This window comes from Calliphora vicina, chromosome 1 (assembly GCF_958450345.1).
Source record: "Calliphora vicina chromosome 1, idCalVici1.1, whole genome shotgun sequence".
NCBI lineage: Eukaryota > Metazoa > Arthropoda > Insecta > Diptera > Calliphoridae > Calliphora > Calliphora vicina.
In genome coordinates this window covers 76,657,246-76,945,603 of record NC_088780.1, presented here as the reverse complement: position 1 = coordinate 76,945,603, position 288,358 = coordinate 76,657,246, and the positions used below count along the sequence as shown (strand labels likewise).

At 32.8% G+C, this 288,358-nt stretch overlaps 6 protein-coding genes across 6 annotated transcripts; 3 read left to right on the top strand and 3 right to left on the bottom strand.

Moving 5' to 3' along the window:
* The first annotated feature begins 2,352 nt into the window (after positions 1–2,352).
* On the top strand, positions 2,353–3,354 carry LOC135950676 (uncharacterized). The gene is made up of 2 exons (XM_065500208.1): positions 2,353–2,595; positions 2,725–3,354. The coding sequence occupies exons 1-2, from the start codon at positions 2,353–2,355 to the stop codon at positions 3,352–3,354; spliced, it is 873 nt and encodes a 290-aa protein (XP_065356280.1).
* Positions 3,355–74,012: 70,658 nt separating this feature from the next.
* Positions 74,013–75,749, bottom strand: LOC135950670 (uncharacterized). The gene is made up of 2 exons (XM_065500202.1): positions 74,826–75,749; positions 74,013–74,465 (listed from the first exon to the last, which is right to left on the bottom strand). The coding sequence occupies exons 1-2, from the start codon at positions 75,747–75,749 to the stop codon at positions 74,013–74,015; spliced, it is 1,377 nt and encodes a 458-aa protein (XP_065356274.1).
* Positions 75,750–76,086: 337 nt separating this feature from the next.
* Positions 76,087–80,223, bottom strand: LOC135950663 (uncharacterized). Its single transcript, XM_065500196.1, has one exon. The coding sequence runs from the start codon at positions 80,221–80,223 to the stop codon at positions 76,087–76,089; it is 4,137 nt and encodes a 1,378-aa protein (XP_065356268.1).
* An 11,070-nt stretch (positions 80,224–91,293) lies between these two features.
* On the bottom strand, positions 91,294–249,519 carry LOC135963216 (gustatory and odorant receptor 21a-like). The gene is made up of 4 exons (XM_065514982.1): positions 249,418–249,519; positions 194,677–194,804; positions 117,204–117,531; positions 91,294–91,368 (listed from the first exon to the last, which is right to left on the bottom strand). The coding sequence occupies exons 1-4, from the start codon at positions 249,502–249,504 to the stop codon at positions 91,294–91,296; spliced, it is 618 nt and encodes a 205-aa protein (XP_065371054.1). The 5' UTR covers positions 249,505–249,519.
* On the top strand, positions 225,668–227,538 carry LOC135948876 (uncharacterized). Its single transcript, XM_065498328.1, has 2 exons — positions 225,668–227,268; positions 227,333–227,538. Exon 1 carries the CDS (start codon positions 225,668–225,670, stop codon positions 227,126–227,128), a length of 1,461 nt encoding a protein of 486 aa, XP_065354400.1. The 3' UTR covers positions 227,129–227,268; positions 227,333–227,538.
* An 18,435-nt stretch (positions 249,520–267,954) lies between the features above and the next one.
* On the top strand, positions 267,955–268,532 carry LOC135950657 (ankyrin repeat and ELMO domain-containing protein D-like). The gene has a single exon (XM_065500191.1). It carries the CDS (start codon positions 268,023–268,025, stop codon positions 268,530–268,532), a length of 510 nt encoding a protein of 169 aa, XP_065356263.1. The 5' UTR covers positions 267,955–268,022.
* The last annotated feature ends 19,826 nt before the right edge of the window (positions 268,533–288,358 follow it).

Sequence of the window (288,358 nt, the reverse complement as noted above, 5' to 3'; positions counted from 1 at the left end):
AATAAACAACTTTTAATCAGTCTAGCTTGAGAACTCAAACAAGCAGGTTGTGTATCGTTTTTTATCGGACAATTTAAGAATCAACGTTGCCAGTGAAAAAAAATATGTCCCAACATTTAAAGATGTATGATGAACAATATGAGATTTTACATTTTTAATTGGGGAAAAGCGACGAAAGTTTACTGGCAACATCGATTCGTGGTGAGAGCGGAGAGAGTGTATAACTAATACAATCATAAAATGCAATAGTATAGGTTGCCTTTCCCTGCTGTAAAGCAGTAATGCGCAGCCCATAGCACAATTGTGCAGAATCAAATCACACGTATTCTTATGCTCTTACATTTTAGTAGTCGTTGTCCACTCAACGAGACAACTAGGAATACGCATGAGCACTGGTGTATGACTTTTTCTTTATTTTTTCAGTTTTTGTATTTGTGTGTTTGTAGGTGCACTGAATAAAATAAAGAATTGTGTGTTGGTGAGAGTAAGTGTATTGGTGAGAGGATTTATTTTTGCGAACCTCTGCTGTAAAGCAGTAATGCGCAGCCCATAGCACAATTGTGCAGAATCAAATCACACGTATTCTTATGCTCTTACATTTTAGTAGTCGTTGTCCACTCAACGAGACAACTAGGAATACGCATGAGCACTGGTGTATGACTTTTTCTTTATTTTTTCAGTTTTTGTATTTGTGTGTTTGTAGGTGCACTGAATAAAATAAAGAATTGTGTGTTGGTGAGAGTAAGTGTATTGGTGAGAGGATTTATTTTTGCGAACCTCTGCTGTAAAGGCAAATGTTACTCGAATAAAAAATTTAGTAAATGAGTCAATGTCTGCTTCTGAACTTGAGTGCAGGTTGGGTTTAGTAGAGGCATATTTTAAACAACTGCTTTCGATGCAAAATGATATAGAAACTTTACAACCTAAAGATATTTCAAGGACAGACATCGAAGAATTATGTATTTTAACAAAATCAAAAATAATTGATCTTTTTTGGTGATAATTATAAAAGATCAACAGAAGCTTCATTTGCTCTCCCTGCAACAAATAAATCTAAATTGCCAAAATTACATTTACCAAATTTTGATGGCAAATATGCCGCATATAATAAATAAATATCTACGTTTAGACAATTAATGCATAATGATTCGACGCTCTCTAATATAGAGAGGTTTAATCATTTGTTGCATTGTTTATCTGGCCAAGCCCTTGATACAGTACGTGCATTTGAAGTAACAGCCGAAAACTATAATAAGGCTTGATGAACGTTACAATAACAAAACCTTGATATTTCTAGAACACATTTCGAATATGTACGAATTACCATCAGTTGAAAGGCCATCTGCTATACAACTACGCGCATTAGTTGATAATGCATCAGCAATTTTTAGTTCTTTAAAATCACTAGGAAACGAAATAGACATATGCAACACAATGTTAATTCATTTAATTTTAACAAAAGTGGATTCAGAGTCAAATATGAAGTGGAAAGAAACAATTGACTTTAGCACTTTACCAACTTGGGAAGAATTCACAAAGGTTTTGAAGCGAAGATGCCAATATTTAGAATCAATTTATCCCCAACCATCGTCCACTAATAAACTGTCTACAACAACTCATAACAAACGCAATGGATCACGTCACCAACCACAAAAACATACATTTATGACTCAAGTTAAAAAGAATTGTATTTTTTGCAAACGATTAGATCATTGGAGTAGCAATTGTTCGCAATTCAGATCAATGGATTCTACAAGCAGATTTGATACAGTTAAAAAACTTGGCGCTTGTATTAATTGTCTATCAATTGGACACAACATAGCTAATTGTACGTCAAAATATCGCTGTAAAACATGTAATCTCGCTCACCATACGTTACTTCATACCAATTCTACTGTTTTATCCAACCCTGTCAATCAAGCAGCTGTTAATACTCATATGAACAACAAATCTAGCAGCATAATTCTTGCAACAGCTATTATTCTCGTTTCGGATAGCACAGGTGGGTACAAATTGGGTCGAGTACTTTTAGATTCGTGTTCACAAGTGAATCTAATAACTGAAAAATTTGGCAATATTTTAAATTTGTCACGTAGAAAAATATCAATTGACGTTTCTGGTGTTGGAGGCCAAGCAGCCAATATGAAGTACGAAGTTCTCTTAAGAGAGTTCTCTTAACTTATTAGTAACGAATCGTATTTCCGGATATCTACCATCTAAAAACATTGATATTAGTGGTTGGGATTTTCCCCAAATTGACATGGCCGACGAATTTTTCTACAAACAACAGCCGATAGATTTGAATACTTTTTTGATGTACTATGCAGTGGAAAAATTAGTCTTGGTGAAAACATGCCCACATTCCAAGAAACTAAAGTTGGCTGGATCGTGACTGGTCGCTATACACCAAATACTAAACAATCAATAGCAAAATGTATGGTATCATATTCAGAACCAAATGATCTTGATGAACAAATTCAATTTTTATGGCACATGGAAGAAGTACCTCCACCAGCAAATAAGTGGACAGCCGAACAGCAGTTGTGTGAATCACATTTCGTGACAAATGTAGAAACCAATTCTCAAGGAAGAATCGTAGTAAAATTACCCTTTAAGGAACATTTTTCGGCTTTAGGGTCCTCATATAATACTGAATTAAAATGATTCCATCTCCTCGAACGTCGTTTAACACGAGATACCAATTTGAAAACCCAGTATATGCAGTTTGTGTATGAATATGAGCAAATGGGACATATGTCACTCATTTCGAATCCCAATATTAATACTCCACACTACTTTACACCCCACCATTGCGTTCTGCGTCCAAACAGTACAAGCACCAAGCTTAGAGTTGTGTTTGACGCCTCGGCCGTAACTTCAACAGAAAAATCTTTGAACGATATTCTTTTAGTGGGACCAACTATACAAGATGAATTGTTCTTACAAGTTCTTCGTTTTCGTTTGTATAAATATGCGCTCACCGGTGACATCACTAAAATGTATCGAATGTTTTTGGTGCATGAATCGGATCGTCCATTTCAGCAAATATTGTGGAGATCTAGTGAGACACAAGCAGTTAGTGTTTATCAGCTCAACACTATAACGTACGGTGTGTCGGCTTCACCATTTTTGGCCATACGTAGCCTACATTTTCTAGCTGATAAATTCGAAGGCTCACATCAAACAGGCGGTACAATAATTCGAAACCATTTTTATGTAGATGACATGATAACAGGGGCGAACACAATAGATGAGCTAATTAAAAACGAAGTTGTTTACATTTTATCGAAAGGTGGTTTAGAATTAGCAAAAATTCAATCAAATCACCCTGATTTCCTATCGGATGACATATAACCAAAAAACATGAATATGGAAAAACTACAAATTCGAAGCGCACTTGGCATAAGTTGGGATGTAGTAAAAGATAATTTTCTCTTCGCGTTTAAAACAGAAAAAATGTTTTCTACATATACAAAACGAGCAATTTTGTCGTTAACTGCATCAGTTTTAGATCCAATGGGGTTACTTTCCCCTCTTACAATAATTCCAAGAGTCTTACTGCAAGACCTGTGGTTACAAAAATATGATTGGGACTCCGAAGTTCCCGCAAATACGAAAAACTCATTCATTAAGTGCCTTGAAGACTTATACAATTTAAACACAATCTCAATCCCTCGATTTGTTTTGGATGAAAACTATACTGAAATTAGACTTGCCAACCGTCCCGTTTTCGACGGGACAGACCAGTTTTAGAGTCGAATGTCCCGTGTCCCGGCGATACTCTGAACGGGACGCCATTTGCCCCGTTTAAAAAAAACATAACTTTTTCATTAATTACCACAAAAAATATAAAAAAATCAAAAATTGGAAATACCGATAAACAAGGATGCTTTATTTTCTGAAATATAGTATTTTCTAAAAACTGAATATCACTATTTAACAATATACATAGGTACTTAGTGCATTAACTTCTATGAGTTTCAATAAACTCATTAGTAAACATTATTTAACTTTCATGAAAAATAAATGGCACGATACTCGCTCTAGGATGCTTGTACCTTTAGTTAAAGGTGAGTTGTTGGTCCATTGAAATGGACTGAGTTTGTTGAATTTATTACTTCAAATAATAATAAAAAAGATGATAAAAGTGATTAAAAATATAAATTTTAAATTATGGACTGAAATAGGTAAACTTTATTAAATAACCCCCTGCGCTTCGTTACTCCTACGTAGTAAAATAAAATTTTTTTAAAGATTTTATACACTATTTTTTTAATGAGGTAAATTAGGTAAAAATATAAAAAAAAAAATTTTCAGACAAAGTTTGAAGAATCTCGCAATTTTAATTATACAGATATTCAAAATTTACTATGTACTTTGAATGGAAAGTTTCACACTCACTGTTCCGATCTAGACCATTTTAGCTAAACTCTGTACAGTGATAAGAATTTGATTCATACAAAATTTAAATACATTACAATTATAGTACTCCAGATATTCGAAATTAACTATATACTTTGTATGGGGGTGTCACTCCCACTAATCCAATCCCTACCATTTTACAGCCAAACTATGTAAAATGATAAGTGGGCTATCGGACAAGTTTGAGAATCTCGCAATTATAGTTCTGAAAATATTTATTTTCCTTTGTGTGGTAGGTGACTTAAACCTTGTTCCGATTCTTCCCAATTTGGTTAAACTTCATGTCGTGATATGAAATTGATTCATATAAAGTTTGAAGAATTTCACAATTATAGTACTCCAGATATTTGAAAATACCTATTTACTTTAAAAAATTTAGTCTCGCCAATTTTCAGCTAATCTCCGTATAGTGACAAGAATTTGATTCATACAAAGTTTAAATACTTCACAATTATAGTACTCCAGATATTCGAAATTAACTATTTACTTTGTATGAGAGATGCCACGCCCACTAACACAATAACATTTTCACCCAAAAAATGTAGATATTAGGGCAAAATTTTAAGACTTCCACAATTATAGTTCTCCAGATATTCGAAAATAACTAGTTACTCCTGTATAAAGTTCAAAGACTTTCACAGTAATAGTTCTCCAGATTTCACACAATTAAAATTAATGTGTTATTGTTGATTTTAATAAATAAAATACATAGGATAATAACACTGCTTCAAAATAACACTTTTTGTCAGAACTTGAAAAGCGACCTAATGGAGGTTGTATGCCTAGGTGAGGATATGCTAAAACCGTTTTCAAAGATTTTGAACACCCTCAAAATTTTGAGTTATTTTGAAACAAGTGTTTTAGGGTAGGTAGTACTTCAATACCTCTAACTCAGACATATTAAACCCGATTTCAAAATTTTAAAAAATAATCTAAGAAATTGTTTAAGTTATTAAAAAAGTTAAATTTTTTTTTTCGTAATTTTTCAAATTCAACAATAGTTATTTTAATTTTTTTCTATGAAAACCAAATTTTTTTTGCACAGTGCTTTAAAGACAATTTTATATAGACAAAAAGGATATATTACTTATTAAAATCGGTTTATATATTTGCAAAAGTTATTAAACTTTTTCGAAAAAAGTTTTTTTTTACATTTATATGCGCTGGGGGAGAAATACTCAAAAAGGTATTAATGAAAAGTTGAATAACTTTTACAGTTTTCATCCGATTTGAAAAATTAAAACCATGTTTTATTAAAAACTTTTCTTTATACATTGATATAAATTTTTATAAGCTTTCACTTATAACTTACAAATGTATCAATAAATGCATGTCATTTTGAAGCGTAATAAGTTTTCTTTCCCAACACGTTAAAAAAAATAAAAATTGAACAAAAACTGACTGAGTTACAGATCGATAAGTTGAAAAACATCACTGTAAACGTTTTTTTCAGAATAACTTCTGAATTTGAAGGTGTTTCTGAAATTTTTTGACACAATTTGTAATGTACTCAGCAAGTCCTATAACCCACGCTAGGTCATTTTCCATGTTTTTCCATCGTTCTCTGATCATTTAGTGGTGTCCCGTTTTGGAAATTTCAAAAGGTGGCAAGTCTAACTGAAATACAACTTCACGGTTATAGCGATGCTTCAATACGTGCATATGGTTGTTGTTTTTATGTAAGCGCCCGAAATATTCATAATAACTCAAAAACTACACTTTTTGCAGCGAAGAGCAGAGTCGCACCAACAAAGAAACGTACAATGCCTCAGCTAGAGCTTTGTGGTGCTCACCTTTTATCAATTTTGTATCGAAAAATAGCTCCGCTTTTAACACCTTATAACCCTCGAGTATTCTTTTGGACGGATTCAACTGTATCAACACTGTTGAACACTGACCACCTTCGTCGGAAATAGAATTTCTGAAATTCAAAAAATAACAGCAAATGGTTCCCGGCGGCATGTACATACAGCATTGAACCCTGCAGATCTCATCTCTCGAGGTTGCTCTCTTGAAACGTTAAAAGAGTCGTCTTGGTTTTCTGGGCCCGATTACTTAATGTACGATGAATCTCAATGGCCTAAGCAACAAAATGCATGCGACGAAGATGTTGTTAAATCCGCGTTTCGTATATCACTTTTTAAGTGTGAAGTCAACAACAACCATAACAATTGTATTTTAGAGTTATGCGAGAAAATAAGTTCATATACAAAAATCGTACGCGTAGTGACTTTATTATTCCGATTTGTTCGTGGCACAGTTTTCATCAAAAGCACAACAACACGCATTACATTGTACAGCTTGGAATTTGCAGAAGCAGAACTTTGAAAAAGAAATTTATTATATTAGCAAAAATATGGCAATAAAAACATCTTTCAAGTCACTTGGGTTGTTCATTGAAAAAAGTATGAGCTTTGATTTGCTTCGTGTGGGTGGCCGGCTCGAGAATGCAAATATCCCTACGAATCGAAAGCACCCAATCTTGTTGCCAAATTGCAATTTTGTTTTAAATTAAATTCGACACCTTCATGTAACGAATTACCATGCTGGCCCAAAGGCACTTGTCGTCTTTTCCAGACAAACATTTTGGGTAGTCAACGCTCGAGCCATCGCAAGAAACGTAGTTCGTTCATGCGTAAGCTGTATTCGATATCGTCCTAAACTCATGGCAATCTACCCCGCGAAAGTGTCACCCCAGCAAGGCCATTTCAGCGTTGTGGTGTTGACTTCTTCGGCCCAATAGATACCTACTTCAAAATAAGGGGCAAGCGACCAGTTAAAAGTTATGGTGTCATTTTCATATGCTTTGTAACGAAGGCTGTACACATTGAGTTAGTGTCAGATTTATCATCGGACGCATTTATTGCAGCATTAAAACGTCTTATCGGTCGGCGAGGCCTGCATTCAGACATCTTTTGCGACAACGAAAGAATTTTGTGGGTGCAAACAACAAATTAATTGAACTGAAAAATGCATTTATAGACCAAAACTTTCAATTGTCATTAAATAATTTTTGCTCAAACAAATTTATAAATTTTCATTTTATTCCACCAAGGGCACCCCATTCTGGAGGTCTCTGGGAGGCCGCCGTGAAAAGCGCAAAGGGTCACCTCTATCGTACTTTGGTTGGAGCAAAACTTACGTTCGAAGAATTGACAACTTCATTAATAGAAGTAGAAGCTATCAAGAATTCCAGGCCGATTGCAGCGTTATCCAGCGACACCAATGATATTGAAGCCCTGACGTCTGGCCATTTTTTGGTTAATGGCCCACTTAATTCTTTTCCCGAACGTACCATTCAATGCGAGGACATCAGTTTTCTAGAAAGATGGCGTCGTATTAGTGCTGCCAAACGAGATGATTCAACGCAAAAAATGGTTTAAAACAGCGTCTAATTTGAAGCCTGGATCACTCGTATTAATCCATGAAGACAACCTAGCACCACTTCATTGGGCTATGGGACGCATTATCGCTATTATACCTGGAAAAGATGGGAAGATACGTATAGCTGACATAAAAACAGCCAAGGGAATCATCCGTCGACCCATTCAGAAATTGGCGATTCTAGTAGAGTCTTGAAAGCGGATACTTTCAACGCCGCCGGAATGTTGGAGCACTTATCTGCAATAATTATTTATCATAAACTCTATTTTTTAATTTAGTACTTTTGTGACAAAATTTACAACTCTGTAACTCATTTCAATTGTAATAGAATTTTTGTTATAGTTTTGACATTTTCTTTTGTTCAACTTTCTTATATATTAATAAGTGTTTCATTCGTTATATACTTGTTTAATAAATTTTGAACAATGCTCGTTCAACAATCAAACGAATAACATCGAAACAACCAAGCGTTTTAGTTTTTGGCCACAGGTTCAACAATACCAATTTTTTCTTAAACAATTCCAATTCCCCTATACCATTTGTGTTTATACCAAAATGTATTCTTTTATAAATTTGATTTTTGGAATTTATCGTTCTATATTTTTTATACAACTTTATAATAAAATTTTCTACTATCTAATTTGCCAATTGTTGAATAATGTATTTAACCCCAGAGTTAAATATTGTTTTTAATTTGCAACAAATTTTCTTATTTTAAGTTTTTGTTTTGTTAAAATTTATGACATTTCTATTTTGATTTTTGAAAATAAACATTAATTAAGCAAAATTAATTGCTAAAAGAATCAAAACGTTTTCTATATGAAGTAAAACTTTAGGGTAATCTGAGAATCATGGTAAGGGTGGGTTTTGAGGCACGGGTTTTTCGATTGTCACCTGAAAAACTTCCTTAGCATTTGATCAATATTTTGTTAATTTTTATAGCACAATCAGCATAGTAGGGGCTTTTATTTGAATTGACTATGCATTTTCGGTCCATTAAAGTATACATTTTATAGAATTATTTTTCACGTGAGTTAGGTGCAGATAAATCACGAAACCAATCCCCCCCAACCGACTGTTAGTTAGCAATTATAGGCTCCCATCGACTTATCTAACCCTTTACTTAGCCAAATATAAGACTTGTTCAGATGGTTTGTATATTCTTATAAACATTTGAAACATTTCTTAAAACTTCATTGGCACTTCGTTGTCCAATCTAGGCCCGTGTGCATTACACCCACCACAGTTGGACGAAAAATTATGTTTAATTTATAGATCCTATCATCAGCGCAGGTCTGTTGGGTTCCTTCTTCTTAGTCGGATGTAGCCATTACTTCTTATTAATGTTCGTGCAAGTGGGTTTGGGTGAACTTCTAACTTTTTCAAATATGACTCCGCTTGTTTTTTTATTTAATTTTTCACCAGGGAGACACCTAGGTCCTTATGGATGTTAATATTTCTCACATACCAAGGCGCTGCTGTTATCATTCTTAATATTTTATTTTGGAATCTTTGTATTTTTTCAATATTAGAAGCTGAGGCCGTGCCCCATAATTGAATTCCATAGCACCATATGGGTTTTTTTTACCAATTAGCCAGTAAATTTTGTAGTAATTTTAACTTCATTTGAGTCAATTTCGTATCTATATGCTTTTTCCAGGTAAGACGTCGGTATAGATGCAAACCTAGATATTTAACTTCACTTTGTTGAGGTATTATATGATGATTTATTAGGATTGGAGGGCACGATTCTCTACGCAATGTGAAAGTGAGATGTAAACATTTTTGCTCGTTTACTTTTATTCTCCATTGTTTTAACCACCTTTCTATGTCGAGTATATGGTCTTGTAAAAGTACAGATGCTTCAATAGGCTGTGGTGAACTTATGAAGTCTCCTTTTTTCGATGACTTAAATAACTTTCTAGAAGCTTGTGTGTGTTCACTGGTAAATATTGTTTTATTTTTATTGATAATCCTTCATGCCATACTTTGTCGAAGGCTCGCGAAACGTCAATGAAGAGTGCAGAACAATATTTTTTTTCTTCAAATGTCTTTGATATGATTTCTACCAACCTGTGAGTTTGTTGTATGGTGTTATGTTTATCTCGAAATCCGAATTGATGAGTTGGAATATAATCAAAATGATTCACTATCGGCTTTCTTGTGCATTAACAGTTTTTCGAATAGCTTTGATATATTTGACAATAGACTAATGGGTCTATATGATTCTACTCTAATGTGATCTTTTCCCGGCTTAGGTATCATTGTAACTAAAGCAACCTTCCATTCTGGTGGATAATATTCAAGGCGTAATATATATAATATAGGAATGATTGCAATAAAATAAATTTATAATAAGGGTCCTCATGTAAACGCTTAAATGCCTCGCAAACTGTGCAATCTGTGCATTTTTACACTCTCGCAAATGAACTGTCAAAAAATGTATGGAAATTCGTTTGCACAACTCCGATAAGTTTGCGCGACAATTTAGACTCGCAAACTTGAATTTATTGTGCATTTGATGAATCAGCTGCTTTTGTTTGCTTTTATTAATAAGAAATAAAAATCAAATAAAATATAAAAATTTTGTGCATGTGAAAATTGTGTAACTTTGGAACAGAATGATTGTATTAAATGGCATTGTGTATGAAAACATTAACCAACAGCTAGAACATAAACAAAATCTTGCAAACTATGTACAGTTTGCGAGGCATTTAAGCGTTTAAATGAGGACCCTTATTGTGTATGAAAACATTAACCAACAGCTAGAACATAAACAAAGTCCTCCAAACTATGTATATCACCGTTTGTTCCAAAGATTTAACTTTCATTCAACATTTTTAAAATTAAAATTTATAGAATTTGAAAATTTTGTTTAAGGCTTTTGTTGAATTTATTTTTATTTGACATTTATATCAAATAGAGAGAAATTTAATGTATAAACTTGCACAAAATTGAAAAGGTGGTTTCATGAAACATGTCGTGCAAATTTGCACAATTGAACATGGGAAACTTAAGCGTTTAAATGAGTACCCTTAATATAAATTACCAAAACTAAAATATTGTTTTGCGTTTTAGCACAATTAGGGTAAAAAAGTACAATTTTTTACTGAATTATGTACAATTTTGAAAATGTCATTTATCATCCCTGATCCAAAGTGTGTGTGTGTGTTTTTTGTTGTTTTTTTTTTTAGCTAAAAACAGGTTTTTGATATTTTTATACCCTCCATCTCCATAAGTGGTGAATGAGGGTATATATAAGTTTGTCATTCCATGTGTAACATTGAGAAATATTCATCCTAGACCCAACAAAGTATATATAGTATTGACCCTTATGAAATTCTAAGTCGATTGAGCTATGTCCGTCTGTCTGTCCGTCTATGTAAAACACGCTCACGTCCAAAATACGCAAACAAACTTAGCAGAGTTACAAAAAAAATGTTTATTATTGTGCTAAGCAGTTTGGTATTGAAAATCAGCGAAATCGGTACAGTAGAACCAAAGTTATGAATCAAATTTCACATATTTTTGGTCATTGGTGTAAATATATTGCAGCTAATACCATAAAATTTTGCATTCGTTACTTTTATGATAAAAGGAGAAACTCTGATGAAAATTATAAGTATCGGTCCACGATTTCTCCTAGCCCCCATACAAATTTCTTCCCGAAATATGGTTCTATGGTCTATAAATGCCTTCAGAATAGCAGTATACATAGAAAATTCAGCCAAAATAAGTTTCGTTGTAAAAAAAATTACATTACCAAATTTTTCGTAGATCGGCCCATATTTGACTATAGCCCCCATATAAAGTACACTTCCGAAAATCACTTAAATAAACATAAATGTCCCCATGTATACCAAAACCGCAGCACCAAATTCTTTGAAGATCGGCCCATAATTTTTTATAGCTCCCAATAAGGACCATTTCCGAAAAACGCATTAATCGGCATAAATATCTTAAAAATATCAATATCGAACCAGAATTATACACAGATCCGTAATTTATATTTGAAAATCATACTGTAGGATTTTGTGAATATCGGTCCATATTTGACCATAGTTCCCATATAAGGTCCACTTCCGAAAATCAGTTAAGTACTCATAAATCTCTTATAAATATCTGTATCATGCTAAAATTCAACACAAATAATACTCATACACAGAAAAAAATTATTAAGTAATTAAGTAATTAAAAAAATTTGTTTGAAATATGATTTTAATTTTCAATATTTTTTTAATTCAATATGTTCATATCAACAATTTCTTTTAGATATGTATTAACAATTTCAGTTGTTAAAATTTAACAGGAATATTATATTGAAAGTAACAAAAATAAATGTGTCAAAAAAATTAAAATTTAAGAATAATATTAAAATTTTCTTGTTTCATAAAAAATATGTTTTCTTTTATAAATGATAAAGAAATTGGAGTATTCTAGATGGTAAGTTCAATCTGTAACTATAATATAGTAATAAGCAAAAAATGAACATCGATTTCATATACAAAACTTTTTTTCAACAGGATTTCAGTGGACTCTTTTTTCATCATCAAATACATGAAGTGTGGAATGAACTCATTGGAGAACAATACTAGAGGAACAATCTGTATAACCATTCATGGATGGGGATATTGATCATAGCAATGGTTCTAAAGTGAGAAAATTGATATTTGCATTAGGCATATAACTAATTTTGGCGAAATTTTTGGCATACCACCACGTGATGGCCAATGTTGTATAAGTAATGAAAATCATTTTTTTAGGTTTTGGAATAAAAAACATTACGCCCAACACCAATTTCTAAAATAAACCAATTTTTATTTTTTAAAATTATATAAAAATAAAAATTTCATATTTTTTTGGGCGTGTGAGGGATACTTCCCTTATTTACAAATTATCTTTTGAAGAATGTCCACAGTTATTATTAAAATAAAATATATTGTATTTCAAAATAATTGAAAATATTTCATGAAAAACTTTATTGCGTTTGGTGCGTGAACTTTTTTAACAACCGCGAAAAAATAATACCGTTGTTTTTTATATTTTTTAATGCTCTATTCGACTATGCTATGCCAATTTGCATATTTGCAAAAATTGTCAATAGTTATATCCCTAATATGCATGCTTTAAGTTTATATTTTAAATTCATATGTATAATATATGTATGTACATTGCATATGTTATTATAATAGATTGTAAATTTGTTTATAATAACAAAAAAAAAAAACAATTAAAAACATCAAATTGCATTTTCAATTAATATAAGAAAATTCTCTTGCAGATATATATAATTAACTAGTTTATATTTTTTAACGTTTATTTATTTATCGAATCTGCCTTACTTAGGCCTGACAATAAGTAATAAAATCGTATAACTAAAATTAAAACTAAATGCTCTCTGACGGGAGCGTTGATGTTCATATGGGCCACATCTTAGCGGGGTGGTAGATCGACTCTACGAAGCCTTGATCTAGTTTGGGTCTGTGTGAGATGTCTTGCAAGCGGGTTCGGGTGGTTCCACAATTTCATGATGTATTTCTCACTGAAATTATTGAATTCATCTTTAACTAACGGTACTTGTAGGTCTCTATGGATGTTCTCATTTCTTATGTACCAAGGTGCACCTGTCATTGTCCTAAGAATTCTCGATTGGGCCCTCTGTATAAGTTCAATACTGGAATTACTGGCCGTTCCCCACAATTGGATTCCATATGTCCAGATTGGTTTTAAAACACATTTATACAGGATGACTTTATAGTCAAGGCTTAATTTTGATTGGTGATTGAGTAACCAGTGAAGGCTAGAGGCTCTTAACTTCATGTGAAGTCTCTTGGCTTCTATATGACGACGCCAAGTAAGTCGTCTATCCAAGTGAATACCAAGGTATTAACAGTATCTGTCTGTGGAATGTTTATTTTATTTAGAAATTTAGTTCAGAAATTTATTAAGCATTGTTGTTGGTTGTTTTTGTTTGATGCATAGCAAGCATACGCTTTTCAATTACAATTGAACACAATAAAACAAAGTCAAAAATAAATACAAAATTTAAGAGAATTTCGGACTCACAATGTATATTTTTTCATTTCCTTAAAATTTAAATTACATTCATTTAATAAATTGGTTTTATTTGACAAAAATTCTAAATCTAAACTATCTTCATTTTGTTATTATTTTAAGTGTTTGACTTTATGTTTGCTGGGTAACTCTCTCACCAATACATCTTCATTTTTATTTTTGAACATCACTGGTTTAGTATTCGTCAAACTCTCAATGTATCTTTCGTTTCTGCGATCCTCCTCCAAACAAAGTGCTCTCTTCAGTCTTCTAGTAGCGATGGACAGCCTCTGCTTTACAGCAGGTGATCTATTTTGTTGCCACTCTCTTCTAAGCTTTCTCTTGATGAGAAGAAATCGTTCAATATCTGAATTGGAAATATGCATTTTTGACTTCCCAGCAGTCCGCAGGTTATTACAATTTAAAACACATCCAAATGTATACTATTATGTCAATAGGAAAACATAAAATAAAATTGGTTAAGAGCATACAACTAGCATCCGTTTCAGATGAGTCCTATTGCTATTCCAATGTAAAATGAAATACATATTAGAATTAAAGAACAAGACAAAATCGAACAAAATGTTGTCATCGTACTTGCATCTGAATTGGATGGCTAAGTAATGTAGTATCATATTTTTAATATAGTTTTGTTGTTTGTTTTGGTTCAGCCGTTGTCCCGTTATTTATTGTTTGGTGTTTCTTTGTTTTTTCTATTCTTTCAAAGAAAAATTTCATATTGTTAAGTGTTTTTGAAAGTACAAGTGGTTTAACCGTGATTGTGGCATTAAAAATAAATAATTAAATAAAATAAATAAGTATAAATTCAAAATAGTAAGTGTTGTTGTGTGTTTTTTATATTAAAAGAAATGTTCGGCTTCAGAAAGAGAAATTTAATATGATTAAATGTCAGTGGAGTTAGACCCATCCGACCTTCGCTTACAATGTAAGTGGAGTTGGACTCATCCGACCTTCGCTTACATTGTCGGTAGAGTTGGACCCATATGACGGCCTAGGCCATCGCTGTGTAAATGTAAGTGGAAACTGTATACAGACTTTGGATTAGTCGCATCTACATTGTCATTGGTCTCAGTTGGAAGATGTATGGTGAAAAAAATCCGCTGGGTTTCTAGAGATCTCGATCCTTGAATGATCCAGAGCCGAAATAATTAATGACGTGAAGTCTGTAATGGCTTTTTTAAAAGTTTGACTACTTATGTTGGCAGATGTTATGTTGAACATTATTAATAAGAGGGTCTGAATCCAAAGGTGGTACAAATACAATATCTAATACAGTATAGTTTATTAAATATAATTTACACTAACAAGTTCAGTTTAGGTTTTTGCAGGAAGCGTTTCGCACGTTCTAGCTGAGCTAACTAGTTCGGTAGTATTGGGCTGGGATCTTGTTCCTGTGTTTAACCTTGCCTGTGCCTTACAAACCAAAAAAAATAACGTGCGAATAATAAGCCCTTATTGTTTTCTACACTAACACTTATCCAATTTTCCATATGAAAGCTTAGCTGTTATAGCCTTGAACATCTATACCCACCCATCCTTGGTTTTTCCTAGGTTGAAAGTTTATTTATGAAAAACCCCATACACACTTAATTCTACCAAAGACCGTTACAGTTTTACCAAGAAAAAGAACTTAGTTCATTTTTAAATCCAAATACATATGTATATTTTTAAAAAAATTTAATTATTTAACCTTCTAATACAAAATTCATAATAATAAACTATTGATATTGTTCTAACATTTTTAAGATCAATTACAATAAAAATATTCTTAAATCAAAAAAGGTTAATTTTAACAGACAAAATGTTTACTATTTCATGAGAATCAACACAGCTTTTATTGTTCTTATTTGCACTCAATAATATTTGTGCTCCAACGAGAATCTTCAATGATATTTACAACAATAAAAACTATGTTGAGAAGTTTAAATAAAATTAAGCAAATATAAAATGTAAGAGAATGATAATAAACAAAACAAAAGAACTTACATACAATTGTATCCAACGATGCATGTAGAAGGCCCCCTGCATACTTGTTGTTGTTTTTGAAGATCGATAATTTTGGTGGAGATTTTCTTCTTTTTGTTTTGTTAATTTGTTATAATAAATTAGGGTTAGCCGTAAGATCTTAAAATTTTGGGATTTTTATAATTAAATTTTAGTGGTAATACCGGGGTTAGTTAAACTAGTAGTTCTGAGGTTTAATATAATTAGGGTTTCATTAAGTTATAAGTAGTAAACAGTAGGAAAAAAATTAATATTTGAATAAACTGTTTCACAATTAAACAATTATTTTGTTTAGATATAATTTTAAATTTTAGATTAAGTTTTAATTCAGAAACATTATTATTTTTTAAATATGTAATTAAGAAAACTGAATGTCAGGATGTGATTATGTTTTGAAAGTGGTTAATAAAAAAAATGTTTTTATAATATCTGGTGATGAAAAATTCTAAAGGTATATTTGATATTTGGAATCATAGTTAGTTAATCGAAGTAATAGTGAATTTGGAAGAAATAGTTATATAAAATTGTGGGTTTAAATGTTATGATATGATAGGATAATTTTAAATATCAGCTTTTATATATAAAGATGTTGAATCGGAAAGATGATAATTATCTTGGTGCACATGCATGATGTTCGGTAACAATTGACATATACATATATTTATGGGCAAAATAAGTCTTCTTTTGGTAATGCGTAGGTATTTTTGCAAGTGGTGAAGTTGATTCGGGTTTTGTGAAATGTTGATTCACCGGGATACGTGACAATTTTGCAAACGAACACGTGTGTTGAATAATTGCCCCGAAGTCTCAAAATTTTGGTAGATATGGAAATGTTTTTATAGGCAAAAATTAATGTTCCTTTATGCTTCGGATGAAGATTAAAAAGTGGTGAAGTTAAGATGGTTGTGGGAAAAGAAAGTACTCCCTTGGCATAAAATGTGGTTCCACCGATTATGCAACGGCGTGCAAAATAGCACATGTGTGTTTGTTAGTTGGTCCGAGGTCCCACAATACACATGTGTATTGGGGACGAATAACACAACGTGGTGGTTTTCCGGAAAAATGTATGCCGTCTAAATTTATAGAGTAATTAGTCACTGGAGTCAGAAATTATATTACCAAAAACCTTACCTTCTTTAAGTATTTTAGACAAAAAAAACAGTATTTTTGGGTAAAAGTCTTAACGACAATGATTTCCTCAATTTTTGGCGTTTTTGATAGTATATACAAAAATTTCACTTTTAATCAGTTTAGATGGTATTAATAAAATTAAATTTCTAAAACTTTGATACTTTTTTTCTAATTTCACACTATACTTTATTATTTAAATGCCTTGAAAAATAATTTAAAACTTTCCAGAACCGCAGTCAAAATTGAAAAGACTAAAGACTTTTTCTTTTTAAACCATTAAACCTATCTAAAATAACTCGTTTCCCTTCCCTCTACAATAAAACTAGGCGTAGAGCTTTCAAAACTGCAATTGAGATATATATTTGTTACTCTCATTCAAGATCCACAAATATCATGTATATTAAATACATGGGACATACATGAGATCATATTGACGAGTAAACGAAGTTTAAAGCAAAATATCATAAACCGTAAGTACTGATCAAAATGTACTCTCTCAGTGGTGAGATTTGTACAAAGGGGAATTTTACAGGCCCAACTTGTAAAACAAATGTTCGCCGGGATAAACATAAATGAATGTTATACGATTTCTGTCATATTGATACATACTAAACATACTAGTTAAACGATAACAAAAATAACTATGTAGTAATTGTAATTTCAGTAAATATAGAAAAAAATACAATGGTTTTTGATTCTTTCGATTTTCAATACTCATGTATAGAAATTAGTTTTTTCCCTATACAAATTTTATTTGTACATGAGAACAAATGGCTAGATTTTAATAAAGAAAATAGTTTAAGTTTGTTGAATAAAATAATAAAAACAAATTTTAATTTAATATGAAATTAATTCCTCCAATTTCATTTGTAAATTTATGAAAAAAAAAAATTATTTAAACAATCTCGATTGTTTCTTTTTCTGAAAAGTTTGAGAATTTGTGTTTGGTAAAATGAGGATGATATGTTGCAAAAATTGTGTGTTACAAGTCACTGAGGCATTCGTTTATCTCTCCCTCACACTGTATATTTGGATTTGTTTGGATATGGCTACTGATAAACTTTTTGTATTTAAGCCAATTTGTTTTTTAAAACGGAATATTTTCAGGAGATTTTGGTATATTTTTCCCATAATAAATGACTATTACGGGTGAATGGTCGGAAGATAAATCAAAAGATATTTCCGTAGATATTGAATTTCATTCTACATTTCTGGATATGGCAAAGTGTATAAGGTCGGCAATTTGGCCAGGGGATATGACATCCAGGCAATTCTTACTGTCAACTAGGGCTTTGTAGAGCTGTCTTCCTCTAGGGTTAATTAGCCGAGAACCCCAGTATGTGTGTTTCGCATTGTAATCACCACATGCCAGGAAACGATCTCCTAGAGTTTTAAAGAATTCTTCAAATTTGTCCTTATTCATCGAAAATCGTTTTAAACGGCTTTTAATCAAGATACCAGTACCACCATGAGCTTTTCCTTCGGGATGATTTGTATTATGGAATGTATCTATTTGTAAGGTGTGTCTCAGAAATTAACATCACATAGACGTCTTTACTTATCATAAAATTATAAACCTCTGATTTATGTTGGTTCAAATCATTTGCATTCCAAAAACAAACATTCAAGAAACTCATAGATAGGAGGATTTGAGGCATTTGGTTCTGCGCTCTCATAAGCTCTTGTATTGTCTTTTGCATGGTTGACATTATGTTAGTCATGTTTTGATTAATTATTCAATGTTACAAATCTATTGTTAAAATTTTACTGTTACTATTTTACTATTAACAAATTTATTGTTTAATTTCACAAACTCGTTGTTAAAACATATTGTTGAGAGATAACAATTTTAAGTAACAAACATATTTTTTGTATCTATAAAATCGGTGTCTTTTTAATTAAAAAAATAATTGTATTGACGAATATGGTAATTAATATGACAATTGATTTGTCGTAATTTTTTCTGTGTATACATAAAAATCACTGTACCGAATTTTATGAAGATTGGCCCATAATTGGTCATAGCTCTCATATAGACTTGCCACCTTTTGAAATTTCCAAAACGGGACACCACTAAATGATCAGAGAACGATGGAAAAAAACATGGAAAATGACCTAGCGTGGGTTATAGGACTTGCTGAGTACATTACAAATTGTGTCAAAAAATTTCAGAAACACCTTCAAATTCAGAAGTTATTCTGAAAAAACCGTTTACAGTGATGTTTTTCAACTTATCGATCTGTAACTCAGTCAGTTTTTGTTAAATTTTTTTTTTTTTAACGTGTTGGGAAAGAAAACTTATTACGCTTCAAATGACATGCATTTATTGATACATTTATAAGTTATAAGTATTGTTTTTGTTACGATCTTTTTTGATTTGAGTCGCTTTTCATTGCTTATTTTGACATGAAAGCATATAAAAATTTATATCAATGTATAAAGAAAAGTTCTTAATAAAACATTGGTGACGCATCACCCCTGGCCTATCCCGGCTCTGAAACTAACCCCAGGCATAAAAACCCTGCTAGAAGGGCTGCTACCACCAGGCGTTCCGCTTACCGCTTTGTTGAGGCACTTGGCTCGAAAAAAGTCGAGGATCTCACTAAGGAGCAACAAGCTTCGCTTTCCTGGGCGAAAGCCTATATTGCTGGTCTCAAGACCGCTCCTCCTTCTGCTGAATTACCAGCGGGGCCTAAACGGCAACGTTCAGAGGAGGATACAGCGACCAAGAGCCAGCAACCGGGACCTAAACGTCCCAAAGCGGCACAAAGGTCGTTAGCTAAATCCTTTAGCGAGATTGTCAAAGACAGTCTTGTTAGGGCGGTTATCGACCGGAGTGCGAATGACGGATCCATATCTCAATTGAATTGGGATATGGTGAAGCAAAAACTGGTAGGGGTGTTTTGGAAAGTTCTCAAAGAGAACCCAGGCACTCCTCCACAATGCGATGACGCTGGTTGGTACCAGGGTCACGTAAAACTTATGTCTTGTGTAGATGAACGCTCAGCGTTGCTACTAAAGACTGCCGTCGCATCACTGGGTGAGGTTTGGCCGGGGTCTAGGCTTGAGGTGGTATCTGTGAGTGAGATACCCCGAAAGCCTAGATCCATAGCTAAAATACCAGCTGAGCCATCTAGCCCGGAGGAGATCTTGGAGATCCTTCAGTGCTGTAACCCACAGCTTCCAACTCAAGACTGGAAAGTTGTTAAGGTTACGGACGCTGAGGGCTCTTCAAGGAAAGCGATCGTTGTCCTGAATAAGGACTCTTTGGGGCCGCTAAGGAATGCACAAGGGAAGGTCTACTATGGATTTGGTACGATCATCCTGCGTGTCTACCGTAGCGACAACAAAGGCGATACATCCTCAGGTGATGTAAAGCCCATGCTCTCGGAAGAGGGCATGGATTGCAATGACGCCACTGATCCAGCCGACACTGAAGATACCAACTCAGTCTCCGAACTAGTTAGTACATTCTTTGAACGGATGGATGAGGTGGTGGACGAGGACGCCCTCCTGAATTCTGACCAGGAGGACGCCGACGTCACTATTGTAAAAATGGAGCATGGTGAGGGTGACCCAGATAAACCTTCACCACTCTAAAGCAGCATCAGCTGCACTGCTCCTCCGAATTGCTCAGAACGGGGAGGAGCTAGTCATGGTCCAGGAACCTTGGGTCCATCAGGACCGTATCTGTGGACTATGTTTGAAGGGCTATAAGCTCTACTTCGCTAAAGGCGCAGGTAAAATTAGATCCTGTATATTGGCTAAAAGCTCTTTGAAAATCTTCATTCTGTCTGATTACAGTAATGAAGATACAGTAGCAGTCTCATGGGAAACTAATGAAGGCTGTTTGTTATGGCTGATATCCAGCTACATGGCGCATGACCACGGGGAGCATCCACCAAACGATGATATCCGTAGTGCTGTGGAAAAGGCGAATGAGTCCAGGATACCATTGGTTATCTGTGCTGACGCTAACTCGCACCACATTGTATGGGGTAGCAGCGACACCAACACAAGAGGTGAGAGTCTTTTCAGTTTCATACTTAATAGTAGTTTGGAAGTAGTTAATAGAGGTTCAGAACCTACCTTCATTGTTTCAAACAGAAGTGAGGTACTAGACTTAACACTTGTGAGTGCTTAGCACCACAGTATGATTAACAATTGGGCTGTCTCCGACGACTGCTCTTTTTCTGATCATCTATATATTGATTTCAATATCAGTGTAACTTATAGGAATGATAATACCATTCTAAATAGGAGGAAGACCAATTGGGAGTTGCAGAGTGATGTACTCTCCCGGTCTCTACCAAACCCGCCCACTATTGAAAATAGGGACGATATTGAGGTAGCAGTTGAGGCACTTACAGAAGCGTTCCAATCAGCTACTAATTTGGCCTGTAAGCCGAATATCTGCAGGGGTAGGAATAAGCCACCCTGGTGGAACCCTGAGATTGCACACGCAAGAAGGGCGTGTCGTAAATTGTTCAACGAGGCAAAGAGGCTGGGTAACTGGCCGGAATATAAGTCCTCAGTGAACCACTTTAAGAACCTTACGAGGAATGCGAAAAGGAAAGCCTGGAGGGACTTCTGTAGCGGCGTGGAAGGATCCTCTGAGACTAACCGATTACGTAAAATTCTATCAACTTCACCGGTTGTACCAAGCTATATCCAGAAACCCTGTGGTAGATGGACTCTGAATAGTAAGGAAACACTTGAGGTCCTATTAGATACTCATTTTCCAGGTTGCCTTCCAGTCGATGATGAGACTATGAATGGGGCTGCCGATTCTGTTGCTCCGGGTGATAACTCTGTTCCGATAAACAGGGATAGAATCCAATGGGCAATCAAAAGCTTCGACCCGTTTAAATCTCCTGGGCCGGATGGCATTATTCCTGCTGATCTTCAAAAGAACGAAGAAATAGTTGTACCATGGCTCATTAGCATATACACAGCTTGTATTAGATGGACCTATATCCCCACATGGTGGACGAGATGCAGAGTAGTCTTCATTCCTAAAGGTGGTAAGGCGACTCACACTAAACCAAAGGATTATAGGCCAATTAGCCTTGCATCCTTCCTGCTGAAAACCCTAGAAAGGGTGATTGACGTATATCTGAGAATGACCATTCCGTCGGAACTCATCTCTAAATCCCAACATGCCTACACCAAAGGCACATCTGTGGAAACAGCTCTACATTCGCTAGTTGGCTCCATTGAGGAGTCGCTAATACATAAGGAGTATTCACTTGTTGCCTTTCTCGATATTGAAGGAGCTTTTAATAATGTCAGGCCCGATGCCATCCTATCTGCGATGGATGAACTGGGAATTGATCTATGTGTTCGCCGACTAGTCGAAAAGATACTCGGTTATAGAGTCATTTGTGCTACTTTAGGTGGTGTAAGTGTTTTAAAAGTGGCCAATCGTGGAACCCCGCAGGGGGGTGTTTTATCACCACTTCTGTGGAATTTGGCTATGAATTCCCTGTTGATCAGGATGGACAACAGAAGGATCAAGACAGTCGCATATGCTGATGATGTTGCAGTTTTTATATCTGGTAAATTTCTGGATACAATATCCAGTTGTATGGAATCAGCATTAAGTACACTGAGTGAGTGGAGTATTTCATGTGGACTTAGTGTGAACCCACAAAAAACGGAACTGGTTCTCTTCACTAGGAGGTATAAGATCGATGACTTCAGACCACCTAGACTGAATGGAATCAGTCTTGAGATTAGAGATAATGCAAAGTATCTTGGCATCATTCTAGATAAAAGATTGTCCTGGAATTTGAATATTCAAAACAGGATTAACAAGGCTTATGTAGCCATCTACTCCTGTAAGAAGGCAATTGGTACAAACTGGGGTATTATGCCGAAGGGTATCAGTTGGATCTTCAAAGCAGTTGTTAAACCCATCTTGTTCTATGGAGTGTTGGTGTGGTGGCACGCCTTGGATAATGCTACTCACCGCAAGGCTGTGGAACGAGTTCTCAGGACTATTGCGATACTGATTACAGGCGCTATAAGGACTACCCCCTCTAAGGCACTTTTTACTATCCTGAACTGGTTACCAGTTGATTTGATGGTGATACAAATGGCTCTCAACTCTGCTGTGAGACTAAATGCTGGATGTTCGTGGTATGGTAAAGATCATGGGCACTCTAAGATACTGAACTACTATGGGTTCTTACATAGTAATGTCGATTACTGCATCGCAAAACCATTTTTCGATATGCATTTCCATATTAAGATCCCGAATAGGGATTCATGGCAGCGCGGACTCTTACCCCCTGATGATGTCATAAGGGTATTTACTGATGGCTCAAAGAGGGGCAATAGGGTCGGTGGTGGTTTCTTTATTGATAACTATGGGATTAAATCCTATTTCAGGCTACCTAACTTCTGTACGGCTCTTCAGGCGGAAATTACGGCCATTAAACGTGCATCCAACTGGCTGAGGTTATATCAAATATCTGGTGATATATGTATATTTACCGATAGCAAGGCTGCCGTTAAAGGAATAGCGGGTGTCTTTACGACATCTAGGTTAACCGAGGAATGCCGGGTATCCCTTAATGAGATAGCGAGACATTCTAGGATAACGCTTATATGGGTCCCTGGCCACGATGGTAATCAGGGTAATTGTATAGCTGACGAACTGGCCAAAATGGGGGCGATGATGGATGATGATGAGATCGACCCCTTTTCTGGTATTTCCCTTGCTATATGCAAGATGGCTGCTCAGCGGACACTATATGAATCTGCACAAAGCAGGTGGACCAATGAGTCTTCCTGTGTTACAACGAGGTCTACTTGGCCCGTATATGATGCCAGCAGGACGAATCTACTTATGGAATTTCGTCGTGAGCAAATAAGGCTAATTGTCTCCTTCATTACAGGACACTGTATAATTGGGACACATGCTAGGAGATTGGGCCTACGGTATAATGACTACTGTAGGAGCTGCCATAATGAAGAAGAGGATGAGACGGTGTCACACCTATTCTGTCAATGCCCGGCTCTGATAAATCTGAGGGAACGCATCTTCGGAACACCATTCCTATCATTCTTAGATGAGCTATCAAGGATAAGTCTTAGACGAATCTACTCTTTCATCAGAGAATATGGTTGGTTTAGCCTGGAAACAACGGACGTATAATTAATACCAAGATGTTTACCCCTTGGGTATCACAATGGGATCAGTTTTGAATGGACCCAAGTGAGCTGCTTGAAGAGTGGCTACCCATGGAACCTAACCTAACCATGGTTTTAATTTTTCAAATCGGATGAAAACTGTAAAAGTTATTCAACTTTTCATTAATACCTTTTTGAGTATTTTCTCCCCCAGCGCATATAAATGTAAAAAACAGGGTTAATATTTTCGAACTTTTTTCGAAAAAGTTTAATAACTTTTGCAAATATAAACCGATTTTAATAAGTAATATCTCCTTTTTGTCTATATAAAATTGTCTTTAAAGCACTGTGCAAAAAAATTTGGTTTTCATAGAAAAAAATTAAAATAACTATTGTTGAATTTGAAAAATTACGAAAAAAAATAAAAAAAAAATTTAACTTTTTTAATAACTTAAACAATTTCTTAGATTATTTTTTAAAATTTTGAAATCGGTTTTAAAATGTCTGAGTTAGAGGTATTGAAGTACTACCTACCCTAAAACAATTGTTTCAAAATAACTCAAAATTTTGAGGGTATTCAAAATCTTTTAGGTCGCTTTTCAAGTTCTGACAAAAAGTGTTATTTTGAAGCAGTGTTATTATCCTATTTTATTTATTAAAATCAACAATAACACATTAATTTTAATTGTGTAAAATCTGGAGAACTATTACTGTGAAAGTCTTCGAACTTTATACAGGAGTAAATAGTTATTTTCGAATATCTGGAGAACTATAATTGTGGAAGTCTTAAAATTTTGCCCCAATATCATCCTTACTATTCTACATTTTTTGGGTGAAAATGTTATTGTGTTAGTGGGAGTGGCATCTCTCATACAAAGTAAATAGTTAATTTCGAATATCTGGAGTACTACAATTGTAAAGTATTTAAACTTTGTATGAATCAAATTCTTGTCACTATACGGAGATTGGCTGAAAATGGGCGAGACTGAATTTTTTAAATTAAATAGTTATTTTCAAATATCTGGAGTACTAAAATTGTGAAATTCTTCAAACTTTATATGAATCAATTTCATATCACGACATGATGTTTAACCAAATTGGGAAGAATCGGAACAAGGTTTAAGTCACCTACAACACAAAGGAAAATAAATATTTTCAGAACTACAATTGCGAGATTCCTCAAACTTGTCCGATAGCTCACTTATCATTTTACATAGTTTGGCTGTAAAATGGTCGGGATTGGATTAGTTGGAGTGACACCTCCCATACAAAGTATATAGTTAATTTCGAATATCTGGAGTACTATAATTGTAATGTATTTAAACTTTGTATGAATCAAATTCTTATCACTGTACAGAGTTTAGCTAAAATGGTCTAGATCGGAACAGTGGGTGTGAAACTTTCCATTCAAAGTACATAGTAAAATTTGAATATCTGGATAATTAAAATTGCGAGATTCTTCAAACTTTGTCTGAAAATTTATATTTTATAATTTTACCTAATTTGTTTCACCTCATTAAAAAAATAGTTTATAAAATCTTTAATTTTTTTTTATTTTACTACGTAGGAGTAACGTAGTAATAAAGTTTACCTATTTCAGTCCATAATTTTAAATTTATATTTTTAATCGCTTTTATCAGCTTTTTTATTATTATTTGAAGTAATAAATTCAACAAACTCAGTCCATTTCAATGGACCAACAACTAAAGGTACAAGCATCCTAGAGCGAGTATCGTGCCATTTATTTTTCATGAAAGTTAAATAATGTTTACTAATGAGTTTATTGAAACTCATAGAAGTTAATGCACTAAGTACCTATGTATATTGTTAAATAGTGATATTCAGTTTTTAGAAAATACTATATTTCAGAAAATAAAGCATCCTTGTCTATCGGTATTTCCAATTATTGATTTTTTTTATATTTTTTGTGGTAATTAATGAAAAAGTAATGTTTTTTTTTTTAAAAAAAACGTGGACAAATGGCGTCCCGTTCAGAGTACCGCCGGGACACGGGACATTCGACTCTAAAACTGGTCTGTCCCGACGAAAACGGGACGGTTGGCAAGTCTACTCTCATATAAGGACCGTTTCCGAAAAATATATTAACCTTAATAAATATCTAAAACATATCGCTATCAAAATGAAATTATGTGTGTAATAATAATCAGTAATTTGTATCCAGTTATCTTACTACTGGATTTTGTGAATATCGGTCCATATTTTACCATAGCTCCCATATAAGGTCCACTACCGAAAATCTCTAAACTTCTCATCAATTTCTTAAAATAGAGTTGTCAAGTTCAAATTCGAAACAAAATGTAAATATTTATAAAAATTGCTGTACCAAATTTTATGATGATCGGCCCATAATTGGTCATAGATGGAGCCTAAGAACCGGCAAACACATTAACATACACAAATATCCAAAAAAAATACTGAACTGAACCAAAATTTTACACCGATCTGCAATTTGTATCCAAAAATCATACCACAAGATTTTTTAAATATCCGTCTATAATTCGCCATAGCTCCTATACTAAGAAATTACCTTACAATATTATATGGCGATAGGCCCACAATAGGTCAGATTACTAATTTGTATCCAAAAATCAATTTTGAATTTTGTGTATGCCGGTCCATAATTGGCCACAGCACCCATATAAGTTCCACTTGCGATAATAACTATAATACTCATAAAACTATAGTAAAGATGAAATTCAATTAAAATACATAGAAATCTCATGAACGTTGCCTAAACGTTTGTATACCCTTTTTTATACTCTGTTTCTCACTTGAGGTTAATAAGGAAAAATGTCTGCACTCTAGATTTCCCTTTAACTGTCAAAGCTCGTATATTCTAGAGCTTTCTAATACATACGCCATCTGTGGTGTACTTTCTACAATGTTCTTTAACTGAATATTCGAATTCGAATATACGGTCGCAGCAAACAGCGTTGCCATATTTACGATCAATGGCCAACGGAAAACTTTTATTCAATGTTAATAATGCCCACAGATATGTTACAGTTTCAGAGGCACTGCTATTTGAAAGTATTATGCAACTTTTAAATCAGCCGTTAAAATCGTTATATTTGAATTCAAGTACAATTTCGTAACACTGCCCCCCGATTAAGCCTGTTCTTCCCGAATAGGCATAGATTCACTTCTCCCATAGGCAGCTAGTCGTTCTAGTTGTACGACCTTCATTTTAGATTTCGGGCTCTTTTCTTTCTGTATTCTGTACACCACGTCGTTTAATTTCTTAATCACCTTCTATGGTCCATCCCAATGGGTTTGTAGTTTTGGAGACATTCTTTTATTACGTTGTGGGTTATACAGCAGTACAAGTTGGCCTTCATTAAATCCCTCAGAATTCGCTGCTAGATCGTATCTGGCTTTCATTTTGTCGCTGGTCATTTTTATTCGTCTGCGTACGAATTCGTGAAGTTCGTTAAGGTCATCTTGCTATTGGGAAGTGTTTTCATTATTTGATGAGGGCTTAATACCGAATTTTAAATCACTAAGCAACTTGAGTTCTGTCCCGAAGACAATTTTTGCAGGTGTTCGTGAGGTCGAGTCATGAACTGCTGACCTGTATGCCAATAGAAATTTTGGTATGTGTTCATCCCAGTCCTTCTGGTGTGCACTGACCACTTTTCTTAAATATTCCTCCAGGGTGCGATTGAATCTTTCGACCATGCCATCAGATTGAATACGGCGGATTCAAAATTTCTACCCTGATCCGAGTGCAACTCCAGTGGAACACCATAGCGACACACCCAGTTGTTCACAAATACGCTTATAACCGTTTTAGCTTCCTGATTGGGTATTGCATATACCTCTGGCCATTTGCTGAAGTAATCCATAACCACTAAAACATAACGGTTTCCAGCATCACTGACAGGGAAAGGGCCTGCTACATCCATTGCAATCCGCTCGAATGGCGCACCTGAGTTATACTGCTGAAGTTGTCCACGACTTCTTCTTACTGGGCCCTTCGCTGCTATGCATTGTGGACAATTGGCTACCCAATCGGCTACTGCTTGCTGACAACCCACCCAATAAAAACGTTGTTTTAGCTTCTCTAAGGTTTTTGTCACACCAAGATGACCACCACTGGTCCCGTCATGAAACTCTTTCATTACTTCGTTTATTTTAGAGGATGGTACAACAATTAGATTTGTCACTGTTTTACCGTCAGCACTTTCCCATATGCGGTATAAGCAGCCATTTAACAATTGTAGACTATTCCATTGGGCCCAATATGATTTTATCAGTAGACTTTCGGCCGATATTTCATTGTGGGCTGGCCTTCTGCGTTCTTCTGCCGATATTATTTTTGATAGTATGGGGTCATTTCTCTGCGATACAGACCAATCTGCACTGCACTCTATATGCAAGGCCGTCTTGAGAGAGCGTCCGCGTTGCCGTGTTTCAAACCCTTCCGGTGTTCGATGCTAAAGTCATAGTATGTTTAAATTGCAACAACCACCTTAGGGCAGAATGATCGGTTCTCAGTTGGAAGTGCTGACCATACAAATACTTGTGGAAATGCTTCACACACTCTAATACTGCCAGGAGTTCACGTCGCGTTACGCAGTAATTTCTCTCAGGCTTGGAAAGTATTCGGTTGTAGTAGCCTATGACCTTTTCCGTCCCGTTGATCACCTGCGAAAGCACACGGCATATTCTGTATCCACTCGCATCGCTGTCTAGCACAAACTTCGCTCCTGGGATGGGATATGCCAAAATTGGTGTTGTACACAACAATTCCTTTAACTGAAGGAATGCCTGTTCTTAAGATTCACTTCACAGGAACGCTCGCGACTTCTGCGTTAGCTCATGTAGGCATGCGGCAACACTGGCAAAATTCGGTACAAATCGTCGGTAGTACGTGCAAAGGCCTAGAAAACTGCGCAATTCGTGAAGATTTCTCGGACGAGGCCAGTCCTTTACGGCTTGTATTTTATCCTCATCTGTTGATATGCCGTCTGCTGTTACGCGATGCCCTAAATACTTAACTTCTTTCTGGAACAATGCACATTTCTTTACGCTAAGTTTTAGTCCAGTCGCAGCTATTCGTTTAAGGACTTCTTAAATGTTTTTCAGGTGTTCATCGAAAGACTTCCCCATGACAATTATGTCATCGTGGTACACCAAGCTTGTCTTCCAGTGAAGTCCTTTCAACACATGTTCCATTAAACGCTCGAATGTGCCTGGAGCATTGCAGATTCCAAAGGGAATCACATTAAACTGCCATAATCCATCACTAGCACTAAACGCAGTTTTCTCTTTGTCTTTTTCTGAAATCTCTACCTACCAATAACAACTTTGCAGGTCCAATGTGGAGAACCATTTTGTTCCAGCTAATGTGTCCAGGGTGTCGTCAATTCTTGGTAGCGGGTAGCTGTCTTTCTTGGTAACGTCGTTCAGCTTTCTATAATCGACGCAAAACCTAGTGCTGCCGTCTTTCTTTTTAACTAACACAACAGGCGAGCTCCAAGGACTTGAAGATGGTTCGATTACTCCATCCCGCTCCATTTTATTAACCAGCTGCTTCACCTCACTCACGAAGCTTCGTTTTGCTAGAGGAATACTTCCGGGCGCCTGTTTGGCCTTATTTCTGTCGGGCGGCGCTAATACTCCTACCCATTTCCCCACATATTCCGCTAGTAGCTCGTGTTCCTTGGTGGATTTATTGGCATGTTCCGGGTTTTTCTCGCAATTGATAACTGCCTCTGCTGAAGTGCATCGACCTATTTCGGAATTTGGCTTAACGACTTTTTCATAGCTGGACAGGTGAAGCACTCTTACATGAACTATTTTGTTGTTGCAGGATTTAACGATGGCTTTTGCTGTTATAAGATCACTTTTTATTTCTGCTGGTTCTACCACCCACAAACTGTTGTCCTCACAATCTCCCTCCATACAGGCCCATACTAAAGTTTCTGACTGTGGTGGTAGTCTCTGATGCTCGACGGTAACTAGCTTTCTTACTTGAGTCCTATTTTCATATCCCACGTCAAGGGGTATTTCCACATTTCGCCAAATCATAACTTTTTGTCCCATATCCAAAGTAATACCGTGAGTAATCATGGAATCAGCACCAATGATTACTTCGTCCACAATATCGGCAACAATAAATACATGATTGACGCTAACATTATCAATGGTTAATTTCACATTTAATTTACAGTGGCAGGCTCCCCAGTAGCAGTGCGTAGACTTACCCCGCATAGTGGTTCAATTGTGTTCTTTACCAAGTCGGGTCTGATGATAGACTGCGACGCTCCTGTGTCTATAGTAAAAATGTGTTTCTGACCGTTGAGGTATCCACTAGCCGTAAGATTGCTATTTTTCTGCTGTATTACGATATGGAGATTGTGGGGCCCTCAGATGTGGGAGCTAGCTCTTGTCCCATAGTGCTAGTTCGTTTTAGTTTAAAGGTGATTTTTGTGATGAACGGTCGTTCGCCTGCTGCTCGTTTCTTTGTGGCGAAACAGATCTGGTTCGTTTTCTCGGTGCTTTGCAGTTTCGCTGAATATGACCAGTTTTTCCGCAGTTATAGTATTTGATTTTGGCTTTAACTTGTTTCTCATTCACTGACTATATTTCTCTCATTTTCAGCAACAACTTCGATATTCCGCACCTTGCATACTTCGGCTTAGACATTAATTTTGCTGTTTCTTGTGCCAACGCGAATGAAACGGTTTCCGCAAATGTTGACTTTCGTGTGGCATAAACCGCACGTTTTACATCAGGGTCACGAAGGCCATTCACAAATGCGCCAATCTTGAAATTATCTAATAACGGATGGTTTTCGTCTGGATATGTAAGCTGCATCAAACGTTCGATTTCCATCACAAAGTCTTGTAGCGTCTCATTGGCTTTTTGAACTCTACCACGCAATTCCATTCGGTATATCTCCTTCATGTGTTCTCCACCATACTTACGTACACTTACTGGTACACTTTCAAGAACTATTGTCGCGCTTCCTTTCAAGGCCAAAATCAACTCTATAGCTTTTTCTTCATTGCTCCATAAGTTTCTCTTGGCAACTGTATCAAATTGGAATTTGAAAACGTTAAATGGTGTGCTGCCATCAAAACTAGGAGCCTTTATTTTACTAGATGCCTCTGGAATAATTCGCACCGGTCCATCTTGGCATTGAAGATTATTAATTTTTATTTCCAGATTGAGAAATTTATTATCAATATCTTGGGATTGTTTTTCTAGACCGCTTACTAAGTCGTACACCTTTTTCTCAATATCATCCAGTCTGCTGTTAATAACCTCAGACATTTCCTGTATTTTTTCATCTGTAGCTCGAGAGGATTCTTGAAGTTTCACTTACCGTTTAGTAGTTTAAAAATTGTAACAACTCTTTATTTATTTAAAATTTGCAACAACCACAGAATTAAATAGTCGCTCAATGTTTTTATACGCGTTTATAAATTCGCAGAAATACAGACACACTTTAAAATGTACACGAATTCACTTGAAAAATACAGCACACTTTAAGGCACTCAGTTGATGTTTATTTGAATAGCGTCTCTGTAGTGCGATTCACTAACTTTTATAACGATAATCGTATCGTTAAAATAAATATAACGAAAATTTATCGAATTTGCTATTCAGTAACATTTTTAACGATATTCGCTGTCGGTAGAAGTCAGCTGTTACTTTAAGCAATTTTTGTTTCGTTATGTTAGCGACAATAACTTAAGTTGTGTTTATTTAATCGATAAAGTGTATTTGCAATGTTTTCTTCGTCATCTTCATCTTTTGTAGCTGGAACTATTCCAAAAATAATGTAAATACAATTTTGTTTACTTAACTTATTAATATTTACAATAAAATATTAAAAAAATAAGCTGGAAAATACGGGAATTTGAAGATTATACTACTAATTATTCACCTGGAAGAAGTACTTACTTTTGTTTGCGATGTCCCAAAAGTAATCCTTTATATTTTGGCCGGAAATAAGTTTTTTGTAAGTAGAATTATTTATAAAATTATGTGTTTACTAAAAAAAAAAATAAAAAAAAGTAAGTCGCAGCCAAGTGTCGAACGAACAACCTTCCGTTTGCTAGTCAACGTTGTACTGACTACACCACTGGTTAATTATTTCATTATGTGTCAAATGATGGTTTTCTGCTTTTCGCTTATTTTGATATTTTGTAGACAGAGATGTCATATCTTAAACAATAGTTAAAAATAAATTACTGAATCACACTATCGTTACTGCAAGCGCTTATTTATGTCGATAAACATTACGATTGTAGGTTCGTTAAAATTTAGTGAATCGCACTACTGATAAACTAACTAACGACTGCAACCACTGCCACTATTTATAACACTGCCATCAGCACTCTAGATTGCTCTTTAACTGTCAAAGCTCGTATATTCTAGAGCTTTCTAATACATAAGCCATCTGTGGTGTACTTTCTACAATGTTCTTTAACTGAATAATCGAATTCGAATATACGGTCGCAGCAAACAGCGTTGCCATACTTACGATCAATGGTCAACTGAAAGCTTTTATTCAATGTTAATAATGATCACAGATATGTTACAGTTTGAGAGGCACTGCTATCTTCTGTGTAAGCTAGTCTTTCTAACAATTGTTATATTATTTCAATTGTTATATAATTATATCATCATCATATATAGGTGGAGGGTATTTAAGATTCGGCACGGCCGAATATAGTACTCTTACCTGTTTTTACTTGAATGTGCTTTGTTGTCAAACAGTTTATATGCAAATCAACCTAAGAGCTAATGCGACCGATTGTGTAATTCTAGGGCAAGAGTATGTGTTTTATTTTTGTAAAAATTAAACTATATTGATTCTCACCGAAATATAGTTAAATTTTTTAGACACTTTTATTATGTACTTGCAATGTAGAGACCTGCATTAATACCATTAAAAGAGAAATCTGTGAAAAGCATTTTCTCTACAATATCATTTACATTATTGCTGAGAAATGCAGAAACCATATAGGAAACGTTTGTAAAACGTAAAGTAAAATGAAAATTTTCGTTTGAGAATTTACATAAAAACGACAATAAACTAATTTGTTTTTGTTTTCAATATAAGTTTCCAAATGAAAACTTTTATTTTCAAAAACAGGCAGTGAAGTGCATCTGATTTTAAGCAATTAAGGTTTTGCGAACATTTTATGGTCGTGTGTGTTTCTTGCAGGTAACAAAAAGCGGAAACCTCATCATAAGCAAGATGTTTTTTTTTTAAATTTTCAATGAAAATTTAATTTTTAAATAATTTTTACAGGTTTGATATATTTTTTCAATTATTTGAATGGGTTATAAAAAACTAATACCTTAATGACCAATTTTACAAACATACAATAAGACAAACAACTCATACTCATCAATTTTCCTTTCAAAAACATTAAAATTAAACTATTTTATAAAACATTTCAGTTTCAAAACTGCAGTGAAATATTAGTTCGTTCGTTCTTAAAGAGGGAGACTATATAAGTTCACCACAGCCTATTGAAGCAGGCGTAACCTAAGGAAGTTACTGGGTCCCTTCCTATATTTGCTATATACTTGTGATATGCCTACAAACAGTCAAACCCACATATCAACTTTTGCTGATGACACAGCTATACTAGCCATTCATGAAAACCCCCAAGAAGCATTTGTACTTTTACAGGCAGTGAAGTGCATCTGATTATAAGCAATTAAGGTTTTTCCAACATTTTATGGTCGTGTGTGTTTCTTGCAGGTAACAAAAAGCGAAAACCTCATCATAAGCAAGATGTTTTTTTTTTCGTTGAAAATTTAATTTTTAAATAATTTTTTCAGGTATGATATATTTTTTCAATTATTTGAATGGGTTATAAAAAACCAATATCTTAATGACCAATTTTACAAACATACAATAAGACAAACAACTCATACTCATCAATTTTCCTTTCAAAAACATTAAAATTAAACTATTTTATAAAACATTTCAGTTTCAAAACTGCAGTGAAATATTACACAGAAAAAAGTTTCTACATAAATAATATGATTTGATTTCATTGATTTTCAATTCATAACATTTCTAAATAATTTCGTAAATAGTAATAGGGCAGAATGATCGGTTCTCAGTTGGAAGTGCTGACCATACAAATACTTGTGGAAATGCTTCACACACTCTAATACTGCCAGGAGTTCACGTCGCGTTACGCAGTAATTTCTCTCAGGCTTGGAAAGTATTCGGTTGTAGTAGCCTATGACCTTTTCCGTCCCGTTGATCACCTGCGAAAGCACACGGCATATTCTGTATCCACTCGCATCGCTGTCTAGCACAAACTTCGCTCCTGGGATGGGATATGCCAAAATTGGTGTTGTACACAACAATTCCTTTAACTGAAGGAATGCCTGTTCTTAAGATTCACTTCACAGGAACGCTCGCGACTTCTGCGTTAGCTCATGTAGGCATGCGGCAACACTGGCAAAATTCGGTACAAATCGTCGGTAGTACGTGCAAAGGCCTAGAAAACTGCGCAATTCGTGAAGATTTCTCGGACGAGGCCAGTCCTTTACGGCTTGTATTTTATCCTCATCTGTTGATATGCCGCACAGTGCTTTGTTTTCATATTGGCAATGGACAAAAATAGAAGGAGTTATTGCAGACGAATAAAAATTAGTGGAATATTACCTTTTGGTAAGATTAAGAAAGAATATAATTTTTGAAAAAATCCGTCAAAGGACACGGGTGCCTCCCATATATCCTGAACATATAATTTTGAATAAAATTCACAGTTATACTCCTAACATTTTAAATTTTGGTTATAGTCATTTTAATAAAGTTATTGTTGTTTGTGAAAATTTTTATTACAATCGCAGCACGGATTCGGGTGGCTGCCATACATCCTTTTCCTTAAAAAACCTATAAACCTGTATAAAATTATTAATTTTCAGAAATTATTGTTCTCTTATAATATTAGATGCAAAGTTATGAAAATTTTATCGGAAGGATATTCATAATTCCAAGACATCAAGATTTCAATATCCTGTATAACATCTAAATTTTTTTTAAAAAATTCGTAAAAATCGTTTCTTATTTTTGGAACCAATTTGGTTATAATCATTTTAATAAAGTTATTATTGTTTGTGAAAATCGCAGCAAGGATTCGGGTGGCTGCCATATATCCTTTTTCTTAAAAAACCTATAAACCTGAATAAAATTATATTTTCAGAAATTATTGTTCTCTTATAATATCAGATTAATTTAGTTATTAACATTTCAATTCTAGCAAGGATTTACATAACTGCCATATATCCTTTTTTTAAAAAAATACTGAAATATTGTATATATTTTCTAAATTCGGAAGGACGGATGGACGGACATTTTCAAATGTTGATAGCCTTATGGTTCAGCTGTAATATTAGAATCTGGATAATGGATTATACTTTAAGTGTTCCTAATATCAGCAGAAGCTCATATTAATATCTCAATCTGAGGATATGTAGGTTATATTCAATTATTGAGTTACTTACATTTACGGTAAAAATGTATTATTTATGGGTGCCATCAAAAACAATTTTTTTTTAAAGTTCTGGTCAAAACGGACAAATAATGATTTCACATTATAATAAATAAGAGATAAGCATTAGATAAAATTAAAGAAAAATTAAAATTAATTAACATGTTTTTTTTCAAAATTAAATCAAACTTTGGATTTTTTTTTGATTTCAGCAAAAAAACATACAATATCAAGAACCAAATAAAGAAATATTAATACACTTTATGCCATTAAACTACTTTTATTAAATAACGCAATATTTCTTAGTTATTTAAAAGAAAAAACGGTATTATTTTATAAAAAACCGAAAATCTGGAGCTCTTTCCCCAAACCATCAAATTGAAAATTTACGAAATGGTAATTTATATATTTAAACAAAAACAAAATTTTAATAGTTTTCATACGAAAGGACAACTAATGATTACATTTTCTTATAGATAATACTTATGGCTATTCTATAGTAAAACATAATCAAAATAGATTAACACGTATTTTACTAATATTCCAACAAAGTTTTAGAATTTCAGGCTTACAATAAAAAAAATTTTAATTATTAAAAATTGCGCAGATTAAACTGTTAAACCTTTTTTTGACAAAGACAGTAATTTTCCATAATTCCACATTCATATTCTTTCATTTGCAGCCAATCGCGAGTTTATATCTTTTAAAACGAACTTTTAACAATAATTTTAGTTAAACTTAAAACAAATATATTTTTCTCTATAAAATTTATGTTGAAAATGTACTAACTTTAGCGACATCTAGTGGCGACAATAAGAGATATTTATAAATAAGTCTTTTTTATACGAATGAGTTATTTAGTTGTTTATGAAAAATATAAGTTTCATTAACATCAAAGACATGATCTTGTTTTTGATTTTTGTCCATTGAACAAAGCACTGTGTGCCGTCTGCTGTTACGCGATGCCCTAAATACTTAACTTCTTTCTGGAACAATGCACATTTCTTTACGCTAAGTTTTAGTCCAGTCGCAGCTATTCGTTTAAGGACTTCTTAAATGTTTTTCAGGTGTTCATCGAAAGACTTCCCCATGACAATTATGTCATCGTGGTACACCAAGCTTGTCTTCCAGTGAAGTCCTTTCAACACATGTTCCATTAAACGCTCGAATGTGCCTGGAGCATTGCAGATTCCAAAGGGAATCACATTAAACTGCCATAATCCATCACTAGCACTAAACGCAGTTTTCTCTTTGTCTTTTTCTGAAATCTCTACCTACCAATACCAACTTTGCAGGTCCAATGTGGAGAACCATTTTGTTCCAGCTAATGTGTCCAGGGTGTCGTCAATTCTTGGTAGCGGGTAGCTGTCTTTCTTGGTAACGTCGTTCAGCTTTCTATAATCGACGCAAAACCTAGTGCTGCCGTCTTTCTTTTTAACTAACACAACAGGCGAGCTCCAAGGACTTGAAGATGGTTCGATTACTCCATCCCGCTCCATTTTATTAACCAGCTGCTTCACCTCACTCACGAAGCTTCGTTTTGCTAGAGGAATACTTCCGGGCGCCTGTTTGGCCTTATTTCTGTCGGGCGGCGCTAATACTCCTACCCATTTCCCCACATATTCCGCTAGTAGCTCGTGTTCCTTGGTGGATTTATTGGCATGTTCCGGGTTTTTCTCGCAATTGATAACTGCCTCTGCTGAAGTGCATCGACCTATTTCGGAATTTGGCTTAACGACTTTTTCATAGCTGGACAGGTGAAGCACTCTTACATGAACTATTTTGTTGTTGCAGGATTTAACGAGGGCTTTTGCTGTTATAAGATCACTTTTTATTTCTGCTGGTTCTACCACCCACAAACTGTTGTCCTCACAATCTCCCTCCATACAGGCCCATACTAAAGTTTCTGACTGTGGTGGTAGTCTCTGATGCTCGACGGTAACTAGCTTTCTTACTTGAGTCCTATTTTCATATCCCACGTCAAGGGGTATTTCCACATTTCGCCAAATCATAACTTTTTGTCCCATATCCAAAGTAATACCGTGAGTAATCATGGAATCAGCACCAATGATTACTTCGTCCACAATATCGGCAACAATAAATACATGATTGACGCTAACATTATCAATGGTTAATTTCACATTTAATTTACAGTGGCAGGCTCCCCAGTAGCAGTGCGTAGACTTACCCCGCATAGTGGTTCAATTGTGTTCTTTACCAAGTCGGGTCTGATGATAGACTGCGACGCTCCTGTGTCTATAGTAAAAATGTGTTTCTGACCGTTGAGGTATCCACTAGCCGTAAGATTGCTATTTTTCTGCTGTATTACGATATGGAGATTGTGGGGCCCTCAGATGTGGGAGCTAGCTCTTGTCCCATAGTGCTAGTTCGTTTTAGTTTAAAGGTGATTTTTGTGATGAACGGTCGTTCGCCTGCTGCTCGTTTCTTTGTGGCGAAACAGATCTGGTTCGTTTTCTCGGTGCTTTGCAGTTTCGCTGAATATGACCAGTTTTTCCGCAGTTATAGTATTTGATTTTGGCTTTAACTTGTTTCTCATTCACTGACTATATTTCTCTCATTTTCAGCAACAACTTCGATATTCCGCACCTTGCATACTTCGGCTTAGACATTAATTTTGCTGTTTCTTGTGCCAACGCGAATGAAACGGTTTCCGCAAATGTTGACTTTCGTGTGGCATAAACCGCACGTTTTACATCAGGGTCACGAAGGCCATTCACAAATGCGCCAATCTTGAAATTATCTAATAACGGATGGTTTTCGTCTGGATATGTAAGCTGCATCAAACGTTCGATTTCCATCACAAAGTCTTGTAGCGTCTCATTGGCTTTTTGAACTCTACCACGCAATTCCATTCGGTATATCTCCTTCATGTGTTCTCCACCATACTTACGTACACTTACTGGTACACTTTCAAGAACTATTGTCGCGCTTCCTTTCAAGGCCAAAATCAACTCTATAGCTTTTTCTTCATTGCTCCATAAGTTTCTCTTGGCAACTGTATCAAATTGGAATTTGAAAACGTTAAATGGTGTGCTGCCATCAAAACTAGGAGCCTTTATTTTACTAGATGCCTCTGGAATAATTCGCACCGGTCCATCTTGGCATTGAAGATTATTAATTTTTATTTCCAGATTGAGAAATTTATTATCAATATCTTGGGATTGTTTTTCTAGACCGCTTACTAAGTCGTACACCTTTTTCTCAATATCATCCAGTCTGCTGTTAATAACCTCAGACATTTCCTGTATTTTTTCATCTGTAGCTCGAGAGGATTCTTGAAGTTTCACTTACCGTTTAGTAGTTTAAAAATTGTAACAACTCTTTATTTATTTAAAATTTGCAACAACCACAGAATTAAATAGTCGCTCAATGTTTTTATACGCGTTTATAAATTCGCAGAAATACAGACACACTTTAAAATGTACACGAATTCACTTGAAAAATACAGCACACTTTAAGGCACTCAGTTGATGTTTATTTGAATAGCGTCTCTGTAGTGCGATTCACTAACTTTTATAACGATAATCGTATCGTTAAAATAAATATAACGAAAATTTATCGAATTTGCTATTCAGTAACATTTTTAACGATATTCGCTGTCGGTAGAAGTCAGCTGTTACTTTAAGCAATTTTTGTTTCGTTATGTTAGCGACAATAACTTAAGTTGTGTTTATTTAATCGATAAAGTGTATTTGCAATGTTTTCTTCGTCATCTTCATCTTTTGTAGCTGGAACTATTCCAAAAATAATGTAAATACAATTTTGTTTACTTAACTTATTAATATTTACAATAAAATATTAAAAAAATAAGCTGGAAAATACGGGAATTTGAAGATTATACTACTAATTATTCACCTGGAAGAAGTACTTACTTTTGTTTGCGATGTCCCAAAAGTAATCCTTTATATTTTGGCCGGAAATAAGTTTTTTGTAAGTAGAATTATTTATAAAATTATGTGTTTACTAAAAAAAAAAATAAAAAAAAGTAAGTCGCAGCCAAGTGTCGAACGAACAACCTTCCGTTTGCTAGTCAACGTTGTACTGACTACACCACTGGTTAATTATTTCATTATGTGTCAAATGATGGTTTTCTGCTTTTCGCTTATTTTGATATTTTGTAGACAGAGATGTCATATCTTAAACAATAGTTAAAAATAAATTACTGAATCACACTATCGTTACTGCAAGCGCTTATTTATGTCGATAAACATTACGATTGTAGGTTCGTTAAAATTTAGTGAATCGCACTACTGATAAACTAACTAACGACTGCAACCACTGCCACTATTTATAACACTGCCATCAGCACTCTAGATTGCTCTTTAACTGTCAAAGCTCGTATATTCTAGAGCTTTCTAATACATAAGCCATCTGTGGTGTACTTTCTACAATGTTCTTTAACTGAATAATCGAATTCGAATATACGGTCGCAGCAAACAGCGTTGCCATACTTACGATCAATGGTCAACTGAAAGCTTTTATTCAATGTTAATAATGATCACAGATATGTTACAGTTTGAGAGGCACTGCTATCTTCTGTGTAAGCTAGTCTTTCTAACAATTGTTATATTATTTCAATTGTTATATCATTATATCATCATCATATATAGGTGGAGGGTATTTAAGATTCGGCACGGCCGAATATAGTACTCTTACCTGTTTTTACTTGAATGTGCTTTGTTGTCAAACAGTTTATATGCAAATCAACCTAAGAGCTAATGCGACCGATTGTGTAATTCTAGGGCAAGAGTATGTGTTTTATTTTTGTAAAAATTAAACTATATTGATTCTCACCGAAATATAGTTAAATTTTTTAGACACTTTTATTATGTACTTGCAATGTAGAGACCTGCATTAATACCATTAAAAGAGAAATCTGTGAAAAGCATTTTCTCTACAATATCATTTACATTATTGCTGAGAAATGCAGAAACCATATAGGAAACGTTTGTAAAACGTAAAGTAAAATGAAAATTTTCGTTTGAGAATTTACATAAAAACGACAATAAACTAATTTGTTTTTGTTTTCAATATAAGTTTCCAAATGAAAACTTTTATTTTCAAAAACAGGCAGTGAAGTGCATCTGATTTTAAGCAATTAAGGTTTTGCGAACATTTTATGGTCGTGTGTGTTTCTTGCAGGTAACAAAAAGCGGAAACCTCATCATAAGCAAGATGTTTTTTTTTTAAATTTTCAATGAAAATTTAATTTTTAAATAATTTTTACAGGTTTGATATATTTTTTCAATTATTTGAATGGGTTATAAAAAACTAATACCTTAATGACCAATTTTACAAACATACAATAAGACAAACAACTCATACTCATCAATTTTCCTTTCAAAAACATTAAAATTAAACTATTTTATAAAACATTTCAGTTTCAAAACTGCAGTGAAATATTACACAGAAAAAAGTTTCTACATAAATAATATGATTTGATTTCATTGATTTTCAATTCATAACATTTCTAAATAATTTCGTAAATAGTATGATTTTGTTTTGAAATAATAAGGAGGCATAAAAAAAATATTCAATTTTCATTTATATTTTTATGATGTTTCAAAATGTTTGAAATTTTCCTGGGAAAATTTTCTATATTTTATGAAAAATATGCCCGAAATTTACTGCATTTTTTGAAGCAGATGTAATGCTTTAATGTTAATGCATGTTTAATTATGTATAATGATATTTTTACGTTTCAGATTTTGTTGATTAATCTTGCATATAGGGCTATTGTATAAAAATATTTGAACTAAATAAGTTTATTTAAGATAAATGGATATGTTTTTTATGGCACAAATGATCCCAGAGATAGAGCATGTGGAGGCTCTGGAATTTTAATTAAAACCCGTATCAAACACCATTCAATGTGTGATATTTGTGAAGATTATCTTACAGCTACGACAATCTGTATGGATGATTGCTACATAAACCTATTAATTTCGTCGATATATTCACCTCCAAGGTTTTCGATTACTGAAAACAAATATGAACATTTTTACGAATCACTAGGACCCCGATTCCTGGCAGCTGGCGATTATAATGCTAAGCATAATCACTGGGGATCAAGACTTGTAACCCCGAAAGGTCGCGCTTTGTTTAATACAATTTCTAAATTGAATTTGAATGTGCTGTCGAGCGGAGAACCAACATACTGGCCTACTGACTCAAGCAAAATACCCGATGTCATTGATTTTGCAGTTACAAAAAATTTACCAATGGAACTAATGCAGGTTAATTCTTCATTAGAATTATCCTCGGATCACTAACCAACCTTCGTTACTCTATTGAACCCCCTAGAAATAGTATCCCCGACTGGTCACTCTGCAATATCAAGCACGAAAATAAATTGGTTGAAATATAGAAATTATATTAGCACACACAGTACAGAAAATATATCGCTAAGAACTCCAGAAGATATCGATATCTCACTCAAACATTTTGAACAAAACTTATAACTTGCTGTTGAACACGCCACTCAAATAACCCAACAAGCAAGATACAATAGACTATTCTGCAGACATTGAACAGTTATTAGCTGAAAAAAGAAGAGTTCGTCGAGAGTGGCAACTCTACAGATCCCCTCAACTTAAAACGGAGCTTAAAAAATTTTGCAAACGCCTCAGTATGCTTCTTCACAAACGCAAAACTGACTCAATTAATAAATTTCTGGAGAACTTAGATGCCACCCAGTACTCAAATTTCTCTCTATGGCGAGCTACAAAAAAATTAAAAAGACCTGTAATGATCAGACCTCCTCTACGTAATTCTAGTGGAGGATGGGCGAGAAACGATACTGAAAAAGGAAACCTGTTTGTTAGTCATCTAAAGAATGTATTTTCCCCATACGATTCAAACGACATAATAGAGTTACCACCTACTTTACCCCATATTACTGCAGCTGAACCACTTCGTTTTGAGATTTCAGAGATTAGCAAGGCTATTGTTGATTTAAACTACAAACAATTACGAGGAGCATCTTGTTACTGTTAAAATCAGTAACAAGATGCTCCTCGAGCTACCCAAATTGCATCAAGAATAATCCTATTTATTTTTAATGCTATATTTCGCCTTGAATATTATCCACCAGAATGGAAGGTTTCTTTAGTTACAATGATACCTAAGCCGGGAAAAGATCACAGTAAAGTAGAAACATATAGACCCATTAGTCTATTGTCAAATATATCAAAGCTATTCGAAAAACTATTAATGCACAAGTTAAAGCCGATAGTGAATCATTTTGATTATATTCCAACTCATCAATTCGGATTTCGAGAACAACATAACACCATAGAACAAACTCACAGGTTGGTAGAAATCATATCCAAGATATTTGAAGAAAAAAATATTGTTATGCACTCTTCATCGACGTTTCGCAAGCCTTCGACAAAGTATGGCATGAAGGATTATCGATAAAAATAAAACAATACTTACCAGTGAACATACACAAGGTTCTAGAAAGTTATTTAAGTCATCGGAAGTACGTTCTTAAAGAGGGAGACTATATAAGTTCACCACAGGCTATTGAAGCAGGCGTACCCCAAGGAAGTATACTGGGTCCCTTCCTATATTTGCTATATACTTGTGATATGCCTACAAACAGTCGAACCCACATATCAACTTTTGCTGATGACACAGCTATACTAGCCATTCATGAAAACCCCCAAGAAGCATCTGTACTTTTACAAGACCATATACTCGATATAGAAAGGTGGTTAAAACAATGGAGAATAAAAGTAAACGAGCAAAAATGTATACATCTCACTCTCACATTGCGTAGAGAATCGTGCCCTCCAATCCTAATAAATAATCATATAACACCTCAACAAACTGAAGTTAAATACATATGTATCTAGGTCTGCATCTAGACCGACGCACAGTGGTATGAGAATAAAAAAGAGGGAAATAAATCTGTAACTTCTAAACCCTTACGCCGATTAGAATGACATTTCACATGCGAAAAGAGGAAGTGTAGTCGAGTTCAAGTTTTGAATTTGGACCTCATGACCCCACCAGGAGCGGGACCAGGGGTTCCCAAAGTAGGACACCTCGAGTATGTTCAATTTTTAAGATGAATCCAATTTCTTCATTCGTGTTCCGATTTAAAAAGAATTACACATACAGAATCTCCTCGTCGTAGCTATCAATTATCTCTTATAGCTTAGGAGATATTCGCATTTGAAAATTTAATTTTCAACATTTTTACCCACCCTACACCAGTTTTTTGGTGACCGCGGTTCCAAATATTCTTCGATTTCTTTTATCCATTTTTCTTTTACAGGATTAACAATAGATCTATATATCAAATAAAGAAATAAGTGTTTAAAAATCATGACTGAGTCCAAAGTTACATGCATTTGAATATAATAAAATTAAAAAGGGGATTTTTCGCATTTTTTTGGGAAAAAAGTACTTTTATTCTTTTTAAGTTATCTAAAAATTTTCTAAGAGGGTGTATAATGAATTTGTACTTTTTGAAAAGCTAACTTTACGCCAAATATTTCAAATAAAAAAAACATTTATAAATTTTGATATCGACGGGATCAGGTCCACTCAAAAAATGCCTATTTTTTATGTAAAATTCAACTTTAGGGCAAAAATTCTCAAATCGCATACTCGATATCAAAATATAGTAACCTATTTTAGATGGCCCAATAAGTTCTTAATTATTTTGTAAAGGGTTCCGATAACCCCGCCCTATTATGGATATTACAGCCAAAAAACGAAAAAATCCCATTTTTGGGATTTTTCAAGATTTTTTTGGGAATTGCGGGATACTTGATTACAAATTTAAAATTGTCAAAAGTTATATACATTTTTAGACAAAATCCTATCCATTGATAAATAACATGTCTACCTTATGTTTTTTACGTGTCAAATAAATTAGGTAAAACTTAAGCTTTTCAAAAAGTATAAATTCATTATACATCCTCTTAGAAAATTTTTAGATAACTTAAAAAGAATAAAAGTACTTTTTTCCCAAAAAAATTGCGAAAAATCGCCGTTTTTAATTTTTTTATATTTAAATAACTTTGTAACTCAGTCATGGTAACTTTGGACTCAGTCATGATTTTTAAACACTTCTTTCTTTATTTGATATATAGATCTATTGTTAATCCTATAAAAGAAAAATGGATAAAAGAAATCGGAGTATATTTGGAACCGCGGTCACCAAAAAACTGGTGTAGGGTGGGTAAAAATGTTGAAAATTAAATTTTCAAAAGCGAATATCTCCTAAGCTATAAGAGATAATTGATAGCTACGACGAGGTTTTATGTAGTGCTCGAGGAGGAGATTCTGTATGTGTAATTTTTAAATCGGAACACAAACGAAGAAATAGGATCATTTTAAAAATTGAACGTACCCGAGGTGTCCTAATTTGGGAACCCCTGGTCCTGCTCCTGGTGGGGTCATGAGGTCCAAATTCAAAACTTAAACTCGACTACACTTCTACTTTTCGCATGTGAAATTTCATTCAAATCGGCGTAAGGGTTTAAAAGTTACAGATTTATTTCCCTCAATTTTTATTCTCATACCACTGCACATAGGTCTGGCGACCCACGTTTTTTGGCCAAAACTAAAATATTCACTTATATACATAAATTCATACAAATGATACAATTAATAACAAAAAACATACATTTTATTAAGTTTTTAATAATTTAACTTTTTTCTATTTTTTTCACTTCCACTCTGCCAAACTCTGAGTAAATCACAATTTTTGAAGTAAAAGTATCCTGAAACAAAAATTGATTTCTTAAAAATAAGCAAAAACTAGCAGAAAGTTATGGATGATTCCTAAGCACAAAATATCACTGTAATTTTGTGCGTTTTTGGTTGGTTGAAATCGGTTGAAATTATGTATGTTATATACATTATATAATTATGAGTAAATTATAATTTTTGAAGCAAAAGTTTCCTGAAGCAAAAATTGATTTCTTCAAAATAAGCAAAAACTAGCAGAAAGTTATTGATGATTCGTAAGCACAAAATATCACTGTAATTTTGTGCGTTTTTGGTTGGTTGAAATCGGTTGAAATTTATAAAAAGTTAAAATCACTGATTTTTAGGTTATGAAAGTTTTTTATGTAATTTCTTATTACCATAATTTTTATTGAATATTTCACTATTAAAAATTTAACTACTTTCCATCGTCATTAATATCCATAACTAACTGACTTAAAAAGTTTATTTATTTTCGTGTAATATGTGACTCAAAGAAAACAAAAAATTACACCACGTGTTTCAGTTTACCACTGCACTTAAAACATTGAACTTTCTCCCTTCATAGAATAACGGTTAATTGAAGTTTGTAAAAACAAAATATTTTTTTTGTTTATCTGAAGTGTTTGCTACTACATCCTAACAACAAATATAGGAAAAAGAGTTTTGAGTTTTGGCCAAAAAATGTGGTTCGCCAGACCTATGTGCACTGTTCGACGTTTTATCTGGAAAAAGGGAAATTGACTCAAATGAAGTTAAAATTATTACAAATTTACTGGCTAATTGGTAAAAACTTGAGATTGAGTTTAGATTGCAAACTTTTGCTGTACAGCTCAATAATAAAACCCATATGATGCTATGGAATTCAGTTATGGAGCACGGCCTCAGCTTCTAATATTGAAAAAATTCAATGATTCCAAAATAAAATATTAAGAATGATAACAGCAGCGCCTTGGTATGTGAGAAATATTAACATTCATAAGGACCTAGGTGTCTCCCTGGTAAAAAATGAATTAAAAAAACAAGCGGAGTCATATTTGAAAAAGTTAGAAGTTCACCCAAACCAACTTGCACGAACATTAATGAGAAGTAATGGCTACATCCGACTAAGAAGAAGGAATCCAACAGACCTGCGCTCATACATGGGCAAACTGCATTATATTTCTAATGCATTAAGCATTGCAGTATTCAGTAAATTTTTACTGGTAATGAAATTTAGATTGCATTACCAGTAAAATTTTACTGATTACTGAAAAAAAAATCAGTATTCAGTAAAATTTTACTGATTACTGAAAAAAAATCAGTATTCAGTAAAATTTTACTGACTACTGAAAAAAAAATCAGTATTCAGTAAAATTTTACTGATTACTGAAAAAAAATTCAGTATTCAGTAAATTTTTACTGAATACTGAAAAAAATCAGTATCATTAAATTGAAGTCTATTGTGCATTACCGGTAAAATTTTATGAATTACATGTTAATATGTATTTGAGGATTTTGGACTCACTCTTACTAGGAAAGTAAATGAACAGACCTAAAAAAAGAATTAATAATATTTATTTTATTTATTGTTAAAAAAATATTTTGTTTTCAAATACATAAGTCTTATTTTCCACCGTTAGCTTTTCTTAACACCAACATTTCAAAATTTGCGTCACTTAGTTTTTGTCTTCTAGAACGATTTACAATTCCAGCGAATGAAAATAATCGCTCTACAGGGGCGGACGAGGGCAACGGGATATTATATTTTAGAAACACATTTTTAATTGCAGTGTGAATTTTGAAACAGTTTGTAGTCGTGTCTCGTTCGGCCAGGTATAAAATTGTTTCATGTAGATAATTTCCCGAGTCATTAGAAACACACTGTACACTAACATCTATTTGAAAGAAGTAAATAAATTTCAAAATACACTTAAGGACTTAAGTCTTCATACATACCAGAAATTTCAGATAACCGCGAACCAAAGAGTACTAGGAAAAAATTTATTATACAAAAAACATTTAATTACATTTTAATTAATGTACCAAAACAAAAAATTTCATTATCCTAAGAAAATAACGAATAATACAGATTCAACAAATAATAACGATAGACAAAAGTGTTCATACATAACGAGAAAATTCTTTAACTTTTAGAAAACATCTAATTTTTGAGTTCGTTTTAATAAAATGAATAGTTTGTTGGTCCGCCGTTAGCATCAATCACTGCCTGCAGACGTCTCGGCATCGATGCGACCAGATTTTCGGTCATATCAGGAGTAATTTCTGACCAGCATTTCTGTAATGCTTCTTTTAGCTTTAAAATATCCCACACATGCTCAATAGGGTTAAGATCTGGGGATTGGGGAGGGGATTTCAGCTGCCTTGGTGCATAATACAGGAGCCAATCTCTCACAATATTCGCTGTATGCTTGGGATCGTTGTCTTGTTGGAAAATCCAACCCTGGCCAAGACCCAACATATCAACTGATGGCTGCAAATTGCATTCTAAAAGGTGTTTATAATAGTATCGATCCATAATACCGTCAATAAACACTAAGCGGCCAACCCCAGATGCTGCTATGGCGCCCCAAGCCATTACGTTGCCACCACCATGTTTCACTGTAGGAATAACATTCTTAGGATCAAGTGCTGTATTCTTTTTACGCCAAACTTTTCCACGCCCGTCATTTCCGAACAAGTTAAACTTGCTTTCGTCCGTAAATAAAACCTTCTTCCAGAAATCAATGTCTTTGTTAATGTGCATTTTTGCAAATTCAAGCCGAAGTCTTCTATTCTTTTCAGATATCAAAGGTTTTTTACGGGGAACTCTGCTTGCATAGCCATGAGATCGTAACGTCCTTTGAATGGTTTTTGGATGAACTTTCTTATTAGTAGTATTTTCGATCCTTTCTGCTAATTTGGGCCCTGATATTCTCGGATTTTTTGATACTTCTCTTAAAACAAGACTAACATCTCGTCTGGAAAGTTTCTTTGGTCGTCCTGGTCTTGACTTATTTTCTACGGAACCGGTATTTTTATACTTTTTAACTATGCACTGAACCGTAGCAAATGGTATATTAAAAAGTATTCTAATTACGCGATAGGATTTTCCGTTTTTGTACTCCTGAACAATAAGATTTTTTACTTCGATGCTAATTTCTTTACGCGAACTCATATTGACACTTGATAAATACTTATTTCAACAATATAATGCTAAAAAGATAATTCAACAATTACGCTGCCTACTGGGATTGCAAAAAAAAACGGTACTTGAGTAGCAACAGTTTCCAAATTATGAAGAAATTTCATTGTATGAACACTTTTGTCTTTCTTTATTTTAGGTTTCTTTCGTATTTACCGTTATATTCTTAAGATATTAAAAATTTTTGTTTTGGTACATTAATTAAAATGTAGTTAAATATTTTTGGTATAATACATTTTTTCCTAGTACTCTTGGATTAGCGGTTATCTGAAATTTCGGGTATGTATGAAGACTTAAGTCCTTAAGTGTACATTAAAACAAATATTTAACTGAAAAATAATTACAAAAACTTTACCATCGCTGTCTTCCCCAAAATCTAAAAATGAACTTTTCGGGTTTTGTGGTAAAACACGAGTTTCAGCATCGGGTACTTTGCCAAATTTTAAGACATAATTGTTGAACATCATCTGCCGATTGTGTTGTTGTTGTTTCTAAAAGAGCTTTTAGAAATCTTAATTTTATTTCCGGAACAGAAATAGCAGCAATAATAGCATCCCAAGAATCAGGCTGAATCAAAAAATATTTTTCAAATCTTTTGAGTAAAGCCTCTTGCATTTTAGCGGATACTTCGGCTAAGAACTTGAAGTTTGCAAGCTCTAAACGCATAAGTTTAATCCTAAGTGATACAATAGTTGGCACGAAGTAACCAAAGTACATTGTATTTTCTCCCTGAAGGAAATCCACCGCTTCTGCTACAGGCCCCATTAGTTTTATATATTCTTCCAAGTACCCTAGTTCATCAGAAAGAATTGTGGGAATTTTTAAACGATAGCACAATTCCGGTAAATTTGTTTTGTGCTCCAACAACTTCTTAACGGAATCATACAGTGAGGTCCACCTAGTTATACACGGAGTTAGTAAGTTTGCACTTAAAACTGCATTGATAACCTCTGCAGATTTTGGCCTATTGAACTTACTCCAAAGTTGGGTGCATCTAAAGAGAAAACAATAATATAGACATAAAAAGCCTGCAATGAAGAAAATTTTACCTGTTGAATGAACTTTTATGAACACCTTTTACATCAGAAGATGAGGAATTAATAATTTTGTTAAAATCCGTTGTAGCCAGAAGATTTAAAGTGTGACTTGCACATGGAAAATGTTTCGATAATTTAGTGTTTACCGAGCGAAACTGGATACCTGAAACATCCAACGGCTCATCCACTTCGGAGCCTGAGTAAGACTCCTCATCACTATCACATTCATTAATAGCTCCTAAATTCAAGAAAATCAACAAAATTAATATCATATTATTTATTAAATAAGTAATCCTTTACTCATATCAACTCCAAATTCTTTAAAAGCCTTGATAAAATTTGAACCATTGTCAGTGATGGTATAAACAATTTTTTCTACTGGCAGTTTATATTGCTTGTTTATATTGCAAATCATTTTTGTTACACGGTCAAAAGAATGGGTTCCCTTAAACCTTCGGCAAGCCAGTGCTACAGATTTTCTTTCGAAATTATTAGCATCTAACCAATGGCAAGTGTAACCAAAATAAGATTTTTTTCCGCCTGACCACACATCAGCTGTTGTACATACGTATTCAATTTTTTGAAAGTCAATAGAGAGTTTTTCAACATATTTATTTTGGCTCTCTAAAAGTAACCTAGAAATTGTGCGTCTGCTAGGAATACTTTTGCCAGGAAATAGTCGTTTAAAACTTTGCTCTTCGACAATGGAAAGAGGAGATGCAGTTTCACAAATAAAATTCAGAATATCGCGGCTAAAAGAACATTTACGACCAGTATTTAGTCTTTTTTCTTCCTTTTTTGATTTGAAGGTATTGAATTTTTGAGGATGTTCATTTCTCAAATGTTTTATAAAATTGGAGCTCACACGCAAAGATCCTTTTACTTTTTTCCCACAAACTTGGCACACAGCAATTAAACCACACATTTTTTTTTGATGAGGAGTTGTATTCATCTACATTTAAAAAGGAAAAAAATGTAGTAATTGTATATAACATGTACATTATAGTTACAACATTTTTTGAACAGCAAAATACAATAGCACCACCTTATAGCCAATACCTAAAAACCTAGACTACTTACTTTTTGATATGCATATATGAATCAAATATTTATTTTCGTTATGTTTTAATTGATCATTGTTGGGAACATGTATATTAGAGTGTCCCAAAAAAAATATTAACGATCTTCAGCCTACTTCGGAAGATTTTCTATTACAATGACAATCTTAAAAAAATGGATATTTGAGAAAAAAATATGAAAATTTTGATATCAACTAAAAACTATTTTCTCAGCTGAGATTTGAAACCGGAAATGGGTTTTTCATAAAAATAAAAAATCAATGTTATTTTGGAAAAAAGTGTTCGAACCAACCTCGGGTTGAACCATAAACCTTCCGTTTGTTAATCAGACACTCTAGACAATTCGGCTACACCAATCCCAAGTATTTAAAAAGACTTTTAAAATCCAATTTAAATTTTGCACCATGAACATTTATATCATGGATAAAATTGCTTTGTCATGTATTCGATTTGTTTTAAATATTCTTTAAAATCACATAATTTTTGCTCTTAAATTAGGTAATCTTGAAAAATAAAAAAAATACTGAAAAAATACAGAACAATAAATTTAAAAATTTCGAATAAAAGTTAAAAAAACAAGAATTATAAAAAATATAAAATTTTAAAACAAGTTGTATTATTTTATGAAATAAAAGTAAAAAATGTTTCCCCGGTTGAGATCCGAACCTGGCTACTCAGTAGTTTACAATGATTAATAGGCTAGCAGCTTACTCTATGCTCCATTAATATCCTGATTTACTTTTGCGATTTTTTCCAAAACAGCATTGATTTATTTTCTTACATAGTTTTTACATAAAAAAATAAATCAATGCTATTTTGGAAAAAATCGCAAAAGTAAATCAGGATATTAATGGAGCATAGAGGAAGCTGCTAGCCTATTAATCATTGTAAACCACTGAGTAGCTAGGTTCGAATCTCAACCGAGGAAACGTTTTTTACTTTTCTTCCTTTTTTGTAGCACATTTTCAGAAAAAAATTAATTTTAACAAATCTGTGGTGGCCCTAAATATAAGAATTTATGAATATGTTTATGTTTATGATTTAGTAAGTTTAGACTTATTTATATTGTAGTTTGTTAAAAAAATTATATTTAATTGAACCATAATAATTTACTTTTAAAATAATTAAAATAATTGTATATTTTTTTACTTACCTTCTCCACAATTTTAAAAAATTCTTCATTAAGTAGAATTTTATTAACACCAATTAATTCTGTTGCATGCAATTCTTCTGTATTTAGAGTTTCATTTAAGTCATTTTGTCCACAACTTGGTGGGCTTTCTTCATAAGTAAAGTCTGGATCTTTGATGGAATCATCACTATCAAAATCTGATAAATCACTCATTTCTTATTATACACTTGGAATTTAACACTTTTAACACTCAAATAGACTTTTGCATGTGATTAAAGAATATGTTTTTACTTTGTAAGTAACGTCCAAAAAATCTAAATTAACCCTTTCACGCACTGTATTAAACCGCTGTAATTTTTATAGCTATGAGTTCACTACACGCTTTATTTCGACGTACATATATTTATAATTTATGATGAAAAATCGAAAAATTGTTTTCGCAGGATATTATCTTTTTGGCAGGCAGTGCCATGAAATTCTTAAAAATAAATTAGTTTTCTTTGGAAATAACCATTTACTATATCTGTGAACTCAAAATTTCGCTCTATATTGAGAATAATTTAAAGAAAATCTTGGGGCACCGCATACGTGAAAGTGTTAATAAACAAAAATGTAAGTAACAGTTATATTTTGTCAATTGGCCGAATTTATTTTTAAATATTTAGTTTAAAACGGAAAGGAAACTGTTATTTATATTTAAAAATAATTTACTTAGAATCATATAGCTACGCAGTGGTGTTGTCGGTGAACAGTGGACTACAAGATTGACATCGCTGGTTCGAATCCTAGACGTTTTTTATATTTTTTTTTTAAAAAACTATTTTAAATTTAAAATATTTTATATTCTCAACAAAAACTTTTATTTTTTAAACTGTTTTTCACACGAACAGAAAATAAAGTACATAGTATTTAAAAACGCACAATTAATAAATAAGGGGGTGGTGTTGTGAGTAGAACGGCGACCAACAAACGTGAGGCTCTCGGTTCAAATCCAGTGGGCTACGGCTTTAAGTAAATATTTTTACTAATAACATATCTATTAAGAAGTGTAACATATTTTTCTACTAACATATAATTAATAAAATTTCACCGGCATAATGTATTTCAATTTACTGTTACTGATTTTTTTAAGTATTCAGTAAAAATTTACTGAATACTGATTTTTTTTCAGTAATCAGTAAAAAATTACTGATTACTGATTTTTTTTTCAGTATTCAGTAAAAATTTACTGAATACTGTTTTTTTTTCAGTAATCAGTAAAACTTTACTGAATACTGAAAATTTTTTCAGTAATCAGTAAAACTTTACTGAATACTGAAAAGTGCCCATATGCCTGCGCTGATGATAGGAGCTATAAATTAAATATAATTTTTCGTCCAACTGTGGTGGGACATAAATAAAAATTAATTTTTAGATTTAAGATTTGATGAAATTATTGATAGTTCCCATTATTTTGTGAAAATACAATAAATAAAAAATGAAAAATAAATCATTACCTAATGCAATTTATTATAAAATATCAACAAATTTATGTAAAAAAGCAAAAATTTCGGTCATGTACAATTTTATAATATCTATGAACATGTTCTTTTTCTGAATGAAAAAAGTCAAGTTCGATTCATAATATTTATAAGAACGTGACTAATAAAATTACAAATAAAAAATAACGCAATAAATAAAAGCAATGAATGCGAGTACAAAAAACAAAAATAATTTGCCATCGATCATAAAATATTGCATAAAAAAATGCCAAAAATCAAAAAGGCATTTCAAGGGTTTACAAGTGTTTAAATTTCCTTCGTCGGCATGATACTACGTCAAATTTGGTGGGAGAAATGTCGAATTCCTGAGAAGGATTTTAATAAAAATCGTATTATATGAACTACTAGCTGACCCGGTGCGCTTCGCCACCCCAATTAGAAGAAATAAATAGTACTATTAAGTCTCCCGCTCACTCCGGTCCATATAATCTTTATTTCATGTTTCTAAATTCATTGGTGAAGAAATTACTAAAATTACCATTCGAAAAAAGAAATAGTACCAAAAAGTCTACACCTAGAATCCTAACTCACTTAGGACCATATATGTTTAATTTCATGTTTCTAAGTCCATTGTTATAGAAATTTCAAAAAAGTACCATTAGATTAATGAAAAACTCACTTAGGACCATATATACTTGTAGTTTCCCACTCACTTGGGTCCATATAAGCTTTATTTCATGTTTTTAGGTTCATTGGTGAAGAAATTACAAAAAGTACCATTAGATTAAAGAAAAAGTATCATGAAGTATCCCCTTGAATTTGCACTCACTTAGGACCATATATGCTTAATTTCATGTTTCTAAGTCCATTGTTATAGAAAATTCAAAAAAGTACCATTAGAATATAGAAAAAGTACCAGAAAGTCCACACTTGTGGTTTCCCACTCACTCGGTTCCATATAAGCTTTATTTCAGGTTTCTAGGTTCATTGGTGAAGAAATTACACAAAATACCATTAGAATAAAAAAAAAGTACCAAAAAGTCTCCCCCTAGAATTCTCACTCACTTAGGACCATGAATGCTTAATTTCATGTTTCTAAGTCCATTATTATAGAAAATTAAAAAAGTACCGTTATAATAAAAAAAAGTACCATGAAGTATCCGCTTGAATTTTCACTCACTTAGGACCATATACGCTTAATTTCATATCCATTATTATAGAAAATTCAAAAAGTACCATTAGAATATAGAAAAAGTACCAAAAAGCAGCCACTTGTGGATTTCCACCCAATCTGGGCCCATGTAAACTTTATTTCATGTTTCTAGGTTCATTGGTGAATAAATTACAAAAAGTTTCTAAGTCCATTGTAATAGAAAATTCAAAAAGAACCATTAGAAGAATGAAAAAGTACCTATAGTTCAGTTCTCACATTTTGGTACCTAAATATAATCCCTTATTTCTGACACTAACTTCACTCAGATACATATCAGCTTACTTTAATGTCGATAAGTGAAATAATTTAAAATATTAAAAAGGTACCATTAGGAGAAAAGTGCCAATTTCTCTTTTCCTCCTTGAACACCCCTCAAGTTTGAAATTTAAAAATATTCCATTTTGCAAAAGTTGTTTATTCTACAGACATGTCTCAATCGATTAAAATCTGTGTTAATGTGCCCAATAATAAACATGTTTTAAAAAAAGTACCAAAATGTTTACACGGATTTGGCCCAATATACACCTATTCACTCAAGTTTCAAATAACATCCTGTTAGTTCATTTTTGTATAAATCCAGGAGCCAATGTTAAAACAATTATCAAAATTGGCTTAATAATTTCAAATAAAATGTATTTTCCCGGTTTTATCCCCTTTTTGGTACCTTTATTATCCCCATTGCGGTGGTAAAATTTTATTCAAATAAAAATCTGCATCGTGGTGGGAGTTCATAATAAAATATTCGTATGTCTATGTCAAATTATAGAAAAACATATTTTATGAAAAAGTACCAAAAATAAACACAATTTTTATCCCTTAAGGGTTCGAATTTCCAAAAAGTACCAAACTTGTATTTTTTATTTTTTGATAAGTAAAGAATGCGATTTAAAATTTGTTTATATGTTTATTGGGTTAAAAGATACATAGGGTGCCAAAAAAGTACCAAAATACAGTTTTTACCCGTTTTCTCCCCTAAAAGGTTCGAATTTCGAAAAAGTACGAAACACCTGTCAGCTTATTTTTTAGATGAAGTAACATGCAATTTTAAGTTTTTTTGTATCTTCATTAGTTTTGAAGATTTAAGGTTACTGAATTTACCCGTTTTTACCCTTTTTTACCCCCTAAACGTTCGAATTTCCAAAAATTTCATGATTCTAGCTTCAGCCGTTTGGGCTGTGCGATGATGAATCAGTCAGTCAGTAACGTTACTCTTTTATATATATATATTTGGATCCGAAGATATCAGGGGTCTTCAGAAAATTGATTTCAACAGATTTTCACTTTTAAATTCGCATTCACTAAACCATAACCCGTCAAGTTTGAATTTTAGATTTGTATATCAACTAATTTTGTTTCTATAATACATAATATTTAATAAATTATCACAAAACCGAAACCGCGGTTTTGAAATTCTTCGATTTTTTGGAAACTCTAGGTCCATTATTATAGGAAATTCAAAAAAGTACCCATGAGAAAGAAAAAGTACCACGAAGTATGCCCTTGAATTTTCACTCACTTGGGACCATATACGCCTAATTTCATATTTCTATGTCCATTATTACAAAAAATTAATAAAGTACCATTGGAATATAGAAAAAGTACTAAAAAGTATACACTTGTGGTTTTCCAGTCACTCGGGTTCATATAAGCTTTATTTCATGATTCTAGGTTCATTGGTGAAGAAATTACAAAAAGTGCCATTCGAATAAAGAAATAGTACCAAAAAGTCTCCCCTTAGAATTCTCACTCACTTAGGACCATATATGTTTAATTTCATGTTTATAAGTCCATTGTTATAGGTTAGGTTAGGTTCCATGGGTAGCCACTCTTCAAGCAGCTCACTTGGGTCCATTCAAAACTGATCCCATTGTGATACCCAAGGGGTAAACATCTTGGTATTAATTATACGTCCGTTGTTTCCAGGCTAAACCAACCAGATTCTCTGATGAAAGAGTAGATTCGTCTAAGACTTATCCTTGATAGCTCATCTAAGCATGATAGGAATGGTGTTCCGAAGATGCGTTCCCTCAGATTTATCAGAGCCGGGCATTGACAGAATAGGTGTGACACCGTCTCATCCTCTTCTTCATTATGGCAGCTCCTACAGTAGTCATTATACCGTAGGCCCAATCTCCTAGCATGTGTCCCAATTATACAGTGTCCTGTAATGAAGGAGACAATTAGCCTTATTTGCTCACGACGAAATTCCATAAGTAGATTCGTCCTGCTGGCATCATATACGGGCCAAGTAGACCTCGTTGTAACACAGGAAGACTCATTGGTCCACCTGCTTTGTGCAGATTCATATAGTGTCCGCTGAACAGCCATCTTGCATATAGCAAGGGAAATACCAGAAAAGGGGTCGATCTCATCATCATCCATCATCGCCCCCATTTTGGCCAGTTCGTCAGCTATACAATTACCCTGATTACCATCGTGGCCAGGGACCCATATAAGCGTTATCCTAGAATGTCTCGCTATCTCATTAAGGGATACCCGGCATTCCTCGGTTAACCTAGATGTCGTAAAGACACCCGCTATTCCTTTAACGGCAGCCTTGCTATCGGTAAATATACATATATCACCAGATATTTGATAAAACCGCCTGAAGAGCCGTACAGAAGTTAGGTAGCCTGAAATAGGATTTAATCCCATAGTTCTCAATAAAAAACCACCACCGACCCTATTGGCCCTCTTTGAGCCATCAGTAAATACCCTTATGACATCATCAGGGGGTAAGAGTCCGCGCTGCCATGAATCCCTATTCGGGATCTTAATATGGAAATGCATATCGAAAAATGGTTTTGCGATGCAGTAATCGACATTACTATGTAAGAACCCATAGTAGTTCAGTATCTTAGAGTGCCCATGATCTTTACCATACCACGAACATCCAGCATTTAGTCTCACAGCAGAGTTGAGAGCCATTTGTATCACCATCAAATCAACTGGTAACCAGTTCAGGATAGTAAAAAGTGCCTTAGAGGGGGTAGTCCTTATAGCGCCTGTAATCAGTATCGCAATAGTCCTGAGAACTCGTTACACAGCCTTACGGTGAGTGCCACCACACCAACACTCCATAGAACAAGATGGGTTTAACAACTGCTTTGAAGATCCAACTGATACCCTTCGGTATAATACCCCAGTTTGTACCAATTGCCTTCTTACAGGAGTAGATGGCTACATAAGCCTTGTTAATCCTGTTTTGAATATTCAAATTCCAGGACAATCTTTTATCTAGAATGATGCCAAGATACTTCGCATTATCTCTAATCTCAAGACTGATTCCATTCAGTCTAGGTGGTCTGAAGTCATCGATCTTATACCTCCTAGTGAAGAGAACCAGTTCCGTTTTTTGTGGGTTCACACTAAGTCCACATGAAATACTCCACTCACTCAGTGTACTTAATGCTGATTCCATACAACTGGATATTGTATCCAGAAATTTACCAGATATAAAAACTGCAACATCGTCAGCATATGCGACTGTCTTGATCCTTCTGTTGTCCATCCTGATCAACAGGGAATTCATAGCCAAATTCCACAGAAGTGGTGATAAAACACCCCCCTGCGGGGTTCCACGATTGGCCACTTTTAAAACACTTACACCACCTAAAGTAGCACAAATGACTCTATAACCGAGTATCTTTTCGACTAGTCGGCGAACACATAGATCAATTCCCAGTTCATCCATCGCAGATAGGATGGCATCGGGCCTGACATTATTAAAAGCTCCTTCAATATCGAGAAAGGCAACAAGTGAATACTCCTTATGTATTAGCGACTCCTCAATGGAGCCAACTAGCGAATGTAGAGCTGTTTCCACATATCCGCCTTTGGTGTAGGCATGTTGGGATTTAGAGATGAGTTCCGACGGAATGGTCATTCTCAGATATACGTCAATCACCCTTTCTAGGGTTTTCAGCAGGAAGGATGCAAGGCTAATTGGCCTATAATCCTTTGGTTTAGTGTGAGTCGCCTTACCACCTTTAGGAATGAAGACTACTCTGCATCTCGTCCACCATGTGGGGATATAGGTCCATCTAATACACGCTGTGTATATGCTAATGAGCCATGGTACAACTATTTCTTCGTTCTTTTGAAGATCAGCAGGAATAATGCCATCCGGCCCAGGAGATTTAAACGGGTCGAAGCTTTTGATTGCCCATTGGATTCTATCCCTGTTTATCGGAACAGAGTTATCACCCGGAGCAACAGAATCGGCAGCCCCATTCATAGTCTCATCATCGACTGGAAGGCAACCTGGAAAATGAGTATCTAATAGGACCTCAAGTGTTTCCTTACTATTCAGAGTCCATCTACCACAGGGTTTCTGGATATAGCTTGGTACAACCGGTGAAGTTGATAGAATTTTACGTAATCGGTTAGTCTCAGAGGATCCTTCCACGCCGCTACAGAAGTCCCTCCAGGCTTTCCTTTTCGCATTCCTCGTAAGGTTCTTAAAGTGGTTCACTGAGGACTTATATTCCGGCCAGTTACCCAGCCTCTTTGCCTCGTTGAACAATTTACGACACGCCCTTCTTGCGTGTGCAATCTCAGGGTTCCACCAGGGTGGCTTATTCCTACCCCTGCAGATATTCGGCTTACAGGCCAAATTAGTAGCTGATTGGAACGCTTCTGTAAGTGCCTCAACTGCTACCTCAATATCGTCCCTATTTTCAATAGTGGGCGGGTTTGGTAGAGACCGGGAGAGTACATCACTCTGCAACTCCCAATTGGTCTTCCTCCTATTTAGAATGGTATTATCATTCCTATAAGTTACACTGATATTGAAATCAATATATAGATGATCAGAAAAAGAGCAGTCGTCGGAGACAGCCCAATTGTTAATCATACTGTGGTGCTAAGCACTCACAAGTGTTAAGTCTAGTACCTCACTTCCAAACTACTATTAAGTATGAAACTGAAAAGACTCTCACCTCTTGTGTTGGTGTCGCTGCTACCCCATACAATGTGGTGCGAGTTAGCGTCAGCACAGATAACCAATGGTATCCTGGACTCATTCGCCTTTTTCACAGCACTACGGATATCATCGTTTGGTGGATGCTCCCCGTGGTCATGCGCCATGTAGCTGGATATCAGCCATAACAAACAGCCTTCATTAGTTTCCCTTGAGACTGCTACTGTATCTTCATTACTGTAATCAGACAGAATGAAGATTTTCAAAGAGCTTTTAGCCAATATACAGGATCTAATTTTACCTGCGCCTTTAACGAAGTAGAGCTTATAGCCCTTCAGACATAGTCCACAGATACGGTCCTGATGGACCCAAGGTTCCTGGACCATGACTAGCACCTCCCCGTTCTGAGCAATTCGGAGGAGCAGTGCAGCTGATGCTGCTTTAGAGTGGTGAAGGTTTATCTGGGTCACCCTCACCATGCTCCATTTTTACAATAGTGACGTCGGCGTCCTCCTGGTCAGAATTCAGGAGGGCGTCCTCGTCCACCACCTCATCCATCCGTTCAAAGAATGTACCAACTAGTTCGGAGACTGAGTTGGTATCTTCAGTGTCGGCTGGATCAGTGGCGTCATTGCAATCCATGCCCTCTTCCGAGAGCATGGGCTTTACATCACCTGAGGATGATTAAACAGTTACCAGAAAATATAACTCTATTTAAAGTATATAATGAATTTTCAATATTAAAATGTGGAAATTTTCGGTAGTTCAAAATTCATTCATTAACTTTATTTAAATCCAAAATTATCTGCAGAGGAATATGAATTGTAATGGTCAAAATTAGCATATATCAATTAAACTGAGATATTTAAAGGTGAAATTTCAACAAATTTGTTAGATTTTTGGCCACAAGTTTACAATTATTGCGATGCAGCTGGAATTGTTAAAAGCAAACAGAAATCTGGGAGTGAATGAATGTTTTTGTGTATTTATTTCATTTAATACTCAATCTCAGACATTTTGGAAATTTTCGGTAGTTCAAAATTCATTAACTTTATTTAAATCCAAAAGTATCTGCAGGGGAATATGAATTGTAATGTTCAAAATTAGCATATATCAATTAAACTTAGATGCGATGCAGCTGGAATTGTTAAAGGCTTAGCATTGGCCGTTCTAAACATGTTAATTTTACCAACCAAATATGTATGTAGAATTCCCAAAAAATATTTTGGCGACTTTTGGCGATTTTTCGTTTAGCTTTTGGCGATGGAGGTAAAAAAAATCTGACAACCCTGATCATACCAGCGAATAGGTTACCGGTGTCCTACGAAGACAAAAACTCAATTACAAGTAAATATGGATATATTTTAAGTAAAAATATATAAAAATAAAATGGTCCATGTATGTAATGTCATCACGTGAGAACGGCTGGAGCGATTTGGCTGATTTTTTTTATTCGATTCGAAATTTGCAGGAGATGGTTGTAAAGAAAAAAAATTAAAAAATTGCGGCTAAAACCGTCTTTTTTGAGTACAGTCAACTGTAATAAAAAAGCCCCTAAAGTATGCAGTACAAATTTAAATATTTTATTTGCAAATAAATAAGAACAGGCAGGGTTGGAGAAACTTAACGAACTAACATTAGTAAATGCTACCGGGCGAAGCCGGGGCGGTCAACTAGTTTTAAGTAAAAATTAGCTTATAATTTAATATTTCTCAAAATATATTAATTTTGTTCCTTCATATTTAGTGGCCTAGTGGTTCCTTCATACTTTAAAATTTCTTAACCAATTTTTGTCTTTTATATCTCATTTTTCCCCTTTTAAATGCACCGCAAATCTTCAACGTCGTTGCGCCACCAGTTAACGTTATCCTATCATCCTAATAATACACTTCTAGTTGGGGACGGCCTGTACCCTGAAATGTTTCTTCATCCATACATATAAATTTTTTACTTTTTTCTTTATGTCATCTATTTTAATTTTCAAAATCTGATCGCCTTAATTTATATATCTTTTATAAGAATATTTATTAGGGTATTCGAATTATTCGATTTTTCTCTTGTTCGAATAAAACGAATAATTCGAATAAGAGATTTTAACTTGTTCGAATAATTCGATCACACGTTTAAAATTAATCGAATTATTCGAATAATTTAATTTTTTTTTAAAAAAGTAAAGAATGAAGTTTTGATGTCGGTTTTTTAATATTTTATTGTTAAAGAAAAACAAAAAATAACGTTAATGTTAACAATTCAAGTATTGCTAATGTTAAAAAACATTCGAAAACAAAGTCCATCATTAAATTTTCAACAGAAATATTCTGATCAGAATAACTCCCGAACAATCTACAAAACAATTTACTAGCAAACCCTTTAGTTTCCGAGCTAAGCTATAAAAAATTGTATTTACAAAGAGAAAGCAGATTCGTGATAGCAACCGAATTTGTTGCCAATCGAATGATTCGGTTGCACACATAGAATTTTTCAGTTCTAACAACAGAAAGTCAGTTGATAAAGAAGAATTTCAGTTGAGGAAACCTAACTTTAGTTATCCCTTACAAAATATTGTAGTCACAACTGTAAAATTCGGTCACTAAGATAGAATCATTCGATTGGCAACAAATTCGGTTGCTATCACGAATCTGTTTTCTCTGTGTAGTTGGACATGATCATGAATTCAAATACAATATAAACGTATTAAGAACTTTTTTATGTCGTTAATTATTTCGGGTTTTAAATTGAGTAACTAATCCTTTTGTAAATTAATTATTCACTTTATCTAAATTATTTATAACAAATTGTATTATACATCAAGCTCTATCAATGTTGCCGAATCTTTGCTTAATAAAGGGGTCTTGGGGAATTACACAATAAAGGGAATCTGTGCAAAGTTTGATATTATTGTCAGTTAAGGTGGCTAATTTGAAGTCAGGAAGTGCATGATTGACGCATTTACAAATACGCAAAAAGTTTATTACCATGTTAGACAAAGATGTTCAACGATGTTCAAAATCATGTATCAGACGAACTCCATGCTTTTCTTGCAACAAAACGTTACTTTGCAATATTTGTACCTACGTACGTGGTTAATAACATCACTTATATACATATATTTCAAGATCATGGCTTTCATCTATTTCCATGTAATCATTATAAATGTCATTCTCAATATCACTTTCGACGACCGTTTCAAAATCACATTCTCCATCACATTCAACTTCACTTTAATCTAAGTTAAAATTTTTAGTCTTCTAATAATTCGCCAGCTAAATAAAAATATTTTATTCCGTACCTTTTATTTTCATTGGTTCAAGTCCTAAGTTAAAAATTTTGAAAGATTTGTTTTTAGAATTGTAACTGCTTGCAGTAATATTTATATATTTATAGAAGGAGCTGTCGGAACACTCATCTACAGTGATCGAAAGTCCCTTTGTCTTTAGTTATTTGTCGAATTTCAGAAACAATAAAATTTTTGTGAGTCATTATTACTTATTTAAATTTGAAAAATTTTAAGCAATTTAATAAATTTAAATATATATCGCTCATTTGCTGCAACAACGTCATAACTCAAAATCCGGGTGTTTTGAACTGAGTCAATTATTTTTTGTATGAGAGAGTTTTTTCGTTGTAAACGTCAAAATTAAAATTCATGTTTTCTCGTATATTTGACAAGTAAAACTTTGGGTTAAATACAGATTAGAAAGATATTAATATCTACTATTTAAATCAGGTTTTGTTTTTGAAATCGCATGGTGTGTTGAAAATTTATTTAGGAAATAGTAAAAAGTTTTAAAACATTCAAAGCCGTTTTTCTCGAAACGACTTTTTTTGAATTATGACGTTGTTGCAGCAAATGAGCGATATGAACATTTAATCGTTTTATTCGATTATTCTAAATAAAATTGTTCGAATTACTCGTTATTCGAAAATGGCCATTTTTAAATTGTTCGAATAATTATTCGTAAGAAATTATTCGATTAATCGAACGATCATTAGTCGAATGAATCCCCTAATATTTATACTGCACAGCTAAGAAATAAATATACACCATGGTTTGCAAAATTCTCCAAAAGCATTGTGTGGCCATGCCGCTTTAATAAACATTACATATTGTTACGAAATTGTACTTGAATTCAAATATAATTGGGGGATTCAAACGGATTTCTATTAGGTCGTATTGTCATAATGTCGTAAAATATTTTTTTAGTTTAAACAAATTCTTGTTTGTGCTGTTAACAAAACAAGTGTTATTTTATGACAAACCAATAAACATAGTTCTAAAAGTCTTATTAGTTTATAACTTTTTTGTTTGAAACCCAACAAAAATTTATTTAAACTAAAAAAATATTTTATGACATTATGATAATACGACCTAATAGGAGACCGTTTGAATCCCCCAAATGATTTTAACGGCTGATTTAAAAGTAGCATAATGCTTTCAAATAGCAGTGATGTAATAGCAAACTGTAACATTTCTGTGGGCATTATTGACATTGAATAAAAGCTTTCAGTTGACCATTAATCGTAAGTATGGCAACGCTGTTTGCTGCGACCGTATATTCGAATTCGAATATTCAGTTAAAGAACTTTGTAGAAAGTACACCACTGATGGCGTATGTATTAGAAAGATCTAGAATATACGAGCTTTGACAGTTAAAGAACGGTCTAGAGTGCAGATGGCAGTGTTATAAATAGTGGCAGAGGTTGCAGTCGTTAAGGAGTTTATCAGAGACGCTTTTCGAATAAATATCAACTGAGTGCTGTGTTTTTCAAGTGAATTCGTGTACATTATAAAGTGTGTCTGTATTTCTGCGAATTTATAAACGTGTATAAAAAAACATTGAGTGACTATTTAATTCTGTTCTTGTACATTTTAAATAAATAATGAGTTATTACAATTTTTAAACTACTAAACGGCTTTTATTTGCAATCAAAAGTATCCGGTTTATTTAAAGGAAATAAACCAACGTTTTGAAAAGGTTAAAAGATAAAAACTCGGTGCGAATCAATATAGTTTTATCTGTGAGACAATAAAACACATAATCTTGGCATACAATTACACAATCGGTCACATTTGCTTTTAGAAGGTTATTTGCACAAAAATTGCAAGAAACAAAAATTCTTTTGTTAGGTTTTTGTTTTATTTTTTCGTTTTTAATACACACACTTACATACACAAGCACATATATAGGCTTATAGATGAGAATTAAGAGATCTCATAAACAACAAGAGAACGAGAGCATTGTTACGCTCTTTGTATGAGCTTCTTTCCCTTTTGTCTTCCCTCCCGCATCATGTATTTTTTTAATATATTGATTTTCGTCCACATGCGCATTATATATTATTTATATTCTTTGGTATTATGTAACAATGATTTCCGTTAAATTTAAAATTGTGTTTTTTTAATATTTTCATGAGAAAATCTGCAACATATTTACCAAACGAAGAATTATTAGAGTCTAATAATTCTTCGTTTGGTAAATATTAGACTCATAGAGCCTACATTGAATGGCTCATCTATAGGCTTTTCTAAAGAGGTCCTTAAAAGATCTTGGGGTTACAAATGATAGTACTCTCATTTGGAATTCTCACTTATCCAACACTATCACAACAGCTACTAGAGCAATATATGCCTGCCAACGACTTTTTGGTAAAACCGAAGATGATCTACTGGTCTTTTATTACAGTTATTAAGCCAATAATAACATAAGCTGCTTTGGCATGGTGGAAAAAAGTGGAACAGGTGACTGCGAGATCGCAGTATATCTATCTATGGCTTAAGGTATCACCAATTTACTTTAGGTAATGTTGCGAATGAGCAGTGTATGTTTTGTGAACTTCCCAATGCCCAATGCTGGGAATACGCAGAACAAGATGGCTCGTAAGGGCCTTTATGGCCCAGGGGATGAAATTGATCTCTCATCTAATATAATAACTGGCTTTATACACAGCATAATCTGACATGATGAAACTTTAATGCTGCACAAAAGATCCTATGGGTCGTAGTGCTTAAGGCCTCGCTAATAATAATAGTCAACTGATCAGACATTAGTGTTAATTACTGTCTATAAGGGATGCATTGACTATTTGCTTAGCTGCTGGGTATTAGTAAATTTGAAGTAATAAATAACATGGATATTTTTGTCGAAAATTTCTATTCTAAAAAGCTGGATTTAAACACTATTGCGAACATGCGCGTGATTTGTTTTTAATGTAGTTACAATCACAAGTTATCCACGCGCAGACCTCTACCTTATAAGTACTATTTTAGGTTTTAAAATTAATTTTCGTCCTTTAGAAAAATACCAGATTTAGCGTACTTTGATGGGAGCCCCATAGCTCACATTATTACTGCTTAATAATGATGTCTTTAACGGTTTGCAAGCCAAAATAAAAAGTTGCTTATGCACTATGTAACGGTTCAGAAGTTACAGAATTCATTCCAAATGATACAAAATACATTATTATTACATTATTATGTGTTGGTTGTATGTTAATCGCAATTAAAAGAAAACGAATTGATACACAGAAAGAAAAAAGCACTTCTAAATTTAAGTTTATTTTACTCAAATTTAGCCAGAATTGTACTTTAAAATTTAAGTACGATTCATACTCATTTCTACTTAGAATAAGTATAAACGGGATTGATTAAAAAAATCAAGCGAAAATTTTCTTAAAACAAGAACGAAATTCTTGAATTAAGTAAGAAAATCTTGTTTTAAGTACAAGTGAGAAGTGAGAAGAGAGTAAGATAACTTGAAATAAGAAAAAATTCTTATATTGATCCATATAAAATTTACTCTCTGAGCTGTTTTCAGAGAAATTTTCTACTCGCGCAATCCAAAACTTTGGATAAGTTTCTTTTTACATGTTTTCTATATGGGGGATTTCACGTCAAGTGAACCAACTTTTAAAATCGATGTTTTCCGATCGGGATGAAATTTACACCAAGGTTAGACCTATTGAATAGTTTAGACACAATTTTTAAACAATTTTCCAGATTTTCCAGAACTCTCTGAGTTAGAGGGGGTCAAAAGTTGACATTTTGACCAAACATGTGATTTTTCTCATCCATGTAACTTATTACCTATTGTTCTTAGCAAAATGTGCTTATTACCTATTGTTCTTAGCTATTTCTTCAATCTTTCGAAAAAAATATTTAAAAAAAAATAAAAAATGTTTAATATTTTTTTTCCGAAATCAAAAACTTTTTTTAACTTTTTTTTCAAAATGGACTTTTTTTAATTTTTTTTTTTGCTCAAAAGAAAGCTTGGATGTAAACGGCATTATTCTCTGCCGTTTACAGTGGATAGACGTGTTTTACATCGCTCTCACAAATAAATGAATAAAATAATTGTGAAGATAAATACAAAAAAAATATATATACAAAGATAAGTAACAGCGAATGGACGCTTATTAAATACTTATAAATATATTTAAATATTGATTTAAACAGCTAAAAAAAATAAAAACAACTGTTTGTTAATGCAAATATTAACAATCAGAAAAAAAACAAAGCAAAAGTAATAAAAAAACAACAACATAAATAAATAGTGTAGTGTTTGTATGTTTGTGTATGAGTTTCTCTTACTCTCCAACAAGTGAAAGGAGGCTCAGCAGCAATGGAAATAATGCATACATTGTTGTGAGCTCTCCATACAACAATAATAATACATATGATCCAAAAGATCACAAAAATTATTTAAGTGTAAGAACAACAACAAACGAAAGATCTCCACTCTCTAGTGCGCCAAAACAAAACAATTGTGTAGAAGACAACATAAAAGAAATTATAGAAAAACAAACAACAACTCAAATGGTTGCTGGAAATAGTAATGCTACTGTGATCAATGTCACAAATAGTAGTAATGAAAATATTAACTCTATAAAAACCGGTGATGATAAACAAAATCAATCGAGTTCTACATTAAAAAATACTGGTGCCATACCAAAAAATACTCGAAGTATAGTTAAAAATACGGGAAAAATCCTAACAGGAATGGACCGTTACATCACTATAACTAAACGCAAGTCCAGTCCTAGGACATCAAAATTGGAACCAAATCCAAAACAGGCGAAGAAAAATCCGGTAAGTCAAAACGTTTTGCAATTCTTGACAATCACGAAAGTAAAAAAATACCCGCAAAGCCTGTAAAAGACTATAAGCCACCTCCCCTATATTTGCGCGAACCTACTACAAATGTTTTGGTGAACAAATTGTCCCAACTTGTAGGTAAGAAGAATTTCCACGTGGTCTCTCTGCGTAAAGGAAGTATTCAAGAGACAAAGGTACAAACTTATTCGGAAAAAAATTTCAGAATGATTGTTGATAATTTCGGTTCCGAGAAAAGAAACTATTATACATATCAACTGAAAAGTGCAAAAGGTTTGACAGTAGTCATCAAAGGTATAGATAGTTCTGAACCAACTGATGATAATAAAAAGGCGCTAGAGTCTGAAGGCTTTGAAGTGAAGTCCATTCACAACATAATAAATAAGAATAAAATTCCTCAACCAATTTTTAGAGTTGAAATCACTTTCAACTCTTCTCAATTAAAGAAAAAGGGTGACACTCATCCAATATACGGTTTAAGATATTGTTACGAAATTATACTTGGATTCAAATATAACGACTTTAACGGCTGATTTAAAAGTAGCCTAATGCTTTCAAATAACAGCGCTGTAATAGTAATAGCAAACTGTAACATATCTGTGGGCATTTATTAACATTGAATAAAAGCTTTCAGTTGACCATTGATCGTAAGTTGGCAACGCTGTTTGCTGCGACCGTATATTCGAATTCGAATATTCAGTTAAAGAACATTGTAGAAAGTACACCACAGATGGTGTATTTATTAGAAACCTCTAGACAGTTAAAGAGAAATCTAGAGTGCAGATGGCAATGTTATAAATAGTGGCAGAGGTTGCAATCGTTAGTCAGTTTATCAGAAACGCTTTTCGAACAAACATCAACTGAGTGCTGTGTTTTTCAAGTGAATTCGTGTACATTGTAAAGTGTGTCTGTATTTCTGTGAATTTATAAACGTGTATTAAAAAACATTGAGTGACTATTCTGTAATTGTTGTACATTTTAAATAAATAAAGAGTTGTTACAATTTTTAAACTACTAAACGGCTTTTATTTGTAATCAAAAGTATCCGGTTTATTTAAAGGAAATAAACTAACGTTTTGAAAAGGTTAAAACGTAACAATTGGTGTCAGAAGTGGGATTGCAAATTAATAAGCATGAAGTTTGAGGAACTAAAAGTTGAACAACTCAAGAAAGAATTGAGTAAGTTGGAGCTACCAACAGCAGGTAATAAGGCAGAATTGCAGAAGAGGCTGATGGACGAATTCAAGCGGCGTGATATTGACATCGGTGCTTACGAATTCGAGTATAAGGAAGAAATGGAAGTTTCTACACGTTCAATAACGAGCAACATGGATTTAAGCACAATGTTTGCGGCTATGATGAAAAAAATGGAAGTGAAATTCCAAGAAGTGAACGAAAATTCTAGAACCATCTTAGAAACTTCTAAAGTAAACAGCGAGAAACTTCTAGACATTCAACAAACTTCTAGAGTCAACAACGAGAAACTTCTTGCCGACAATGAGAAACTTCGTGCTGAGGTTAAAGCTGAAGTCAAAGAAACTATCAAACACTTAGCTGAAATGGAAGCGAAACTTCATGAATCCTCTCGAGCTACAGATGAGAAAATTCAGGAAATGTCTGAGGTTATTAACTGCAGAGTGGATGACATTGACAAAAAGGTGTCCGAATTAGAGAACGGCCTAGAAAAACAATCCCAGAAAGTTGATAATAAATTTCTCGATCTGGAAAGGAAAATTAATAATCTTCAATGCCAAGACGGACCGGTGCGAGTTATTTCAGAAACATCGAGTAGAATAAAGGCTCCTAGTTTTGATGGCACCACACCATTTAATGTGTTCAAGTTCATGAAACATGTGGAAAGACGAAGAAAAAGCTATCGAATTGATTTTGGCCTTAAAAGGAAATGCAGCGATAGTTCTTGAAAGCGTGCCAGTGAGCCACAGAAATTGTTATGATGACATATTGGAGGCGCTACAACGTAAGTTCGGTGGCGAACATAAAAAAGAATTATACCGAATGGAATTGCGAGTTATAGTGCAGAATGCCAATGAGACCCTACAAGATTTTGCGATGGATATCTTGCGTTTGCTACAGCTTATTTATCCAGGAGAGAACCATCCGATTTTGGAGCATTTGAAGATAGAGGCATTTGTGAATGGTATTTGCGATCCAGAGATAAAATATGCGGTATGTGCCACACCAAAGTCATCATTCTTTGCAACCGTCTCATTCGCGTACAAGAAACAGCAAAGATAATTTCAAAGCCCCAGATGTGTAATGTGCGGAGATCGAGGTTGTCGCTGAAAATGATAGTATGATAGTATGGCCAACGAATTAAATGAATTAAAAGAGGCAGTTTTAAAGGCTTTAAGGAAGAGACAAACTAAAGCCAAAGTTAAATGTTATAACTGTGGAAAAATGGGTCACATTCAGCGAAACTGTAGAGCACCAAGAAAGCGAATCATATATGTTTCAGCATCAAGAAATAACCAGATGGCGAATCATCAAGCATTATAGGAGCCACCTTTAAAGCGAGCTTGCACTGAAAATAACAATCTTACTGCTAGTGGGTACATCAACGGTCGGAAGCACATCCTTACTATGGACACGGGAGCGTCGCAGTCTATCATCAGAACAGATTTAGTAAAGAAATCGATGAAACCAATTTGCGATGTAAGTCTACGCACCGCTACTGGAGAGCCTGCCGCTGTCCATGGTAAAGTTAATGTGAAAATAACTATTGGTGGTATTAGCGTAAATCATGTCTTTGTTGTGGCCGATATTGTGGACGAAGTAATCATTGGTGCAGACTTCATGATTAATTACAGCATAACTTTGGATATGGGACAAAAAGTCATGAATTGGCGAAATGTTAAAATACCCCTTGACATCGGATATGAGAGCAAGTCTCAAGTAAGAAAGTTAGTTTTTGTTGAGCACAAAAGGTTGCCACCGCAGTCAGAGGATTTGGTATGGGCCCGTGAGGAAGTGGAGGATTGTATAGACAATGGTTTGTTGGTGTTGGAACCAGCGGATGTGAGAAGTGGCCATGTAACAATGGAGGCCCTCGTAGAACAGTGCAAAGACAGAATGGTTCCCGTTGGAGTGCTTGGTCTGTCCTGCAGAGAAAAGATCATCTGGCCGGGTTCCAAGATGGGTGAAGGTGCTTCAGCAGAAAAAGAAATGCATGAACTCGTTCGGAGACGAATTAAAATAACAAATGACCAAATGAAAACCAGATATAGCTCACAACGTAATAAGGGTTTGTCATCCAAATTAACGAATCACTGCAAAGGACCACATAGGGTAATTAAGAAATTGGACGACATGGTTTATAGAATACGGAAATGTGGAAGACCGATATCAGGAATTAAAGTTGAACATCTGAAACGACTAGCTGCCTATGGGAGAAGTGAATCTATGTCTATTCGGGACGAACAGGCTTAAGCGTGGGGCAGTGTTACGAAATTGTACTTGGATTCAAATATAACGACTTTAACGGCTGATTTAAAAGTAGCCTAATGCTTTCAAATAACAGTGCTGTAATAGCAAACTGTAACATATCTGTGGGCATTGAATAAAAGCTTTCAGTTGACCACTGATCGTAAGTTGGCAACGCTGTTTGCTGCGTTAACTGTGGTCAAAATCACACAGCAAACTACCGTGGATGTCCAGTATTCCTACGCATACAGGAATCAACGAAGGCAAGAAGACCTTTATATGCTCAATATACGGCTTCTAACTTTCCAAGCCTTCCTGATGCTGCTAGTGCTCAATATAGAAGTATCATAAAAAACAATAATCAAAACAAAACGTATGCCCATACGACAAATGAGGGTTCAGTTACCCAAATGAAAACAAACACTGGTGCTTCTAGTGCTCAATATAGAGGCATCATAAATGATAATTATCAAAAGAAATCGTATGCCAATACGACAAATGAGGGTTCAGTTACCCAAATGAAAAGAAGCAATGGAAATAATACCCCATTATTTTCATATGCACATGCATTAAAAGAGGGTGTACCAGTACCCGACATTAACTCTCAAAGCTCTATTGAGAATCTAATTCAAACCATGAACAGTTTCATGGCGAACATGCAAAATATGTTTCAACAATTGATGCAGAATCGAAGCATGCTCATGCAGATCCTGCTAAATAAAAAATGAATTCTCTAAGAATTTGTTTTTGGAATGCTAACGGCCTTAGCCAACATTAGAATGAAGTACAACAATTTCTCCACCTTCAGGAAATTTATGTACTACTCGTTTCAGAAACACACTTTACCATAAAGAACTGTTTCAGAATTAACGGATACTATACTTATGATACAAAACATCCAAGTGGTAGAGCTTGTGGTGGAACAGCTATATTAGTGAGAAAGGATATTAGGCATTTCCCAATGCCAGAATATAAAACGGATCACATCCAGGCCACATCTATAAATATACCTGATGGTAGAGTTACAATATCTTCAATATATTGTCCTCCTAGGTATAATATTAATCGAAAGCAGTTTCTCGAATATTTTAGGACTCTAGGTCCAAGATTTATAGCAGCTGGTGATTACAATGCAAAACATACATTTTGGGGCTCTCGCCTTATTACTCCTAGAGGGAGGCAACTGTTAGAAGCAATATCGTCTAACAGACTAGATGCCATATCTAGTGGCCAACCTACTTATTGGCCACAGACCTTAATAAGATTCCCGATCTAATTGACTTCGCTGTAATCAAGAATATAAAACGAGAATTTATTTCAGTGATCCCTACAGTTTTAACGTTATTGGCAGTTCCAAGTAAATTGGAAAACTCTTACTCTTGTTTCCCTAACAAGAAAACAAACTGGTTAAAGTATAAAATGTATGTTAGCTCACACTTGCCACAAAACATCTCATTGAAAAATGAATATGAGATACAATCCGCTGTCGATATATTTACAGACATTTTAACAAACGCCGTTAAAGTGTCTACGCCCCAGTCACCCTTGGGAATTACAGACATTCAAAATGTCCTAAAAACATTGAGTATCTTATCAAAGAAAAGAGAACACTCAGACGTCAATGGCAGCAATCGCGATCTCCGAACGTAAAGGCTAAACTTAATCAGTGCCAAAGAAAACTTCACGTCGCCCTAAAGATTAATAAAGAATCTAACCTGAGAAATTATCTTAAAAACTTAGACCCTACTAAGAAAACAGAATATAGTCTCTGGAAAGCTGTGAAAAATATGCAATGCCCTATTGTATATGAGTCGCCCATACGCCTTCATAACGGAGAATGGGCAAAAAATACTTCAGAAAAAATCGAAGCATTTGCCAATCACTTGGAGAATGTATTTACTAGGGTATTCACTTAATCGGGATTCTGGTTTAATGGGTTAATCGAGCAAATAATTAATCGATTTATTCGGTTAATAATCGGTTAATTTAAAATTATTCGATTAACCGAATAATTTCTATTTTAAATTGAAAATACAACAACGAATTTTGTGTACAAAAACATAAAAAACGGCAAATAAGGTATTTGAGATCATTTTTGTGAACATATCGCCTATTTGCTGCAACAACGTCATAACTCAAAATCCGTGTTTTTTGAACTGAGTAATACAAAATTATCAGTTTTCAAAAAAGTCAATTATTATTTGTATGAGAGTATTTTTTTGTTGTAAACATCAAAATTAAAATTCATGTTTTCTCGTATATTTGATAAGTAAAAATTTGTTTAAAATTTATTTAAGAAATAGTAAAATGTCATAAAACATTCAAAGGCGTTTTTGTCGAAACTACTTTTTTTTAATTATGACGTTGTTGCAGCAAATGAGCGATGTGTGAGTTTTTAGGGTTTTAGTGAGATTTTCTGAAATAATCTTTTATAAAAAGAATATAATTTCAACGATTTTTTTTCCTTAGATTTAATAAAACTTTTCTTGGAAAAACGCTCTCTCGATGATTGTATATGTTGGAGAAATCAAAAGCATGATAAAGAATACATATTCCTTTTTGGATTGCTTTAGATTTTGATTAATTTAATAGCTTCGTTTAGTTATGATTAAACAAACTTCTAGCTTTATGCTTGGAAATTTGTTGGGTTTTGTTTTTGCTGTTGTCTTTCAACGGGGTTGAAAGAAATAGAAACCAAAGTTATTTATACGTGTGTATGTATGTACATATATAAATAACTTTGGGAATACAAAAAATGCAGGATGCACTTACTTGGTGTATTGGTTTAACGTAAGTAGGAAAAATAAAAGATTTATGTTTTCTCAAACGTTATAAAAGTTTATTTTGCAAATAGGGGTTGGTTTGTTGCTGCTGATGCTGCCGGTGGTTTTTTCAAACTGTAATGGCGCTTAAGCTGATTGACAGGACTTAAATTGTCAACTGTCAATCTTCCTAAGCGCCATTCACAATAGTGCAAAAGAACCAGAGGCATAGCGAGCGAGGGTCACATTATTTATAGGAGAGGCTCCATATCGATGTCAAGTAAGTCGTCATCGCTGGGCTCGTCCTGGGCCTCGACATGCCGGCCCCCTTGCACGGGTGCAACTAAAATGGCTTCGCTTAGGCGGTTCATTGTGGCGACCATTTGACGAAGCAGCTGGTGGGTTGTGGCCTGTCCGACGGCTTGCTGTTCCAATTGTCGCTGCAACATATTAGGCCTCCTTCGTGAGCGCCTTTGCCGTGAGGTTAGAACTTGAAGGGCCTCCGACTCTCGACTGTTGTCACGGGTGCGCTGGTGGACTTCATCGTCAGCTACTCGACGCGCAGTGCGTTGCAACCTCTGCAGTGGTTGAGGTGAAGTTACACGATTATGGATCTGTAGCCGATCTTGGACAGAGCGCCTTTGAGTTGGGGGAACTACATCAGACTCCACACGACGTTCCTTGTGGAGTAGAGTGTGATGTTTCTGTCCACATCGACCACATGCGGTAGTTGAATTACAGTCCCTTACGTGGTGGCCTTGTGATAGGCAGTTGGAACAGTACCTGTGAACTCTCACACTGTACGCACGTTGACGGACCGAAAACCCTTTAAAGATTCTGCAAGAACCTAGTTGATGGGCTTGAAAGCAAATCAAGCAGATTTCCGCGCGTCTAATGGGGTCCATTTTTATCTGAAAATACACAAAAAAAGGGGAAAACCAAGGAGAAAAAAAAAGGAAATTAGGTAAACAATATTTGAAATAGTGATTACATATGAGGACATATAATAGTAAAAACAGAGAAATAAGCTACTTATCCGAGATTGGCAACCAACAAAGTTTTACAATAGGCCTAGTAACCAAACCATATTGGGTTCGAATATCAGCTACTCTCACTCGTTTATCAGATCCATGATAAATATTCTCAATGCGACCCAAACGCCAGTCACTAGGAGGAAGTAGTTCATCCTTTATTATGACGAAATCTCCTACAATCAATTCCTTCTTTGGATAACGCCATTTGTAGCGTTTGTGCAGTTCTTGTAAATAATCTGCTTTCCATCTTTGCGCAAATCGATGGTGAAGAGCCTTTAGTTTCTCCCATCGGTTAAGAAGGGAAATATTTAAGTCATCCTCTGCCATTTCCGGTGGAACCATTATAGGCGCACCTCGTAGAAAGTGTCCGGGAGTTAATACGTTTAAATCCTCAGGGTCCTCGGTCATCGGAGATAAAGGACGAGAGTTAAGAACGCCTTCAATTCTAACTAAAAGAGTAGAGAATTCTTCGAAATTAAATTTTTGATTTCCTACAACCTTCCTAAAGTGAAGCTTGAAGCTTTTAACTCCAGCTTCCCACAGGCCTCCCATATGCGGTGCACTAGGGGGAATGAATTTCCACTCGAAGCCGTGGAGAGCATATCTTTCAGATATGTCCTTTGAAGCTTTCTCTAAGAACATCGCATATTCAGCAAGCAATGCTTTACTTGCGCCTACGAAGTTGGTACCGTTGTCAGACATCAAACGTTTCGGTAACCCTCGTCTTCCGACGAACCTATCAAATGTGGCCAGAAAAGCCTCAGATGAAAGATTAGAACATGGTTCTAGGTGTATAGCCCGAGTAGCAAAACATACAAATATACAGGCGTAGCCTTTCATGTATGGAGAATTTCTCAAATGGCCGGCTTTTATCTGAAACGGACCAGCAAAGTCTACACCAGTAAAGGTAAACGGTAAGGAGAACGTAGTTCTCTCAGCTGGTAAGGCTGCCATTATCTGAGATAAGACTTTCTGTTTATAACGAACGCACGTCAAGCATTTGTTCACGCATTTTTTAACTGCTCTCTTTAGGGCGGGTATATAGAATTGGTATCGCACCATACTCATCATAAGAGAGATATCAGCGTGCATTAGATTCTTGTGCATAAAATCAAGAATCATTTCGGATAAGTTTGATTTGTATGGAATGATTATTGGGAATTTTTCCTCATAGCTCAAAGATGAATTAACTAAGCGACCGTTAACTCTTAGAAGTCCGTTTGAGTCTAGGAAAGGGTTTAATGTTATTAACGAGCTTTTTTTTGAGATAGATTTGAAGTTGGACAAATCTTTATATTATATCAGCATAATAAGCTCTTTGAGTTAATCGAATTAATGCGATCTTAGATCTATTGAGCTCGTTCTGCGTTAAAGGTTCAGCTCGATTTGTACTCTTGTTGGAGGCTAAACTGCAGAAACGATAAACATAGGCTATCACGCGAAGTGCTCGGTGATATCTTGTGAAACTGTTGATTATATAGAATTCATCACCAATTTCTCTTTTTGCTCGCGTAATCTGACACCTTGAAGGTGGAGATTTGTCATTAGTCAATATATTTTGAGCATTTGAAGCATTGTTGGAAGGCGAGGAATGGACTGAATCGGTTATGCAATTAACTTCTATTCTTTTCCTTTGTTCTGGGGGTTCTTGGAATGGTTGGCTAAAAGTTGGCCAATGTTCTTGAGAACTAAGAAGCCAAATTGGTCCATGCCACCATAATGGATTATTCAATAACTCCTGTGGCTTGCATCCTCTTGTTCCGAGATCGGCCGGATTTTCGGAAGTGGATACGTGTCTCCATGTGGCATCCCCAACATTTTCAATAATTTTAGAAGTTCTATTGGCTACAAAAGTTTTCCACGAAGATGGATGTTTCTGAAGCCATGCAAGAACAATGGTGGAGTCAGTCCACAAATGAACGGATGAACTTGGGAACAAGTTATTAAATAAGACATGCCTTACTAACTTGGAAAGTAGTAAAGCGCCACACAATTCCAAACGTGGAAGACTAAGTTTTTGTAACGGTGCTACCTTGCTCTTAGCCACTAATAAATGTGTGCTTCTATTGTTCGGATTCTCAGATCTTATGTAAAGAGCGGCACAGTATGCTCTCTCTGAGGCATCACAAAAACCATGCAACTGAATAAAGTTTTCAGGTTGAAAATTAACCCAGCGTGGTATTTTTATTTCTTCAATATATTGGGCATTTTCGATAAAAATGTTCCATTTTATAAAAATATGTGACTTAACACTCTCGTCCCACTCGACACCATCTTGCCATAATTCCTGAAGGAGAATTTTGGCTTGAATAATTATAGGCGTTAGCCATCCTGCCGGGTCAAAAAATTTCGCCACGCAAGATAAGATTTGGCGTTTCGTTACCGTATTTCCTATACAAATTTCCTCCATTTTGTAACTAAAAGAATCACTCATAGCGTTCCAACGAATTCCAAGAGTCTTTGTGGAACTTGAATCCTTAAATTTTAAGAAATCGTCATTCAAAAGATTATCTTTTGGAATGTGTTCCAATAATAGTGGATGATTTGCAGTTATTTTCTTCAATGGGAAGCCAGCAGAATTAAGTGCGGTGCACAACTGTCTCTGAGACTCTACTGCTGTTTCCAAAGTATGTCCCCCTGATAACACATCATCTACATATGTCTCATTTCTCAATATTCTTGACGATAAAGGATTATTAGTTTCCGTGTCATCTGCTAACTGTAGAAGTGTTCGAATTGCTAAGAAAGGTGCACAATTTATACCAAAAGTTACCGTAGCTAATTCATAATCTTCTATGTTGCCTGTATTGGTATTGCGGAACAATATTCTCTGATAGGGTTTATCCGAATCATTAATCATTATTTGACGATACATTTTTTCAATATCACCATTGAAAACAAACTTATACTTCCGCCAATTCAAAATTATAGTCATAAGATCTGACTGAAGAGTTGGCCCACTATATAAAATATCATTTAATGAATATGAACTTTGTGTTTTACGTGATCCATTAAAAACTACTCGGACTTTCGTTGAAGCACTCTCAGGTCGGAAAACTGCATGATGAGGCAAATAGTACGAGAAATATTTACCATTTTCATTTATTTCGGCAGAATTACATTTTTGCATATGACCCAAATCAATATATTCCCTCAAAATGTCATTATAAATATTAAGGTAGGATTTTTTTTCCAAATTCATTTCCATATGAATATATTGCTTCCTTGCTTGATAGCGAGATGAAGCCAAAAATATTGATTTAGGAAACTCTTGCCTGAATGGTAATTTTACCACATATCGCCCATCTTCTCGTCGAAAAGTGGTTTTCTCAAAAAGTTTCTCACAAATTTTGTCTTCTTCGGATAAGACAGAATTATTGGAAATCTCTTCTGTTTCCCAAAATTTCCTAAGCTGAATACCTATATCGATTTCCTCTTTTGCCTTTTCACTTACATCGACCGCAACGAGTGAAAGCGAGTTTATCTTGAATGGGCCATAAATAAACCAACCATAAACTGAGTTCTGTGCAATCATATTTCCCAAAATATTTTTTCGAATTCCCTCAAGCAAAATATATGGTATGACGTCGCTTCCCAATAACAAGTCAATATGAGAAGAAACATAAAATGTTGGATCCGCCAATTTTAAGTCACTAATCTCGGTGAGATTAGGATTAGAAATTGAGGCTGATGGCATCAAACTCGTTAAGTTTGAAACAATCACAGCTTGAGTATCAAGCTTAAAATTATGTTTCTCTGCACATAATGTTATGTTACAAAGTTTCTTCGAATTAGCAACTATTGTACCTCCTAATCCACATATCTCGAAATTTGCAGATTCTGTTTTCAAATTCAACCTATTTTGAATTCGTTCAGTCAAGAAAGACCTTTTCGATGCAGAGTCAATCAGTGCTCTAACCGTAAATTTATCACCCAAATGATTAATTTGCACCAAAGCAGTTGGTAGCAAAATATCGTCATGATTAACCGACAAATGAGTTTGGACATTCGTCGGAGTTGCATTACTGCACGAAGGGCACTGTAAATCAACATCAACATTTCCCGATGTTATATCATTTATCGGTTGTGTTGATTCCGTATGAAACGAATTTACCGGTCTATTTCCACCCTGATTACTTCTTCTAATCTGTTCACTATTATCGTTTTGATTCAAATGTAATAAGCTGTGATGTTTATTTTTACATTGCGTACAGCGGAATATACTCTTACAATCCTTGCTGACGTGAGTTGGTGATAGACAGTTGCTACATATATTGTTCCGTTCTACATAGTCAATTCGTTGTCTGACATTAAAGTCTGAAAACCTTTTGCATATTCTGAGATTATGATTCTCGTTGCATAATCGACAGGAGTTTTGATTATTCGAACCTGATCGCTGAATCGAATTTTTACCAGTATTATTTCTACTAGTTCCCGGTTTCGAATCACTCTTATGACTACTTTCATTCACATGAATTTGCTCACGTGCTCTCTCTATCCTTTCAACTACCCGATGTCTACTTTTTAAGAAATTATCCATCTGAATCCAGGATGGCATTTCGGAATCACTTTCTAAAGATTCCTCCCAGGCAGTAATTGTCTGTATTGGTAATTTACTACTACACAAATATACCAAAATTGGATCCCATTGATCAACACGAATACCATGACCTATTAACATCGCAAGGCAATCACATATAGTTGTCCTTATTCGATTAATATCATTGCTAGTTTCATTAGTAGCGGGCTCTATGTTAAAAAGAGCTTTTAGTTGAATTTCAACCAAAAATTTCTTATTCTCATATCTTGCTTTTAAAGCATTCCAGGCCGCTAAATAATTTTGTTCCGTTAAGGGATATTTTTGTATTATTGCTAAGGCATCTCCAGAAGTTTTATTAAGTAAATGGAAAAACTTTTCAACCTTGGAGACTCTTGGATTAGTATGATAAAGTACTGAAAACATATCCCTAAAGGATGGCCATTCCTCATAACTACCATTAAAAACCTTCATGTCACAAGCCGGTACTCGGACACCAATTTCAGACAGGTCAAATGTAGTATTTGTTGGAAAGAATGTGGAGTTACCCAAAACAGAAGAATGCTGTGGACCGTTCTGTGTATTTACTGAACCCTTTGCGGCCTTCAGAAGGTCGTTCATATTTGCCTTCGTCCACTGATACTTTTCTTTACATTCCCTGAATCTAGTTCGTGCCAATTCCTTAAATTCCTGAGATATTACAGAATCTAAAGTACTATAAATTGTCTCATAGGAAATTCGGATGGTTTTCCAATCCTCTTCTAAGGATTCCAGTTTCGCTTCTACTAAGGATTCTGTCAAATCCTCAACATTTAATTTCGCGAAGTTTTCGCATTCATCAAACAAGTTATCTGTTTCGATGACAAATTTCGAATGAGGTTGACTACCCATATTGATGTATTATGTTATTAATGCGATAATACAATATTTTAAATGATATATAACCGCAATTGCGTTACAAAGCGGAATTTTTGATAATATTATTGCTAAAGATTTTGAAATGTTAGCTGGCTGAGATAGCTTGTAATTGCCACAAATAGTAACAATAAAGCAATGTTTTGTAAACAACAAAGTGTAATTACTCACTACTAAATAAATGCAATTTAATAGCAATTCTTATTTTTAGTAAACTAAAAAATTATGGAATTAAATTCACGTAATGTGAACTTTAATATTTTATTTTTCCTTTTAAATTTATAAATAAACCGCTGGCACCTTAAATGCGCGGAAATTACTTTTTATAAGTATATTATATTATAAATTATTAATAATTTCACGTAATGTGAACCAAGTTTGTTATTATACCGCTGACAATTTAATAAATTGCGCGGAAATCACAAATAAATATGAATTGTTTAATTTGTTTATATTAACCGCTAGCAGTGAGAATGCGCGGAAATTATAGGTAAGGAAAATAATAAATTAAATAAAATATTTTTATTCACTTTCGCAAATCAACCGCATTAAACAATATATGTTATAAAATTTTATTTAGATTGTTCTTTTCACATGCTGACAATTTTCACACAGAGTTGCATGAAACCGTACTGTTTTTGTCTTGTTTTGTTACTATAATATGCAACTAATAAAACAACAATACTTATTAATATTTATTTGTGATTTGTATAAATTTATAGTTAAAATTTTGATATTTACAAAAAAAGAAATATAAAAATGTTTATATGTGTTCTAAAATTATTGTATCACTGGTACAATAAAGGTTTAAAAGGACCATAAACAAACTTCTAGCTTTATGCTTGGAAATTTGTTGGGTTTTGTTTTTGCTGTTGTCTTTCAACGGGGTTGAAAGAAATAGAAACCAAAGTTATTTATACGTGAGTATGTATGTACATATATAAATAACTTTGGGAATACAAAAAATGCAGGATGCACTTACTTGGTGTATTGGTTTAACGTAAGTAGGAAAAATAAAAGATTTATGTTTTCTCAAACGTTATAAAAGTTTATTTTGCAAATAGGGGTTGGTTTGTTGCTGCTGATGCTGCCGGTGGTTTTTTCAAACTGTAATGGCGCTTAAGCTGATTGACAGGACTTAAATTGTCAACTGTCAATCTTCCTAAGCGCCATTCACAATAGTGCAAAAGAACCAGAGGCATAGCGAGCGAGGGTCACATTATTTATAGGAGAGGCTCCATATCGATGTCAAGTAAGTCGTCATCGCTGGGCTCGTCCTGGGCCTCGACAATGATAAAAGACTCATTTCAAAAAAAAAGTTTCGTCTATACATGTAAATACAAACAAAGTTTCAAAGACATGCAAATTAAATATGTCATACATACTCACTAATCATGTTTATTGGATGTTCCAAAAATATCTAATTTTAATTTGAAATTTGTATTTGAATTGAAAGGGAAAAATAAATACAAAAAAATTGTTTAAAGTGCAAAAAAAGGAATTTCGGTTAATCTGTTAATCGAAACAAATTAATCGGTTTATTTGTTATTTGAAAATAGGCAATTTTAAATTATTCGAACAGTTAACCGTCCAAAATTAATCGGTTAACCGATTAACGGTTAATCGATTGAATACCTTAGTATTTACCCCAAATGATACAAATTCATATATTAGAGATAATGTCATAAATAATGTGGTGCCAGCCCCACTAAAATTCCGGTTTTCTGCCGTGAGGACGACGGTCAAAGGTATTAAGGATGGAAAATCACCTGGTATACATAAAATTACTACCACGATGATAAGTAATCTGCCCAACTCAGCACTGAGAATTATTTTGTTCATATTTAACTCAATACTACGTATTGGATATTTCCCATCATCATACCGTCCCATTAGCCTATTGTCAATATTATCAAAACTTTTCGAAAAGTTGTTACTTGAGAGACTTATAGTGCACCTTGACGAAAATTACATTATTCCTGACCATCAATTTGGTTTCAGAAGGAAACATAGTACTATCGAACAGGTACATCGGATAGGTACACTTATTCGGAAAACCTTTGAGAGCAAGCAGTATTGCTCCGCATTATTTATTGACATATCTCAAGCCTTGGATAAAGTCTGGCACGATAAACTAATACACAAAATTACTAGATTATTACCTGCAAACGTACATAAACTGCTTAAAAATTACATACAAGAAAGATCTTTCCAAATCAGATCAAAGGATGTGATCTCAACACGTCGAAAAAAAATCCGCTGGTGTACCACAGGGAAGCATTCTAGGGCCGTTCCTATATATTTTATATACTGCAGATATGCCTACGAGCACACTGACTCACACATCTACATTTGCGGACGATACCGCTTTTTTAAGTACACATGAAAACCCCGAAATAGCTTCTGAACAACTCCAGTCTCACATCGAAAAATGGAAAAATGGCTGAACATATGGAAAATTAAGGTCAATGCAACAAAATGTATTCACGTTACATTTACTTTATTTAAGACGAGAAATACTACGTTTATACGTAGCCTATTCGCAAATAAAAATTATTTGAATTTAACTATCTCACTGTTTATAAGTCGGAAAATTTTTGTTTTTATGTGATGTCGGATGGTAAACTTAAATAATTTGTTAGTAATGTTTTTGAACAAAATATGATAAATTTTTTATTTTTTTTAAATGCAAAAATGATAGAATCTAGAATTCATATTTGTTTTGCAATCCAAGTAATGCAAAAACACAATGAAATATTTTAAAAACGGCTTAATAAACTAAAAACGTTAAAACATATGACAATGCTTAAAATCTTATTTGCAAATAGTGTCGTTAATCAGGAATTGTTTCGTGAGTTAGCTATTCGCAAATAAAAAATTAATTCACTGTTTATGCGGCAAATTTTTCTAAATGCAATATTTTTATTTGCGAATAATCCGTGCGTATAAACGTAGTAAAAGTTGCCCTTCCATACAGATAAATAATATCAAAATCCCAGAACAGAGCCATGTGCGATATCTCGGTATCCATCTTGATCGCCGTTTAACATGGTCCCACCATATTGAAGCCAAGGTTACGCAAATAAAATTAAAGTCAGTCCAACTGTACTGGTACTTTTTTTTATTCGGATGGTACTTTTTGTAATTTCTTCACCAATGAACCTAGAAACATGAAATGAAGCTTATATGGACCCGAGTGTGTGGGAAACCACATGTGTTGGTTTTTTGGTACTTTTTCTTTATTCTAATGGTACTTTTTGAATTTTCTGTAATAATGAACCTAGAAATATGAAATTAAGCGTATATGGTCCTATGTGAGTCAAAATTCAAGCGGATACTTCATGGTACTTTTTCTTTGTTATAATGGTACTTTTTGAATTTTCTATAATAATGAACCTAGAAACATGAAATTAAGCATATCTGGACCTAAGTGAATGAGAATTCTGGGGGATACTTTTTGGTACTTTTTTTTCTATTCGGATGGTACTTTTTGTAATTTTTTTAAATTTTAAATATTTACAATATATTTACCCCCATTTTCTCAATCTCTGGTTATTTTTTATCGTGGCGATAAACTGGCAGTTCTCATACAAAAAAATGTTAAATGGAGGTTTATCGTTACGAAAAACGATAACCAGATATTGAGAAAATGGGGGTTAGTCTATCTGAAATTAGTTTCTATTCATGTGAAAAACATGGATTTTCTAGATTTAGTCCGCAAATTTGCAAAGACTGACCTTGAGCTTTATCAATTGTCATTGCAAATACTAAGCAAATAGGAAGCTGCAATCAAATAAAATCAAATGGCATTTCCGAAGTTATAATTCGGTCGCTCCGATTAGATTGTTCATTAATTGTCTTATTGTAAGTCGAGTGCCATTACAAATACGCTAACAATCATACAAACAAACACACATTGACTTTTATATATATATAAGGGTTTCAAATGTATACAAATTTTAACGTTTACTTAATATTGTTGGTAGTCCGCGCACTTCTGTACTAAAAATTAATATTGGTAGCTGCTATAGCTTTCCCTATATATAATTTGTCATTATATCTATGGAATGTGCCACGCCCACTTTAGCTAGTTTGCCCATTTTTGGCCTAAATATGTAATTCATACAAAGTTTCATTGCTTTACATATCAAAATTATACACATAGATATGATTTTTAGTATTTAGTTTGTATGGAATGTGCCACGCCCACTATTGATAGTCCGCCCATTCTTGTCCTAACTATTAATATTGATGATAGAATAACCGTGCAAAATTTATGGACTCTATCTCTTATTATATCCCATATAATAGTTTTTTAATTATCATCATATGGGAGGTGCCACGCCCTCTGTGGCTTCAACTCCCATTTTGGCCTCAAATATTTATACAAACGGTGATATTGCTCATGCAAAATTTGAGGACTATAGCGTTTATTGTTTCCAAAATATATGATATTTAAAATTAACTTTGTATGGGAGGTACCACGCCCACTTGAAAATTCAAAACAAAAGGTATCCTATTGCTCCTTCCAGATATAGAGAAACATACAGTCAAAATTTCAAGCAAATCTGGTTAGCCGTTTAGACGTCTATAGACTTCAAACCAATAAATATACATACATATGTACATAAAACACACATTCACTTTTATATATATAGATTAGAGCGTCCCAAAAAAACATTTCGCAATTTTTCCATGAGAAATTCCATATATTGAAAAATTTTACATTTCACCTTCACGATTTCAGACTATATTTAAAATTACATGGACTATAATATTCTGAATAACTTCTACTTAAAAATCATAACAGTAAGGAAATTCGGCTCATTAGCCAAAATATGGCCAAAAAATTAGTTTTTCTCGAAAATCGCAAAATTTAAATCGAAGGTACGGAAAAACTATAGGAGGGATTGACATAATTTTTTCACATTTTTATTCCCTATTAATTTTTAAAAATTTGAAATTGGAGTTTTGAAACTGCCGTTAAAAAAATATTATTTTTTTTGGTCATACCTGCGAATTAACGGTATCCTACGAAGACAAAAACTCATATTTTAAGACAAAGCTCTTATTTTAATATTTCTCAAAATATGTTAATTTTGTTCCTAAGTTTCTTGTTCTAGTGGCCTGGCGATTTTTTAATAACTTTAAAATTTTTTAACCAATTTTTGTGTTTTATGGCTTATTAGAACGACAATTACTTTCACATATCGATTCTTTTAAATTAAATTCCAAAAGTAATTATTTAATGGCAAAATTTTTACAAAAACTGAAAAAATTGCATTTTTTCCCCTTGTAAATGCAACACAAAACAAAATCGCAAGTCGGCACGTGTTGCAATCATGATAGAAAGACAAAATTTCATATTTAACTATAGTTTTATATATATAAATAAATTAGAGGGTATGCGTTCCGAAATTCCAAAAAAAAATTTTGTGACACTCTAATATACATACATATGTATATTGTGAATGGTGAGGTGGTAGCACTGCAAACTGACAAGATCACATTTTTTTCTGCGCTTATAAATTTTTTGATATTTAATTAATTTTATTGAAATTAAATACGTATAGTCTCAAAGGGAGCAACATTTGTTAATTACGGAATAAGTATTTTTCATTGGCAATATGGATAATGTATTACCTGGTTCGGTTGATCCGATACCTAACACAGTAAAATTGTCACCAGATAAGGACAACCCGGCGGGTAACAATGTTATTGGTGAATTGATGTTGCAAAGTGGAATTCCTACACAGCAAGAGTATGACAATATGGAGGTCGCCTTCAGTGATATTGACAATGATGAGGATTTCAAGGAAATCAGATCAAAGCGCCATAAAAGAAATGTAAACGGGGAAAATTTAGTTCCAACTCAAGTTATGAATGCTATAAAGGCAAATGTAGACGTTTCCAATTTTGGGTCTACTGTACTCTCCCAAAATCGTTTTGATATATTGGGGAAACTGAATATAGAAATAAATGATGGTACATCCTCAAGCAGACAAGCAGCTATGAATGCAAACAAAGGCAAAAATAGTGAGGAGAACTCTGGTAGACCGATTAGGAGAAAATTTTGTCCACCTATTATTTTACACAATGTTAATAACCTTGTTGACCAATTGAATGGTAGATCGCGGAAAGTCGTCTACAAAATTATTAATTCTTCTAGAAATAAAAGCAAAATTTATTTCGAATATTTGAACGCACATTTGGAAATGATGGAACTACTAAGGGCCCAGAGCATAAAGTCTTACTCTTACTCCGCCAGAATTAAGAAGAGTATCGGTTATTTTAAGGGGCTTATACCATTTGACTGATGTGTCTGAAATTGAAACTGCTCTTAACGCTGATTTACCAAATACTATTGAGAAGGTTACTAAACTAGTCACACAGTATTCTGTTAAGAATGATTGCGATACTGGTTTATTCATTGTTACTCTAGCACAAGGGAAGAAGATTAATGATGTGAGTAGTTTACGTTATATTTTGAACCAATCTATTACTTGGGAATCACCCGAGTCAAAGAAAAGGGAGATTCAATGTTTTAGGTGTCAGCCGTGGGGACATTCAGCACGTAACTGTAATTCGATTTTCAAATGTGTGAAATGTAACTTGAATCACGAACCGGGTAAATGTACCATTAAAAAAGGAGAATATTCTCCAACGTGTGTCAATTGTAATGAAACCGGCCATGCAGCTAATTACAGAGGCTGTCCGTCTTACAAAACCTATTTGAAAAATAAGAAAGAATTACTTGACAAGGTTAAGAACAGAGGAGAGGCAATTAAAGAGAACGTTAAATCTGCAATAAGTAGTAGTCAAGCGGTTAATGAAAGTACCTCTTTCGGTAGTCTTTTTTATTCTTATAAAAGAAATCAACCCGTCAGTAATCAAGATGTCAGCAATCAAGCCATAAGTAATCAGAATCTACCTCCAATTGTGGCGGAATTCATAAAGCTCGGTGAATATTTTAGAGAGTATAAACCACAATCGTTAGAATCAAAAATTTTAAATTTTCTTAATTCTTATAAATTAGTACCATTAAGTTTGGCCAAGCAAGAGTACGGTAATTTGTTGAATGAAGTTATGTCTCATTATGGCCCGAAATAATTTAATATTTGTAACAATGAATGTAAGGTCGTTACTCGAATTGAGCCGACGAATGGAATTAGTCAAGATTCTTAACTTTCATAAAGTTGATGTGTGTTTCTTACAGGAAACACGTTTTCGAGTGAACTCAAAAGTTACTTTTGACAATTATAATGTAATTAGAGATTACTCCAGCCTAGGTACTGCAATACTCATCAATAAGAGTATTAAGTTTTCCTCAATTAGTATAACAAATTTTAAATTCCCTAACAGTTTCATTGAATTTAATGTTTCCTTTGGGTGTCAAGTTAAAAAATTTTTGTTGGGCAGTATTTACTTTCCAACTAATCTTCCCCGTAATGATTTTAGTTCTAGTCTTGATTATATTCAAAATTTTTCAGTGTCTTACGATGGGGTATTTATTGGAGGGGATTTTAACGCCCGAAATACAAATTGGGGTGATTCTATAAACAATTTGAATGGCCAAAGCTTCTTTGATTGGTTAAGCTATTCGAATACTAATTTTACGAGACTGTGTGATGTAAATCCAACTTTTCCTGGGGGGTCATCTTTTTGGATCATTTCCTGATCAGTACAGTTCTTTTAGACTCGGTGAATCGTAACTTTCGGATAAATAGTCTACTGACTTTCTTTTTAAATCTTTCGAAAACACAAACTGGGATAACTTTCGTAATGATGTTCACCACGATATTTTAAGTATTTCTCCTCCAGTTGACAGAAACCTCAGTAATGAGGAAATTGATTTAAATAATTCGCAGTTTAATAATTTTATTAGCGAAGAAGTTGATAGACACTCAAAAAAAATTGAGTTGAAAAACAAAAGATTTATAATCCCGGAAAGCATAAAGAAACTTTTTAAAGTCAAATACAACTGGCAAAAGGATCTTAAAGGAATTTTTCATAGGAACGGGAATAGAAGTTCCGACGAGTACCGCTTATTGAGCAGTCAAATAGAACTTCTTAAAATAATAATTAAGGAACAGGTAGAAGTACATCAAGCAAGGGAGTTTAATAGCAGAATTGAGACAATTACACCAGTAGTGCGATTCACTAACTTTTAACGAACCGACAATCGTAATGTTTATCGACATAAATAATCGCTTGCAGTAACGATAGTGTGATTCAGTAATTTATTTTTAACGATTGTTTAAGATATGACATCTCTGTCTACAAAATATCAAAATAAGCGAAAAGTAGAAAACCATTATTTGACACATAATGAAATAATTAACCAGTAGTGTAGTGAGTACAACGTTGACTAGCAATCGGAAGGTTATTGGTTCGACAATTGGCTGCGACTTACTCTTTTTATTTATTTTTTTTAGTAAATACATATTTTTATGAATAATTCTACTAACAAAACAACTTATTTCCTTCCAAAATGTAAAGGATTACTTTTGGGACATCGCGAGCAAAAATAAGTACTTCTTCCAGGTGAATAATTAGTAGTATAATCTTCAAATTCCCCTATTTTTCAGCTTATTTTTTTATATTTTATTGTAAATATTAATAAGTTAAGTAAACAAAATTGTGTTTCCATTATTTTTACGATAGTTCCAGCTACAAAAGATGAAGATGACGAAGAAACAATTGCAAATACACTATATCGATTAAATAAACACAACTTAAATTATTGTCGCTAACATAACGAAAAAAAAAACTGCTTTAAGTAACAGCTGACTTCAACCGACAGCGAATGTCGTTAAAAATGTTACTGAATAGCAAATTCAATAAATTTTCGTTATATTTATTTTAACGATACGATTATCGTTATAAAAGTTAGTGAATCGCACTACAGGCCCAAGGGCCTTTAGGGAAGTTTTTAATATTATTGGTAATAAAAAATCGAAAGGTTTTGATAAACTTATTGTAAATGATACTATCTTCAATGATGATGTTGATAAAGTAGAGCAGTTCAAACTTCATTTTTTAGATATTTATGAATTTACTGCTCCAGACAGTGCTAATGTCGTAGAAGTTCCTAACACAGTGAACTCATACATAAGTGGTTGTTCTGAAACTGTTTGCCAATTTACGGATACATATGGTGCATTGAACTCGTTTGACCGTAACCATTTTACTAACCCTTCAGAAGTTAGTGATATAATTAAGTCCCTAAATGCCAAAAGGTCTGCAGGGTTAGATAATATGTAAAATTTTCTAATTAAGAGGCTACCGTTTTCGGCAATAAAGTTTTTGGTGATTATTTTTAACAATTGTCTGAATAATGGTTATTTCCCTAAGATCTGGAAAATGGCCAAAATTTACCCTTTATTGAAAAAACCAAATGACTTTCAAATCAAAAACTCCCGCCCAATATCAATACTATCGAACATTGGAAAATTATTTGAGAGGGTTATTAAGGAAAAGTTAGAGATTTCCTTAGCACTGGATTTACTTCCCCCATATCAATTCGGTTTCAAACGTGGTCACTCGTCGGTGGATGCTTTGTTATATTTACATAATGAGGTAATTTGTAATTTAAGGGATAAGCAATGTACTCGGAAATTTTTGGTGGAAATGAATGACGTAAGATCGGATTTGGGCAGCATTTATTGTGGTGTTCCGCAAGGAGCAATTTTGGCGCCAATGTTATATAACATTCTCGTTTATGACTTCCCCATATTAGTAGTGGTTCCAAAAGTATTTTATATGCGGACGACTCTTTCATATATGCATACGACAGAAATCCTAAGATCGCGTTAAGTAAGGTTCAAGGACATCTTTTGGTAATTGATAACTTTTACAGAGAGTGGGGTATTAGGATCAACACACGGAAATCGGAGGCTATTTGTTTTAGAAATGCTTCTGGAAAAGGTCCACGTAATGTAGTACGGCTATCTAAAACATTGAATATCTCTTTGCACGGTTCCGTTATTCCATTTAGCGACCAAATAAAGTACCTTGGGGTAACTTTCAATAAACTATTTAAATTTAACCAATATGGAAGGATTTCCAAAAGTAAAGGATTGCGTATTAAGGGTATGTTTATGAAGTTACTTGTAAATAGACACTTGAGACAAAGGGCCAAGCTTTTAATTTACAAAGTATGCATTCGTTCTGCGGTGCTATACGGATTTCCGATATGATTTTCCATTTCTCCAACAGTTATGAAGGAGTTGGAGATTTTGGAACGTAGCTGTTTGAGGCTTTGTATTAACGCGAACTATGAAACTTTTGTCAAAAGATTTTCAAATTCTGTAATTTATAGCAGAGCAGATGTACAACCGCTCTCTTCGTATGCTCTGGTCCAACTTGGTAATTTTATAAATCGACTTGAAAATCACGACAACCATTTAATGACAATGGTTCTTAATTCGCAATCTGGATTTAATTGGTTTAACAGTCTTTACATGTCCCCAATTGGAATATTACATGAGGATTCTAAGTCTTTTACTAACATGCATGTATATCGTCTACCAGAGTTCTATTCTCATGCAATTACAGGCTCCAACAGGGGTTAAAGTTTGTTTTTCTTTGTATATATGTTTTATTAGTTTAAGCCTTAGTTTTAAGTTAACCACAGGATCTCACACATGACTATCAACAGTCATTGTAAACTTTTTTTTTTATATTTCGAGCAATATAATTTTTAATGTTTATTCTTTGTTGTATAACGTACCCGTCCAATTTATCTAAGCATGTAGCGTTATTTCAAAATTATAATGTCTTATATGTTTATTAAAACAATACAGTATAGTTTTAAGTTTTTTTGCATTCAAGGTTATCTTTATACAGCTGCTTTTTTGTGATCTAAATTTTAAGTCTCAATAAAAATTAAATTAAAATTACATATATTGTGAATTAAATACATATTTTATTAGATTTTAAATGTCACATTCATTGTTCTCTATTGTCTCATACTTAGAGATTGACTATAAATTTAAACATACGTACATACATTTTAACATAACATTCCATATTGTTCAATATTGCCTACAATTGTCCTTTGTCCAATGAAAATTTAAACTGTATTAGAACAAGAAGGTATACAGTAATTGTTGCAATTGACTAGAAAGAAATAGAAAATTAAATATATATGTATCTTATTAAAAGAAAACCTTAAATTTAAGTATATTTATGATTTTTTCCGTACACTGAGGAAAAACGACGTTGCAAAATCATTTTGACATCATACGGTGTCTCTTTTTTCGACACCGTACGTTTACAATTTGTAAACAAACGGGTACGAATCGACAACGCAATGTTGTTAAATTATTCGGGACGCATTTCAACGTGAGTTGCTTTTATAATTGTGTTTTAATTTTATTTACATTAAAATTTTTTAAATATTTTAATAAATAATAAAGTGTAATAGTGATGCAAACAAATGGTTCAAAAACTAAAATATAAAAGAATGTGTAATTGTGTTTGATTGCGAATTTGTGTTGATGCAGATGAACATACAGGCAGTGAAGATCCAGGCAGAGAAGACCACCGAATCCAGTGATGACATGCAACTCCAAATGGAAACTTATAGTTTTTATATTTAAGTATTTATAAGTATTGTATTAAAAAAAATTAAAAAATAAGGAAATTGTTATTTATATTAATTACCAAAAAAAATAGAATGGACAAATTGTCAGGTGTGAAATCGTACACGAACGGTGACAAATGAATTTTGACACCGAATGGTATCAAATCGTACACGGATGTGTTCATTTTTTCGCTGCGTGTACATTAGGGTGGCCCTTAATAAACGAAAGTTGGATTTTGGCCATTTTCAGCCCCAGTTTGGTGAACTTTAGTAAAAAATTCATCCTGAAAAATTTTTAGGTAAATAGGTTGGGGTTAAGACGTGCGGCAAGCCCTCTAAAGTTTTGAGATGCATTTACAAGGGGAAAATATGCATTTTTTAATTTTTTGTAAAAATTTGGCCATTAAAAAATTACTTTGCCATTTAATTTAAAATATTCGAAATGTGTACGTAATTTTCTTTCTAATGAGACATAAAAAACAGAAATTGGTCAAAAAATGTGAAAGTTATTAAAAATTCGCCAGGCCATTAACGTGTCTCAGGCAACTAGAACAAGAAAGTTAGGAACAAACCGATTTACCTAAAATTTGTTCAGGATTTTTTTACTAATGTTCACCAAACTGGAGGGTGAGAAATCCCGGGGTTTTCGGGATTTCTTAAATCCTGAAGCCCGGGATTTTTTTAATTTTAAATCCCGGGATTTTCATAAATAAATATTGGAAATTGTCATTTTGACATTCTTCATGCATTTTGACATTCTACATGCCCGAATATCGCTCTGGAAAATCAATTCTTGACATTTTTTTGTAAGTTATCTAACAAATCTCGATTTAAATCCACTTCAAACGAAATTGATTTTATCTCATATGAGGAGCTCGAACAAAATGAAAACATTTCGATTGCTCAAAGGCTAAAAGATATTGTTACGTTTTAACCTTTTCAAAACGTTGGTTTATTTTCTTTAATTAAATCGGATACTTTTGATTGCAAATAAAAGCCGTTAATAGTTTGAAAATTGTAACAACTCTTTATTTTTTTAAAATGTACAACAACAGAATTAAATAGTCACTCAATGTTTTTTATACACGTTTATAAATTCGCAGAAATACAGACACACTTTATAATGTACACGAATTCACTTGAAACCACTGCATTCAGTTGATGTTTATTCGAAATGCGTCTCTGATAATCTCACTAACGACTGCAACCTCTGCCACTATTTATAACACTAGATCTTTCTAATACATACGCCATCTGTGGTGTACTTTCTACAATGTTCTTCAACTGAATATTCGAATTCGAATATACGGTCGCAGCAAACAGCGTTGCCATACTTACGATCAATGGTCAACTGAAAGCTTTTATTCAATGTTAATAATGCCCACAGATATGTTACAGTTTGCTATTACAGCACTGCTATTTGAAAGCATTATGTTACTTTTAAATCGTTATATTTGAATTCAAGTACAATTTCGTAACAATATTATTAATAAATGTAAATAAAAATATCATGTTCTTTATCTACGAAGTGTCACTTTTAATACTCTCTTGCTCTCTCGTTACAAGTTTTTAAAGGTAAACGAACGGATTCCCGTAACTTGCAGTGATAATTTATACAAATTATCAAGTATACTACTAATGAAGATTTGCAACTTGCAAAATAAATAGATAAAAATTAATTCCTAAATAAAAAATTTACTTTCAATTGTAAAGACATAATTATGTACGTTTCTTTCTTATAATTTTCGGGATTTTAGATTTCCCGAAAATCCCTTTACCAAATCCCGATCCCTGTGACTTTCCAAAAATCAGATTAGCATCTCTAATTACAAAATTGTTTGAAATGTGTCGAAATTATGACTGCCGGAATCAATCGTTAAAGAAATTTCAAAGACGGAAACAAGGGAATCCAGTTCCAGGTTTCCCCCATTTTTTCCAGCGATGCATTTACAGATCGCATTTACACAGTAAATTCAAGAAACGATGAGAATATTTGCATTTGCTATTGGTCAACGTTCTTGGCCCAACAAAATTCCAAGATTTGCGAATGATTGAGTGAATTGTGTGTCAACGCTTGCGATTGTTGATGAGAATGGTACTCACTGGGAATCATAAGCGTAGCTAGACTATTACTCTGAGATGGGCAAGTGCACTTTCCAAATAGTAAAAATAAAACTAAAATCATAGAGAAACATAGAGCGAAAACTAGAAAAAAACTCAAACCAAAAGGACCGAATGGACTCGATTTTTTTTGTTAGTTAGACAACTAAATTACCAACAACATACAAAAGATTTCAGAGCAATGTCAGTTACGAATCCAAAAATAACAGATTTTCAATTTAAAAATTCAAAAAATAGTATATTTTTGCTGCTTTTTGGACAAAAAGGTGACATAACTCTTTTTTTTATTAAAAAACAACTTTCTTTAAGAACATATAACAATTTTATGTTTTTCTATAAAGTTTCTTTGCGGAGAACATTTTGGTGTAAAAACATGTCGTATTTTTCGAACATGTCGGCCCTACGCCCTTTGGAAATTGACCTATTTTTTTATAAAAATTTCAACTTTGGGCCACATGTTCTAAAATCCCAAAGCAGGGATCAGAAAACGGAAACCAGTTTTGGAAACCCTGATGTGTTCCCTATTTATCCCTAAAGTATTTTCCCAGCCCCGAAGGAAGGAATTCATATTTGTTCCGAGCTATATTTTTTTGTTTAGATAAGTTAATTTTTGGTCTTCAAATAAAATTTCAAGTCAATATCTCAATTAGATTCAAAAATATGCCACTTTATAACTCCGTCCTTCAAAAATATTGCACTTTTTCATACTAATTTTTTTTTATAAATTTTCTTAATATTTTATTCAACACAAATCATTGGTTCTGACTCAGTCACATTAAGAAAATTTATATCATGGACAGTGGCAGGCGCTCCAGTAGCGGTGAGTAGACTTACATTGCAAATTGGTTCCAGCGCTTTCTTTACTAAATCTGTTCTGATGATAGACTGCGACGCTCCCGTGTCCATTGTAAGGACGTGCTTCTGACCGCTGATGTACCAACTAGCAGTAAGATTGTTATTTTCCTGCTGTATTACTGATATGGAGATGGCAGGGCCGTCAGGTGTGGGTGTCAGATCCTGTCCCTCAGTGCTAGCTCGCTTTAAAAGTGACTCCTGTAATGCTTGATGATTCGCCCGCTGGTTGTGAAACATATCTGGTTCGCCTCCTTGGTCCTTTGCAGTTTCGATGAATGTGACCAATTTAGTTTTGGCTTTATTTTGTTTCTTACTTAAAGCCTTTAAAACTGCCCCTTTCATTCCTTTAATTCGTTGACTATATTTCTTTCATTTTCAGCGATAACGTCGATTTTCCACACATTACATATTTGGGGATTTGAAACTATCTTCGCTGTATCTTGTACCAGCGCGTATGAGACGGTTTTAAAGATTGATGACTTTGTTGTGGTACATACCGCATATTTTATCTCAGGATCGCGAAACCGTTCACAAATGCCTCTATCTTCAATTGTTCCAAAATCGGATGGTTCTTCCTATAAATAACTCGCGAAACCGTTCACAAATGCCTCTATCTTCAAATGCTCCAAAATCGGATGGTTCTCCCCATAAATAACTAAGCTGTAGCAAACGCTCGATTTCCATCGCAAAATCTTGTAGCGTCTAATTGGCTTTCTGCACTCTACCACTCAATTCCATTCTTTTTTATATTCACCACCGTACTTACGTTGTAGCGCATCCATTATGTCATCATAGCTATTTATGTTACTTACTGCTACGATTTCAAGAACTACAGCTGCATTTCCTTTTAAGGCCAAAATCAACTCCATAGCTTTTTCTTCACTGCTCCATAAATTTCTCTTGGCAACTGTATCAAATTGGAACTTGAAAACGTTAATTGGTGTGCTGCCATCAAAACTAGGAGCCTTTACTCAACTAGACTTCTGGAATAATTCGCATCGCTCCATCTTGGCATTGAAGATTATTGACTTTTATTTCTAGATCAGCGAAATGCAAACTCACACCACTACAGTTTTCAATGCTCATGCGAGACTGACTGTTTTTATACAATATGTGTGCTTGCGTACATGTGAACAGGGTTGTCAGATTTTTTTTACCTCCATCGCCAAAAGCTAAACGAAAAATCGCCAAAATATTTTTTTTTGAATTCTACATACATATTTGGTTGGTAAAATTAACATGTTTAGAACGGCCAATGCTAAGCCTTTAAAAATTCCAGCTGCATCGCATCTAAGTTTAATTGATATATGCTAATTTTGAACATTACAATTCATATTCCCCTGCAGATACTTTTGGATTTAAATAAAGTTAATGAATTTTGAACTACCGAAAATTTCCAAAATGTCTGAGTTTGAGTATTAAATGAAATAAATACACAAAAACATTCATTCACTCCCAGATTTCAGTTTGCTTTTAACAATTCCAGCTGCATCGCAATAATTGTAAACTTGTGGCCAAAAATCTAACAAATTTGTTGAAATTTCACCTTTAAAGATCTAAGTTTAATTTAACCATTACAATTCATATTCCTCTGCAGATAATTTTGGATTTAAATAAAGTTAATGAATGAATTTTGAACTACCGAAAATTTCCACATTTTAATATTGAAAATTCATTATATACTTTAAAAATAGTTATATTTTCTGGAAACTGTTTAAGCATTTCTTTTAAAAGTTTTTTAAGTACAAAAAACCATTTTCTTTTAAAATTTCTACATCATATACCTCCATTTTTATATTTTGTAATTCCGTTCCAAATTCTGTACCAAAATCGATAGATTCCAATGGCAGAAAAGAATCCGGCGAACCAATAGGCAATTTTAATGAGCATATTAAGTTATTAAGACGGCTTAAATATTTTAGAAGAAAAAATTAATATTGTTCAAACTATTTGATCGTGTATGCTACCTGCATCCATATGATCAGATAATACGTGATTAATTTTAATTATTGGGTTAATAAATATCAAAGAAATGAAATTATTTCAAGAAAAACAAATAATTTGTTAAAAATCGCCAAATAAATCGCCAACTAGTCTGTAAATCGCCAAAAAATCGCCATGTCGCCAATTGGAAATTTTGGTCGCCAAAGGCAATGAAAAATCGCCACGTTTGTCGAGAAATCGCCACATCTGACAGCCCTGCATGTGAAAACAAAAACAAGAGAGCTCATTTGCGAGCTCACTGCATTTCGCTGTTCTAGATCATGCAGTTTATGATCGACACCATTCTCTAAATCTGATACCTTCTTGTCAATGACATCCACTCTGCTGTTAATAACCTCAGACATTTCCTGAATTTTCTCATCTGTTGCTCTAGAGCATTCTTGAAGTTTCGCTTCCATTTCAGCTAAGTGTTTAATAGTTTCTTTGACTTCTGCTTTAACCTCAGCACGAAGTTTCTCGTTGTCGGCAAGAAGTTTTTCGTTGTTGACTCTAGAAGTTTCTTGAACTTCTCTAGAATTTTCCCGAACTTCAGCTATAACTTCCTTAAATTTTTCCATCATAGCAGCAAACATTGTGCTTAAATCCATGCTGCTTGTTGTTGCTCGTGCTGAAACTTCCATTTCTTTATACTCGAATTCATAAGCTCCGATGTCAATATCACGCCGCACAGTGGTATGAGAATAAAAAAAGAGGGAAATAAATCTGTCACTTCTTAACCCTTACTCCGATTTGAATAAAATTGCACATGCGCAAAGAGGAAGTGTAGTCGAGTTTAAGTTTTGAATTTGGACCTCATGAGCCCACCAGGAGCGGGACCAGTGGTTCCCAAAGTAGGACACCTCGGGTATGTTCAATTTTTAAAATGATCCTATTTCTTCGTCTGTGTTCCGATAAAAAAATTACACATATAGAATCTTCTCTTCGAGCACCACATATATAAATTATCTGCTAGTTGTTAAGTTTTCCCTAATTTATTTGGGAAAGAGTAAGGGTTTAGAAGTTACAGATTTATTTCTCTTTTTTTTATTCTCATACCACTGTGCGCCGCTTAAAGTCATCTATCAGCCTATTCTGCAATTCTGTTTTGTTGCCTGCTGTTGGTAGCTCCCACTTACTCAATTCTTTCTTGAGTTGTTCAACTTTTAGTTCTTCAAACTTCATGCTTATTATTTTGCAATCCCACTTCTGGCACCAATTGTTACGATTTACCTTTATAAAACAATATGTCAAATTCGGAAAAATCAAGCTTTATTAATTTTAAAAAGTATTTAGTATAGGTTTGTAGAAATCCTTCATGTAACTGTTTGTATAAACGATTTATTTTTTTTATCAATTTATATTGGCTAAAAATTCGTAATGCATGGGCGGCTAAATATTAAAATTAAAAACTTCACAATTTTTTTCCAAAATCTTAACATTTTTTGTTTTGATTCATTAAATTATTAAAATCATGTCATTTAAACTCGTTAAATTCGGATTAAATTTTTATATATCATCTTTTATCTTACAAAAACAATTACGGTTCTGTTTGTTTTCATTCTATTTGTTAATTAAATGATTTTTAGAATAAAAAATTGCCAAAATGCCGATAAATCGGCAAATCTGGCAACAGTATATACATATAATATCCGTTCCATGATTTTTTAACATAATGCAGTATTTTTTTAAATTTAATAATTATATGTTATTAAATTAAGTTATTTCCAAATCAAATGATTTCCATGATTTTTTTTTAACATAATGCAGTATTTTTTTAAATTTAATAATTATATCATGTTATTAAATTAAGTTATTTCCAAATCAAATATAATTAAATTACTGGAATTCAAATAAATATGAAATGCGGAAAATCTAAAAAACGGAAATTATGATTACGGCACGGGTCGCCGTAAACTAAAAGTGGTCAGGTTACAGTATTTAACAAGGGCTTTTACTGTTGCAAGATCACTTTTTATTTCTGCTGGTTATACTACCCAGAAACTGTTGTCCTCCAATCTTCCTCCATACGGGCCCATACTAAAGTTCATTAGATTTTTTTTTTTAATTTTTTAACATAATGTAGTATTTTTTTAAATTTAATAATTATTTCATGTTATTAAATTAAGTCACTTCCAAATCAAATATAATTTAATTACTGGAAGTCAAGTAAAGAAGTGGCCACTTAAAATCCATACACACTGTAATAGGGGGGTCAGACGGCATGTATTGCTTGTGTATTGGGGCATGTATTCGATACATATGGAATTCAACGTGTATGTCAAAATTCATGTTATACATACGATTCATAATTCCCACGTTCAAACGTACATATGTAATTGCCTGTGACATAACCTATATGTTTATTGTTTTTAACAATATATTTTTTTAAAACATTTTTAAATCACAATAAATATATTTAAAGCAATGAAACTTATTTTATTATGATTTTTCTTTACTCGTTTTTGTTTTGTTTTTTTTTTATTTTGCACTCACACAGTGTTGTATTTCAAAATACAACACTGTTATACACACGATTTCGATTTGTCTGATTTCCGTAGAAGACGGTTGTGTTTTTTTTCCTAATATAAGGAAATAAAATAAAAAGTTTTGTTACTTTAAATATATATTGTACACAAATCTTTATCTATAGTCTAAAAAAGACAATAAAAAACAATAAAAATTATCGTAAAAATTGAAAATATAAAAGAAAACCATCTAACAATTGTATAAAAGACAATAACAAAATAAATAAATAAATAAACTGTGATCAAGTGTAAACAAAACAAAGAGCATTAACAATATTACAGCAACTAGACCTCAAATTAAAACCACAAAATATACAAGTTCATTGAACTCTTATTTCTAAATTACAATATACCAATAAAATATTAAAAATAAAACAAATAAAATGAGTTACAACAACACCCCCGACGACAACAACCACAATAACAGAACGGAAAACCTCTCTGATGAGGAATTCAATAATGAGAATTTAGCAAATATTCTCAATGCACCAAAAAGAAGTAGAGAGGCTGCCCAAAGATCAATTATAGGTAATGTTACAAAAACACCAAGACTTTCAGTAACCGACTCTCCTTTCAAGCTCTTAACAATTGTTGATAAGAAAATTGATAAGAGATTTGATAACGTCCTCGCTACTATCAAATCCATGTTCGAAGAGAGTGAAGCTCGTATGGAAGCTCGCATGGAAACTCTGTTTAATAAAAGTTTTGATGAACTTAAGAGAAACATTGTTGACATTAACCTACGAGTAACAAAGCTTGAAACAGTGGCTGAGGAAATTGTTAGTCTGAAGGGTGAAGTTCAAAATTTGAAAACACAATTGCAGCGACAGGAGAATTCTATCGTTGCATCTGATTTGCGTATAAACGGCATACCATATAAGAAGGATGAGAATTTGTATGAAGTTTTTAAGTCCATATGTGATGTTTTAAATGTTTCCACACCAGCGATAAAATCATTATATCGTCTTCAAAACCACAATAACAAAGATCGGGACTACTCACCGGATGCCGTGGTAATGGTTAAACTCTGTTCTCCCTATGATAAAAACTTTATCTTAAAATGTCTGGCTAATTATCGGAGGGCGAATAGAACAGATCTCAAATTATGCCACTTTGGACTCGGTGGTGATCGACCGTTTTATATTAATGAAAATTTAACGACAACTAACCATAAAGTTTTAATATCTGCCATTGAACTTAAAAAACGAGGACTTCTAAAAGCTGCCTATACAGTTCGTGGTTTAGTCAATGTGAAGTTTAATGATAATGATGAGCCAGTTCGCATTGAGAGCCTTAAGCGACTTCAGGAGTTTTTTCCAGATCTTACTTTTGATAACTAAATGTTCAATTATTGTTTTGTTAACTTATTTTTGTCAAAATGTCATGCGTAATTATGTTTTATGTTGTCAAAATGTTATGCTAAACTTTGTTATATGTTCGTTTTTAATTGCTTTGTTATTTATATATTGTAATATTTTATTAAAAATTTTAATGATAAAACCTAATGACCACAAATTATATTTAAATTTATTTTTGATTTCCCTGCGTTGCGTTTCAAACAATATTAAAACACACTATGTCTTTAAATGACGATAGATTAACCACGAGTTCCACTGACACTACCTTTAATCTTATTCGGATTCTATGTAAACAAAAACCTGGTCTTAATATATGTCATATAAATGCACAGAGCTTAAACAATAAAATTGATGAATTCAGGTATATCTTCGAAAACTCGGGTGTTGACGTAATATGTGTATCTGAAACATGGTTTAGTGAAAAAGTGTTCGATAATATAATCGCTTTAAGTGGTTTCAAAATGTATCGTTGTGATAGGAGTACCCATGGAGGTGGTGTTGCCATATTTGTAAAAAAAGAAATATCAAGTAAATTTGTCGTTAAATCTGAATATGACGAAAAAGTTGAACATATATTTGTTGAAGTTCAGTCAATGGGAAATAAATTACTAATTGGTTGTATCTACAGGCCTAATAAAAGGATAGACCTTGATAATTTTCATACAAAACTTGAAAATGTAACTCTTAATTATGAAAATAATGTTCTATGTGGTGATTTTAACTCAGACATATTGAACGAAAGATATTTATTAGATGCCATGATGTCACTGGGATTGTTTACACCAAACTTACTAAATCCAACGCACTACACTGCCACAAATCAATCATTGCTGGACTTATACTTCGTCAGTTCCAAACAAAAAGTTTTACTGTATGACCAGATTTCCGTACCATGTTTCTCAAAGCATGATTTAATTTTCCTTAACTACAATTTTATACCTCAATATTCGAATGAAAATAATATGTACTATGATTTTAAACATATGGATTATAACGTTTTGTTCAATGAGTTAAACAATGCAGACTGGAATTCTATATATTATATGCCAGAAGTAGATAGTCAAGTAAACTTCCTAGAAGAAAATCTTGCTGAAATATTTAATAGAACTGTACCATTGAAAACTGTATCACACAAAAATGCTAAACCCTGGTTTAATGGACAAATCAAGACAAAAATTCAGCAGCGTGATTACGCTTTTAAATGTTGGAAACGCTTTAAAACTGATGACCTACATAGTGAGTACACAAATGCACGAAAAGAAGTGAATAAACTAATTAAATGCGCAAAATCCTCGTACTACTCTAATTTATTTTCTTCTGCAGTAGGAACAAAAAAAACGTGGAGAATTATTCGCGATATTGGCATCAGCAAATCACAAGATGCAAATTCTTCGGATGTTGATGTTAATTTGTTAAATGAGTCTTTCACCAAACTTCCTAATATTAATGCTAATCCAAACTATTATTCCAGTGTAAGACCTATAAGTTCTACAAGACTATTAAATTCGTTTTCTTTTAGATGTGTTACTCAAGCTGATGTATTTAAAGTATGTCTTAGTATAAAATCGAATGCAGTTGGTCCTGATAATATTCATCCTAAGTTTTTTAAGGCTGTTCTTCCTGTAATATTACCTCAACTAACACATGTCTTCAACACAATTATAACTAAAAGTGTTTTTCCGCTAAATTGGAAATGTGCTAAAATTATACCCGTACCCAAAAATAAGAATGATTATCGTCCTATAGCAATACTTTCTTACTTATCAAAAGTACTTGAAAGGTTATTGTATGAACAAATTGCTGATTATGTATGTGCTAATAGCCTTCTAACAAATAGGCAATCAGGGTTTCGTCCTAAACATAGCTGCATTACCGCTCTTATTGATGTGTCAGAAGAAATTCGAGGCTATATTGACAGTGGTAATATTGCGTTCTTAGCGCTTTTGGATCATTCTAAGGCATTTGATATGGTCAACCATAATATGCTATGTATGAAACTAAATACTCTGTTTAATTTTAACTCATCTGCAACCTGTCTTATGTCCTCTTATCTCGAAAATAGATACCAAAATATAAAAGGCCAAATATCTAACCTGCTACCTGTAACTAAAGGCGTTCCGCAAGGATCTTGGGACCTCTCCTTTTCTCGGTATACATAAATGACTTACCTCAACAATTGTCATACTGCAAAATCCATATGTATGCAGATGATGTACAACTATATCTATGTAGCAGCACCAGCAGCATTGATTAAAAATTCATCAATGGGCTATTTCGAATGGGATTTGCTTAAATCCTACAAAATCCAAATGTTTAATAATTTCTCGTTCTACTCAAACGCATATTGTTCCTGACGTCATTCTTAATAACCAACGAATTGAAATTGTTAATAAAACAAAAAACTTTGGAATAATCTTCAACTCTTCCCTTACTTGGTCTGATCACATTATCACCGCTGCAGGTAAAACATTTTCAATGCTTCGCGCACTATGGAAAACCCAGCATCTGACTCCAGTACATATACGAATGTTGCTAGCTAAAACTTATCTGCTTCCAACACTTTTATATGGTTGTGAAATTTTCGCTAGTTCTGATTATCAAAGCAGTAAAAAATTAAATAATGCGTGCAACTCTATATTGAGATATATTTTTAATTTGAGAAGATCGTCCCACTTAACACCGTATGAACGTAAAATTTTTGGAGTACGTTTTTGTGATCTTCTAAAAATAAGAACATTATTACTCATGCAGAAAATCATATTTACTAATGAGCCATCATATTTGTTTAATCGACTATCCTTCATCCGCTCTAGAAGAAACAATAATTTAATTCAAATACGACATTACAAACTAGTGTCTGAATGGCAATTCTTAATTCATTGCATTCGTCTCTGGAACTCGCTACCGTCATTTATTCAATTTGAAAGCAATGCAACGCAGTTTAGGAAATCAATTTTTAGTTTGTATAATTAAATTGACCTCATGAAATTTATATAAATTTGTCTAAATTCTTAGATTTGAAATAATTGTATTTTTAAAATAATAATAATTCACTATTTACTACTTACAATAAACTCATCCTGTACTTTAATTATAAGATTATTAGTCTTGTTGTATGGGAAAACAAAATAAATAAATAAATAGAACATGCTCTAATTGCCAAAAATGTCACGAGTAATACACATGTATTTTACATACACAAAGTTTCATATGGATCACACGGTATGTATATGTTTACATATGGAAAAATGTCCCAATACATGGCACAAAACACAAGCAATACATGCCGTCTGACCCACCTTTAATCATAACAACGCCCCCGTTATCAAAATGGAAAAAGATTTACATATGTTTTTAACAACAAATCTATCGTTATTCTACAATGAATTGCAATTCATTATGTTTAGTTTTAAAAAGTGTAGACACAATGGAAAAAGAAGCTAGAGAAAAAAATTGTGCACAAATATCTAGAAAATCCGACTTTGTCGGGTTATAAGATAGCCAAAATCTGATTTTCGGCAGATATCAGATCAAAAATTGTACGTCTCGGCAGCTCGAGATTGTGTGGCCTTTAAATATGAATACGTAAAATTGAACAAAAATATTAATTTGGCAGGCAATCCGCAGCTGCGTTTTTAAGAGTCAAGCTTTTCAGATATGTTTTTAAAGAAATTTCAGAATTATATATAAAAATAGAGTTTGGAAAAGCGATTGTTGTCATTTATAAGACATCACACATCTGATACAAAGTTTTAGCCAAGTTGTCATTACTCAAATACAACTATAAAGTGGAATAATGAGAATAATATTGATATTAGACCAAAACACATCAATTAAACAAATTGCCCAAATCACAAAGTATACAGAGGTGTAAAATTTGACAGTTCAAAAACACTAAAATCAGCAATTTTGAAATTATTTCGATAGAAAAAGAAAACAAATTTACGGTTTAATACAGACAGTGCGTTAAAACAAACAACACTATATAATGCTATTTTGTAAACAAAACAAGAAAATGAAAATAAATTTTGTGCAAACTTTTAAAATGTTTTGTTTTAAAAAGTTTTAATTGTTTATAAATGTGTGTGTGTTTTATTAATTTATAAATATATTATGTTTTTGTTATCGTGTTTCTCGCTAAAACATAAAACCAAAAGAAAACCATAAAAACTATCTAAAAAATAAGCACAAAACCAAACCAGTTGAAATTGTTTCGAGCGAAAGAGACAAATATATTTTTTTGCCGTGTCGCCTCTGTATACTTTGTGCCCAAATATTCGTCCAATCGATATATATTGGGCAATTGTTAAACGTAAAAAGAGTACAGGTACAGTAAATAACCAGATTTTGATGAGAACAAAGTGGAATAAATATGTTGGAATAGCGGTAGAAGTGGGAAGAAAAGTTGTGCAGCTATTAATGGGAGGCATAAGAACAAAAACCAGAAAATTTATTCGTAATAAAGACACATAAACCGACAGTTATATTTTTTTTAAAGCTTAATAAATTACCTTTAATTTCATGTATAAAATGTTAACATATGTTGTTTCATTTAAAAGTTATGATCGCTTTAATACGTACAGATTTTAAGTGGCCACTTCTTTAAATATGAAATGCGGAAAATCTAAAAAACGGGAATTATGATTACTGCGCGAATTCATTGACTAAAAGCTGGACAATCCCATATTAAAATAAATTAATAACAGCTACATAAATTATTACCACATATATATTTTTACTCAAAATAACTGTTTAAATCTTAATTACTTTGAATTTTGTATGGTTATTTTTTATTAAAGTAAAAAATTAAAGTGACACCTCTGAATTATAAATCAGCTGTTTACTTTGAAGTTGTCGTCTTTAAAAGACTTCAGCAGCTGCCGCATGACTGCAACTTCAGTCAGCAGCATTTGAATTCATGTGTTCTTGAAGCCTGCTGTCTTCAATGTGTTTAATGCATAAAACGTATCTGCTATGCAGTGGAACAGACAGTTAGAAATTGGCGATTTATTTCAAAAAAAATTTTGTTCAAGGTAGAATTACTGAAAATAATGAACCGAAAATTGTAACGATTTTACCTCAACACATCATGTCTCTAAAGGACGGCGCTACCTAATAAACCGGCTAAGCTCGTCGTTGGGGTGTGTTCTTGTCCCTCAGAAGCCATGATCAAAACTCGTTACATCGAACTTTACTTTAGGTAGCTAATCTCAAAATAGTAATGGTATTTTAGGAAAGAAGAAAGAAGTATATTGTTGATAATAATTGGGAATGGTTTAAGATGTTAGATCAACAAAGGCAATAACAAAATTTCAATGCCATCCCAAATAACATAGTAACATAGTGTAATAAAAAGAAAAATATGTAAACTTACATTTTTTTATCCCACGAAGTCTGCAAGCGCTCGTAGACGGCTGTGAGTTTGCTTTTCAAATTTGAAATTTTTAAAATTTGTATACTATTATATTGTTAGTGTAAATTTATGAGAGAGAATGCCCAATATGGAGTTTAGTGTTTATGAATGAAATTTTATGACATTTATGTTTGTAAATTTGTGTTAGTGTTATGAAAAGTCAAAATGTGGAATCTGTTTTTTATTTTGGTTTTGAAATATTTATGAATGAAAATGCAATACAATTATGTCATTTTCATTTAAATCTTACTTAAGGTGACCATATTAAATTTTATATTTTTAGAAAACAAACTATATTAATTATTGACAAATATGTTATTAGAGCATTATTATAATGAATTTATGAATTTAAACAAAATTTAATCAAAAAGCAAGATGAAAAATTATAGTTATTTATGAAAATTAAGATTAGGAAAATTAATAAAAGTTATTTTAATATTAATATTGGTAATTTTCAAAATTTAATGAGCAATAAATGACGAGTATTGAGAAAATACTACTGATTTAGAATAATTTTGATTATGAAAGATATAAATTTTAAACCAATGCCAAAATAGATGGATTTTATGAAGCAATATTGCTATATATAAGTAAACTGCAGGAAATTAGGTAAATGGAAATTTTGTCACACAAAAAAAAATGTGTATTTGATGGAAAATTAAGTGGAAACCAACTTGGTGTTGGATTTTCCACACTTCGATTATTGATTATATAATTAGCCTTCAGGAAACAAACACACGGATTGAATATATAATGTTTGATAACCGTCAATAAAAATTGTGTTATTCTTGGTCAGAATTATCCTTCAGGAAACAAATAATGCACAAGGACTGAATATATATGTTATCTTGAAATTCGATAATGTAAATTGTATTATTCTTCGACACACGCATCCAAATCTATGAAAAACAATATAAAATTTCAAAAAAAATAAAAGAAAAGTCCTCGAACCGTTATGAATATGTCCTTACCAGTATTATAATCAAAATTTATCGTTTAATAAAAAATCCTTTTTTCCTTCAAAATTATTTATTGCACTAATAAAAGTAACTTCAACCGTTTCCTTTAATTTTCAATATACATATGAATTTCAAAATTTTCAATTTTCGTTTTTTCTTTCCAATAAATCCTAAAGCCTACTTTCGTCAATTTCAAAAAAATAATATAAAAAACCAAAAAAAAAAATATAAATTATACACTCAAATAATTTTGTCAATACTAATGTTTTAAGGTCGACATCACAAAGCAGATAAAGTTTTAGAGCAAACGCAAAGCTTTATCTGAAAAAAGTCGAAAACAATATCAATCCAATACCAGAAAAAAAATTATTTTCCGTTCAAATCCACATATCCTTGATATGATAAATGCCAGTGTGACCACCAATAATATCTTTCAACTCGTAATTTACTCGACCAATCCTTCTTTTGACGACCGCTTTCACTCCTCTTGGAGCAAGTTTCGAATTGAAGTTTTTCACAAGAGAACTTTGAGAAAAATGTCTTCTTATTACCAAACTCGCGATGACGGGATCTTAAATTGTAAATTCTTGCGTTCTTGTCATAAGCTTTCTGTATTTTAGATTTTATTGAATCACAAAGAAGAGTAAATTCATCTTGTCTTTCTAATTTAGTATCAGTTTCAGCTAAAAGTTCTAGATTTCTTAAAATTTTATAATCGTGACCATGATTAATCATACTTTGACCAAAAACTAATTCATAAGGGGAGCGTCCCGTGCTTTGATGTACACTATTTCTAATAGCACAATTAATACTGCTCAAATAAGTATCCCACTGTTTCTGATCCTCTCTAATATACGATCGGAGAGCCTCATTAATGGATCTGTTCACCCTCTCACTAGCATTAGCCTGTGGGCTATAAACAGCCGTACAAATATGATTAATTCCAAATTTCGACAAACAATTTTCAAATTCCCTACTTTTAAATTGGCTACCGTTGTCGGTAACAATCACCTCCGGTACGCCAAAACAATTAAAAATATCGTTCTTTAAATGATTCACTATTGGTCTAGATACAAATTTCCTCAATGGTATTAAAAAAGTAAATTTTGAAAAGTGATCCAAAATAATTAATATACCGATATTTCCGTTTCTCGTCCTTGGAAAAGGTCCTATAAGGTCCAAGTATAATCTCTGAAATGGTCTTTCAGATTCAACCTTTTGACCTAAAGGAGGTCTAAGTATAGTATTTGGAGGTTTCGAGGTTTTACATAAATCGCAATTTGTGACGTAATCCTTTACATCGGCAACCAGTTTAGGCCAATAGAAAAATTTACGTATACGTTGAGCTGTCTTAGCTATACCTCCATGAGCAGCATTAGGAATGTTATGAGCTGCGTATAAAACTTGTCTTCGTAATTCACTAGGAGCTAATAATTTCCAGGAAGATGATTGATCTATTGCGCCATTAGAAAAGTCTGTTCTTTTATAAATAAATCTATCAACAATTTTGTAATCAGGAAATTCATTCTGACAAAATTCTTCTCTCCATTTCGAGTATTCTGGTCCTTCAAATGCTTCAGAATCCAAATCTATTGATGGTAAAACTTCTAATTCAATTTCATATATAGTCAATTCATTTTCAAATGCCCGTGATAATGCGTCGGGGACAACATTATCTTTCCCTCCACGGTGATCTATTGTAAATACGAAACCCTGTAATTTCAGAGCCCATCTCGAAAGACGACCTGCTAAATCTTTTTGCCTCATCAGCCACTTGAGACTAGCGTGGTCCGTAATTACTTTAAATTCCTGTCCTTCTATGTAGTATCTAAATTTCCTTATAGCTAGTATCACCCCAAGGCATTCTAATTCGGTAATGGAATAATTCCTTTGTGCCTTATTTAATTTTTGTGACATATATGCTATAGGACGTTCATTACCTTCATTATCAGTTTGAGCCAATACAGCTCCTGCACCATAGGTACTAGTGTCACACTGAAGGATAGAGGGTTTCGTAAAATCAGCATGAACCAAAACAGGTGCCGTTGTCAACTTATCCTTCACTATATCGAATGATCTTTGAGCCTCATCTGTCCATTTAAATGTCTTATGTTTACTCAACAGTTCAGTTAAGGGAAAGGATATTGTTGCGTAATCGTCGATAAATCGGCGGTACCACCCAGCCATACCCAAAAATTGACGTAACTGCCTAACTGACCTTGGTGCCGGGAACTCGGAATAGCCTTAACTTTACCAGGATCGACCCTCAGGGATCCTTCACCAACAATATACCCTAAGTATTGAACATTCTTAATGGCAAAACTACTCTTATTTATATTTATAGTTAAATTTGCCTTACGAAGTTGTGAAGCTACTTCTTGTAAATGTTTCAAATGTTCGTCAAAGTTTTCAGATATTATCAGTAAGTCATCGAGGTAAACAAATACATTAGATTTCAAATAATATGGAACGACTACGTCCATAAGTCTGCACATTGTCTGTGGTGCGTTACACAATCCAAACGGCATCCTTGTAAACTGGTACAATGGCCGATTAGGGATTGTGAATGCCGTCTTTGGTTTAGAAGATTCGTCCAGTTTTATCTGCCAAAAGGCATCTTTCAAATCTACTTTAGATATGAAATAAACAGGAGGAAGTCTTGAAATGAGTCCGTCAATATTTGGTATTGGGTACGAGTCCTTTGCAGTCACGGAGTTTAATTTTCTGCTATCTACACAAAAACGTACCTTGCTGATGACCACGATGACCCAGAACATTCCTCAATAACACCTAAATCGATCATACGGTCTATCTCCTTACACAACAATTTCTCCCTGGCAGGAGATATAGGATAATATCTCTGTTTAATGGGTACGGCGTCACCTGTATCTATTTTGTGTTCTAATAACGAAGTGCATCCTAGTCCGTCCCTTTCCGAGTTCGGAAATGAATCCACAATAGCCTTTAGCTGTCGTTCCTGTGTAGCATCAAGTGGTATCTTACTCATGTTCGTATCTAACACAACCTCATTAATAGTATTTTCCATCGATAATCTAATACCAAATTTCTCCCAAAAATCAATTCCGCATATCATGTTCTGTGCTATTGTTGGAATCACTAAAAATTCGAATTGTTCTTTCCTACCATTATGAGATATTACTAAATTTACTGAACCTACAACATTTTGCCTGGTTCCATCTGCAGTTCGAACTTTACCACAACATCTTTGTAATTTTCAGATTCGATGATGTCCTCCCCTAACTTCCCACCAATCTCCAGTAAAATGTATGGTCGATTGTCATCGTTTTTATTTACTAATGAGGAAATCGTATATTCGTCATATAATTTCCGTTGCTTATAATAATTACGAATCCTTTTAGCGGATCTAGATGGTTTATGTGTATCTATATTTTTCCTCATATAATCTTTAATTTGAAGATGGTCTTAATATGGAATGAATATATTGTATGTCAGGGGCCTATTTCACTAAACTACAATTCTACAAGTTTACAAGATACAATTAAAAGTCTAATTCTTACAAGTGCTGTTGAATTGTGTTTCATCAACAGGGCAACCAAAAATATGCTCTAAAAAAAGTGTTTTATGCGCATAAAATATGCACTTAAAAATGAAAAATATGCTGTTGAAATATAAAAAATATGCACTTAAAAATAGTTGGCTATTGTTTGATTTCAATGTTTTATTAAAAATAATATAAGTAAATAAAAATTTGTTTAGTAATTACATAGTTGCATAATATTGTAGGGAGAGGATATTAAGAATTTCTCGAAATGTTTCTATTATACATAATGCTTTAAAATCTTTATAATTTGAATTATGTTTCAAAATCGCTATAGAGAGCGTTTGTAATTGTTTGGTAAAAACTTGCAGTGGATTTTGGAGCACTTGTCATATATGAAGATTAACATCTAAATTTGACTTCCAAAATTTAAACAGAATTATCTAAAAGCCTTACAATAGTGAAATGATTTGTTTTCTTTAAAACTGCTTAAAAATAAATTTTTATTATTGGAACTCAAAATATTTAATTCAAATATATGGAAACTAAGATCCCTTAAGTCAATGAAAATTTAATGAAGATAAGTCGGTTATGGGTACTCTATTTTTTTTCTTTAAGTAGCTTAGGCGAATTATCATTGTACCTTAACAAAATTGTAAAATATAGAAATGAAAAATTACAATACAAGCAATAAAATTATATTTAGAAAACAAAATACTGGAAATAAAGAAAATATGCAACAAAAATATGCAGTTATGAGTTAAATATGCAAAAATATGCTATAAAACGCAAAATATGCAGTAAAGAACAAAATATGCAAAAATATGCACTAACAAATCGATGCCAAAATTCTTATAATTGTCTGAAACGGATAAATAACTAACTCATATATTTATACGACGCACAGCAAAAAATATGATTTTGCATATTTTTGGTTGCCCTGTTCATCAACATTTTCACAACACTTGTAGCTTTTTGCACTTGTAAACTACAATTTCTACAATTACAAGTTCTTGTACATATATATTGTGATATTAATTTTACAATTCTTATTTATTTTTTTACTCAAAATGCAAAAATATCATATAAAAACGCAATATAACATATTTCAATAATATTTCTTATATAAAAAATATTTTTTTACCCGAATTTTTTTTCATAAAAAAAAATTAAAAAACCAAAAAATTTTTTTTTAAATTTAAAAAACTAAAATTTAAAAAAAAAAAAAAAATTAATTTTACCTAAAAAAATTTTAAATTTGTATTTTGAAGTATAATTTGGTGAAGAGTATATAAGATTCGGCATAGCCGAATATAGCTCTCTTACTTGTTTGTACCCAATCTATCGAAAAATGTACAAGTAAGAAAGAATAGTCTGTGAAGCCCGACCATATGATACCAATACATCAATCGCCTTAAAATTAGGTGGCATAACTTCTGTATATATGAAACCTATTTAATAGTAAACAAAATAAATAAATAGTTACTTTAATATAGAAAGCCCCTAATTCGTGTTCTTTATAAGCCCAGATTTTTGATAATTTCGATAAATTTATTTTCATCATATATCATATGATGAAAATAAATTCGGCTTAATATTAAAAATTTTGGATTTTGTGTTTATTTTAACTAATTTTTATTAAAAAATAGTAAAAATCAAATTTTATTTAAATTTATCATTCACTTGTAACTTGTAAAAATTTTTCTGAGGGTCTCCGTCGACCCTAAGCTCTTTTTCTACAATTCTACAAGTTTACAAGTGCAAATTTAGTTTAGTGAAACAAAACCATTTGTAGAAGTATGACTTGTAGACTTGTGACTTGTAAAATTCACTTGTAGCTACAAACTTGTAATTGTATTTTGATGAAACGCAATTATTCACAAGTTCACAATTTTACAGGCAAAAACACTTGTAATTGTGAACTTGTAGCTTAGTGAAATAGGCCCCAGGTTGTAAATCATAATTTGCATTTAATTTCTTGGATGCCCGTTCTTCGATGATCGGACATCCTTTTGCAAGTTTCCCCGTTTTCCAGAACAATTACTACATTGTGGTCTGTATATTTCCCTTAACCCACAGCTGTAACAAAAAATTTTTCTAGGTTCAAGACAGTCCATGAAATTATGACCTAATTTTTCACAATTCCAACACTTTACAGTTTTCTGAATCACACAAACTTCCGTATCGATATCATCAGCCTCAGATTTATCCTCAATCTCACAATCTATTTCTGAAATTTGGGCTTTAGGACATAAGCGTTTGAAATTACTGGCAGATGTTATGTCATTAACAAATTTTTCATGCCTTCGAACAGCTTTCCTCAATTGGGACACATGCGTTATTTCCAGGTGTAATATTTCGTGTCGAATTTCGGGATTTAAGTTACGTAAAACTGTTTCACATAACTCCTGATCTGACAAAGGGGACTTTAACTTATCGCACAAAATCATGACAGCTTCAAAATATTCGTCAAAAGTCTCAGATTTCCTTTGTTTTCTTCGTCGAATATCATCTATTACATCAAAATCGGTATAAAAATATTTATCTTTATTCAAGTAAGGTCTCACAACTACGGTGATATCTCCAATACCACTGTAATGCTTTGCCTTCTAAATAGTATGTGAGCGTGCTTACACAATGCGTCGAAATTTACCCTTAAGTTAGTACTTGTCAAAGTGTTCACCCTATATATAAATTCATCTACACAAATATCTGCCGAATTACCAGTAAAGCGCAACCTCCAGTTCTTAATTATATTCAAAATCTTCTCTGAGTGTACATCGACTTCTAAAGGAATGTCAGCCGGAATTGGAGAAATCGCATCTTGTCTCAAATTCATGTTATGTTCATTCGAGTTGGACCCAAAATTATTATCAATCATAAGGTTCCTAATCTCACTCGACAAAATACTTAACATTTCATTTCTAAATTCACCCAAAGAATCCGAAACTATCTGTCTTAAGGCCCAACTATAATATGCATACACTAGCTTAAGTCAGCTTAAGCAAATGTGCGAATACATATAAAACGTATGTGACAAACTATAATGTACTTAAGAGAGTTTCGTCAAGTTTCGTCGAATTTTATTTGCTTAAGCAAAGTGCGAAGCTGGTCGCACATTCCGTACGGAATCAGCTGTTTATTTATTTTATACAAAGAAAATAAAGAAATAAATGAAAAGGATGAAGAAAATTTATATATTTTGATAAAATAATAAGAAATACGTATTTTTTTAATTGCAAGTTGCACATAAATATTCAAATGGGGCTAAATAGTTTTGAATGCACGTAAGTACATTATAGCCACCTAAAAGTTTCTTTGAATTTCCTTAAGCATTTGACAGACTTTTCGTTCGGTTTTGACATTACCTTAAGCTAGCTTATGCATATTATAGTTGGGCCTTTACTCTACCGTCATCCATATTTGACCGAATGTCTGTATCAGTTTCAAGATTTGCCACCCTTCGCTTCTGTTGTCGAGTCACAGGTCCTTTCGCAATAGCTCCTCGAGATTCGTCTACTGTCACATCCGCTACATCGTCTTCATCTGTTGGCACATTTAAATTGTCCTACTGCGTGCTATAGGCATCTTGAATTGTCAAATCAATTAAATATAAACAAAATACAAGGCTAATGAAAACTGCACTTAAAAAAAAAATTTAAAATAAGGAATCTATATAGTAAAAAAAATGTTTATTAAGAACCTCCCTCAGAATGAGTCAAATAACTATAAATAATAAAAATCGAAAATTGACGTGCACACAAAAAGTTAAAATATATAATTCTTTAATTTACTACTGAGTGAAGTCCAAAAGTAAAAGTAAGTAAAATAATGAAATAATAAAAAAAAATATATACATTATCAACAATATTTTATAGAACAAGAAGTTCCCATCTTAATGCGAGATTATTTGATAATGACCAAAAGTAATCTAGTCAAACATCAAACATGAGAAACGAATGAACGTTTGGATACAGAATAATGGAGAAAACTCGATATAAACCAAGTAAACTTAATCCAATCATAGTAATCCAATCATTACAAAGTAAAATAATAAAAATTATAAAAGGGAGTGAAATTAGAAAGTGAGAGTCATACGAGTTTATAATCGAAAAATCTTCCAATAATAAAAATCTTCAGTACGAACCCAAACCCTGAATAATACTACAGTCACATCCATGAATGGAAAATAAGGTAATAATATTCGAATCAAATAAGTATTATATCCAAATAACTATTCATGGTAAAACTGTCACAGAAAGAAGGGGAAAAAATATAGATTACATAAGATTTAGAGAAGTTAGAAAAATACCACTACATTACCAATGGATTCAAAACGGCCATCAGTCACTAGATGTAAACACAAAATTTCTTAAAGTCACGATAACTGAGGCCAAAAATTCTCTGTAACGATTTTACCTCAACACATCATGTCTCTAAAGGACGGCGCTACCTAATAAACCGGCTAAGCTCGTCGTTGGGGTGTGTTCTTGTCCCTTAGAAGGCATGATCAAAACTCGTTACATCGAACTTTACTTTAGGTAGCTAATCTCAAAATAGTAATGGTATTTTAGGAAAGAAGAAAGAAGTATATTGTTGATAATAATTGGGAATGGTTTAAGATGTTAGATCCATTCCCTTTATTTCCGACCCTCCCTAATGGCAATAACAAAATTTCAATGCCATCCCAAATAACATAGTACCCTACCTAAAAGACTTCACCGTTCGTAAATAACTTTTATCACAAGTTAATTCTCCATGTTTAAAATATAAAAATTAAAAGTTTATTTACTGACATTATATTAAACAACAATAACAAAAATATGAAAACTAAGTTTAATTTTTGATTATACGTTTTGAAATGGTATATATGAATAATTTATATATGGTCACTCTAATTTCTATTATTTTATATATATTTAATTGTGAAACCATATGTACTATATTTTGTAAATGTTAGAAGCATAAATATCCCTACTAATTTTTAATAATTATATATTGCATTCAAAATGCACTAAAGCTACGTATACACTGTTGTCATATTCTTACAATATTGTCAGAACATGCTCATAAAATGGTTAACACAACCATGAGAACTTATGTTGAAACATATGGGTGTTAACCATTTATTGAACATTTTCTGACAATATTGTAAGAATATGACAACCGTGTATACGTAGCTTAATTCTAAATGTTTTAAAAATTGTATTGTATCTTTAATACAATATGTTGTTTTTGTAAAAGATATTTATGCTTTCGAATCAGTATTTAAAATGTGTGTGTGTAATAAAAAGAAAAATATGTAAACTTACATTTTTTTATCCCACGAAGTCTGCAAGCGCTCGTAGACGGCTGTGAGTTTGCTTTTCAAATATGAAATTTTTAAAATTTGTATACTATTATATTGTTAGTGTAAATTTATGAGAGAGAATGCCCAATATGGAGTTTAGTGTTTATGAATGAAATTTTATGACATTTATGTTTGTAAATTTGTGTTAGTGTTATGAAAAGTCAAAATGTGGAATCTGTTTTTTATTTTGGTTTTGAAATATTTATGAATGAAAATGCAATACAATTATGTCATTTTCATTTAAATCTTACTTAAGGTGACCATATTAAATTTTATATTTTTAGAAAACAAACTATATTAATTATTGACAAATATGTTATTAGAGCATTATTATAATGAATTTATGAATTTAAACAAAATTTAATCAAAAAGCAAGATGAAAAATTATAGTTATTTATGAAAATTAAGATTAGGAAAATTAATAAAAGTTATTTTAATATTAATATTGGTAATTTTCAAAATTTAATGAGCAATAAATGACGAGTATTGAGAAAATACTACTGATTTAGAATAATTTTGATTATGAAAGATATAAATTTTAAACCAATGCCAAAATAGATGGATTTTATGAAGCAATATTGCTATATATAAGTAAACTGCAGGAAATTAGGTAAATGGAAATTTTGTCACACAAAAAAAAATGTGTATTTGATGGAAAATTAAGTGGAAACCAACTTGGTGTTGGATTTTCCACACTTCGATTATTGATTATATAATTAGCCTTCAGGAAACAAACACACGGATTGAATATATAATGTTTGATAACCGTCAATAAAAATTGTGTTATTCTTTGTCAGAATTATCCTTCAGGAAACAAATAATGCACAAGGACTGAATATATATGTTATCTTGAAATTCGATAATGTAAATTGTATTATTCTTCGTCACACGCATCCAAATCTATGCAAAACAATATAAAATTTCAAAAAAAATAAAAGAAAAGTCCTCGAACCGTTATGAATATGTCCTTACCAGTATTATAATCAAAATTGATCGTTTAATAAAAAATCCTTTTTTCCTTCAAAATTATTTATTGCACTAATAAAAGTAACTTCAACCGTTTCCTTTAATTTTCAATATACATATGAATTTCAAAATTTTTTTTCGTTTTTTCTTTCCAATAAATCCTAAAGCCTACTTTCGTCAATTTCAAAAAAATAATATAAAAAACCAAAAAATATATAAATTATACACTCAAATAATTTTGTCAATACTAATGTTTTAAGGTCGACATCACAAAATAAAAAAAATGCATTTTAAAGACTATCCTAAAACACATACTTACCGAAGAAAGCAGCTCTCGGTTTACAGTAACGTATCCCTTTAAACTAACAATGGCAGGATTCATTTCAATTGCAACAATAAATATATCGATTTCCTTTTTGGCTTTTAAATCCGCATGAAGTAGATCAATTGATAACAATGTTTTTTGCACTCCTTTAGCGACTCCAAGTGTTGCTTTATGGGAACAATCGCAAAAAATAAAAAGCAATGTGCAACAATATATTACATCTACTATTAATCCTGCTTCCTTATACGATATATTATAATCATGTTTATGGTCCATAATTTCTGCAAATGCTCCATATACGGCTATAACAATATTAACAAATCTAAAAAATTAGAGCAAATACATATTAAATTTGTAATTTGATTGACACGTACATATATAGATTTCATTTTATTATACCCTGCACCACCTCAATTGGTGAATGAGGGTATATATAAGTTTGTCATTCCGTCTGTTAAATTGAGAAATATTATTCTGAGACCCAACAAAGTATATATATTATTAATCCTTATGAAATTCTAAGTCGATTGAACCATGTCCGTCTGTGCAAAAAAACTATTTATTGTTGTCCTAAGCAGTTTGGTATTGAAAATCAGCAAAATCGGTTCAGTAGAACCAGAGTTCTGAAGTTCATAACTACCCAGCGGCGAAAAAAAGTAGTAAGCAGGCCTTATTTATCAGACACAGGCCTTGGAAGGCCTTATTTATCAGACACAAGGCCTCATTGCTCCATTCCATACTCATATATTTTTTACACACGATGTCCTAGCCAGCCAAGGCCTTCTTCAACAGGACTGATAGAAGGCCTTCTTCAACAGGCCTGGTAGTAGGCCTTCTTCACAGGCTTGTTATCAGGCCTTTTGTTTATTATTTGAATAGCTGTCACAATTATTTGAAAAACTGTCATTTCTAAAGGTAATTTTAATAATTACCTTTAAAAATTAAACATATTACAAATTATTTTAATTTGTTTATAATAAAAACTTGTAAAAAATTCACACAACGCACAACCGCTTTGTCAAAGAATTTAAGCTAAACTATTTTAAGTTTACTTCTTTTTTTCTATTCACTTTTTGCATTTTTTTTGTGTTTGTGGTTTTGTCTTTGGAATGTGATTTTTATAACGGTATTTTGTGCTTGTACTTTTTTGTAGCAACAAAAAGAAGGGAGCAGGTAGGCCTTCCATAAGGTCTTCCTGAGAAGGCAAGCGAGCATGAGTACTGGATCTAAAAAAAGGTCTTACAGAAGGCCTTATAGCTGAAGGCCTCTTTGATTGCAGATAATTCCATAAAACATTACACACGTTATTTTTATGATAAAAGGACTAACTCTGGCAAAAATTATAAAAATCGGTCCATGATTTCTACTAGCCCCCATACAAATTTCTTCCCGAAATATGGTTCTACGGACTATAAATGCATACAGAATTGCAGTATCCAAAAAAAATTCAGCAAAAATAAGTTTCATGCTAATAAAAATAACAACACCAAATTTTTTGTGGATCGGCCCATATTTGACCAAAGTTCACATCCGAAAATAAGCATAAATATCGCTATTAAGTTAAAATTCGTCATAAATAATCCCCATATATACCTAATTCTATGAAGATCGGCCCATAATTGGTTATAGCTCCCACATAAGGACCACTTCTGAAAAACACATTAACCTGCATAAATTTCCAAAAAATATCAATATCAAACCAAAATTTTACACAGATCCATAATTTATATTTAAAAATCATACTACATTTTTTTTGAATTCGGTCCATATTTGACCATAGCTCCCATATAAGGTCCACTTCCGAAAATCAGATAAGAACTCATAAATATTTTATAAATAACTTTATCATTCTACAAATCGACACAAATAATACCCATATACATATAAATAACTGTACCGAATTTTATAAAGCTTAGCTGGATTTTGTGAAGAGCGGTTAATATTTAACCATAGCTCCCATATAAGGTCCACTCCCGAAAATCACTAAAATCCTTAAAAATTTCTAATCATAGTCAGAAATAAAGAATACTTTAAGAGAATTAAACTCGACTTTACCTAAGAGTGGACTTTAGGTCTATCATAGACAAGTTAAAGTATACTCCTGACGTTGAAGTCGACTTTAAATATAAAACTAGCTGAAGCTGTTATTAACTCGTTTAACAACAGCATCAGCTGTTCTTCAGCAAGTAAAAAAGTTCGGCACAAAGTAAAAAAATGTTTAAGTTCAAGATATTGGAAGAGATTTTGCAATTATTGAACAGTTATCAATAAAATTAGTACCAAAATATTCTAATTATTATATTCATCTTATATATTTCATTTTTCCACAACAAACAATTTTTTTTCTTTAGTTGTCTCGGTTACTTTTATTGTTTACTTTTTTTTTTTTTTTTTTTTTTTAATTTTGTATGTCAGCTGTTCAGCGTTGCCACTTGTCTGTATATTGTATGAAAACATTTTCTACATTTGCGGTGGCACCCAGTTAAAGTCGGTTCAATTTAAAACATACTTTAATTTTGACTATAGTTGCAAAATAATTAAAAGCAGGTTTTTATTTTAAAGTTGTTTCTAAAAAGAACCGACTTTAGTGTTTGACTATGATTATAGGCCATAGTTTTCAGGTAGAAATTCGAAACAAAAAATTTTAATATATATAAAAACCGATGTACCAAATGTTATGATGATCGGCCTATAATTGGTCACCTAATAGCAAAGAATATAAATCATGTCAACGAAAACTAAAATATTTGAAAAAAATCATTATGCGGGAGGGAAGATAAAGAGCGTAACCATGTTCTCATTCTCTCGTGTTTTATAAGAACCAGCGTTGTCACTCATAAAACATTTTTCCTACCAAATGTCTGATTAAATACTTCCAAAACCTACCAAATTTTAACGGCCGTATTCATAAAAATTTTAAACAGTATTTTAAGGCATTTTTAAGCAAAATTCCTGAAAATTTTATTCATCAACGTAATTTAGCTTCAAATACCTATTTCAAATTTTGTTTTAAATAAACGAATTTTAAAATTGCTTCGACCATTTTTTAACTTAAACCTTGTTACGTATCGTTTGGCCTGGCGAGGTTTCCAAACTAGCTCTTGGCATGTGTTGACCTCAGGGAGGTCCCAACCCTGCTCACCAGCCGCTCAGTAAACAAAAAAGGAAAAACTACACTGAACAAAACTGACACTACACTGACAAACTACACCACATTAAAGAATTATCTGAATACTCTCTAGCCCTCCCTACCATGTTGTAGGCGCATCCGCTCTCCTATTCTCTACGACCAAAAACCCGCTAGACCACTTCTCCACTTACCTTTCCATCATTGCCTGTACCTTGCTTCTTACATAATATTGTTACGTTTTAACCTTTTCAAAACGTTGGTTTATTTCCTTTAAATAGACCGGATACTTTTGATTGCAAATAAAAGCCGTTTAGTAGTTTAAAAATGTTAACAACTCTTTATTTATAGTTTAAAAATGTTAACAACTCTTTATTTATTTATAGTTTAAAAATGTTAACAACTCTTTATTTATTTAAAACTAGTTGACAGCCCCGGCTTCGCCCGGTAGCATTTACTAATGTTAGTTCTTCAAGTTTCTCCAACCCACATACACCTGCCTGCTCTTATTTATTAGCAAATAAAATATCTAAATTTGTATTGCATACTTTAGGGAGCTTTTTTATTACAGTTGACTGAACTCAAAAAAAAGCCGAGTTTTACTCGCAGCAAACAGCGTTGCCAACTTACGATCAATGGTCAACTGAAAGCTTTTATTCAATGTTAATAATGCCCACAGATATGTTACAGTTTGAGAGGCACTTCTATTTGAAAGCATTTGAAAAAAAAATCAGCCAAATCGCTCCAGCCGTTCTCACGTGATGCCATCACATACATGGACCATTTCATTTTTATATATATAGATTACAAACCATCTCCTGAAAATTTCGAATCGAATAAAAAAAAATCAGCCAAATCGCTCCAGCCGTTCTCACGTGATGCCATTACATTCATGGACCATTTCATTTTTAAATAGTCACTCAATGTTTTTTATACACGTTTATAAATTCGCAGAAATACAGGCACACTTTATAATGTACACGAATTCACTTGAAAAACACAGCACTCAGTTGATGTTTGTTCGAAAAGCGTCTCTGATAAGCTCACTCAATACTGCAACCTCTGCCGCTATTTATAACACTACCATCTGCACTCTAGATTGCTCTTTAACTGTCAAAGCTCGAATATTCTAGATCTTACTAATACATACGCCATCTGTGGTGTACTTTCTACAATATTCTTTAACTGAATATTCGCATTCGAATATACGGTCGCAGCAAACAGCGTTGCCAACTTACGATCAATGGTCAACTGAAAGCTTTTATTCAATGTTAATAATGCCCACAGATATGTTACAGTTTGAGAGGCACTTCTATTTGAAAGCATTTGAAAGAATTCGCTGCTCGATCGTATCTGGCTTTCATTTTGTCGCTGGTCATTTTTATTCGTCTGCGTACGTAAAGTTCGTTAAGGTCATCTTGCTCTTGGGAAGTGTTTTCATTATTTGATGAGGGCTTAATACCGAATTCTAAATCACCAGGCAACTTGAGTTCTGTCCCGAAGACAATTTTTGCAGGTGTTCGAGAGATCGAGTCATGAACAGTTGACCTGTATGCCAATAGAAATTTTGGTATGTGTTCATCCCAGTCCTTCTGGTGTGCACTGACCACTTTTCTTAAATATTCCTCCAGGGTGCGATTGAATCTTTCGACCATGCCATCAGATTGAGGATGCAGTGGCGTTGTTCTGGTTTTTCTTATTCCGTATAAGTCGCACATTTCCTTGAATACGGCGGATTCAAAATTTCTACCCTGATCCGAGTGCAACTCCAGTGGAACACCATAGCGACACACCCAGTTGTTCACAAATACGCTTATAACCGTTTTAGCTTCCTGATTGGGTATTGCATATACCTCTGGCCATTTGCTGAAATAATCCATAACCATTAGAACGTAACGGTTTCCAGCATCACTGACAGGGAAAGGGCCTACTACATCGATCGCAATCCGCTCGAATGGCGCACTTGAGTTATACTGCTGAAGTTGTCCACGACTTCTTCTTACTGGGCACTTCGCTGCTATGCATTGTGGACAATTGGCTACCCAATCGGCTACTGCTTGCTGACAACCCACCCAATAAAAAAGTTATTTTAGCTTCTCTAAGGTTTTTGTCACACCAAGATGACCACCACTGGTATCGTCATGAAACTCTTTCATTACTTCGTTTATTTTAGAGGATGGTACAACAATTAGATTTGTCACTGTTTTACCGTCAGCACTTTCCCATATGCGGTATAAGGAAACAATTGTAGACTATTCCATAGGGCCCAATATGATTTCATCAGTGGACTTTCTGACGATATTTCATTGCGGGCTGGCCTTCTGCCTTCTTCTATTGCCGATATTATTTTTGATAGTATGGCGTCATTTCTCTGCAACACAGACTAATCTGCACTGGACTCTATATGCATTAGTCGAACGTCAATGACACATTCCTTTTCCTCGTCTTTTGCGCAATGCTTGCATTCCAGGTTGCAAGACCGTCTTGAGAGCGCGTCCGCATTGCCGTGTTTCAAACTCATAGATCTGAAGCCGCTCAATCGAACGAGCCAGTTGCCCGTACCGTTGATCACCTGCGAAAGCACGCCGCCTATTCCGTATCCACTCGCATCGCTGTCTAGCACAAACTTCGCCCCTTGGGATGGGATATGCCAAAATTGGTGCTGTACACGACAATTCCTTTAACTGAAGGAATGCCAGTTCTTGAGATTCACTCCACAGGAACGCTCGCGACTTCTGCGTTAGCTCATGTAGGCTTGCGGCAACACTGGCAAAATTCGGTACAAATCGTCGGTAGTACGTGCAAAGGCCTAGAAAACTGCGCAATTCTTGAAGATTTGTCGGACGAGGCCAGTCCTTTACAGCTCGTATATTATCCTCATCTGTTGATATGCCGTCTGCTGTTACGCGATGCCCTAAATACTTAACTTCTTTCTGGAACAATGCACATTTCTTTACGCTAAGTTTTAGTCCAGCCGCAGCTATTCGTTTAAGGACTTCTTCAAGGTTTTTCAAGTGTTCATCGAAAGACTTCCCCATGACAATTATGTCATCCTTTCAACACATGTTCCATTAAACGCTCGAATGTGACTGGAGCATTGCAGAGTCCAAAGGGCATCACATTAAACTGCCATAATCCATCACTAGAACTAAACGCAGTTTTCTCTTTGTCTTTTTCTGCAATCTCTACATGCCAATAACCACTTTGCAAGTCCAATGTGGAGAACCATTTTGTTCCAGCTAATGTGTCCAGGGTGTCGTCAATTCTTGGTAGCGGGTAGCTGTCTTTCTTGGTAACGTCGTTCAGCTTTCTATAATCGACGCAAAATCTAGTGCTACCGTCTTTCTTTTTAACTAACTAACACAACAGGTGAGCTCCAAGGACTTGAAGATGGTTCGATTACTCCATCCTGCTCCATTTCGTTAACCACCTCATTCACCTCACTTCGTTTTGCTAGAGGAATACTTCTGGGCGCATGCTTTATGGGCCTCGCTTCGCCAGTATTTATTTGATGCTTTACTATTGCCGTTCTACCTTGGCTTTGACTTTTTAAGGCGAAGACCGTGGTATGTTTCTTCAGAAGCTTTTTGGCCTTATTTCTATCGGGCGGCGCTAATCCTCCTACCCATTTCCCCACATATTCCGCTAGTAGCTCGTGTTCTTTGGTAGATTTATTGGCAGGTTCCGGAGTTTTCTCGCAATTGATTACTGCCTCTGCTGAAGTCCTCACAATCTCCCTCCATACAGGCCTATACTAAAGTTTCTGACTGTGGTGGTAGTCTCTGATGCTCGACGGTAACTAGTTTTCTTACTTGAGTCCTATTTTCATATCCCACGCCAAGGGGTATTTCCACATTTCGCCAAATCATAACTTTTTGTCCCATATTATAAGTAATGCCGTGAGTAATCATGAAATCAGCACCAATGATTACTTTGTCCACAATATCGGCAACAATAAATACATGATTGACGCTAACATTGACAATGGTTACTTTCACATTTACTTTACCATAGACAGTGGCTGGCTCCCCAGTAGCTGTGCGCAGACTTACCCCACGTTTGTGGGGTAATTGTGTTTTTGACTAAATCGGGCTTGACGAAGGACTGCGACGCTCCTGTCTCTATAGTAAAAATGTGCTTCTGACCGTTGATGTATCCACTAGCCGTAAGATTGCTATTTTTCTGCTGCATTACTGATATGGAGATTGTGGGGCCCTCAGATGTGGGAGATAGCTCTTGCCCCATAGTACTAGCTCGTTTTAGTTTAAAGGTGATTCTTGTGACGATTGATGATTTGAAGGCTGGTTGTTTCTTGGAGGCGAAACAGATCTGGTTCGTTTTCCCGGTGCTTTGCAGTTTCGCTGAATATGACCAGATTTACCGCAATTATAAATTTTACTCTAGCTTTTCTATGCTTATCATTAAACGCCTCCAAGACCTTTTTTAATTCGTCGACTATAATTCTCTCATCTTCAGCAACAACATCGATATTGCGCACCTTGCATATTTGCGGCTTTGAAATTATTTTCGCCGTTTCTTGCGCCAGTGCAAATGAGACTGTTTCAGCAAATGATGGTTTAGGTGTAGCACAAACCGCATGTTTTATTTCAGGATCGCGAATGCCATTAACGAATGCCTCTATCTTGATATGGTCCAAAAATGGGTTGTTTTCCCCTGGATAAGTAAGCTGTAGCAAACGCTCGAGTTCCAACGCAAAGTCTTGTAGCGTCTCATTGGGTTTCTGCACTCTACCACGCAATTCCATTTGGTATAATTATTTTTTATGTTCGCCACCGTACTTGTTGTAGCGCCTCCATTATGTCATCATAACAATTTCTGTTGCTTACTGGCACGCTTTCAAGAACTACCGCTGCATTTCTTTTTAAGGCCAAAATAAACTCGTTAGCTTTATCTTCGTCTTTCCACATGTTTCTAATGGCACATGTTTCGTATCAAACTGGAACTTGAACACATTAAATGGTGTAGTGCCTTCAAAACTAGGGCCTTTATTCTACTAGAGGATTCTGGAATAATTCGTACCGGTCCATCTTGGCATTGAAGATTATTAACCTTTGTTTCTAGGTCATGCAGTTTTTGATCAACACCATTTTCTAAATCTGACACCTTCTTGTCAATACCATCCACTCTGCTCTTAAAAGCTTCAGAAATTTCCTGAATTTTCTCGTCTTGATGATTTCGCTTCCATTTCAGCTAGGAGTTTCTCGTTGTTGACTTGAATTTCAGCTAATAATTTTTCATTGTTGACTCTAGAAGTTTCTTGAAGTTCAGCTAACAGCTTCTAGTTGTTTACTTGAGTTTTTTCTAAGATGGTTATAGAATTTTCGTTAAATTTCGCTTCCATCTTTTCCATCATAGCCGCAAACATTGTACTTAAATCCATGCTGCTTCTTGCTGAACATGTAGAAACTTCCATTTCTTCCTTATACTCGAATTCGTAAGCTCCTATGTCAATATCACGCCGCTTGAATTCATCTATTAGCCTCTTCTGCAATTCTGCTTTGTTACCTGCTGTTGGTAGCTCCAACTTACTCAATTCTTTCTTGAGTTGTTCAACTTTTAGTTCCTCAAACTTCGTGCTTATTAATTTGGAATCCCACTTCTGACACCAATTGTTACGTTTTAACCTTTTCAAAACGTTGGTATTTTTCCTTTAAATAAACCGGATACTTTTGATTGCAAAGTTTAGTTGTTTAAAAATTGTAACTCTTTATTTATTTAAAATGTACAATAACCACAGAATTAAATAGTCACTCAATGTTTTTTATACACGTTTATAAATTCGCAGAAATACAGGCACACTTTATAATGTACACGAATTCACTTGAAAAACACAGCACTCAGTTGATGTTTGTTCGAAAAGCGTCTCTGATAAACTCACTCACTACTGCAACCTCTGCCACTATTTATTACACCGCCATCAGCACTCTAGATAGCTCTTTAACTGTCAAAGCTCTAATATTCTAGATCTTACTGATTTATACGCCATCTGTGGTGTACTTTCGACAATGTTCTATAACTGTCAAAGCTCGAATATTCTAGATCTTACTGATTTATACGCCATCTGTGGTGTACTTTCCACAATGTTCTTTAACTGAATATTCGAATATACGGTCGCAGCAAACAGCGTTGCCAACTTACGATCAATGGTCAACTGAAAGCTTTTATTCAATGTTAATAATGCCCACAGATATGTTACAGTTTGCTATTACAGCACTGGTATCTGAAAGCATTGTGTTACTTTTAAATCAGCCGTTAAAATCGTTATATTTGAATTCATGTACAATTTCATAACAATATTTATTAATAATTCTTAAATATAAATACTTAATATAATAACCAGGGCAACCAAAAATATGCTCTAAAAAAAGTGTTTTATGCGCATAAAATATGCACTTAAAAACGAAAAATATGCTCTTAAAATATAAAAAATATGCACTTAAAAATAGTAGGTCATTGTTTGATTTCAAAATTTCATTAAAAAAATATATATGAAGTAAATAAAATATTGAGCTCATAAATTAAAATTGGTTATTATAGGATTAAATATCGATTTTAGGGAATTTGGCACTACATGAAAATAGTTATATTCAATTCATTTTATTATATTTAGAAATAAATTACTATGTGTTTACTTAAGTTTTAAAATTTTTTAACTAAATCTTTGTTTTAGATTTCCGAGTTTCTTGGACAATCTTAATCAATTGATTTGTCTCATCTTTTAAACTGCTTAATACTTCAAACTTTTTTTTAGTAATTAGTGGCATAATATTTTACATTCTCAATGCATGTGTCTCAATGTTTATAGGATCCCTACTGAGGATGTACCCAATAAGTTTCTCCAAATGTTTCTATTCTATATGAAGCTTTTTTATCATTTGAATAATGTTTCAAAAACTCTGTGAATAGCGTAAAAAATTGCAAAGGATTTTGGAGCATTCATCATGTATCTAGATTAACATCTGAATTCGGCTTCTAAAATTTAAATAGAATTATAAAAGAGCCTTACAATAGTGGCAATTAAAAAAACTTTTTGTTCAAGTTGTATCACTGGACTCAAAATACCGTGACATTTCCTGTTTCTTCCTTTCTCATCCATTGTATCGTTTATCGATATCCACGTATATTCTTTTTTAACGATTTCTTAATAATTTTTTTCACAAGTTGTGTAAATATATCAACGGGTTTTGAACGCGAGATTTTCGATAGATCTTAATATTCTGAACGTGTGTTGAATACTTGTTTAATTTTACATTAGTGGTAAACTATTAATACCCAAACTGTCTCAATCTCAAGCTTACTAAAATTCCTTCTTTTAAATGTATCCAACAATTTTTTAAGAAGTTGCGCATAATAACATACAATTTTGGAATTCCAACAAAAATATGCAGTTATGAGTTAAATATGCAAAAATATGCTATAAAACGCAAAATATGCTAAAATATGCAGTAAAGGGCAAAATGTGCAAAAATATGCACTAACAAATCGATGCCAAAATTCTTAAAATTGTCTGAAATGGATAAATACTAACTCATATGTTTATACGACGCACAGCAAAAAATATGATATTGCATATTTTTGGTTGCCCTGATAATAACATATACATTTAATTCTTTTATTTTCCCTCATCCCGTTATTTTAAAACTATCTAAAATCTTATTTTTCTTTTATTTTCATTTGTATTTATTAATAATAAGTATTTATTTTATTTTTTAGAAAGAGGACATAAGGCAAGCAGTGCCACCATTAGATATGCTATTTGAAATTTCACTCCGACAATTGACACCAATGTTTTACCATATTTAAACATGGAATATTTTATATGTACTTATTGTATTTAAAAATAAATGTAAAAAATAAAAAAAATATTATTTATTTTAATTACTAAATCGTACACGAACGGTATCAAATCGACAACGTATGGTGTCAAATTGACAACGGTCTGGTGTCAAATCGTACACGAACGGTGACAAATTGTCAACGGTCTGTTATAAAATCGTACACGTACGGTGTCAAATCGAAAACGGATGTAAAGTTTATATTCAGAATTTATTTCATATTAATTTAAAAATAGTGAAATTTCACATTTTGTTAAAAGGGCAGATGGAAATTTGGAAAAAAATTTTAAATTATGGAATTGTGCTCGATCTAGTCCTAATACGGCGGAAAGCCATTGGTTATATTCAGAATTTATTTCAGATCGGAGTAATTTGACTTTTAAAATAGTGAAATTTAAAATTTTGTTAAAAGGTGCACATGGAAGTTTGGAAAAAATGGGTCAATCTTGGAATTTTTTTTTTCATATTTTATTTATTGTATCTTCACAAAATAATGTGAACTATCAATAATTTGTTCAAATCTTAAATCTAAATATTAATTTTTTATTTACGTCCCACCACAGTTGGACGAAAAATTATGTTTAATTTATAGATCCTATCATCAGCGCAGGTCTGTTGGATTCCTTCTTCTTAGTCGGATGTAGCCATTACTTCTCATTAATGTTCGTGCAAGTGGGTTTGGGTGAACTTCTAACCTAGGTCCTTATGAATGTTAATATTTCTCACATACCAAGGCGCTGCTGTTATCATTCTTAATATTTTATTTTGGAATCTTTGAATTTTTTCAATATTAGAAGCTGAGGCCGTGCCCCATAATTGAATTCCATACCACCATATGGGTTTTATTATTCAGCTGTACAGCAAAAGTTTGCAATCTAAACTCAATCTCGAGTTTTTACCAATTAGCCAGTAAATTTGTAGTAATTTTAACTTCATTTGAGTCAATTTCGTATCTATATGCTTTTTCCAGTTAAGACGTCGGTCTAGATGCAGACCTAGATATTTAACTTCAGTTTGTTGAGGTATTATGTGATTATTTATTGGGATTGGAGGGCACAATTCTCTACGCAATGTGAAAGTGAGAACTATACATTTTTGCTCGTTTACTTTTATTCTCCATTATTTTAACCACCTTTCTATGTCGAGTATATGGTCTTGTAAAAGTCATCTTGTCATCAGCAAAAGTTGATATGTGGGTTCGACTGTTTGTAGGCATATCACAAGTATATAGCAAATATAGGAAGGGACCCAGTATACTTCCTTGGGGTACTCCTGCTTCAATAGGCTGTGGTGAACTTATGAAGTCTCCCTCTTTAAGAACGAACTTCCGATGACTTAAATAACTTTCTAGAAGCTTGTGTGTGTTCACTGGTAAATATTGTTTTACTTTTATCGATAATCCTTCATGCCATACTTTGTCGAAGGCTTGCCAAACGTCGCGCAGTGGGGGATCTGAAAAAAAAGTGGAAATAAATCTGTAACTTCTAAACGAATTGCCTGATTTTAATAAAATTTCCCGTGGCTATAGAGGAGGTGTTGACAAGTTTAAGTTTTGAATTTGGGCTTATAAAACCAAGGGGGCCGAGCCACAATGCCCCAAAGTGGGGCACCTCGGGTATATCAAAAATTAAAAATGATGCCAAATTTTTGTTTGCGATCCGATTTGAAAGATATGGAATCTACTAGACGAGATCTACAAAAAACATTGCTTTAGCCATATATTATCTCTTATAGTTTACGAGTTATTTATTTTATTTACCTATGTTGGTCTGGTTTTTTGCTAATAACGGATCCAATTCTTTCACGATTTTCTTGAAATATAATTTTTTGAATTAACAAGCCATGTATTAATAATAGTATGAAAGAATTGAATCTACTGAATCAGAAGTTATGTGCATTCAAACTTAAAAAAAATATTTTTTTTCGAAAAAAGTACATACATTAATTTTAAATTATACAGAAAATAAGAAAAAGATAAATAGTAAGGGTACTCATTTAAACGCTTAAGTTTCCCATTTGTGCAAATGGGCAAATTTGCGCGACATGTTTCATGAACCCACCTTTTCAATTTTGTGCAAGTTTATACAGAAAATTTATATTTGTCAAATAAAAATACATAAATTCAACAAAAGCTTTAATAATTTTTTTTCAAATTGTATAAATTTTAATTTTAAAATGTTGAATGAAAGTTAAATCTTTGGAACAAACGGTGGTATACATAGTTTGGAGGACTTTGTTTAAGTTCTAGCTGTTGGTTAATGTTTTCATACACAATGTCATTTAATACAATCATTCTGTTCCAAAGTTACACAATTTCCACATGCACAAAATTTTTATATTTTATTTGATTTTTATTTCTTATATATAAAAGTAAACAAAAGCAGCTGATTCATCAAATGCACAATAAATTCAAGTTTGCGAGTCTAAATTGTCGCGCAAACTTATCGGAGTTGTGCAAACGAATTTCCATACATTTTTTGACATTTCATTTGCGAGAGTGTAAAAATGCACAGATTGCACAGTTTGCGAGGCTTTTAAGCGTTTACATGAGGACCCTTAGTGTGTTTATATTTTTCTGAAAGACAACATTTCGTGAAATATTATAAAAATAAAATAATATCAAAATACGTATTATTACGTGGTCCAGAGCCTTCCGAAGTAGACCTATTTTTTTGGGGCAAAAATAGGTCTAGGTTTAGACAACATTTTCTCAAATCCTGTTTTGTATGTCCCAATATGTTCTTCAATATTGTGCAAAGAGATTTCATAGCCTTCAATAAATCTAAAAAATCACAATTTTGGGATTTTTGGAAAGTTTTTTGGGAATTGTGTTATTGTCATTAACAATTCACAAATATCTTTTTCACTTTTGGATTTGGATAGAAAGTTTCTATATAAGTGTCATTAAAAACGATTCATAAACACAACTTTTATTGCATTTTAAAAATTAAAATTTTCCAAAAAAATCAGCTATAATATTTTATTCCCATATTTTTGAAAAAAGTCTTCTATAATTTTTTTAATTCTTAAAATTTTGTACATTTTTGAAAAGAGGATAATTTCCTATACGCTGATATATAATATGTATGTATATCTTTTCTTTTCCCGTAGTCTAATTAATGGATTTCAAATCAACAACAAACTGAAAATTTATAGAATCTTGCCGTTTTGTAATTTAGTGCACTGCATAACCGGCGACTGCATTACCAAACATCGGAGAAAACTACAATGTATTGGGACATACAAAACAGGTCTTAATTTTTTGAAAGCAGCTATGCGATTTGAGAAAATGTTGTCTAAAGTTGAAATTTATATAAAAAAAGGCTTTTGCTTTTATAATATTTCACGAAATGTTGTCTTTCTTTATTTTCTGTATAATTTATAATTAATGTAAGGACTTTTTTCGAAAAAAATGGCGAACAATTTTTATTTTTTTAAGTTTGAATGCACATAACTTTTAACTCAGTAAATGTTTTTAAACAATTCTTTTATACTATTATTAATACATGTCTTTTTAATTCATAAAATTATATTTCAAGAAAATCGGGAAAGAATTGGATCCGTTATTAGCAAAAAACCAGACCAAGGTAGGTAAATAAAATAAATAACTCGTAAACTGTAAGAGATAATATATGGCTAAAGCAATGTTTTTTGTAGATCTCGTCTAGTCGATTCCATATATATAAAAATCTTTCAAATCGGATCGCAAACAAAAATTTGGCATAATTTTTAATTTTTGATATACCCGAGGTGCCCCACTTTGGGGCATTGTGGCTCGGCCCCCCCTTGGTTGTTTAAGCCCAAATTCAAAACTTAAACTTATCGACACCTCCTCTATAGCCATGGGAAATTTTAAACAATATTTACCAGTGAACACACACAAGCTTCTAGAAAGTTATTTAAGTCATCGAAAGTTTGTTCTTAAAGAGGGAGACTTCATAAGTTCACCACAGCCTATTGAAACAGGAGTACCCAAGGAAGTATACTGGGTCCCTTCCTATATTTGCTATGTACTTGTGATATGCCTACAAACAGTCGAACCCACATTAGCCATTCATGAAAACCCCCAGGAAGCATCTGTACTTTTACAAGACCATATACTCGACATAGAAAGGTGGTTAAAATAATGGAAAATAAAAGTAAACGAGCAAAAATGTATACTTCTCACTTTCACATTGCGTAGAGAATTGTGCCCTCCAATCCCAATAAATAATCATATAATACCTCAACAAACTGAAGTTAAATATCTAGGTCTGCATCTAGGAAAAAGCATATAGATACGAAATTGACTCAAATGAAGTTAAAATTACTACAAATTTACTGGCTAATTGGTAAAAACTCGAAATTGAGTTTAGATTGCAAACTTTTGCTGTACAGCTCAATAATAAAACCCATATGGTGGTATGGATTTCAATTATGGGGCACGTTCTCAGCTTCTAATATTGAAAAAAATTCAAATATTCCAAAATAAAATATTAAGAATGATAACAGCAGCGCCTTGGTATGTGAGAAATATTAACATTCATAAGGACCTAGGTGTCTCCCGGGTGAAAATGATATAAAAAAACAAGCGGAATCATATTTGAAAAAGTTAGAGGTTCACCCAAACCCACTTTCACGAACGTTAATGAGAAGTAATGGCTACATCCGACTAAGAAGAAGGAATCCAACAGACCTGCGCTGATGATAGGATCTATAAATTAACCCAGATATGCCGACGGCTTGAGCTTGATCATTTTAAAAGTACTTTTATATTATTTTGGAAGCAAATGATATAAAATGAATAAAAAACAGTGCAATTAAAGTTTTTTAAAAATTTATTGAAAAAAGTGGTTTTTTAAGTCGTCCTATATATAGGACTTTGGGGTCACAACAAAAAACTGAAACGCAATAATGAAACATTCATGCATATAACAATCAATCTACTCTTCATAAATATAAATTCTAAAAAATATAGTATTTATTCACTTGTAAACGTACAAAATTTTACTTTCAATACAAACGAGATATGTCCATAATGACTAAATATGGGCATTTTGAAAATATCACAAACTAAAAATTCAATAACTCAAAAATAGTAGCAAAAAATAATACGATCACACAATCTCCCATGAGGTAGTGGTGAGTACTAAGTATGTGAACAACAAGAAATGGTATTTTGATAAACGTGACGTATCCTGTAAACAAGAACTACATGTAGTACAGTCGGCATATCAGGTTTAAACACAATTTTTCGTCCAACTGTGGTGGGACGTAAATAAAAAATTAATATTTAGATTTAAGATTTGAACAAATTATTGATAGTTCACATTATTTTGTAAAGATACAATAAATAAAATATGAAAAAAAAAAATTCCTAGATTGACCCATTTCCATGTGCCCCTTTTAATAAAATTTTTAATTTAACTACTTTAAAAGTCAAATTCTTCCGATCTGAAATAAATTCTGAATATATGCTAAACAGTTCTGAACTCTCTGAAGTAATGGCATTCCACACTATTAGGTCAAGATCGAGCACAATTCCAAAATTTAACCATTTTTTCCAAATTTCCATGTGCCCCTTTTAACAAAATTTTAAATTTCACTATTTGAAAAGTCAAATTTTTCCGATCTGAAATAAATTCTGAATATATGCTAAACAGTTCTGAACTCTCTGAAGTAATGGCATTCCACACTATTAGGTCAAGATCGAGCACAATTCCAAAATTTAACCATTTTTTCCAAATTTCCATGTGCCCCTTTTAACAAAATTTTAAATTTCACTATTTGAAAAGTCAAATTTTTCCGATCTGAAATAAATTCTGAATATATGCTAAACAGTTCTGAACTCTCTGGAGTAATGGCATTCCACCCTATTAGGGCAAGATCGAGCACAATTCCAAAATTGACCCATTTTTTCCAAATTTATATGTGCCCTTTAACAAAATTTTAAATTTCACTATTTTTAAATTAATATGAAATAAATTCTGAATATACTATACATTTCTGAAATAAAGCCTTTCCACCCTATTAGGACTAGTTTTACCACAATTTAGATTTTTTTAATTTTTTTTCATGTCCATGTGTCTCTCATGTATCTGGTATAAATATCAGAGACATAACTGTTATAGAAATATCTAAAAAAATTTACCAATAACTGTTATATTGTAAAAATAAATTTTTGTTTCTTTAAATAATAGTTATTCTCAATGAAAATAAGTTTTGCTTTTCAATAAGTGTTATTCATAATAAATATTTTTTTTCGTTGCTCATAACTTTTATTTTTGATTTTTATGTTTTTACGTTGCCTTATAAGAGTTATTCATAATAAATATTTTTTTACGTTACTCAGCCTGGAATGGTTGGCCTCCCCTTATGACTTCTTCAGTCATCCATGACGTTACTGAATGCCAAAACAATAGCGAGTCAAATTTGAGTAACGTCCCTAATTCGAACTTACCGAATCTCCGTTTCACTCACGCTACATTCCAACCCTTATACTAGAAACACTTAACACATTTTGTTTTCAATACAACACATATTTATAAATTTATTTTAACTAACAATAATTTTCAATTACATTATAGTTACATTAATTCTAAATAATTTTTTTTATGTTAGTTAAAAGATCTAAATACAATTAAATATGATTACCATATAAAATATATACGAATTTTTCTAATAATAACAAATTGATTCAGAGATCAATAAAGATTTTTTTTTTGAATGTTAACAAATTTATATTATTTGAAATTTAATCTTATTTGAAAATAAATCTTATTTGACTAAAATAATTTTTATTTGTTTTTCCATTTTATTCTAATAATATTCGCTTATATTGTAGTAGAATATTATTTTGAATAAAATGTTGACTTAAATTTTCTAGTGCTATTTATTTATACATTCATTTATTTATTTATTCATTCATATATTCATTCATATATTCATTCATATATTCATTTATTCATTCATATATTCATGTATTTATTTATTTATATGTTTGTCTATTTAATTATTGGTTTATTTAATTATTAATTTATTTGTTTATTTATTTGATTATATATTTATTTATTAGTTTATTTATTCAATTATATTATATATATGGGGCATTTCATGTCAAGTGAACCAACTTTTGAAATCGATGTCTTCCGATCGGGATGAAATTTGCACCAAGGTTAGCTCTATTGGATAGTAACTCAGACACAATTTTTCAACAACATCGGTCGAGAACTCTCTGAGTTATAGGGGGTAAAATTTTGACAATTTGGTCAAACAGGGGTTTTTTCTTATCCATGTAACTTATTACCTATTGTTCTTAGCAAAATGTGTCCCAAATAGTATAGATAGCTATTTCTTCGATCTTTCGAAAAAAAATATTTAAAAAAAAAAATAAAAAATTTTTAATATTTTTTTTCCGAAATCAAAAACTTTTTTGACTTTTTTTTAAAATGGGTCCTTTTTTTTTTTCTTAAAATAAAGTTTAGATATTTTCCTTGAACACCTACTTGGTCGCTTAGTGGGATGCGAGTGGGATATCTATCAAAATAAATATTTTGTAACTCAAAACATAAAATTTTTGACTTTTTTTGCAAAATCAAAAACTTTGTTGACTTTTTTTTTTCAAAATGGACCCTTTTTTAATCTTTTTTTTTAGGTCAAACAAAAGCTTAGATATTATCCTTGAAGACCCTTTTGGTCGCTTAGTGGGATGCGAGTGGGATATCTATCAAAATAAATATTTTTTAACTCAAGACTTACAATTTTTGACTTTTTTTTTTGCAAATACGATTTTTTTTCCAAATGGGCCCTTTTTTTAAAATTTTTTTTGTAGTCAAAAGAAAGCTTAGGTCCATTCCTTTAAGATATTTTTAGTCCCTTAGTGGGATGCGAGTGGGATATCTATCAAAATAAATATTTTGTAACGCAAGACATACAATTTTTTAATTTTTTTTTTGCAAAATCAAAATTTTTTTCCAATATGGGCCCTTTTTTAATTTTTTTTTGCTCAAAAGAAAGCCTAGGTCCATTCCTTTAAGATATTTTTAGTCCCTTAGTGGGATGCGAGTGGGATATCTATCAAAATAAATATTTTGTAACAATTTTTTAATTTTTTTTTGCAAAATCAAAATTTTTTTCCAATATGGGACATGAGTACTGGATCTAAAAAAAGGTCTTACAGAAGGCCTTATAGCTGAAGGCCTCTTTGATTGCAGATAATTCCATAAAACATTACACACTTTATTTTTATGATAAAAGGACTAACTCTGGCAAAAATTATAAAAATCGGTCCATGATTTCTAATCGGTCCAAATTTCTTCCCGAAATATGGTTCTACGGACTATAAATGCATACAGAATTGCAGTATCCAAAAAAAATTCAGCAAAAATAAGTTTCATGCTAATAAAAATAACAACACCAAATTTTTTGTGGATCGGCCCATATTTGACCAAAGTTCACATCCGAAAATAAGCATAAATATCGCTATTAAGTTAAAATTCGTCATAAATAATCCCCATATATACCTAATTCTATGAAGATCGGCCCATAATTGGTTATAGCTCCCACATAAGGACCACTTCTGAAAAACACATTAACCTGCATAAATTTCTAAAAAATATCAATATCAAACCAAAATTTTACACAGATCCATAATTTATATTTAAAAATCATACTACATTTTTTTTGAATTCGGTCCATATTTGACCATAGCTCCCATATAAGGTCCACTTCCGAAAATCAGATAAGAACTCATAAATATTTTATAAATAACTTTATCATTCTACAAATCGACACAAATAATACCCATATACATATAAATAACTGTACCGAATTTTATAAAGCTTAGCTGGATTTTGTGAAGAGCGGTTAATATTTAACCATAGCTCCCATATAAGGTCCACTCCCGAAAATCACTAAAATCCTTAAAAATTTCTAATCATTGTCAGAAATAAAGAATACTTTAAGAGAATTAAACTCGACTTTACCTAAGAGTGGACTTTAGGTCTATCATAGACAAGTTAAAGTATACTCCTGACGTTGAAGTCGACTTTAAATATAAAACTAGCTGAAGCTGTTATTAACTCGTTTAACAACAGCATCAGCTGTTCTTCACCAAGTAAAAAAGTTCGGCACAAAGTAAAAAAATGTTTAAGTTCAAGATATTGGAAGAGATTTTGCAATTATTGAACAGTTATCAATAAAATTAGTACCAAAATATTCTAATTATTATATTCATCTTATATATTTCATTTTTCCACAACAAACAATTTTTTTTCTTTAGTTGTCTCGGTTACTTTTATTGTTTACTTTTTTTTTTTTTTTTAATTTTGTATGTCAGCTGTTCAGCGTTGCCACTTGTCTGTATATTGTATGAAAACATTTTCTACATTTGCGGTGGCACCCAGTTAAAGTCGGTTCAATTTAAAACATACTTTAATTTTGACTATAGTTGCAAAATAATTAAAAGCAGGTTTTTATTTTAAAGTTGTTTCTAAAAAGAACCGACTTTAGTGTTTGACTATGATTATAGGCCATAGTTTTCAGGTAGAAATTCGAAACAAAAAATTTTAATATATATAAAAACCGATGTACCAAATGTTATGATGATCGGCCTATAATTGGTCACCTAATAGCAAAGAATATAAATCATGTCAACGAAAACTAAAATATTTGAAAAAAATCATTATGCGGGAGGGAAGATAAAGAGCGTAACCATGTTCTCATTCTCTCGTGTTTTATAAGAACCAGCGTTGTCACTCATAAAACATTTTTCCTACCAAATGTCTGATTAAATACTTCCAAAACCTACCAAATTTTAACGGCCGTATTCATAAAAATTTTAAAAAGTATTTTAAGGCATTTTTAAGCAAAATTCCTGAAAATTTTATTCATCAACGTAATTTAGCTTCAAATACCTATTTCAAATTTTGTTTTAAATAAACGAATTTTAAAATTGCTTCGACCATTTTTTAACTTAAACCTTGTTACGTATCGTTTGGCCTGGCGAGGTTTCCAAACTAGCTCTTGGCATGTGTTGACCTCAGGGAGGTCCCAACCCTGCTCACCAGCCGCTCAGTAAACAAAAAAGGAAAAACTACACTGAACAAAACTGACACTACACTGACAAACTACACCACATTAAAGAATTATCTGAGACAAGCCGTTCGTCTCTCTAGCCCTCCCTACCATGTTGTAGGCGCATCCGCTCTCCTATTCTCTACGACCAAAAACCCGCTAGACCACTTCTCCACTTACCTTTCCATCATTGCCTGTACCTTGCTTCTTACATAATATTGTTACGTTTTAACCTTTTCAAAACGTTGGTTTATTTCCTTTAAATAGACCGGATACTTTTGATTGCAAATAAAAGCCGTTTAGTAGTTTAAAAATGTTAACAACTCTTTATTTATAGTTTAAAAATGTTAACAACTCTTTATTTATTTATAGTTTAAAAATGTTAACAACTCTTTATTTATTTAAAACTAGTTGACAGCCCCGGCTTCGCCCGGTAGCATTTACTAATGTTAGTTCTTCAAGTTTCTCCAACCCACATACACCTGCCTGTTCTTATTTATTAGCAAATAAAATATCTAAATTTGTATTGCATACTTTAGGGAGCTTTTTTATTACAGTTGACTGAACTCAAAAAAAAGCCGAGTTTTACTCACAGCAAACAGCGTTGCCAACTTACGATCAATGGTCAACTGAAAGCTTTTATTCAATGTTAATAATGCCCACACATTTGAAAAAAAAATCAGCCAAATCGCTCCAGCCGTTCTCACGTGATGCCATCACATACATGGACCATTTCATTTTTATATATATAGATTACAAACCATCTCCTGAAAATTTCGAATCGAATAAAAAAAAATCAGCCAAATCGCTCCAGCCGTTCTTACGTGATGCCATTACATTCATGGACCATTTCATTTTTAAATAGTCACTCAATGTTTTTTATACACGTTTATAAATTCGCAGAAATACAGGCACACTTTATAATGTACACGAATTCACTTGAAAAACACAGCACTCAGTTGATGTTTGTTCGAAAAGCGTCTCTGATAAGCTCACTCAATACTGCAACCTCTGCCGCTATTTATAACACTACCATCTGCACTCTAGATTGCTCTTTAACTGTCAAAGCTCGAATATTCTAGATCTTACTAATACATACGCCATCTGTGGTGTACTTTCTACAATATTCTTTAACTGAATATTAGCATTCGAATATACGGTCGCAGCAAACAGCGTTGCCAACTTACGATCAATGGTCAACTGAAAGCTTTTATTCAATGTTAATAATGCCCACAGATATGTTACAGTTTGAGAGGCACTTCTATTTGAAAGCATTTGAAAGAATTCGCTGCTCGATCGTATCTGGCTTTCATTTTGTCGCTGGTCATTTTTATTCGTCTGCGTACGTGAAGTTCGTTAAGGTCATCTTGCTCTTGGGAAGTGTTTTCATTATTTGATGAGGGCTTAATACCGAATTCTAAATCACCAGGCAACTTGAGTTCTGTCCCGAAGACAATTTTTGCAGGTGTTCGAGAGATCGAGTCATGAACAGTTGACCTTTATGCCAATAGAAATTTCGGTATGTGTTCATCCCAGTCCTTCTGGTGTGCACTGACCACTTTTCTTAAATATTCCTCCAGGGTGCGATTGAATCTTTCGACCATGCCATCAGATTGAGGATGCAGTGGCGTTGTTCTGGTTTTTCTTATTCCGTATAAGTCGCACATTTCCTTGAATACGGCGGATTCAAAATTTCTACCCTGATCCGAGTGCAACTCCAGTGGAACACCATAGCGACACACCCAGTTGTTCACAAATACGCTTATAACCGTTTTAGCTTCCTGATTGGGTATTGCATATACCTCTGGCCATTTGCTGAAATAATCCATAACCATTAGAACGTAACGGTTTCCAGCATCACTGACAGGGAAAGGGCCTACTACATCGATCGCAATCCGCTCGAATGGCGCACTTGAGTTATACTGCTGAAGTTGTCCACGACTTCTTCTTACTGGGCACTTCGCTGCTATGCATTGTGGACAATTGGCTACCCAATCGGCTACTGCTTGCTGACAACCCACCCAATAAAAAAGTTATTTTAGCTTCTCTAAGGTTTTTGTCACACCAAGATGACCACCACTGGTATCGTCATGAAACTCTTTCATTACTTCGTTTATTTTAGAGGATGGTACAACAATTAGATTTGTCACTGTTTTACCGTCAGCACTTTCCCATATGCGGTATAAGGAAACAATTGTAGACTATTCCATAGGGCCCAATATGATTTCATCAGTGGACTTTCTGACGATATTTCATTGCGGGCTGGCCTTCTGCCTTCTTCTATTGCCGATATTATTTTTGATAGTATGGCGTCATTTCTCTGCAACACAGACTAATCTGCACTGGACTCTATATGCATTAGTCGAACGTCAATGACACATTCCTTTTCCTCGTCTTTTGCGCAATGCTTGCATTCCAGGTTGCAAGACCGTCTTGAGAGCGCGTCCGCATTGCCGTGTTTCAAACTCATAGATCTGAAGCCGCTCAATCGAACGAGCCAGTTGCCCGTCCCGTTGATCACCTGCGAAAGCACGCCGCCTATTCCGTATCCACTCGCATCGCTGTCTAGCACAAACTTCGCCCCTTGGGATGGGATATGCCAAAATTGGTGCTGTACACGACAATTCCTTTAACTGAAGGAATGCCAGTTCTTGAGATTCACTCCACAGGAACGCTCGCGACTTCTGCGTTAGCTCATGTAGGCTTGCGGCAACACTGGCAAAATTCGGTACAAATCGTCGGTAGTACGTGCAAAGGCCTAGAAAACTGCGCAATTCTTGAAGATTTGTCGGACGAGGCCAGTCCTTTACAGCTCGTATATTATCCTCATCTGTTGATATGCCGTCTGCTGTTACGCGATGCCCTAAATACTTAACTTCTTTCTGGAACAATGCACATTTCTTTACGCTAAGTTTTAGTCCAGCCGCAGCTATTCGTTTAAGGACTTCTTCAAGGTTTTTCAAGTGTTCATCGAAAGACTTCCCCATGACAATTATGTCATCCTTTCAACACATGTTCCATTAAACGCTCGAATGTGACTGGAGCATTGCAGAGTCCAAAGGGCATCACATTAAACTGCCATAATCCATCACTAGAACTAAACGCAGTTTTCTCTTTGTCTTTTTCTGCAATCTCTACATGCCAATAACCACTTTGCAAGTCCAATGTGGAGAACCATTTTGTTCCAGCTAATGTGTCCAGGGTGTCGTCAATTCTTGGTAGCGGGTAGCTGTCTTTCTTGGTAACGTCGTTCAGCTTTCTATAATCGACGCAAAATCTAGTGCTACCGTCTTTCTTTTTAACTAACTAACACAACAGGTGAGCTCCAAGGACTTGAAGATGGTTCGATTACTCCATCCTGCTCCATTTCGTTAACCACCTCATTCACCTCACTTCGTTTTGCTAGAGGAATACTTCTGGGCGCATGCTTTATGGGCCTCGCTTCGCCAGTATTTATTTGATGCTTTACTATTGCCGTTCTACCTTGGCTTTGACTTTTTAAGGCGAAGACCGTGGTATGTTTCTTCAGAAGCTTTTTGGCCTTATTTCTATCGGGCGGCGCTAATCCTCCTACCCATTTCCCCACATATTCCGCTAGTAGCTCGTGTTCTTTGGTAGATTTATTGGCAGGTTCCGGAGTTTTCTCGCAATTGATTACTGCCTCTGCTGAAGTCCTCACAATCTCCCTCCATACAGGCCTATACTAAAGTTTCTGACTGTGGTGGTAGTCTCTGATGCTCGACGGTAACTAGTTTTCTTACTTGAGTCCTATTTTCATATCCCACGTCAAGGGGTATTTCCACATTTCGCCAAATCATAACTTTTTGTCCCATATTAAAAGTAATGCCGTGAGTAATCATGAAATCAGCACCAATGATTACTTTGTCCACAATATCGGCAACAATAAATACATGATTGACGCTAACATTGACAATGGTTACTTTCACATTTACTTTACCATAGACAGTGGCTGGCTCCCCAGTAGCTGTGCGCAGACTTACCCCACGTTTGTGGGGTAATTGTGTTTTTGACTAAATCGGGCTTGACGAAGGACTGCGACGCTCCTGTCTCTATAGTAAAAATGTGCTTCTGACCGTTGATGTATCCACTAGCCGTAAGATTGCTATTTTTCTGCTGCATTACTGATATGGAGATTGTGGGGCCCTCAGATGTGGGAGATAGCTCTTGCCCCATAGTACTAGCTCGTTTTAGTTTAAAGGTGATTCTTGTGACGATTGATGATTTGAAGGCTGGTTGTTTCTTGGAGGCGAAACAGATCTGGTTCGTTTTCTCGGTGCTTTGCAGTTTCGCTGAATATGACCAGATTTACCGCAATTATAAATTTTACTCTAGCTTTTCTATGCTTATCATTAAACGCCTCCAAGACCTTTTTTAATTCGTCGACTATAATTCTCTCATCTTCAGCAACAACATCGATATTGCGCACCTTGCATATTTGCGGCTTTGAAATTATTTTCGCCGTTTCTTGCGTCAGTGCAAATGAGACTGTTTCAGCAAATGATGGTTTAGGTGTAGCACAAACCGCATGTTTTATTTCAGGATCGCGAATGCCATTAACGAATGCCTCTATCTTGATATGGTCCAAAAATGGGTTGTTTTCCCCTGGATAAGTAAGCTGTAGCAAACGCTCGAGTTCCAACGCAAAGTCTTGTAGCGTCTCATTGGGTTTCTGCACTCTACCACGCAATTCCATTTGGTATAATTATTTTTTATGTTCGCCACCGTACTTGTTGTAGCGCCTCCATTATGTCATCATAACAATTTCTGTTGCTTACTGGCACGCTTTCAAGAACTACCGCTGCATTTCTTTTTAAGGCCAAAATAAACTCGTTAGCTTTATCTTCGTCTTTCCACATGTTTCTAATGGCACATGTTTCGTATCAAACTGGAACTTGAACACATTAAATGGTGTAGTGCCTTCAAAACTAGGGCCTTTATTCTACTAGAGGATTCTGGAATAATTCGTACCGGTCCATCTTGGCATTGAAGATTATTAACCTTTGTTTCTAGGTCATGCAGTTTTTGATCAACACCATTTTCTAAATCTGACACCTTCTTGTCAATACCATCCACTCTGCTCTTAAAAGCTTCAGAAATTTCCTGAATTTTCTCGTCTGTGACTGTAGATGATTCTTGAAATTTCGCTTCTATTTCAGCTAGGAGTTTCTCGTTGTTGACTTGAATTTCAGCTAATAATTTTTCATTGTTGACTCTAGAAGTTTCTTGAAGTTCAGCTAACAGCTTCTAGTTGTTTACTTGAGTTTTTTCTAAGATGGTTATAGAATTTTCGTTAAATTTCGCTTCCATCTTTTCCATCATAGCCGCAAACATTGTGCTTAAATCCATGCTGCTTCTTGCTGAACATGTAGAAACTTCCATTTCTTCCTTATACTCGAATTCGTAAGCTCCTATGTCAATATCACGCCGCTTGAATTCATCTATTAGCCTCTTCTGCAATTCTGCTTTGTTACCTGCTGTTGGTAGCTCCAACTTACTCAATTCTTTCTTGAGTTGTTCAACTTTTAGTTCCTCAAACTTCGTGCTTATTAATTTGGAATCCCACTTCTGACACCAATTGTTACGTTTTAACCTTTTCAAAACGTTGGTATTTTTCCTTTAAATAAACCGGATACTTTTGATTGCAAAGTTTAGTTGTTTAAAAATTGTAACTCTTTATTTATTTAAAATGTACAATAACCACAGAATTAAATAGTCACTCAATGTTTTTTATACACGTTTATAAATTCGCAGAAATACAGGCACACTTTATAATGTACACGAATTCACTTGAAAAACACAGCACTCAGTTGATGTTTGTTCGAAAAGCGTCTCTGATAAACTCACTCACTACTGCAACCTCTGCCACTATTTATTACACCGCCATCTGCACTCTAGATAGCTCTTTAACTGTCAAAGCTCGAATATTCTAGATCTTACTGATTTATACGCCATCTGTGGTGTACTTTCGACAATGTTCTTTAACTGTCAAAGCTCGAACATTCTAGATCTTACTGATTTATACGCCATCTGTGGTGTACTTTCGACAATGTTCTTTAACTAAATATTCGAATATACGGTCGCAGCAAACAGCGTTGCCAACTTACGATCAATGGTCAACTGAAAGCTTTTATTCAATGTTAATAATGCCCACAGATATGTTACAGTTTGCTATTACAGCACTGGTATCTGAAAGCATTGTGTTACTTTTAAATCAGCCGTTAAAATCGTTATATTTGAATTCATGTACAATTTCATAACAATATTTATTAATAATTCTTAAATATAAATACTTAATATAATAACCAGGGCAACCAAAAATATGCTCTAAAAAAAGTGTTTTATGCGCATAAAATATGCACTTAAAAACGAAAAATATGCTCTTAAAATATAAAAAATATGCACTTAAAAATAGTAGGTCATTGTTTGATTTCAAAATTTCATTAAAAAAATATATATGAAGTAAATAAAATATTGAGCTCATAAATTAAAATTGGTTATTATAGGATTAAATATCGATTTTAGGGAATTTGGCACTACATGAAAATAGTTATATTCAATTCATTTTATTATATTTAGAAATAAATTACTATGTGTTTACTTAAGTTTTAAAATTTTTTAACTAAATCTTTGTTTTAGATTTCCGAGTTTCTTGGACAATCTTAATCAATTGATTTGTCTCATCTTTTAAACTGCTTAATACTTCAAACTTTTTTTTAGTAATTAGTGGCATAATATTTTACATTCTCAATGCATGTGTCTCAATGTTTATAGGATCCCTACTGAGGATGTACCCAATAAGTTTCTCCAAATGTTTCTATTCTATATGAAGCTTTTTTATCATTTGAATAATGTTTCAAAAACTCTGTGAATAGCGTAAAAAATTGCAAAGGATTTTGGAGCATTCATCATGTATCTAGATTAACATCTGAATTCGGCTTCTAAAATTTAAATAGAATTATAAAAGAGCCTTACAATAGTGGCAATTAAAAAAACTTTTTGTTCAAGTTGTATCACTGGACTCAAAATACCGTGACATTTCCTGTTTCTTCCTTTCTCATCCATTGTATCGTTTATCGATATCCACGTATATTCTTTTTTAACGATTTCTTAATAATTTTTTTCACAAGTTATGTAAATATATCAACGGGTTTTGAACGCGAGATTTTCGATAGATCTTAATATTCTGAACGTGTGTTGAATACTTGTTTAATTTTACATTAGTGGTAAACTATTAATACCCAAACTGTCTCAATCTCAAGCTTACTAAAATTCCTTCTTTTAAATGTATCCAACAATTTTTTAAGAAGTTGCGCATAATAACATACAATTTTGGAATTCCAACAAAAATATGCAGTTATGAGTTAAATATGCAAAAATATGCTATAAAACGCAAAATATGCTAAAATATGCAGTAAAGGGCAAAATGTGCAAAAATATGCACTAACAAATCGATGCCAAAATTCTTAAAATTGTCTGAAATGGATAAATACTAACTCATATGTTTATACGACGCACAGCAAAAAATATGATATTGCATATTTTTGGTTGCCCTGATAATAACATATACATTTAATTCTTTTATTTTCCCTCATCCCGTTATTTTAAAACTATCTAAAATCTTATTTTTCTTTTATTTTCATTTGTATTTATTAATAATAAGTATTTATTTTATTTTTTAGAAAGAGGACATAAGGCAAGCAGTGCCACCATTAGATATGCTATTTGAAATTTCACTCCGACAATTGACACCAATGTTTTACCATATTTAAACATGGAATATTTTATATGTACTTATTGTATTTAAAAATAAATGTAAAAAATAAAAAAAATATTATTTATTTTAATTACTAAATCGTACACGAACGGTATCAAATCGACAACGTATGGTGTCAAATTGACAACGGTCTGGTGTCAAATCGTACACGAACGGTGACAAATTGTCAACGGTCTGTTATAAAATCGTACACGTACGGTGTCAAATCGAAAACGGATGTAAAGTTTATATTCAGAATTTATTTCATATTAATTTAAAAATAGTGAAATTTCACATTTTGTTAAAAGGGCAGATGGAAATTTGGAAAAAAATTTTAAATTATGGAATTGTGCTCGATCTAGTCCTAATACGGCGGAAAGCCATTGGTTATATTCAGAATTTATTTCAGATCGGAGTAATTTGACTTTTAAAATAGTGAAATTTAAAATTTTGTTAAAAGGTGCACATGGAAGTTTGGAAAAAATGGGTCAATCTTGGAATTTTTTTTTTCATATTTTATTTATTGTATCTTCACAAAATAATGTGAACTATCAATAATTTGTTCAAATCTTAAATCTAAATATTAATTTTTTATTTACGTCCCACCACAGTTGGACGAAAAATTATGTTTAATTTATAGATCCTATCATCAGCGCAGGTCTGTTGGATTCCTTCTTCTTAGTCGGATGTAGCCATTACTTCTCATTAATGTTCGTGCAAGTGGGTTTGGGTGAACTTCTAACCTAGGTCCTTATGAATGTTAATATTTCTCACATACCAAGGCGCTGCTGTTATCATTCTTAATATTTTATTTTGGAATCTTTGAATTTTTTCAATATTAGAAGCTGAGGCCGTGCCCCATAATTGAATTCCATACCACCATATGGGTTTTATTATTCAGCTGTACAGCAAAAGTTTGCAATCTAAACTCAATCTCGAGTTTTTACCAATTAGCCAGTAAATTTGTAGTAATTTTAACTTCATTTGAGTCAATTTCGTATCTATATGCTTTTTCCAGTTAAGACGTCGGTCTAGATGCAGACCTAGATATTTAACTTCAGTTTGTTGAGGTATTATGTGATTATTTATTGGGATTGGAGGGCACAATTCTCTACGCAATGTGAAAGTGAGAACTATACATTTTTGCTCGTTTACTTTTATTCTCCATTATTTTAACCACCTTTCTATGTCGAGTATATATATATATACATATATATATATATATATATATATATATATATATATATATATATATATATATATATATATATATATATATATATATATATATATATATATATATTAGAGTGACAATCAGTTGTATGGAAAAAAATTTTTGTTAACATTTTGAAGAGTGCCGGGTGGAATATTGTGACACTAGGCCTAAACGTTAAGTGCTGAAAATTTGGGCCAAATCGGACAACGATTTCTGGACGCGCATCGAGGTCAAAGTTCAGATATATGCTAAATTTTACTATTTATATGGAATAAATAGGTGAAACTCGTTAATTTTCTGCATTGTTTTCTAGAAATATGTAGATTTATTTATATTAATGAATACTACATTAAAAATTTTTTTTTTGGAAATTGACCCTGTATCTCTTTTGGGTCAAAATGACCCAAAAACTGTATTATCGCCAAAATTCAATAAAAATGCAAATTTTTCAGTTTTTGTAAAAATTTTGCTACAAAATAAATACTTTTACAATTGAATGCAAAATAATCTAAATGTGTACGTAATTATCGTTGTAATGAGATATAAATGACAAAATTTGGTTAAAAAATTAATAAAAAAAGAGTCCATTTTGGAAAAAAAAAAGTCAAAAAGGTTTTTGATTTTTCAAAAAAAAGTAAAAAATTGTATGTCTTGAGTTACAAAACATTTTTTTTATAGATATCCCACTCGCATCCCACTAAGCGACAAAAAGGGTGTTAAAGGAAAACACATAAGCTTTCTTCTGAGCAAAAAAAAAATAATTAAAAAATGGGTCCATTTTTTAAAAAAAGTCAACAAAGTTTTTGATTTTGCAAAAAAATTCAATAATTTTAAATCTTGAGTTACAAAATATTTTTTTTGATAGATATCCCACTCGCATCCCACTAAGCGACCATATAGGTCGCTTAGGAAAAGACCTGAGCTTTCTTAAAAAAAATATAAAAAAAAAATAAAAAGGGCCCATTTTGAAAAAAAGTCAAAAATATTTTTGATTTAAAAAAAAAAATCAAAAATATTTTATTAAATTTTTTTAATTTTTTTTTTTCGAAAGATTGCATAAATAGCTATCTAAACTATTTGGGACACATTTTGCTAAGAACAATAGGTAATAAGTTATATGGATAAAAAAAAACACCTGTTTGGCCAAAATGTCAAATTTTGGCCTCCTATAACTCAGAGAGTTCTTGACCGATCTTGTTGAAAAATGGTGTCCGAATTACTATCCAATAGAACTAACATTGGTGCAAATTTCGCGATCGGAAGACATCGATTTCAAAAGTTGGTTCACTTGACGTGAAATGCCCCATATATATATATATATATATATATATATATATATATATATATATATATATATATATATATATATATATATATATATAAATATATATATATATATTAGAGTGACAGATGATTTTTTTTTCTTAGATTTCAAAGAGTGCCGGGTGGAATATTGTGACACTAGGCCTACACGTTAAGTGCTGAAAATTTGGGCCAAATCGGACAACGATTTCTGGACGCGCATCGAGGTCAAAGTTCAGATATATGCTAAATTTTACTATTTATATGGAATAAATAGGTGAAACTCGTTAATTTTCTGCATTGTTTTCTAGAAATATGTAGATTTATTTATATTAATGAATACTACATTAAAAATTTTTTTTGGAAATTGACCCTGTATCTCCTTTGGGTCAAAATGACCCAAAAACTGTATTATCGCCAAAATTCAATAAAAATGCAAATTTTTCAGTTTTTGTAAAAATTTTGCTACAAAATAAATACTTTTGCAATTGAATGCAAAATAATCTAAATGTCTACGTAATTATCGTTGTAATGAGATATAAATGACAAAATTTGGTTAAAAAATGATAAAGTTATTACAAATTCGCCAGACCATTAACGTGTCTCAGGCCACTTGAACAAGAAATTTAGGAAAAAAAATTAACATATTTCGAGAAAAATTAAAATGAAAGCTAATTTTTATTTAAAATATATCCGTATTCACTTGTGTATGAGTTTTTGTCTTCGTCGGATACCGTTAACCTATTCGCAGGTACGGCCAAAAAAAATAATTTTTTTAACGGCTGTTTCGAATCTCCATTTTTGAATTTTTAAAAGTTTTGTTAAACAAATTTCAGAATTTTTCGATCATCACATTGGGATTTATTGAGATCATAATAGGGAATAAAAATATGAAAAAATTATGTCAATACCTCTTACAGTTTTTCCGTACCTGCGATTTAAATTTTGCGATTTTCAAGAAAAACTTTTTTTTTGTCCATATTTTGGCGAATGAGCAAAATTTCCTTACTGTTATACATTTTAAGTAAAATCTATTCATAATATTATAGCCCTGGTAATTCTAAATATAGTATGAAAGTTTTACTGAAAAAAATTAAAAAAAATTTTAATGTAGTATTCATTAATATAAATAAATCTACATATTTCTAGAAAACAATGCAGAAAATTAACGAGTTTCACCTATTTATTCCATATAAATAGTAAAATTTAGCATATATCTGAACTTTGACCTCGATGCGCGTCCAGAAATCGTTGTCCGATTTGGCCCAAATTTTCAGCACTTAACGTGTAGGCCTAGTGTCACAATATTCCACCCGGCACTCTTTGAAATCTAAGAAAAAAAATCGTCTGTCACTCTAATATATATATATATATATATATATATATATATATATATATTAGAGTGACAATCAGTTGTATGGAAAAAAATTTTTGTTAAAATTTTGAAGAGTGCCGGGTGGAATATTGTGACACTAGGCCTAAATGTTAAGTGCTGAAAATTTGAGCCAAATCGGGCAACGATTTCTGGACGCGCATCGAGGTCAAAGTTCAGATATATGCAAAATTTTACTGTTAATATGGAATAAATAGGTGAAACTCGTTAACTTTCTGCATTGTTTTCTAGAAATGTGTAGATTTATTTATATTAATGAATATTACATAAAAATTTTTTTTTTGGAAATAAGCCCTGTATCTCCTTTGGTTCAAAATGACCCAAAAACTGTATTATCGCCAAAATTAGAGAAAAATGCAAATTTTTCAGTTTTTGAAAAAATTTTGCTACTAAATAAATACTTTTGCAATTGAATGTAAAAGAATCGAAATATGTACGTAATTATCGTTGTAATGAGATATAAATGACAAAATTTGATTAAAAAATTTCAATGTTATTACAAATTCGCCAGACCATTAACGTGTTTCAGGCCAATTGAACAAAAAATTTAGGAAAAAAATTAAGATATTTCGAGAAAAATTAAAATAAAAGCTCATTTTTACTTAAAATATGTCCATATTTACTTGTATATGAGTTTTTGTCTTCGTAGGATACCGTTAACCTATTCGCAGGTAAGGCCAAAAAAAATAATTTTTTTTAACGGCTGTTTCAAAACTCCATTTTCAAATTTTTAAAAATTTTGTTAAACAAATTTCAGATTTTTTCGATCATCACATTGGGGTTTATTGAGATCAAAATAGGGAATAAAAATATGAAAAAATTATGTCAATACCTCTTACAGTTTTTCCGTACCTGCGATTTAAATTTTGCGTTTTTCAAGAAAAACTAATTTTTTGTCCATATTTAGGCGAATGAGTCCAATTTCCTTACTGTTATAAATTTTAAGTAAAACCTATTCATAATATTATAGTCCTTGTAATTCTAAATATGTTCTGAAAGTTTTACTAAAATCGGAAAACGATAACCTTTGAATCGTGAAGGTCAAAAGTCAAATTTTTCAATATTTGGAATTTTTCATGGAGAGATAGCGAAATGTGATATATATTTGGGCCGATTTTCATGAAACTTGAGGAAAATATATATTGGTGTCTAGCATTTACAACAACAGTGCAAAAATGGATTTTAACCTTTAAGAGGACTTGGAGTCAAAATGGTTCTGTTTTTCGTGATTTTAAAAGTTGAGGGTAATTTGAACCCCAAGTGCTGCTAAGGGTTAATTTCCATTTTTGTGCTGTTATTTTAAATTCTGGACTTTATGTTATATTTTCCTTAAGTTGCATTAAAATCGGCACAAAAATATATAACATTTCGCTATCTTTTCATTCGAAATTCCAAATATTGAAAAATTTGACCTTTGACCTTCACGATTTAAAGGTTATCGTTTTCCGATTTTAGTAAAACTTTCAGAACATATTTAAAATTATAAGGACTATAATATTGTGAATAGGTTTTACTTCAAATTTATAACAGTAAGGAAATTGGGATCATTCGCCTAAATATGGGCAAAAAATTAGTTTTTCTTGAAAATCGCAAAATTTAAATCGCAGGTACGGAAAAACTGTAACAGGTATTGACATAATTTTTTCATATTTTTATTCCCTATTTTGATCTCAATAAATCCCAACGTGATGATCAAAAAATTCTGAAATTTGTTTAAGAAAATTTTTAAAAATTTGAAAATGGAGATTTGAAACAGCCGTTAAAAAAAATAATTTTTTTGGCCATACCTGTGAATAGGTTAACGGTATCCTACGAAGACAAAAACATATACACAAGTAAATACGGATATTTTTTAGATAAAAATTAGCTAATATTTTAATTTTTCTAGAAATATGTTAATTTTTTTTCCTACATTTTTCGTTCAAGTGGCCTGAAACACGTTAATGGTCTGGCGAATTTGTAATAACTTTAATATTTTTTAACCAAATTTTGTCATTTATATCTCATTACAGCGATTATTACGTATACATTTCGATTCTTTTGCATTCAATTGCAAGATTATTTATTTAGTAGCAAAATTTTTAAAATATCTGAAAAATTTGCATTTTTTCCGAATTTTGGCGATAATACAGTTTTTGGGTCATTTTGACCCAAAGGAGATACAGGGTTAATTTCCAAAAATTTTTTTTAATGTAATATTCATTAATATAAATAAATCTACACATTTCTAGAAAACAATGCAGAAAGTTAACGAGTTTCACCTATTTATTCCATATTAACAGTAAAATTTTGCATATATCTGAACTTTGACCTCGATGCGCGTCCAGAAATCGTTGCCCGATTTGGCTCAAATTTTCAGCACTTAACATTTAGGCCTAGTGTCACAATATTCCACCCGGCACTCTTTGAAATCTAAAAAAAAAAAATCGGCTGTCACTCTAATATATATATATATATATATATATATATATATATATATATATATATATATATATATATATATATATATATATGGGGCATTTCACGTCAAGTGAACCAACTTTTGAAATCGATGTCTTCCGATTCCGAAATTTGCACCAATGTTAGTTCTATTGGATAGTAATTCGGACACCATTTTTCAACAAGATCGGTCAAGAACTCTCTGAGTTATAGGAGGTCAAAATTTGACATTTTGGCCAAACAGGTGTTTTTTTTATCCATATAACTTATTACCTATTCTTCTTAGCAAAATGTGTCCCAAATAGTTTAGATAGCTATTTATGCAATCTTTCGAAAAAAAAAATTAAAAAAATTTAATAAAATATTTTTGATTTTTTTTTTTTAAATCAAAAATATTTTTGACTTTTTTTCAAAATGGGCCCTTTTTATTTTTTTTTATATTTTTTTTAAGAAAGCTTAGGTCTTTTCCTAAGCGACCTATATGGTCGCTTAGTGGGATGCGAGTGGGATATCTATCAAAAAAAATATTTTGTAACTCAAGATTTAAAATTATTGAATTTTTTTGCAAAATCAAAAACTTTGTTGACTTTTTTTAAAAAAATGGACCCATTTTTTAATTATTTTTTTTGCTCAGAAGAAAGCTTATGTGTTTTCCTTTAACACCCTTTTTGTCGCTTAGTGGGATGCGAGTGGGATATCTATAAAAAAAATGTTTTGTAACTCAAGACATACAATTTTTTACTTTTTTTTGAAAAATCAAAAACCTTTTTGACTTTTTTTTTTCCAAAATGGACTCTTTTTTTATTAATTTTTTTGTTCTCAAAAGAAAGCCTAGGTCTTTTCCTTTAAAACCGTTTTGGTCGCTTAGTGGGATGCGAGTGGGATATCTATCAAAATAAATGTTTTGTAACTCAAGACAAATGTTTTTAAATTCATTTTTTTCATATTTGTGTGTAAGTGTTTCTAAAACCTTAAAAATAAAAACCACAACAATTGACCGATAATAGCCACTGGAGGGGTGCAATATGAGGCCGACCGCTATTAATTTTCCACCCCCAAAATTTGTCTGAGTTTTGTATCTTGCGGCTTTTTTAGTCAATCCTAGAGGTAGTTTTCAGCGCACGTGATTTTCATTGTTAAAATATCAGGTGCCCCAGAGACAAATTTTTGGAATCAAGTGGAAATATTTTATGGCCCTTCCCGTTTTGGTAGGAAGCAGCGGAACTCACACAGTATGTGTTTGTATTTACCATGAAAATGTTAAATTGATGTTGAAGGAAATCAACTTAAATTACTTAAAAGATGATTCATCAGAAGATTTACACCATTACCGCGATTGCCTTAAATTGACTATGTGCCCTAATGCTACAACTTCTTGCCACTTAGGTGAATGTTCGAATTGCCCGGAAACCACATCCATCAAAGAAAATTTAATCAACTCTTTTGATCGAGAATGTATTGAGGAGTTAAAATTTGAATCTTGGCTTCAGACTGAAAGATGCACACTGAAAACCATAATTTTAAATGTGGATGATTTTGTGGAAGAACTGTGTAGAGGATTGCTAAATTTGAGAACCCATGACTTTTTAGTCAAAGAGCAGTGGTCATTCTTCAAGGACTTGAAAACACATTTGAAGTCTGGTGAATTCATTATTTCATTTGATTTCGCAGAGAACTATAAATCTGTTCTTCAGGATTCCATACAAGCATTCCACTTCAATAACGACCAAGCAACTATATTCACAGTAGTTATTTACTACATGAAAGAAGAAAACCTGGAACACAAAAGTATGGCAATCATATCCGACGATTTAAAACATGACACCGTTGCAGTTTATGAGTACCAGAAGATAATACTAAATTATCTAAAATCAAAATTTACAGTAGAAAAGGTATACTACGTTTCGGACGGAGCTCGTCAACATTTTAAAAACAAAAGTAGCTTCGCAAATCTTACAGCTCATGAAAAAGATTTTGGAATGCCAGCTGAGTGGCATTTTCATCCTACTGCTCATGGTAAAGGAGCATGTGATGGTATTGGAGCAAACCTCAAATGAAATGCAGCGAAGTATAGCCTCCAGTGCTCTCATCAAGATCGCATCTTAGATGCGACTGCTTTATTCCACTGGGCAAAGAATTATTGTAAAGAAACTAAAATAGTTTTTAGTAGCAAAGAGGATCATGAAGAAAGATTGAAAACACTAAAGAGCAGATTCGATGCTGCGGTAACAATCGATGGCACTGCTCAATACCATGCTTTCATACCGCTTGTCGATGGAAGACTCAAATTAAAAAAGTTTTCTGCATCTACTCAATGCGATTTCTTTCCAAAGCCAAAAAAGAAGCCAGCAGCGAAATCAGTAGCTGAATCTAATAACGCCAAGAAAGGATTGACAAAAAAAAGCAGATAATAAAGGTGACAAATAAGGAGGATAAAAGTATGGATATTTGAAAATTTAAAAACTTCATAAATTAAGTGTAAAAATAGTTATTATATAAATTGATCTATTGTGATTAAGATTAAATTTTACTAAATTATTCATCTTTTTATTATTATTATTATTATATATTAAATTAATTATTATTACAAATAAATAACAAAATTAAATTATTCAACATTTCCATAGAAAAAAAGTGATTTTTATTCCTGAGGTTAACATATTATGGGTATTACAGTATCGAGGCTATGAAATTTTAGTTGGGTATGTTACATACCATCGGAAAGGCTAATGTGTCTAGTTTCTCTGCGTAAGTTTAATTTTTAAGGTTTACACACAAATATGAAAAAAATTAAAATAGTGCAAATTTAAAAACCTTTGTCTTGAGTTACAAAACATTTATTTTGATAGATATCCCACTCGCATCCCACTAAGCGACCAAAAAGGTTTTAAAGGAAAAGACCTAAGCTTTCTTTTGAGAAAAAAAAAAATTAATAAAAAAAGAGTCCATTTTGGAAAAAAAAGTCAAAAAGGTTTTTGATTTTTCAAAAAAAAGTAAAAAATTGTATGTCTTGAGTTACAAAACATTTTTTTATAGATATCCCACTCACATCCCACTAAGCGACAAAAAGGGTGTTAAAGGAAAACACATAAGCTTTCTTCTGAGCAAAAAAAAAAATTAAAAAATTGGTCCATTTTTTTAAAAAAAGTCAACAAAGTTTTTGATTTTGCAAAAAAATTCAAAAATTTTAAATCTTGAGTTACAAAATATTTTTTTTGATAGATATCCCACTCGCATCCCACTAAGCGACCATATAGGTCGCTTAGGAAAACACCTAAGCTTTCTTAAAAAAAATAAAAAAATAAAATAAAAAGGGCCCATTTTGAAAAAAAAGTCAAAAATATTTTTGATTTAAAAAAAAAAATCAAAAATATTTTATTAAATTTTTTTAATTTTTTTTTTCGAAAGATTGCATAAATAGCTATCTAAACTATTTGGGACACATTTTGCTAAGAACAATAGGTAATAAGTTATATGGATAAAAAAAAACACCTGTTTGGCCAAAATGTCAAATTTTGACCTCCTATAACTCAGAGAGTTCTTGACCGATCTTGTTGAAAAATGGTGTCCGAATTACTATCCAATAGAACTAACATTGGTGCAAATTTCATCGCGATCGGTAGACATCGATTTCAAAAGTTGGTTCACTTGACGTGAAATGCCCCATATATATATATATATTAGAGTTAATTTCAAAAATTTGATTTACGGGTATCACCATTTTTTTGAAGGTTTTTGCGAAAATAAAAATAATGGCGTCCTTTTTTTAAATTTTAACTCCTTGTGGTGGTTCAACGCACCTAAAAACGCGGATTTTGAGCTCATTTTTCTGTAGAGCAAAAACGGTTGAATATATTGCAAATCTGATTTTACTAGTCGATTCTGAGAGAAAAATTAATACAATGGACGTTTTTTTACCCTTAAAAAAAGTTCCAAAAACCCACAACAGGTGGCGCAAAACTCATAAAAAAAATAAAAATTATTTTATGTTTTTTTTTAAATATGCACGATTAAGAGGCATTTTAAGCTTAGTAAAACGGCACCAATATTACCTTTCTATCACTAACCATTAAAAAGTTATGAGGCTTCAAATTTATTTTATAACAAGAAAATAATAATTAATAAAAAAAAGTTTAGAAATTTTTTTATTGTATCAAATGATTTATTTAAAGTAATTTTAAATAATTTCAGTGTTATCTACTGCGGCTATAGCTAAACGACTTAAACCGTCTTTATCTTTCAACAAACATGAATCGTTTAATCTTGAAATTCGGCCAACTAGTTGTTCCCTATAAATGCTTGTAGAATTAATGTTATTGGCGATTTTGATTGCATTCACATAGTTTTTTTTAGTTGGCCAATCAATGGCATTGTGACCATAAAAGAAATATTTATTCCAAAATTAACTAAACTTTTTAAGCTGTGAAGAGTGACATAATCAAAGGCCGATTTGTAACAAAAAGAATGACAATTTGGTAATTTGCTAGTAACATCGATAGTTTTGTTTAATATACTTTCATTCTCTTCGACATCGACGAAATTTTTTTCATAAAGTATTTGATCAGTTGAATGCATCAAGTTAACAAAATCTTTAGTTTCTTCATCCGTTATACAATATGTGACATTTTCGGCATCATATTCTTCGAGATCGTGTAAATTAAAATTTGGATCAATTTCGAACAACTTTTGAGTTTGATCTTCGATTTTATTTCCTAACAATTTTTTTCGTAGTTGTTTCTTTTCCTCTAATGAAATGAGTTCGTCAAATATTGAAAATACTGCGTTGTCTTCGCTTAGATATTCCAAATGCCGTAACTGAGTGGCCATAGCACTGTTTGAAATTAAAGAATAATATTTCCCTTCAATTTGCGAAAATTTCTCAAGTTCGGACAAAAAGTCTAGGTCATTTTTTGTAGCATAAATTGTTGATTCGCACGTGAACCAATATTTTAGGTATACGGTTATAAAATAGAGAAGCATAGCTTCAAATTGCTCCAACAAGGTTTCCGAAATGTAAAAATGTTTTTTGTACAATATAATTTTGAAAATATAGATTACTTTTGAGAGCCATCGGGCGTGGTGATCTGCTCCACAAGCTTTTAGATTATAGCCAGGATTCGCCTTTAAATGAACATGTGCAAGTTCCGCCACTTCTCTGTGATCTGCCCTTCTATGATTAATCTGGGTTTGTTTAACATAAAAATCTACCGATTTTGGTCCAGAATCCTTTTAGCTGTTTTTGAATTATATGCCGGTGTAATTTTTAAACCACGATTATGTATAAACCACTTTCTTCTTTAAATGGGTTTGCCACGCACAATTCTTTTTGATGAAGTCGACAAGGTCGACGATTCAAAAAAATTTAAGATTTAAATTTTGCAAGATCCACTCCCAATTTTCTTGAGCACGTCTTTTTTTTAGTTAGCAACGTTACATAATGGTTCGCTACATATATTTAAATGACAGGAAACTCTTCGAAAACTTTTTTAAATAATTTGAACAAGTTATTATTTTGCCTTAACCAAACATTTTTAAAGCCATATAACTTTTTAACGCGATGTGATAGAAAGGAAATATTGGTGCCGTTTTGCTAAGCTTAAAATGCCTCTTAATCGTGCATATTTAAAAAAAAACATAAAATAATTTTTATTTTTTTTATGAGTTTTGCGCCACCTGTTGTGGGTTTTTGGAACTTTTTTTAAGGGTTAAAAAAACGTCCATTGTATTAATTTTTGTCTCAGAATCGACTAGTAAAATCAGATTTGCAATATATTCAACCGTTTTTGCTCTACAGAAAAATGTGCTCAAAATCCGCGTTTTTAGGTGCGTTGAACCACCACAAGGAGTTAAAATTTAAAAAAAAGGACGCCATTATTTTTATTTTCGCAAAAACCTTCAAAAAAATGGTGATACCCGTAAATCAAATGAAGTGAAATTTTCACAAACGAACTCTAATATTTATATCTGTGGTCACAAGCAATAACCGACTAATTCAAAAAACATGTTTTTGAGAAAAAGCAATTTATATTTATAAAAGCGTTTCTGAAAAAAATAAAAGAGTGTATTAGAAAAAGTATAATGCAGAATCAAAGATTCTTACCCCCACAATGCTAAAATGAAAAATTATAACAAAAGTTTTATTTATTAGAGAAATATTTAATAAAAACATATATCAAAGCTTAATGCAACTCAGAAATACTAAATTGAAAATGCTAATGTAGGATTAGGCGTTTATTGAAAATAAATGTTTTGATTGTTGCTTGGCATATGTTGAGTTAACCTGTTATTAAAAATTACAAAAAGTTGTATTTTTAACAAACTATAACTAACTGTAAGACAACTCAGAGTGAAATTTTTCATTTAATTTTTAAATGAATACCCTTCTTTATATACATTTAAATTTCAGATTTTATTCCATAAGAAATACCTTGAGACCAATATTCAATTTCCCAGGTGGAATTATGCTTTTTTTGCAGTTTTATTTTTTGCCATTTTGAACGTTACAAATTCTTCATCTAAAACAATCATTCACGTCTATTGATAACACATAATAACAAGGATTGCCAGTATAAAATTTCAAATAGCATATTGTTGAAATTTTACGACTTAACAGACTTAAAATTCAATGTTTTCTTTCGATTTTAAAATAATCTTTTACATAAATTAAATAAAACAATTCATTATATACGAAAACTAAAACGCAAAAATAAAAATCCCCAAAAAGATTCCAAAAATCCCCAAACATACAATATTTCCTCAACTGTTCCCCACATCCCCAAAAAGAATATTTATGCCCATTTACAAAATAAAATCCCCAATTTGGGGAAAAATCCCCTAATCTGACAACACTGATGCCGAGTCTTAAATACTATCCACCTATATATGATGAGAATTATAGAAGTTACATTGGTATAAAGATCCTATTATGTATGAGGATTGAGAAAATGTCATTGAAATAATATTAAATAAATATATGATATAATATAGCAATTGTTAAAAAATACTATTTTGCGCAGAAGTTATTTCATTTCGAATGTAAGATAATTATATATAATTCAAGTGAAGAAACCGATTATAAAAAAGGGTATACAAATATATTTAGACATAGTTCAAAATTTTGCATACGAAAATGAGTTATATCACAAAATTTTAATATACATATATTCGCGTTTAATGAATTTTCCGGATATGAGCCTTATATACGTGCAATATATAATTATGAACCCATAGTCTCAAAATCAAATACAGTAGTTTTGCTTACCTGCCTTTCACTTAAGAGCATTTTGCATATAAGTGCACAAAACTTGTGTTTTGTATATTTATTTACCAAACTCCATATAAATTCGTTAATTTAAGTGCATTGTTCATACCTGCACATTTAAGAAAGTGCATAATAATTTTGGAAGCTATAACTGGTTTTCATGAAAAAAATTTTATTTAGCTGCCTAATACAAAATTAAATTAAAACAAATAAGAAAAATACGATTTTGAATGAAAAAATATGTTGTAAACTTCTTAATAATTTTAAAAGTAGCTAAAATATCAATTTGACATTATTTTTAGACTGAAAAATCACAAAGCTTCATGTAAATTATTTGCCGTTAGCTGCTTTTTGGGCAGTAAACTGTAAATGCACTTACCAGCATCAATGAGCAGGTAAGTTCATTGAGGTTAACTGCATTTTTAACTTACCTGTCCTAACAAAAATTTTAATTGTCTTGGATTGAGTTAGATCTTATAACAGCAAGAAAATAGAACACAATTTTGTTTAACGATTACAAAAAGATTTTATTTATTCAAAAATTCTATATGTTTAAAATTCAATTCAATATATAAATACAGTTAATAGGCAACAAAGATAATAAATAAATAAAAAAAACTTGACGAAACTGAAGACTAATTTCTGTTTAATATTATTTCTGTTGTTGTACTGTATCCCGCTATAAAATTGAGAAAATACTGATCTTACAAAATTCTTTATATTCAGCAAATATATACACACATGTGTAGGTACGGGAACATTTTTATTTTTAATCTGCTTTGATCTCATTAGTGTGGTATTAAAACATTAATTTGAAATAAAGTGAAATATGACCAAATTTATAATAATGTAAAAAATTAATAAAGTTGTAATTGTTTTATTTCTATTTATGAGGCAATCTTATCCGACATACTCCCCCCTTTGAAAGACCTTTCTTTAAAGGCGTATTGAGGGAGGGTAAAGGAGCAACCTTGTGAATTGGGCGACGGTAATAAACATTTTTTGATTTGAGCTCTACAACTGGAACCTTTCCATCAGCACCGGTAATAGCTTTTGATACACGAGCAAGCTGCCATTGTTGAGGTGGTGTGTTCTCTTCATGAACTATAACTAGTTGACCTTCAATGATGTTTGGTTTTGACTTAAACCACTTACTTCGTCCTTGTAGCGAGAAAAGATAATCCCTAGACCACGCGAGCCAAAATTGTTGTTTTAAAAATGAAATACGCTGCCAATGAGTAAGAGCTCCGGGTTTGTTGATATCGAAAGTCTCATCGGGAAGTGCAACTAGAGCTGAACCAATTAGTAGGGGACCAGGTGTCAACGCTTCACCATCGTTAGGGTCATCTGACATCGGAGCGATGGGTCGTGAGTTTAGAATTGCTTCCACTTCAATTACAAGTGTCTGTAATTCTTCAAATGTAAGAAGAGGATGGCTGAGATTTTTTAGGAGTAATGCTTTGGCTGATTTCTCAGCAGCCTCCCACAACCCACCAAAATGGGGAGCTCGAGGCGGTATAAAACAAAAAGCAAAGCCCTTTTGCGAAGAATATGTTTTGATATCATGTACAGCGTTTTCTTGGAACAACATGTTTTTTAGATCAGTAAGTTTGTTACAAGCTCCAACGAAATTTGTAGCGTTATCACAATAAATTTTATTGGGGATTCCTCTTCGACCAATAAATCGTTTTAGGCATAAAAGAAAGTTGTTTGTGGAGAGATCAGATACCAACTCCAAATGTGTTGCCTTTGAGCTAAAACAAACAAAGACCGCAATATAAGTTTTGTAGGGTATCTTACCACGGGCGCGATGTGTAGTTAAAAAAGGGCCACAAAAATCCACACCTGCTATCAAAAACGGTCGTGAAGCTCGGAGTCTATCAGATGGCAAATTGCCCATAATTTGTCCTAATAACTTGGACTTGTAACGAAAGCAGTGTGTGCAATTACGGACGACTTTTCGAACCACATCTCTAGCGTTTATAATCCAAAGATTTTGGCGAATGATTCCGAGTAAAACTTTGGCTCCAGCATGTAAATTTATGCGATGTAAATATTCTATATACAGCAATATGAATTGGTGATTTTTGGGAACCAATGCGGGAAACCGGGCGTCATATGGTATAGGCGCCTTTGATAATCGTCCACCAATACGAAGTATTGTAACAGTTGCAGTACCGAAATTGGTGGTATGTAGAAATGGGGTTAATTTCTGCAATGATGGATTTATACTCTTTCCTTTGGACAAGGCAATGATGTCATCTTTAAAGTTTAATTCTTGAATGTGTGAAATTATACGCCAGAAGGTATGACCCCAATCAATCTGAAGTACATCATAGACTTTCAAACCACGGTTCACTGGACATCTGTTAAATATGCGAAAAATAAAAGATATTATTCGAATTATTTTATAATAAGAGGAATGCTTCTCAATTATCTCTTCTAGTATTGATGGTGTAATCTCAGTACATTTGAACACTGCTGCTTTTCTTTGTTCTAAAACTTCTATATGATTTTCGTCATCAGTTTGAGGCCATGTTGAGTGATGATGCTGAAGAAAACATGGTCCGTTGAACCACATTGTTTTTGGTAGCTCTTGCGCACTGCAACCGCGTGATACGATGTCTGCAGGGATACTTTTTGACGGTACGTATCTCCAATTAATATCTCGAGTGTTTTCCTGCAGATCGGAGACACGGTTGGCAACAAAACAATTTAAAGTCGATGAATGTAGCTTGAGCCATTGGAGAACAATTTTAGAATCGGTCCAAAACCAAGTTGACGATATGAAATTTGTCATTTTCAATTTAATTTTATTCCAGGTTTTACTGAGCAATACAGCGGCACACAATTCAAGACGTGGTAGTGATTGCGCCTTTATTGGTGCAACCTTTGACTTCGCAATTAATAAGTTTGTTTTGTACTTGCCATTAACCAAAACTCGAAAGTAAATGCAGCACCCATACGCGCGTTGCGAAGCATCGGAGAAACCGTGAATTTCACCATTTCTATCTAATGATGTCAGCACGTATCGAGGTATTTCGATTTCTTTTATAAAAGGAAGGTCTTCCTTAATAGTTAACCAAAGTGACTTTAGATGGTCATTTAAAATGTCGTCCCAGTCAAAATTCTGCAGCCACATTTCTTGGAGTATAATTTTGCATCGGATTACAATAGGGCTTAAAATTCCAAGTAAGTCGTAGATTCTGGAGACAACAGAGAAAATTGACCTCTTTGTAGGCACGGCGATATCAGGCAGCTCAAAACGATAGCAAAATATATCTTGTTTTGTTTTCCAGGACATACCCAAAGTTTTTGTTACGTCGTCTTCTGAACTTTTAATAATAAATTCAGTTTCATTATTAGATGTAATTTCAGCACTATTACTGCTCCATTTCGCTAAATCGAGTCCGTGTGATTTGAGTATTTGGATTAACTCGGACTTCTTTACTAGTAAGCTCTTGAGATCGTTTGCACCAGTTAGTATGTCATCCACATAAAGATCTTCTCGCAAAGCTTTACAACCGAGAGGAAAAGACGAGCAATGTTAATCTGCAATGAAAAATAAGCTACGAATGGCTAAAAATGGGGCAGAGGATAAACCATATGTAACAGTGTTAAGCTGAAATACTCTTAATGTGTCTTCTTATTGCTTCTCCACAAAATCAATTGATATTTGCGATCGCGTTCGTCAATTTCAAATTGCCGATACATCTTTGAGATATCAGCCGTCAGAGCGAATTTGTTAAGCCGGAATGAAAAAAGGGTGATGATCAGGTCCTGTTGAATTGTAGGGCCAACCATTAAAATGTCATTTAATGATATGTTCGACGAACTGCGGGCAGAGCCATCAAAGACGACTCGAAGTTTAGTGGTGGCGCTTTGTGGTCGAAGCACGCAATGATGTGGGATGAAAAAATGCGGGCCATCTAATGAACAGTTATTAAGCGACATTTGGCCAAGTGATAAATATTCATCCATAAACTGAACGTACATAGATTTAAGTAATGGATCACGATCTAAACGCCTTTCAATTGACAAAAAACGTTTTTTAGCCATTTCGAAAGAGTTACCAAGTAGCTCAGGTGGACTCTTGAAAGGTAAACGAACTTGAATTTTGCCATTGGGTTTTACGATGACATTTTCAGTGAAATGCTGTTCACATGCTTCTTCTTCTTTAGTAAAGTTTGTAGGCTTGTTGACGAAATCTTCAATCTCCCAACATTTTTTCAATGTTGAGTCAAGCGAGTCTTTGGGCCTTCCAATTGCAAGATTACATGTTAATGGAGTTGTATTTGACTTCGATGAAAAACTTCCGCCAACTATCCAACCAAAAACTGTATTTTTAAAAGTAGGCTTTCCGTCTCCTAATGAGATTCGACCTTCGACCAATAAATTCAAAAATATTTCTGTGCTGATAAGCAAATCGACGCGCTGAGGCTTGTGATCGGCAAGCTGCAAAGTCTTCAAAATTTCCCACTGAGATGTTTCAATATACTCACCAGGTTGTCGTGACGAGATTGATTTGGTAACTGCGAAAACTGATGACCATTCAAACGAATTAACACGAGATCTTATTGTAGCATCAACGAACGATTTAATTTTAGTGCACACCTCGCCGATACCAGAAACTTCTTGACTATATGGCTGAAATTTTAACCTGAGCCTCTTAGCGGTTTCTTCGGTAATAAAATTAATTTCTGAACCCGAATCCAGGAGGGCTCTTACCGGCTGAAATGTGCCACTGGAATCTCTGATCAAGACCACAGCAGTAGGGATGAGAGCCCTTTTAAAAGCTCTTGCGACCAATACAGCAGGATTGATATTATTTTCTACATGTTCTTGATTGTTTGTCGACGAATCAAAATGTTGGCTTCGTTGATCGTGATTATTTGTTGATGCGACTGCATATTCGTGACTGTAGAAGTGTAACAAGGTATGATGTGCTAATTTGCTTACCTTGCATCGAGATTGTGTTGGGCATTTCGAAACCATGTGACCTTTGTACACACAATTTATACAGTGCCCACTGCGCTTAATATATTTAAAGCGTTCTGAAACCGGAAGTGCTGCAAATGATGGACAGGATGTAATCTTGTGTTCCGATGAACTACAATATGAGCAATTTGAACTTGATTGGACAAAAGTATGCGATGAACGAGTAAAATTTGATTTTGGCTTAGCACCCTTTGATTTGTCTGAAGTTTCAATCTTTTTTGCATGGCTTTGTAAGAATTGACTACGATTGCTTAAAATGTCGTAGAATGTATCCCAAGTTGGCAAAGATTTAAAATCTTGTTTTTGGTCGTAACTAATTTTGGTGTCTGAATCTAGTTTGGATAATACGATGTTAATAAGGACACCATTGAATACTTCCATTTCTGAACCAATGGACAACAATGATCCGCGAATTGCAGAGACAGTGTATATAATATTTCGCAACGAGTCACAATCACTTTTGGCCATATTAGGAATACTAAACAAAGCGTTTATATGTTCCAAAAATATTAACACTTTATTATCATACCGTTCTTTCAATCTTTTTAAAGCCTTTGGATAATTGTCCTCTGTCACTTGATACGGTTCTACGACGGCTAAAGCTGAGCCAGATAAACAGTTCAGCAGGTAATTAAATTTATCGACACTAGAGATTGTAGAATTTTCATTTACCATATTATTGAAGGTGGTGATAAATCTTTCATATTCAGCATATTTGCCATCAAATCTTGGTAGCTTTAATGAGGGAAGACGAGAAAAATTTGTTCTGCCAGCAACCGAAGCATTAAGGTGGCTGACGTCCATTGATATAGAACCACGATGTGATTTGAGAAAGCCTAAAATTGTTGCCTTTGTGGTGATAAATATATCTTCGTTATCACTTCGTGCAGTATCGGTAGGACAAAGTTGTTCGATTTTACCTTGGATGTGACTTAGTTGTTTAAAGTATGATTCTAGAATTTCTAAGCGGCATTCTAGAATTGTATCATCTACCCTTTCTCCATCCTTTTCGACTTTCTTTTGAAGAGTTGTAATATTTTTTTCATATTACCACGCTCCTGTTTGAGTTGTGCTAATTCTGAGGAACTTGGCCCATCGTTATCATCCTTTGGCATTTTGTATTTTTTTTTGTCATTAACCAAACCAGCGGCAATTAAAAAACAAACGATATTAGGACACCAAAAACAATTTGTCCTGTCACGGTCGCCAATTAATGTCCTAACAAAAATTTTAATTGTCTTGGATTGAGTTAGATCTTATAACAGCAAGAAAATAGAACACAATTTTGTTTAACGATTACAAAAAGATTTTATTTATTCAAACTATAATTCCAATTCAATATATAAATACAGTTAATAGGCAACAAAGATAATAAATAAATAAAAAAAACTTGACGAAACTGAAGACTAATTTCTGTTTAATATTATTTCTGTTGTTGTACTGTATCCCGCAATAAAATTGAGAAAATACTGATCTTACAAAATTCTTTATATTCAGCAAATATATACACACATGTGTGTATGTATATTAGGGTGGCCCTTAATAAACAAAAGTTGGATTTTGGTCATTCTCACCCCCCAGTTTGGTGAACATTAGTAAAAAAATCATCCTGAAAAAATTTTAGGTAAATCGGTTGGGGATAAGCCGTGCCGCAAGCCCTCTGAAGTTTTGAGATGCATTTACAAGGGGAAAAATGCATTTTTTTCAGTTTTTGTAAAAATTTTGCCATTAAAAAATTACTTTTGTAATTTAATTTAAAAGAATCGAAATGTGTACGTAATTATCGTTCTAATGAGATATAAAAAACAGAAATCGGTCAAAAAATGTTAATGTTATTAAAAATTCGCCAGGCCATTAACGTGTCTCAGGCCACTATAACAAGAAATTTAGGAACAAAATTAACATATTTTGAGAAATATTAAAATAAAAGCTAATTTTTACTTAAAATATGTCCATATTTACTTGTATATGAGTTTTTGTCTTCGTAGGATACCGTTAACCTATTCTTAGGTATGAACAAAAAAATAAAATTTTTTAACGGCAGTTTCAAAACTCCATTTTCAAATTTTTAAAAATTTTGTTAAACAAATTTCAGAATTTTTTGATCATCTCATTGGGATTTATTAAGAATATAATAGGGAACAAAAATGTGAAAAAAATATGAAAATACCTCTTATAGTTTTTCTGTACCTGTGATTTAAATTTTGAAATTTTCGAGAAAAACCAATTATTTAGCAATTTTTAGGCTAATGAGCTCTATTTCCTTACTCTTATGAATTTTAAGTAAAATCTATTGATAATATTATAGTCCAGATAATTCTAAATATACTCTGAAACTTTTACTAAAATCGGAAAACCTTAACCCTTAAATCGTGAAGGTCAAAGGTAAAATTTTTCAATACTTGGAATTTCTCTTGGAAAGATTTCGAAATGTTCGAAATGTTGTATATATTTGGGCCGATTTTGATGAAACTCAAGAAAATATAACATAAACTCTAGGGTTTATAATAACATCACAAGAATGGAAATTAACGTTTAATGGCACTTGGGGTTAAAATTACCCCAAACTTTTAAAATCATAATTTTTTTTATGGTTTTAGAAGTTTTGGGGTCATTTTAACACCAAGTGCTATATAGGGTTAATTTTAATTTTTCTGCTGTTTTGTAAATACTAGGCTTTGTGTTATATTTTTGTTAAATTTCATCAAAATCGACCCAAAAATATACAACATTTCGAACATTTCGAAATCTTTCCAAGAGAAATTCCAAATATTGAAAAATTTGACCTTTGACCTTCACGATTTAAGGGTTAACGTTTTCCGATTTTAGTAAAAGTTTCAGAGTATATTTAGAATTATCTGGACTATAATATTATCAATAGATTTTACTTAAAATTCATAATAGTAGGAAATAGAGCTCATTGGCCTAAAAATTGCCAAATAATTGGTTTTTCTCGAAAATTTCAAAATTTAAATCGCAGGTACGGAAAAACTATAAGAGGTATTTTCATAATTTTTTCACATTTTTATTCCCTATTATATTCTTAATAAATCCCAATGCGATGATCAAAAAATTCTGAATTTTGTTTAACAAAATTTTTAAAAATTTGAAAATGGAGTTTTGAAACTGCCGTTAAAAAAATTTTATTTTTTTGTTCATACCTAAGAATAGGTTAACGGTATCCTACGAAGACAAAAACTCATATAAAGTATATATGGACATATTTTAAGTAAAAATTAGCTTTTATTTTAATATTTATCAAAATATGTTAATTTTGTTCCTACATTTCTTGTTATAGTGGCCTGAGACACGTTAATGGCCTGGCGAATTTTTAATAACTTTAACATTTTTTGACCAATTTCTGCTTTTTATGTCTCATTAGAACGACAATTACGTACACATTTCGATTCTTTAAAATTAAATTGCAAAAGTAATTTTTTAATGGCAAAATTTTTACAAAAACTGAAAAAAATGCATTTTTTCCCCTTGTAAATGCATCTCAAAACTTCAGAGGGCTTGCGGCACGTCTTAACCCCAACCGATTTACCTAAAATTTTTTCAGGATGATTTTTTTACTAATGTTCACCAAACTGGGGGGTGAGAATGGCCAAAATCCAACATTCGTTTATTAAGGGCCACCCTAATGTAGATATTACATACTATGTAGGTACGGGAACATTTTTATTTTTAATCTGCTTTGATCTCATTAGTGTGGTATTAAAACATTAATTTGAAATAAAGTGAAATATGACCAAATTTATACTAATGTAAAAAATTAATAAAGTTGTAATTGTTTTATTTCTATTTATGAGGCGATCTTATCCGACATTACCTGCACAAAATATCGTGCAAAGTTGATTGTGCAGGTAGGTCAAAATTACTGTAGTATGATTTCTATCTACTTGAAACTGATTTCTGTTAAATTTTTGATCGATATAAATGTGCGTTAATGTATTTTTGGGTTGAGGGACATATGTGGGGCTATGACCTACTTGGTTAAGTAAAGATTTATTTTGGAGATTTGTGAAAGTTAATGAGCTTTCCGGAATGTTTCTCATGCGGAGGCTATGACGATAATTTATCTTCATAAAATTGAGTACAGTGATTTTTATATATATTGAATTTTTTTGTTTCGAATTTCAACTTGATAACTATATTTGTTAGAAATTTATTACGATCTTATTCGGGAGTTGACCTTATATGGGAGGTATGGCCAAATATGGACTATATTCACAAAATCCTGTAGTATGACTTGCAAATATAAATTACGGATAGGTATGGAATGTTTGTTCAATATTAATATTTTTTAGATATTTATGCAGCTTAATGTGTTTTTCGTAAATGATCCTTATATGGTCCTTAAGAATTGAGTAATAAATCCTCGAAAATTTTACATTTTTTAATTCTTTATGCATTTATTTTATATCTTTGACGAAATAATATTTTTAAAAATAGTATCAAAGTTTTTCAAAAATATGTTTAAATGAGCTCTAAAAAAATATATTTCTTTAAAACCGTTAAAGAAAACCGAAACCGGTCGAGTTTACAAAGATGAAAAAAACGGTAAACCGGTTTAATATTTATAAATGTAATTGAATTTAAAGTAATTAAATTACATATGCTTTTTCTATCAATTACATCAATTACAATTACCAGTAAATGTAATCATAATTCTTCAATTACAATTACATGTAATTCTAATTTGAAATTATCAAAAAAAAATTTTGAAAATTTTAGATAATTATGGGAACACATATTGTATAAAATATTCTATCTCGGTACAAATGTGATCCATGAACAGTGAGATTTTCCCTGATACTTTTTTTTAAGATTGTGTAATGTCTACCAAGATCCCCCCCATTTCCCTGAGCAAAGTCGAGTTGAATAAATGGTAGATCGGAAAAATCGTTACAGTTTTTCCAAAAGTCTTCATTTGTTGCATAGTGTAATAGGAAAAAATGAAGGATTAAAAATTATAGAAAGCATTTGTAAACAGTTTAAAGGACTTTCCTCAACACAGATTTCAAAATTAAGTGCTCCTATAACATCAGTTGATGTCGAAAGAACATTTTCTATGTATAAAAATGTTTTCAGATCCAATAGACAACTATTTTTATTTGAAAATTTAAGTCAACATTTTGTAATTTAAATTGAAGAAGTTACTTTATATTTATATAAACTATAATCAAAAAATAACTCTCGAGGCCTTTAAATAACTTAAGTTCCTATTATTTTTATGTTGTATTTATTTTTTGTTATAATTGTTTTAGTTCTTGTTATTTTTGTTTATTTTATGTTACTTTACCTTTTTAGAAATGAATTGTGTTGATTTTTTTAAATAAAAGTATATTTTTTTGTTAAAAATTATATAAAAGTTTGTTTTTTAAGAGCATATTTTTTAAATTTTAAGAGCATATTTTAAAGTTTTTACTGCATATGCGTTTTTAAGAGCATATTTCCGGTGTCCCTGGTAATAACATTTATAATTGTCTCCTAATGGGCTAATATAAACGTATATGAAGACATTTCGAAGCACTTCACAATGATGGCGCATGCATTATGTTTAAATAAATACGATTTATAAGTACTATAGCCAAACAAAATTTATGTGCTGTTTTTCTATAGCGAATGAGCGTTTTACGTGGACGTTTTACATGTATTTTGTTACAATAACAAAACACATGTTAAATTTCCACTCAAAGTACTCGTTCGCTATAGAAAAACAGCACATTAATGTGCAGTTTTTATAATAAAAGCGAGTACTTTGAGTGGAAATTTTACATGTGTTTTGTTATTGTAACAAAAACAAAATACATGTAAAATTTCCACTCACTTTAACATCGTACTGAAACGAGGACGCAGCCCAAGATCCTCAAAAATCGCATCAACCGCAAAAATTCCTAAAGATAGGGAAATTGATAGGAAAACTACCGAAAACAGATTTTCTATTTTGCAAGATGAAGCAGCTGACCACCCAACATTACCCAAGTCGTCCAAACCCCCTCCTATTTATTTGAGAGAGCAAAATTCGAATGCTCTAATTAAGAATTTAATCTCGTTGGTCGGAGAAAATTCTTTTTACGTTGTACCTTTTAAGCGAGGTAACATAAGCGATACTAAGATACAGGTAAATCATGAAAATGATTTCCGTAAGGTTGTTACCGAATTTGAAAACAATAAACAAAGTTTTTACACATACCAATTGAAGAGTAGCAAAGGGCTTCAAATTGTTATTAAGGGTATTGACTCTTGTGTAGATCCTGAAGATATAAAGGCTGCTTTGGAACATAACAAGTTTAAAATAAAAAATGTAGTCAACATTAGAAATCGCGAGAAAATTCCCCAACCAATGTTTAGAGTTGAACTAGAACCAGGTGATGTTAATCTCAAGAAAAATGAAACACACCCAATTTACAATTTAAAATATTTATTGCATCGTAAAATTACGATAGAAGAGCCACATAAGAGATCGGGACCAGTCCAGTGTTTAAACTGTCAAGAATATGGTCATACTAGGGCATATTGCAAACTACCCCCTGTTTGCGTGGTGTGTGGAGAATTGCACGGTTCTACCCAATGCGATAAATCCAAAAACGACTCAAATGTAAAAAAATGCAGCAATTGTGGCGGAAATCACACAGCAAATTACAGAGGATGCCCAGTATATTCTATAGTTAAAAGAACATTAACACAGAAACCCGGTATTTATCCTGTGCAATCAAAGAACCTAGTTGATACCCATTATCCCCAAATCTCGCAAACCATGAATAATAAAGGTTCATACGCTAGTGTTCTAAAAACGAATCCAACTTTTGCTCAAAACCCACCAATAGGAAAAGAAAATAACCCTAATATCAATGTGGAATTTGCAGACCAACATCCCACTTCTAATTTTAGTCGACTGGAAGCTACAATAGAGACCCTAGTGAAATCGGTTAACAATTTTACCAACTCTATGAGTAATATGATGCAGGAAATGCTTAAAATGCAATCCATGTTATTACAAGCTATCCTAAATAAGCCATGAACTGTTTGAAAATATGTTTCTGGAATGCAAACGGCATACGCCAACACAAAAAAGAACTCGAATATTTTTTAAGAAACCAACAAAATGATATAATGCTGGTTTCTGAAACTCATTTGACGTCCAGAAGTTCATTTCGAATAAATGGATACGTAATATATGATACCAAAGATCCCAGCTCGAATCAAACACTACTTAATGTGTGATCTTTGCGAAGATTATCTTCAAGCTACTACAATCTGTCTTGAAGATTTTCATCGAAACTTAGTGATTTCATCGATATACTCACCCCCTAGATTTTCAATTACAGAAAGTCAATATAATAGATTTTTTAAATCACTAGGCCCCCTTTTCCTGGCTGCTGGCGATTATAATGCTAAGCACACATTCTGGGGATCACGACTGATTACCCCTAAAGGTCGTGTTTTGTTTGATACAATTTCTAAAATGGGTTTGAATGTGATTTCGAGCGGCCAACCTACCTACTGGCCTACTGACCCACGAAAAATACCGGATGTTATAGATTTTAGCGTGATGAAAAATATCCCTGGAGAAATGATTCAAGTTGAATCCTCGATGGAACTATCTTCAGATCACTCACCCACTATTGTTACTTTATTAAGCCCACGAGAAATTGTATCCCCGACTGGTACTTTAGCGATGACAGGCACAAGAATTGATTGGCTCAAATATAAAAAATACCTCGGTACACATTGCTCGGAAAACATACCGCTAAGAACACCAGAAAACATCGATCACTCTCTTATCAATTTCGATAAAAATCTCAAACAGGCTGCTCAACATGCTACCCAAGCCCCCCGACAAATCAGATATAATAGAATTTATTCTGCAGATGTCGAACGGCTCTTAAATGAAAAAAGAAGAGTTCGAAGAGAGTGGCAATTGCACAGATCCCCCCAACTCAAATCGAAGCTTAAAGATTGTATAAAAAGACTTAAAAAGCTCTTGGAATTTCGAAAAATGGAATCATTGAATAAATATTTAGAAAGCCTGGACGCAACCCCGCAATCGGATTACTCATTATGGCGAGCAACAAAAAGTCTTAAAAGACCTGTCATATGTAAGCCCCCCTTGCGAAATTCAAGTGGTGGTTGGGCAAGAAATGATACTGAAAAAGGGAATCTGTTTGTTAATCATTTGAAAAACGTATTTACACCGAACACATCAAATGAAGCAATTGAGTTGCCACCTGTTGTACCCCATTTTGGAGCAGTCGTACCCCTACGTTTTGAGATTCGAGAGATCGAAAAGGCTATTGTTGATTTAAACTGCAAGAAAGCACCTGGTAGATTAGATTGTAAACTTCTACTTTACAACATGATCATAAAACCGATATGGTGTTATGGCATACAGCTATGGGGCACGGCCTCAGCGTCAAATGTTGAAAAGATCCAAAGACGCCAAAACAAGTTTTTAAGAATGATCACAGTTGCCCCTGGTATATCAAAAACGCGAATATACACAAAGATCTAAACGTGCCCCTTGTAAAAACTGAGATCACGAAAAATGCAGAAAAATATTTAAAAAAACTTGAAATTCACCCAAACCCACTGGCCCGCAACATATTAAATAACCGTGGCCACACTCGGTTAAGAAGGAGGGACACAGCAGACCTAATCCAAAGAATAGAAGGAAGAATGTCAATTTAATAAAAGCTAAATGAATAAACAATTTTTCGTCCGGCACTGGCTGGACTAATTAAATTATAATTATTAGATATAAGATTTGAAGTACTTGTTGTTAGTTCATGAATGAAGATACAATAAATAAAAAATAAAATTGAAAAAAAAAAAAAAACTTTAACATCGTTTAAAATCGTTTGAACAGTATTTAAAATATTGTGTTGATAACACTGTCAAACACCGACAAGCGCGAAAAATGAAAAAGAAACATTAAATTATAATAAAATTACGAACAATTAATATTATTGGTGCAGGCCAATGCGTGTTTTTATAACAAATATAGTTCCGGCTATAATCTCGCGGATAAAAAGTAAAATTATTTGATGTAAAAAAACAATTGACCGACTGCAAAATACTTTCGTTGTTTATGTCAAAAACATATGACACGTTTTTAATGTTCTATAATCGCACTAAACTGTTACGTTAAGTCAACATTACGGTTACATTCCATCAACGGTCGGCTAACCCAGCCTTTAGGTTTTTGACAACAGACTTAGGTTTTTTCTCTCTCATTAACGCTTCTATGGATATATTACACCTAGAGTGGTCAAACCGGTTTTCTTAAACCGGTTTTTTTTAAACCGTTTTTTTCAAAAGGACGGTTTTCGAGTTATTCGACAAACCGGTTTTTTGTCTCGAATTATTCGACAGAATCGAATAATTTTTTTGTGGTAATTAATTTGTGTTATATTTAAATTAAAAAAGCAACGTAAACAAACTTAAAAATAATCTGCTGGTTTTTTAACGTCACCTGTAATAAATTCGCCTTGTTATACAGTATGCAGAAAAACTTTTTAATAGAGTTTTTGAAAATTTTAAACAGTCAGAACTAAATGAAAGTTCATCTGATTTAGAATACATATGTTGAAAGTTTAGATGCTCAGCTCAGTTTAACATTAAAAGAAGTTTAAAATCCACATAAAAGATCTAATATTGTAACAACTAGCGACTTAAAACAAGATTTTAATTATTTGGAAAAATTTTCAAAAAGTTAAAATAAATGAAATCTTTATAAAAATGCAATTTTAACAGTTATGTGCTGTTTTGAGTGGATGTTTTACATGTATTTTGGTTTTGTTACAATAACAAAACACATGTTAAATTTCCACTCAAAGTTCTCGTTCGCTATAGAAAAACAGCACATTAATCCCACTTCCACTGAACGTGTTATTTCTGTTTCTTTTTTAATCAAAAATAAATTTAAAGTTGTGTTAAATAAATTAAGGTTATGTTAAATTAATTTTTAAAAGACTGAATGAACGATTTGTTTAATTAGTTTTAATAAAAAAAGTATTTAAGCTTATTTTATACCTTAATTCATAAATTGACAAAAAAACGGTTATTCGAACCGGTTTTTGATATAAAAAACCGATAACCGGTTTTTAAAATTTACGCTTTTTCGAATTATTCGAAAACCGGTTTTTTGTATATGTCGAATATTTGATCACTCTAATTACACCGTACGACACTCAATATTAGACACGAACCGGATGATATACGTCTGAAACAATAAATTAAATGGAGAAAAACTGCGTTTTCAGTTTTTCATTTCGTGATCCTGTTTCCTTTTAAAAGGACTTCAAATTTTCAGAGTACATTTTTAAAAAATGTTTTAAAATACTTCTGATCATCCTACTATGTCAATTTGGTGTCAAATGATCAAGAAGAGTTGTAAAATATTTCGTATTATTTTTATTTTATCCTGTAAGGATCAAAAGATGTCAAAAATGTCTTTTCAAATTTTTATCCTTGAATATCCTTTTTATTTCCAATAATTGTTTTATTAAAAATAGTGAGTTAAAGATCCAAATATTGAGTACTACATGCCAAAATTTCATCCTTCTGTCTTAACTACTTAACCCTCCAATGGTTGAGGAGAAATTGCCCTTATACGAAGTACAAGGTCCACAGGGACCTTTAGGGAATTTTATATGAAAACGCATTTTTTAAACATTTTTTTGTTTTGATTTATTATTATTTACTAATTATACATGTATAATGAATGTTAGAAAAAAATTTTCTTTTATATATAACATTATTAATTTTTTACGAGTTTTATATGAAAAAAGCCTTAAAAACTATTTTTTTTTTTTTTTTTTTTTTCATCATTTATTTATTGTATCTTCATTATTTAATGAACTAACAATAAGTGGTTCAAATCTTATATCTAATATTATTATTTAATTAGTCCAGCCAGTGCCGGACGAAAAAATTTTGTGTTCATGGTTGTTTTTGTTTTGGTTAAATTGGCATTCTTCCTTCTAGATTAGGTCTGCTGTGTCCCTCCTTCTTAATCGAGTGTGGCCACGGTTATCTAATATGTTGCGGGCCAGCGGGTTTGGGTGAACTTCAAGTTTTTTTAAATATTTTTGTACGTTTTTCGAGATTTCAGTTTTTACAATGGGCACGTTTAGATCTTTGTGTATATTCGCGTTTTTGATATACCAGGGGGCAACTGTGATCATTTTTAGAAACTTGTTTTGGCGTCTTTGGATCTTTTCTACATTTGACGCTGAGGCCGTGCCCCATAACTGTATGCCATAACACCATATCGGTTTTATGATCATGTTATAAAGTAGAAGTTTACAATCTAAACTAAGCGTGGAGTTTCTGCCAATAAGCCAATTAATTTGAATTGATTTCAATTTCATTTGAGTCAACTTTGCATCTATATGACTTTTCCATGTAAGGCGACGATCGAGATGTATTCCGAGGTATTTCACTTCCGATTGTTGAATTATTGTTTGGTTATTGATCTGAATAGGGGGGCATGATTCTCTACGCAATGTAAATGTAATGTGTGTACATTTTTGCTCGTTGACTTTAATTTTCCATTGTTTTAACCATTTTTCTAATTCAAATATGTGGTTTTGTAAGTAACGAGACGCTTCTTGAGGGTTTTCATGAATGCTTAGAATAGCTGTATCATCAGCAAATGTTGATGTATGAGTGCGATTGTTAGTTGGCATATCAGACGAATACATCAAATATAAAAAAGGTCCCAGGATACTGCCTTGGGGGACTCCAGCTTCAATGGGTTGTGCAGTACTTAAAAAGTTTCCCTCTTTAACCTTAAATGTTCGACCAGTTAAATAGCTTTCCAACAGCTTATGTGTGTTTGCCGGTAAATTTTGACTCAATTTGTATATTAATCCAGCATGCCATACCTTATCAAACGCTTGAGAGATGTCGATGAAGAGTGCAGAACAGTATTTCTTTTCTTCAAACGCTTTTCTCACCATATTTACAAGTCTATGGGTTTGTTCGATAGTACTGTGTTTTCTTCTAAATCCAAATTGATGATTCGGAATACAATTGTTTTCAGTTAACATCGGGTACAACTTGATTATAAGTATCTTCTCAAATAGCTTTGATATATTAGACAATAGGCTGATGGGTCTGTATGACTCTACCTTTGTGTGATCCTTTTCCGGCTTGGGTATCATGGTAACCAGTGAAACCTTCCATTCTGGAGGATAATATTCAAGTCGTAATATAGCATTAAAAATAAAAAGAATTATTTTTATTGCTATCCGGGGTAGCTCCATAAGCATCTTGTTGCTGATCTTATCCATACCAGGCGCTTTCTTGGGATTTAAATCAGCAATAGCATTTTCGATCTCTCGAATCTCAAAACGTAGGGGTACGGCTGCTCCAAAATAGGGTGCAACAGGTGGCAACTCAATTGCTTCGTTTGATGTGTTCGGTGTAAATACTTTTTTTAAATGATTAACAAACAGATTCCCTTTTTCAGTATCATTTCTTGCCCAACCACCACTTGAATTTCGCAAGGGGGACTTACATATAACGGGTCTTTTAAGATTTTTTGTTGCTCGCCATAATGAGTAATCCGATTGCGGGGTTGCGTCCAGGCTTTCTAAATATTTATTCAATGATTCCATTTTTCGAAATTCCAAGAGCTTTTTAAGTCTTTTTATACAATCTTTAAGCTTCGATTTTAGTTGGGGGGATCTGTGCAATTGCCACTCTCTTCGAAATCTTCTTTTTTCATTTAAGAGCCGTTCGACATCTGCAGAATTAATTCTATTATATCTTAGTTGTCGGGGTGTTTGGGTAGCATGTTGTGCAGCCATTCTGAGATTTTTATCGAAATTGATAAGAGAGTGATCGATGTTTTCTGGTGTTCTTAGCGGTATGTTTTCCGAGCAATGTGTACTGAGGTATTTTTTATATTTGAGCCAATTTATTCTTGTGCCTGCCATCGCTAAATTACCAGTCGGGGATACAATTTCTAGGGGGCTCAATAAAGTAATAATAGTGGGTGAGTGATCTGAAGATAGTTCCAGCGAGGATTCAATTTGAATCATTTCTCTAGGGATATTTTTCATCACGCTAAAATCAATAACATCCGGTATTTTTCGTGGGTCAGTAGGCCAGTAAGTAGGTTGGCCGCTCGAAAGCACATGCAAACCCATTTTAGAAATTGAGTCGAACAAAACACGACCTTTAGGGGTAATCAGTCGTGATCCCCAGAATGTGTGCTTAGCATTATAATCGCCAGCAGCCAGGAAACGGGGGCCTAGTGATTTATAAAATCTATTATATTGACTTTCTGTAATTGAGAATCTTGGGGGTGAGTATATCGATGAAATCACTAAGTTTCGATGAAAATCTTCAAGACAGATTGTAGTAGCTTGAAGATAATCTTCGCAAAAATCACACATTAAGTAGTGTTTTATTCGAGCTTTTATTAAAATTGCCGAGCCTCCGCATGCTCTACCTCTGGGATCTTTGGTGTCATATATTACATATCCATTTATTCGAAAGGAACTTCTGGACGTCAAATGAGTTTCAGAAACCAGCATTACATCAATTTGTTGGTTTCTTAAAAAATATTCGAGTTCGTTTTTGTGTTGGCGTATGCCGTTTGCATTCCAAAAACATATTCTTAGGCAGTTCATGGTCTGTTAAGCACAGCCTGCAATAACATTGATTGCATCTTAAGCATTTCTTGCATCATCTTACTCATTGAGTTTGTAAAGTTATTTACCGATTGCACAAGAGTTTCTATTGTCGATTCTAGTCGGGTAAAATTGAAAATTGGCGTTTGCTCTCTTACCTCTGGGTTCATATTTTCGTTTTGGGGTTGACGGACTTGCGGCTGAGTTTGGTTGTTTCTAAGTACATTTGCATATGTTACTTTGTTGTCGTATGTCTGTTGCAACGGGGGGTAGTTCAAATTGATGTTATTTAATGGCTGAGCGGGGAAAATCTTTGGTTTCTGACTTTGTGATTTTTTAACAATTGAGTAGACAGGACAACCCCTGTAGTTTGCTGTGTGGTTACCTCCGCAATTGCTGCATTTTTTTATTTTAGGATCATCTTTAGATTTGTTACATTGGGATGTGTTATGCAACTCCCCGCAAATGACACATACTGGTGGCAATTTGCAATATGCCTTGGTGTGTCCATATTCTTGGCAATTCATACATTGAACGGGGCCAAATCGTTTGTGTGGTTCTTCTACCGTAATTTTACGATGCAATAAGTACTTCAAGTTATATATGGGATGTGTTTCATTTTTTTTCAGGTTTATGTCACCGGGTTCAAGTTCAACACGGAAGAGTGGTTGGGGTATTTTTTCGCGATTTCTAATATTTATCACATTTTTTGTCTTATAGCCTTTATCTTCTAAGCTTTGCTTTATTTCGAGTGGTTCAACATTACAGTCAATACCCTTTATTACAACTTGTAGACCCTTGCTTCCTTTCAGCTGATAAGTGTAAAAACTTTTCTTTTGAGTTTCAAAATATGTTACAACCTTTCTATAATCGTTTTCACTATTGACCTGTATTTTAGTTTCATGAATCGTGCCTTTCTTGATTGGGATTACGTAAAAGGAGTTCTCTCCTATTAATGAGATCAGGCTCTGAACCAGTGGATTCGAATTATTTTCTCTCAAATAAAAACTATTGTTGAAATTTCAGTACAAGTACCTTTTCACACGTTCCCGTACTAAACACATTTAAATCTCTATAGAAACTAAACTATTGGTCGGACGCTTTGATTTTTTTTAAACGATTCTAGATTAAATTTCCATGGAATACATGTGGGGGCGGGTATAATTCCCATGGACCATCAAGGAGTAATTTCAGTTTGAAAATGAAAAAGGTCACCAGGGTCCTGTGGAAAAGTATATGTAGGAACAACAAAGCGCAGCTTACATACAAGAGTGACGGAACATGAAACAGATATAAGAAAACAAAAACAAACTACTGTTTGACACAACACTGTATAGAGATGGGACACACGGCTGATTTTACGAATGTTCAAATTCAGGATAAGGAGAGGAGCAAGGCGAATTTATACAAGGTGGAGTCAGTCAATCAGCTGATTACTCTTTTTTCGCTTGTTTGGTTCTAACACCTCTCAAAGCTTGTTTTTATACTTCAATATCTACATTAGGGTGGCCCTTAATAAACGAAAGTTGGATTTTGGCCATTCTCACCCCCCAGTTTGGTGAACATTAGTAAAAAAATCATCCTGAAAAAATTTTAGGTAAATCGGTTGGGGTTAAGACGTGCCGCAAGCCCTCTGAAGTTTTGAGATGCATTTACAAGGGGAAAAAATTCATTTTTTTCAGTTTTTGTAAAAATTTTGCCATTAAAAAATTACTTTTGTAATTCAATTTAAAAGAATCGAAATGTGTACGTAATTGTCGTTCTAATGAGACATAAAAAACAGAAATCGGTTAAAAAATTTTAAAGTTATTAAAAATTCGCCAGGCCATTAACGTGTCTCAGGCCACTATAACAAGAAATGTTGGAACAAAATTAACATATTTTGAGAAATATTAAAATAAAAGCTCATTTTTACTTAAAATATGTCCATATTTACTTGTATATGAGTTTTTGTCTTCGTAGGATACCGTTAACCTATTCTTAGGTATGAACAAAAAAATTTAATTTTTTTAACGGCAGTTTCAAAACTCCATTTTCAAATTTTTAAAAATTTTGTTAAACAAATTTCAGAATTTTTTGATCATCTCATTGGGATTTATTAAGAGTATAATAGGGAATTAAATCGTGAAAAAATTATGAAAATATCTCTTATAGTTTTTCCGTACCTGCGATTTAAATTTTGAAATTTTCGAGAAAAACCAATTATTTGGCAATTTTTAGGCCAATGAGCTCTATTTTCTTACTCTTATGAATTTTAAGCAAAACTTAATTAGAATATTATAGTCCAGATAATTCTAAATATACTCTGAAACTTTTACTAAAATCAAAAAACGTTAACCTTTAAATCGTGAAGGTCAAAGGTCAAATTTTTCAATATTTGGAATTTCTCTTGGAAAGATTTTGAAATGTTCGAAATGTTGTATATTTTTGGGCCGATTTTGATGAAATTTAACAAAAATATAACACAAAGCCTAGTATTTACAAAAGCAGCAGAAAAATTAAAATTAACCCTATATAGCACTTGGTGTTAAAATGACCCCAAACTTCTAAAACCATAAAAAATTATGATTTTAAAAGTTTGGTGTCATTTTAACCCCAAGTGCCATTAAGCGTTAATTTCCATTCTTGTGCTGTTATTATAAACCCTAGAGTTTATGTTATATTTTTGTTAAATTTCATCAAAATCGGCCCAAAAATATACAACATTTCGATCATTTCGAAATCTTTCCAAGAGAAATTCCAAATATTGAAAAATTTTACCTTTGACCTTCACGATTTAAGGGTTAACGTCTTCCGATTTTAGTAGAAGTTTCAGAGTATATTTTGAATTATCTGGACTATAATATTCTGAATAGGTTTTACTTAAAATTCATAAGAGTAAGGAAATAGAGCTCATTGGCCTAAAAATTGCCAAATAATTGGTTTTTCTCGAAAATTTCAAAATTTAAATCGCAGGTACGGAAAAACTATAAGAGATATTTACATAATTTTTTCACATTTTTATTCCCTATTATACTCTTAATAAATCCCAATGAGATGATCAAAAAATTCTGAAATTTGTTTAACAAAATTTTTAAAAATTTGAAAATGGAGTTTTGAAACTGCCGTTAAAAAATTAAATTTTTTTGTTCATACCTAAGAATAGGTTAACGGTATCCTACGAAGACAAAAACTCATATACAAGTAAATATGGACATATTTTAAGTAAAAATGAGCTTTTATTTTAATATTTCTCAAAATATGTTAATTTTGTTCCTACATTTCATGTTCTAGTGGCTTGAGACACGTTAATGGCCTGGCGAATTTTTAATAACTAACATTTTTTGACCGATTTCTGTTTTTTATGTCTCATTAGAACGACAATTACGTACACATTTCGATTCTTTTAAATTAAATTACAAAAGTAATTTTTTAATGGCAAAATTTTTACAAAAACTGAAAAAAATGCATTTTTTCCCCTTGTAAATGCATCTCAAAACTTCAGAGGGCTTGCGGCACGTCTTAACCCCAACCGATTTACCTAAAATTTTTTCAGGATGATTTTTTTGCTAATGTTCACCAAACTGGAGGGTGAAAATGGCCAAAATCCAACTTTCGTTTATTAAGGGCCACCCTAATCTACATATTCTAAGCTAATTAACAAAATATTTATATTTTGCCTAAATAAGTAAAGCCCTCACTATTCAATTATCTACACTATATTTAGTTTTAATACATATTTGTTTAATTTTTAATTTCTGTTTTTTGACATTTGTTAAGACCATTTGTTGTTTTTGTAGAACTACCACCACCTTGTATAAATTCGCCTTGGTGAGGAGGGAAAGGACAACATTAATGCTAACTACACCATTGCAATATTTGGTCAATTCACAAGGTCTCTTATCATGTCATATTGTGTTAATGTTATAATATTTCACAATGGTTTAAAAATGTTATTGTTGCCATTCAAGCAAAAAATGTCCTAAACTATTACTACTCTGTTAGCTATGTTTATTGTGCTGTCGTAACCAACCAGCAGAGACCTGCGCCGAACCCTAATAGCCGCATACGCCGAGTCGCTGATAATATTCGGGAGCCGACACTGAGAATCGCAGTCAAAAAGTTATAGTCTGGAAAAATTATGCAAAGCCGCCATACCATTTTTCACAAGCCGCCGCCACCGATAAAAGTGTTCGACACAGGTCTCTGATAATCAGCTGTTTTTGTTTACAATTATTTTTTGAACAAAATTTGTTTTCGTAAAAGTGTAAAAGTGGTTGCAGAATAATATGCAAACAAATTTAAGATAATCTTTATTTACTTGAGTCAGCCATTACCACCTCGAAAATGTATTTTTCGCACAAACCGGATATTATTTTAGATTTCTCACTTGGCATTGTTAAAGAAAATTTTTGTTATTGTTTTATTTTGTATCTGTCTTTTATATCAGCTGATTTAGATTTGAAATAGCACACTTAGTTATGAGGGGTTGTTCACAACAGTCGTATTTTTTCTTGTTATTATTTTAGTACTTCTGAAATTAGGACACCTTGTGAATTAGCTTATTGTAATATTTAGTGTAGTATGTTAATTGATTTCAACTGTGATAGTAGTTTGTAAGTTTTGCGATTTTGCTGTGATATTTATTTTTAATTATTTTTGCATTTATTTATTTTGTGTTTTTATGTCGTGGTGTAAAAACTTTGTTTAAATGTAAAAATTGACGAAAGAAATATGTAAGTAAAATCATAGAATTAAGACTATTATCATTTTGTTGTAATAATTATATTTTTTTGTGTTGTATACATATCGTTGCCAGATTTAATAAAAAACTATCCCTGAAGATGCTGAACAATAAACAGCGAAACGTGGGATAAAAAATTAAATAATTTCTTTTATTGACATTTAAATATAATATGGACCTTGAAAGCCCACATTAGATAAAATCTAATAAAAATAATGGATTCTAGATAAAATTTCCTTGGAATACATGTGGGGGGCGGTTATACTTCCCATGAACCATCAAGGAGTAATTTCAGTTTGAAAATGAAAAAGGTCCCCAGAGACCTTCTCACCCGCCGGAGGGTTAAGTGTTAAAAAATATTTTAAATTTGAAGTATTTGATTTTTAATATTTCATTCGAAGAAAATATAACAAAATCCGTTGTGAAAAGCAACGAAGAAGACTTTGTTGCACGTTTGATTCTAACGAAAATATCCACAGCAAAGTACTTCTGGCATGTAAATAAAAGATGAACCGACCAGCTCAGATGATCAAAGGCGTTGTTCTGTACCCCAATGGATACGTGCAATCATAGCAAATACATGCCAATATAATTCAAAAGCCAAAAAAATTTAGAGCAAAATATTTGAATACAAAACAAAATTTGAGAGTGGTGGTTTTCTCTCAAGGGGTGCAATTTTTCCCTTCCCTAACATTACATTTTCAATAAAATTGTCCCTTTTAAGCAGTGATGTTCAAAAATAAAAATGAAGATGTATTGGTGAGAGAGCTACCCAGCAAACATAATGTCAAACACTTAAAATAAGAACAAAATAAAGAATGTTTAGATTTAGAATTTTTGCCAGATATAACCGATTTATTAAATGAATGTAATTTAAATTTTAAGGAAATAAAAGAATACACATTATACGGCCGAAATTCTCTAAAATGTTTTATTTATTTCTGACTTTGTTGTTTTGTGTTCAATTGTAATTGAAACGCGTGTGTTTGCTTTGCTTCGTCCAAAAACCAACCAACAACAATGCTTAATTAATTTCTGAAAAAATGAGACATTTGTTACGCTCTTTTAAAGAGAATAAGAATATGTGTGTTGTTACTCAGCGCGAAAGCACAATGAAATGAACATCATTGCTTTTAAGTAAAGTAACAGGTATTATTTCATTTCAATAATTTTTAAATGCATTTCCTTTTATTTTTGTAATTTAGCAATTCATGGTTTATCTTACATGTAGAAAAAAAAGATGTGTTAATATTTAATACATTTTTTGTAGCAAAACTTATAGAAAAATTAAGTATTAGTTTTAGGAAAAGAAAATCTGTTTTGTTTTTGTTATTTTGTAAATTTTTAAAGAATTTAAAATTTGAATATTTTATAATTGAAAAAAAAAATTAGTTACATTTTGGTTTTTAATAATTTAGGTACGAAAATAAAGCGAAATATGGCAAATACTTAAATAATATTAACTTACATTTGTGGCTGATGATAAATAAGTGTTGACGTTATTTCTAGTTGGTAGCAAAAATATAGTTCATGATGATCGTTGTAATGGCCATTCAGCGATTCATGACGATATGTTTCTGAAAATGAGATTTTCACTAAATACAAACAGAAATTATTATATCTAATCACATAGAAATAACACATGAAATTTAAATACCTTCACATCGCCTACAATCGCTTTACCTTTTTACTTAAGTAATATACGCAACAAAGGTTGTACAATTCTGTTTCAATAATAATTCTTTTAACAAGTATAATGTAATCTTCGTTGTTGTTGTTGCTGCCGTTGTCGTCATTAATTGTTTCTTGTATCTCCTCTCAAATATTATCATGCATTCATCAATATCAATAGTTGTTGTTTCTTCGATTTTTGGAGACTTACTCTTGCATGTGATATTGAATAGTTATTACTCCAATTGTATGAATGAGAATTTTGTAAATTATGAATGGAAAATTTTGCCAATTTTTTTTTTATGAACGTGCATTCGCCTTTTTTTTGTTGATGCGTAAATTTTGATAGTATTTTAGCAAATGCCTAGTAGGAAATTTACCCTTTTTAAATAAAATAGGGTAATGATAAAAACGATATTATAGAAATGAACTTTTAGTAAAAATATGATTTGTAGTTATTTACCTTGCTTATGCAACTCCTTTCTTATTTTTAAGGTGTTCCTCTATATTTCTTAAGGAAATTTTAATAAAGTTAAAATAATATTTAACTTTACTTAAACTGATGTTGCATCACAATATTCTAATTTTTACCTTATTTCTCGTGCTTTCGTTTTATGAAAATTTTAAAAGCAGTTCAATATGGCCAAATAGGCTAATCGTTTTAATTTCACTTCAAATTTTATATATATGAAAACGAATGAAAAATTTTAAGATTCAATTAATATTTTAAGATTATTTTTTTGCACGTGATAGACTTAAGACCAACAATACCAATTATGTCGTGATACTCTGATTTGAATTTAAGCATTAAACAGGAAATTCAATAACCCGAATTAATTTCTCTCTCCCCTGAAAGTTTAGAGCTGAGTATTCAGCAGCTAGATTAAATAAATGCTGCCAAATATATGACTAAATAAAATATGTAATGTAGGGATGTAATAAAAGGTAGGTATATGTAAGCAAGTGTAAATTAAAAAAAAACGTAGCTCGAAACTGCTTTCAAAAATGTTGGCCTAAACGTGTGGCTCAACCCACAAAAGCCGGGCAATAATTCTTACTTTTTAAGGTCTGAAGCATGGTATCGCCCAATGTAGTTACACTTCATATCCTCGATATCGTACAGGGAATTTCCAACTCGTGATCTAATCTTACATTTCAAGTATTTTGGCATAAATTTGGAATAAAGTCCCTTTGATTGGTTACTTAGAGTATGGTTTTTGCGGAAAACAGTTTGGCCCTCATGAAAAATAATATTCCTAGATCTAAGATTGTATGATTTGCTGGCCTTTCTATGTGCCTCGTCCTTGATTTTCTCTCTTATTCTATGGAGCTTATCTGAATTCGTTGCTACCTCAAAATGATCGTAATTTAAACAATTAATTTTTTCTAAAATTTTGTAGGCAGATCCGTGTTGACACATATTTTGGCCGAATAACGCGTAATATGGTGAGCAATCAATAGAGCTGTGGTAGTCGCTCCTTAAAATTGATAAGATTTGGGGAATATGCTTATCCCAACTTGAGTGATCTTTGTCATTTTCCAGAAAACATCTGAGTTTGGTTATAATCTCTCTATTGGCGCGCTCAGTCGCGTTGGCCTGAGGAGAATAAAATCCGGTTTTAATATATATATATAATCTTTGGATATATATATAATCTTTGGATATGAACTGCCTTCCATTGTCGCTGTGTACATACTGAGGTACCCCAAATGTCGGAAAAATTTCTGATTGGAAAAACAAAATAACATTTTGTGTAGTAGCGGCACGCATGGGTTTGAGGAATAAAAATTTACTTAAATGATCAAGGCATATAAATAGGTATGAATTGCGTGCTTTTGAGCACGTATAAGGACCCAAAAAATCACAAAATAATCTTTGAAAAGGCCTAAATGTCTGATATGGCTCACCCATTGGCGGACTAGAAATCTGGTTGTTGCTCTTTATAGTTTTGCATGTATCACAGTCGTCAATGTATTTTCTTAGATCTTTTGACATAGTCGGCCAAAAATATTTTTGCCTCAATCTTGACAAGGTTTTGTCAAACCCGCCATGGCAAGATGTGGAAGAATTATGTGCATTGCGGATTGCAATCTGTGTTAATGACATTGGTAGCCAAAGCCTCCATACATCTTCATTGTTTTCTAAACCTCGTCTAAACTTTAATCTTTTAAGTAACAGATTCCCCTTTACACACAAAGATTTTAACCATTTTTAAGCACAGTCTCTCTAATATTTCCGTATTCTGAATTATTAAAATCAGCGCAATTTAGGTCAATTTCATTTTCAAAACTTAATTCATCTACATCGATTCGTGAAAGGGTATCAGGAACCACGTTTAGAGAACCTTTGTGATGTTCGATTTTAAAATCGAAACGTTGGAGTTTTAGGCTCCATCTCGCCAAACGACCAGATAAATCTTTCTGGTTCATAAGCCATTTTAGGCTAGCATGGTCCGTAAGAATTCGAAAAGGCAGTCCTTCAATATATGGCCTAAATCTGTTTACTGATATCACTGCTGCCAGACATTCCAATTCGGTAACAGTATAATTCTGCTGGGCTTTGTTGAGTTTTTGTGAAACATATGCAACTGGGTGCTCCTTGCCCTGGTTATCGAATTGGATTAAAACACCACCTACACCGACTTTAGAGGCGTCGCACCCTAGAAAAATCTGGTTGAGTCAGTACAGGTGCTGATGAAAGTGCCAGCTTTAACTTTTCGAATGACTCAATAGCCTCAGATGACAACTTAAACGGCTTGTTAGATTTTCTTAAGCAGTCTGTAAGGGGACCACTAAGATTAGCAAAATTTTGAATAAAACCACGGTACCAGTTTGACATACCCACAAATCTTCGAACCTGGCGTGGAGATTTCGGAATCGGAAAATTTACTATGCTCTCAATTTTCGCGTCATCGACCTTGAGACAACCGTGACCGACAATATAGCCCAATTGCTTTTGCTTACATTAATAGTAAGCTTAGCAGCCTTTAAGGAGGCAGCAACTTCACCCAAAATTTTGCAGTGCGAATCAAAGTTATCGCCACAGACCAGAAGGTCGTCTAGGTAAATGAACACATTCTCCCTGAGTCGTGAAGGTATTACTCTATCCATTAATCTACTCATGGTCTGTGGACCATTGCATAAACCAAATTGCATAAACTTATATTGAACAAGTAAGAGTGCTATATTCGGCTATGCCGAATCTTATATACCCTTCACCTTTGTTGTGGATGCATTATTATTTTTTATAATTAGTATATATGTATGTACATTGCCCACTTTCAGCGTACAGCATCCTAAATTTATCAAGAACACAAAAAACAACAACAACGCCAAACGAAACAGAACACCAAAAGAAAAAACAAAAACAAAATACGCAAAGCATGCACATTCAAACATACGATTTGTTGATTTTTTGTCAAAAAATCCAACACACAACCAAACATACGTTTAATTGTATAAAAAGAACAACAACGCCAAAAGAAACAAAACACAAAAAAAAACAAAATACGCAAAGCTTGCACATCCACACAACCAAACAAACGGTTAGTTGTATAAAAAACAACAACAACGCCAAAAGAAACAAAACACAAAAAAAAACAAAATACGCATAGCTTGCACATCCAACCATACGTTTTGTTGTTTTTTTGTCAAAGCATGCAATACATTGTGTTTTTTGATGAAATTTTCAGAGGTTGTCTCGGATTTTTGCTCATATCTCCGTTATTTATGGACGGATTTTGCTGATTTTAAATAGCAAAATTCTCGAAAGTATGTCTGACAGAATTGTTGAAGATTTGGATCCCGGAGATATCTGGGGCCTTCAGAAAATTGATTTCAACAGACAGACAGACAGACAGACGGACAGACAGACAGACAGACAGACAGACAGACAGACGGACATGGCTTAATCGACTCCGCTATCTATAAGGATCCAGAATATATATACTTTATAGGGTCGGAAATGAAAAATGTAGAAATTACAAACGGAATGACAAACTTATATATACCCTTCTCACGAAGCTGAAGGGTATAAAAAGCGGTTTACCTGGCACAACAAAAGCTATTTTTTCTTTTGCGGACTCGGACAAACGAATTTGTAAAAATGCCTCCTTCAAATCGATTCCGCTGATAAAGTGTGTATCTTTTAACCTGCTCAGGAGACCATTAATGTGTGGTAAAGGATAGGAATCCTTTTTAGTCACAGCATTAAGTTGTCTTGAATCTATACAAAGTCTAACTTTTCCAGGTTTGCGAACCAATACAACAGGTGAGCACCACGGTGAGTTAGACTCCTCAATTACCCCCATTGACAACAGACGCTCTATTTCCTTAAATGCTTCAGCTTGTCATGGAGGCGACAAGGGATAGTGTTTAGATTTTATGGGAGGTGAGTCGCCCGTATCAATATGGTGCTCAAGAAGATTTGTGCATCCTAAACCCATCGCCTCGAATGAAGGAAATTCGGAAATGACTTTATCTAATTTGATCTGTTGTTCAGGAGTTAGTATATGAAAGTTTGAATCAGTTTCTAAAGATTTTTGTATTTCTGAAATACAGGGTATGATTTCTGGTGCCAGGACGAAAGCTTTCCAGAAATCTACACCGAGATAAACTGTTTGTTGTAAATTGGGCACTAAATAAAAGCAAATGTCTCTCTACACATTTTTGAAGTACACAGATAGTGTACAATAACCAACAATTTCCTGTTTTTCGCCATTTGCAGTGGACAATGAGGATTGAAAAGGATTAACTATTACTTTGTTTCGAGAAATAAATTGTAAACAATCTTTTCCTAAAACGGAAACGTTTGCTCCGGAGTCAAGCAATCCTAGAAATTTTTCGTTTAGTATAGTTATTCTAGCAAATGGGCGGTCATCTTCGCCTGCTAATACAGTAGATTCAAGTTTTCTACGAATTAAATTTCTAAATTTATATCTTTGTCTACATTTAGCAATTTTAACATGAGATGGTTTTGTGGTCATTGAACTGTCATCTGGAATATTGTTTGAAAAATTTATATTCGATTTGTGACTATTTGTAATAGAGTTTTCTAAAATAATTTTATCCGCAAATGTTGAATATAAGGATGAAGTTGATCCTTTATTCTCAATAATTAGCTTAATAATGTTTGCTTGGGACTTATTAAAATTCTGTTCAAGATTATGTTTTGGTAAAATTAGTTTTTCAAAATTATAAGAATCTAATTCTGTGACTTGTTTAAATCCGGATTTAGTCGGTCTACACGAGATGTTCCGGCATTCATCTCGTTGGTTTTCAAGTTTCCCTGGTGGTCATTTGGACACTTAGTTGTTACAACACCCTTGAAGCCACACTTATAGCAAAAAATATTTCTAACTTGATCAGGGCAATAAATATAAGAATGCCCTATTTCTGAGCAATTCCTGCACACGATTTTTGAATAATCCACTTTGCGCCTCGGGAATTGCATTGTTTCTAGTTGCGGATCGTCAGGTAATTCGTCATCAGAATTCTCTTTAACTCTTAGTTCATCAACGCGCCTAACGAAGAATATAATGGGTATCCTCTGCTATCCCTAAGAACTTCCTCACCTTTTCTTGCCATATCTCGCAATTCATTTAAGGATTTTGGTTGTGAATTGAACAACATAAATTTTAAATTTGTATTGACGTTCTTATTCAGTATGTCTATTAATGAACTTTCAGGCATTGACTCCTTTAATCTTGAATTCATAGAAATTACAGAAGAGTGAAAATCATCGTAACACTCTTTGTGGTGTTGTTTTCTTAAAGAAATTTTGAGAATGATATCGTGATCACTTTCAAGGTTTCCAAATTCTTTGGTTAAGGCGTACTTTAGCAATGAATATATTTTGTTCCGTAAACTGCCAAAACCAACTTTCAGCCTTACCACTGAGAAATATGTGAAAGTTTGCCATTAAGTGATCATTCGAGCATTTTGTGCGCTCACAAAGTGTCTCGATTTTAAATAAGAAATCAGAAACTGGAGTAATTCCATCATAACAAACTTTCCATTCTTGTAAAGGAATGTTTGAATCAAAAGTATGGGTAGGAGGACAATATGGTCTGAAATTATTGAGTTCGTTATTTCCAGCGCTCACATTCGAATCGTTTCGAATACTGTTCTTGAGAAATTCAAATTCCCTCCGATATTCTTCTTGAGTATTTCGTAAGGTTTGTTGAAAAATGTTTATCAAGGAATCCATGGAGACAATATTTGATTGCTGTGTATTAACAGAACTGTTAGATAGGTTTTGAGGATCAGGTGGCAATGCTTGTGCCAAATTTTGCAGCTGAGTCGAATCATTGAAATTCGCAGATTTAGACGAGTGCAATGGATCTATGGTTGTCAAATGAAAAATTTGGGTTAGGTATAGAAAGCCTAGGTGAACTATGTACTACTTAGGCTATAATATAATTAGTCAGTGATTTGTTTAATTTTATGGGTATATTGTTTCGAGATGGAGTAATATTTCGAGGTCTTCCCCTATATGATGAATTTGTCGGAGGATTAGGATTTGATTTGGAACTTCTAGTGTTCATATTCAGTATAAAATTTTAAAAAAAAAGTTTGTCGTGAAACAAAACTAATTAAATATAAAAAGGAAAACAACTAATTCGATGTATATTAACAAATCAACGTTGTATGTATTAATGTGTTATAAATGGTTACAGAATTAAGGGAAGCAATTTAAAAATTTAATTAAAAATACATAATTACCTGCTACAAAAATTATAGCAATAGATGCAACGATTTCGCTTTTGTTCAAAAATCGGACTATCATTTGCTCGAAAAAAAATATAGATTATTTTTTTTTTTATTAATTTTCTATTATACATTAATATTTCATACGAAACATACTGAGTTAATGGACAAATAGAAAAAAAATATGTTTTTACCCTTTTCAATTGCAACGCAATCATCTACGTATCTCATAAATACATTGGGACTAATTGAAAAGTGTTAAAAACTGTATATTTTATAGAAATAACTTTTAACATGTAATGCTATTGTAAAATAAAAGTAATTATCTTGTTTCTTTAATACAAGACTCTTAAATGAGAAAAGCTATTTGGTGATGTTAACTTTATAAAAACTATATTTTAAATCATTATTATGGTTGTTTTGTATTAGAAATAAACAAAGAAAACAAATTTTTCACTTTGTATTGACCAATAAATATTTGGAAATAAAAATCCATTAATTCAAATGTTGGAATCTATGTTGGCCTATTTCGTTGGGCGCCATCTATGTTGCACGTTTGGTTCTAACGAAAATATCCACAGCTAAGTACTTCTGGCATGTAAATAAAAGATGAACCGACCAGCTCAGATGATCAAAGGCGTTGTTCTGTACCCCAATGGATACGTGCAATCATAGCAAATACATGCCAATATAATTCAAAAGCCAAACAAATTTAGAGCAAAATATTTGAATACAAAACAAAATTTGAGAGTGGTGGTTTTCTCTCAAGGGGTGCAATTTTTCCCTTCCCTAACATTACATTTTCAATAAAATTGTCCCTTTTAAGTAAAGTAACAGGTATTATTTCATTTCAATAATTTTTAAATGCATTTCCTTTTATTTTTGTAATTTAGCAATTCATGGTTTATCCTACATATAGAAAAAAAAGATGTGTTAATATTTAATACATTTTTTGTAGCAAAACTTATAGAAAAATTAAGTATTAGTTTTAGGAAAAGAAAATCTGTTTTGTTTTTGTTATTTTGTAAATTTTTAAAGAATTTAAAATTTGAATATTTTATAATTGAAAAAAAAATTAGTTACATTTTGGGTTTTAATAATTTAGGTACGAAAATAAAGCGAAATATGGCAAATACTTAAATAATATTAACTTACATTTGTGGCTGATGATAAATAAGTGTTGACGTTATTTCTAGTTGGTAGCAAAAATATAGTTCATGATGATCGTTGTAATGGCCATTCAGCGATTCATGACGATATGTTTCTGAAAATGAGATTTTCACTAAATACAAACAGAAATTATTATATCTAATCACATAGAAATAACACATGAAATTTAAATACCTTCACATCGCCTACAATCGCTTTACCTTTTTACTTAAGTAATATACGCAACAAAGGTTGTACAATTCTGTTTCAATAATAATTCTTTTAACAAGTATAATGTAATCTTCGTTGTTGTTGTTGCTGCCGTTGTCGTCATTAATTGTTTCTTGTATCTCCTCTCAAATATTATCATGCATTCATCAATATCAATAGTTGTTGTTTCTTCGATTTTTGGAGACTTACTCTTGCATGTGATATTGAATAGTTATTACTCCAATTGTATGAATGAGAATTTTGTAAATTATGAATGGAAAATTTTGCCAAATTTTTTTTATGAATGGGAGCACGTGCATTCACCTTTTTTTTTGTTGATGCGTAAATTTGGATAGTATTTTAGCAAATGCCTAGTAGGAAATTTACCCTTTTTAAATAAAATAGGGTAATGATAAAAACGATATTATAGAAATGAACTTTTAGTAAAAATATGATTTGTAGTTATTTACCTTGCATAGGGCAACTCCTTTCTTATTTTTAAGGTATTCCTCTATATTTCTTAAGGAAATTTTAATAAAGTTAAAATAATATTTAACTTTACTTAAACTGATGTTGCATCACAATATTCTAATTTTTACCTTATTTCTCGTGCTTTCGTTTTATGAAAATTTTAAAAGCAGTTCAATATGGCCAAATAGGCTAATCGTTTTAATTTCACTTAAAATTTTATATATATGAAAACGAATGAAAAATTTTAAGATTCAATTAATATTTTAAGATTATTTTTTTGCACGTGATAGACTATAAGACCAACAATACCAATTATGTCTTGATACTCTGATCTCAATTTAAGCATTAAACAGGAAATTCAATAACCCGAATTAATTTCTCTCTGAAAGTTTAGAGCTGAGTATTCTGCAGCTAGATTAAATAAATGCTGCCAAATCTATGCCTAAATAAAATATGTAATGTGGGGATGTAATAAAAGGTAGGTATATGTAAGCAAGTGTAAATTAAAAAAAACGTTATTTCAAAATAAGAAAAGATGTATAATATTTGTTGAATATATTATTGTGAAACAAAAGATTCGCAACAACTTTTTAATAAACAAGTAAAATGGTATAGTCGGGCAAGCCCGACATTATGATACGCTACACCGGGTATGTGATTATAAAGATTTTTCTTTTAATATGAAACTTATTTGTGTCCTTGTGGCAATTTAAAGGTTTGTGCCAAATTTTGTCGAATTATCTTTAAACCTGCGACCTGTAGTTTGATTACCAGGTTTACATGGATGGACGGACAGACGGACGGACATCGCTTAGTCGACTCAGAAAGTGATCCTGAGCAGATTGGTATACTTTAAGGTGGGTGTTGGGACAATATTTTTGTATGTTGCAAACAACAGCCCTAACCCATTATACCTCCCCCAATATGGTGGTGTAGTTTATAAACATGCACTTTTCTTAAAACTTTTTTGTATACTAATAAATTTTTTTATATTTTAATTTGACCTTTATATATAAAGGATGAAATTTTGACATTTAGTTTATAATATTTGGGTCTTTAACGCACTATTTTTTTAAAAGGAATTTATTGACAATCTTAAAGGATATTAACGGATAAACATTTTAAAGGACATTTTTGACATCTTTTGATCCTTACAGGATAAAATAAAGATAATACAAAATATTTTGAAACTCTTCTTGTTCTTTTGACATACAATTTGTCATTGTTGGAATAGCATGAGTATTTTTAAATATTTTTTTGAAAAATGTACTTCTTTGAAACTTTGAAGTCCTTAAAAAAGAACACAGGACCACGAAATGAAAATCTGAAAACACAGTTTTTCTCCATTAAATTTATAGTTTCAAACGTGTATCATCCGGTTCGTGTCTAACGAATTTTTTCTCTATTTGTCGGACGGTGTTATTCTATGATAGTAAATATATAAATAAACATAATAATCATACTTACATAAATATACATAATGTCGAATATGTTCTAGCATAGGCATTCCCCAAAGATTGCAAAAGCTCACTTAGATTTAGCCAAAGAAATCTATATTTCGATATTACTGATGCTGAACAATCTTTCATTACTTCCTAATAAAATAGAAACAAAAAAATAGCAACACTCTTCTTTAAAAACTGTTGAAGGCTAATTATAAGATAAGAAATGTATGTATTAGGGTATTAAAATTATTCTATTTTTCTCTTGTTCGAATAATATTTTAACTTGTTCAAATAATTCGATCACAAGTTTAAAATTAATCGAATTATTCGAATAATTTAAATTTTTTAAATAGTAATGAATGAAGATTTTGAGTAGGTTTTTTAATATTTTATTGTTAAGTAAAACAAAAAATAACGTTAAAGTTAACAATTCAAGTAATGATAAAAAACATTCGAAAACATAGTCCATCATTAAAATTTGGAGTTGGACATGATCCAGAATTCAAGTACTTTTCTATGTTGTACCAAATAAGTCATTGGTGTACCATTGTACTTTTCAAGATCGAATTGTACCAACTTTGCCATCCCTGATATAAATGTGCTGGTGCAGCCCTTTAGCAGTTACCAGCAAGCAGCAGTTTTTTGTACAACATAATTATCATCACCAAGAACATCATTCTCCTCTTCTGTACATACAATAAATCATCATCGTTTAACAACAACATTGATTTCTCTTCGCAGAGTATTTTTTTTACTTATACAACATTGGCCATCACGTGGTGGTATGCCAAAAATTTCGCCAAAATTAGTTATATGCCTAATCAGTGATGTTAACCGTACGGTAATTACCGTAGTGTACGGTAATTTAGTCCTCCGTACGTAGGCAGGTAATTTCTACATTTGTACGGTAATTTTAAAAAGTTTAAATTTTTAAGAATTATATCGCAAAAGTTATATTTCCATAATGTGTCTACATATGATATACATATTTTGAGGATGATGATAACCAACTACCGCGAGTCTTTCAAGTATGGATACAAATACAAACAAATTAGTATTAAAAACTGATTGCAAACATTTTTTTGAATCAAATCAAATGCAATCATTAAAAACATTGACGTAATAAATCCCCAATTGTTCGATACCAATATTTCTGTAATATTAAAATATCCTTTAGTTTTCCATTTCCCAGAAAATGTTCAAATGGATGAATTTAATGAAATTGATAAGGAATTTAGCTTATAAGGCAAATAAAATATGTTGATAAAAATGGCATTCTGCTGTTTTACAAACTTGGTCCTATATTCAAACCCCTCTATCTTTGATATTCATGAAAATTAGTTTTTGATGGTAAAATGTTCAGTAAAACAGCCCTCATCTATGATGTGAATTTCTTACAAGCATATTGTTTTTTGCTATTTTATTTGCATTTTTGTTATTTCTCTATGTTATACAATTAATTTTTTCCGAATGCAAAAGTCTCTATCTTTTCAAATAATTAATTTTCAAATATTTTTTTTGGAATAATTTCTTCTTGCAATTCATGTGTTCTTACTAATTTTTGAACGCTGAACATGAATTTTACATTTTTCAATCATTTAAAAAAATGAATTACCATGGAAATATTTTACCTTTTTTGTTTTTGGAAAATATAATTTCCATGGCATAACAATTAATGGTTGAAGTTGGAGTTTGCTTAAAAAGTGTCTACTTTTAAAGTGTTTTTTATCTTATGTTGTATTATTAGCCGTTATCTAAATAAATCACGTTATAAACTAACAGATGGCATAAATGAAATCAAAATAATTTAATTCTATTAAAATGCAAAATCCTCTATCTTATCATTTTTATACATACACATTCTTTTGAGAAGAAAATATAAATAATGCAAAATTTTAAAAACAAATTATATGTGAGATTCAGTAGTTACTTTAAAATAATAATTGTAGCTACCGAATTTTAATAACTCAAGTAATACGCGGAAAAACATTTTTGGCTTTCCTGCAAAGTTGTGTTTTTTAAGATAGAGAGTTTTGAATATAGGCATTCGATATATTGAATTATAAAAATAAACCTGTTTCAATAAGAAAATATTATTATTTTTGTACAAAACATTGCATACGGTAATTTTACTTAAAAAACGGTAATTTTTTTAGGGCTGTACGGTAATCGAAATTAAAAAGTTAACATCACTGTGCCTAATGTACATATACAATATACCGTACACTACGTGTGTGTGATGATGTTCCGCACACTACGAATAAGGTACGGAACATTCTAGACCCGCGATCGGCAGACATATACTACTACATTTTGCACTTGTATAAGTGTATGAGCGAAAAAACAAGAAATGAGAAATAGTTGTACTCTCATCTTCACTACAAAACAGGTATGGAAAACTGAACATGTTAACTAACCTATTTGTCTAGCAATTATTGTGTATTAAAAAATAATAATTTACAAGAAACTTCTAAAAACCCAATTAAGCATCTAAAGGTGAGAGAAAAAATATTTAAAATAGTTTATAATTCTAAAAACTACTTAATATGTAGTGTAGATGCTAAATAAGGTACAACAATAATATGAATTATCCACCTCTGCATTAACATTTATTCATAAACAAAAGCAAGAAACGAGCAACAACACAACCTTCTTCTGTGACAACTCATATGAGACTGAATTGTGTTTTCTATGCGTGTGAGAAGACTGTGTAACTTTAGTAACGCCCACAATGCACAGTGCATAGGAGTTGCCGATCCCGGTTCTAGACCAAGGCGAATTTATACAAGGTGGAGTCAGTCAAACAGCTGATCATTTTTTTTTGTCAAACCTTGTTTTTATATTCTAATATACTAAGCTTATTAACAAAAAATTATTCTTTACATAAATAATTAAAGCCCTCACTATTCAATTATATACACTATATTAAGTTTAAATACTTATTTGTTTAATTTTTCATTTCGGTTTTTTGACATTTGTTAAGACCAATCGTTGTTTTTGTAGAACTGACACCACCTCTTAGCGTTTATGTACTTTTCGAAATCTACGCTACGTTTAGTGTTCTTTTTAGGGTACATTTTTAACGGCCATTTTCACAATGTACGATTATTTCATTTTAACCGGAAAATTAACTAACTGTCGGTTTGTTTAACGGGGACCATTTAACCAACGGTTACCGATTTACGTTTCACCATCATTTGATTACTTAACCAAAGCATTCAGTAGAAAGTATGGCAATAATGCATACATTTGTTTACGAAAAATAGTGTAATGAAAGATTGAAATATAAAAAATTGTCTAAAAGACGGCATACAAAATAATAGTTTGTGTTTTCTTAGTGGTATAATAAAAAAAACGTATGAAACTAAAAAATATTAAGGTACCTAACTGTAAAATTTACAGAACAAACTGAACAACAATTACTGAAAACCAACAACCAAAAGTTTGTTGTTGCACTTACAAACCAAACATTTGTTGTTTGGTTTGTAAGTGCAATATCCGGGTGGTATGTATATGGATCACCCCGTGCAAAATTTACTTTTCTTCGCTTTACACTTTTAAAAATTATAAATATTACAAAAATATAAATGTTTTTCCATGTTCTTTTATTATATTTCTTACAATTAAGATGATAACCGGCGAAATTTATTCGGTTATATTTAACAGCAACTTTGTTGTTAAATAGTGTCAGTTAAGAATTAATCGTACATTGTGTAATTCATATTAGCCTAACTTGCGGTTAAAGTTCACGTTAACTTTTAATCGTACATTGTGAAAATGGCCGTAAGTAAGATTTTAGCGAACACGTAGTGAACTTTTACGGGTACATGTAGCGAAGATTTTTATTTTTGCATGTGTTTTTTGTTTGTCAGTTTCATTTACTTGCATTGTCTATTAGAAATATATGTATGTCGTTGTTAAATTTGTCATTATTTATGTAAGTAAATACGGATGAGTAAATTTAATTAATTTCTCCATTTCAATAATTTGTTGGTCTATTTTAGTTCATGATTTTTAGATATAAAATGATGGCTTATAGGTATCTTGAATAAAATATTTTTGAAAAAAATGCAACTGATTACATGAGAGCATTGTTGGGAAAAATTAAATTTTATTATTCTACCTGATTCAATCAATCCATTATTTTGTAACCATTTCAAAAGGTTTTTATGGTACAGGTAGGCCTCCATTTACGCGGTTTGTTGGGCCCATAAAAATAGCGTGTAAATCAAATTCGCGTAAAACGAGGTTCTAATTTAGAACGAAATGCTTTTGTGGGGCCAATAATTTTTTATTTCGCGTAAAATAATACATCAGTCACATAACAAAAAAGAAATTGGGACCTAAAAATCGAGTTAAATAGAAAACACAAATGTACGTACATATCGTCACCTTAAATAAAAGCGGACGTAACTACACAAAAATTTAAAATCGAGTTTTTGATTGATTGAATCTTGGAAATTGTTCTCTATTATACACTAGTATTATTGATTTTATAAAGTATCCTATAAAAACAATAAAAATGTAGTTATGTCCGTTTGCATTTAAGGCTACGATTTATACTTTAAGTAAACTTATTTTATTTGTACTTCTAAAAACTTACTTAAAACTAAAGTAAAGTAAAAAAAAAAATTCAATTAAAAATACAAAATATTCTAATACATAAAAGAGATCAAAACATAACATAAAATTCATAAAAATTAACGAAGTTTTCAAAAAAGAAATCTGTTATTCGCTTGTGTTTTTTTTCATTTTTTGTTGTTTGTTGCCGCATTATATAAAAAAGTCACGTATTTGAAAAAATGGTTGCTAATTTGAGTTCGCGTTATATCGAATTCGCGTAAATAAAGTACCGCGTAAATGGAGGCTTACCTGTACTTGTAAAAATTGCCAATGCAAATTTGATGGAAAGTGTTTTTCAATATATGTATGTACATAATTTATGATACAGACAGGTATAAAAAATAATTTTTAGTTGTAATAATGTGCGGAAAACCCCAAACATGAAGAATGTTTGCCTTTGTCAAACAACACTCGTATATATATTTTTTTTTTGGTGTTTTTTTAGTTTCCGATCTATATACAGTTCTCTATAAAAATTCAAAATATAAATTATTTTCGATGAAAATTATTTATAATTATCTAAAAAATCAAAATCTTTAAATGATTTTCGATAATTAATTCCCATATTTTATTCAAGTCCTATTCAAAAGTAAAAATCTACAAACATATCCTAAAAAATTATAAAATTTTTCGCAACATAAAAATACGAAATGAATTTATAATTAAACGCATTTATAAATACATATCTTTCGATTTTCTTACTTCTCCATCATTATTTTTGTATTAAATATATCAATTTCTGCCTTCATCAATACTCCACATGTTCAACAAAATCTTCGCCAAATGTACGCTAAAAAATACACTAAACGCAGCTACGTTTAGTGTATTTTTTAGCGTACTACGCGTAGTGAATGTGTACAATGTACCGTACCTTATTCGTAGTGTTTATTGTATAAGTACATGTTCGCAAAAAAAAAATTTTTTTAAGGTATTTCGTACATTTTGTAGCGAATGTGTATGTGTTCTGTACATGAAGATGTACAGTAAAATACACTAACGTTGTATGTACCAAAATCGAAAAAGATGGAAGTACATCAGATTACACCATTCTTGAATGCCGACTGCAAATTCTCGAATCGTATTTCAAGCAAATAAGTTACATTCAAGCACAAATTGAAAAACTGGATGAATCGGATACCAATCGATCGGATATTGAAGAACTTTCTATATCTTTCAAGGCTCCTTTGGTAAGTTTTATGAATAATAAACGTGGTTCTTGTGATATCGGACAAAGTTTTTTGAATGCAACTCAACCATTGATCTCTCATCACAATAATTTGCTTTAAATCAAATTACCCAAATTCGATGGAAAATATGCAAACTTTTCAAGATTTATAAGTACTTTCAACACATTAGTTCACAACGAACCAACCTACTTAACTGCTTATCTGGTCAAGCATTGGCGTTTATTGAGCCATTTAAAGTTGTTGAGTCAAACTACCAAATCGCTGTAGATAGCTTAGTAGAACGATACGATAATAAATCATTAATATTTATTGATCACATCAATTAATTGTTTTCGATAACTCCTATGACCAAACCAAGTGCTAGTTCGCTACGCTCATTTCTTGATAATGTTTCAGCCCTTCGCAGTTCGTTGCTCGCTTTGGGTTCTGAGTTAGATGTAATGAATGACATTATCATATTGTTTTGTCCAAAGTTGATGGAGAGTCCAAAAATGTTTGTACCGATAGCTCGTCGTTTCGATGCTGTTAAGTCCATAAAACTTTGGGTAAATTTCATTACTCAATGCCCATCTATATAGATATCGCACCACACTTCTTTACACAATCCAGATTTTCAATCAACAATAAATTCAAATCTAATTCAAATTCGCAGCTTCAGCATAACTCCACTCCATTCATCATCTCGGCAACCACATTATTCGTCCTTTCGACCATCATCGTCTTCGTCGCACCAATCAGTGTTACCAACACAGGCTAATCCAGTCTCAACTCATATTACAAAATTTTCGTCATTTCTTACAACTGCGTGTCGTATAAATTTGCTTCCAACAGCTAGTATTTTCGTTAAAGACTCATTCGGCTGTCTACAACTCTTCGTGCCCTCGTGGATTCCTGTTCAGAAGTCAATCTTATAACTCAAGAAGCTGTAAACCGTCTTCGTCTAAAGCAAACTAGACCGATTAAAGAAATTTCTGGCGTTTCGTATATCCGAACCCAATTAAAATCTATAGTTACAGCTACAATTAGATCAAGGGTCTCCGATTTTGAGAGGACAACATGTTTTCTGGTAACAAAATCGATTTCATCTCAACACCCAGCAGAAAAAATAAATACAACAAACTGGAACATCCCCAACGGTGAGGAACTAGCAGACATACCTCAGCGTATTGAAATGGTATTTAGCTCTGAGATTTTCTCCACGATGGTAAAATTTCACTCGGAGCTGGACTACCTAATCTCATAAACACATCCCTTGGGTGGATCATTGCACAGTGGGGGATCTGAAAAAAAGTGCACCTCGGGTATATTAAAAATGATGTTTGCGATCCGACTTGAAAGATTTTTATATATATGGAATCTACTAGACGAGATCTACAAAAAACATTGCTTTAGCAATATTTAGTTTACTTATAGTTTACGAGTTATTCGCATTTGAAAAGTAAAATATTATTTTATTTACCTACCTTGGTCTGGTTTTTTGCTAATAACGGATCCAATTCTTTCCCGATTTTCTTGAAATATAATTTGAATTAACAAGATATGTATTAATAATAGTATGAAAGAATTGTTTAAAAACATCTACTGAGTCAAAAGTTATGTGCATTCAAACTTAAAAAAAATAAAAAGTTTTTTCGCCATTTTTTTTTCGAAAAAAGTACTTACATTAATTTTAAATTGTACAGAAAATAAGAAAAAGATAAATGTGTGTTTATATTTTTCTGAAAGACAACATTTCGGGAATATTACAAAAGCAAAATAATATCAAAATTCGTATTATTACGTGGTCCAGACCCTTCCGAAGTAGACCTATTTTTTATATAAATTTCAACTTTAGACAACATTTTCTCAAATCGCATAGCTGCTTTCAAAAAATTAAGACCTGTTTTGTATGTCCCAATATGTTCTTCAATATTGTGCAAAGGGATTTCATAGCCCCGAGCTTGGTGCCTTCAATAAAATCTAAAAAATCACAAAATTGTGATTTTTGGAAAGTTTTTTGGGAATTGTGGGATTGTCATTAACAATTCACAAATATCTTTTTCACTTTTGGATTTGGATCGAAAGTTTCTATATAAGTGTAAAATTTCATTAAAAACGATTCATAAACAAAACTTTTATTGCATTTTAAAAATTAAAATTTTCGAAAAAAATCAGCTAAGTATATAATATTTTATTCCCATATTTTTGAAAAGTCTTCTATATTTTTTTTAATTCTTAAACATTTTGTACATTTTTGAAAAGAGGACATAATTTCCTACACGCTGATATATAATATGTATATCTTTTCTTTTCCCGTAGTCTAATTAATGTATATAATATAACTCGTAAACTATAAAAGATAATATATGGCTAAAGCAAAGTTTTATGTAGATCTCGTCTAGTAGATTCCATATATATAAAAATCGTTCAAATCGGATCGCAAACAAAAATTTGGCATCATTTTTAATTTTTGATATACCCACTTTGGGGCATTGTGGCTCGGCTTATCAACTTATCAACACCTCCTCTATAGCCACGGGAAATTTTATTAAAATCGGGCAATTCGTTTAGAAGTTACAAATTTATTTCCACTTTTTTTCAGATCCCCCACTGTGCATTGGTGGCAGCGTAAATTATTAACGTTCAAGTAATGTAATTACAAAAGGTGATGATCTGAACTCATTGCTAAAAGCTTTTTGGGTCCCCACAGAAGAAAAACAACAGTGTGAAAAGTAAACGACTTTTATATCTAGAAAAATGATTTTCAAAGGACGAAAATTTACGACAAATGTATACTGATTTCATGTACGAGTACATACGACTTGGTCATATGCCACCCGTTAGCTTTAGTTGTCTAAGATCTTCTCATTACGTTATACCTCACCATCCTGTATTACGCCCTTAAAGCACGACAACAAAGCTACTAGTAGTCTTTGGTGCCTCATGTCGCACATCTATCAATATTTCGTTGAATGAGGCTCTAATAGTTGGTCCAACAATCCAACATTAACTCATAATAACAATCTTATCGTTTCGGTTAAATAAACTATCTCTATCAGCTGACATTTGTAAAATGTATAGACAATTTTTAATAGACGAAAGAGATCGTAACTTCCAGTTAATCTTATGGAGAAAAAATGTTCATGATCCAATCTCGATATATCAGCTAAACACACAAATATCGCATATTGCATCGGAGAAAGGCATTTAAAAACAAATGAAGAATATATTACCAAGGCACTTGACACTTCATGGATGTCCAAAGATGGCGTTTTTTGTTTTCGGTTTATATTGTAATCAGTTGCAAGATTTTAATTTAAGAAATGTGGAAGCAAGACTTAACCGGGATGCACCTAGGGTTGATAACAAAAATCAAATAACTGGACCATAAGAAAAATTTACCTGGATTTTTAAAAAATAACTGGACAATTTAAAAATGAGCTTATAGTTCAAAAAAGTTAAATTTAAGTTAAGTTTTTTTACAAAAATAAATAAAAAAAATAACATCAAAAATAAAGAAACGTTAAATTAGGTAATGCATACATATCGCCACCTAAAATGCAAAACAACGTATCATCAAAAAATTCGAAATTGATTACTCCCTCGGTAGTAATAAATTCATATGGCCTTATTTCAAGGCGCCAAATCTGAACGACGTCACAAAGAGGTGCAGTGAAATAAGGCCATAGGCAATAAGGTCATATGGCTCTATTACATATTGTGTTGAGAAATAAGACCATATGGCTTTATTACCACCGATGGAGTGAAATAAAGTCATATATATTGGTCAAAGTGGAAATAAAGCCATATCAGTGTAATATAGCTTGTTGTAATTACATACATATGTATAGTTATTTTCGCGTGACAGGCGACAAAAAATATTTTATAATCATTTGTAGGAATGGCTTCATTTATCGAAGCCGCCTGCCGCATTCCATGGAGGAGAGAGTCCCTAAGAGCGGTCACAGACCGCCTATAAGAAAACCTTTTTTCTGCGAAACGGAATAGTTGCTCGCCATTCTACTGAGTGCAAAATAACATGACTTCGCAAATAAAGACTTTCTCCTCCATAGAACGCTGCAGGTGACTTCACTAAATAAATCCTTTCTTGTAAATAAATGATTAAAATTATTTATTTTTTTGGAGTGGAAGTTCTGTAACTTTTGATTGAACTCTCTTTTTTGTGAAATTAAATAAATCATTTAAGCAAAGAAAAATTTTTCTAAGATTCAACAATGCCATAATGGCTTTATTTCACTTCTAGAATGGGAAATAAGGTCCATATTTATTTATAATAAGACTATATTTATTTCCCAACTAGTTGGCCTTATTGCCTATGGCCTTATTTCACAGCACCAAGAATTGACGACACCCTGCACTGATTAGCTGCAACAAAATGGTGCTCCACATTGGACTTGCAAAGTGGTTATTGGCAGGTAAAGATTTCAATCAAAGACAAGGAGAAAACTACCTTTAGTGATGGGTTATGGCAGTTCAATGTGATGCCCTTTGGACTCTGCAATGCTCCAGCTACATTCGAGCGTTTAATGGAACATGTGTTGAAAAGACTTCACTGGAAGACATGTTTGGTGTACCTCGATGACATAATTGTCATGGGGAAGTCTTTCGATGAACACCTGAAAAACCTTGAAAAAGTCCTTAAACGAATAGCTGCGGCTGGACTAAAACTTAGCGTAAAGACATGTGCATTGTTCCAGAACGATGTTAAACGAATAGCTGCGACTGGACTAAAACTTAGCGTAAATACATGTGCATTGTTCCAGAAAGAAGTTAAGTATTTAGGGCATCGCGTAACAGCAGACGGCATATAACAGATGAATATAAAATACGAGCCGTAAAGGACTGGCCTCGTCCGAGAAATCTTCACGAATTGCGCAGTTTTCTGGGCCTTTGCACGTACTACATACGATTTGTACCGAATTTTGCCAGTGTTGCCGCAAGCTTACATGAGCTAACCCAGAAGTCGCGAGAGTTCCTGTGGAGTGATTCTCAAGAACAGGCATTCCTGTAATTAAAGGAATTGCTGTGTACAGCACCAATTTTGGCATATCCCATTCCAGGGGTGAAGTTTGTGCTGGACAGCGATGCGAGTGGATACGGAATAGGCGGTGTGCTATCGCGGGTAACCAACGGAACGGAAAAGGTCATTGGTTACTACATCCGAATACTTTCTAAGCCTGAGAGAAATTACTGCGTAACGCGACGTGAACTCCTAGCAGTATTAGAGTGTGTTAAGCATTTCCACAAGTATCTGTATGGTCAACACTTCCAACTAATAACGATCATTCTGTCCTCAGGTGGTTGCTACAATTTACACAACCTGAAGGGCAACTGGCTCGTTGGATTGATCGGCATCAGAGCTATGACTTTAGCACCGAGCACCGGAAGGGTTCGAAAAACGACAATGCGGATGCGCTCTCAAGACGGCCTTGCAACGTGGGATGCAAGCATTGCGCAAAAGCCGTGGAAAAGGAATGTGTCATTGACGTTCGACTAATGCATATAGATACCAGTGGAGATTGGTCTGTAGCGCCGAGAAATGACCCCATACCGCAGTGAAATATCGGCCGAAAGTCCACTGATGGAATCATATTGGGCGCTATGGAATAGTCTACAGTGGTCAAATGGCTACTTATACCGCATATGGGAATGTGCTGACTTTAAAACGGTGACAAATCTAATTGTGGTACAATCCTCTAAAATAAACGAAGTAATGAAAGAGTTCCATGACGGTAACAGTGGTGGTAATCTTGGTGTGACAAAAACCTTAGAAAAGTTAAAAAACCTTTTTATTGGGTGGATTGTCAGCAAGCAGTAGCCGATTGGATAACAAATTGTCCACAATGGATAGCAGTGAAGGGCCCAGTCAGAAAAAGTCGTGGACAACTTCAGCAGTATGGATTATTTCAGCAAATGGCCAGAGGTATATGCCATACCCAATCAGGAAGCTAAAACGGTTATAAGCGTATTTGAGAACAACAGGGTGTGCCGCTATGGTGTTCCACAGGAGTTGCACTCTGAGCAGGGTAGAAATTTTGAATCTGCCGTATTCAAGGAAATTTATACGGAATAAGAAAAAACAGAACAACTATGGAGGAATATTTAAGAAAAGTGGTCAGTGCACCACAGAAGGACTGGGATGAACACATACCGAAATTTCTATTGGCATACAGATCAGCTGTTTATGAATCAACCTCTCGAACCCCTGGAAAAATTGTCTTCGGGACAGAACTCAAGATGTTTGGTGATTTAGAATTCGGTATTAAGCCCTCATCAACAAATAATGAAAACACTTCCCAAGAGCAAGATGACCTTAACGAATTTCATAAATTCGTACGCAGACGAATAAAAATGACCAGCGACAAAATGAAAGCCAGATACGATGGAGGAGCGAATTCTGAGGGATTTGATGAAGGCCAACATGTAGTGCTATATATCCCACGTCGCACAGTGTCGTGAGTTCATATAACGAGCGGACAAAACTAGAAGGAGTTATTGCAAAGTAATGACATATTTTAATTGGTAAAATATAATCATACATAAAATTTGGTCATCTAAACTCCAAGGATTCGTGTCCTTCCCATATATGTCGAAATAAAAAATTACAATAACAGAGAGAAAAATACAGACATTAATTTTAATATAGTTAATGTTTCGTCAAAATTTCGTTCAATTTAGAGGAATGTTACGTATACCTCAAAAATTACCTTTTTCAAAAAACTTAAAAAGGAGCAAAAAATTAATTTTCTTAATTAAAATGTGTCACAATATATAATAAAAATCACACCTTAAATTTAGCCATTTTAATTTCAAGGACTCATATCCTTCCTATATGTCCTGAAACTAAGTAATGTACTGAAAATAGTGTCGCATTTTCATTTGGAATGGCACTAAAAAAATAACAATTATTAAAAATTTAAATTTTTATAAATTTAAATACTTTTTGCTATAAAATAAAAGAAAAAATATACCGGTAATAGTTGAAAATTGTTTTTTATATCTATTAAATTTCTACTTTTCACAACAACTCTTGTTTTGTTTTGTTCATCTCATTCTTATAATGATACATACAGAGTTGTTAAAATATGTAATTAAAAATAGTTTTAATATATTTAAAACATAGTACAATAACTAATCTAGTACAAGTTTTGAGTATTTGTCAACTTAATTTAATTATTTAACCCTACGAAGTGCATGCTAATTTTTAATCCTTTTTTATATAAAATTGCAGTTATTTCAACCACAACTTTGAAGAGCCAAATCATTGGATAAAAATATTATTTTAATTTAATATTTTTGACACTTATTAGTAAAATTGTCTTCTACTAAATACCATTAGCATTTTCTCTAATTTCCAAAACTCGATTTATCTATTTATGGCCACGCTCACAACACTGTACAATGTAAGAAAGGACTGTCTCCCAAACTACAAACCCATTGGGATGGACCATACAAGGTGATTAGGAAATTAAACGACGTGGTGTACAGGAAGCAGAAAGAAAAGGGCCCGAGATCTAAAATGAAGGTCTTACATCTAGAACGACTAGCTGCTTATGGGAAATGTGAATCTATGCCCATTCGGGACGAACAGGCTTAATCGGGGGGCAGTGTTACGAAATTGTACTTGAATTCAAATATAACGGTTTTAACGGCTGATTAGAATTTGTATAATGCTTTCAAACAGCAGTGCCTCTCAAACTGTAACATATCTGTGGGTATTATTAACATTGAATAAAAGCTATGAGTTGAACGTTGTTTGTAAGTATGGCAACACTAAATGATTAATATCGAAAACTCTAGAATTCGAATATTCTAGTTTAAAGATCATTGTAGAAATTGAGTTTTCAAGATGGTAATGCAGCGTATATAAATTGGCCGTGAGAACACCAAACGAGTGAGTCTAATTTGAAACATCGCACAGTGGTATGAGCAAAAAAAAGAGAGAAATGAATCTGTAACTTCTAAACCCTTACGCCGATTTGAATGAAATTTCACGCGCAAAGGGGAAGTGTTTTTGAGTTTAAGTCTTGAATCTGGACTTCATGAGCCCACCAGGAGCTGGGTCAGAGGTCCCCAAAGTAGGACACCTCGGGAATGTTGAATTTTAAAAATGATCCTATTTCTTCGTTTGTGTCCATATTTCAAAAAACTTACATATATAGCATCTCATTCTCATAGAGCACTATATAAAACCTGGTCGTAGCTATCAATTATTTTTTATAGCTTATGAGATATTTTTTTTTGAAAATTAAATTTTCAACATTTTCACCCACCTTACTCCAGTTTTATGATGGTCGCGGTTCCAAATATTTCCCGATTTTCTCCACTTTTCTTTTATAAATCATGACTGAGTCCAAAGTTACATGCATTTGAATTTAAAAAATTTAAAAAAGGCGATTTTTCGCTATTTTTTGGGGAAAAAAGTACTTTTATTCTTTTTAAGTTATCTAAAAAATTTCTAAAAGGATGTATAATGAATTTGTACTTTTTGAAAAGCTAACTTTACATCAAATATTTTAAATAAAAAAAAAATTATAATTTTTGATACCGAGGGGACCAGGTCCATTCAAAAAATGCCTATTTTTTATGTAAAATTCAAATTTAGAGCAAAAATTCTCAAATCGCATAGCCGACATCAAATTATAATAATCTATTTTAAATGGCCCAATATGTTCTTAACTATTTTGTAAAGGGTTCCGATAACCCCGCAACTAGAATGGATATTATAGCCAAAAAAAGAGAAAATCCCATTTTTGGAATTTTTCAATACTTTTTTGGGAATTGCGGGATTCCTGATTACAAATTTCCAAATTTGTTTTCCTTTTTCCATTTTCAATAAAAAAATGTATATAAGTGTAAAATTTCATTACACAATATTCATAAATATAAATTTTATTTCAATTTAAAAAATGTCTATTTATGCAAAAACTCAAGTATTCCATGAATTTTTGGAAAGTAGACAAAATCCTCTATCCATTGATAAATAACATGTCTACTAGAGTGTCCCTTAGAATTAAATTTTTTGAAATGTTGACACGGTACCCGCTGAATACTATCGTAATGACCTAAAATACCAACAAAAAAAATTTTAGCTTGTTTTAATATTTCCCAAAATATGTTAATTTTGTTCCTACATTTCTTTTTCTAGTGGCCTGAGACACGTTAATGGCCTGACGATTTTTTAATAACTTTAAAATTTTTTAACCAATTTTTGTCTTTTATATCTCATTAGAACGACAATTACGTACACATTTCGATTCTTTTAAATTAAATTGCAAAAGTAATTACTTAATAGCAAAATTTAAAAAAAAAACTGAAAAGAATGCATTTTATCCCCCTTGTAAATGCACCGCAAAACTAAATCGAAATTTTAGAACAAGCTAAAATTTTTTTGGTGGTATTTTAGGTCATTACGAAAGTTTTCAGGTACCGTCTCAACATTTCAAAATGTTTTTTACGTGACAAATTAATTAGGGAAAACTTAACAACTCGCAGATAATTTACCTAACCTAGAAATTCATAAAAAAGCATGTTGCCTACATACAGTGACTCAAACGCAAAATCGGACAATAGTTTGTTTGATATAAATGTGCTCTAAACATAAAAGGATGTACCAAAAAAATTTTTTTCGCTTCTATTTACATTCCACATACCTATATCTCTAAAAAATAACAAAAACTAAAATTTGCATAATTGAAACTGTAAACTTTTGCATAAAAACCAAAATAACTCAATTTTTTGCGTCAAACACAATATTTGACAAAGTAAAATAGGTATTCAAAAGTGGGCGAAAAATATTTAGTTGCATATCCTTTGTTGTCTCGAATGACCTGCAATCGCTTTTGAATCGATTTTTAGCATGTTTTGGCATACTTTTGGCTCTTTTCAGGTCCATGCTTCCAGTAAGGACTCTTTTATCTGAACTAACGTGTTAAATTTTATTTGATGCACTCTCCTAGCTAATTCCGCCCAAAGATGCTCAATTGCATTAAAGTCTGGGCTCTGTGCATGAGTTTCTATAAGTTTGGGACAGTTATGGATCAACTAAAGATTTGCAACACCTGACGTGAGCTTGGGATAGTAGTCTTGATAAAAGGAAAAGATGTTTTCTGTACCCACTTTTTCGCACTTTGCTGTTAATTTTGCTACAAAATGTTACGATAGACAAATTTGTCCATTTTGTCATCGATAAAATACAAATTGCATATTCCGGCACTCAATTTTTAAATTTGTTGTTAAACCACCGTAAAGCACATTTTTATTGATAGCCGCCATTATTTTAAGCATTTAATCCCTTCAGTGAGGTAAAATTATGGCACATGGATCAGACTGCAAGCTGTTGCCGAATTCTATTATAAAAACTCAAAAGCCAGTGTTAAGCATGGAGTAGGCTCTGTTATGCTTTGGGCTGCATATTGAGTGCCGGAGTATGCAATTTGCATTTTATCGATGGCAAAATAGACAAATTTGTCTATTTCAAAATTTTGAAGCAAAATTTACAGCAAAGTGCGAAAAAGTGGGCACAGAAAACATCTTTTTTTGAAGTCTAAAACCGAAACCGTTTAACCGGTTGTTTTTAAAGGCAATAATCATAACCGGTTTTTTCAAAAACACTCTTTTTCGGTTAAACCAGAAACCGGTTTTTAAATTTTGACGGATTTTTGGACACTCTAATAGATACAAATTTTTAAATTGAAAAAAAATTTATTTATGAATTTTTTTTAATGAAATTTTACACTTATATAGATTTTTTATTGAAAATTGAAAAATAAAAACAAATTTTGTAAATTGTAATCATGAATCCCTCAATTCCCAAAAAAGTATTGAAAAATTACAAAAATGGGATATTTTCGTTTTTTGGCTATAATATCCACCCTTTACAAAATAATTAAGAACATATTGGGCCATCTAAAATGGGTTACTATATTTTGATATCGACTACGCGATTTGAGAATTTTTGCCCTAAATTTGAATTTTTTTGAATGGACCTGGTCCCCTCGGTATCAAAAATTATACATTTTTTTTATTTAGAATATTTGACGTAAAGTTAGCTTCTCAATAAGTAAAAATTCATTATACATCCTTTTAGAAATTTTTTAGATAACTTAAAAAGAATAAAAGTACTTTTTTCTCAAAAAAATAGCAAAAATCGCCTTTTTAAATTTTTTTTAAATTCAAATGCATGTAACTTTGGACTTAGTCATGATTTTTAAACCATTATTTTAATATATATGGGGCATTTCACGTCAAGTGAACCAACTTTTGAAATCGATGTCTTCCGATCGCGATGAAATTTGCACCAATTTATTGGATAGTAATTCGGACACCATTTTTCAACAAGATCGGTCAAGAACTCTCTGAGTTATAGGAGGTCAAAATTTGACATTTTGGCCAAACAGGTGTTTTTTTATCCATATAACTTATTACCTATTGTTCTTAGCAAAATGTGTTCCAAATAGTTTAGATAGCTATTTATGCAATCTTTCGAAAAAAAAAATAAAAAAATTTAATAAAATATTTTTGATTTTTTTTTTTAAATCAAAAATATTTTTGACTTTTTTTTCAAAATGGGCCCTTTTTATTTTTTAAGCGACCTATATGGTCGCTTAGTGGGATGCGAGTGGGATATCTATCAAAAAAAATATTTTGTAACTCAAGATTTAAAATTTTTGAATTTTTTTGCAAAATCAAAAACTTTGTTGACTTTTTTTAAAAAAATGGACCCATTTTTTTTTTGCTCAGAAGAAAGCTTATGTGTTTTCCTTTAACACCCTTTTTGTCGCTTAGTGGGATGCGAGTGGGATATCTATAAAAAAAATGTTTTGTAACTCAAGACATACAATTTTTTACTTTTTTTTGAAAAATCAAAAACCTTTTTGACTTTTTTTTCCAAAATGGACTCTTTTTTTATTAATTTTTTTTCTCAAAAGAAAGCTTAGGTCTTTTCCTTTAAAACCTTTTTGGTCGCTTAGTGGGATGCGAGTGGGATATCTATCAAAATAAATGTTTTGTAACTCAAGACAAATGTTTTTAAATTGATTTTTTTCATATTTGTGTGTAAGTGTTTCTAAAACCTTAAAAATAAAAACCACAACAACTGACCGATAATAGCCACTGGAGGGGTGCAATATGAGGCCAACCGCTATTAATTTTCCACTCCCAAAATTTGTCTGAGTTTTGTATCTTGCGGCTTTTTTAGTCAATCCTAGAGGTAGTTTTCAGCGCACGTGATTTTCATTGTTAAAATATCAGGTGCCCCAGCCTTGCGTTGAAGTTATTCCAGATGAAGACAAAAGTAATTCCGAGAATGAAGACAGAACTGTTGATGATGATGGTTATTCTAACTTTTCAAATTCAACGAATGAGTGTCGAAACCAATACCATAAGGATGCAGTAGAAGTTCTTGAACAAATAAAAGAGAAATACAAAACGTCACAGAGTGAAGCTGAAAGAATTCAACTTCTCACGCTTGCTCCAAGAACATGGAGTTCTGCAAAAACAATGACTGAGTTTGGAACGTCTCAACGAAAAGCAAGAATTGCTAAACAATTGGTTGCTGAGCATGGGATTCTCACACTCCCAAACAAAAAGAAGGGAAAAACTTTGGAGTGCGATACTAAATCTCTAATAACTCAGTTTTATCAGCGAGATGATATGAGTCGCCTGATGCCAGGGATGAAAGACTGGATGTCTATACGAATCGATGGCAAGAACAACAACATTTCAATCTGAATACGAGGATGTCAAAATTGGATTCACAAAATTTACACAACTGAGGCCAAAACATTGCGTTTTGGCAGGAAGCAGCGGAACTCACACAGTATGTGTTTGTATTTACCATGAAAATGTTAAATTGATGTTGAAGGAAATCAACTTAAATTACTTAAAAGATGATTCATCAGAAGATTTACACCATTACCGCGATTGCCTTAAATTGACTATGTGCCCTAATGCTACAACTTCTTGCCACTTAGGTGAATGTTCGAATTGCCCGGAAACCACATCCATCAAAGAAAATTTAATCAACTCTTTTGATCGAGAATGTATTGAGGAGTTAAAATTTGAATCTTGGCTTCAGACTGAAAGATGCACACTGAAAACCATAATTTTAAATGTGGATGATTTTGTGGAAGAACTGTGTAGAGGATTGCTAAATTTGAGAACCCATGACTTTTTAGTCAAAGAGCAGTGGTCATTCTTCAAGGACTTGAAAACACATTTGAAGTCTGGTGAATTCATTATTTCATTTGATTTCGCAGAGAACTATAAATATGTAACTTCAGGATTCCATACAAGCATTCCACTTCAATAACGACCAAGCAACTATATTCACAGTAGTTATTTACTACATGAAAGAAGAAAACCTGGAACACAAAAGTATGGCAATCATATCCGACGATTTAAAACATGACACCGTTGCAGTTTATGAGTACCAGAAGATAATACTAAATTATCTAAAATCAAAATTTACAGTAGAAAAGGTATACTACGTTTCGGACGGAGCTCGTCAACATTTTAAAAACAAAAGTAGCTTCGCAAATCTTACAGCTCATGAAAAAGATTTTGGAATGCCAGCTGAGTGGCATTTTCATCCTACTGCTCATGGTAAAGGAGCATGTGATGGTATTGGAGCAAACCTCAAAAGAAATGCAGCGAAGTATAGCCTCCAGTGCTCTCATCAAGATCGCATCTTAGACGCGACTGCTTTATTCCATTGGGCAAAGAATTATTGTAAAGAAACTAAAATAGTTTTTAGTAGCAAAGAGGATCATGAGGAAACATAGAAAACACTAAAGAGCAGATTCGATGCTGCGGTAACAATCGATGGCACTGCTCAATACCATGCTTTCATACCGCTTGTCGATGGAAGACTCAAATTAAAAAAGTTTTCTGCATCTACTCAATGCGATTTCTTTCCAAAGCCAAAAAAGAAGCCAGCAGCGAAATCAGTAGCTGAATCTAATAACGCCAAGAAAGGATTGACAAAAAAAAAGCAGCTAATAAAGGTGACAAATAAGGAGGATAAAAGTATGGATATTTGAAAATTTAAAAACTTCATAAATTAAGTGTAAAAATAGTTATTATATAAATTGATCTATTGTGATTAAGATTAAATTTTACTAAATTATTCATCTTTTTATTATTATTATTATTATATATTAAATTAATTATTATTACAAATAAATAACAAAATTAAATTATTCAACATTTCCATAGAAAAAAAGTGATTTTTATTCCTGAGGTTAACATATTATGGGTATTACAGTATCGAGGCTATGAAATTTTAGTTGGGTATGTTACATACCATCGGAAAGGCTAATGTGTCTAGTTTCTCTGCGTAAGTTTAATTTTTAAGGTTTACACACAAATATGAAAAAAATTAAAATAGTGCAAATTTAAAAACCTTTGTCTTGAGTTACAAAACATTTATTTTGATAGATATCCCACTCGCATCCCACTAAGCGACCAAAAAGGTTTTAAAGGAAAAGACCTAAGCTTTCTTTTGAGAAAAAAAATTAATAAAAAAAGAGTCCATTTTGGAAAAAAAAGTCAAAAAGGTTTTTGATTTTTCAAAAAAAAGTAAAAAATTGTATGTCTTGAGTTACAAAACATTTTTTTTATAGATATCCCACTCGCATCCCACTAAGCGACAAAAAGGGTGTTAAAGGAAAACACAAAAGCTTTCTTCTGAGCAAAAAAAAAAAATTAAAAAATGGGTCCATTTTTTTAAAAAAAGTCAACAAAGTTTTTGATTTTGCAAAAAAATTCAAAAATTTTAAATCTTGAGTTACAAAATATTTTTTTTGATAGATATCCCACTCGCATCCCACTAAGCGACCATATAGGTCGCTTAGGAAAAGACCTAAGCTTTCTTAAAAAAAAATAAAAAAAAAAAATAAAAAGGGCCCATTTTGAAAAAAACGTCAAAAATATTTTTGATTTAAAAAAAAAAAATCAAAAATTTTTTTAATTTTTTTTTTTCGAAAGATTGCATAAATAGCTATCTAAACTATTTGGGACACATTTTGCTAAGAACAATAGGTAATAAGTTATATGGATAAAAAAAAACACCTGTTTGGCCAAAATGTCAAATTTTGACCTATAACTCAGAGAGTTCTTGACCGATCTTGTTGAAAAATGGTGTCCGAATTACTATCCAATAGAACTAACATTGGTGCAAATTTCATCGCGATCGGAAGACAGCTATGTAGTGCTCGATGAGAAGATTCTATATATATAAGTTTTTTGAAATCGGAACACAAACGAAGAAATAGGATCATTTTTAAAATTGACCATACCCGAGATGTCCTACTTTGGACACCTCGGGTATGGGAATTGGGAAATTTTTGAAATTTTATTCAAATCGGACTAAGGGTTTAGAAGTTACAGATTTATTTCCCTCTTTTTTTCTCATACCACTGTGCGTCGTTAAGTAAAGACATCAACTACCAGTGTATACTTGTAAAGTATGTGTATTTCTGTGAATTTATAAACGTGTATATAACATTGAGTGACTATTTTAAAACTGTTGCTGTTGTACATTTAAAATAAATAAAGAGTTGTTAAAAATTTTAAACCACTAAACGGCTTTTAACGGTTTATTTAAAGGAAATAAAAACAACGTTTTAAAAAGGTTAAAACGTAACAATATTATGTAAACGATCTTAAATGGTCGATTTGCATTAAATCGCATATATTGTTGGTTATGAAATTTTCGATGTTAAGGGTCGATATTAGGGTATTCATTCGACTAATGATCGTTCGATTAATCGAATAATTTCTTACGAATTATTCGAACAATTTAAAAATGGCCATTTTCGAATAACGAATAATTCGAACAATTTTATGTAGAATAATCGAATAAATGTTCATATATGTATATTTAAATTTATTAACCCTTAAATTCGCAACAACGCCAATTTTCACGAAAAAAAATATATAATACTAGCTGAACCCGGTCCGCGTTGCTGGCCCTTACAATAATTCTGTTTTATATTGCATCTCGATTTGAAAATACAGTGTCGGACAAAAAAAAGCACGGACTCCCCCGACCTGACATCGCACCCGAAACACTGAAGTGGTCATTTGACAAAGTTGTAGCAGATATCTATAAGTACAGTGGCATGATATGCCCTTAAAAAAGAAACGGATGTATTTAAGGCAAATGGGATATTATATTTATGAATTCATCTTAAGGACAGGGGATATATGCTTCTTTTTTCATTTTATTTACTCGGGAGCAAACCACATACCAAACATGAATTTTCCAAATGTAAGCCAGCAATAGTCAACGATTGGCCTTATGCTTTGTCGTTGGAAATCTTTGGTATGCGTGAAATCATTACGTCATCGCATTTTAATCTGCCACCGATGATTGTTGCCTCAATTAAATTTGGTGAACATTTGATGATGGTCAATCGTGTTCCGTTGCATAATTTTGGCGCGTTTATGTTACGGAGAAACATTATCTGTGATCCAACCTTCAATGTTCATTACTGTGTCAATCGATTTGTATTTCATTGTTTCAATTAATTCGCTCATTGAGCTTGTTGACATTATCATTTTTTGGTACCAAAATTGCACGTTCCCACAGCCAATCCGAATTTTTGTAGTTGGTTGAAAGACTTGTGAATACCTTGTCGACAACGGATTGAATATTCATTTGCATTTGGCAGAAGTTCGGAGGGAACGAAATCTGATTTGTCGACGTTGTTTGCTATATTAGTTGTACTTTCGGAAATTTTGTTTATCATCGGTTGATAATACTTTTTACGGCCATTTTTACGGCCATTTTCACAATGTACGATTATTTCATTTTAACCGGAAAATTAACTAACTGTCGGTTTGTTTAACGGGGACCATTTAACCAACGGTTACCGATTTACGTTTCACCATCATTTGATTACTTAACCAAAGCATTCAGTAGAAAGTATGGCAATAATTCATACATTTGTTTACGAAAAATAGTGTAATGAAAGATTGAAATATAAAAAATTGTCTAAAAGACGGCATAAAAAATAATAATTTGTGTTTTCTTAGTGGTATAATAAAAAACGTATAAAACTCAAAAATATTAACTGTAAAATTTACAGAACAAACTGAACAACAATTACTGAAAACCAACAAGGAAAAGTGCACATTTGTTGTTTGGTTTGTAAGTGCAATATCCGGGTGGTATATGGATCACCCCGTGCAAAATTTACTTTTCTTCGCTTTACACTTTTAAAAATTATAAATATTACAAAAATATAAATGTTTTTCCATGATCTTTTATTATATTTCTTACAATTAAGATTCTAAACGGCGAAATTTATTCGGTTATATTTAACAGCAACTTTGTTGTTAAATAGTGTCAGTTAAGAATTAATCGTACATTGTGAAATTCATATTAGCCTAACTTGCGGTTAAAGTTCACGTTAACTTTTAATCGTACATTGTGAAAATGGCCGTTATAGTACAATGTTAACAGCGTCCTACCTGTTTTATCGAACGATATGAAAATTTGGTATGTACCGGACATGTTACACCAAATCAATCGCTTCAGAGTACACCACTGTGAATTAAAATTTTAAGAATGATGTTAAGCAACGAAATTAAAATTAGCATTGTTTGATCGTTGTGAATGAAAAAAACCATTTATTTCTCGAATGAAAAAATAAAAATAATTTTTTGAAAATTTTTTATTTTTGATTTTTTTTTAACTTTTTTTGTTTCCAAAAGTTTGGCCACAATTACTGACCTTGAAATCATTAGCGGTATAGTGTAAAAATTTGATTTTACCACGACCCTCCGCCCACAGACCGAAAATCAAAAATCTGAATATTCACTAAAAATTTAATAAAAATCAGTCCAGCCATATCTCCGGAACCACTATGCCGATTTCGTGCAAACTTCACATAAACCATATATAGACCATTCCCAACGTACCCTGAAATTTTGGTTGAAATCGGTCAACCCGTTTTTGCAGTTAGTGGTGACATCAAAATGTACACTTCTTTTTATATATAAGATGTAAAATTTTAAAAAAATTACATCTGCGTACCACGTTTTTTTTAAATTTTTTTTGTGATTTTTTTAAAAAATAGTGGTTGTATCTTAAAAGATACAATGCGTACTCTCCTATATTTTAATTTTCAAAGAAAAAAATACCAGTATTTTAATTTTTAAAGGTTTTTTTTATTTATAAAAATAAATTATAATTTTAAAAACACAGTTAATTCAATTTTAATAAATAAACATATAAAATTAATGTCACTAAGACAAAAACAATGAGTAAAATAGAGTAATAAAAGTAATTAAAAGTTATGGTATTCATAAAAACAATTTTTTTTAGCGGTCACACACAAATTCACCTTACATTTCAAACAAAACATTTTGGTTTGACCTGAGCATTTTGGCAGCTTACATCTTGCTTTTTTTTTCATTCTAATTCAGTGACTGATTCCATCTAGCCGGATATCCTTCGGTGGCGCTAGGGATGCATTCGGCTTTCGTCTTTTTTCTTCTATTTGTTTTTCCAAAGTTGGGCGTCCTCTTACTGGAATAGTTTTACTGTTATATGAAAACATTACATCAGCCACTTCCAATTTGAAATCGACTAATCGTATTTTAGATTCTGGTTTATCTTTGTTTATTCTTCTATAAAGTATCCAGGCATTTACACATGTCATGTCAAGAAGGTGGTAAAATACTCTCGTTGTCCACTTACGGCTTTTCATTACTATTTTATGCCGGCCTATTGAGCTATCCATCAAGTCTACTCCGCCCATGTGGTAGTTTAAATCTTTAATGATTTGTGGACATTGAATACTTTTGATAGTTTTTTCCTTTTTATCAAAGCGTTTTAATGTTAAAGGTTCACTCTCTGTATTATATATATCCACTGGGGGCTTAGTACCGACATAGTTTGAAATAAGATTGACAATTCGATCGTCTTTCCATGATAATGTGGTCACATCGATACCGTGTATGTTGGTAACAAATTCCTGACTTGTTCCTGTTTCGAATTTCATCATTATTTTCTCTTCAGGTAACTTACAATTCTTAATTCTATTGCGTCTAATTGTACCAACAGCCAGGATTCCCTGTGTGCGCAAATATACTATGAGAGGCACTGTTGTATAAAAATTATGAAAGTATATCACAAAGTTTTGATTTCGCGGTACTCCCCGAATAAGTCTAACGTCAATGTTTGCTGAGGATTGAAGATCTGGCTCACTATCTGCCAACTTTTCAGTTGCTCCGCTATACAGCTCTAATGTGTAGGAGAATCCCATTGTATCACATAGTACAAAAAATTTCAAGCCCCACTTTTTTGGTTTGTTTGGTAAATATTGTTTCATATAACTTCCGATTTTTGTGGAGCACATTTGCTCATCTACACTCAATCTGTTTAGTTTCGGTACTGTAGAAAAAGTTCTATTTAGGGTATCGATAATTGGCAGAATTAGGTAAAGCCTGTCGCGATTGAGATCATTTCGATCAGACATTTTGCTTTTGTCGTTAAAATGCAAAAATTCCCGAATTTTTTCAAAGCGTTTCAGAGGCATTTGGCTTTGTATTATTTGAACACTTCTGTGGTTATTTACAGACCTGTCTCTGGTGTTTGGAAGTTTGTAGTATGTCATGTAAAAGAGAGTTCCTATAAATTTGCGGAGATCGGACACAGTGAAACTAAAAGTATGATCAACACCAGGATATCTTAAAGTTTCCATTACAATGTCTTCTTCTAATGATTGCGGAAATAAATGACACCAAACTTTAAAAGGCGTTTGTAATGCCTTTATATCGTCTGTAAGGTCACTATCGCCTCCAAACTGGACTTGGTTAGCATCAAATAAAACTCTTTCAAATTCCGATGACTTTGGATTTATAAAAATCTCACTAAACTCGGAAGAAAAAGAGCTCCAATTATTTGTGGGACCAAATAGGAACCACAGGACATTATATAAAGGTAGTATTAGTCTTTGCATTAGAAGTAAAAGGTGTTAAATCCAATGGTTCAAATCCACCTAAATTTGCGTCTTTGCCGGAACTTCATGTTTATTATCATCATTTATCATTTGTATGAAAGAATCATGTATAGATCCTTCAATGTCAAGTTCATCCTCGCTATCACTTTCTGTATTATTTTCGTCCTGTATTACTATCATTCTAGAAGCTCCTAGGCGTTCTGGTCTCTTTTTACATGAGTTTGTATCCTGCATTTCATCGTCATCTGAGCCACTGATGTCCGTACTGTCATAAGTAATACCCTCACTATTGCAAAGCAATTCACAAACTTCCTCATCAGTCATATTGACTCCATCAACCTTTCTAAATCCTGACATGACTTTAAAATTCTTTTAGTTAGTTCCAAATTATGAAATCAGTTAAAAAATGTCTGTCGTCTATTGCTAAACTCAAAATAAATTATCATATAAACATAGCAAGATGCCGAACATACAACCTGCTAGTTCAAAGTACAAAATATATATGAACTTGCACAATAACAGAGTACATAATTCAAATAAAACGAATACGTAATTCGTAGATGAATGCGCAGTGTATCTTAAAAGATACAACCATTAAATAACGCTCTGTGGCCAAATTATGAATCAAAAGGCTTTTGTAAACACTTTTTATGCCTAATGAAATATTTTTACACTATCCTGAATTTTTTCAAAACCTTTATTTATCTCTGCTTAATATTATGCAACATCAAATCCAACCAATTTTTTTATTTTTTAACAAAATTTAATTTTGAACTTTGAATGTCAATAAAACGCAAATCCTGAAGATTTTCTGGAAAGGGATATTTTTTGAGTTATGATGTTCTAAATATTTTTTATTAAATTTGATCCAAAATTGGAACCGTAAGAATATTTTGGGTTGTATCTTAAAAGACACAGTGCGCATTTAAGGGTTAAATTGCTTAAATTTTTCATAATTTCAAATTTAAATAACCCTGCAAAAATTATTGGAGTACATGTTCCATTTTAGATTAAACGGAGTAGTTACAATATGGTCCCATGTAATGTAGTCTTGGACCATGTTATTTTTAAACAATATACATATTAAGCAATGGGGAAACACTAGCACGACGATATGTTTTATGAAAATAAAAAATAATAATACACCATTGGTAATATTGGTGTCATCCATTTTTTAATATATTTCAAATTATTTAGTGTACATAAAAATTGAAAAAAAAAATGAAAAAAGTTGAAAATTTTGTAATAATAATTGATATTTTGTGTAATAATTAAATAATTGTGTAAGATAATGGATTGGAGTTCGCGTCAGAAGAGAAGACTTGTGAAAGCGGAAAAAGACAGTGCAAGCTCGATAGTTGAGTGCGCCGAAAGGGCCGAAATTCTTGATTGTATTGAACCTGCAGGTGGAGAAGCTTTTATAGAAGAAGATGATGTGCCTGTAGAGTTAGAAGATACAATCAACATTCGAAATGATTTAGGGCAGATGGATAGTCGAACTTCCCATAGAAATATGAGAGAACTGTTGCACAGTGGTATGAGAATAAAAAAAGAGGGAAATAAATCTGTAACTTCTAAACCCTTACGCCGATTTGAATGAAATTTCACATGCGCAAAGAGGAAGTGTAGTCGAGTTTAAGTTTTGAATTTGTACCTCATGACCCCACCAGGAGCGGGACCAGAGGTTCCCAAAGTAGGACACCTCGGGTATATTCAATTTTTAAAATGATACTATTTCTTCGTTTGTGCTCCGATTTAAAAAAATTACACATACAGAATCTCCTCGTCGAGCACTATATAGAACCTCGTCGTAGCTATCAATTATCTCTTATAGTTTAGGAGATATTCGCATTTGAAAATTTAATTTTCAACATTTTTACCCACCTTACACCAGTTTTTTGGTGACCGCGGTTCCAAATATTCTCCGATTTTATCCATTTTTCTTTTATAGGATTAATAATAGATCTATATATCAAAGAAAGAAGTGTTTAAAAATCATGACTGAGTCCAAAGTTACATGCATTTGAATATAAAAAAATTAAAAAAGGCGATTTTTCGCAATTTATTTGGGAAAAAAGTACTTTTATTCTTTTTAAATTATCTAAAAATTTTCTAAGAGGATGTATAATGAATTTGTACTTTTTGAAAAGCTAACTTTACGCCAAATATTTTAAATGAAAAAACCATTTATAATTTTTGATACCGACGGGATCAGGTCCATTCAAAAAATGCCTATTTTTTATGTAAAATTCAACTTTAGGGCAAAAATTCTCAAATCGCGTACTCGATATCAAAATATAGTAACCTATTTTAGATGGCCCAATAAGTTCTTAATTATTTTGTAAAGAGTTCCGATAACCCCGCCCCTATTATGGATATTATAGCCAAAAAACGAAAAAATCACATTTTTGGGATAACAAATTTCAAAATTTGTTTTTATTTTTCCATTTTAAATAGAAAAATCTACATAACTGTGAAATTTCATTAAAAAATATTCATAAATAAAAATTTTATTTCAATTTGAAAAATTTGTATCTTTGCAAAATTCAATAAAAAACATTTTTTGTCATATTTTTCAAAAAAGTATTCCATGAATTTTTTAATTGTCAAAAGTTGATGACTGCAAGAGCTTTACTTGATAAGGTATACCGCCTCATCTGTGTCTCTATTACCGGGTCCATGAGGACCTGTCTCACTCATGTTCTGGGTGCAATCCTACACATCCCACCCTTACATTTATTGGTAATGGAGGAGGCCTATAGGAGTGCATCCAGATTACCGGGATTATCCCATGTAATACCGGGAGATCTGGTTGGGCATATGAGCATTCTAGGCATCTTTGAAAATGATACTAGTATTGCAATATCTGACCATACGTCATCAACTCTGGTGTTAAATAGGAAGTTTAGGGTCCTTATACCTGAAAGGGACGAGTGGTTAAACCAAAAATGTTGGCAAAATAATGCCGATCAAGTATGGTTTACTGATGGTTCCAAACAGGCAAATGGTGACACTGGGCTGGTATCTATGGTCCCAATTTTCAAAGGGGTATCCCAATGGGAGCATTCCCATCAATATTTCAGGCGGAGATTTACACCATCCTTATATGCTCCAACGAGTACTTAATGAGACTAAGGGATAATATAATATTTGTTATGTCTGATAGCCAGGCTGCTCTTAGAGCATTATCTTCATATGAAGTGAGGTCTGGTGTGGTCATGGACTGCTTGACATCCTTGAATGAACTCGGCGCACACAATGAACTTATACTGTGCTGGGTACCTGGTCATGAAGGTCACGCTGGCAATGAACGTGCTGATTGTCTTGCCAACAGGGGCGCTCGACGCTCGTTCTTTGGCATCCCACGTGGATACACTATGAAACGTATTCGTTCTTGGGTTGAATCGGAATTTGCCCGTTTTTAGGGTAATCTACCAGGTCTAAGACAATCCAAACGATTCATCACCCTATCCAGACGTAGATCCCAGTCGTTGCTTTCTATCGGAAAGGGTGACTTGAGAATACTTACTGGATTATTCACCGGACACTGTGGTTTGAGGTATCACCAATTTGAGAATGAACAGTGCAGGTTCTGCGGACTTTATGCCGAAACCTCTGAACATGTTCTATGTGACTGCCCAATGCTGGCAATATGCAGAACTAAATGGCTCGGAAGGGCCTTAATGGCCCCGGGGGACGTAATTGATCTCTCACCTAATAGAATACTTGGCTTTATACGTAGCCTAAATCTATTAGGATGAAATAAATCTAGGCTGCACAAAAGATCCTTAGGGTCGCAGTGCGTAGAGCCTCACTAATAATAATAATGTATACATTTTTGAAAAGTAGACAAATCCTCTATCCATTGATATATAACATGTCTACCTTATGTTTTTTATGTGTCAAATAAATTAGGGAAAACTTAACAACTCGCTGAGAATACACTTCCTCTTTGAGCATGTGAAATTTCATTCAAATCGGCGTAATGGTTTAGAAGTTACAGATTTATTTCCCTCTTTTTTTATTCTCATACCACTGTGTGTTGTGCATGTTAAACAAATATGGTATGAACCTGCCGATTTCTCCAGCGGCACTTTTGAAAAAGAACTATACTAAAGTGAATATAAAAAAATAATTGTATAACATAGAGAAATAACAAAAATGCAAATAAAACAGCAAAAGACAATAGGTTGTAAGAAATTCACACCAGATGAGGGCTGGTTTACTGAACATTTTACTATCAAAAAGTAATTTTCGTGAATATGTTTGTAAAACAGCAGAATGCCATTTTTATCAACATCATTTATTTGCCTTATAATATAAATTCCGTATCTATTTATTTAAATTCATCCATTTCAACAGCTTCTGGGAAATGCAAAACTAAAGGAATTATAGAAATATTGGTATCGCACAATTGGGGATTTATTACGATCAGTTTTTAATACTAATTTGTATGTTGAAATATCCATACTTGAAAGACTTGCGATTACTTTACCGCGTAGATATATTTTGTCTAGTGGTAGTTGGTTATCATCATCCTCAAAGTTTTATGATTATTTTAATGAGAAATATGTACATTATATGTAGACACATTATGGAAATATAACGTTTAGGATATAATTTTTAAAAATTTAAACTTTTTAAAATTACCGTACAAATGTAGAAATTACCTGTCTACCGTACGGAGGTCTAAATTACCGTACAATACGGTAATTACCGTACGGTTAACATCACTGCACTGAGCTCTTATTTGTACTGCTCTCTAATTGTTATTTAGAATAACATGTGAGTCTACTCTCAATTTTATCATTTTCTACATCATCAATGGGAACGAAAACACAAACGGCCACATTCAGCATTAAAGTGGCCATCGAATTTTAGAGAGGTAATTTTAGAGGATTTTATTTTTCATGAATTTAAATTCAAAAACTTAGGACAAATAGCTGACTATTGCTTATTACTGAATATGCTGGTGAAATGTAGTGCAATTAAAAATCATTTAACTCTTTCTCTCTCTACTCTTTCTTTCCCCCCCACTTGTAAGGTCAAGGTGATGGTAGCAGTGCCGAAGACCTGAATGGCTAGTAAGTGGTTAAAGATAACTAGTCGCTAACAGCTCCCCTCCGACGCCAGGGCACGGGTCGGTTGTAATACAGTTTTCGCCTAATCCATGTACGCCGTCCCTGCATGGAGTGTCCATCCCCTTACGCGCTCACTCGTGGGAACAAAAATGAACAACACAATACAAAACAATAACAATAACAAAAAACAAACAGCAAAAGGCCAGCAGGGGAAACCTATGCTGGCTGATTGCAAACAGTCGACTGTCCAACCTTCTGGTGACAGTTTGACTAAAAGCAGCGAGGTAGCCTTGGACTTTAAGCCAAGCACCTCAAAAGCTGCATTAGCCCTCGCTGGTAATATACCAGCAACAGCCCCTGCATTGGACACTGTCGAGAAGACAGTTGTCCCTGCGAAAATGCTACAGGTTGGATCGTCGAACCAGAAGTCGGGTCCAACCACCGTAGCCCCACCAGCCACTACGGCAGAACCGAACGCCCCCATTCGCAAAGAACCATCCAGGAGGGCTTTCGTGCAAAGGCGTGCCGCCATGCGCATTATCGACCGGCTTGGATCCAAGTCGGCCGATGCGCTTAACATCGACGAATTGTCGAAACTAAGTTGGGCTAAGGCTCAACTGGCTGAGCTGGACAGCTCAAACACTCCTCCAAGCGCAGATGCAGCGAACCAAGGCGCATCTGCTGGGCCCAAACGGCAACGCTCAGAGGAGGAGCTGCTCCAGCAGCAAAACACACAGCCGAAGACTAAACGTCCGAAGCAAGAGGCTCGTGTGATAAGAAGGCCTTACAGTGAAGTTGCTCGCAATCCACTTGTAAGGGCTATTATCGACAGGAGTGTTGATGACGGAGCTATCTCCCAGGAGAAATGGCTGAAAATCCGTCAGGGTATGCTGGGGGTATACTGGAAGATTCTCAAGGAGAATCCCGGTCCATCCCCGCAAAACGACGATGCTGGCTGGTATCAAGGCCATGTAAAACTGCTAGCGTGTACCAATGACCGCTCAGCTCTACTGCTAAAATTAGCAATTGCGTCCCTAGGGGAATTGTGGCCTGGCGCGAAACTGGACGTGATCCCGGTAAACGAGATACCTCGTAGACCGAGATCAGTCACAGTTATTCCGGCGGAGCCACATGAACCTGAGGAGATTCTGGCATACATTCAGAGCGGTAATCCCGATCTACCAACCCATAACTGGAAGGTGGTTAAGGTTTCCGCTCCTGAAGGTGCGCATAGAAAGGTGGTCGTAGTCCTTAACAAGGAATCCTTGGCGCCACTACGTGAGAGGCAAAGCAAGATTTACTATGGTTTCGATAGTATCAAGCTGCGCATCTACCGTGGTGACGACAAGCTCGACCCCGAAACTTCTGGTGTTAAACTGGAAGCTCCGCAGGATATGGACTGCAAAATTAAACTGGACGACCCCGCAAGCTCTGAGGACAAAATGGAGACCCAATCACACTCCAGTATGGTTGGGGACCTATTCTGCGCTCTGGGTGATGTGGAGGATGAAGATGTTCTTCTGGAATCAGACCCAGAAGACATCGACGTTACGGTCATATATGATCCAGACCATGGTGAAGGCGATCCAAGTGAACCTTCACCACTCTAAGGCAGCTTCGGCTGCCCTGCTCCTCCACATTGCTAAATATGGGGAGGACATTGCGTTGGTCCAGGAGCCGTGGATACACAATGGCGAAATTCGTGGACTCAACGCCAAAAAGTACAAACTTTTGTACATAAGACGCACAGGTAAAATAAGATCTTGCATTTTGGTTAAGAACCATCTTAATATCTTCATTCTTCCTGATTACAGCGATGAAGATACAGTAGCTGCTGCTTGGGAGACAGGTGCAGGTAAGGTGTGGCTGCTCTCGAGCTATATGGCGCACGACCAGGTTGAACCACCACCGAATAACCTGGTATCTAATATGATGCGTGCCGCAAATAGGGCCAGAACTCCTGTAATTATCGGAGCTGATGCAAATGCTCACCACACAATCTGGGGTAGCTCAGATAGAAACGAACGAGGTGAGTACATTTTAGACTTCATATTAGACTTTAATCTGGTAGTTGTCAATCGAGGTTCAGAACCTACTTTTGTGGTAGCAAATAGGCAAGAAGTTCTGGACATTACGCTTGTCAGTGCAAGCCACTCGCAACTCATAAGGAATTGGAAGGTTTCAGATGATTGCTCTCTGTCTGATCACAGGTATCTGACATTCTTAATAGAATTGGAAGTTGAGAAGGAAAAGCCTTTTCTAAATAGGAGGAAAACCAATTGGGATGATCACAGGCGGATCCTTGATGGTTTACTTCCCTCACCCCCTCTCATAGGTGACACTAGGGACATTGAAAGCGCTGTGGAAAAGCTCACACTTTCTCTCAGTGAGGCCACAAGACGTACATGCACTCCCTCTGCTCGCAGAGGAAAGGTAAGACCTCCATGGTGGTCTTTAGACATAGCGAACACTAGGCGTAATTGTCGTAAACTATTCAACGAGGCGAAAAGATCAGGCAACTGGTCAATGTATAAGTCTATGTTGAACAAATTTAAGAATATGGTCAGGAGCGCGAAACGTAAGTCCTGGAGGAATTTCTGCAGCGGCGTCGAAAGTTCCTCTGAGACAAATCGTCTGCGCAAGATCTTATCGAAAACACCAACTGTTCAAGGTTATATTCAGAAACAGGATGGTAGGTGGACTACTGATGGACGTGAGACACTAGAAGTACTCATGGACACTCATTTTCCGGGGAACTTGCCTCCGGATATTGCTAGTACATCCCAACCGAACAATCGGACAACTTCGTCAATTATACTTGACGAACATTTGATAAAATGGGCCATACGGAGTTTTGACTCTTACAAGTCTCCGGGCCCAGATGGTATAATACCCGCTGATCTACAGAATAATATAGATCTAGTCACTCCTTGGCTGATAACTATCTATCATGCCTGTCTTGCATGGTCCTACATACCAAAACGGTGGACCGAATGCACTGTGACATTCATTCCGAAAGGGGGGAAAGCGTCACACACCAAAGCAAAAGATTTCAGACCGATAAGTCTATCATCATTCTTGCTGAAAACCCTTGAAAGAATCATCGACATCCACATACGAGTGTCTTTGAAACAAGGATCAGTATCTCCCTCTCAACACGCCTACATGAAAGGCAAATCCGTTGAGACAGCACTTCACTCCTTAGTGGGATATATTGAGAAATCCCTTGAATTTGGTAATTTCTCGTTAGTGGCCTTTCTGGATATAGAAGGAGCCTTCAATAACGTAGAATCTGCAACTATCGTTTCAGCTCTACAGGATCTTGGTTTAGACCAATCAACTGTAAGGTTCATCACAAACCTTCTACGATACAGGATCATTCGCTCCGAAAAGGGAACGGCAGTGATCACGAGAATGGCCACTAGGGGTACACCTCAGGGAGGTGTCTTATCGCCACTTCTGTGGAATTTGGCCATAAATTGTCTGCTCAGGAAATTGGATCTCTTAGGTTATAAAACTGTCGCCTACGCGGATGACGTCGCGGTGGCAGTCTCCGGGATCCACTTGGACACGATATCACAACGCCTGGAACATGCACTCAGTATACTGAGTCGGTGGAGTACGGACAGTGGATTGAGTGTAAACCCAGGCAAAACTGAACTTGTACTGTTCACAAGGAGGTACAAGATTCCTCATTTCTCGCTTCCCCGATTAAATGGTGTTGAACTAACACTATCGGACAGTGCGAAATACTTAGGAGTTATTCTGGATAGTAAACTATCCTGGAAACCCAATACCCTTTCAAGGACGTCAAAAGCCTTGACGGCTATGTATGTCTGTAAGAGGGCGATAGGTACGCAATGGGGTATTAGACCCCAGTTTGTCAACTGGCTATGTGATGCGGTCATTAAGCCGACACTATTTTATGGAGTTTCTGTCTGGTGGAAGGCACTAGACAGTGGCTCGACGTGTATGCTATTCGAGAGAGTGTTAAGGAGAATGGCAATCCTGATAACAGGAGCTTTAAGAACGACCGCAACAAAGTCGCTCTTTACTATATTGAACTGGATCCCTGTGGATCTTATGGCAAGAAAAATGGCATTTACTTCTGCCTTTAGGCTAAACGCGATTGGTGCGTGGAAACACGCTCCATATGGTCACGCCAGCATAATAGGTAGTATTCAGACTCTTCCGGAGAATATCGATTACTGCATTTCTAGGCCCTTCTTAGCGAGGAATTTCGATTTCTCAATTCCGTGTGGTACGGAAGCAATGAACGGGCCCTTACATGACACAATGGGTCTCTCAGTCTATACGGACGGTTCTGTGAAGGAAGATCGAGTTGGCGTAGGTGTCTATATTCGGGAACTCGATATTAGGTTATCTTTCAGACTTCCGAATGAATGTAGCATTATTCAGGCTGAATTATCGGCCATCAAAAGGGCGGCTAACTGGCTTAGTTATAACAAGATATCTGACAGGGATATTTGTATATATACTGACAGTCAGGCAGCTATAAAATCCCTGACAGGTGTATACACAACATCTAACTTAGTCCAGGAATGCCGGGCATCCTTAAACAGGATGGCGAGACATTCAATAGTCGTACTCAAGTGGGTACGGGGACACGGGGATATTACTATTACGGGCAACTGTGTTGCCGATGATCTGGCGAGAAAAGGCGCCATGTTACCTGACGGAGACATAGATTTCCTATGTGGGATTCCGTTATCCAAATGCAAGCTACAAATTAGTAACTTCTACTATGAGCTCGCTCAGGCAAGATGGGACTGTGAACCCACATGCACTATGACCAGGACGATATGGCCCCGACTAAATCGGGGACGGACAATTCATCTTCTTGGCTTTACACGCTCACAATTGAGTGGTGTAGTGGCGGTCATAACTGGACACTGCACCTTTGGTAACCACGCTAGGAGACTTGGTTTGCCGTACCACGACTTCTGCAGAAGTTGTCAAAATGAGGAGGAGGATGAAACTATTTTTCATCTTCTTTGTCATTGTCCGGCATTAGGAGATCTACGCCTAAGGTTTCTGGGGCATCGTTCCCTTGATAGTCTCTCTGAGCTCTCGAATATGAGGCTTGAGGGCATTAGTGCCTTTATAGGTAGAAGTAATTGGTTGAAAAGACCAGACACGGGGATCACTTTAGAGTGACCCAATGATCGCCGACTCATTGGCACGTAAATTCTCCAAGATCTCCTCCCTCCTCCCTCTCTTTTTCTTCTTACATCTCCTCCTTAACTTCTTCAATCTTCTTCTTCTCCCTTTTCACTTATATCTGTCCCTCTTTCTTCTTCTTTCTTCTACTTTCAGGTAACACAAAAGGACCATTGATGGACCCATGTGAGCTGCTCTTTCTATCTTCCTTATTTCGTGGCTGCCTGGAAAACCTAACCTAACCTAACTACCACTTTAGCAGCCACATCAAACTAGTTAGTTGTACAAGTAGTAATATAGCTAGTGAAAGGTTTCCAATTGGCACTTTTCAAACTGCTGGGTAGATATCCATATAGTCTATATCCGCGATCGGCAGACGTATACTACTACATTATGCAATTGTATAAGTGTAAGAGCGAAAAAACAAGAAATGAGAAATAGTTGTACTCTCATCTTCACTGCAAGACAGGCATGGAAAACTGAACATGTTAACTAACCTATTTGTCTAGCAATAATTGTGTATTAATGCCCTAATTTTGTAAGACGTAACGAAACGTTTTTTTCGAAAAAATTTGTCATTTTTGAATTTTCATATTTTTCAAAACGTATTTTTCGTTTCTGTATATAAAACTGAATTTTATAAATCAGAACAAAACGTCCCCAAGCGCTTGAAACATCAAAATCAAACGTTGGGAATTTTCTTTCGTTTCAATAAATTTTTCATTGATTTTTCAATTTTTAAAGAAAAAACTTTTTTTTGAGAAGGTGTTTTTTCTTTTCATATATAAAAAATATAACAAAGAAATGTATTTTCCAAATAATTGTAAAAAACAATCAAACATTTCAAATTTTTTTTTAATAAATTTTATTTGTTTGAAAATACATAAAAATAATTTAATTTATTTGGCAGAAATATGACATAAAAACAATGTTTTCAAACTTGGTACCATATCAAATAATTGACTTGAAACGCAAATATCGTTTTATAAAATACCAAACTTTAATTTTTTCGTTCCAAACGGAAACGCAAACGAAAATTCGTTTGAAGTTACAAAATGAAGCCATAAAAAATAATAATTTACAAGAAACTTCTAAAAACCCATTTAAGCATGTAAAGGTGAGAGAAAAAACATTTAAAATAGTTTATAATTCTAAAAATTACTTAATATGTAGTGTAGATCAGTAAAGGCTGGGTTAGCCGACCGTTGATGTAATGTAACCGTAATGTTGACTTAACGTAACACTTTAGTGCAATTATAGAACATTAAAAACAGGGTTTCGATATTCAGCTCTAGCAACATAATTCTTACATTTGACTATGCAATAAATATGAAATTATCTCATTTCATCACAATCAGCTAATATAAATATTCATACTGTTCGTTCGTTTTACTATTAAAATTGCAATGCTAGTCTGCAATTTTTAGTAGCAAACACAATCCATTGCATATCCACCAAAATATATGTTCGTGCTTTAGTAGCACACACAGTTTTTTTGTCGTGCTAATATTGCACTCCATTCGTTTTATTTTGTTTTGCTGGCAATCTTTTCTAGCAAAAATACACACTTCTGTAGTTGTGCTATAGCACATTTGACATTTCTGCAATTGATGCTATCAGTTGCTGTTCTTGATAAGTGCATAACAACATATCAGTAAACACACCCAATGTACAGTTGGGCAGAATCAAAATTTTTTTGAAATAAATCTGGCATTTCTAAACGGCTGATCTGATCAGGATAAAATTTGACGCGGGCATAGCCAAGGAGTATTCGAGTTTAAATTATTGAAATGGGCCCTACAAATGCCCCAGGGGCGGCGCTATGGGGGCTCAGAATAGGGTACCTTCGACATGCAAAATTTTTAAACACGTCCCATTTTTTTGTTTCCCATTCGATTTCAAAGAGTTTTATGTTTATGTTTAGAAAGCGCTCGCCTATGTCTTGAAAAAATATGCTTGCGTGTGCTATTTATCTCTTATACTTTTCGAGTTATAGGCATTTCAAAATTTAAATTTTAAAATTTTGCCATACCTTGGTCCGCTTTTTTAAAAATATAGATCGTACTTTTGTACCGAACGGGCTCGATTTGTTTGTTAGTTAGACAACTAAATTATCAGTAATATGCAAAATATATCAGAGTAATATCGATTATAGATCCAAAAATAAACGATTTTCAATTTAAGAATTCAAAAAATAGTAGAATTTTGCTGTTTTTTGGATGAAAAACTTAACTCTTTTTTATTAAAAAAAACTTTCTTTAAGAATATATAACAATTTTATGTTTTTCTGTAAGGTAGCTTCACAGAGAACATTTTGGTATAAAAAACATGTCCTATTTTTTGAACATGTTGCCCTTTCGTCCTGCGGAATTTGACCTATTTTTTGATAAAAATTTCAACTTTGGGCCACATGTTCTAAAATCCCAAAGTTGGGATCAAAAAACGGAAAGCAGCTTTAGAATCCTTGATGTGTTCCCTATTTATCCCCAAAGTATTTTCCCAGCCCCGAAGGAAATGTAGACCCTATGGTTAAAATTGTAAAAAATACCATTTTCAGGATTTTCGCTTAAATTTTTATGAATTGTAGGATTCCTTTTGACCTTTTGAAAAGTTTTTTTACACTTTGTAATTTGGAATGACAAATTTAAAAAACGTTGAAAATTTCATTGAGTTTTGCTAATAAATAAAGATTTTATTACATATTACATATTTATTGAGTTTCTAAAACTAAAATTTTTATCAAAATTTTAATAGGATTGCAAATACATATTAGGAACAATTTGATCCACATTTATTCCGAACATTTTTTTTTCTTGTTTAGATATTTTAATTTTTGGTCTTACAAAAAAAAATGCAAGTCAATATCTCAGTTAGATTCAAAAATATTTACACTAATGAATAATCGTTATTTCGTATTACATACTTGACAATAAAATAACTAGCAGCATCCAAAAACAAGAAATATCAATGCAACCATAGTAGAGCAACCAAAGAAATGTAAATTGCTGCCAGAGAAAATTGCTAGCACAACAAAACAAAAACGAATGCTGACGCGCAATATTAGTTCGGCAAAAAAGTGTGTATGCTGCTATAGCACGAACATATATTTTGGTTGCTGTGCTACAATAACGAGTTGACAACTGGTTGTATCTGCTACTAGAAATTGCAAACTAACATTGCAATTTGTATAATAATATATGAATAGTAACAGCAAATTTATATTAGCAGAGTTATACAAAATTATAATTGTAACTATATTTTTAGTATTCAGATTGATAAAAATGTATATTTACTGCAATTGACGGCTAATATAGTAGCAATTGTAAACCCTGATTAAAAACGTGTCATATGTTTTTGACATAAACAAACAAATTTAAACAGCTGTTTGAAAGTGTTATCAACACAATTGTTTTAAATACTGTTCAAGCGATTTTATAATTTTTTTCTGCGATTTTTAAAAAAAAATATTAAACTTAAAAAACCGTATTTTTTTACACATAATGTATTCATCATCATTGTGAAGTGCTTCGAAGTGACTTCATATATGTTTATATTAACCCATTAGGAGACAATTATAAATATTATTTATTATCTTGTCATACAGACTTTATTTATTAAAGGTCCGATAACTTAAAAATTAATTAATATTGTATTCTACTTTTTACTAAGTGCCATTATTACAACTTGCCTTTATGTTCGTAATAGTTAACTTTAAGGTTACCTTTTTCTATTGCTTAAAGTTTCACCTTCATTATTTCGAAGATAAAGGCAAGTTGTAATAATGGCCCTAATTTGTTAATTTAATTTGTGTATACAAAATATTAATTTAATATTTTCAAACTTATTACTTTCGACTATTATTAGTATACATTTTATAAATGCTTGTATGAACTAATTTGTATAATAAGTAAATATTACCATAACAATAAAAAGTTTTTTTAGTAAGAATTGTGCTAAATTTCCCAATTATTGATAAATTCACTGATATTTATTGTTGTGGGATATGCTAGTTCCTTTGTCCCATTTTTCTCATTCTCTTTTGAACTAACCTAAACCTGTGTAATACACACTGTACCTCTTCAAACCCTCGCCATCAAGCTTCGTATGTCTGCCTTTCAATTTCTGCATTGTAAAAGTGGACTATGTGCATTTCACTGGTTGCTTAGGCCAGATCATCAGGAAACCTTTTCCCAAAAGGCTTTAGAAAAACTAAAGATATTATACAAATCAAACTATAGAATGAATGAGAATTACAGACACTCAAGCTTTATTTGTAAAAATATCAAAGATTAAACAAAACATCAACAATAAACAGTGAGTTTATCTTTTCTTACATTTTGTTTTTTATTTATGTATTTCTATCATTGAAATATTTAAAACATTGAAAATATTGTTAAGCGTTCTGAGCATAAGTATTTTTTATACAAGACTTTTAAAATCAACAAGTTGGCAACACCGTTAGTAAATGTCACGTAGAAACGTAAAGAAATTCTGTTTTTAACAGGTTCAGACGTTTCAGTTAAGTTACATTTTGTCACTATAACTGCTTTAACTACTTTACACACAATAGAAAGGATCAGCTGTTCCGTTCCGTTAAGGTTACATTACATTACAGTCGGCTAATCCACCCTTAATGTGCAGCCCAGGGCACACTTAGAAAGGTGACTGCGATGAAACAGCTGATTATTTTTTTTATTAAGTTTGAATTGTCAATTCACTTGTGGTTGTTGTGGCGAAAAATACAACAAACCCAAAAGCAAAAACAACAACAGGCAACTTTGACAGTTCACATACTTTTTAACAAAAACAAAGTACCTGTTGTTTTTGTATTGCGTTGCCGCTTTGGTCCAATTGGACCAAAATTGGTAGTTTCTAGTTAACAAATTCACTTTTGGTAGTTTGGTTGGTTTGTTCCGATTTTTGTCGCGATTTGGTAGGTTACGATAATTCTGAATACGTAAGTATTTTTATGAACAAAATAATAAAAAATATAACGAAAAAACTATGTTAAGCCAATTTAATAAATTATTAAAAAAATCTTAAATATTTATTTTAGTCAGGTAAATGTGTACATAGTTATTTAGTAGTGCTCAAAAATGCCAAAGGGATCGCAAAACTTTTCTTTTTTAATAATATATTTTTCTGATTTTTCAAGATTTCAGTTTCATCTAAAACTTTTAACGTATTATAAATTTAGTTTACATATCCTGATTTTTATTTAAATCGTGTGTAGTCATGTTAAAATATGTGATAAATAATCTCAGATTATTTTGGCAGAAATAAACAAGTAAGAATGTATAGTCTGCCAAAACCCGACCATATAATACTCAACACTGCGTAAATAATCAAAAACATTCTTCTTTTAAAATTTCAATAATTGATTTTCGGATGTGAACCTTATATGTGAACTATGACCAATTATGGACCGATCGCCATGAAATTAGGTTGCGTGATTTATTTCTGTATGAAACCTTTTTCTGTTAAATGTTACCAACATTGAGTGAGATTTATGCTCTTTAAAGAGATTTTCGGAAGTGGGCCTTATATGATAGCTATATAATTAATCAATATTTTTTAAAATGGTATCTAAGATTTTAAAAAATATGGTTAAATGAGCTTTTGAAAATATATTTCATTTAAACCGGTTAACCGTCTTACAAAAACCGAAATGTTAAAGAAACCAGAAATCGGTCGAGTTTATAAAGATGAAAAAACCGGTTGACCGGTTTTCGGTTTCGGTTTTGGATACTCTATAGCTATGGCAAATTATAAATCGATCCGCACAAAACTTTTAGGTGTGATTTATTTTTTAAATAAAAAATTGTGTGAATATCTATATAAATCAAGCATTTATGACCGATAAAGTCCTATTTCGGGAGGACATTTGTATGGAGGTTGGGTGAAATAATACCGTCCCTGGGCCGAAGATAATACACGTGACAATTTTTATCAAAATATCTTTAAAATTACGACCTGTACTTCGTGCACAAGTCTTCATGGACAGTCAGGCAGACGGACGGAAGGACATCTTTACATCGACTCAAATTTAAAATACCTCGAAAACTGATATTTTTATGATTGTAGTGTTAGTAAATAAATTGCTTCCTTTGCGTTAAGTTAAATATTAATTTTGAAACAAACAAATATACCATTTCTGAAAAATTTAAAATTTGGTAGGTTTTGGTAGTTTTTAATCAGAAATTTGGTAGGAAAAATATTTTATGAGTGGCAACGCTGGCCCATACCACAATTGTGGAAAATAAAATCACACGTATGTTACTAAAAACAATTTATCAGTGTTGCCACCAAATAAATTATAAACTACACATGCCTCATACCTAAAATACATATACGAGAAAAAATTACACATGTAAATAAATTTTCGTGGTACAAGATTATTAAAACGTACATGAATATAAAAGGTTTGTCACAGTGGACTCTGGGATGTTTGGACCAAATACGATCACTTTAGTTTATCCAGGAATTGGATATATGAGGTTAATACCCCTTAACAATCTCTATTGTTTTAGTGAACTTTTCTAATTTAATGAATTCTTGAGATCAGTAAAATATGTCAATCCCAAATATGCTTTTAACAAATATTAATCAATGTTCATTTGGGATTGTTCCATTGCAAATTGTTACATTTCTATTAAAAATTTAAATTTTCGAATTTTTTCCTAATTTATATTAAATGCTTTGAAATCAGTTTTGTTTTCTGTTTCAAATAGTCTTAATTTAGACAAAGTTAAATATTTTTTACTATTTGTTTAAAAATTATTGCTCTGATCATTTACCTTCCCAGTAAATTCTTGTAATGAGAGAGAAAATTAGGAAAAAGTAAACGAACCCTTTACGAGTAAAATCGTGTAAGTAAATAAATGTATAATTTTTGTAACGTTTAAATTTTGAAAATTAGAAATAAAGCTTCCAAAATTGTAAATAGTAATTCCATTTAATTTTTTAATATATAAAACACACACCAGAAACCAGACAGACAATAGCATAAACACAAATAACTAGTAACAATTTGTAAATAAATTTTTCTCACACAAATTCCTACGTTCTTGTTTTTTTTTTCTTAAGATTGGCTAACGTTACCCCGAAATAACTGCAATTACCTTTAAAAATAAGCCAAACAAACCTTTACCGCTAAATCACCGTTATCGAAATAATCAAAATTAGCGTTATCGTTAACTTTTTACAGTTCTGAATCGATAGTCAGCCTTGGGATATCTTGAAAATTAACATTTTCCAATAAAAATTTGTAATAATTCGTAAAAATTTATAATTATTGAATACTATTTGTTGTTTTATATTTTTTTTCATGTTGGAATTAAAAGTTTGTATTATAAACTAAAATTTGGTTTCATTACTGTTGGGGTGTGATCGCAAAAGAACAAAAATTATTTGACAAAGTTTTTAATAAGAAAAACGAGGGTTAGTTTTGGGGGTAAATTAATTATTTATTCTTTGATTTACGAACCTTTTCTTGCGGGGGATAAATGGTAATTAAATATATTGTTACACTTTTTCTTTTACATTGATGTGGGAGAGACAATGAAAACAAAGTGGAGACTACCAAAGTGTTCATTCTCTCTCGCACACTTAGGTTCATTAAAATATGGGCACTTAAGATGTAATTAGATATCACACTTAAACATCCCGGCCCCTTGCTATTATGCAATTTCAGAAAACCGAGGTGTGTTTCAAAAATATAAGTTTAAATTCTATATTATATATTACAAATTCATTGATAATTCATTTAGTTTAATACAATATTAGAAAACAAAAAAAAAACTTAAAAAACATGAAAATAAAAAAGAGAAAAAAAAGTTTTAAGTATTTATACGCCAAATCTGCCAATGATAGTCCATCCTAGGACGGTGTCTTGGGCCGTCTGAGACCCAACTGATTCGGGGTGAATACTGGCTTTTATTAGGCGTGGATATATGTCAGCACCAAGCACAAAATTGATGTCATCATTTTTATAAAAATTTGGGTCTGCGAGACGTAAATTGCTGTACAATTCGGCCACTCTCTCATCGATATGTTCATTTGGTTGCTTACGTGGTAGGTCACCGGCAACCTTCGTCGACACACTAAAGACTGGGCTGTCGTCAAACTGGGGGCGTATTTTGACCTTATAAAACGTTTCGGAGCCAATCTTCTCCTCAGGCAATTTGTACCGCTCTACCAGGAATTCCGCAATCGTGCTGACCTGTGCGCATGGGTTTAGTAAGCCTCTAACGTTACACCATTCGTTCCCCAACTCAAATTTGACAATGATTGTCGGAAGGAGCGTTACGGTGCGGGCACTAGAGCATGACGGACCATTAGATAGAGGGTTGTTTGGATTGGGAGTACGTAGACGTTCATGACGATGCAGAAGCGTGTGGTGTCTACTTCCACATTGGCGACATCGATCAGTATTTCGGCATCGTTTGACTTGATGAGAGTGAGCCAAGCAGTTCTCGCAATACCGGTACTTTTTGACCACACTTAACTTCTCGGTCACATTCATCTTTTTAAATTTTATGCATCTTCGAAGTGGGTGGTCCTGGCGACATAAACGACAATCGTGTTGGTGTGGATTACGGCGCTGGTGATGGGATTTGTACCTCTCCTCCAATGGCGAATGGCTTCTTCGTGGTCTGCGTGGCATTGTAATGGCTATAAAATAGATTAAAAAATGTATTGTTAGTGTTGTTCAGGACTGGGTAGCAAAACTAATTTTACTATAGGCCTAGTTACGATGCCATTGGCAGTTCGTATATCGGCGACTCTAACTTTGTTATCTTTACCGCGGATAACGTTTTCAACGCGACCAAGTTGCCATTGATTTGGGGGTAAATTATCATGTCTTATAACGACAAGGTCGCCGATAGCGTAATCACGCTGGGGGTATTTCCATTTGAATCTTTTGTGGAGTTCTTTCAGATATTCATCTTTCCACCTTTTGGCAAAGTGGTGGTGAAGAACTTTAAGTTTCTGCCACCGATTGACATATGATAGTGAATGATCTGATAGATCAGGTTCAGGGGGGGCTAGAATTGGGGTTCCAATAAGGAAATGACCGGGGGTAAGTGCACATAGATCTGCAGGGTTTTCGCTCATTGGGCTAAGTGGTCTAGAATTTAAACATGCCTCGATTCGAGCTAACATCGTAGAAAACTCTTCGAACGTGAAACTCTGATTATAAGCAATTCGTGTCAGATGCATCTTGAAGCTCTTAACCCCTGCTTCCCAGAGACCTCCCATATGCGGTGCACCTGGCGGGATAAATTTCCATTCCAATAAAGCAAAACTATCTTGATCTAGAATCTTTCGTCGCAACAATGATATGAAATTAGCCTTGTCAGCGTCCAATATATGGGAAGCGCCAACGAATGCTGTGCCATTGTCAGAATATAAGGCATTTGGTGAACCTCGACGAGAAAATAACCGTGCAAATGCAGCTAAAAATGCCTGAGTTGAAATTTCACTCGTAGCTTCGAGGTGAATACCTTTAGTTGCAAAGCATACAAATACCAACACATAACCTTTCGTGACCTTGCAACCACGACCTGCATAGGTTTTGACATCAAAGGGACCAGCAAAATCGACACCAGTATTGGTAAATGGACGGGCGAGTAAGGTTCTTTCTGGGGGTAAAGCAGCCATTAGTTGCTGACTTTTCTGACGTTTTTGAATAACACATGTTCGACACTGTGATAAAATGGTTTTGATCAGAACCTTTAATCTGGGAACGTAGTAATAAAGCCGCATTAACCTGTATAATAAAGCGTTCTGGCCGTGAATAGAATATTTATGAAGATATGATAGGAATAATCGGGGGTAGCATCCATGATAGGGGAGTAATATTGGAAATTTTTCATCATATCTCAAAGAGGGAGAATTAGATAATCGACCGTTAATCCGCATAATGCCATCGGTATCTATAAAGGGGTTAAAGGTCAAAAGATGGCTTTTTCGGGGTATTTCTAAACCTTGCGATAATAAGCTATATTCATTTTCGAAGTATAGCTTCTGACAAGCAATCACCATACGGGATTTTGCGTGTTCCAGTACAGCTCGAGATAATTCGTTGGTCATAACTAATTTATGACGTAATCTTCGGTTACATCCGTAATAAAAACGAAATACGCGGCAGATAACACGCATAGCCTTTGGGAAATCAGAAAAGTCCTTTAAAATATCCGTATTTTGGACTTGAGTTAAGTGAGCGTGAACCGGTTTTGCTTCCTCTTCAGTTGAGAAACTCGATGACGAACTTTTCGGCCATTGACTCGGGGGTAGCCTAAGCCATGAGGGACCATGCCACCATAATTCGCTGGACTTAAGTTGTGATATTGTGAGTCCACGGGATGCCAAATCGGCGGGATTACTTTTGGAGTCAACATGAAACCAAGATTCACTCCCTACTTTTTCGACTATTGAGGAAACCCTGTTTTCAACGAAGGTTTTCCATCTATTAAGGGGTTTTTGCAACCATGCCAAGACTATTGTTGAATCGGTCCATAAAAATAACTTATAGTTTCGCAAATTGAGTTCTGATTGGATAGAATCGATCATTTTTGCCATTAACTCTGCTCCACAGAGTTCCTTTCTGGTCAGTGATATAAACTTAACTGGGGCCACTCTCGTTTTGGCGACTAAGAGGTGAGATGAAACACAACCTGAGCTTCCGGCGCGTATATATAAAGTTGCAGCATATGCTTTCTCTGACGCGTCGCAGAAGCCATGCAATTCTATAGAAAACGACGGATCAAAATCTACGAATCGGGGAATTTTTATTTGTTCTATATATTGATAATCATCTAAGAATGTTTGCCATTGAAGCCTTTAGCGCAGAAGAGAGGTTATGAGAACCGGCTAGTACGTCATCTACGTACATGTAATTTCGGAGAATATCTGAAACGGCGGGGTTTGTATTCTCACAAATTTTAGCTAACTCAAGCAGGGTGCGAATCGCCAGATAGGGTGCGCAATTTACGCCAAATGTTACCGTGTTAAGCTCAAAATCTTGTAGATCTTCTTGGGGAGAATTTCGAAAAATAATTCTCTGAAATGGGGTGTGAGCTGAATTGACTTGTATCTGACGATACATCTTTTCAATATCTGCGTTGAAAACATATCTGAATAGTCTCCAACGCAACATGAGTATGGTTAAATCTGATTGTAGAATCGGACCGGGGTAGAGAAGATCGTTGAGGCTATTTCCGTTTGATGTGGGGCTAGAAGCATTAAATACTACACGCAATTTCGTAGTAGTACTGTCGGGTTTAAGAACCGCATGGTGGGGTAAGTAATATGTGCAATTCGCACTAGATGGGGTGACATTAGTCATTTGCTTCAGAGATGAATATTCGGAAATAACACGGTCGTATTTGGATTTTAAAGGCAGGTTTGTCATCAATCGAGATTCATTTCTGATAAACTGAGATAAGGCAATATGTCGAGAAGAACCAATGTTCAGATTATCGGGGTATTCGCGTCGAAATGGGAGAGAAACGACAAAGCGGCCATCTTCAGTACGATATGTTGTAGATTGATATATATTCTCACAATAACGATCTTCTTCAGAAAGCCGAGGTTTGTTTGGAACTTCTTCAAGTTCCCAAAACTTTTGAAGTTGAGTATTCAAAGTAAGCTCATTGTAAAATGTTGAAACTGAAGACAAGTAGTTTCTTGTAGAAATTCTGCCCGTAACAATCCATCCAAAGACAGTTTGTTGAGCGACTAAAGTCTGATTATTGTACCATCGCAAGCCATTTCTAATAACCTTGGGATAAACGTCACCACCGAGGAGTAGGTCAATCTCAGAGCATTTATGCAGATGTGTATCAGCCATTTTTAAATCAGCAAATTCTCCATTTCTAAAGGCAGATAGTGGGTAATAAGGGAGTTCGCCAGTAAGCTTTTTAACGACTAACGCATCTGCATAAGTCTCAAAGGAGCTATCAATAGGTGAAGCGATACGTATATAGCATAATTGAGTGGATGTTGCTGTCAAGGCATCATTCAAGCCATGAACTTCAGTTTGTGCTACTCTTGTTTTGAGTGAAAGTTTACTTTGAAGTTTCTTTGAAATAAATGTAGCTTCAGAAGCGGAATCGATTAAGGCACGAACAGTATATTTGAGGTCGTTAGAGTAAATATCTACAAGGGCAGTACCAAGCAGAACTGTAGAATTGGAAGTGGTCTGTACTAAAGTGGAATATGATTGTCTCATTTGGGCTGCAGCTTCAGCGGAAGTAGAGGGGTTAGTGTTTAAGTTTAATGTTTGTGGGGGGTTCATAACGCGAGTGCTATTCGGGTTTGTATTAGAAGCTGAAGTTACAATGTGAGAAATCGGGGGGTTTGAAATTGGTACTGTATTTTGTGCGTTTTCAGTTCGGTGTAGCAAGGAATGGTGCTTTTGTCTACATATTTGGCAAACATACTGGCTTCTACACTTCTTGAATTCATGAGATGTTCCAAGGCAATTCGTACACCGTTTTTGCCTCTTAACGATTGAGAAACGTTCATCAACAGACATTCCGAGGAAAGAAGGGCAAAGTCTTAAGGGGTGTGCATCATTACAGATTGAACATTTGCCAGGTTTATCGTTCGAAACACTAGTACGATAACTTTTCAGTTTTTTCTGATCCGAAGAATAATTCTTTTTAGAATTAGTGGGTTTGTTGTTGTTCGAAGTATTGGGATTAATAAACGTGGTGCGAATATCAGCCACAGACTCTAACGTTTGATATCTAGAAGTCAGAAAAGCATCCATTTGCTTCCATGTTGGTAACTCTGTACTAGATGGTAGGGATTGTTCCCAAAGACTAAGGGTGACTTCAGGTAAACACGTTGAACAAATATATACGAATAATAATATCCCAATTCGCCGTATCAATTTTCAGAAGAGATAGATTAGTAACGCAATCGTTAATTGTACGTTGAATACGTCGTATATTAGAACCAGTTTCTTTCATAATTGGGGAAATGTTGAACAATGTTTTTAATTGAGAATTGACCAGTATTCGTTTATTCTCATATCGATGTACCAGATTTTGCCAAGCCATTTCAAACCCATCATTAGTTATGGGACAAGTTCTTAATAATTCGCGAGCCTCTCCCTGTGTCTTCTTGATTAGGTGACACATTTTTTCAACAGGTGACAAACGTTTACTGTTCCTGTATAAGGCTGTGAACATGTCACGAAAAGTTGGCTACGACTGGTAGTCCCCATGAAAGACTTCGGTGTCACAAGGAGGTAAAGAGATGTTATTGGTAGCGTCAATAAGAGGTAATGAGACTGGGTTTGAAACAGTACTGGGACCAGCTTTCTGGCAAAGGTCATCTAAAATTTCACTTGATTTCGAAAGAACCATAACGTGAGCATCAAATGTTGAGTAAAAACGCGATTTCAATGTTTCGACTTGAACCTCTTATTCCAATTCATTAAATTTATTCAATATCTCATCGTAACATGCCCTAAAGTCGGACCAGAGACGAACAATCTCATCCTTTTGTACTTCCAGAGTATGAACAGAATGATGATCAGAGGGAAGTGTCTCAAAATATGCTTGAAATTCTACCACGCGATCAGATGCGCGTATAAAAGCATCGAGTAAAGACATGGCGAAAAATTCTCAAGTGTAATAAATAACAAATTCAAATAAAAAACAAACGGTTTTGTGTCAATAACAAAAAAACCGATTCACCAGCGATTATTTAAAACACGATCGAGGTGTAAATAATGATGCGTAAACAATTTGGTATAAAAAATATAATGTGTATGTGGGGATAATCAATACATAAATAAAGTGCAATTATAAATAATTATTGTGTTGTGAATGTGCAAAAAACTTGTTCACGATTAATTGTTTTTATTTAAAATTTAATTTATTTATTTATTTAATTTATAAATTTTTTATTTATTTAATTTTTAATTGTTTATTTTAGTTTTACTTGTAATTGCCAATAAAATTCGCTTTAGTTTATCTTTCTTACTTTATTTTATTTTCAAAATGTTCCTGTTTTATTTCATTTCAATTAATTTTATTTAATTTTATAAAATGTTAATGTGACAAAAAAAATGTTCACTGGGATAACAAAATGTTAAATATACTGAAAGATTAACTTCAAAGTTGAAAAAGATACAAATAATGTAGATATGTAAATAGAAAAGTTCCTTTTGTTTACGAACACATTTAAGTTGTTGTGGTTTGATGCTGTTTGTTACGCTCTTCACCAAGAATTTCTCTTTCTTTTACAACATAATGTTTTGTTTGAAATTATTCACTTCAGTCTCTTTTATTATGTTTTTTTTGTGTGTGTTTTGTTATTGTAAATTAAATCTTTCTTTTAACTTCGAGTTGTGTGTGTATGATCACTGTTAAATTTGTGTGTTTTAGATTCTAAAGTATAGATCAGAGGTTCGCAAAAATAAATCCTCTCACCAATACACTTACTCTCACTAACACATTCAATTCTTTATTTTATTTAGATTCTATAGTATAGATCAGAGGTTCGCAAAAATAAATAATCTCACCAATACACTTACTCTCACTAACACATTCAATTCTTTATTTTATTCAGTGCACCTACAAACACACAAATACAAAAACTGAAAAAATAAAGAAAAAGTCATACACCAGTGCTCATGCGTATTCCTAGTTGTCTCGTTGAGTGGACAACGACTACTAAAATGTAAGAGCATAAGAATACGTGTGATTTTATTTTCCACAATTGTGGTATGGGCTGCGCATTACTGTTTTAGAACATGAGATTGAAAATGTATGTAATTTTGTAATAACAGATTGTTTTTATTTTTTGGCAATTACACTGAACAAGAGATATTATTTTTTCTTGTGGATTTTGTTTCACTTTATCGGGGGAAATTTTTCTATACAGATTTATAACTGTATGTACAAGTTTTTTGCAGTTTATTTAACACAATTGTTTTTTCACTTTTTTTTTATATTTTCTTTTGCACTTTTTTTTATATTTTGTTTAGTTAACACTTTAATAATCAATTTTTGTTCAAAACTTACTTTGAGTTCGGGGTTTAAAAAATGATTTTCTTTAATCTTAGGGGGTTTTTGAATGTGTCAATCCACGGGGTTTACTTTCAGGTATTGGCTGAAAAGATCTATATCTTTTCTAATATCTTTTCTTTTGCTCATCCGGTTCGAATGGACCAAAAATGTTGGGGTGTGATCGCAAAAGAACAAAAATTATTTGACAAAGTTTTTAATAAGAAAAACGGGGGTTAGTTTTGGGGGTAAATTAATTATTTATTCTTTAATTTACGAACCTTTTCTTGCGGGGGATAAATGGTAATTAAATATATTGTTACACTGGATTTGTTATTTATCAACTAAAATAAAACATATTATTTTCAGTCGGATTTGAAATCTGAATAATCCATGATTCATTCAATAAAAATCCAAAATATAGATAAAAGATATATATTGACAATATATTTTGGATATAATTGGAATTTAAAATTACACATGAATTACACATGCGATCAATTACACATGGGCTACACATCGAAGTTAAAATTACACACAATATGTGTAATTACACATGAAGTGGCAACACTGCAATTTATACTTGTTCACTTTCAATAACATAATTTACTTACGTTACAGAAATGATCAACAAACAAAATCAGATCATTACAGAAATAAATGGCGAACACAAAATTTTAAGAGAACAGATATCAAAATTGCAAAGTATATTATTATCTGCTTTTTAATGAAATCAGCTATTTAATGAACCATTAAAATTACTTTTTTAGCATCAATGATTAACCAAAATAAAATAATAATTTAAATGCTGGCTGAGCAAAAAATTAGTTGCAAGGTTTACATAATGTACGGAAAAATATTAACAATCTAATAACGGTATACCCAATTAAAACTGAAGAAGATCTTCAGAACATGGAAGCTCAAATAAACGAAGCTAATGAAGACAAATATGTAATTATTGAGAAATGCTCAACTTTTAAAAATTACAGTGAATATTGTTCAACTTGTACTTTTTTCAGATATCAGCTATTAAATATTTAGTAGATGGAAATGTTGTAAAAAATCTTGAATTATCCCGAGAATTGTGCGTATTATATAATATAATAGAAAACTATTATATATAAGCTTTTAATTGAAAATTAATCAGGCTATTTAATAGTAATTGATAAATTTAACGCACTATAGTTCAAAGTATCACTTTTTCCGTGCGAAATTCCAATTTCGAAGTTGTCATTATTCAATATTTTTTGTTGTCAACCTGTTACTAAAACTCCAATGCAATCAAATTCGCAATTGGTTTTTGTAAAATACAAAATACGGCTTGACAGCACGGTTTCAAAGTTTCGATACATTTTTAAAAATTTGTGAATAGTATCAATATTATATTGTAACTTTTAACCGTTAATTGTGGAAAGTGTGTGAATAATTCAAATAATGTTTAAAATGGAAAACACCGAGACTTGTAAGTACTTAATTTGTCTTTCCTAAATATTTGGAAACTATTTCCCTTTACATTAAAAATTACAATTTTTAAACATAACCTTAAAGTAATTTCTTTTGTTTACAAAACTTTAACTTTATAGAAGCTTTTAAAAAAATGTTAACGTTTGTTAAACTTGAAATAAAAGGAAATAAATATATTTAAATGTTGTGAATTCACTTCACTTTATTTCATACTGCGCATTTTTGCGCTTTCTGAGTAATTTAATTTTTTCTAGGTTACTGTGCTATAAAAAAATTAACTTTTTGAAATTTGGCTAAAAGAACGCCCAAAATACACAGAGTATGATGCTATTATTAAATATATTGTTAAGAAAATTAGTGTTCCTGTTATTCCTAAGGGTTGTAAGAAATTATTGGATGCAAAAGTCCGCGTTTTGGACTACAATTACTTAAAAGTAAAATGTCAAAAATGCGGAAGATAATTTTGGAAATGAAAACACTATATGGTTTAATGGTGATACATATGTATATGCTTTCAGATTTGTATCTTTGGTTACCAATGACATCCACAGTACACAAGGTATTAATACATTCGAAGCCAGATGATAGAAAACACAGACGAAGAAATACGATCGTTTTAAAAATTGAACATACTCGAGGTGTCCTACTACTGAACCCATGCGGTCAAAATTTAAACTCGACAACACTTCTTCTTTGCGCATGTCAAATTTCATTCAAATCGGACTAACGATTTAGAAATTACAGATTTATTTCCTTCTTTTTTTTCTATACCACTGTGCGAAGTTTTATCTGATACTTCAATTAATATTTTGATTCAAATGTGTTTATAAAATGAATTACTGATTCAACTAATTTGAATGAAAACTAATATGAAATAAATTTTTTCTAATCAAAAGCAATGAATTTACTTTATTTTACTCCCGATGGGTTAATGGTCGACAAAGGGTTAATTTTTTCATAAATTTTTTGAAAATATAAGTATTTCTACCTTTGGTCCAATTTTGGTATCAAACAGTTGAATACTTTAATAGTTAATAGAACTACAGTGCAACGCTGAGAAAGAAATAAGGATCGCACTTCAAGTGGCAAAGAAACATCACTTTCGTTCCGTTTGTGCAAAAAAAGGTATCTGCTAAAACCGATGTGGCTCTAGAAACTAATTAGCTTTAAAAATAATTATAATTTTTTTTATAAAAATTCGTTATTAACACAAAAATAATAAGGGTACTCATTTAAACGCTTAAGTTTCCCATTTGTTCAATTGTGCAAATTTGCGCGACGTGTTTCATGAACCCACCTTATCAATTTTGTGCAAGTTTATACATTAAATTTCTCTCTATTTGATATAAATGTCAAATAAAAATAAATTCAACAAAAGCCTTAACAAATTTTTCAAATTGTATTAATTTTAATTTTAAAAATGTTGAATGAAAGTTAAATCTTTGGAACAAACGGTGATATACAGAGTTTGCAAGATTTTGTTTATATTCTAGCTGTTGATTAATGTTTTCATACACAATGCCATTTAATGCAATCATTCTGTTCCAAAGTTACAGAATTTTCACATGCACAACATTTTTATATTTTATTTGATTTTTATTTCTTATTAATAAAAGTAAACAAAAGCAGCTGATTCATCAAATGCACAATAAATTCAAGTTTGCGAGTCTATATTGTCGCGCAAACTTATTGGGGTTGTGCAAACGAATTTCCATACATTTTTTGACAGTTCATTTGCGAGAGTGTAAAAATGCACAGATTGCACAGTTTGCGAGGCATTTAAGCGTTTACATGAGGACCCTTAATAATTAAGGAATTAAAAAATTGAATGCATTAATAATATAAAAATTGAATTGAAAACAATGCATTTTTTGTTATTATTACATTTTATTGTTGTTTTGTATTTTTTTAGTTTTTGTTGCTAGTCAATTGTTTTGTAGATTGTTGAGGAGTTAATCTGATCAGAATATTTCTGTTGAAAATTTAATGATGGACTTTGTTTTCGAATGCTTTTTTAACATTATCAATACTTGAATTGTTAACTTTAAAGTTATTTTTTGTTTTTCTTTAACAATAAAATAATAAAAAACCGACATCAATACTTCATTCTTTACTTTTTAAAAAAAAATTAATTATTCGAATAATTCGATTAATTTTATACGAGTGATCGAATTATTCGAATACCCTAGTCGATATGTTATATAAGAGTATTATTTATGAAAAATTACCTTTCTGAAACAATAAGCCAATGAGAAAGATGCGGTTTTTATTGCTCTTGAGTTTATGTACCAAAGAGCGCAGTTCATGTTTATCATGGTAATTATATGATAATATGCAATTGTATGCCACAAGGGGTACCCTGTAATAAAGAATAAAATAATTTTTTAAAATACTATTTAATTTCCAACTTACCTAAACCTCTATTATTTTAATTACTTGGCGCTTATTTATTTGGATAAAAAAATACATTATGCTAGTTGAAAAAATTGTCAAGTGGGGCACCCAGTGTTAAACTAATCCGGGTACAGTGAATTTAGTGGTGCTAACCGTTTTTTACCTCTTGGTTTCGTGATATACCGATATTTCGAAAAAGGAGCAGGTTGCACAACATATATTCGCGTAACTCAAAATCGGTTCAGTTTATTGAATAAACTGAAAAAATTCCGAAATAAAATTACCTTTAAGTTAAACTTAAAAACATTTTGTTTTTAATGATATTGACGGATAAAAATTTAATAAATATAAAAAATATATACATATATATCTTTAATGCATTAAACACATTCAAGACAACAGGCTACACGACTACACGAACACAAATTCTGCTGGTTACAGTTGTAGTCGTGTGGCAGCTACTGAATTATTTTAAAGACGACAGCTACAAAGTAAACAGCTGATTAATAATTCAGTGGTGCCACTTTAATAAAAAATAACCGTACAACATTCCAAAGTATTTAAGACTGAAACAATTATTTTGAGTAAAAATATATATATGGTTATAATTAATTATGTACCTGTTATTAATTTATTTCAATATGGTTATCAGAAACTTCTCTTAATTAAGTAAAAAATATATATTTTTTTAAGCACTATTTTGATTTACATTTTTTTATTATATTAGCAACACTATTTCTGTTTTGTAGTTGATAAAAATAGAAATTAGCCTAATTCGGCTACATCGGCATGAGTAGTCGTGTGGCCGTGTAGCTGTGCTGTCGTTAAAATAATCGTCTCCATATAAACGTGTGCATTTTATTTTTGACAGATTGAAGTTGGTAGCCTGCTGTCTTGAATGTGTTTAATGCATAACGTGAAAATACAGTGGTTGACAAAACAATGGAAACTTTTCCAAATATTTCATTAGTGGCATAAAATCTGAAATAATTTTTTAAAAAATTTTAAAATTTTTGTAGTATTTTATTTGTATACTTTTATTAACTTAATTTAACAAAAAACAAACGACATAATTAATTAAATTCTAAAAATGAGAAAACAAAATTAAAAGATTTCTTTATTACGGCATTGACAAAACAATGGAAACTTAGGTATTATTTTAACAAATATGGTCTAAACTTTGCAATAACTCAATATTTTGTTGGGTATCCCTTATTTTTTATAACTGCTACACATCGACGATGCATTGAACCACCCAGCAAAAACTTCGCTTACAAAGCTACAATGTCTTTTTAATAATGTCTTTTTTAATAACTTACTTTTTAAGTAGTAAAGTCTACAAAAACAAAACCAAAAAACTGTTACTTTTTTTCAATTTGCCCATTTTTTTATTGCATGTTTATTTTTAGAAAAACAGAAAAGAATATTGCATTACTGTGTGAAAACCATTATTTGACGCACAATGAAATAACTAAGCAGTGGTGTAGTGAGTACAACAGACTTGCAAACGGATGGTTGGTGGTTCGACTCGTGGCTGCGACTTATTTTTTTTTTATTTCTTGTTTGCAAATACAATATTCTATAAATAACTCTACTAACAAATCAACTTATTTCCGGCCAAAATATAAAGGATTAGTTTTGGGACATCGCGAACAAAAATAATGACTTCTTACAGTAGAAAAATATGTAGTCGAATCGTCAAATTCCCCTTATTTTGCGGCTTATTTGTAAGTAAAGTTTTTGCTGGGGCAATTAAATAGTCAATGGTCTCCTTTGAAATATTTTGCCATTCCCTTATAAGCGCGTCCGATAAATCTTCCTTCCTGGTGTAATTTTGGGTCCTTATTTTACGATCTACAATTTCCCACAGATTTTCTATGGGATTGAGATCTGGCGATTGGGCAGGCCACTTCAAAACACGTACCTCGTTGGATTGTAACCACTCGGTTACAACCCTAGAGGTGTGTTTCGGGTCGTTGTCGTGTTGGAATCTCCAAACTAGGGGCATATTTTCCTCAGCGTATGGATACATAACATCGTTTAATATGGTTTTGTATCCTGTCATGGTATCTTTTATAATATGAATTGGGCCCATACCTTGCCCTGAAAAACATCCCCATATGTGAGACAGACCGGTCTCATGAAATTTCTTTATAATTTTTGAAACTGCTGATTTATTTATTGAATATTTGTCACAGATACTTTTTTGTTTTAAACCAGCTTTAAAATCGTTAACTATTTTATTTTTTAAGTCTTCACAAATCTTAACTTTAGCCGTTTTCGTTAACTTTGAAAAAGAATTTGGAACGCATACCCTCTATTTTTTTATTTATATAAAACTATAGTTAAATATGAAATTTTGTATTTCTATCATGATTGCAACCCGTGCCGACTTGCGATTTAGTTTTGAGGTGCATTTACAAGGGGAAAAAATGCAATTTTTCAAGTTTTTGTAAAAATTTTGCTATTAAATAATTACTTTTGCAATTTAATTTAAAAGAATCGAAATGCGCACATATTTGTCGTTCTAATAAGATATAAAACACAAAAATTGGTTAAAAAATGTTAAAGTTATTAAAAAATCGCCAGACTATTAACGTGTCTCAGGCCACTAGAGCAAGAAATGTTGGAACAAAATTTACATTTGAGAAATATTAAAATAAAAGCTTATTTTTTTTACTTAAAATATATCCATATTTACTTGTATATGAGTTTTTGTCTTCGTAGGATACCGTTAACCAATTCATCAAAATCGGCCCAAAAATATATAACATTTCGCTATTTTTCCATGAGAAATTCCAAATATTAAAAAATTTTACCTTATCGATTTAAGGGTTGACGTTTTCCGATTTTAGTAAAACTTTCAGACAATATTTAAAATTGCATGGACTATAATATTCTGAAAAGGTTTTACTCAAAGTTTAAAACAGTAAGGAAATTCGGCTGATTCGCCATAATATGGTAAAAAAATTAGTTTTTATTAAAATCGCAAAAAAGTTTATTTTTTCTTTTTTTCTCAAATTCTGGAGTATTTGTACTATTGAATTTAATAGTGAAGTGTTATGTAGAGTGTGACAATTGGCCACTTGCAATGACATCCCCGTGTTAAATTCACCGGTCAATAACGTTGCGAGTGGGTTGAAAATTCACTAGTGGTAGTTCTCAGTGGCTAACCAATTCGACGTAGCGGAACTAGTGCAATGCACTGCAGGGTTCATTTACCATTTAACAAAAACAAAGTACCAGTTCAAGGCGAATTCATACAAGGTGGTGTCAGTTCTACAAAAACAACGATTGGTCTTAACAAATGTCAAAAAACCAAAATGAAAAATTAAACAAATAAGTATTTAAACTTAATATAGTGTAGATACTTGAATAGTGAGTGCTTTACTTATTTATGTAAACAATAAATATTTTGTTAATAAGCTTAGAATATGTAGATATTTAAATATAAAAACAAGCTTTGACAGTTGTTAGAACCAAAAAGCGAAAAAAAATTATCAGCTGTTTGACTGACTCCACCTTGTATAAATTCGCCTTGGCTTGGCTGCTGAAAAAAAACAAAATCGGTTGCTGTTTATTGCACTTATGTGTGTGCACAGCAGTGTTGCCAATTCATGGTGAAATAAGGGCTAAGTACTTAGAAAAAAAGGCCTGCAAAATGCTCTTCTGCAAATTTTTTTATATGAAAGACAAATTATGTATAAAGTAATCCTTTGTGATAACTTCGATGGAGAATATTTTGATAATTGAATATATGGCAAATATGCCTCTCATGTAATGCAGAAAAAAAATATTCTAAAAATTATACACGTCGCCGGACAGAATTGATTTTCATTGGCAAAAACATAAATTTTGCCATTAATTAGTAAACATATCAAAACTAAGGTAGCCAAAATATTGTTTCGAAATTGTACTTGAATTCAAATATAACGATTTTAAGGGCTGATTTAAAAGTAGCATAATGCTTTCAAATAACAGTGCTGTAATAGCAAACTGTAACATATCTGTGGGCATTATTAAATAAAAGCTTTCAGTTGACCATTGATCGTAAGTTGGCAACGCTGTTTGAATTCGAATATTCAGTTAAGGAACATTGTAGAAATAGACCTTTCTAGATGGTAATGCAGTGTTATAAATAGTGGCAGAGGTTGCAGTCGTTAGTCAGTTTATCAGAGACGCTATTTGAATAAACATCAACTGAGTGCCTTAAAGTGTGCTGTATTTTTCAAATGAATTCGTATACATTATAAAGTGTCTGTATTTCAGTTCGGACGTGTTTATTTTTACTCCGAGTTAACTCGTTACTTTAATGTATCTATCGGAAAATAAATATAAATATCACCTGTTTATTATTTACGCGAAAGGACGCTTTTATTTTAATAATATTATTAAATAAAAAAATCAAAACAACAACTAAAAGACAAATAAGTAAAAAAAATTCTTTATATTTTTTTCTTTTTTTGAACCTTTTTTGTGCATTGACTATTAAATAAAGATCAAGAGTGTTAACGAAAGTAATTACAAATACTCTTAAATGAGTCTCTTCAACGAAAATAGTAAGCGAAGGTTAAGTGTAAACGGCAGAAATGCATACGTTACAGTTAATGTAGACGAAAAAAATATAAACAAAACAAACAGAAGAATAGATGACAACTTGTTTTTAACCGCCAAACCTGTTAATCGCGCTCGTTCTTGTTCCCCCGCATTGACAACAACTAATGATTGTCAAACAAAAGAAAATTCAATTCAATCAGAAAATAAAAATATTTTATCTATGCCTGAAAGTATGCTAGCTATATCAGCTTCAGATACGAAATCCACCACACTAACTCTCTCAGATACTCTCTATTTGAAAGGTCTTTCGTTGTAAGAGTTGCAAGGTCTTGGAACTGTCTTCCGCATGAGTTACGTATATTTTCCCACAGCAATAATGTATTTCGTCTCAAGCTTTTGAGATCTTTTCATTAATTTCCATTATTTTACAATTGAAATTAAATGTTACCATATCCGGACGATTGCCTCTTTTTTTAATTACAATTAAATTTAATTAAATTCATTTATAAATGGCTGGGGAGCCCTTAAATGATTATGATATATAAATATTATATTGTTTTTTATTGATATTTACTCAGAATATTTGATACTTTGTAATACGTTTTTTGGCCTAGATGGCTTTGTATTACTATAAAACAGAAATAAATAAATAAATAATTAAAATAAATAACTACAAATAAAATTAACCCATTAAGCGGCGCTATACCCAAGATTAGTCAACCATTAAATAATGATAATAAATCCCAAATACAGGTTGGAATGGACCGGTATATTACAGTATTAAAACGGGCACGAAGTCCCAAGTCCTCGAAAGCGGCACCCTTGGCCAAATTATATAAGGATAGTGAACCTCATAGACTAAACAATGAAAATCGTTTTTCTATTCTGGAATGTGAAACTAATGAACCAGTAAATAAAATCCATTCTACAAAATCACCCCCCATTTACTTGAGAGAAAATAAATCGAATCCACTGGTTCAGAGCCTGATCTCATTAATAGGAGAGAACTCTTTTTACGTAATCCCAATCAAAGGCACGATTCATGAAACTAAAATACAGGTCAATAGTGAAAACGATTATAGAAAGGTTGTAACATATTTTGAAACTCAAAAGAAAAGTTTTTACACTTATCAGCTGAAAGGAAGCAAGGGTCTACAAGTTGTAATAAAGGGTATTGACTGTAATGTTGAACCACTCGAAATAAAGCAAAGCTTAGAAGATAAAGGCTATAAGACAAAAAACGTGATAAATATTAGAAATCGCGAAAAAATACCCCAACCACTCTTCCGTGTTGAACTTGAACCCGGTGACATAAACCTGAAAAAAAATGAAACACATCCCATATATAACTTGAAGTACTTATTGCATCGTAAAATTACGGTAGAAGAACCACACAAACGATTTGGCCCCGTTCAATGTATGAATTGCCAAGAATATGGACACACCAAGGCATATTGCAAATTGCCACCAGTATGTGTCATTTGCGGGGAGTTGCATAACACATCCCAATGTAACAAATCTAAAGATGATCCTAAAATAAAAAAAATGCAGCAATTGCGGAGGTAACCACACAGCAAACTACAGGGGTTGTCCTGTCTACTCAATTGTTAAAAAACCACAAAGCCAGAAACCAAAGATTTTCCCCGCTCAGCCATTAAATAACATCAATTTGAACTACCCCCCGTTGCAACAGACATATGACAACAAAGTAACATATGCAAATGTACTTAGAAACAACCAAACTCAGCCGCAAGTCCGTCAACTCCAAAACGAAAATATGAACTCAGAGGTAAGAGAGCAAACGCCAATTTTCAATTTTACCCGACTAGAATCTATAATAGAAACTCTTGTGCAATCGGTAAATAACTTTACAAACTCAATGAGTAACAGGATGCAAGAAATGCTTAAGATGCAATCAATGTTATTGCAGGCTCTGCTTAACAGACCATGAACTGCCTAAGAGTATGTTTTTGTAATGCAAACGGCATACGCCAACACAAAAACGAACTCGAATATTTTTTAAGAAACCAACAAATTGATGTAATGTTGGTTTCTGAAACTCATTTGACGTCCAGAAGTTCCTTTCGAATAAATGGATATGTAATATATGACACCAAAGATCCCAGAGGTAGAGCATGCGGAGGCTCGGCAATTTTAATAAAAGCTCAAATCAAACACTACTTAATGTGTGATTTTTGCGAAGATTATCTTCAAGCTACTACAATCTGTCTTGAAGATTTTCATCGAAACTTAGTTATTTCATCGATATACTCACCCCAAGATTCTCAATTACAGAAAGTCAATATAATAGATTTTTTAAATCACTAGGCCCCCGTTTCCTGGCTGCTGGCGATTATAATGCTAAGCACACATTCTGGGGATCACGACTGATTACCCCTAAAGGTCGTGTTTTGTTCGACTCAATTTCTATGGGTTTGCATGTGCTTTCGAGCGGCCAACCTACTTACTGGCCTACTGACCCACGAAAAATACAGGATGTTATTGATTTTAGCGTGATGAAAAATATCCCTAGAGAAATGATTCAAATTGAATCCTCGCTGGAACTATCTTCAGATCACTCACCCACTATTATTACTTTATTGAGCCCCCTAGAAATTGTATCCCCGACTGGTAATTTAGCGATGGCAGGCACAAGAATAAATTGGATCAAATATAAAAAATACCTCAGTACACATTGCTCGGAAAACATACCGCTAAGAACACCAGAAAACATCGATCACTCTCTTATCAATTTCAGTAAAAATCTCAAAGTGGCTGCTCAACATGCTACCCAAACCCCCCGAAAATTCAGATATAATAGAATTAATTCTGCAGATGTCGAACGGCTCTTAAATGAAAAAAGAAGATTTCGAGGAGAGTGGCAATTGCACAGATCCCCCAACTAAAATCGAAGCTTAAAGATTGTATAAAAAGACTTAAAAAGCTCTTGGAATTTCGAAAAATGGAATCATTGAATAAATATTTAGAAAGCCTGGACGCAACCCCGCAATCGGATTACTCATTATGGCGAGCAACAAAAAATCTTAAAAGACCCGTTATATGTAAGTCCCCCTTGCGAAATTCAAGTGGTGGTTGGGCAAGAAATGATACTGAAAAAGGGAATCTGTTTGTTAATCATTTAAAAGAAGTATTTACACCGAACACATCAAACGAAGCAATTGAGTTGCCACCTGTTGCACCCTATTTTGGAGCAGCCGTACCCCTACGTTTTGAGATTCGAGAGATCGAAAATGCTATTGCTGATTTAAATCCCAAGAAAGCGCCTGGTATGGACAAGATCAGCAACAAGGTGCTTATGGAGCTACCCCGGATAGCAATAAAAATAATTCTTTTTATTTTTAATGCTATATTACGACTTGAATATTATCCTCCACAATGGAAGGTTTCACTGGTTACCATGATACCCAAGCCGGGAAAAGATCACACAAAAGTAGAATCATACAGACCCATCAGCCTATTGTCTAGTATATCAAAGCTATTTGAGAAGATACTTATGAACAAGTTGTACCCGATGTTAACTGAAAACAATTGTATTCCGAATCATCAATTTGGATTTAGAAGAAAACACAGTACTATCGAACAAACCCATAGACTTGTAAATATGGTGAGAAAAGCGTTTGAAGAAAAGAAATACTGTTCTGCACTCTTCATCGACATCTCTCAAGCGTTTGATAAGGTATGGCATGCTGGATTAATATACAAATTGAATCAAAATTTACCGGCAAACACACATAAGCTGTTGCAAAGCTATTTAACTGGTCGAACATTTAAGGTTAAAGAGGGAAACTTTTTAAGTACTGCACAACCCATTGAAGCTGGAGTCCCCCAAGGCAGTATCCTGGGACCTTTTTTATATTTGATGTATGCGCCTGATATGCCAACTAACAATCGCACTCATACATCAGCATTTGCTGATGATACTGCTATTCTAAGCATTCACGAAAACCCTCAAGAAGCGTCTCGTTACTTACAAAACCACATATTTGAATTAGAAAAATGGTTAAAACAATGGAAAATTAAAGTCAACGAGCAAAAATGTACACACATTACATTTACATTGCGTAGAGAATCATGCCCCCCTATTCATATCAATAACCAAACAATAATTCAACAATCGGAAGTGAAATACCTCGGAATACATCTCGATCGTCGCCTTACATGGAAAAGTCATATAGATGCAAAGTTGACTCAAATGAAATTGAAATCAATTCAAATTAATTGGCTTATTGGCAGAAACTCCACGCTTAGTTTAGATTGTAAACTTCTACTTTATAACATGATCATAAAACCGATATGGTGTTATGGCATACAGTTATGGGGCACGGCCTCAGCGTCAAATGTAGAAAAGATCCAGACGTCAAAACAAGTTTCTAAGAATGATCACAGTTGCCCCCTGGTATATCAAAAACGCGAATATATACAAAGATTTAAACGTGCCCATTGTAAAAACTGAAATCTCGAAAAACGTACAAAAATATTAAAAAAAACTTGAAGTTCACCCAAACCCGCTGGCCCGCAACATATTAGATAACCGTGGCCACACTCGATTAAGAAGGAGGGACACAACAGACCTTATCTAGAAGGAAGAATGCCAATTTAACCAAAACAACCATGAACAAAATTTTTTCGTCCGGCACTGGCTGGACTAATTAAATAATAATATTATATATAACATTTGAACCACTTATTGTTAGTTCATTAACGGCCATTTTCACAATGTACGATTAAAAGTTAACGTGAACTTTAACCACAAGTTAGGCTAATTTGAATTTCACAATGTACGATTAATTCTTAATTGACACTATTTAACAACAAATTTGCTGTTAAATATAACCGAACAAATTTCGCCGGTTAGCATCTTAATTGTAAGAAATATAATAAAAGAACATGGAAAAACATTTATATTTAGTAATATATAATTTGAAAGTAAATTTTTAATTAGGCTTAAGTACATTTTTATTATAATTTATTTGTAATAATTCAAAGAATATCACTGAATACTAAAATTTTAGACAATTGGCAAATTGGAATGCATTTTCTACCCTGCCAAGGGCGTCATCAACAATCTTCATTGTCAAGGTCTATTTGTAAATATCATCTATTTAACTTACTATTATTAGGAATTAGAATATGGGAAGCCTAATTCATATTTATATTATTTGTAAATTAGACGAAATTTCAAATATTTTTATTATATATGTGTATTCTTATTATTACAAATTTATCATTTTTATTAGTGTTGCTGTAGTCAACCTTTGGTTAACAATTTAGCTATGATAAATTTGTAATAATAAGAATACACATATATAATAAATATATTTTACAGTTAGGTACCTTAATAGTTTTGAGTTTTATACGTTTTTTTATTATACAACTAATAAAACACAAATTATTATTTATTATGCCGTCTTTTTAGACAATTTTTTATATTTCAATCTTTCATTACACTATTTTTCGTAAACAAATGTATGCATTATTGCCATACTTTCTACTGAATGCTTTGGTTAAGTAATCAAATGATGGTGAAACGTAAATCGGTAACCGTTGGTTAAATGGTCCCCGTTAAACAAACCGACAGTTAGTTAATTTCCCGGTTAAAATGAAATAATCGTACATTGTGAAAATGGCCGTAAATAATGAAGATACAATAAATAAATGATGAAAAAAAAAAAAAAAAGTGACTATTTAATTCTGTGGTTGTTGTACATTTTAAATAAATAAAGAGTTGTTACAATTTTCAAACTACTAAACGGCTTTTATTTGCAATCAAGGGTATCCGGTTTATTTAAAGGAAATACACCAGCGTTTTGAAAAGGTTAAAACGTAACAATATGTAAACATAAATATTTAATTTAAATTTGGATAAAAGTAAATTTTCTATATTTGATCAGATAAAAGTGATCATAGCTAAATTATTATCGAAAATGAACTGAATTTTTCTTTCTAAATTGGTTGGATTGTAGTCTTTGAAAACGGTATACTACATGGCATGTGTTATAAAATATTTGTTAAAGTACTATATTTATATTAATACATCGGCCAGATAAAGTTAAAAGTATTCTCTTTAACCCTATATATGATTTTATAAACGCCCGGACCCGCGCATAAAACATTAACATATTTATTAACAATTTTTATTCAAATAACGTCCATTTTCTCTATATTAGTTATGGCATTTTTTTAATGTATAGAATGTCCAACAATTTGTATGTGCTTAAATTGTTTACTATTTCAACATTTTTAGTTAATTTTTGTCATAATATCCCTGCCAATTTTTATACCCTCCACCACCATAAGTGGCGAATGAGGGTATATATAAGTTTGTCATTCCGTGTGTAACATTGAGAAATATTCATCCTAGACCCAACAAAGTATATATATTATTGATCCTTATGAAATTCTAAGTCGATTGAGCTATGTCCGCCGGTCTGACCGTCTGTGTAAAACACGCTCACGTCCAAAATACGCAAACAAACTTAGCAGAGTTGTCCTAAGCAGTTTGGTATTGAAAATCAGCCAAATCGGTACAGTAGAACCAAAGTTATGAATCAAAATGTGGGACAACCTCAAAAAAAATTGATAATTTTCACATATTTTTGATCATTGGTGTAAATATGTATTGCAGCTAATACCATACAATTTTGCACTCGTTATTTTTATGATAAAAGGAGTAAATCTGATGAAAATAATAAGAATCGGTCCATGATTTCTCCTAGCCCCCATACAAATTTCTTCCCGAAATATGGTTCTATGGACAATTAATGCCTACAGAATAGTAGTATCCATAGAAAATTCAGGAAAAATAAGTTTCGTGGTAAAAAAAATTACATTACCAATTTTTTTGTGGATCGTCCCATATTTGACCATAGCTCCCATATAAGGTCCACTTCCGAAAATCATTTAAGTACTCATAAATCTCTTAAAAATATTTTTATCATAATAAAATTCAACTAAAATAATACTCATATACATAAAAATCACTGTACCGAATTTTATGAAGATTGGCACATAATTAGTCATAGCTCTCATATAAGGACCGTTTCCGAAAAATATATTTTTACGTTTTAACCTTTTCAAAACGCTGGTTTATTTCCTTTAAATAAACCGTATACTTTTGATTGCAAATAAAAGCCGTTTAGTAGTTTGAAAATTGTAACAACTCTTTATTTCTTTAAAATATACAATAACAGAATTAAATAGCCACTCAATGTTTTTTATACACGTTTATAAATTCGCAGAAATACACAATTTATAATGTACACGAATTTACTTGAAAAACACAACACACTTTAAGGCACTTAGTTGATGTTTATTCGAAAAGCGTCTCTGATAAACTCACTAACGACTGCAACCTCTGCCACTATTTATAACACTGCGTTACCATCTAGAAAGCTCTATTTCTACAATGTTCCTTAACTGAATATTCGAATTCAAACAGCGTTGCCAACTTACGATCAATGGTCAACTGAAAGCTTTTATTTAATAATGCCCACAGATATGTTACAGTTTGCTATTACAGCACTGTTATTTGAAAGCATTATGCTACTTTTGAATCAGCCCTTAAAATCATTATATTTAAATTCAAGTACAATTTCGTAACACTGCCCCCCGCTTAAGCCTGTTCGTCCCGAATAGGCATAGATTCATTTCTCCCATAGGCAGCTAGTCGTTCTAGATGTTCAACCTTAATTCCCGATATCGGTCTTCCACATTCCCGTATTCTATAAACCATGTCGTCCAATTTCTTAACTACCCTATGTGGTCCTTTGCAGTGATTCGTTAATTTAGATTACAAACCCTTATTACGTTGTGAGCTATATCTGGTTTTCATTTGGTCATTTGTCATTTTAATTCGTCTCCGAACGAGTTCATGCATTTCTTTTTCAGCTGAAGCACCTTCACCCATCTTGGAACCCGGCCTGATGATCTTTTCACTGCGGGACAGACCAAGCACTCCAACAGGAACCATTCCGTCGTTGCACTGTTCAACGAGGGCTTCCATTGTTACATGGCCACTTTTCACATCTGCTGGTTCCAACACCAACCAACCATTGTCTATACAATCCTCCACTTCCTCACGGGCCCATACCAAATCCTCTGCCTCAGTGCTAGCTCTTTTTAAAGGTGGCTCCTGTAATGCTTGATGATTCGCCAGCTGGTTATTTCTTGATGGTGAAACATATCTGGTTCGCTTTCTTGGTGCTCTACAGTTTCGCTGAGTATGACCAATTTTACAACAGTTATAACATTTAATTTTGGTTTTACATTGTTTCTCATTTAAAGCCTCTACAACTGCCTCTTCTTGACATTGAACATTATTCAAGTCCGACACCTTTTTATCAATGCCATCCACTCTGTTGTTAATAACATCAGACACTTTCTGAATTTTCTTATCTGTGGCTCTAGAAGATTCTTGAAGTTCTGTTAGAAGTTTATCGTTGTTTACTCTTAAAGTTTCTTTAACTTCAGCCGACAGCTTCTCGTTGTTTACTTCAAAAATTTCTCGAACTTCTGCAAGTTGTTTCGAATATTCGTTAATTTTCTCCATCATGGCGGCAAACATTGTGTTTAACTCCATGTTGCTCGTTGTTGAACGGGTACATATCGCAGTTTCTTCTTTGTACTCAAATTCGTAAGTACTGATGTCAATATCACGCAGCTCGAATTCATCTATTTATAACACTATTCTACAATGTTCCTTAACTGAATATTCGAATTCAAACAGCGTTGCCAACTTACGATCAATGGTCAACTGAAAGCTTTTATTTAATAATGCCCACAGATATGTTACAGTTTGCTATTACAGCACTGTTATTTGAAAGCATTATGCTACTTTTAAATCAGCCCTTAAATCGTTATATTTGAATTCAAGTACAATTTCGTAACAATATTAACCTTAATAAATTTCTAAAACATATCGATATCAAAATGAAATTATACACAGATCAGTAATTTGTATCCAGTTATCTTACTACTGGATTTTGTGAATATCGGTCCATATTTGACCATAGCTCCTATATAAGGTCCACTACCGAAAATCTCTAAAATTTTCATCAATTTCTTATAAATAGGGTTGTCAATTTCAAATTCGAAACAAAAAATGTCAATATTTATAAAAATTGCTGTACCAAATTTTATGATAATGGGCCCATAATTGGTCATAGATGGAGCCTAAGAACCGTAAAACACATTTACCTACACAAATATCCAAAAAAAATACTGAACTGAACCAAAATTTTGCACCGATCTGCAATTTGTATCCAAAAATCATACAAGATTTTTTAAATATCGGTCCATAATTCGCCATAGCTCCCAAGGTCGACTCAAATACTAAGAAATTACCTTACAATATTATATGGCGATAGGCCCACAATAGGTCATAGCTCCGATATATTGACACAAAATAATATACAGATTAGTAATTTGTATCCAAAAATCAATTTTGAATTTTTTGTATATCGGTCCATAATTGGAAACAGCACTCATAGAAGTTCCACTTGCGATAATAACTATAATAATCATAAAACTATTGAAACTATTAAAACTATTCAATTAAAATACATATAAATCTCTTGAACGTTGCCTAAATAAATTTGTATACCCTTTTTATACCCTCCACCACCATAAGTGGTGAATGAGGGTATATATAAGTTTGTCATTCCTTGTGTAACATTGAGAAATATTCATCTGAGACCCAACAAGGTATATATCACGTCCAAAATATGCAAACAAAATTGCTAGACTTGCAGAAAAACTGTTTATTGTTCTCCTAAGCAGTTTGGTATTGAAAATCAGCAAAATCGGTTCAGTGGAACCAGAGTTATGAACCAAAATGTGAGACAACCTAAAAAAAAACTTGATAATTTTAACATTGTTTTTGTTATTTGTGCAAATGAATTGCAGATAATACCATAAAATTGTACACACGTTATTTTTATGTTAAAGGGACTAACTCTGGCAAAATTATAAGAATCGGTCCATGATTTCTCCTAGCCCCCATACAAATTTCTTCCCGAAATATGGTTATATGGTCTGTAAATGCCTACAAAATTGCAGTATCCACACAAAATTCAGGAAAAATAAGTTTCGTGCTTAAACAAATTACAACCCCAAATTTTTTGTAGATCGGCCAATATTTGACCGTAGCCCCCATATAAAGTTTATTTCCGAAAATCACTTAAATAAGCATAAATGTCTTATAAATATCGCTATTAAGTTGAAATTCGTCATAAATAGTCCCTATATATACCAAAATCGCTGTACCTAATTCTATGAAGATCGGCCGATAAGTGGTTGTAGCTCCCATATTTGTTACATAAATATCTAACAAATATCAAAATCAAAACAAAATTTTACATAGATCCATAATTTATACTTAGAAATCATACTACAGGATTTTGTGAATATTGGTCCATATTTGACCATAGCTCCCATATAAAGTCCACTTCTGTACTGAACCAAAATCTTACACCGATCAGTAATTTGTATCCAAGAATCGTGCTACAAGATTTTTTAAATATTGGTCCATAATTCAGCATAGCTCCCATATAAGGTCCACTCTTGTTAATGACGTTGTTTATATGAAATTCTAAAAAAATAGCACTCAAATACTTAGTCCCATGATTGGTCATAGCTTCCATATATTGAACCAAAATAGTACACAGATCAGTAATTTTTAAAATCATACTACTGAATTTTGTGCATATCGGTCCATATTTGGCAACAGCTCCCATATAAATACATAAAAATCACGTTAAAATATGTTATGACAATCGACTCATAATAGGTCATATCTCCTATATAAGTCCCACAACCACTGTTGCCAGATTTGCCGATTTATCGTCATTTTGGCGATTTTTGATAGTATAAATGGCAAACTGCGATTTGCCGATTTTAGTCCTCAAAATGACGATTTTGTGAAAAGTCTATATTTGCATCAATGTTTCCATATAATCATTTAATTAACAAATATAATGAATACAAACTGAACCGTAATTGTTTTTGTAAGATAGAAGATGATATATAAAAATATAATCCGAATTTAAAGATCTTAAATTACATGATTTTAATAATTTAATGAATCAAAACAAAAAAGATTAAGATTTTGGAAAAATTCATTACGCAGCACATGCGTAATGAATTTTTAACCCATATAATATTAATAAAAAATTTGAATCATTTAAAAAAAGTTACTTGTAGGATTTCTATAAACCCATACTAAAGACTGATTTTTCCGAAATTGACATATTGTTGATCCGAATTTCGTATACGTCGTTGGAAATGTCTTAATTGAGGAACCGCAGAACAAAAGGTACTTTTTCGAATTTTTTTAAAAATTTATATTTTGTTATTTTTATTATATTTGGGTTGAAATTTTCTAGAAAAAATCAATTTCCTAAAATGTTTAAATTTTCAAAAAGTACATTTTGTTCTGCGGCTCCTCAATTGTTTACGTACATGACTGAGTATTCCAGATAAAGTTAAGTCGCGTGTGGAAAAATGAGAAATACAAACGGAATGATAAACTTATATACAGGGAAACCGGAAATATGCTCTAAAAAAAGTGTTTTAAGCGCTTTAAATATGCAGTAAAAACTTTAAAATATGCTCTCAATATTTAAAAAATATGCTCTTATAAAAACAAATTTTTACATCATTTTTAACCAAAAAAATATAATTTTATTTAAAAAAATAAACAAAAATAACATGAACTAAAACAAGTCTAGCAAAAAATAAATACAACATAAAAACAATAGGAACTTAAGCTATGAAATGGCATCGAAAGGTATTTTTTGATGATATTTTATATAAATATAAAGTCACTTCTTCAATTAAGGTTATTATTGCAATAAATTACAAAATATTGACTTAAATTTTCAAATAAAAATCGTTGTCTATTGGATCTGAAAACATATTTATACAGATAATAAAATACATAGAAAAAAAGGAGCAAATTTAAAAGACAATATTTCTTTAACATTTAGAACTTAGAACTAAAATTTGATATTTAGATGGCGCTATTATTAAAATAGTGCTTATTTTACATTAAAAAAAAGCCATATATTTTTCAATTTTGAATTTTAAACAAAGGAATTAAAAACCTGTAACACAACAGCGAAAAATAAGTAAGACAAAATTTGTTTTTGATAAAGTCAAAATATGCTATTAAACAGTAAAATATGCTCCAAAAATTTAAAAATATGACAGAAATATGCTCTTAAAACAAATATATGCAAAAATATGCATTTAAGGGTAAAATATGCAAAAATATGCACTAACAAATCGATGCCAAAATTCTTAAATATTTCTGAAACGTGTAAATATCTTATCCATGTGCTCATTAGCCTCACCAGAAAAAACATGCATTTGCATATTTTGGTTTCCCTGCTTATATATAACCTTACCATTTATGGTGAAATAATTAAATAATTCTTATTATATACACTTGGCCGCATAAGTTTGCGTACAAACTACTTTATATATTTTAACAGGCTATTTTAGTCGTAAGTAACAACGGTAATCATTTAAAATTGGTTTTTATATATAGATAAACATTTGAAAATTACGATAGGTATTTTCCTTTTGCATTTGCAAAGATTGGTAATAATTGACAGCTTAAAAACAATGGTATGCTAACTTTTCGTGTATGCAAAAGTATGCGTACATAAAAATTAAATGTAATTTGTAACTGTTTTTGTTATTGTGTGATACTACAATACTGCAGTTTTTGTTTCAAACTCATCATAAAAGTGATGAGCTGAACGTAAAATTGTTATATATTTACGGAAACAAGGGAAAACTTTGCGCGAAATCGATCAAGTAGTTGAACGTACTCACTCCTTCATTCAGAGAGTGATAAACAATTTTAAAAAGACTGGAATTTTTGTCTCAAAGCCTCGTTCTGGTCGTCCACCAAAATTAACTGAATGCGAAAAAGAGGGTTGTACAAATTAGGGAATTTGTGTTAATTAAATATTTATTTATTTAATTATAAATAAATATTTTTGCAACTTATAATTTCTCAGCAATGAGAAATTATAAGTTGATGAGGATTTGTTGCTTGAGAAAAAGGGAAAAATGAGAAAATAAAAAACCAAAGGAATTAGTTTTTTGTTGAAAAATAAAAGAGATTTTATTTTAGCAAGAGATGCTTACCCTTTGAATGATGTATTTGATTCTAGACCGATTTCCTCTTTATCTGAGGACCCTAGCGATCTAACTGCCTTAACCCCCGGACATTTTCTGCGAGGTGGTCCAATTATGTCTTTCCCTGAACAAACAAATGATAATTTATCTCTAATTAACCGATGGGAAAAACTCAAAGCTATCCATCACAAACTTTCCCTACAATGGAAAGAAGAATATTTGAAATCAATGCATAAACGTTATAAATGGAAGTTTTCCACTCCCAATTTAAAAGTAGGCGACTTTGTGGTAGTAATGGATGATCTTTTGCCCCCTTGCGAGTGGCGTCTCGGACGCATTGAAAAAGTTCATAGTGGGTCAGATCATCACGTACGGGTAGTAGACGTTCGGACACAAAACGGGACTATAACTCGTCCCATAACAAAATTATGCTACTTGCCCTATAATAATTCATAAACCAATAATGTCTTTTCATAATTATTTGGTTAGCGGCAAGTAGAAATTAAAATGTAAAATTAATCTTACATACAATATTTCCCAACTCTCTCTATTATATTTCAGATATATATCCATTTATCAACTCTCCATAGTCCACCTCACTTATATTTATTTTACTTCCAGCATGCCAAATCAACGTCCACGCAACCCGGCCGTTCATCAGTGCCAACTGTGCTACCGATACCACTCACTCCGATTCTGTCGGAGCTTCTTAGCGATGGGGCCAACTCAAAGAAGTCAGGTGGCTCGCAGTCTTAGGTACTGCGTAAACTGTTTGGCTCGGACCCATGTCGTTGCTGAGTGTGACAGTAGTGACACCTGTTTGTACTGCCAGCAACTACACCATACTCTGCTTCACCCCAATAGACGTAGTCGAACAGTGCATGAACGCCTGGGAGAACGGCCTAGCAACAGTGGCTCACCCATCCGAAGTAGGATGTCCGTAGTGCGTGCAACAACCATACGCAGAATACGCTCCACCACACCGGGCCACAATGCAAGAAACGGCAACAACAGCACCCGGCGCCGCTACACCAATCAACAAAACCGCACCACCAACATCAGACACCACACCATCCGCCACCGCAATCGCAACATCAACCGCAACATGAACCACAACAACAACAACCGAAACAACACCCAACCACCGGCTCCAAATCACCATATCCTTTCCGAGGCAATCCGATCATTAGCCGTGGTCTTATGTGCTTCCTCCTCCAACCAATAATTTGCACAAGTGCAACGAGGGGCGCCATGTATAAATTACCAAAACGTATTTTATATTTAATTGAATTTTGTTTATCAATAATGAATTTGTATGAATTGAATTAGATATATTGAATTGTATAAAATATTATAATTAGTTATAAGTCTATTATTGAATTCTGTTTCTTTATTTTCTTTTAATGAAAATCGCAATCTTTTAATGAATTGTCAACACAGAATTAACATTGTATAAAAAATTTATGTTAAACTTAACGAAAAAGAATTAACCGTTATAACGTTGTGTAAAAAAGCCTTCAAGGCATAAAACATAAAATAATAAAATTAAGTTCAAATACATCATTCAAAGGGTAAGCATCTCTTGCTAAAATAAAATCTCTTTTATTTTTCAACAAAAAACTAATTCCTTTGGTTTTTTATTTTCTCATTTTTCCCTTTTTCTCAAGCAACAAATCCTCATCAACTTATAATTTCTCATTGCTGAGAAATTATAAGTTGCAAAAATATTTATTTATAATTAAATAAATAAATATTTAATTAACACAAATTCCCTAATTTGTACAAGGGTTATAATGCAATCTGTGAAGGAAAACCCCAGATTTACTGTATAGAAAATGGCTGAAAACTTAAATTCACAATTTAATAAACATGTGTCCAAAGACACTGTGCTCAGAATTTTGAAAAAGCCAACTATAGAAGCCATGTAGCAAGGAAAAAGCCGCCAGTGTTTATAGTTAATAGACACAAACGAATTGCTTTCACTAAAGAACACATAAATATGCCTCCAGAGTTCTGGAAAAATGTTCTGTTCACAGATGAATGCAAGTACTGCATCTTTGGCATAAAAGACGGTCAGTTTGTATGGAGAAAGCCTTGTACAGTGCTTAATCCTAAAAATTTAAAACCAACAGTTAAGCATGGTGGTGGTGCAGTGATGGTACGGGGGTACATGACAAGTGAAGGCGTGGGAAATTTAGAATTTATTCCATCGACAATGGATCATAAGGTCTATTTAGACATTCTAATGAAAAATCTTACCTAAAGTGTGAGCAAATTGGGCATTGAAGATGATTATATATTCCTGCAAGACAACCACCCAAAGAATACTACACACAACACAAGGCTTTGGTAGTTGTTTAATAAAACAAAAACAATTGAAAACTCCTCCGCAGTCACCAGACCTAAATCCCATAGAACATTAATGGGATTTGCTGGAGTGAAAAATATTAAACCATGTAATGAAATTAAAGGAAATGCTTCAAACAGTATTAACTGAGGAATGGGGAAATATTAGTTCGAAATACACCGAAAAACTGGTTTCATAAATGACAAAACGCCTTCATAATGTTCTTGGTCGTCGGGGTTATCCAAATAATCATTAAAATACAGTTTAATTTATAAAAATCAGTAATATTTTTTTTATGTACGCAAACTTTTGCCTACATGCATAATTGAATTTTTTTATGAATTGAATTCTTATAAGTTTTGTTGATTCTTAAATATCAATTTTACAATGCAGTTGTGTTCTTAAATATTTAAGAGTTTTATATAAAAAATTTCAAATGAGTAACGTTTATTTTTATATCCAAAATTAGAGTATACTTTTAATTTTCGTTCTTGTACGCAAACTTATGCGGCCAAGTGTAACTCATATTTTACAACATTAATACTTTAAATATGTAAATACTTTATTAGATTATTTTTCTAAAAAAAACCGACAAATTTCACAAAAAAACTAAGTATTTTTATTTTTCCGATTTTTTTGACGATTTCACAAATATTTTGCCGATTCTGACGATTTTTTATTCCAATTTTGACGATTTTATACCAAAATTATCTGGCAACAGTGCCCACAACCCAATATCTTGAAATTTGTCTAAATATATTTGTATACCCTTTTTTATACTCTGTTTCTTCACTTGAGGTTAAAAAGGAAAAATGTTGATCCAAACGTATTAACTTATTATTAAGTATATAAATTGTTAAATTTCATACGTTCTAATAGGAATTTCAATTATAAATTGCTGAATTAGATAAAATTTGTTGTACATTTGAAATAAAATATCTTCTGCGTAAACTAGTCTTTTAACAATTGTTATATCATCATATTTAGGTGGAGGGTATTTAAGATTCGGCACGGCCGAATATAGTACTCTAACTTGTTTTGAACTGATTTTACTAATTTTCAACAGCAAAAATTTCAGATCATTAGAGTAAATATATAAGTTTTGATTTAGTAATAAAAATGGCTAAATGAAAATAAAAAAGGCTAAAAAAATGGCTAAATCAATTTTTTTGTGGCTAAACAAGATTGAAAAGGGCTAAATTGGCAACACTGGTGCACAGTCAACTGTTTTCATCAAAGCTGCCCACACACGTGTGATTTGTGAGTGAGATTTGTTTGTATTCGACTTGTTAACCCTTTAACACCTAAGACCGTCTATAGGTCTTCAAAAAATGCAATTTATTGTAAAATCGGATTTTTTTACACCATAACCACTAAAGAATTTTTATTCAATATAAAAATACCTATCAATCGGTAACAGTTTGAACGGGCTCAATAACTAAGTTTGGCAGAAATAACAGGATCAATCTGAATTTTAGTGAAAAGAGTCAAAAAAAATATTTCTGATTTTTGTGAAAATTCAAATTTAAAAAAAATATAGTTTTAATTTCCTCGGGAATTTTTTTGGTAAATATTTGAAATGTAAACTTTCATATTTGATTACTAATTTAATTTGTGACTGAACATGTGTCACCAAATTGTGGTTTTTGGAAACACCGTCTGTAGACGGTCTTAGTCATTTAGTTGAACAAAATTTAACTATTCTGTTTAGTCTCTTTACTAATAAGTTAGAAAAATTGTCTTAAAAATTAAGCTTTTATCATTGAGTGATTAAGAAATAGCTGATTTGATGTAGTTTCGTTAAACTACCGACACCGTCTATAGAGTCTTTCTCTGGCGCTTTCCAGGAGCATTTTTTTGGCAAATAGACTTCAAATTCGTGCTTATCAGCCCAAAAATATACTAGAACCAAAATTATTTTAGCATTATTATATGTATTTCAATTTCAGGTATTTAAGGGTTAATGGAGCTGTGCGCGCACAAAATTGTGGCCAGCTTAAGCAAATTGTTGAAATTGAAGACTTATGCATTAAACACATTCAAGACAGCAGGCTACCAACTTCAATCTGTCAAAAATAAAACGCACACGTTTATATGAAGACGATTATTTTAACGACAGCACAGCTACACGTCCACACGACTACTCATGCCGATGTAGCGGAATTAGGCTAATTTCTATTTTTGACAACTACAAAACAGAAATAGTGTTGCCAATATAATAAAAAAATGTAAATCAAATTAGTGCTTAAATAAATATATTTTTTTACTTAATTAAGAGAAGTTTCTGATAAACATATTGAAATAAATTAATAACAGGTACATAATTAATTATAACCATATATATATTTTTACTCAAAATAATTGTTTCAATCTTAATTACTTTGGAATTTTGTATGGTTATTTTTTATTAAAGTGGCACCACTGAATTATAAATCAGCTGTTTACTTTGTAGCTGTCGTCTTTAAAATAATTCAGTAGCTGCCACACGACTACAACTGTAACCAGCAGAATTTGTGTTCGTGTAGTCGTGTAGCCTGTTGTCTTGAATGTGTTTAATGCTTTAAACTTTTTTCAGTTCAGTCCAAGGCGAATTTATACAAGGTGGAGTCAGTCAAACAGCTGATCATTTTTTTTTCGCTTTTTGGTTCTAACAACTGTCAAAGCTTGTTTTTATATTTAAATATCTACATATTCTAAGCTTATTAACAAAATATTTATTGTTTACATAAATAAGTAAAGCACTCACTATTCAATTATCTACACTATATAAAGTTTAAATACTTATTTGTTTAATTTTTCATTTTGGTTTTTTGACATTTGTTAAGACCAATCGTTGTTTTTGTAGAACTGACACCACCTTGTATGAATTCGCCTTGGGGGGTAACAACAAACATGTGTGTTGCTTTGGGTGTACAAAATAAAAATTTATATTTAAGTGCAATAAAATAGAAGTTTTATTTTTTGAGGTATTGTGAAAGATCAGAATGTAGTGAAAATACATTAAATATTATTCTGGACAAAGGATAGCGGATGATATTATTATTGAATTTTTGATTGATTTTTTTAATGCGAATTTCTCTGTTTGTTTTCTCTACAAACAGACGTGCATTTTATTCGCTCCGCGATTTTATTAAACATTTATTGTTTTTTAGTGCAAATAAAAATTTTAAAAATTAGCGATTGGACGCTTTAAAATTATATTTGTGTCTAGTGATAAAAATAAAAAATTTGCAAAAGCAATTTTGTTTAAAAAAAAAAAAGAAAAACAAGTGGGTTAAAAAAATAAAAAGTGTTAATTCCTTTTGTTTGTTTTAAAAGAGCACATGAATTCTCATGATGAGAGGAGGCTCAGTATGAACGGCAGAAATGCCTACATATTTCTTAACGGGGAGAGTGATCAAAACAAAAAAATAAATGACCCCAGCTACAACAAAAATTATTTAACCGCCAAAACAGCTGAGAGAGCACGCTCTTGTTCCCCCGTGATACAATTACACGAACAAAATAATACACAAACAATATCACCAACCAATTTATGTTTAGAACAAAGCATAAAAGAAAGTATGAACAATTTAAATACAACAACAACTATACCAGTTTTAAAAACACTGACAAATACTGTTAATAAACAAGCTTGTGATCCACTAACAAAGAATAGTGAGAGTTTGAATGTTTTTAACACTAAACAAACCACAATAAATAATGATGGTACACTGAAGGGCGCTATACCAAAAAAAAAAAAGAAATCACCAGTACTTCCAGGTATGCTTAGATATGTAAGTATTAATAAAAGACATTTAAGTCCCCCAAATAATGGAACGTCTGTCAAGAAACAGAAGATAGTTGATAATCCCTTGATAGGCAATCGTTTCGCACTCTTGAGCGAGGATAATAATAAGAGTATAAAAGATGGTGCTTACCAAAAGAAATCATTGAAGCCACCACCAATATATCTGCGTTATAATTTGGTCAAAGCATTTGTTGAACTCATTGGAAAAAATAATTTCCATATTGTTCCAATAAGAAAAGGCGGTGTGCAAGAGACGAAAATAGTCGTATACACTGAGGATTTTTATAGAAAAATCTCTCAATACCTAAATGATAATAAAAAGAATTTTTATACCTATCAACTGAAAAGTAGTAAAGGGTTGACAGTTGTCATTAAAGGCATAGAGTCCAGTGTTGAGACTAATGATATCAAGGAGGCCCTGCAAGAATTGGGCTACGAAGTAAGAGCTGTAGTTAATATATTTAACAAAGATAAAATTCCTCAGCCAATGTTTAGAGTCGAGTTGGAGCCAGAAAAAAATAAATTGAGGGGAAATGAAACTCACCCAATTTACTCAACACGATATCTGTTAAATCGTAGAATAACCATTGAGGAGCCTCTTAAAAGAAATCGTCCTGTTCAATGTGGCAATTGTCAAGAGTTTGGACATACTAAAAATTATTGTACCTTGCGAACAGTGTGTGTGGCATGCGGAGACCTTCATTCTTCATCACAATGTGATATCCTAAAGAATGGTCTCAGAAGAATATGTGGTAACTGTGGTGGCGATCATTCAGCCAACTACCGCGGGTGCCCAGTTTATAAGGAGTTATTGAACAGATTAAGAGAGAGGCAAAAGCTAATAAGAGGGAAAACATCTGAAGTACCAGCCTACAAATTTGAAAACACCTATCCACCAGTCAATTCTAAAGTTCCGCTATTGAACAAGCAAGCAGCCTCAACACAATTAAATTCACAATCCACTCAAATTGATCAGCCTAAGAATGTAGCAGGTTCTTATGCCAATGTTTTGAGAACGGGTTATCAGCAGCCTGGTGTTCCCCAAAATACGGGAGGGTTGGAAGCACTTATGCACGCGCTTACCCAGAATATTACCTCTCTTAATCAAAATATAACAAACTTTATGTCATCCATGCAAAACACAATACAAGAGCTTTTAAGAGCGCAGAACCAAATGATACAAATCCTCTTAACAAAAAAATGAGTTATTTGAGACTATGTTTCTGGAATGCAAACGGTTTAAACCAACACAAATCAGAGGTATCCCACTTCATGCAGAATAAAAACATCGACGTGCTATTGGTTTCGGAAACTCATCTTACCAATAGGTATAACTTTTATATTTCGGGTTATACATTCTACTGTACAAATCATCCTGATGGTAAGGCACATGGTGGCACTGGTATTTTAATTAGAAATCGTTTAAAACATTATCCCCTAGATGAATTCTCAAAAGACTATATGCAGGCAACATCCATTCATCTGGAAAGCTTTGCTGGAGATTTAAATATAAGCGCGATCTATTGCCCACCACGCTTTGCAATGACCAAGGAGAAGTTTGAAGAATTCTTTAGCACGCTAGGAGGTCGCTTTCTGGCACGTGGCGACTATAATGCAACACACTTACTGGGGCTCTCGACTAATTAATCCCAGAGGTAGACAGCTTTATAAAGCATTAGTTGATCGCAAAAATGGCCTGGATATTGTGTCCCCTGGACAACCAACTTACTGGCCTGCTGATCCTAAAAAAATTCCTGATCTCATAGACTTTGCCATAACAAAAAATATTAATCGAAATTCAATATCTACAGAAATGTCATATGATTTATCTTCTGATCATTCCCCAATTATAGTATCTTATTACGGGAGGACTAACATTTCAAAATTTCATACTGAAACATATTACTTTAAAACAAATTGGCTTAAATATAAAAAATATATAAGCAGTCATATCCACACAGATCTTTGTGTTCAGTGTGAGGAAGATGTAGATAAAAGTGTCAATGACTTTACGTCATTAATTGTATCGGCTCTAAATCATTCAAAGAGTCAAATTTTTCCTAAAACGGATATGCACATTTCCAACTCAGATATTGAACGACTTCTTTTAGAAAAGAGAAAACTCAGAAGAGAATGGCAACAAAATCGCAGAAATAGAACTTACATTCAAAGTTTGACAAATACCAAACACACAAATTTTTCCCTTTGGAAAGCAACGAAAAATATCAAGCCACCGGTAGAGGGGCAAAGCCCTTTAAGGAAAGCTGATGGTACCTGGGCTCGCAGCACGGAGGAAAAGGCTAAAATATTTGCCGATCACTTAAGTACAGTCTTTCAACCAAACTCGCCAACAACTGTTTTTGAACTTGAAGTACCACCTGTGTCAACATTATCTAATGTTGACATATTAGATATAAGCCCGGAAGACATTAACGAAGTAATCAAGGATAATATAATATTAAAAAAATCACCTGGAAATGATTCTGTTACACCTACTATGATTAAAAACCTATCGAGTGTGGTAATAATTGTGCTGTCTACAATATTTAATGCGATCTTTAAACATGGAGTTTTTCCGACAAATTGGAAAACTTCTCAGATAATAATGATACCAAAACCAGGTAAGGACTTGACCGTACCATCCTCCTATAGACCAATAAGCTTTCTTCCTTGCTTATCGAAACTGTTCGAAAAAGTGTTCCAAAAGAAAAACATACCATTTTTAAATGAGAAAAATATAATGCCAATTCATCAATTTGGTTTAAGGGAACGCCACGGAACAATCGAACAAGTTAATCGTATAACCGGAGAGATAAGAAAATCCTTTGAATTAAATAAATATTGTTCAGCTATATTTTTGTATGTCGCTCAAGCCTTCGACAAACTATGGCACAAAGGCCTGGTATATAAAATAAAATGTTTGCTGCCACCATCTACTCATAAACTATTGGAATCTTATCTATCGGACCGTATATTTACAGTTAAGTACAATGATTACGTGACAAGAGAATATATGATTGGAGCAGGAGTACCACAAGGAAGTGTTCTTGGACCTACCCTCTATTGGTATTCACTTAGATAGAAGACTTACTTGGCGCCGTCATATAGAAACCAAGAGACTTCACATGAAGTTAAAAGCATCTAGCCTTCACTGGTTAATAAGTGACCAATCAAAGTTAAGCCTGGACTATAAAGTCACCCTGTATGAAATCATTTTAAAACCAATTTGGACATATGGAATCCAATTGTGGAGAACGGCCAGTAATTCCAGTATTGAGCTTATACAGAGGGCCCAGTCGAAAATTCTTAGGACCATGATGGGTGCACCATGGTACATAAGAAATGAAAACATCCACAGGGACTTGGAAGTGCCACTAGTGAAGGATGAGTTTAAGAAAGTTCGCGATAAATATATACTGAAACTGCAATCCCACCCATATCCGCTTGCTCGGCTTCTCGCACAGAGCCAAACCAGATCAAGGCTTTGTAAATGAGGTCCATGCATCAAGCAATGCTCTCTTTAGAGAGCAATTAGTTTTAATTTTAGTTATAAGATTTAATCACTTATTGTTAGACCTAATGATATAGGCAGATTCAATAAATAAATAAAAAAGTTAAAAAAAAAAAATTATTACTGCTGCTTGTAATAGGAGTATGAGAAATTAGTAAAATACAAAAAAAATAATTTTATATGTAAAGTGGTTAATGCAACAACAACAACAGCCAACAAAAAACCTCGAGCTAAAAATAAACCAAAATGCGTAATAAAAAATGATCTATAACGGTACTCAACAAAAATCAGATCTACACAAATAATGCAATAATAATATCATCCGCTATCCTTTGCTCATAACTTTCTTTAATGTACTTTCCCTGCATTCCTATCCTTCACAATACAAGTACATACCTCAGATTCTTAATTGTATAATTATATTTTTTTCTGCATTCTATACTTTTTTATACCATTCACCATGAGTGGCAAGGGTATATATAAGTTTGTCATTCCGTTTGTAATTTCTACATTTTTCATTTGCGACCCCACAAAGTATATATATTCTGAATCGTTATAGATAGCGGAGTCGATATAGCCATGTCCGTCTGTGTGTTGAAATCAACTTTCTGAAGCCCCCAAATAACTTAAATACACGAATGATACATCAATATCTCCGAAATTCTTCCGGCTCGGTTGCTATTTAAAATCGAGAAAATCGGTCCACAAATGGCTGAGATATAAGGAAAAAACCAGGACAACCTCGATTTTTGACCCATATCTGGATTACTAAATCATTAATATAGACGATATGGATATCTAATGATAGATATTTCAAAGACCTGTGCAACGAAGTATATAAGACCATAGTAAGTTGGACCTACAACGGGTCAAATTCACTAAATATTAAAAAAAATAATTTTTAATTTCAAAAAAAAAAATTATTATATTTAAAAAAAAAATTTTTAAAAAACAATTTCGAAAAAACAACTGGAAAAAAATTAAATTTTGTTTACCTAAAAATATTTAAAATTTTTATTTTAATATATTTTGGTGAAGGGAATATAGCTCTCTTACTTGTTTATTGTACTCCTGTCAATCATAATAATTTCAGATTGCACAAGTTGTTGTTGACTTTTTAATTTTCTACATTAACAGTAAAGAAACAACAAAATGCAATTAATTGCAACGGTTCCTACTCTACTACTTCATATGTCTAGAAATTTCTTTACTTTGTATTTGTTCCTGTTTTTTGCAGCTAGAGGACACACATACAACAGTTGTATTTCACAATTACTTGAGGGGATAAGTCAGGGACAGAGACCTGCGCCGACGATTTTGATCGGCGGCTAATGACAAATTAGTCGCCGCGGCTAATGACAAATTAATCGGCTAGCCTTTTCTTGTTCGGCTCATACAAAAAAATTGGCTAAGTATATTTATATAATAAAATATTTTATGAAAGCAAAAAAATTAAAATGTTTTGGTACATAAATTTATTAGAATTAATTCATAAACTAGATCATAGTTGTCATGAATAAATAGAACTCGTTTCACAATGACCCCATTTAAACCCATATTAAACAAATTAACATTACTAATTTGGCATGTTTATTATCAAACACTTTTCTTAAAGTTTCTGGAATCCAAGTACATACAGGTAGGCCTCCATTTACGCGGTTTGTTGGGCCCAATAAAGTAGCGTAAATCAATTTCGCGTAAAACGAGGTTCTAATTTAGAACGAAATGCTTTTGTATTTATTTATATTAATGAATATTACACTAAAAAAATATTTGGAAATTAACCCTGTATCTCCTTTGGTTCAAAATGACCCAAAAACTGTATTATCGCAAAAATTAGAGAAAAATGCAAATATTTCAGTTTTTGAAAAAATGTTGCTACTAAATAAATACTTTTGCAATTGAATGCAAAAGAATCGATATATGTACGTAATTATCGTTGTAATGAGATATAAATGACAAAATTTGATTAAAAAAATTTTTAAGTTATTACAAATTCGCCAGACCATTAACGTGTTTCAGGCCACAATTTTGTAAACATAAGAATATTTTATAAACATTTATTTATTTTTGCATACACTAATGGTGTTTTCTTTTCTAAAAAAAAATGATGCCTTATAAATGTGTAATATCCCTGCCAGCAATTGGAAGTTATTTTTTGGATATGTATACTGAAATGTGTCTCTTTTGTGTCGCAAAAATGTTACTCAGCATATAATAAACATTTTACAATAACAAATTACATTACTATCGAATTATGATCATCTTAAAGTACATTTTAGTTACAAACAAAGATCCCTAAAAATTAACTTAATAGATAATATTAAAAAGTACATTATAATACAAAAACGATCCATTTTAGTATACAAAAGAATATCATTATTGGTTAGTGGCAAATCTTACAATAACAAATTACATTACTATCGAATTATGCTCATCTTAATGTACATTTTAGTCATAAACAAAGATCCCTCAAAATTAACTTAATAGACAATATTAAAGAGTACATTATGATACGAAAACGATGCATTTTAGTATACAAAACAAGTTTTACAATAACAAATTTTAAATTATGCTCATCTTAATCGACGCATTAAAGAATTTAAACAAAAACAATATTAAAAAATTAACAGTTACATTCGAGTTCAATTGAAAACAAAATGTAACAATGAAAGAAATCTATTCAGTTCACGTGTGATTTCGGAAAGCTAAAGTCGAATAAATAAATTAAAAATAAATAAATAGTGAATAATTTAAAAGTGATAAACACCATTATTTAGAAGTGATAAACAACATTTATTATATATGTAAATTAGACCACCAAAATTTAAAAAAGTTTTACTTTTTAAAGTTTTTTTAGAAATATGGGTGGTCTAATTAATATATATGTATTAATCAAATATTTTGAAAACTAAAAAAAAAATAAATATAGGTATATGTGCAAGTGCAAGTGACAATATTTGAATAATCGTTAAAGTGACAAAGGGAATTTAGCATAAAACTATTTTTACTAAAATACTAATTTTGTATTCCCGAATAACCTTTTAACGTTAAAATTGACAATTTTTTTTAAATAAATAGGTAAGTCAAACAAAAACATTTAATTTAATCTCTTTAGAATAAATCATTATTATTTCAGAATATTTATTCAAATAATGGTTATTCAAGGACAAATTTAAATTAATTTGCTTCTTCTGAATGTTTGAGCATAGGGTGGCCATTTAAAATTATAAATTTGAATAAAAAATAAGTATTGATTATTTTTCCAAATTTCTGGTTTTATTGTAATCATTTGAATGATATTGTGTTCCATTCCTTATTGACAAAGTTCAACATTTCCAATAAACCCAGAAATCAATACTTATTTTTTTTATAGAAACAGGGTTTTGTTCTGCGTAGAGTTTTATTTTATTTTTTATGTAGACTCTCCAAGCCATTGGGAATAACTGGAGACAACTGGAAAAGTAACAACTCTCCCACAAATCATATGACTAGTACATTAAGAGTTAGGTTTTTGACAGCAGACTTAAGTTGTCTTCCATTCAGTAACGATTCTATGTATATTTAAAGCTGTGGTGAAAACATTGTCAAATATTTTGACTTTAAAAAAACAAAACTTAAAAATAAATTATGGTTTTAAAATTTCCTACATTATTAGTAGTTAACTTTTCTCCTACTATAATTAAGTAGCCGCAGAACAAAAGGTTAATTAAGTTTTGTTTATTTCGCCCTTTTAAAAAACTACATGAACCAGAAAATGGTAACAGTTTCTTACTTATCAATATATACATCTAAATGTTCCATATAAATGTTCCATTATTATATTGGAAAAAGTTAAGCACCATTTTTTTAGAACCCATTTACTTAGTAAACAAATTTATACAAATGTTGCTAACTTGATTGTTTCTAGAAGATTTTAACCAAAATTTTATAATACCAAAAGGCCAACTTGTAAAAAAATGCGAAGAAGTACCCTTTGTTCTGCGGCTCCACAATTAGGGTAAAAAATTACAAATTTTTTTTAATAACAAAGCTTTTTGTTTTTTAGAAATAAAATGTTGAACATTTTTATATTTAAATGTTTATTATATTATAAACATTCAAAATACTAAATTTTTTGTGTACTTTTGCAGTTGAAAGTATGTAGTTGATTTTGATAAGCATATGGTTAAATTTACGCATATTGTGCAATATTGCACATTGGTTTAGAATTTTTTTTTTTGGAAATAATTCGGTATCTCTGGAACTATTAGATATATTCTTACGAAATTTCACATGTTTGAAGCTTACATGTTACTCATTTTGCATGAAATATATGGAAAAACGTACAAATTTTTTAAAGGGAGCAAGGTTTGTGGAACTTCTGAGAAGTAACTAAAGACCTTCTATATATTATATTTGGTATTGGTGAAAACCTCACTTGAAGATTGATATTTTACTAGAATTAAATAATTTTATGAATTTTTTGGACGTCATGTACATTAAAAACTAAAAAAATTGTAACCATATTACAATTCAACGAAGAAAAATATAAAATTTTAATTAATGTAAAATTTTAACGGTCACAGATACCATAACAAAAATTTAGAAGTAATGTAGATCCAAGTGTTTTTAATTCAATAGCATTTTAAATTTTGACAATTTTTATTTTTAAATACCGAAATTCCTAAAACGGGGAAAATATGTTCCAAAAAGTGAATTTTTAAGAAAAGTGCCTACTGTGACTTAATTTACCGTGTGATAGTAAAAAAACTTTGTAGGTATTTAAGATCGGTGCTTTGCCTTTTTAGAATTTTTTACTCAAATCGAAATTTTTTTTAAAATTGGCCAAGTTTGGTTAGGACTGGTGGGGACTAGGTCCCCTCAAGGGACCCAGATTTTACTTTACACGCTTTTGCATTAAGTTTTATTTTTGGATCAGATAAAAATTGTATATTGTCCCGAAGAAAATTTTTTTTTGCAAATGCAAACATTTTAGGGAAAAAACGTAAAAAATACTGCCCCTTTTACATGTTCCAACTTTGGATGCGTGTAACTTTTTATAGGCACCAGACACCTGTTAGCAAGTTTTATTTATTATATTTACCCCCATTAACACGAAGCCTGGTTAGGCGTTAACTAACAGTTATACTGTTGGTTCAAATTATTTTTGTATGAAAACTGTCAATATAACTATTATTGCAACTGTGGAATAGCGCCATCTATTAGTGATGTGCTATTGCTACATGCACCAACAATTGAATATTATATGTATTAGTTAAGAAATGTCAATTAGTTCTAAGTACATAATGAAATGTAAAACAAAAATTAAAATAAATCACTTCTTGCTTAACCACCAAACTGAAGACATCATAGTGGCGACGAGGATTGAAAACAAAAAACAATAACATCAAAGACAAAAAAAACAAGTAAGAGTGCTATATTCGGCTATGCCGAATCTTATATACCCTTCACCTTTGTTGTGGATGCATTATTATTTTTTATAATTAGTATATACATATGTATGTACATTGCCCACTTTCAGCGTACAGCATCCTAAATTTATCAAGAACACAAAAAACAACAACAACGCCAAACGAAACAAAACACCAAAAGAAAAAACAAAATACGCAAGCCAATGAAACCAACACACGTCCAAACATACGTTTAATTGTATAAAAAACAACAACGCCAAAAGAAACAAAACACACATACGATTTGTTGCTTTTTTGTCCAAACATACGATTTGTTGCTTTTTTGTCAAAAAAACCAACACACAACCAAACAAACGTTTAGTTGTATAAAAAACAACAACAACGCCAAAAGAAACAAAACACACAAAAAAACAAAATACGCAAAGCATGCACAACCAAGCATACGTTTTGTTGCTTTTTTGTAAAAAAAACCAACACACAACCAAACAAACGTTTAGTTGTATAAAAAACAACAACAATGCCAAAAGAAACAAAACACAAAAAAAAACAAAATACACAAAACTTGCACATCCAAACATACGTTTTGTTGTTTTTTTGTCAAAGCATGCAATACATTGTGTTTTTTGATGAAATTTTCAGAGGTTGTCTCGGATTTTTGCTCATATCTCCGTTATTTATGGACGGATTTTGCTGATTTTAAATAGCAAAATTCTCGAAAGTATGTCTGACAGAATTGTTGAAGATTTGGATCCCGGAGATATCTGGGGCCTTCAGAAAATTGATTTCAACAGACAGACAGACGGACAGACAGACAGACAGACAGACGGACATTGCTTAATCGACTCCGCTATCTATAAGGATCCAGAATATATATACTTTATAGGGTCGGAAATGAAAAATGTAGAAATTACAAACGGAATGACAAACTTATATATACCCTTCTCACGAAGCTGAAGGGTATAAAAATAGCCGTTATTTTTCTTGTGCAAATTTTTGTATGCTGCATTGAATTTTTTTTTATAAACTACATTTGTTGTGTTGTAGTTTTACAATATAAAGATACAAAACAACTAAATTTGGTGTGTTGTTGCTTTATAATATAAAGAAACAATTAAATTACAGTTGGTGGATCTACTGGTTTTGTTTTTTTTTGGCGTTCAAATTTAGTTGTATAAAGAAGCAATTGGAACCTTTATAGGTATAATATACAAAATGCCAGTAGATGAAAGGAATGTTACAATAGCTCACAATGAGAGCATGTTTGCTACGGCCATGGCCACCGGCAGAAGGGAGTTCCGTCCAAGTGTCGACAAATGGCGTAATTGGCAAGAAGTCTTGGACTCACATTTTGTGGAGGCTGCCATTGAAGAAGACCGAATAAAAGTGTCAACGTTATTAAAAGCAGTGGGTCTTGATGCGTATGGCTTATTAAGGGAGTTGTGCTTTCCAGATTTGCCAATAAAAAATACGTATAATGCCTTGTGCGAGATGTTGAAACAACATTATTCACCTCCGATTATAATTTTCCGTGAAAGGAGAAATTTCTTTGATGCAAAAAAGAAGGAGTCGGAGTCGGTGTCAGCGTGGTATGCAAGGTTGAAACAGCTTGCAATGGAGTGCAAATTTGGAGGACAGTTGCAACAATTTTTGGTAAATAAATTTCTCACGGGTTTCGACGGAAAAATTTATGAGAGACTGTGTGAATAGGATGAGCATTTGACTCTAGAAGTGGCATACAAAAAAGCGTTGACGATGGAAGCAAAAATATATGCAAAAGAAAATCTCGAAAGTGAAGTAAACTATTTAAAAAAACTTCCAAACAAATCCAAAAAAGTTTACAACAAAGAAGACACACCATCTAGCAGCAAAAACAACAAACAGCAACAGAACAGCGAGTACAAAGCAAAGAAGAAATGTTCACATTGTGGCTGGAAAAACCACGCTAGTGAGAAGTGCAAATACAAAAACAGTAAATGTCACAAGTGCAACAAGATTGGTCATCTTGCAAGCGTATGCTACAGTAACCACATAAATAGGGTTGAAGTATCAAAAATAAATTCGTTAGATAATTCACATGATGTAGACTCTAATAATAATTCAAGTTTTTCTATTTACAGTATTTCAAATACCAATTTGTCTGTACCGATCACACTGTCGATAAAAGTAAATCAAAAAGAAATGGATTTTATTTTGGACACTGGTGCTGCCTGTTCGTTAATGTCAAAAGATACATTTTACACATTTTTTAAAGAAGAGATTTTGAAACCTTGTAAAGACAAATTTTGTGCATATGGCGGAGACACAATTGAGGTTTTGGGTGAGTTTTTCGCACTAGCAAAATATCTTGATCAAAGTAAAAAATTACGATTTGTCATTACAAATACGTGTAGTCCGTCACTTTTAGGCCGTGATTTCATGGTTTTATTTGGAATAGGTCTTTCCAATATAAATGCAGTTAACTGCATAAAAGATTGCGTACAAAGCATACAAAAACGTTTCCCAAATGTGTTTAAGAATGACTTGGGACGGTATACAGGCGGTTCGGTAAAGCTAACTTTAATTGAAAATGTGAAGCCTATTTTTTGTAAGCCACGACCTGTGCCATTTGCGTGGCGTTCTAAAATTGAGTTTCAATTGCGCGAATTATTAGAAAAAGGGGTTTTGGTACCAGTTGACAACTCGGAGTGGGGTACGCCTTTAGTTCCGATTATATAGCGTAACGGGCAAATTCGTTTATGTGGTGATTACAAATCCACTATTAATAAATATTTAGAAGATGTAAAGTACCCCTTACCGTTAATAGAGGAAATGTTTTCTTCACTACGTGGAGAGTTATATACCAAGCTAGACCTTTCAAATGCCTATAACCAGTTAGTATTGGATGAAGGTTCACAAATGTTATGTGCTTGGAGTACTCACTTGGGTATTTTTAAAATGACTCGTTTACCTTTTGGAGTAAAACCGGCAACAGCTATTTTTCAAAAAACGATTGAAAATGTTTTACGTGGTATTCAAAATGTGACAAATTATTTGGATGATATTATCATCACAGGTCAAAACCTTAGTGATCATGTCAACACTATTGAAATAGTACTATCTAAGTTGGACTCAGTGGGGTTACGACTCAATGCCAGTAAGTGCGAATTTTTCAAGGACAAGGTGTCGTATTTGGGTTTTAATATTGATCGAAATGGTTTGAATTTGAACAGAGACCGCATTTCTTCAGTAGTAGAAGCACCTGTTCCTAAAAATATTTCGGAAGTCAGGGCATTTGTTGGCATGCTTAACTACTACTCAAAATTCATCCCTAATTTTGCCAATAAAATGGCGCCTCTGTACGAGCTTCTTAGAAAGGACATCCAATTCAAGTGGTCAAAAAAATGTCATGATGCATTTAAGGATTTAAAAATGGAAGTGACTTCTGACAAGGTACTGGTACACTTTAACCCAAAGTTACCCATAGTGTTGACCACAGATGCATCAAATAATGCAGTTGCTGGAATTCTGTCTCATTTATGGGCAGATGGTTCAAAAAAGCCCATAGCTTTTATATCAAGAGCGCTTACAAAAACGGAACGAAATTATAGCACCATACAAAAGGAAGCATTAGCGATAGTTTTCAGTGTAACAAAACTGAAGCAATATTTGATAGGTGTTCAGTTCATTTTAGAATCTGATCACAAGCCACTGTTAGCAATTTTCGGTGAAAATAAAGGGCTTCCAGTAATGGCCGCCGCTCGCATCCAAAGATGGGCATTCATTTTGTCAGGGTTTAACTACACTATGAAGTATGTTAAAGGAACGGAAAACTCTGCGGATCATTTGTCAAGACTACCTCAGCAAAAAGTAGAAGAAGTTGGTGATGATTTTAGCTACATTAACTACATGTGTAGTGATAATAAGTTAAAATTGAATTTTACAGATATTGCAAAAGAAACTAGGCGTGACCCGTTATTTGCAAAATTGAAGGATTTAGTGCAAGGTAGGAAAGTTGATTTTTTTTTAATGAAAAAGAGTTTTCTCCGTTCATTTCTCGTAAAAATGAATTTTCTGTAGAATACGATTGTATTTTATGGGGTTTTAGAGTGGTAATTCCTCCAAAATTACGTAGTAAAATTTTAGCACAGTTACACTATTCCCATTTCGGAATTGTAAAAACTAAAGCGTTGGCTCGTTCATATGTTTGGTGGCCTAAGATGGATCAAGACATTGAAAATATGATTTCTAATTGTGTTTCATGTAAAATGAGCCAGCCGAGTCCAGAGAAGAGTCCGTTAATGCCTTGGGTACCCACGAATTCTCCTTGGTCTAGAATTCACATTGATTTTGCGGGCCCAATTAAAGACTTTCACTTTCTTATTGTAATAGATTCTTTTTCTAAGTGGGTAGAAGTTTTCAAAACAAAATATATAACATCTAGTTTTACCATCAATAAATTAGATGACTTATTTATAAGGTTTTGTTTGATCGACACGCTAGTTAGTGACAATGGTCGACAATTTACATCCGAAGATTTTAGAAAGTTTTTGAAAGACTATAATATAAAGCATGTTTTAACGACACCAGGTCATCCGGCAACAAATGGCCAAGTTGAAAATTTTGTAAAAACTTTTAAAAAGTCAATTTTAGCGAACCTGAGAGAAGGTGAAAACCTCGATAATGTCATAAACACGTTCCTGTTCGACTACAGAGCAACCAAGCATTGTACTACTGGGGAATCTCCAGCAAAATTATTACTGGGAAGAGAAATTAAAACACGTTTTAGTATGCTTTGTCCGCCATTGGTAAATAATAAAATTATTGATAGTCAGTTATCTAATATGAAAAATTATAAAGGAAATCGTAATGTGGCATTCGAGCCCGGTAAAAATGTTTTCGTGCGAGACTATTCCAATCCAAATAAAACTTCATGGCAAGAAGCCAAAGTCGAAAAACGTATTGGCCCTCAATCTTATCGATGTGTATTAGCTCGCAATAACAGATTAATTAAAAGACATATAAATCAAATGATTCGCGGCAAAGAAGAAAATGCTGAAGGAAACGAACAGCCAGAACCAAGTAGTACCATGAATAAAACAATAACAGAATCTGACAGCTCCTCCGTGGAGGGGGGTGTGGTACAGAACAGTGTTCCTCAGGAACAACCAAATTTTAAATATCGTGAATTGAGACCATTGCAACGTCGAAATTATAAAGAGTAATTATAACTTTTAACTTTATAACACTCATACATATTGTATATGTAAAAATATTATTTTTTTCTTTTGAAATTTAAAAATGTATATTATCCTAATTCTCTTAATAATAAAATGAATTTTAAAAGTATTATTCAACTTAAGGTGGGAGTTGTGGAATAGCGCCATCTATTAGTGATGTGATATTGCTACATGCACCAACAATTGAATATTATATGTATTAGTTAAGAAATGTCAATTAGTTCTAAGTACATAATGAAATGTAAAACAAAAATTAAAATAAATCACTTCTTGCTTAACCACCAAACTGAAGACATCATAAATACATAACCAGACTTTGTGTTACTGGGGGTTAGAATTTTATCACCAATATAGCTGATATGGCGTAGACCCGCCATATCTAAAAAATAAAAAAAAGATCGAGCAAAATTAAAAAAAAAGAAATCAATAAACCTAAATATCTATTCAACTGATAGAGATAACCTACACATGTAAGCATATTTTTTGTAGATCTTCTCAAGGACTATTTATATTTTAAGTTTCAGCTCATTCAGTTCATAAATGGATTTTTGAGGACTTTTTTAAAAAATTTGAAACCCAGGTGACCAAAGCTGAACGAACGTAGATCAACTCGGAAACACCTCAGCTCCAAACATGTGATATTTCGTAAGAATATATCTAATAGTTCCCGAGATACCGAATTATTTCCAAAAAAAAAAAGTTTCTAAATAACTGTATGTTAAAGGAACGGAAAACTCTGCGGATCATTTGTCAAGACTACCTCAGCAAAAAGT

What these genes read in the sequence shown, in the direction of transcription:
- LOC135950676 (XM_065500208.1), top strand. Translation starts at nt 2,353, where the DNA reads ATGCCCACATTCCAAGAAACTAAAGTTGGCTGGATCGTGACTGGTCGC. An exon ending in CCAATTCTCAAGGAAGAATC is followed by an intron (nt 2,596 to 2,724) that starts GTAGTAAAATTA and finishes CAGTATATGCAG; the next exon opens with TTTGTGTATGAATATGAGCA.
- LOC135950670 (XM_065500202.1), bottom strand. Translation starts at nt 75,749, where the DNA reads ATGGCAGCCTTACCAGCTGAGAGAACTACGTTCTCCTTACCGTTTACC. An exon ending in GTTTGGTTACTAGGCCTATT is followed by an intron (nt 74,466 to 74,825) that starts GTAAAACTTTGT and finishes CGATGTGGACAG; the next exon opens with AAACATCACACTCTACTCCA.
- LOC135950663 (XM_065500196.1), bottom strand. Translation starts at nt 80,223, where the DNA reads ATGGGTAGTCAACCTCATTCGAAATTTGTCATCGAAACAGATAACTTG.
- LOC135948876 (XM_065498328.1), top strand. Translation starts at nt 225,668, where the DNA reads ATGAACAACACAATACAAAACAATAACAATAACAAAAAACAAACAGCA.
- LOC135963216 (XM_065514982.1), bottom strand. Translation starts at nt 249,504, where the DNA reads ATGATAAACATGAACTGCGCTCTTTGGTACATAAACTCAAGAGCAATA. An exon ending in TGGCTTATTGTTTCAGAAAG is followed by an intron (nt 194,805 to 249,417) that starts GTAATTTTTCAT and finishes CTATTTTATTAG; the next exon opens with GAAGTAATGAAAGATTGTTC. An exon ending in TCGACATTATGTATATTTAT is followed by an intron (nt 117,532 to 194,676) that starts GTAAGTATGATT and finishes CTAATTTTTTAG; the next exon opens with ATTTGTTAATATTGTTATAG.
- LOC135950657 (XM_065500191.1), top strand. Translation starts at nt 268,023, where the DNA reads ATGGGGCCAACTCAAAGAAGTCAGGTGGCTCGCAGTCTTAGGTACTGC.